Genomic DNA, 268,790 nt, shown 5'->3' on the forward strand with positions numbered 1-268,790 from the left:
ACTTAACCAGTATGGCTACCACAGTATTCGGCAGCAATACGCCATCCCATCTGGTTTGCTCTTAGTGGGACTATCATTTGTTTTTCAACAGGACAATGACCCAAAACACACCTCCAGGCTGCATAAGGGCTATTTGACGAAGGAGAGTGATGGAGAGCTGCATCAGATCACCTGGCCTCCACAATCACCCGACCTCAACCCAGTTGAGATGGTTTGAGATGAGGTGGACCGCAGAGTGAAGGAAAAGCAGCCAACAAGTCCTCAGCATATGTGCAAACTCCTTCAAGACTGTAGGAAAAGCATTCCTCATTAAGCTGGCTGAGAGAATGCCAAGAGTGCGCAAAGCTGCCATATCAAGGCAATGGGTGGCTACTTTGAAGAATCTAAAATCAGAATTTCTTGATTTGTTTAACACTTTTTTTGGTTACTACATGATTCCATATGTGTTATTTCATAGTTTTGATGTCTTCACTATTACTCTACAATGTAGAAAATTGTGAAAATAAAGAAAAACCCTTTGAATGAGTAAGTGTGTCCAAACTTTTGACTGGTCCTGTATATCTCAATTATATAAAACAATGGTGTCAGTGGGCAGGGCATGTAAACCAAAACAGTTTACCCTTGCACGCATGTACATTTAAAGAGGGAGATGGACAGACATACAACCTCTAATTATGCAACGACACAAGCACAAGGCATGGGAAGTACCCTTTTCCATTTCATCCACCCAGTGTTTCCCATTGGGAAATGGCTTCACGTCATACCATCAAGCAAGTCCTTTCCATCTCTCTCACACACTCACTCTCCATCTAGCTTCCACTAGAACCACCATTTTGATACATAAAACACGACTTCTTTCATTCATTCATATGAGACTACAGGGTTTTGACTTCAGCACGTTTCCATTGACAGGTCACGTAATGTCCAGATAGCGTCCGGATAACATCCAGATCTCCCAAAGATCTCTACTTCCACAGAGAGTTCTAGAAGAGAGACAGACGCAGATGCCACAACGTGGTCCAACTCAGGGCTGACGGTTGAACGGGTGGGACATACAAACAAAGGCTCCTGGTCTGTATGTCTCCCTTTCCCTCCTGCTTTTTTTCCACAGTGGAGAGTGAGAGAAGGGTTTATGTCCACCACCATCTCTAGAGGGCTTCATGTGTCCAGCAGCCCAATCCCCCCCCCCCCCCCCCCAACATACAAAAAAGGAGAGTGTTTATGTGTAAACACCAGTCACCCATTGGCCCTTAATTGCTCCTCCCTCTGCGTTTCCCTCCCCCACTCTAGTGGGTAACCTCACAGTGTGTGTGTCTCTTAATGTGGTCCCCCTCGCCGGCGTGGTCTCGGTCGGTGGTTCTGCTGTCACAAGTCGGTGACTTTGTTCTCCACGGCTGCAGCGACCTGCTGGAGCCGGTAGCCCAGCTGCATTTTCTGGGCCATGCTGTCCTCCTCTAGGGCCCCGATGATCTGAGAGAGGGAGGGGTGGAGAGAGAGAAAGGGATGAAGATGGATGGAGAACGGTGGAGTGTGATGGAGGATGGTAGAGTGATAGGCGGATGGAGAGAGAGATGGAGTGAGAGAGAAAGGGATGAAGATGGATGGAGAACGGTGGAGTGTGATGGAGGATGGTAGAGTGATAGGCGGATGGAGAGAGAGATGGAGTGAGAGAGAAAGGGATGAAGATGGATGGAGAACGGTGGAGTGTGACGGAGGATGGTAGAGTGATAGGCGGATGGAGAGAGATGGAGTGAGAGAGAAAGGGATGAAGATGGATGGAGAACGGTGGAGTGTGATGGAGGATGGTAGAGTGATAGGCGGATGGAGAGAGAGATGGAGTGAGAGAGAAAGAGGGATGGAGAGAAATAGAGGAGTGGAGTGAGAGAGGGATGAAAGGAGAGAGAGGGATGAAATGAGAGTGAGGGATGAAAGGAGAGAGGGAGGGAAGGAGGGAGGGTGGGAAGGAGAGAGGGAGGGAAGGAGTGAGAGAGGGAAGGAGAGAGAGAGGAACACAAATCCAGTTTAGAGCAGGTGCAAGGTAAACCAAAGACAACTATGATGTGTTCTTCCATCCAACCAGACAAGCGACTGAATGAAAACCCACCTGGTCATAGTATTTGTTGATGTACTTGTACAACTCGTGCAGGGCGACAAGGTAATTCAACTCTCCTGAGTAATTCTGGTTGGGGGACAAAACATATTTTCATGTCATTCCAAAATAATTAATAAGCACATCTTTTCAAAGATGAACTGAAATTGAATTGAAAATGTGCTAATATAAAGTTCAATTAACGATAGGACAAAGAACAGCTTAAAGGGATAGTTAACTCAAACTGTCAGCAGTCATGTTTTCAAGATGGAGCACTTTCAGTACAGAGCAAAAACTTTGATGGAAGATCACTTTTGCGAAGATGGCTTTTGGGTGAACTCTCCCTTTAAAAATGAACAATACAGTGTTTACGGAACAAATAAACTGAAGTAAAAGACTCACCCTGGACAGCTCTGCTAGAGCTGAGTTCATCTCCTGATCACTGGCAGAGATGGTCTGTCTGATGTCAGCGTAGTACCTTTCCACCATCTGCTTGTAACGGGGGATGTCTCGGGCATACAGCAGCTTGTTGATTGGTGAATCCTGGAGAGAGAGACGGAGGGAAAGAGAGAGAGAGAACCAGTTTAGAGAAAAAATATCACATCCTCCAATAGTCCTCTCATCCCACCCTGTCCCTTGGTCCCGTCCCTCCCTATCTGTCTCTCTCACTCTGCCCAGCTTGTGCTCAGCGGTGGTGCAGGAGTCCATGAATGTCTGGGAGATGACCGTCAGCACAGCGTCCACGTGGTCCGAGGGCTGAACGTCAAAGATGAACTGGGGGTTCTTCACAATGTTGATCCAGAACCTCAGGGGCAAACTGGAGGCAGGGAACCAGCGTTACAGAACTGTTATTGCCATGTTCACATGTTACATATATATTTGTTTACTTGGATCCCCATGAGCTTTTACAGAAGCAGTAGCTACTCTATACAACAATATACAAACACAACAAAAAATTGTCTGTGTGAGTGTATCTGTGTGTCCCCTCATAGTCCCGCCATTCCATGAGATGTTTAATCCATTTTTTAAAAGGTAATTTTGATGTTTGCTTGAATACTTGGAGATGGGAGTTCCGTGCGATTATGGCTCTGTGTAGTACTGTGCATTGCGTGAATTCATTTTGGACTCGGGGACTGTGAAGAGACCCCTGGTGGAATGTCTTGTGGGGTATATATGGGGTGTCTGAGCTGACTTTGATTTGATTATGCAGACAATCTGGAATTGTCATTACAGTGATATTTCTCATAACTAGGAGAAGCAGTTAGCATCTCGTCAACCCTCAACCGGGAAAGACTGGCATGCATATTGTTGATGTTCGTTCTGTATGTGCAGTTAAGGGCAAGGCGTGCTGCTCCATTTTGAGCCACCTGCAGCTTTGCTAGGTCTTTTTTTGCTGTACTTGATCATATTACCAGACAGTAATCAAGACGGGACAAGACCAGAGCCTGAACAACTAATACAATTGATTTTTGTGTAAAAACATATTTATAAACAGACATAGACCTAGAAGTGTAGATTCCTCAACTTGCTCAATGGTCACAGCCTTTATGTACAACTCCAGCTGAGGTTTAGGTCTCAGAGAATGTTTTGAACCAAATACAATGTTTTTAGTTTTAGGTGCATTTAAGACTAGTTTATTATTAAATCACCCATTCTGATACACACTGGAATTTCAGTGAGCTCACTGGCTTTGGGTCATCCACATACATAGTCATACTAGCGTTGTGTAAGAACAGTGTCAAATCATTTATAAAAATAGAGAAGAGTGACGGCTCAAGGCAGCTGCCCTGTGGGACACCGCGCTGTATATTTCTGATGTTAGAGAAGTGCTTCTATTGAAGAACACTCTCTGGGTTCTATTGGATAAATAACTCCCCAACCATGTGATGTAAAGCCAAAGCAAGTGAATTACTTCAATAACAATTTATTATTAATAACAAAGGCTGCACTGAAATCTAAAACTACAGCTCCAACTATCATCTTATTATCCATTTCTTAGAACCATTTATCAGTCATCTGAGTCAGTGCAGTACAAGTTTAGTGCCCTCTATATGCATGCTGAAAGTCAGTTTACATATATACAGTGCCTTGCGAAAGTATTCGGCCCCCTTGAACTTTGCGACCTTTTGCCACATTTCAGGCTTCAAACATAAAAATATAAAACTGTATTTTTTTGTGAAGAATCAACAACAAGTGGGACACAATCATGAAGTGGAACGACATTTATTGGATATTTCAAACTTTTTTAACATATCAAAAACTGAAAAATTGGGCGTGCAAAATTATTCAGCCCCCTTAAGTTAATACTTTGTTGCGCCACCTTTTGCTGTGATTACAGCTGTAAGTCGCTTGGGGTATGTCTCTATCAGTTTTGCACATCGAGAGACTGACATTTTTTCCCATTCCTCCTTGCAAAACAGCTCGAGCTCAGTGAGGTTGGATGGAGAGCATTTGTGAACAGCAGTTTTCAGTTCTTTCCACAGATTCTCGATTGGATTCAGGTCTGCACTTTGACTTGGCCATTCTAACACCTGGATATGTTTATTTTTGAACCATTCCATTGTAGATTTTGCTTTATGTTTTGGATCATTGTCTTGTTGGAAGACAAATCTCCGTCCCAGTCTCAGGTCTTTTGCAGACTCCATCAGGTTTTCTTCCAGAATGGTCCTGTATTTGGTTCCATCCATCTTCCCATCAATTTTAACCATCTTCCCTGTCCCTGCTGAAGAAAAGCAGGCCCAAACCATGATGGTGCCACCACCATGTTTGACAGTGGGGATGGTGTGTTCAGGGTGATGAGCTGTGTTGCTTTTACGCCAAACATAACGTTTTGCATTGTTGCCAAAAAGTTACATTTTGGTTTCATCTGACCAGAGCACCTTCTTCCACATGTTTGGTGTGTCTCCCAGGTGGCTTGTGGCAAACTTTAAACAACACTTTTTATGGATATCTTTAAGAAATGGCTTTCTTCTTGCCACTCTTCCATAAAGGCCAGATTTGTGCAATATACGACTGATTGTTGTCCTATGGACAGAGTCTCCCACCTCAGCTGTAGATCTCTGCAGTTCATCCAGAGTGATCATGGGCCTCATGGCTGCATCTCTGATCAGTCCTCTCCTTGTATGAGCTGAAAGTTTAGAGGGACGGCCAGGTCTTGGTAGATTTGCAGTGGTCTGATACTCCTTCCATTTCAATATTATCGCGTGCACTGTGCTCCTTGGGATGTTTAAAGCTTGGGAAATCTTTTTGTATCCAAATCCGGCTTTAAACTTCTTCACAACAGTATCTCGGACCTGCCTGGTGTGTTCCTTGTTCTTCATGATGCTCTCTGCGCTTTTAACGGACCTCTGAGACTATCACAGTGCAGGTGCATTTATACGGAGACTTGATTACACACAGGTGGATTGTATTTATCATCATTAGTCATTTAGGTCAACATTGGATCATTCAGAGATCCTCACTGAACTTCTGGAGAGAGTTTGCTGCACTGAAAGTAAAGGGGCTGAATAATTTTGCACGCCCCATTTTTCAGTTTTTGATTTGTTAAAAAAGTTTGAAATATCCAATAAATGTCGTTCCACTTCATTATTGTGTCCCACTTGTTGTTGATTCTTCACAAAAAAATACAGTTTTATATCTTTATGTTTGAAGCCTGAAATGTGGCAAAAGGTCGCAAAGTTCAAGGGGGCCGAATACTTTCGCAAGGCACTGTATATAGATACATATATCACCAGACCACATACAAACATATACACACGTATGCACACACACAGATTCACAAAGACACACATGTTGATTTTCCAGATGTGGACGGCATCGGGATAAGTGTGTGTGCATATGCGTGTGATTGAATCTATGTGCGTACGTGAAATGTGTGTCTGCATCGGTGTGTGTGTGTGTACCTGTTGGTCTTCCAGATGTGGATGGTCTCGGGGTCAGTGATGGCGTGGTGTTGCGCCTGGTCGTCCAGCAGGTCAAAGAAGTACTTGACGGCCAGCGGAACAGGACGACTGGTAGACAGGATCACAGTGAACAGGTCGTCTACAAACTTCTGCAGAGTTCCCTGTGGAGGGAGGGATGGGGAGATGGGGAAAAGGTTAGGGTTTGAAAGTGGGTGGAAGTGTGTGTGTCTACAGCATCTGGCTCTTCACCTGATTCTTAGTGTGTATGTGTGCATCCAGTATCTACCTTCATAGAGAGCAGGCGTGTGAGGTAGATCTCTGGTATAGCCTTGGCCCTCTCCCTCTCCCTCACGCTGCCCCGGCGGTGCTTGGGTAGTTCGGGCTCCTCACTGGCCTTGACCAGGTGCCACAGCCTCACCCCGCCTTCGTCCGCGTCCTCCAGCATGGGTGTCTCTGAATGAGGGCGGGGGAGAGGAGAAAGGAGAAGGGTTGAGAAAGAACATTAGAAAGAATCAAATAAAAATGCTTATCTTGTATCTTTTATTCCTTGTCCACAAAAGTGAACATCGGAGTCAACGTTTCAGCCTAGTGGCCTTTCACAAGACGAGATACACTGACACTTATTCTACAGAAACTTAGTGGAAGAAACTGGACATATAGCTAGTTTGGCTGTGCACTGTAGAAGAACAACGAGACATTTCCCAGAGAGAGAGAGAGAGAGGGGAACTAAAATGCAAGCGGAACTCACTTTCCCCTGCTACATAGTCATGATTGTCGTGGTGGATGTGTTTGCTGTGGCGCGGGACCAAAGCCACTGTCGCACCATCTGGAACCTAACACACAAAAATAACAACAACAACTGTTATAAATCTCTCAAACGGTTAGTGTATGCACTATGAAGGCTTATGAATGCTTGTGAAGGGTTAACGAAGTGATACACCGTTACGTAAAGGCTTAGAAACATGAATGTTACATCTTAAAGCCATTATGAATGCTTTATAAAGGCTCTATAAATACTTTACGTGTTACAAACTCTGTATGAAGCGTTAGGAAGGCTCCATGAATGTGTGTGGGTGCAGACCTTGTAGTGTTGTAGTGTATTGAGGCGCTTCCAGTTGCCCTGGACAACAGATGTCAGGTCTTCATCAGACAGGATCAAATGACCAGCTACACCGGACCTCCACTCTGAAAGATAAAACACACACACACTGTTAAACAGGGCTATAGACAGAATTAAAATAGAACACTATATTATAGAACACTATATTATAGAACACTAAAATGATGTTAAAAGAGAGATAGAAAATAGGCTGTGTGTGTGTGCGTGCGCATCGTTGTGTGAGAGAGAGAGAGAGAGAGAGAGTGTGTGTGTGTGTGTGTGTGTGTGTGAGAGAGAGAGTGAGAGTGTGTGTGTGTGTGAGTGCGTGCGTGCTTCTCACCCAGGTCTAGGGAGTCTGTGTGTGGCCGGTGGGAGAAGGAGGTGCCCTTGTAGACCTGGTCCAGGAGTTTCTCCTTCACCTGGGTGATGGTGTCTATGTCCAGCACCTTGGAGGGCAGCGGCTGGGTCTCGTTCACCCCCCCACCCTGCATCAACACGTTCAGGGTCTGGGAGAGGGGGAGGAAAGAGAGCGAGAATGATCTTTCAAAATCACTCACAAAACACTTTCTTTGGTGTATATATAATCTATTTATCTATCTCTGTGTGTGTGGTTAGATTGCGTGGACATGTGTGTGCATGTGTTTGAGTGTGTGTCTGAACCCTTGAATGTGTGTGTGTGTGTGTGTGTGTGTGTGCCTGAACATGTTTGTGTCTTTGAGTCCATGTGAGTGTCTGAATCCCTGAGTGTGTGTCTGAAACCCTGTGTGTGTGTGTGTGTGTGTGTGTGTGTGTGTCTGAACATGTTTGTGTCTTTGAGTCCGTGTGAGTGTGTGTCTGAACCCCTGAGTGTGTGCATCCTCACCAGGGTCTTGTACTCCACGTCTTCTCGGAGCAGGCGGTTGTCGTTGAGCGTGTACTTTGCTTTTCCCGTCACCGCGTCCACCGGCCCCTTGTCCACCTGGTGCTTGATAGCCCTGAACAACATGTACAGGGACTCGCCTGCAGAGTCCTAGGGAGAAACAACAACAGTTAAACAACTAGCATCAGGCAAGCCATGCCAACGATCAGGTAAACAATTAGCATCATGCTAACAATCACTGTCCTGGGAAAGACAAGGACACGGCATAGTGATTATGTTTACACTAATAAATGCTAATGCTACAAGGTATTTTGACCCAGGTAAGATATAGATAAAGGCCCCGTTCGAATTCCTCTAAAGTGAATCCTTCCTTCCATGTAATCACGGATTAGAAATGAGTGGACAGGTGAAAGCCATGCGGTGGAGACATTTTATTTCTGTCCAATTGTGTCTCATCTGTGATTACTTCAAGGAAGGGAGGAAGACGATGCACAACAATGCACTTCTAAAGAACGGGGCCATCATTTCTGTCCAATTGGCTGCGTTTACACAGGCAGCCCAATTTGCGCAATTATTGGCAAAAAAAGATCTCATCTGTCATAAAACCAATTAGTGGCAAAGAAAATATGAATGGGGCTGCCTGTGGAATGGGGCCATCATTTCCTCCTCTTTGTGTGACAGTAATTCATGTGGGCCGACTCACCCTGAGGAAAGCATAAAGGCAGATGGACATCCAGTTGGTCAGAAGCTTCTCTACCACTGTCTCCGTTCTGCAAAATGACGCCATGTTAAAAATCAGTTACAGGTCGATGGAGCACACACACACACACACACACACACACACAATCCCACCCCACCCCCTGACCCACACACCTCTTCCTATCTTACCTTCGCAGCATGAGTTTTGGGTTCTTGGCCACGTACTGCTCCACTAGATCATTGAGGAGGGTCTTGAGGATGTCGGTGAAGTACTCCAGTTTACCGTGCAGCGCCACCGTCAGGAGAGATGCCACGTAGGCCCGGTCCCGAGGCGAGAATGTCCGCTGGCTCTCCAGAGTATGGATGAACTAGGGGGAGGAATGGAGGAAGAGGGAGTTAGGGGGAAAAAAAGAAAAAGGGAGCGAGAGACCACCAAATATCACCCATGAATACTCTCCCGTAATATTTCAATGAGAGGAGTCTGGTGTATTCAAGAAGAAGAGGATGGTTCTCTTATATAGCCATATACTACACAATTAAAATCCTGGCCTAAGTCTTTCTAGGTCAGCTACCAATGTTCTTCATCGTGGTCATTGCACCTTGCCTGCTTTCCTTCAAAACCACTCGTCTTAAACAAACTTTCACGAGTCCACGAACGTGGTAAGAACTGCCAATCATCATCACTGTCCCCCTACCTTGGTGAGGAAGAGTTTGCTGTTGAGCAGGTTGGAGAGCTGCACCAGGCCCTGCTCCACTGTGGCCCGCCGACACTCCTGCACGTCCAGATCCCTCCGCAGGGGCGACTCGCGGTGGCCCGGGAAGAAAATCCGCTCGGCGTAGCGCCGGTAGTCCAGGAAGGGAATGCCTGAGCCCACCAGGTCACTGGACATGTCCATCATCTCCGTCATCAGGTCTGTGGGGGAGGGGGGTCAGGGGTTCAAAGGTTAAGAGAGTATGACCTTCCTTGCAACACATAAATGGTTGAGTGAAAGTCAGTGGAGAAAAAGGGCCCCTTAGAGAGTATAAAGAACTTTTGGCTTTTAAGCCAAAAGCGGTCACCTAAATGAACAGATGTAATTTCTGGACAATATATCATTGGACAGAAAGGGTCTCCCCCCCCCCCCCCCAATAGCCTTGAGAAACTTCCCTCAGGAAGCTCGTCTCATGTTTTTTAATGTCATTTAGAGCTGTTATACCGTATTTGACCATGTACCGGTATTGATGCACGGAACAGTTTCAGGTTTTTACTTTACCTTCTATAACAGTATTGTAATTGTTAAAGGTGATACGCCACTCCGGCGCGTGTAATGTCCATTTTTATAGTTTACTCCGTTTGCTACTCGAGTCATATCTCTCCCTGTTCTCCTGCACGCTGCTTCTCCATACGCTTCACTACACTAAGCCCGGCCCCTGTCCCTCAAGTACTTGCCGTCCTCAAAGTGCTGCTCACTATATTCCAACTATAGCACTAGAATAATCACTCTATTTCCATGATTCCAACAGTTCACCAAATAATTAGGCCTCGATTTTTTGAAAATGCTCAACATAATTGTTGGTTGAAGTTGGATTGAACAATAAAACAAATCAGAATGAATAAAGCCCCGTTGAAAAATAATAATTGATGTGTTTCCACCCTAGGGGTCATGAACTACTCATAAAGCATATTTAGAACATTTATTGTCCAAAAAAATACTGTGAAATACCTTCATAAATGTGAAAAATATCTTGATGACCTTTTGGCCATATCGCCAAGATTCCACACTTTGTTGTGGACAACAACGCTCTGTCTCTCACCCTCTCTCGCTCTGTCTCTCACCCTCTCTCGCTCTGTCTCTCACCCTCTCTCGCTCTGTCTCTCACCCTCTCTCGCTCTGTCTCTCTGTCTCTCACCCTCTCTCGCTCTGTCTCTCACCCTCTCTCGCTCTGTCTCTCACCCTCTCTCGCTCTGTCTCTCACCCTCTCTCGCCCTCTCTCGCTCTGTCTCTCGCCCTCTCTCGCTCTGTCTCTCGCCCTCTCTCGCTCTGTCTCTCGCCCTCTCTCGCCCTCTCTCGCTCTGTCTCTCACCCTCTCTCGCTCTGTCTCTCACCCTCTCTCGCTCTGTCTCTCACCCTCTCTCGCTCTGTCTCTCACCCTCTCTCGCTCTGTCTCTCACCCTCTCTCGCTCTGTCTCTCGCCCTCTCTCGCTCTGTCTCTCGCCCTCTCTCGCTCTGTCTCTCGCCCTCTCTCGCTCTGTCTCTCGCCCTCTCCCGCTCTCTCTCGCCCTCTCCCGCTCTGTCTCTCGCCCTCTCCCGCTCTGTCTCTCGCCCTCTCCCGCTCTGTCTCTCGCCCTCTCTCGCTCTGTCTCTCGCCCTCTCTCGCTCTGTCTCTCGCCCTCTCTCGCTCTGTCTCTCGCCCTCTCTCGCCCTGTCTCGCTCTGTCTCTCTCCCTCTCTCGCTCTGTCTCTCGCCCTCTCTCGCTCTGTCTCTCGCCCTCTCTCGCTCTGTCTCTCGCCCTCTCTCGCTCTGTCTCTCGCCCTCTCTCGCCCTGTCTCGCTCTGTCTCTCTCCCTCTCTCGCTCTGTCTCTCTCGCCCTCTCTCGCTCTGTCTCTCGCCCTCTCTCGCTCTGTCTCTGTCTCTCGCCTCTCTCGCTCTGTCTCTCACCCTCTCTCGCTCTGTCTCTCACCCTCTCTCGCTCTGTCTCACCCTCTCGCTCTGTCTCTCACCCTCTCTCGCTCTGTCTCTCACCCTCTCTCGCTCTCTCTCACCCTCTCTCGCTCTGTCTCTCACCCTCTCTCGCTCTGTCTCTCACCCTCTCTCGCTCTCTCTCACCCTCTCTCGCTCTGTCTCTCACCCTCTCTCGCTCTGTCTCTCACCCTCTCTCGCTCTGTCTCTCACCCTCTCTCGCTCTGTCTCTCACCCTCTCCCGCTCTCTCTCACCCTCTCCCGCTCTGTCTCTCACCCTCTCTCGCTCTGTCTCTCACCCTCTCTCGCTCTGTCTCTCACCCTCTCTCGCTCTGTCTCTCACCCTCTCTCGCTCTCTCTCACCCTCTCGCTCTGTCTCTCACCCTCTCTCGCTCTGTCTCTCACCCTCTCTCGCTCTGTCTCTCGCCCTCTCTCGCTCTGTCTCTCGCCCTCTCTCGCTCTGTCTCTCGCCCTCTCTCGCTCTGTCTCTCGCCCTCTCTCGCTCTGTCTCTCGCCCTCTCTCTCTCGCCCTCTCTCGCTCCGCTCTGTCTCTCGCCCTCTCTCGCTCTGTCTCTCGCCCTCTCTCGCTCTGTCTCTCTCGCCCTCTCTCGCTCTGTCTCTCGCCCTCTCTCGCTCCGTCTCTCACCCTCTCTCGCTCTGTCTCTCACCCTCTCTCGCTCTGTCTCTCACCCTCTCTCGCCCTCTCTCGCTCTGTCTCTCGCCCTCTCTCGCTCTGTCTCTCGCCCTCTCTCGCTCTGTCTCTCGCCCTCTCTCGCTCCGTCTCTGTCTCTCGCCCTCTCTCGCTCTGTCTCTCGCCCTCTCTCGCTCTGTCTCTCACCCTCTCTCGCTCTGTCTCTCACCCTCTCTCGCTCTGTCTCTCACCCTCTCTCGCTCTGTCTCTCACCCTCTCTCGCTCTGTCTCTCACCCTCTCTCGCTCTGTCTCTCACCCTCTCTCGCTCTGTCTCTCACCCTCTCTCGCTCTGTCTCTCACCCTCTCTCGCTCTGTCTCTCACCCTCTCTCGCTCTGTCTCTCACCCTCTCTCGCTCTGTCTCTCACCCTCTCTCGCTCTGTCTCTCACCCTCTCTCGCTCTGTCTCTCACCCTCTCTCGCTCTGTCTCTCACCCTCTCTCGCTCTCTCTCACCCTCTCTCGCTCTGTCTCTCACCCTCTCTCGCTCTGTCTCTCACCCTCTCTCGCTCTGTCTCTCACCCTCTCCCGCTCTGTCTCTCACCCTCTCCCGCTCTGTCTCTCACCCTCTAACGCTGTGTGTTAGTCATAGTGTTAGGGTCTGACCTGTGAACTCTTTCTTGCACCGGTCTCTCACGCTGGTCTCCAGGTTCTCCAACTGGATCTGTACTTTCTTGTAGTCCCTCAGAGCCTGCTTACTCTTCCTCCTGACAGACAGACAGACAGACAGACAGACAGACAGACAAAGAGAGCGAGAGAGAGAGAGCACACACATATACATACAGACAGACACACATTAGAATTACACTCATAGCTCAAATCACAAAAAGTTTACGTAAACAAATGCAAATGCTTGCACCCACATACCCCTACCCCACGTACCTGTAGATGAGGACTATGATGAGGACGATGAGGGCTACAATGGAGGCCCCCACGCCCACCCCTATCTGGGCCTCGAGGGGGAAGGTGGACAGACTGAGGGTGTCATACTGCACCCTGCCCAGGGAGAAGTTCAGGTTGCCCATGTGGACCTGGAAAACAAACACACACACACACACACACACACACACACACACACACATCAGCTATGGAGCGACACTGAACAAAAATATAAATGCAACAATTTCAAAAGATTTTACTGAGTTACAGTTCACTCTTCTTCAATGGCTTTGTGAAGTTGCTGGTTATTGGCAGGAACTGGAACATGCTGTTGTATAAGTCGCTCCAGAGCATCCCAAACATGCTCACTGAGGTGACATGTCTGGTGAGTATGCAGGCCATGGAAGAACTGGATATTTTAAGCTTCCAGGAATTGTGTACAGATCCTTGCGGCATTGGGCCGTGCATTAATATGCTGAAACATAAGGAGGATGAATGGCACAACAACGGGCCTCAGGATCTCATCACGGTGTCTCTGTGCATTCCAATTGCCATCGATAAAATACAATTGTGTTCGTAGCTTATGCCTGCCCATACCACAACCCCACCGCCACCATGGGGCACTCAGTTCACAACTTTGACATCAGCAAACCACTCGCCCACACAACGCCATACACGCTGTCAGCCATCTGCCCAGAACAGTTGAAACTGTGATTCATCTGTGAAGAGCACACTTATCTCCAGCATCCCAGTGGCCATCGAAGGTGAGCATTTGCCCATTGAAGTCGGTTACGACGCCAAACTGCAATCAGGTCAAGACCCTAGTGAGGATGACGAGCACGCAGATGAGCTTCCCTGAGAGGGTTTCTGACAGTTTGTGCAGAAATTCATTGGTTGTGCAAACCCACAGTTTCATGTGCTGTCCTAGTGGCCGGTCTCAGACAATCAAGCAGGTGAAGAAGCTGGATGTGGAGGACCTGGGCTGGCGTGGTTACACGTGGTCTGCTGTTGTGAGGCCGGTTGGATGTACAAACAAATTCTCTAAAACAACTTTGGAGGGAGCTTAAGGTAGATAAATTAACATTCAATTCTCTGGCAACAGCTCTGGTGGACCTTCTTGCAGTCAGCATTCCAACTGCATGCTCCCTCAAAACTGGAGACAACTGTGTCATTGTGTTGTGACAAAACGGCATATTCTGGAGTGGCTATTTATTGTCTCCAGCACAAGGTGCACCTGTGTTTAATCAGCTTCTTGATATGCCACACCTGTCAGGTGGATGGGTTATCTTGGCAAAGGATAAATGCTCACTAACAAGGACATAAATACATTTGTGCACCAAATCTGAGCGAAATGAGTTTGGACATTTTCTGGGATGTTCTATTTCAGCTCATGAAACACGGGAGCAACACTTTACATGTTGCGTTTATATTTATGTTCCATATAGAACGTGTACAAGCTGGGGCAGTTAGTTTGCCTCTAATGGGGTTAGGAAGTCTGATTGAGACTACTGAGATGCACCCTTGTGTGTCAACCTTTGTCTGATTCACACTAGAGGGACAAACTGAGCCAAGTGGAACTGTACTGGGCTGGCCTGGTTACACATGCATCCGCCAAAGTTGATGAAACCATGTTGGAAAAGACAGAGTGAAAATAATCCAAGCCAGCACACTACAGTTTTGGTCAGCACAGTAGTGTGAAAAGAGCATTAGTGTGTTGTAATTGACTCTCTTATCGATCTTGTGTATTGAAATGTGTTTTGGGGAAATGTCAGTCTTTGGGACAATGCGTTTTGAAACGTGTGATCATCTGTCTGTTTGGAACAAAAGTGTGCCTAGGAATGGAAACGGCAGTAGTGGAGCACATAAGGTGGACTTGCAGTGAACTCGGGCAGCGTGTCGGCGCCCTCGCGCTTCCTGCCGCCGTTGGGGGGTCCCGGGACGGGCTGCTGGGGCGGGGGCTCGCAGTACAGGTGGTTCCTGGTGAGGGTCTTCACAGCACACACACCCTCCCCCACCAGTACCACCACCTCCTCCTTAGAGATGGCCAGGTCCAAGTTCTCACCCTATGGGGGGGGGGGGTAGGAGGAGAGAAAGGGAGAAGATATTACCACGTTGAACATCGCGCTTGAATCAAGACTTGTGCATTCCTAGCCTCATCTTTGGAATATTCCTCTATTTCCCCCCCATCTCTCATAGGAGTCTAGCCTTCTCCTTAACTCCAGCCAGGGGGACAGAATGAAAGTTTTATTTCTGACTTCCAGGAGACTTCTCTCTCAAGACCAGTTGAGTGGAAAGTAATAAAACAATAAGAATCTTTACATTCTATACCTTTGCCTTGGATTTATAGTACTAGCTAGCAGATCATGCTAACCTTCAGCTGTCAACTGTACATGCTGTTAGCCTGAAAGCTGTCTAGCCTCCCACAGCTAATTTCACAAGTTGAGAGTAGGTAGCGGCTAATGCTAACCTCCAGCTGAATGAAGCTTCCTGGGTTGTAGCGGTAGGGCTTGAGGGGCTCCTGCTGGTTGAGTGGGTGCAGCACAGGGTTGGGCTCGTAGCTGAAGGCCCCCTGGGGGCTGACGGCACCGAACGGGAAGCGCAGGTTGTCCAGGAGGAAGGCCACATCAACCCGCGAGCCCCACACCGAGGGCCCCACCGCCGGGCTCCGACACAGGATCAGACTGGAGGAGTTCACCTCGCAGCGCTCTATGTACTGAGGGGGTAACGCATTTACAGTAATCAGATTACTTTAATGAGTAAAAAAGTACTATAACAAGGGACTTTAAAAATATTGTAATATTATTACAGTTACTTTTTTAAGTAACACGTGTGCTACCTTTATGTTACTCTAAGAAAATATTTCCCCACCGGGGGCATGGTGCTTCCATGATCCATGATCTCAACTTGTTTCCCCATTTAGTTTTCGAGCGAGCAGAGAAAGCTTGTTTGGAGATAGAGGGCACACCTCTGATTGCCATCGATCCCTTCTGTAATAGGAGCACAAGTATCTTGGCTTCACCATCTAGTGGCAAGTGTGCCGTCTAGCTACCCAAAAGTCGCACTGGAAGGAAAAGAAAATCTGTACAGAGGTTAAGCTTCTATTAGGTTTGGCTGTGCGACCTGTCATCCATTTCATAGGATGACATAAGTTTAGACTAAAGGGATTTTCTCTTTATAGTGAAAAAAAGAATGAAAAAAAATAAAGACTCCCACCGGAACTTCTGACGGCAGACCCTCTGAAAACAATTTCCCATTTCCAAATGATCCACAATCATGAAATGATTCAGCAAATACTACTCATTTTGTATTCATTTACATGATCATCGCGCATTCCATAGACACAGGCTTTTACATTTCTCGATCAGTGCGCTGGCACATACTGTATGGCTGCAGTGTTGTGGATTAGGCCATCAATTGGGACAACTTGTTTTCTATCAAACCAATGGAGGAATACAACAGTGCTTAGCCTACATTTCACGTGTGCATAAAAGATTGTCTTGTGTCACGGAGGGGCCATGCTATGGGTGTGTCCTAGTTCGTATGATATGTACCGCAAATGTTCTGCAAAATTCGGACATAAACGCAGCAGTGAGTGAATAAATCAGGCTTACACCATTTAGGAAATCAATGTTTTGACCAAGATGCTTCTGATTGGGTTGAAGATTAGAAGGCGTTAGTAGCCTATCTTTGGTAGAGCGTGTGTGTGGCTCGCCTCGCTATTTCCGACAGTCAAATAAACATTGAGGTTTTCAGATTGTGTTTCATACAAAGTCATATTGTAACATAAGTTACTCCCCCCCCATGTAACAAGTAATATGTGATACTACCTTTTCATGTAAATCCCAACACTGCCCAGGATAGAGGGCAGAGGGGGAGGGAGAGGTGCAGGAGGGGGAGAGGGACGGGAGAGCGATAGGGATTTCCTTGAGTGAGGAAAGCCTGACACAGTCAGAACGTTATTCCTTTGAGTAGAGTTTCAGCTACGAATACCATAAAGATGACAACACACACCTTCTCCCTATCCACACACCTGTTTGATGGAGCATAGGGGGTCGCCGGGGCAATGGGGCTCCGGGACGATCCTGCGATGCCTCAACTGCAGCACCTTGTCCTCAGTCTCTTCCTCCCTTTCGCCTCCACTCCTCCTCCTCCTTCTCTTCCTCTGGCCGATGGACTCATAGGGGGACAGGGTCACCAACATCCTAGGTTCCTGCACCACATCCAGGTTATGACCAGACACGAAGACCAGACGACCACCGCTACAGAGAGAGAGAGAGGGGAAATATTGAGTGTCTCCAAGTGTTTCAGTCTAGCTGACGAGATCTAAGGGTATTTGCCCCTACTTCTAACTATATGGTCATACCCAATTCTAGGTTTCTGAAATACACAGTTTCGGTGTAGGAGTGATGCCAAACACACACACACACACACACACACACACACACCTGAGGAAGCTCTTGGCGGGCGCGGCCTGGGTGATGTTGGGGTTGGGGGTGTAGCGGTAGGCCGACTCGTGGAGGTGGCGCTGGCTGTCGCCATAGCGAAGCGTCACGCGGTGCTCTCCCGTCCCATTGCTGCTGCCCGTCACACACACCACACTGCCCTCCTGGACCTCCGACGAACTGGGGGAGGAGAGGGAGGGTAGTTGAGAACCGAGAAGTTGTACAATACGGCAAATAGGATCATGTATCAATGGCTCTGTGTGTGTGTGTGTGTGTTTTTCATAATCACTCACATGACACAGGGCACTCCTCCCACAGTGACAGTGATGTCAGAGGGGCGTCCCGTGAGCAGGTTCCTCCCAGTGATGGTAAGGGATGATCCTCCCGCCATGGGACCCCTCTGGGGGGACACCTCCATCACAAAGGGGTCCTGGTAACTGAACCTCTGGCTGGAGAGGCCAAACTCTCCCCCACTCACTTCTACTGACACCTGGCCCATCTTTTCTCCCCCGCTGGCTTCAGTCTTACACACGATCCTACAGAAAACACACACACACACAGATTGAAGACGACGCATCCTAGAAACAGTCATCTCACACACACACTCTCTCATTCACAGTCCTTACCTGGAGGAGACCTCATAGAGGTGGGGGATGACAGAGCAAGAAACCCCGGCCACACTGACAGAGTGGAGAATGTCCTCAGCCTTCTGGCCCAGGTTGGACCCTGAGATGGTCACCACCGTTCCCCCCTCCACCAGACCTGACAGGGGCTCGATCTAACAAACATATCCTCCAACATAAGCCTCAACAGTATTAAGACATCTATATATATTACACATCTCTATATATATATTACTCATGTCTCTACATTTTACTCATGTCTCTATATATATTACTCATGTCTCTATATATTTTACTCATGTCTATATATTTGACTCATGTCTCTATATATTTGACTCATGTCTCTATATATTTTACTCATGTCTCTATATATTTTACTCATGTCTCTATATATTTTACTCATGTCTCTATATACACTGCTCAAAAAAATAAAGGGAACACTTAAACAACACAATGTAACTCCAAGTCAATCACAGGAGATCCCTCAGGAGACCATCCGCCACCTCATCAGGAGCATGCCCAGGCGTTGTATGGAGGTCATACAGGCACGTGGAGGCCACACACACTACTGAGCCTCATTTTTACTTTTTTTTAAGGACATTACATCAAAGTTGGATCAGCTTGTAGTGTGGTTTTCCACTTTAATTTTGAGTGTGACTCCAAATCCAGACCTCCATGGGTTGATAAATTTGATTTCCATTGATCATTTTTGTGTGATTTTGTTGTCAGCACATTCAACTATGTAAAGAAAAAAGTATTTAATAAGAATATTTCATTCATTCAGATCTAGGATGTGTTATTTTAGAGTTCCCTTTATTTTTTTGAGCAGTGTATTTTACTCATGTCTCTTTATTTTACTCATGTCTGTATATATATTACTCATGTCTCTATATTTTACTCATGTCTCTATATTTTACTCATGTCTCTATATTTTACTCATGTCTCTATACTTTACTCACGTCTGTATATATTTTACTCACGTCTCTATATTTTACTCACGTCTCTATATTTTACTCACGTCTCTATATTTTACTCACGTCTCTATATTTTACTCACGTCTCTATATTGGACTCACGTCTCTATATTGGACTCACGTCTCTATATTGGACTCACGTCTCTATATTTTGCTCACGTCTCTATACTTTACTCATGTCTTTATAGGACTATAAAATATTATAGTGACGATAAACTGAGCAAATTGTGAAAAACTAAGAAAACTAGTTAGTCCAGAAGTTGGCATCAGCTATATCACATCTGACTTATCTTTGGCAACGCTTGATGAGCTAAAATGACAGGAGGATTCAAGTTCAAGTGTTAAAACGTGTCACTAAGTGTATATCAATGAGCAACAATAAGTCCTGAGCATTGAACTCTTGACAAGGGGGGGGGATTCTCACGGCATGAATGACGGGGGCGGGGCAGGTCTGTTCGATAGGCTCGCTGCAGGAGTCTCCGTAGAGACAGGTGGACTGGCCCCCTCCGCACCACACACAGCCATACTTCTGGTCCGCCGTGTGACACCGGCTACAGTCTGAACGCCCCACTGAACAGTTGTACAGAGTCACTGGGAGGGAGAGAGAGGCAAACTATAGTCAACACACTAAACTACACAGTTGAGTTGAAATGAGTCTCTGTAGGAGAGTTGTAGAGTGCTGAGGGAAAAAATATACATGTTGAGTGTGCAGTTATACAGAGTCATTGCGAGGAACAGCGAGAGAGAGTTATACAGATTGTGTGAGAGAGTTTACAGTGTGTTGAATGGGTTTAGAGTTGGAGTTGATGGAGTGTCTGTGAGAGTTTACAGTGTGTTGAATGGGTTTAGAGTTGGAGTTGATGGAGTGTCTGTGAGAGTTTACAGTCTGTTGAATGGGTTTAGAGTTGGAGTTGATGGAGTGTCTGTGAGGGAAAGATGTTAGAGAGTGAGTGGAAGAGGAATACAGTCACTGGGGGAGAGAGTGTGTGTCCGTGAGTGCGCGCGGTTGCATGTGTGTGTGTGTACAAAAATAGAAGACACGGCGTGATAAAAAAACATCACACGACCACACTCATGCTACCAGGTCTCTCTGGACCACATATGTTTGATACAGAAGTGAAATAGAAAAACATGTTTAAAAAATATAAATTGTTATGGCTGAGAGCAACAACAGCTGTCTGGGCTGGCGGCAGGTGTTCCTCAGTGCTCTAACGCCGGGGCTCACCATACAGGTCGTGAGCGCTGTCCACGTGGAAGGTGTCCCGCCTCTTCACGTACACCATGGCGTTGTACTCTTCCGCCGGGGCAGAGTAGGAATACTGCAGCGAGAATGAGTCATTAAAGTTTCCATAGAAACTGCAAGAGTACTACAGTTTCCATAGAAACGGGAAGAGTACTGCAGTGGCACTATTCCCTTTAGAGTGCACTACAAAGGGAAACGGGTGCCATCTGCGAGGCAGACAGAGTTTCTCCTTTCCCCTTCTGATGACCAGGTGATCTCTGCATGTCGACATATCCGTGTGGATGACGGATCACCACCTCAAGCTGAACCTCGGCAAGACGGAGCTCTCAGAGTATTGAAGTTTCCAAAGAAATGTCAATAAAGTTACCATAGAAACTTCAACATTTTCATGAAAAAAAAAAAGGGGGGGATATAACAGTGATCAGAAAGTAAACAACTACAGTTGGCTGCAGTGTCAGCAGTGTTTAACACACATTGAATTGAATTTCTTTTGGGTAGCAGACATACAACAAAGTGTACAATGTGGACCCAGAGGATATCACTTGAAAGTAGTAAGACTCTTGTATCCAAAGAGGTCCTTTAAAGTGTTTAAGTATAACAAAGCATTGAACAAAATCATAATGATAAAGGACCAATCCAAAGTCCCATTCCACTTAGAATGCACACCAATATATTTCATCATTCTAGGTAATGTAGTGTGGATATTGGAACAGAGACATATTAAAGTCACTGAGAAGATTCGACTAAACCTTCATCCAAACGGGCAGTGAGTGAGTATGGGATGGAGTCTGACCTGGTGCAGCTGGCAGGTGATGTCAAAGAGAGACGGGTTCATCTCGTCCATCTCCACATAGGCATCCACCACCACCGTACGGCCCTCGATCACCAACACACACTCGTAGTCCAGGTCTCTGTCCTGCACACACACACAACACACACACACACACACACGCACACACACACACACACACACACACACACATCAAGCCAGGTTTAAACGTCAACAGGGGCATTTGTTAATAGATAACGTCTCAAAAATTAAATGAAATCCTGACTTTTGTCATTTCCCCAGAATCCGGAGTAGGGGTGTGTGTGTGTGTGTGTGTGTCTTACCTGGTACAGGTGGAGGTTTCGGGCGAGTAGCGTGATCTTCCTCTCCACTCTGACTGGCAACAGAGGCGAATCCTTGACCTTCTCCACACAGGGGCAAGCAGACGAGCCCCAACTCACATAGGACCCCTCGTCCCCCTACATTCCCAACACACATGTTAGATACATACACATACACTCACAAGGACACACACACACACTCCAACCAACACAAGCTACCGCAAATTTCGGAAAATCCCACCAACCCATAAGAAATGGACAGTTACACGTTATAAGGATGTTATAGGCTTTTTGATGTAATACCGGACTATTAGAATGGTCTAACAAACAATAAAACATGTGAAAACATTCACAAAAAAAGCAACTGCTCCAGCTTGTGCTGATGCAGCCATTTTTTCAGGTCCATTTCCAAAAGCCAAAGCAATGTCAACAACGAAATCAAAACACAGTGAGGAATAACAAGGGGATAAAAGGGGACATCGGGGATTCTGGCAATTGGTGTCAGAAGTGGGATTCTAGAGAACTGTGTCCAGTCAAGAGCTGGGACCACGGCGGCCATGGAAGCTCCAGGGAACTCGAACTCACCGGCAGGAAGATGTCGGCCGAGTCGTACTGGTAGTCCAGCTCTGAGTCGGCGTCAAGGAGCCGGGGGTAGGCAGAGGCCGAAGGAGAGTGCTCAGTTGCCTCTCCGTCCCCTGAAAGCACGGTGGTGGCCGAAAACGCGACGCTGGTGTCGTTCTCCGCCGCTTTGCCCTCCGTCTCCTCCTCCACTTCCTCCATGGGCCAGAGGAACACGTCCGGCTCGGCTCCCTGGCCCTCCGCCTCAGTGGGGGGGAGGGGCTCTAGTGGGGGAGGGAAGTGGGCTCCCGTCAGGTCTAGGTGGAAGGTGGGCTCCGAGTTGGCCGGTTCCCACAGGGGGAAGGGGGTCGGGAAGGGGTAGCTGCCAGTGGTGGGCTGGACCTCCATGGGGGGCTTGGCCAGAGTCAAAGCCTCGTCCAGTTCCTGAGGGGGGGACGCGGTGACCACTTCCAATGGGGATGTCTCGGGGGGGAATGCCAGGGGGTTTAGGGTGGCGAGATCATCGGACGGCTGCTCGTCTTCGGTCATAACTGTCGCCACCTCGGTTTCCGCGGCGAGCTCCATGTCACCAGGGGTAACGACAGGGCCTTCAGTTTCACTTTCAGCCTCTGCAAAGAGCTCTCCTGTGGTTGTTTGCTCCTCTTTCTCACTGGTGGTGGTCTCAGGCTTGGGCGTTGTAGCCTCGACTAACGTTGTAGGGGGAAGAGTGGTGGGGGCCTCCGTCGACATAGCCGTGGTGGGCGGTGTAGTCGGCTCTGGGGTGGTGGTTGTGGGGACGGTTGTAGGCAGGGTTGTTGTCGGAGGCTCCTCCGTGGTAGCTATGGTGGTTGGGGCTTCGGTTGTTGTAGTCGTGGCGATAGTTGTTGTAATTGTGGTAGTTGTCGTTGTTGGGGGTGCGGTTGCTGTTGTAGTTGTTGGGGGCGCAGTTGCTGTTGTGGGGGCCACAGTTGTGGATGGGGAAGTCGTTGTTATAGTTACGGCTTTAGTAGTGGGAGGAGCCAGGGTGGGGAGTTTAAACTGGGTGGTAGAGGGGGTAAATGGGGAAGACATGGGGGAGAGGGCGAGACAGAAATAAACAAACTCATAAGTTGACTGAAAAACCCAAATTGGATGTGAAACACGTCTCCTGAATGTTGTCAGTGTTACCATCAACGAGGACAAATCTCATGCATTTGGTTGGCGACACACAGGCAAAATGGAGATGATTATTAGTTATATCTGATGTACGCTTGTTTTGGGATATGAGGAGCCGTGAGAAAATGAGTGTCTGGTTATTAATGACTCCCAACAGTTTGTGTTCTCATTAGCGACCTTCTTTCGCTCAACCGGCTACAATTGATCGGCCCCAACCAGCCTTACACTAGGGTGCATTAGGTGGACAAACTCTACAGTGGACAAAATAGCCAGGCTGGCGGTTCCTTTTGCAGAAAGCGCATAGCGTGCTGTTTGACCTCTAGCTAACTGACCATTGGTCGCTGTGTGTGTGACTCACGTGTTCGTTGTAGATGATGACCCCCTTGTCACAGGTGGGCTTGTGGGTACAGGTGTGCTGGTGGACACACCAGTTGCAGCCCCAGCGACTCAACACGCAACCACGGCAACTAGAGGAGGAACAGTGCAGAGCGTGAGAGAGTGAGAGGGGGATTGGGATACAAGAGAGAGAGAGAGGGAGAGAAGCAGGGGGGGGGGTATAGAGAGAAAGAAAGTGAAAGGAGGGTAGAAAATAAAATGAAAGGAGACGACGGAAAAATAGATCAATGGGAGGAAGGAGAGGAAGAGCGAGAGCAGGCTTGGGCCAGTGGGAAAAAAAAAGGTCATTCATTTAATTGAATAAAGTGGCGGTCGCTGGTTCCTTGTCAGAGTGCTCTGAACCATGTACAAGGAAAGGAAAGGAGACGAGAGGAGAAAGAGGGGTAATTGAGTGAGTGTAGGTGCTAACATCATAGAGATTGATAGAGTGCTCACCGTGGCGTCGCCCATACTATCAGTCTTTTATGGTCAAGCGTGCCCTCTATCCAACCGAATACGGGCATTACTAGACATTAGAGCTTGACAAGGCACTCCTATCTCCGGATATCCCGCATCTGACACCAACTGTATCCAATGCATTGCTAATAAGGGTCTTGCACCCGTGTGAAGTTTGCAACTATCGCTATCAATAGGGAATAAAACACGCAACGCAGAAAGCAAAAAAGTTGAACGAAAATGAACAGATTGATAAAAATGAACAGATTGATAACACCTGATGGACAATACTAAAGACGGTTATGTTGAATTTCTCTCTGAAGAAGCATGGCTCCTACTCCTCGTATTCTGGCTGGGTTCTTTCACTTGCAGACAGTTTGCCTGCAGGCCATATATGGAGATGTCTCTGAGATGTGGTTTTAATATCAACCAGACTAGAGAGAGTAGGAGGCATGTGACCACCACATGTGGAGGGCAAGGGTAAGGTGTCTGCAGCCATAAGACCCACAGGTTCTCCTGAGAGTGCGTGAGTGGGAAAGGAGAGTACGATAGGTTTAGAATAGGTTTGGAACGGAGCGTGGGGATTGGAAGATGCTATAAGCGGTTCCAAGTGGTGCAGCACAGAGGTCCAACAGACCCAGGTCAATCAGCCCATATGGGCGAAGAAGGGGAGAAAAATAGAGAGAAAGAGAGAGACCCCTATTGAAGGGGGCAGAAGGGCAGAAATTGATTTTGAAATGAAGAGAGAAACAGAAAGCGAGAGACAAAGGAGACAGGAAGGGCAAACGAGAGAGAGAGAGAGAGAGAGAGAGAGAGAGAGAGAGAAAAAAAAGAGAGCAAGAGTAGGAAAAAGAGGGAGAGGGGTGGGCCCACTCACGGCACGCTCCCAGACAGCTGCTTGACGGCGGTACAGTCGTAGAAGGTGAACTCTGTTGCCGTGACGACGACATCACCGAAGCGCAGGGACAGGGTGACCGTGACAAACTCTGAGGAGAGAGCGAAACGGAGAGAAAGAGAAAAGACAACAACGATAAATCATAAGCAACATTGTGTTTCACTTCACCAGGATCCCTACCCGAACACCGTGCCAAGCGTTCTGAAACTACTCTGTTCGGGAAGATTTGAGAGACAGAGACAGAGATTTGGCCTTGTCGGTCTGACCGAGTCTTCAAAACAGTGTGAGGAGGGGAGAACGTGAGAGTGAGACGTTGCGACCCCAAATAGTGCCCTATTACCTATTCAGTGCATTATGGGGACTGGTCAAAAGTAGTGCACTATGTAGGGAATGGGGTGCCATTTGGGACAGCGCCTGAGAGTACGCTTGGCCAAGTGGAGAGTCATAACAGAGCTCTGTAATAAAATCCATCTGCAGCCCCAAAGCCCCCAGACGTAAACAGTGCAGAGGGAGGAGTTCAGGTCTGTGGGGCCCACCGTGTGTGAAGTATGAAGCGCACTGATTGCACACACACAGACACGCTCGCACACCTACACACAGACAGACAGAGACACACACACACACTGGCATGTAAATATGGCAGACGTGTATTCCCTCACACACACTAGCCCATGCACGGAAATATTTCCGGGAGCTGGGTCAATGCAATTGGATTGTATCACTTCACTTAATACAATCTTGAGTCATTTTCAAAGTATCAAGCTGATCTTCCTAATTCTAATCACAGGATAAGAGCGTCTGCTTAATCAATGAATGGTTCAGACTATGAACTAAACCACGATTACATTATGTGAGTAGGGCTGGACTCCCAAGATCCCATTTGAACCCCCCCCCGCAGATCACACACACACACACACACACACACACACACACACACACTAACTCCATATACAAACACACACAGATCTCCCTGTAATACATGTGGGATCAGTGGAGCCCCCCTGTGTGTGTCTATTCACTAATACCCCCAGGCAGACGAGCATAACTACCTAACCCTCACGGCCTGAGAACCACAACAATCCTCCTTGCTCCAGGAACGATGTTCATGGGAACCAAGGGGAGAGAGTGAGATGGGGGGGATGAGAAAAAGAGTGGACGGATGGAGGGAGGGGAGAAAGGACAGGGGGGAGAGGAGTTCCTGTGTGTACATGCATACGTCTGTCACGCCCTGACCTTAGTTATCTTTGTTTTCTTTATTATTTTGGTTAGGTCAGGGTGTGACAAGGGTGGTTTGTTTAGTTTTTGTATTGTCTAGGGGGTATTGTATGTCTTGGGTTTTTATATATCTAGGGAGTTTTGTATGTCTAGGGGTTTATATGTCTATGGTTGCCTAGATTGGTTCTCAATCAGAGGCAGCTGTTTATCGTTGTCTCTGATTGGGGACCATATTTAGGTAGCCAAATTAATTTGGTATTATGTGGGTTATTGTCTATGTATAGTTGCCTGTGTCGGCACTCGTTGTTCATAGCCTCACATTAGTTTTGTATTAGTTTGTTAAGTGTTCTTCGTTTATTAAAAGAAGAATGTATTCTCTTCACGCTGCGCCTTGGTCTCCCCACTATGACGAACGTGACCGAATAACCCACCAAACAAGGACCAAGCAGTGTGAAAAGGAGGAGCAGCATTTAATGGGGAGATGGACCTGGGAGGAAATATTGGACGGGGCAGGACCCTGGACGCAGCCGGGGGAGTATCGCCTTTCTGAGGAGGAAAGAGAGGCAGCGAAAGCGGAACGGCGATACTACGAGGAGAAATACCAGAGAATAGAGGAACGGCGACGATATGAAGGTACACGGCTAGCACGGAAGCCCGAGAGGCAGCCCCAAGAAATGTTTAGGTAGCCATATTCATTGGGTATTTTGTGGGTTATTGTCTATGCATAGCTGCCTGTGTCACCACTCCTTGTTCATAGCCTCACGTCACGTTCGTTTTGTAGTTTTGTATTAGTTTGTTAAGTGTTCTTCGTTTATTAAAAGAAGAATGTATTCTCGTCACGCTGCGCCTTGGTCTCCCCACTATGACGAACGTGACAACGTCCAACTACCCACAAGCGTATACATGCTTGTTTTTTTTATCGGCGCTTGATAGTTAACAGTTAATCCCCGTAATTCCTCCGAAATGACTAACTAAAACAAATCGACGGCTCCAAGCACGCAACCGAACCGTCGTAGACTATCCCAGACAAAAAGATAGAAGAGGCTGAATTGTTGCGTGAATTTAAAATCATTAGTTATAGCTGCTACCCGGACCGGCGGAGTTGGAGATTACTCCCTGCTGTGTAAACTGGGAGCCAAAGAGGATTGGGCTGCAACACACATCTGCTCTGCAAGGACATAGGATGTCGCTGCCTAGAGTGGCGCTACAGGCTGATCGGCCTGTATAGCCACACACACACACACACACACACACACACACACACACACACACACACTTTAATGAACTCATGAAACTCAGTGTGTGTGTGTGTGTGTGTGTGTGTTTTTGTGTAAAAAGTATGTAGATGCAGGTTGAATGCCCAGTACATGCTGATCTCACCCCGTTGGTACTCACCTTGTCCAGGGGGCACAGCAGGCACCCTGTGGGGGTCGGGGGAGAGGCAGGTGACGCCCGTGTCGGTGACGGTGGCAGGACTCTCAGTGTCATGGAAGTAACAGGCATACGAGTTGTCCTCTTCTAGGATGGGCAGGCCCGGGACTGATAGAGCAATCTAAGGGAGGTAGGGAGAAGAGGGGGAGGATGTGAGAGAGAGGGAAAGAGAGAGTGTGAATGAGCTGGCTCGGCTCTGCAAGAGCGGATCTGCATTTCAACTAAATCCAGGAACTCAAGGAACACTAAATTGGACCGTGGCTGGATAGAACTGGTTTGAACTTGATAAAGGTTGGTAAGATCTGGATTTATCTGGACATCACAGAGATGTCGTTGAAGGCCTGAGAAACTGAGGAGAGATCGAGTCTTACTCGAGGAGTTTTGTCACCACTGACAAGCAGCATCTCAATCGTCCCTCCCTCCCACCGTATTGATGTGAGCAGATTATTAAAAGGCAAATCCTCAAGAAGAATCCACCATATCACCTCCACCCCCCCCCCCCCCCCCCGATTTCAAATCAGCGCAGATAAAGCAGAGGAGACGAGACGCACCCAAGGTCATGCCTTGACACCCTTCCCTCCCACTATTAATCCCCAATGTCAGATGATATACATATATGCAATTGACATGAATTATTCTGTACAACTGTCCAGAGCCGGATCACTTAATACATGATTTATACTAGATGTTGAGACGGGGGCAGCAAGCGCCGAGTCTGATAACCATCTCTGATCTTCGCTCCGACACTGGAAGTCAAACGAGCAAACACTATGTACAGTGTGGACAGAAAGGAATGTCTATGAGCATGCGCTCGCATACCCATGTACGTGGACACCCACAGACACACATGCAATCGAACGCATACACACAGAGACACAGAGGCACAGAGACACAGAGGCACAGAGACACAGAGGCACAGAGGCACAGAGGCACAGAGACACAGAGGCACAGAGACACAGAGGCACAGAGACACAGAGGCACAGAGGCACAGAGGCACAGAGACACAGAGGCACAGAGGCGTGCTCGCGCACACGTACACGTTTCTTCTCCTCGCGGCTGATGTTGGAGGGGCTGAGGGACTGGATGGTGAGGCACTGCTGCTCCATGTCGAAGCTCCACAGCCACTGGCCCACCTGAGCCCTGTGTGAACACTGAGACTGCTGGCCACACCTAAAACACACAACCGATTATCATCACACAATACCGTACACTCCTACACGATCAAATCATACCGTAACAGACACGTCATGGCCTCGGCGTCGTATCGCTATAAAAGGGCAGGATGTAGACGGAGACAGGAGGGGAAGAGGGAGGAGAGGACTATAAGGGCACGGGGAGGGAGGGAGACGGGGACAGGAGGGGAAGAGGGAGGAGAGGACTATAAGGGCACGGGGAGGGAGGGAGACGGAGACAGGAGGGGAAGAGGGAGGAGAGGACTATAAGGGCACGGGGAGGGAGGGAGACGGAGACAGGAGGGGAAGAGGGAGGAGAGGACTATAAGGGCACGGGGAGGCAGGGAGACGGAGACAGGAGGGGAAGAGGGAGGAGAGGACTATAAGGGCACGGGGAGGGTGGGAGACGGGGACAGGAGGGGAAGAGGGAGGAGAGGACTATAAGGGGGGGAGGGAGGGAGACGGAGACAGGAGGGGAAGAGGGAGGAGAGGACTATAAGGGCACGGGGAGGGAGGGAGACGGAGACAGGAGGGGAAGAGGGAGGAGAGGACTATAAGGGCACGGGGAGGGGAGGGAGACGGAGACAGGAGGGGAAGAGGGAGGAGAGGACTATAAGGGCACGGGGAGGGAGGGAGGGAGATGGAGACAGGAGGGGAAGAGGGAGGAGAGGACTATAAGGGCACGGGGAGGGAGGGAGACAGAGACAGGAGGGGAAGAGGGAGGAGAGGACTATAAGGGCACGGGGAGGGAGGGAGACGGAGACAGGAGGGGAAGAGGGAGGAGAGGACTATATATAAGGGCACGGGGAGGGAGGGAGGGAGACGGAGACAGGAGGGGAAGAGGGAGGAGAGGACTATAAGGGCACGGGAGGGAGGGAGACGGAGACAGGAGGGGAAGAGGGAGGAGAGGACTATAAGGGCACGGGGAGGGTGGGAGACGGGGACAGGAGGGGAAGAGGGAGGAGAGGACTATAAGGGCACGGGGAGGGAGGGAGACGGAGACAGGAGGGGAAGAGGGAGGAGAGGACTATAAGGGCACGGGGAGGGAGGGAGACGGAGACAGGAGGGGAAGAGGGAGGAGAGGACTATAAGGGCACGGGGAGGGAGGGAGACGAAGACAGGAGGGGAAGAGGGAGGAGAGGACTATAAGGGCACGGGGAGGGAGGGAGGGAGACGGAGACAGGAGGGGAAGAGGGAGGAGAGGACTATAAGGGCACGGGGAGGGAGGGAGACGGAGACAGGAGGGGAAGAGAGGACTATAAGGGCACGGGGAGGGAGGGAGACGGAGACAGGAGGGGAAGAGGGAGGAGAGGACTATAAGGGCACGGGGAGGGAGGGAGACGGAGACAGGAGGGGAAGAGGGAGGAGAGGACTATAAGGGCACGGGGAGGGAGGGAGACGGAGACAGGAGGGGAAGAGGGAGGAGAGGACTATAAGGGCACTGGGAGGGAGGGAGACGGGAAACGGAGGGACAGAGAGAATGGGAACACGGGAAAGGGAGAGAGTGAAGAGTGACAGAGGAACCGGGGGGCGCAAAGAGGCGATGACGCCGACGAAGGCCGAAACGTGTGTCTATCTGCCTAACCCTGAATGGAATAAATACAAAAATCCTTGAATCTCATTTTTGAGCGTGGACCGGCTACACACTGTCGATGGGAGAAACATAGTGGGGGAATATGAAGTAAATGTGGAAGGAGGATAGAAAGCCAGGCGAGTTGATAACATTAAATAACATTAGCTGGGGAAAATGGAGAACAAGGAGGGAGGACACGTGGCCAAGGTGTTGGAGAAGGGAGAGGGGGAGGAAGGAGAGGGAGAAAGAGATGGTAAAAGAGATGATGCTCTTCATCACTGCATCGTTACTCATAGCAATCCCCCTGAGTAGTACGAGTGGTACCACAAATACATTCTCTGACTGTGTTGAGCATCTGCAATGCCCTGAGTTTTTCCAGTGTGCTTGACCTGACAATGGAAAACTCTGGGCTCTAGTTTGATATGTCAGCCCTTTAACCAGAGACAGAATTGTGTGTATTACTTGAAAAAATGTACCAGGTTACATGACAATAAAAGTAATTTGTGACAATCAATCCCATTGGATTACTCCGAATGAGCCGCTCACCTCCCCTCCAGGACACACCAGCCACAGTAGGGGTCGTGGGCCGACAAACAGGCCTGGCAGTCCAAGTGTTCGTGGCACTCTGCCACTGGCCTCTTCTGCAGCTGTGACCGCAACAAAACAACAGGGAATATTCATCATGACGTTATGTCCAACGCATTGCAAATGATGACACAGCTCTTAACCGAGCCAAAAGGAGACCCATTTTACCCCCCCCCCCCCCTAGTCTTAGCCTATTGGTGCTGTGGATTAAGTCATTACTATAAATGTAACCTCGTCCTCAGGCCTAAAAGAGCTGCTGTGGAATGAGAACTATATACCAGCGCTTCCCAAACCTGCCACCCTTGGTGCCCCCAGGACCGAGTTTGGGAAATACTGCTAAAAAACTATAAAATAGTATTTTATGAGAGACACTTGTTGACCACTGGGGGGGGGGTGTACTGTTGGCGTCAGAAGTGGGATTCAACTGTGAAACACAGACAACGACACGAGAAAGTTAAGACAGCGCCAACAGTTCTGGGACCAGGCTAGTGTACTGTACCATGGTGGAGGTCATGATGAAGAGATGTTCCTCTGACTGATCCAGGACCAGGTCAGAGCTGATGGCTGCGTTGGCCTGGATGGAGACGACGGCATACTCCTCCACCTCACCATTAGGGCCCAGGAACACCTGGAGCACACACAAGCCAATGGTTAAGAACCCCATAAGGTACATTTCAATTCGTTATGACAAACGGATGGAGGAGTAACAGAACTCGAGTCACTTGTGTGAAAGGAAAACATGCAATAGGGTTAGCCTACTTGAGGGAGTTATAACGTAGGCTCGTTAGCGAGGATCGCTACAATATTATAGAATCCAAAGATGACCATTTTCGTAAAAAGTCATTCGAAATTCTATTTTAATGTGGCGCATACCACTAGTTATATAATTCACTAGAAAGGGAGACAAATAGCCTAGCATGGGCTGTTAAATATAGCCATTAGGAATAACAAGTGTGCTAAATTGAATTCGGTTGGTATTTGAAGAATTTTGAGCCACAACGGTTTCAGAGTTTAAAACGGTGAAACGTCATAGTTCTGCTGAAAGCATGAAGACGCGCTGGTTGGAGGAGTTGGGATGCCAATCTAAATGTGTGTCTTGAAGAGGTCAACTGGGAACATGGAGACGGGGTAATTGTTCGTGTGGCAAGTAGATGTAGTTCACTCAGTCATCCTCATCACTTTTTAAAATCGCTCTCCTCTCGCTCTCATTTCAATACACACCCGATTCGTGTTTGGGCGTGGGTATAGGTGTGTGTGTGCATGTTTGTCTATGCGTGCGCGCGTGTTTGCTTGTTTGTCTACGCGTGCGTTTGTCTGTGTCTGTGTGTCTGAATATTATTTCAATGCAGGCGTGTATTTCTTCAAGAAACGCAGAGAGATTTTGCCTTGGCATTTCTTGAAAAGAAAGGCTGATCTGATGCGTCAATGCCCTAAGCTTGCTCCCCTTTGAAGAGGGGGGAATCTAATTTAAAATCAGTTGTTTCATGTCTGGCAACCCGTCTGACCCATCTGTTCTGTAGGGTTGCCATGTTGGGGGACTAACTGTGCTCTCGTGTGGGCTAAATTGCTGTTATTAGAGCCTAAACAGTCAAAGCCTTTGATGAACGCCGGGATCAAAGAACATGCGACGGCATAGCTGACCCAAAACTCTCCCCCACCGTCCAATAGAATTGGATTCTCTCATCACGGCGAAATCTTGGCCTATATCTTGACCATTGCAATCCCCATCATCTGTGTGTGGCCCTGCCTGGACACACACACACACACTACAGAACAAATAAACTCAGATGTAGGCACACACACTTTCACAGATTGAAACACAGACACATGTTCTTTCTATGCCTCTTGCTCCTTCTCGTTCACTCTGTCACCCCCCTACACACACACACCCACCCACCCCCACTACACACACCCATCACATTAGGATGATTGCACTCTGGTGGAGGTCCACGTGAAAGAGCGAAAGAGTGGAGGAGTGGAATGTCCAGTAATAGCATTACATTAGACAGGTAACCTGATGGTGAAAGGCCTGCTGTAAATAACATAAAAGCCTGACGCTGTGGGGCTCCCGGTCAAGCACTTCTCACATTAAGGTGGCTCAGTCCCCCCCCCGTGCCCCAGTTTTTAACAGTGGAACAGCAGGAAATACTGCCCGCCTACCTCAACCTAATGGATTGAACTGTTTTGTGACGTGTAGCATTTGTTCATTTGGGGGGAAATGTAGCATTTTTTTGTACTGGATGTCATTGCTCTTTCTTCCGACTTTTGGCCTCCAGGAAGTTAATACGACATTTGTGACAATGAAATCCCATAGTTTTTTATAGATTTTTTTTATTTAACTACGCAAGTCAGTTAAGAACAAATTCTTATTTACAATGACGGCCTACACCGGCCAACGCTGTGCCAATTGTGCGCCGCCCTATGGGACCCCCAGACACAGACGGTTGCGATACAGCCTGCAATTGAACTAGGGTGTCTAGTGATGCCTCAAGCACTGAGATGCAGTGCCTTAGACCGCTGCGCCACTCGGGAGGCCAAAGCCACTTGATGGCCAATACAAATCAATCGACTTCCCAATATCAAATCTGTCCTAGTTATAGAGCTTAAACAAATACCATTTTCAACAAATATCTATTTCACTGCCAATTCACCTAGAGGGTATCAGTCTTGTGCAGTAATACGCAAGCGAGAGACGCACATGTAAGATAATATGTACTTTATTGTCAATTAACTTACAGAGAACAAAAAATGTGCCTTTAATGCTCACAACACAACCCCCCCCCAAAGACACTCACACTCTCACACCGAGGGGTTGGAAGCAATGGGCCAGCCACAGTGCAGCACCACTAGAGCAATTGTAAGGGGTTATGTGGCTTGCTCAAGGGCACAAGGGCAGGCAATGGTATCTAATATGTCCCAGGGTCATATATAGTTCTGGGACTACAGTTAGGGACAGTTCGGGACTTCATTCACACAATTCGGCAGTGTGCGGGTGTGAGGACTGATGAGTCTACGGAAAGAGAATAGGGCCTTCTGTTTAGAACTGTTTTTCCCACCTAGTTGCCACTAGTCAGCGTCTATGCACTGACACACACAACAAAGACCTGAGTCATGGACTGATATTAGCTAGCCAGTGGTGTTGTTTTGTGGTCAGTGTATAATGTTTTTATTTTTTTTACTGTTAATGGGTGTCATTGTGCTGATAGAGCTTCCCTCCACTCTACCCCACTCCGCCCTGGTCACAACCGCAGGTCACCTATTGACAAAAGACAAATGGCACAAAGCGCTAATTGTTAGCGCTAGTCACTATTCCTCGAAGTGACATTCCTCGAGTGAGAGAACTCGCTACTGTTATGTACTCGTGATGCTTATAAATACTCTGATGTGGCTTCTCCTTGGCTTCACTGACAGTGATAGGCGAACCGAGCAAATTTAAACTACTGAGATTCACCCTAAGAGCCCCCCCCCCCTTTAATTTCCATGTTTGGAAATTAAAACTCAATCCCTGGCCCTAATGTCATATTTGAAATGTGGTGTTCCCCCTTCCCCCCAAGCCCTCTGTGTATCACTGTCATATTAACACAAAGCCCCCCTCCAATGTGGGCACCCTGGTCCATGAACCCCAGAAGACACAGCTCCCCACGCCACCCCCTGTGACCTCTGCTCTGCACCAGGTGATGGCACCACGCAAAAATCTAGCGGACAGAACAGAACCGTGCCTCCTGTTCACACCAGCTTCATGTGACCCCAGCCAATAAGGAAAGCCAATGGACTGGACTTATTCCAGCCAACACGGCAACCCAATGGACTGGACTTGTCCCAGCCAAGCTGGCAAGCCAATGGAATGGACTTATGCTAGCCAACATGACAACCCAGTGGATTGGATTTATCCCAGCCAACATGGCAACACAATGACCTGGACTTATCCAAGCCATACCGCCTAGACTTAATGTTCTGGGACAATTACGGCTGTTGAGTTTGTATAGAGATGTCCGTTCCCGGTTCTCTATATCGGAGGATGGTACAGGGTGGATGTACCAATATCCCCCTCGTAGCTTGTTAACAATAGTGTCAGTCTATACGGCCCTTCCTCTATCAGTGACCTGGTCCATGCTGGGCCAATACTGCCTTTCCATGGAAACTTACAGGGCTTTCGACCAGACAATGGAGGACTACGACTACGTTTTACGAAACAGGACATGAATAAATGAAGTAAGGGGAAGAAAGAGAGCTGGGGGGGGGGGGGGGGGGGACCCAGCCGAAGAAAAGGGGAGAGAGAAAGAGAAGAGATCTTACTGTGCATAACAACAGTACTAGTGTTATCTGGCAGGTCCATGGAAAAGCAAAACGCACCCAGAGCCAATTAAGAAGGACGCATTCGTTACCTGGGCCAGTCTGCTCCTTCTACTATTTATGGAGTGCTGAGTACAGTGCATGTGTTCGCGCGGCAGTTTGCGAATATCTGGAGCTGCAGTTATCTACAGATGATCAAAGGCTCACTTCATGCAACGGAATGTACTGGAATATACTTTATACAAAAACAACCAGCATAGGACATGTCTAGTCAGGGCCCAAAATTCACAAAGAGTCCTGATCTAGGATCAGGTCGCCCCTGTCAATATAATCTTATTTTGATCGGTATTGAAGGTGGTCCCCTTATACCATAGATATAAACCGCTCCATCAGTTTGATCTCTATGTTCTCTACCTTGCGCAGGTTTCCCTTGGAGTCCCCCAGGAAGGCGATGGTATGTCCCACCCTCACGCTGACAGCCACTGCGGTGAGACGGGCGGACGGGCTGTCCAATATGGGCTCGGTTTCCACCGGCACCCGGCTGGCCATTGGACTGGGGGTGTGGTCCGAACCACAGGGGTAGGCATCAAGGGTATTCTATAGGTCAGGAGGGAAGGAATATGCAAATGAACGTAGTTTAGAGTCGTATGAGGCAGTAGGAAACAGTTTATTAAAGTAGGTCAAATGTATCTACAATGAAAACAATAGCGTTACAGTCAGACAACAAGTCTAAATGCAGATGGATTTGCGCTTCAAAATCTATGGTCAAAAACAGATACACAGCGGCAACTCATTCACTAGTATTATTAATTGCGTGGAAGGTTAGACAGGTGCTAAAAGTCTATAGTGGCTCCCTCGAATCCTATACGAACACAGTCACGATTTATACTGGTAGGGTTAGAGGTGAGGGGGAAACTATTGCAGGAATCCGGCAAACGGTGTTCCAAAGTGCTTTAATTTTTTTTAGCTTCGACCCTTTGACAAAGGAAGATCTATGGTTGGACAGGTTGTTTTTTGTTTCCGCAAGTTTTGGGAACACCCGAGAGCAAGTCATTACTAGATCAAGAACAATTCTGAGTACAACAATCTGTTTTTACAATCTCCCAAACACAAATGCATCCACGGAATTTCATTATGATGACACTGTGTCAAGATAAATAACCAGTTTACGAGGCCCTGCAAAAAAAGTAGCAACAACAGGAGGTACAAGCAATAAACATTGGGATCTACCCACTGTTCATAGTGACCTGTTTTGATGGTTTCCTATGGTGTTCCAATTTGTTACAGATACTTAGCCCAGCACTATCCCTATCTCCCCATAACCCTATCTCCCTCCCTCTCTCCCTCACACACACACCCAATCTCTTGCTTCCTCCCCCTGGCTCTCCTTCCGTGTCCTGTCTGCTTCACTGTTGCCATCTCCCTCCTTCGCTTCTTGGCGGTGGGTGACTTTATCTGTCCTTGTGTCAGTCCTCGTTAAACATGGCCCTCCGGCTAATGAAGGCTAATGCCGCAGATCAATTCCCCCCTTACAATCTTATTCAATTACCCAGCATGCGTCCCACCCTGTTTTCTATGTAGTGCACTACTTTTGACCAGGGCCCATAGGGCTCTGGTCAAAAGTAGTGCACTATACAGGGAATAGGGTGTCATTTGGGACACAGGACCACCACACTACTGTTCCCCAACCCTCACTGGAGGTAAACAGCATTCAAGGGTCAGAGTTGAACAATTGTTCTGTTTCCTCTATGTGATGTATCATTAAACACACTGTGGCTCAGCGACCAACTGTAGTTGGTGCGGTAGTCGCACCAAAGGTACACACAAAAGCGAACATACAAGTATACACGTGTATACAGCACACACACACACACACACACACACACACACACACACACACACACACACACACACACAGAGAGAGAGCCAACAGGGGAATTTCCAAAGCTGGTAGCATTACGAGAAAATAATCAAATTGAATTCCCCAAATAGGAGGATTACATTTGTCAGTAATAAAAGATCAAATTAAATGTCATGACATTTCTAACATGGAGGTCACGTTGCTGAAACCCGAATGACTCCGGAAAGCGTCTGATCTAGTAGCATGCTCAATAGTAGGCTTACAGTAAATTTAGAAGACATTCGGACTTTGAAAGAAACATCTTCATTCGCACATGTCGAGGAAACCCAGTTAAACTCTATTTTACCATCCTCTAGTTGCCTTCTAAGTACTTAAAACAGTTACAGCATACATACTACATTATTATCACTTCATAATATTCTAATACTACCACTAGGTTTTCAAACAAGGACCAAAACGTATCAATTGCATGCCATGTCATTTCGTAATACATACCAGCTGAACAGAACTATTAAATAAAACACTACCAGACACAATAAAACAAGGATTACTGCTTACAATCTGGCACAGAATGGATACAAATTGTTGGATTTTTGGCAAGGGGCACCGGAAAGTACCCATTGTTGCCCCACAATTTCCTCATACGAGGTAGCCTAAATATCAGCAATAAAAGGGACTGTAAACTAAAGTGCTTCCAGAGACACAACACAATAAGGAATTGGCGAATAGACCTGGGTTCTAATAGTATGCGAAATTATTTCAAATACTTTAGCGGGCTTGAGTGAGCTTGTTTGACAATATGGAAATGAATGGAATAGTCCAAAATGCCAAACCCCGTCCACCTGAGCCTCAAGACAGGCTATAGCAAATGTTAAAAGATTTGGAAAGATTACGATCACTATTTGAACCCAGGATTGTATAAAATAAGGACCTGGCAAGTCAATCCACTCATCCCCACTCCTACTCACCGACGGCAGGTTGGCGCAGTTGGATTTGACTTCGTACTCGATGTAGGCCGCCTCCCCCCCTCCCTCGTCCCGGCCGAACTGTGTGTAACACAGGTCCCTGGTGGAGTTGATCCTCTGGTCCAAATCGTCAAGATTGAACATGCAAAGAGCAGAGTCCTCGCTGGGTCGCGTGGACGAGGCCTGCCGGGTGGAGAACACCCCCAGGAGCACCTCTGCCTGCCCAGCATCGCCCCCATTCTGCTTGGGTGGTAGACCAAGGCGGACAGCCTGGAGCAAGTTGTAGCTCTTCCCGGCCGCCGAGCGACAGGCCAGGGGCACTTCCACGTACGAGTAGTAGGCCTGGTCGTCCAGGCACACGCGTGACACGTAGGTGCGGTACTCGCGAGACTGAGACTTAATGTCGCGGCGGTAGAACAGGAAGTAAACGTGCTGGCGGTGGGCGAAGGACGCCACGAAGTGGTGGTCGTACTCCGAGAGGCGACCCGCCACTGCTAGCTTCGCCGTTTCTTCGTAGGAGAAGACGGGCTCCTGGGCCAGGTTGCGTGTGGAGATGGGTGGGTGGCTGCTGGTGTAGCCACGGCCCACAAAGAGCACGGCCTGGCGGTCGGGGCGGGAGCGCACCACCAGGCCCACCGTGCTCACATTGGGGTGGTTGGCAGCCACGTACTGCGTGTCCACGGGCCGCTCGGCCGAGAACAGCACCGTACCCACCGAGTCCAGACTCCGCTTCTGGCAGATGCCCTGGTTAACGCTGCCGCAAGTGATCAGTTCCATGGCGTAGGGGTCCACCAGCAGGAGCTTGTTGTGGTTGCTGGTGCGCCGCGCTTGCGGGCAGTTGCTCTCGGTGACGGGGGGCAGGCACTCGCGGCTGTCCGTCACGGGCCCCGTGTTGTCCTGGAGCTCGGCGGTCAGATTGCGGTCCAGCTGGAAGAGGTGGTCCCGCGCCCCCACGTAGATGCGCCCGACTGCAGGGTCCGGGTGCAGGGCCAGGTGCTCGAAGAGGGCGTCTGTGCGGGTGAAGGTGGGGTAAGGAGAAGAGGGGGTGGAGGAGGGGTCAGAGACCCAGGCCAGGCCATAGGAGGGCCAGCTGGCAGCTAGCAGCAGCGACAGTACTGGGACCGCCGCTGGGACTGAGAAACCATGTCGCACCATCCCCGGAGGCATGGCAACCATTCTGGCAACCCAGGGGAGAAAGAGAGGGATTCACACACTATTTTTAACCATAGATACGTATATACAGTACATAGACGAGATTCACAACATTTCTAAGTCCCTTGTACATACACTTGTACACTACACATTTACATTCAAAAACAAGGCCCTGTACAAACTGATAAACTACAACTTATACCTCTATTTGACAAATGAATAGGATAGCTTTTCCTCACCATTTGTTTCCAACGATGCGTTACAGAGGCATGTCACCTCTTGACCTCCCAGCAGCTTGGTTTGGTTAAAAACACCTCCTCTACAGCTCCAATCTGCAAGACAAAGGGAGACAAAGGGACAAATGGTTAACATCTCTGTAAACCAAGGAACACCAGTCCAAGTATATATATAAAGGTTTCCACTTACCTCAACACCTCAAGTGTTAGCAACAGGTGCTAGCAGCAACAAGTGTTACCCCAACACCAGAGTTAGCATGTTTCTTATTGAACAAATCCCAACACATAAAACACAAGTCTACGTAAAAATAGGAAGTCATCTAATCCTGCTCTAGCAGATACACATGTGACAGACCAGGTTCAGAATCAGGGTTCACACTCAGGTCTCCTGCACTCCATAATAATTCATTATCCCCCTGAGCGATGCAGTGTTTGGTTGCGCACTGTGAGCACGTTTGACAAAATGGAGCTCATTCCCATTGAAATTCCAGTCAGACCTGCCTTTTCCCAACAACATCCGTTTTCACTGGCCTGGGAAGCCATTCTTATCAAAAGCCAGGTCAAGTAGTGTCACTCATAGAGAGTTTCCAGTACTACACACACTCATTGCTCCAAGCCCTCCCCAATTCTAGGCTACCAGGCAAAAACACTTCACTTCAGCCACTAACACCCCTGGACACTTTAACCACAGTCATTCCTGGCACCAACATACCGTGTGCGTCCGAAATGTCATCCTACTCCCTATTTAGTGAACTACTTTTGACGAGGCCCCAAAGGGTTCTGATCAAAGGTAGTGCACTATATAGGGAACAGGGGTGCCATCTGGGACATAGCCAGCCTAACTCTCACTCTACCTCTGCACATCTCCCTCCCCACTTCTGTACCTCCCCCTTTTCTCTTCAGTCACTGGCACGGAAGTGGGATTATCCACTGCTAGTTCAGACGGATCTCTCTCGCTCTGTCTGTAGTGAGAGGAGCAAGAGAAAGAGACACACTGAAATATAAACTATTCACCCCTCCACCACACCTCATTCCTCACCACACTGAGGCATGTTGAGAGCCCTCTTTACGAGGAGAGGTAGAGGTTTTATCTGGGAAATAGGGTAAAGGCTTGGCAGGGGGCCAAACTATTAACAAAAGAAAACCATTTTTACTCAAGCATAATAATTACCACCGTTTTTTTTCTCCAAATCGGTATAATTTTGACCTGACATGAATTACATCAAGCCGTAATTTTGCACTTCCTCTACAAACGTTTGTTTTTCCGCTTGATAGCCTGCTCATGTATAAGTAATTACAGTTCTCTGGAAAGTTTTATCAACTGAAGGCACCAGAGGCAAAGTCGCTCTTTGATTGATGCCTTAGTCGGTGAACATTCAAAACAAGCAATCCAAACATTGGGTCGGGATTCGGAGGGAAGATAGGACACACTGACAAAACAAGCCAAAAGACAGACTCTCCCCTTTGATCCGGCGAAGGAACAACAAAAACAAATTAAAAGCCAAAAAAGGGTTCTTCTGTCTACAAGTTGTCAGGTCGTGAACCCCCTTTGCTGAGCATACCTGGGTTCAAACACTATTTGAAATCATTCAAAACGCTTCAGCCGGGATCCATTGAGCTTGCCTGGTTCAAACACTATTTGAAATCATTTAAAACGCTTCAGCCGGGCTCCATTGAGCTTGCCTGGTTCAAACACTATTTGAAATCATTTAAAACGCTTCAGCCGGGCTCCAATGAGCTTGCCTGGTTCAATGGAACCAATAGAACTGGCAGAAATGCAAAGCCACACCCATCTGTCAATCCATGCAGGCAAAAGCAAACTCAAAATGTATTTGAAAGATTTCAAATGAGATAAAAATGACAGAACCATCTTCAATACCAAATGAGACTATTCGTGTTATTCAAAATGCATATAACCAAGGAACATCCAAGACAATCTCCTCACTCTGTCTCAGCCTGATTGTTCACTAGAAAAGACTCAACCCTGTATATTCAAAAATAGGAAAACGAACTGAAGATGGACATCTCAGTGGAAGACTGGAACAATATATGCAGAACACAACTTACTGTACTTCTACAAACTCAAGAAAATGGAGGAAGTTTAATTGGAAAAATGACAGTTAAAAAAAAAAATTGCTCCTAGAATGAAAAGCCAACAGTTAGGCACACAGCAGCCATGCTGGTGGCTGTGTGGCCATGTAGATGCCAACCACACATGTTTTTGGGGAATGTCAGAAGATGTCATTGTTTGGAGATAATGTATGCTCAGTGTTAAAAGATGTCCTGGGATATGAAGTCCCTAGAACTTGCCATGTAATGTATCCTGGCAATATTCCAGAGAATGTGATGGGAAGTGATAGATATCGCCCGAGTGGTGCAGCGGTCTAAGGCACTGCATCTCAGTGCTAGAGGCATTACCACAGACCCTGGTTCAATCCCGGGCTGTATCACAACCGGCCATGAACGGGAGTCCCATAGGGCGGCGCACAATTGGCCCAGCTTTGTCTGGGTTAGGGGAGGGTTTCGCCGGGGTAGGCCGTCATTGTAAATAAGAATGTTCTTAAACTGACTTGCCTCGTTAAATAAAAATACCAGATTAAAGTAAGAGCCATTACCAGGTCCTACCCATCCTAGATTACGGAAACGTAATTTATAGAGATCAGCAGGTAAGGGAGCTCTCGAGCAGCTCGGATGTCCCCCCCCCCCCCCCCCTCTATCCAAGATATCTGCTGCGGCCCTCATCCTCCACATACAACACCCGTTCTGCCAGTCACATTCTGTTAAAGGTCCCCAAAGCACACGCACCCCTTGATCGCTCCTCTTTTCAGTTCGCTGCAGCTAGCGACTAGAACGAGCTGCAACAAACAAACACTCAAACTGGACAGGCTTTCTTCATTCAAAGACTCAATCATGGACACTCTTACTGACAGTTGTGGCTGCTTCACATGATGTATTGTCGTCTCTACCTTCTTGCCTTTGTGCTGTTGTCTATGCCCAATAATGTTTGTACCATGGTGTATTGCTGCCATGTGGTGTTGGTCTTAGGTCTCTCTTTATGTAGTGTCTCGTTTGTCGTGACGTGTGTTTTGTTATATATTTCAAATGTTTAATCCCAGCCCCCGTCCCCGCAGGAGGCCTTTTGGTAGGCCGTCATTGTAAATAACAATTTGTTCTTAACTGACTTGCCTAGTTAAATAAAAAATAAATTAACCATTAACAAAACTGGTAAAAAGTGGAAGCCTCAAAATCTAAAGAATGGCAAATTATAATCCAATACATCTTTCATTTTGGAAAGCTTGACATACAGTGCCTTCAGAAAGTGTTCATATCCCTTGACTTTCCACATTTTGTTGTTCTTGCCTGAATTTAAAATGGATTGAGATTGTGTCACTGGCCTACATACAATACCCCATAATATCAAAGAGGAATTATGTTTTCACATTTTTTTAAGTTAAACATGAAAAAGCTGAAATGTCTTAATAAGTATTCAACCCTTTGTTATGGCAAGCCTAAATAAGTTAAGGAAAACAAATTTGCTGAACAAGTGACTTATTAAGTTGCATGGACTCAGTCTGTGTGCAATAATAGAGTTTAACATGATTTTTGAATTCCTCTCTCATCTCTGTACCCCACACATACATTTATCTGTAAGGTTCCTCAGTTGAATTTCAAAAACAAATTCAACCACAAAGACTAGGGAGGTTTTCAAATCACTTGCAAAGAAGGTCACCTATTGGTAGATGAGTTTTTTTTTAAAGCAAGAAATGTAATATCCCTTTGACCATGGTGAAGCTATTAATTACACTTTGGATGGTGTATCAATACACCCAGTCACTACAAAGATATAGGTGTCCTTCCGGGCTCAGGTGAGGAGAAGGTGGAAACCACTCACAGGTTTCACCATGAGACCAATGGTGTCAACAACATTTAGTTTAGTATTGTGGCATAACTACAATGACAGAGCGCAAAGAACGCAAGCCTGTACAAAATCAAAATATTCCAAAACATGCATCCTGTTTGCAATAAGGCACTAAAGTATATTGAACAAAAATATAAAATGCAACATGCAACAATTTCAATGATTTTATTGAGTTACAGTTCATAAGGAAATCAGTCAAATGAAATAAATTCATTAGGCCCTAATCTATTGATTTCACATGACTGGGCAGGGGCGCAGCCATTGGTGGGCCTGGGAGGGCATAGGCCCACCCACTGGGGAGCCAGGCCCAGCCAATCAGAATGAGTCTTTCCCCACAAAGGGCTTTATTACAGACAGAAATACTCCTCAATTTCATCAGCTATCCGGGTGGCTGGCCTCATCCTGCAGGTGAATGAGCCGGATGTGGAGGTCCTGGGATGGTTACTCGTGGTCTGCAGTTGTGAGGCCGGTTGGACATACTGCCAAATTCTCTAAAACGACATTGGAGGAAGCTTATGGTAGAGAAATGAACATTCAATTATCTGGCAACAGCTCTAGCGGACATTCCTGCAGTTAGCATGCCAATTGTACGCTGCCTCAAAACTTGAGACATCCATGGCATTGAGTTGTGTGAAAAAACTGCACATTTTAGAGTGGCCTTTGATTGTCCCCAGCACAAGGGGCACCTGTGTAATGATCATGCTGTTTCATCAACTTTTTGATAACCCATCTACCTGAAAGGTGCGGCATATCTTGGCAAAGGATAAATGCTCACTAACAGGGATGTAAACACATTTGTGCACAAAATTGGAGAGAAAATAATATTTTTGTGCATACGGAACATTTCTGGGATCTTTTATTTCAGCTCATGAAACATGGGATCAACACTTTACAGGTTACGTTTTTATTTTTGTTCAGTATTTAAAAACAGCAAGCAAAAAAATGAACTTTGTCCTGCATACAAAGCGTTATGTTTGGGACAAATCCAACAACACATCTCTGAGTAACACTTCATATTTTCAAGCATAGTGGTGGCTGCATCATTTTATGGGTATGCTTGTCATCAGCAAGGACTACGGAGTTATTTAGGATAAAAATAAATGGAATAGAGCTAAGCACAGGTAAAATTCTAGAGGAAAACCTGGTTCAGTCTGCTTTCCAACAAACACAGTGAGACAAATGCACCTTTCAGCAGAACAATAACCTAAAACAAGGCCAGGTATACACTGGAGTTGCTTACCAAGACAACATTGAATGTTCCCGAGTGGCCTAGTTACAGTTTTGACTTAAATTGGCTTGAAAATCTTTGGAAAGACTTGAAAATGGCTGTCAAGCAATGATCAACAACCAACTTGACAGAGCTTGAAGAATTTTCAAAAGAATAATGTGCAAATATTGTACAATCCAGGTGTGCAAAGCTGTATATTATTATGTACCTACTTTATAGCAACTGCTGTTTTTTTATTTTTAGTTTGTTTCTGTTGATACTCTATATTGTTTTTGCTGTATTGTTTTGAAAAAAGACTAAGTATAAAAAATATAAATGATTTCACATCATATTTGAACCCAGATAGGGGAGAGTGGGGTAAGTCGAGCTACCCTTGTTTCGAGAAAGCCGTACACAAAATGTATAATTTTATCAAATATTAATTAAGAGGTCATCATTTCATGGTCTGTGAAGGAAGACATCACATGGAAAACAAAGTGGTAAGCAAGTAAGGTCCAAAGTCAAATGAATTTATGGTGTTACAGGTTTCTGAATTCTTGTATCTAAACCAAAGTAGATCACTTTGTTCTATACATCAGTTGGGGTCTCTATAACCTTCAATATGAGGTCCTAAACTGAGCATTAAAGTGCATTCTTGTAGCTGTGTGGACTAATATAGTTAAAAAGGTTTACCCTGGGGTAAGTTAAGCCAATGGCCATGGAGTAAGTTGAGGCAAAGGTTGAGCAAATGTAAGTATTTTCTTCCCAGGTGTAATTGCAAGGCATTATTGCTTGTGATATGAGGTAACAAAATTGGGCTGGCCTATGTTAAAATTGTTTAAATGATTAAAAGAAAAAACAAGCTTTGTGATTGTGTTGAATTGTGTTTGGGAAATAAACTCCTAACTTACCCTGTCCCGTGACTCGACTTGACCCATACTCGGGTTAAGTTGTGCCAAGAGACCACTTTTTTTGGACAAGCTGTGTTTTCAAAACTAATGTTTTGATGAATTCTGAATTTTCCAGTGATACACAATATCCTGAAATATATGTAGATATCTTTGTTAAAAAGAATACCATATTTCCGTTGATGGAGTGATGCTGAATGTACAAAAAAATGGATAAACTCACCCAACTCCCCTAAGTTTGTGAGCCTGTCACGACTCTTCTGGAAACCTCTTCCCTATACTAACTCTGCCTCGCAAGAAAGATCGCTAACCCTGAGAACGCTACAGCCCCGGAGCCTAGGGCAGCCCCGTCAGGAATGACATGTTAACTCTGCGAAAGACTATAGCAACAAACAGTGTTTCTCCCATTTCCTCCATGACCACCGGATTCTGGGGGTCGCATGTAATACCATCGCGGGTCATGGTGAATTTGGCACAACCCAGTTACGTGGTTGTCACTTTGAATGATGGCAAAAATCTTGCAGGCCTGTGCGTTCACGGTCCAAGAGCAACAGTTGGGTCAGTTCAACGTCTGTTAATCCTTTTTTTTTTTCTTCTTTACTCCCTTCCCTCAAACTTATTTTAGGAAATAAAGCTGCCAGAAAACGTACGGCACACTGGCTTCTCACTCCACTTCGTCCTGTTTGACTTGGAAATGATTTCCTTTTCCCGAAGCAATAATCCAATCAGGCTAAACTTCATTCAGAGTTTTTTTGATATACGAGAAAGGGCGAATGGAGCGGTGATTCAATTCTTGTAGTCGGATCTCCAAATTCGATTTTGCCTCCAGGGGAAGTCGGGTTTTTTTTTGGGGGTAGTTAGGTATCATTGTGAAAGGAGAGCGGGGAGGAAATGTGTGCTTGTAATTGGTTTATCTGTATGTAATGTTTCTTTCACCTCAGAGTAATGGAGTATTCCTTTTCCCCTCTGTCTCTTTACTGATTGGAGTGGACACAGAAGCTAATGCACCGGATTCCTATGGTCAAGCTGTGCAGACTGAACAGAGTATACAGTGTCTAGGCCTACCGTCAAAGTAAAGCTGCGGACCAAGCCTGTTTGTGTAGAGCCCAAATGTGTGGCCAATGTATATGCTTATGTGTGTTTGTGAGATTTAGCCTTACTAGCCTATATGGGTTTTCAATTGACCTATACAGGTTCTCATTGGCTGTACTGCCCTTGGATACGGAGAGGTCACCATGGATACAGACTAGGTTGTCAGGGATTTGGGGTCTGGGTTTTCAGGTATACTGTGGGTACAGAACTCAAGGAGGTCAACTGGTCTGGGCCTAGCCAAGAGACCAGATGACTACGGAGCATTCCTGGTAGGCCATCATCTGTTTACTGAAGTCGACTCCCACACACCACCGCCATCTCATTCAATCAAGCCCAAATCGGTCAGTCACACACACACACACACACACACACAGAGAGACAGAGAGAGAGAGAGAGAGACAGAGAGGGAGAGAGAGAAAAGGGACAAAAAAGATATAGGACAATTGAAGGGAAGAATGAGGGAGAGAAAGGGCGAGAGAGGAAAAGAGCGAGACAGACCCAGAGAAATCACCACAAACAAGTGCTCGCAAGCCTCAGTGCTCCCTGAGAACTGATGGAATGTGACTAATGATAATAAGCCACAAATGGGGGAGATAAAAAAAGAGAGAGAGAGCCATTAATTACAGGGCTTACCCATATTCCCCATTCAACACCCAGAGAGGGAAGAATGGAGAAGGAGAAGTGGACTCCCACCCCACCCCACCCCATCCCATCCCATCCCACACCCACTCTCGCACACCCTTTCCTTTGCTCGACAGAAAAGCGGGACAAAAATCAGGTCTGCAGAGTGCACACGACCTCCTGCGGTCAGTCACTTCCTAACATCAACAAAAGAGTGTTTACAAAGGATGCTTTAGAGCCCATGTTCAATTACACAAACACTGGCGTCGATGTACCCTCCCCCACCCCACCCCTTTTCACAGTGCAACTGTTACAGCACACACAGAGAAACCTGTGATATACAAATTGCTTAAACCATTCAGGGAAGCTCGTAAAGGCCGTCCGAGGGTCAGTACAAATGTACGCTATTGTGCTTTAAATAAGCAAACGCATCAAGTGGCGTGAGTGGAGAAATTACGACATCGTTAGTCTTAGCTTATCACCAAACATGTGTCTGATCATGCCCCTGTATGTTTTCATTGGGATATATCAGAGGGTGATATGTATGGCTTCCATTTCAGAGAGAGCAAACAATTATGGGTGCGACTAAAGGGAAGTGATTGACTGGCATGTCAACCCAAACCCCTAACCCCGGGAGACCCCTAAATGAGGGTCCAAAAAGCAGTTAAAAATGTTTTCTACTTTGAGAGTATTTTGTGTAGATTGTTGACAAAAAAAAGACATTTAAATCAATATGAATCCCACTTTATAACATAAAAATGTTGATAAATGTCAAGGGCAGCAGCTAATGGGAATCCATAATAAATACAAATACTTCATGAAGTCACTGTACGAGTTTCTTTGACACGGTCATTGGTGAAGTACTGCATACGGCAGGTCCAGAATCTGACCAACTGTAATATCTACTGTAGTGTCTCACTGTCACGACTTCTGCCGAAGTCGTTGCCTCTCCTTGTTCAGGCGGTGCTCGGCGTTCGACGTCACCAGTCTTCTAGCCATCATTGATCCTTTTTTCATTTTCCATTGGTTTTGTCTTGTCTTCCCACACACCTGTTTTCAATCCCATTCATTACCTGTTGTGTATTTAACCCTCTGTTTCCCCTCATGTCTTTGTCAGAGATTGTTTTATTGTCAGTGTAGTGTGATTGTTGTATAGGTGCGCATCGGGTCCTCGTACCCCTGTTTGTTTGTTTATGTACATTTAGTGTTATGGAGCATACTCCGTGGACTTTATTAAAAGACTCCATTTTACACTCCATTTGACTCTCCTGCGCCTGACTTCCCTGCCACCTATTACACCTATGCATGACACTCACACCCAAAGAATCCCAAAGTATGTTGAGTGGGAAGGGAGAAGTTGCTTGTAAAAAACTAAAAGTACAGGGGCGTGGTGGAGCATCATTTGGGGGAGTGTCCGGAGGATCTTCTTGGACCCACCCTTGTTCCACAAAACAAATCTGGAAGTTAAAGCTCTAAAATTAGTTGTTGATTATTGCTAGACAGCCATTTTCAGGTCTTGCCATAGATTTTCAAGCAGATATAAGTCAAAACTGTAACAAAGCCACTCAGGAACATTCACTCTCTTCTTGGTAAGCAACTCCAGTGTAGATTTTGCCTTGTGTTTTAGGTTATTGTCCTGTTGAAAGGTGAATTCATCTCCCAGTGGCTGGTGAAAAGCAGACACCCAGGTTTTCCTCTAGGATTTTGCCTGTGCTTAGCCCCATTCCATTTATTTTTTATTCTGAAAAACTAGGCAGTCCTTAACTATTACAAGCATACCCATAACACGATGCAGCCACCACTATGCTTGAAAATATGGAGAGTGGTACTCAGTAATGTGTTGTATTAGATTTGCCCCAAACATAACACTTTTTATTAGGGGCAAAAAGTGAATTGCTTTGCAACATTTATTGCAGAATTACTTTAGTGCCTTGTTGCAAACAGGACGCATGTTTAGGAATATTTGTATTCTGTACAGGCTTCCTTCTTTTCACTCTGTCAATTAGGTGAGTATTGTAGAGTAACTACAATAGTGTTGATCCATCCTCAGTTTTCTCCTATCACAGCCATTAAACTCTAACTGTTTTAAAGTCACCAATGGCCTCATGGTCAAATTCCTGAGCAGTTTTCTTCCTCTCCAGCAACGGAGTTTGGAGGGCGCATGTATCTTTGTAGTTACTGGTTGTATTTATATACCATCAAAAGTGTAATTAATAACGTCACCATGCTCATAGGGATATTATTTTTACCCATTTACCAATAGTTGCCCTTCTTTGCGAGGTATTGGAAAACCTCAGTGGTCTTTATGGTTGAATCTGTGTTTGAAATTCACAGCTCGACTGAGGGACCTTACAGATAATTGTATGTGTGGGGTACAGAGATGAGGTAGTCATTAAAAAAAATCATGTTAATTAAACACTATAAAAGGCACACAGAGTGAGACCATCAAACTTATGAGACTTGTTAAGAAATGTTCTACTCCTGAACTTATTTAGGCTTGCCATAACAAAAGGGTTGAATACTCTTCTCTTCACTGATGAGTCGTGGTTTTGTCTCACCAGGGGTGCTGGTCGGATTCACTAGATATTGACTGTTACTTTTGATTTTGACCCCCCCTTTGTTCAGGGACACATTATTCCATTTCTGTTAGTCACATGTCTGTGGAACTTGTTCAGTTTATGTCTCAGTTATGAAGTCTTGTTATGTTCCGACATATTTACACACGTTAAGTTTGCTGAAAATAAAATGTAGTTGACAGTGAGGACGTTTGTTTTTTTTGCTGAGTTTATATGAGGATTATAAATGTTTTCATTATTACGCATGAGTTGAATCTTTGAAAGGCCATGTTTATTCCTAACGTAATTGCCCAGGTGTTAACTTGCATAACTTGTATGATGCCGGTGCTTGTGAGAGAAGTACTGTATAAGTTAACTAGGCTGTATCATATCCGGCCATGAATGGGAGTCCCATAGGGCGGTGCACAATTGGCCCAGCGTTGTCTGGGTTAGGCCAGGGCAGGCCGTCATTTTAAATAAGAATTTGTTTTTAACCAACTTGCCTAGTTAAATAAAAATAAATTAGACTGCTCTGTGTCCAGTTAGTTCAAGTAGCCTTTATTTATCAGTGTGCTTCAAACATTTTCTTCTAAGACTCTGAACTGAGTCATGTTACAGTTTGTAATATGTTACAATCAACGCCTGCCAAAATCTTTAAAAAGCTGGCCACAGATTATGTTACAAAAGCCGTGGTACATTATTTATTTTCTGCATCAGACTTGACTCTTCTTCCAAAACTCTCTTGAAAGGGCTGAGTAGAGTTTCACTGTTTGTTTAATTTATGATATTGAATTGCTATTCACCATCAGTCCCTCTTCATAAAGACACTATTTGTGCCCTTTCACTCTGAGCAAATCATAACATTACCATTACAGAGATAGCCTTTCAAGTGTTATAGATTGTCAGTCCCTGTGTGTATTTTTATTTTATTTGGTACAAGTCGTTTCATGGCTTCTGCGCCAGCCTTTCCAGACGGAGTTGGGTCGCGATACAAGTAGTGCCCCATGAATAACTGTTCCCCAGCCTGCCAGTTGGCCTGACCGCTTGCCTGGCTAGTTATTTATAGAGAACAATGGCTGCTGAACTGAAGAGAACACATTCCTCCTCGGCAGCTCAGTTGATTCACTTTCTGATAGGGAGATTACTGCGTGTGTGTTCTTCCGGAAAGTTATTCTCTACTGGTACAAGACGTAAAAAATGACCATATTTTTTAAAAAATTAGCCCCTTTTAGGGAGAAGTTTGTTCTCACACTCTTTTGGTCATGTTCCACTGCTCTGGGGGAAGAGAAACTTGTCACTAGGAGAGGGGACGGAAGTTCCCATGGCTATTAAACTTTATGGCCCCTGAGGAGGAGTGACTCCTGTGTGAGGGAGGCTGATGAGTTGTCAGAGGGATGGATATCCGGAAGACAGCGGCTTGGTTGAGGGGATCCGCCTTCTTTCAGGGGGACAGATATTGGCATGACATATGAGAACTTTGATCAAACTTTGATCAAACTCTGTCTGTGTTGCGCTCACAAGAGTCCATGTTAAAACTAAGGAGCTCGGATGGTCCTTTCTCTGAAAACTTACTTCTAAAGCAACTAAACAAACGTTACTCTGTAAACTTAGGAATTTGAGATCTAGAAATAAAAATGTTAAAAAAGGAGTTATTGTGGGGACACAATCAGAGGAACTAATGTATACCCTGTGAACGTAACCACTTCTTCCTCTTTATTTCCATATGACATCCCCTAATCGTTTGAATGGGCTTGACGATTATATCATCAAATTCGTGAAAACACGGTCATTTAAGATGCGGTATATATCAAATGAAATGTTTTGATTCATTTACTTCCACAAGATGCACTACGTTTTCTCCCATTAAATACCTTTAAAAAAAAAAAAAAGGCTACTTCCTGGAATACCGACGAGTCACTTGCATAGCATATAGACGACAACAGCTGCCAGGAAGCTATGAAGTGTAGGCCTAAAACTCATGTGAGTTTAACTACACTCAAATAGAGACAGGTGGATGTCATTGCAATGTATTCAAAAGGATCTACTGTTTTCACACCTTAACAAGCGTGTCGGATGACTCATCTATGATTTAGCTGAGATTTCTCTCTTTCGTGGAAACACACACAGACACACCCAACTCTTCTACCCCAAGTTCTGACATTGTCTGGGTATGAGTTGGTGCATTCCAGGGCTTTAGCTGACCAGCCAGCTGTCGCCATAGAAATTGCCAGAGTCTAGGGGTTTTATAACAGTAGAAGTTAAAACACAAGAGCTTAGAAAGGCCACTAAGTTCCTGTCTCTCTGAATTCATCTGCACCATATATTAGCTGCTGTCACAGTCCTAAGATGTGTGATTAGTTTATGTTCATCAAGCAAACATGCATGTAGAGAGATGGTGGAGGTGAGTCTATAACTTATGGTGGAGATGAGTCTATAACTGTTCCAGTTATACTGTAGGGTTGTCAGGAAAAGTCCATGTGATTGTGTGTGAGTGCATAACTGTGTGTGTGTGTGTGTGTGTGTGTGTGTGTGTGGGGGGGTGGGGCTAGAGTATTGTTTGAGAAGGATCACGCCATGTGAAAACACGTGTGTGTACACGCACGGGATGGAGTGTACAACGTGTGTGTGAGTCAGGGTTTCGCTAGCCAGTAATAATTGCCTTTTGGCCTATGAAAATGTTGAAAAGCCGATAAAGTTGGCAACTGCCAATTGTCCAGGAGCCTAGTCTTACTGGCTGTATGAATTTGTGGATCCATCTTCCCACAACTGTCCCAGAGTCTGTTTGGAATAGGCTATTTCCTTCTCGACAAGCTGACCAATATAATAGGTCAACTTTTCTACTATGGGGTATAATAGATTGACGGGCTAGTGGTTTTGCTGTTCATTACTTGTCTTGCTGGCTGAGGAAAAGTAAAATGTTGACTGTTATTCAAACATCTTCAAAGTGCACAATAGAATTTGGAAAGAAGGACACACATCGACTTGCATGATCTGTTAATATTAAGTACCATAATCTAAATGTGATTTCTGTCATCCTGAGCACCGTGGGAAAACGCCCTAATCATGTTACACACCCAATGCCTATGGGTCCGGGCAGATGTCTGGTAAATAAAAATGCCCAGTGCCACATTTTCCTAACTGAAACCCTGGTGTGAGTGTATAATTCCATAATTTAGGGTGGTCACCGCTGGTGGCAGCTGTCCAGAGGGGACAGTCATCCTGCCACAGTACAATAGTAGGGTGGGGACATTGACAGCAGGGCCAAGACCTCAAAAAGAGATACATAAATAAATCACTGAGTGCAACCCTGTCATTAGACACTAAGACCCTGGATGTTTCTGAAATGGCACACTATGCCCTGTATAGTGCACTATTTTTGAACAGGGACTTCATAGGGTTCTGCTCAAAAGCTGTGCACTAGTATATAGGGAATAGGGTGCAACTTCAGACACACATATACTTCAACCCTTTCATTAGATACTAAGACCCTGTGCTCCTAGACTGCATTTAACTGCTTAAAGGTCTGACCAGTTCAAATGACGTAGGCCTCAATAGTTCAAAAGGCCCCCAAAGAGTGATAATGGAACACTTTTGGTCAGATAGGGGAGGGCAGACGGAGCGTGGAGGAAGGAACAAAAACAATCATTAAACTGGGATGGAGCTTTTTCATCATGTACTACAAGGTGACCTGGGGGGGATGACTCAAGGGGTATTAACAGAGAGAGCGAGAGGTAAAGACAGTCAAAGCCACAGAATGAGACACCGAGAAACAGAGTATTCAAATGGTCCAGTCATCAGGCAGTCATATTTCCACATGCATAACATGTACAAGTACACTCAATCTACCATCTCACCAGTGTGAAACGTCCCTACTGCCAAAGGAAAACTGCCAGTGTGCACTACCAGTAGGTGGCACTATATTTTCCAACAGGGCTATACATTTGGGTGAGATTTTTTTCCTCACCCGAGTAGCCTCGTTTCACTGCCAAAAATAAAATGTAACCATCTAGTGTTCAGCGAAATAACAACACAATGTCAAATCAGGTAGCCTAGTCAAATAATTAACATCAAATTACATAAACCATTACTCTCTCGCGGGAATTCCACTAACGGTACGGAGCCAAACGTAGCTGCTGCTCATTCCATTTTCTCGAAAATTGATAAATGGTTCAAAAAATGGTTTAAAAAAAATGGTTCAAAAAAGACGCATACCAGCTCTACTGGCAGTACTGCTACTACCAGCAGTACTACACCTGCACTTGACGACGCCAAGTTGTTCTGCTTCCACGAGCACATCCAATGCTAGCATCAGTAATTCTACATTTGTTGCTAGCCCAGCTAGCATGGACACTGACAGTTGTGAATCTGATGCAGCGTGAAGAGCTACTGCCCCCTTACCTGGGAAAGCACCGAACAACAGATAGGGACGTTGGACCACTTGCGGGACGTTTGCCCCGCAAAACATGGCAATTTGAAAAATAAACCACAGGAGTTTTTTTGAGCAAGAATTAAGATGACAAGACATGTATAAAAGCAACAGATACCATTAATAAGAAGGGGCTAGAAGCGTCTTATATGGTGAGCTACCGAGTGGCTAGGACAGGCAAGCCCCGTACTATTGTGGAGGACTTCATTATTCCTCCTATACAGACAATGACTTCATCAAACAACATTGTTTCATGACACATCAGTGACATGGCAGGAGATGTTCTGAAAGAATTACTGCTTCGCATACAAGCCAGTGAATTCTATGGGTTACAGCTGGATGAGTCAACAGACGTGGCGGGCCTGATACAGCTCCTTGTATATGCCCGTTACGTTTATGGGGGGTCAATTAAGGAAGAGATCCTTTTCTGAAAACCAGGACAACAGGAGATGATATTTTTAAAGTAGTGGACAGCTTTGTGACATCAAATGGACTTTGGTGGTCAAGATGTGTTGGTATCTGTACTGATGGCGCAAAACCAAGCCATGACAGGGGGACATAGTGGAGTGGTAACATGCGTGCAAGCAGTTGCTCTGACGCCACTTGGGTGCACTGCAGCATCCACCAAGAGGCTCTTGCTGCCAAAGGAATGCCTGACAGCTTGAAAGACCTTTTGAAAATGGTTAACCTTGTTAAAGAAAGGCCCCTGAACTCTTGTGTATTTTCTGCACTATGCAATGATATGGGCAGCGACCACGTAACACATTTTACAATATACAGAAGTGCGCTGGTTATCAAGGGGCAAAGTATTGGCACATTTTTTTTTTTTAATTGAGAGACGAGCTTAACGTTTTCTTTACTGACCATCCTTTTCACTTGTCTGACCGCTTGCATGGCCTATCTGGGTGATGTTTTTTCTCGTCTGAATGATTTGAATCTAGGATTACAGGGACTCACCGCAACTATATTCAATGTGCGGGACAAAATTGAGGCTATGATTAAGAAGTTGGACCTCTTCTCCGTCTGTATTAACAAGGACAGCACACAGGTCTTTGAATGATTTTTAGTGTGCAAACGAACAAGCTTACGGACAATGTCAAATGTGATATAGTGAAGCACCTGAGTAAGTTGGGTGCACAATTACGCAGGTACTTTCCCGAAACAGATTACACAAACAACTGGATTCGTTATCCCTTTCATGCCCTGCCTCCAGTCCATTTACCAATATCTGTACAAGAGAGCCTCATCAAAATTGCAACAAGTGGTTCTGTGAAAATGTCATTTAAATCAGAAGCCACTGCCAGATTTCTGGATTGGGCTGTGCCTAGAGTATCCTGCCTTAGCAAATCGTGCTGTTAAGACACTGGTGCCCTTTGCAACCACTTACCTATGTGAGAGTGGATTCTCAGCCCTCACTAGCATGAAAACTAAATACAGGCAGATTGTGGGAAATTATTTAAGACTGAGACTCTCTCCAATACAACCCAACATTGCAGAGTTATGTGCACACCCTTCTCATTAACCTGTGCTGAGTTATTCACAATTTTCAATGAACAAATAAGGTTTTAAATGTAAGATGGTTAAATAAAGAGCAACATTATTGATTATTATTATCATATTATTTGTGCCCTGGTCCTATAAAAACTTACTTCCAAAAGAGACGGATTGTGACAAAAACTCACTCATTCTTATGTTTAATAAATGTATTGTATAGTGTGTGACAGGCTTACAATGATGTTAAAGAACAACGTGAAAGTGCACTGACCCTGGTGCTAGAGGGGGACCCTGGTGCTACGCAGCTGGAGGTTGAATGTTTGAAGGGGTACGGGACTATAAAAAGTTTGGGAACCACTGCCATAGTAGAATGGACATTTGCTTAGCAATTTTACTCATCTAAAATATTATTACACATATTACTGTAGGTCTGCTTCGTTCACTTTTATAGGTAGAAATGGTGATTGAAGCAGACCTAGTCATTTAAAAAAAATGTAAATACATGCTTTTTAGCTTTTTAACTACTTATTTCATATTCCTACTCTTCAAGGTCTCTACTAACAGGAATGGTGCAATTTTAATCCCTCACCAACTTAATTCCTGCCTTTTATCCCATATCTTTGGTCACTGATTTTGAGTTTAAAGCCCACTGAGTTATAGTGCCACAACACTTTTTTTGCAGCAACTAAAAAGGATACATATTATGCTAATTAATGCAGGATGGCTGGGGGAGTTGACCGATAAAGTTCATGTGAAGATGTTCTTTCATATCCACTTCTATATCCATTGTCAAAAATATGCTCTACCAGCCAGTTGAGAATCCCTTACCGTTTCAGTTTTCTTCCTTTGGTTGTCAAATGAACACGACCCAGGTCTGTGTGTGAGAGGCTAGGTGGGTTGATATACCACTACTGGAACAATACATTCAAATGTCGGCCATCTTTTGTTCTGGCAAGTAGGTTGTGGACGGACACACTGTACCAGTTTGCTGGTGATTACTATGAGTACCCTACCACTCCCTGACAGGAGTAAGGGAGGGAAGGTGTGTACCACTGTGTCAGAAGTACACATGCACGCACACACAGCTCGCAGGACGTGCTTGGACCAGGCAGGAGAATTCACACACACACACACACACACACACACCTGAGCTAGACAGAGATTGGCATTGACATAAGATTCATGTAGGAGACAAACTAGGGATTCAACCTTTGTAAATATCTCACCAATAGGCCTGTTCTGCAGATGGCACACAATCATCAGTGCAAGAGATCCCTCGTCAGAAGACACCTCAACAGATAACCCATTGATAAATCCCTGTTTATGGCCTATACAGTAATACCATATCACTCATGTGTCTCAGAGTGTGGTGAGTTACAGTAAGGTGTGATTTCTGGTCCCAACATGCAGAGGCATTATGACACACAGATCCAGGACAAAGTCTACTGGGTAGGACTATTGTATTCTTCCAGGATGAACAGAGTGAAAGAATCCCAAAAATAGTGTGTGTGTGTGTGTGTGTGTGTGTGTGTGTGTGTGTGTGTGTGTGTGTGTTCATACGTTTGTGTGTTTTCATGGAGCAAATGCTTTCGGAGTGAAATTACAGCTTGGGTTTTTACATGCCGATTATGGAAGGGGGAAATATGTGCACATTCTAGGAAAGAATGTGCTACTGTCACTGACACGCGGGGAGAAGCTGGAAAAAGTTAGTACATTTTTTTCTCTGGTCATTTTCATCACAACAGAACATATCAGCCACTGTAGCAATATGACCAACCACGGAAGAGACCAAGTACCAGCTATAAGTGGAGGCTAACGGTTAGCAGTTAGCGGGCTAATGCGTCATGCTAACATTATTTTGGCCCTAAATGCAGGGCATTCTAATAAGCACTTTTCAGGAATATAGCGACAACACCAACCACAGCTTGGCTTGGAATAGTATTCTTTACATCAACGAAAGGGAAAAAATGATTGCCATTATGCTAACTAGTCCTATGGAGCTTATTTACGGTACACATTGTAAAATAGCAACCAACCAACGACTATGAACGTATGACTTTTTAAAACAGAAATATCTACTTGAATATGGAAATGAAAATAAATATAAATTTAAAGACAAATCCTGACTTGAGACGCACGCTGATAACTTTTCACACAAACACAACAAGCATTATTTAGCATTCCACCATCTCCCTGTGCATTTAAACATATTTATTCATGAATCCTTGAATAAATTAAATCGAAGCCTGATTGTTATTTTGAGATTCACGGGGAGATACTCTTTGATGATGGTTGAAAGGCTTTGTGGGGCGGTGTGATGAGAGAGAGCTCTTTGTGAAACCGCCTGTTGTCCACGCAAACACACACCGTTTGAAAGGCCTCCTGTAGGCCTACTCCATTCAACTGAACCCACTGCACTGAACACACACACACACAAGATTGATGCGCCTATATATTACACAGATCGCACAAACTGTACCGAACCAGGTAACTTAACACCCATGGATACACACACAAACACACACACACACACCAACCAACCCATCACACACATACATACATACACACACACACACCGCCCATCGCAGATCGCACACCCTCCTCTCCAGTCTTGGCATTAATGCTGGCTCTGGGTTTTTTTCTGAGGGTTGCGTTTCATCTTGGTCCCTGACTACTAACCTGGATTGATCGGAGATCTTCATCATGTCAAAGTACTGTGTGTTTGATGCAGTAAGCAAATGACAGAACAAAGCTCTCCTAACTCTGTATACATACAGTATGTGTGAATCAACCCCTATGAGAATGTACCTCAGACAGCAGGCAAGGAGCAAACACACACACACACACACACACACACACCTTCCTTTGATGGCTTATTAACCAATTGGGACACTATGGAGGAAGTGAGGTATGCATTGCTCTCCTGCCCCTATTCATCAAACGTCTCAGAGCAGTGCTGATTCAAGATCAGTTTAGCCTTTCCGATCATATTTAATAAGAGGGGAGACCTCATCCCAGACCAGCACTACGAGGGGTGTAAAAGTGGCTATATAAAAATATCAATCATCATACTGAAAACAGGAGAGTGAGTGAGATAAATCTGGGTGAGAGTACGAGTACTGCTAAGTGGGTGTGTGAGTGAGCGAGAGAGGAAGAGTGAGAGCACCAGACAGACAGGGAGAGCGCCAGAGCACCAGGCCAGCTGCGGAATGTGGGATGGGGACTGGGAAATGGAGTGAATGAGGGACAGCCCTGGGAAGAAACACAAATATTTTTCCTCCTCTCTCCAGCAGCAGCACGGGGCAGGCAACAGCTCTGCCTCTGACACAGCAGGAAAAACAAGCAGTTATTTATAACGTCTGGTAAAGGGGACAACAACAAGACGGAGGACAGATGTACAAGAGGACTGGAATGGCCAGAGGAGTGACTCCCGAGAGGGGCGGAGAAAAGAGATCTGATTAATAAAGAGAGAGAGCCAACTAATTCAATTTCTAATATCTCAGTTAACAAAATACTATAGTGCCCGATTCACACTGGCTGGCCTGGTTATACATCCACTATAGCTACTGGAAGCGTGCTGGAGAGGACAATGTAAAAAGAAAAGAGCCGAGCCAGCACAGTGTGGTTAAGGTCTATAATTTTGTTGAAATGTAATAGGTTTTGAAGAGCTTCTGAAGAGATTTACTAGCTCCTCTTAGTCTCCACAGTTGCTCTATAACAATCAGTCGGCAAAGTCAGTGACAGTTTAACAGGTGAGGTTAGGTATTTCCAGACTGTAGCATTACAGTAAGAGACACCAAAGACCACTAGGGGGCACACACACACATACACACACACACACACACACACACACGAATATGCATGATCCAGCCCTTAAGGCAAACATTACACACTCTGTTATGCCACACCAAAGAACATACAGTACGAGGTGATGAATTACAGGCACACACACGCACACTTAGCTTTCACACACACACTAAGTCACACTGTGGAACAACACACCAACACAAGTCCCAGATGCTCTCCACCTCTCATGACTCAGAAGACCAGGAAATGAAGCATGGAACAGACAGAATAACAAACTGACAGTGACGGAGCCAAAGAAAGCACAGGCCAGAGATGTTACAGTCCACAATATGTTACAGGACACCACTAACTAAAGAGCTGCTGGGTTAACATTTACTCCGCTACGCTTTCATGCTTAAGCCAAAGTGGTGTCCATATTTAGCACGTTAGCATTGAAAGGTAGGGGTGGGCAGAAAACCGGGGTATATCAAAATACCCTCTGTACGATTTCCCAATACCGTAAACACAGTTTAAGAAATTTGAATATTTATACTTTTAAAATAAATACCTGCAGTCAACATGTGCACTAGGTAATAGATATAAATGGATCGCAAGTTTACCGCTACTAGTTTCCAAAAACAGCTGTTTTGTGTGTGCTGCAAACTGCGTTTTGAAATACTTGCAGCGCTTTATGGGCTGGGTTGTCTGTCTCAGTCGTAAACGTTTGACTGCGCTCGTGAGCATTTACCTACCATCCTTAATGGGGATTCTTTAGTATTCTGTTGGCATTCTGGAAAGTAAAGATTTTTGGGGCTTTTTCCCCCCATAAAAATCAAATTTAAAAAAGTGACCCTTATGTGCTATAGGGGTAAAATTGTATATCACGGGAATCTGGATACCACCCAATCCTGTCAAATGGCTACAATAAGCATTAGCGATTATTCAGTCTATTAATTGTCTTTTTTCACGCCGGTAATACCAAATGTGACCTTGGCGCATTCCACTTCATAACATATGGCTACAAAACGTGCTTAGGGGAATTAGTTAACGGAGGGTCCTTCAACCCATTTTCATGTGACTCAAATACACTTAGACACGCTTGGATTTCCTTGGAACAAGGTGGACTGTAAAGGAGCTATGCTAAAGGATTACATGCACACACACACAGACAGAGAAGCAGTACAGAAACAATGAACAACTGGTCCATTCATTTTCGACCAACAGTGGACCAACCCACCACCCTTTGGAAAAACCAATGGACCAATCCTCTTTTCAGGGTTGTGTTGTAAAGAAGTCTTTTCATAATCAAATCAAAAGTTTATTGGTCACGTACACAGTTTTGCAGATGTTAACGCAGGTGCAGCGTTAATGCTTACGTTTCTAGCTACAACAGTGCAGCAATATCCACCAATATCCAACCAGCAATATCCACCAATATCCAACCAGCAATATCCACCAATATCCAACCAGCAATATCCACCATTATCCAACCAGCAATATCCACCAATATCCAACCAGCAATATCCAACCAGCAATATCCAACCAGCAATATCCACCCAGCAATATCCAACCAGCAATATCCAGCAATATCCAACCAGCAATATCCACCAATATCCAACCAGCAATATCCACCAATATCCAACCAGCAATATCCACCAATATCCAACCAGCAATATCCACCAATAGCCAACCAGCAATATCCACCAATATCCACCAATAGCCAACCAGCAATATCCACCATTATCCAACCAGCAATATCCACCAATATCCAACCAGCAATATCCACCAATATCCAACCAGCAATATCCACCAATATCCAACCAGCAATATCCAACCAGCAATATCCAACCAGCAATATCCAACCAGCAATATCCACCAATATCCAACCAGCAATATCCAACCAGCAATATCCAACCAGCAATATCCAACCAGCAATATCCAACCAGCAATATCCACCAATATCCAACCAGCAATATCCACCAATATCCAACCAGCAATATCCACCAATATCCAACCAGCAATATCCACCAATATCCAACCAGCATTATCCACCAATATCCAACCAGCAATATCCACCAATATCCAACCAGCAATATCCACCAATATCCAACCAGCAATATCCACCAATATCCAACCAGCAATATCCACCAATATCCAACCAGCAATATCCAGCAATATCCAACCAGCAATATCCACCAATATCCAACCAGCAATATCCACCAATATCCAACCAGCAATATCCACCAATATCCAACCAGCAATATCCACCATTATCCAACCAGCAATATCCACCAATATCCAACCGGCAATATCCACCAATATCCAACCAGCAATATCCAACCAGCAATATCCAACCAGCAATATCCAACCAGCAATATCCACCAATATCCAACCAGCAATATCCACCATTATCCAACCAGCAATATCCACCAATATCCAACCAGCAATATCCAACCAGCAATATCCAACCAGCAATATCCAACCAGCAATATCCAACCAGCAATATCCAACCAGCAATATCCACCATTATCCAACCAGCAATATCCAACCAGCAATATCCAACCAGCAATATCCACCATTATCCAACCAGCAATATCCCCCAATATCCAACCAGCAATATCCACCAATATCCAACCAGCAATATCCACCAATATCCAACCAGCAATATCCACCAATATCCAACCAGCAATAAACACCAATATCCAACCAGCAATATCCACCAATATCCAACCAGCAATATCCTAGTGGTTAGAGTGTTGGACTAGTAACCGGAAGGTTGCAAGTTCAAATCCCTGAGCTGACAAGGGTACAAATCCGTCATTCTGCCCCTGAACAGGCAGTTAACCCACTGTTCCTAGGCCGTCATTGAAAATAAGAATTTGTCGTTAACTGACTTGCCTAGTTAAATAAAGGTATAAATACAATAACAATACGCACAATCTACTTTTTTTTGAAGAACAAGAAATTTAAACATATCGGAAAGAGCCATATCAGAACGAGCAATGTTGAGTCTGGAATATAGTGCATTCAGAAAGTACTCATACCCCTTGACTTATTCCACATTTTGTTGTGTTACAGCCTGAATTCAAAATTTATTCAATTTTTTATCTCACAACACCCCATAATGACGAAGTGAAAACATGTTTTTAGACATTTCTGCTAGATTTCTTGAAAATGAAATGACAGAAATGTCCATTTTAACACCCACGGATGGACGCGCACACCAACCAACCCAGCACACATACAGTGTACAACAATAGTGTTTAACAGGATGTTTTAATGGCTACCTCGTCCCTGTACCCCACACATACAGATAATTGTAAGGTCCCTTAGTGGAGCAATGAATTTCAAACACAGATTCAACCAAAGACCAGGGAAGTTTTCCAATGCCTCTCAAAGAAGGGCAACGATTGGTAGATGGGTAAACATTTTAAAGCATACATTGAATATCCCTTTGAGCATGGGGAAGTTATTACTTACACTTTGGATGGTGTATCAATACACCAGTCACTACAAAGATACAGGCGTCCTTCCTAACTCAGTTGCCAGAGAGGAAAGAAACCACTCAGCGATTTCACCATGAGGCCAATGATCACTTTAAAACCGTTTGAGTTTAATGGCTGTGTTAGGAGAAAACTGATGATGAATCAAGAACTTTGTAGTTACTCCACAATACTAACCTAATTGACAGAGTGAAAAGAAGGAAGCCTGTACAGAAAATAAATATTACAAAACATACATCCTATTTGCAACAAGGCACTAAAGTAATACTGCAAAAAATGTGGCAAAGCAATTCATGTTAATGTCCTGAATACAAAGGTAAATCGAATACAAAAGCAGTAAGAACATACGCACATCCAGGTACTTTTTGCTGGTGCTGGAGTTGTATGTGAATTCATGGCAAATAAAAATGCTGCACATTGCTGCTCATACTCATATGTGATTTTGTTTCAACCCTTAGGTCTTCATCAGGCATGGATGCGTTTTTATAATGTCCAAATCCAATACAACACATTATTGACTATCACTCTCCATATTGTCAAGCATAGCGGTGGCTGCATCATGTTATGGGTATGCTTGGAACTGGGGAGTTTTTCCAGGATAAAAGAGAAACGGAATGAAGCTAAGGACAGGCAAAATCCTAGAGGGAAAACCTGGTTCAGTCTGCTTTCCAGCAGACACTGAATTCACCTTTAAGCAGGACAATAAAACACAAGGGAAAATCTACACTGGAGTTGCTTACCATGAAGACAGTGAATGTTCCTGAGTAGCCGAGTTACAGCTGACTTAAATCTGCATGAAAATCTATGGCAAGACCTGAATATGGTTGCCTAGCAGGGATCAACTACCAATTTCACAGAGCTTGAAGAATTTTGAAAATAATAAAAATGGGCAAATGTTGCACAATCCAGGTGTAGAAGGCTCTTAGAAACTGCCTGTTCGGGCGGCGCTCGGCGGTCATCGTCACTGGGCCTACTAGCCGCCACCGATCCCTTTTCCCTTGTCTGTTGGTTTAGTCTTATTAGTTGCACCGGTTTCTTTTGTGTTTCTTGATTTCTGGTCTATGTAAGCCTGTTTGGCCTGCTGGTGTTTCTGCGTGATTATTTTGTGTTCACTGTCGGTGTTGGATGTATTTTCTCTCTGGATCGTTTTGCCCTGTGTGCTTGGGCGGGTCAGTGTTTCTGCGCCCTGTGCTTGGGCGCGTCAGTGTTTCTGCGCCCTGTGCTTGGGCAGGTCAGTGTTTCTGCGCCCTGTGCTTGGGCAGGTCAGTGTTTCTGCGCTCTGTGTTTGGCGTGACCATTTTTTTGTGCCGGAGAGAATAAATTGTCTGTTATTGACCCCTCTGCTCTCTGCGCCTGACTCCTCTACCTTCCACACCTAGTAACCTGTGACACTTACCCAGAAAGACTCACAGCTGTAATCGCTGTCAAATTCTAACATTGATTGACTCAGGGGGTTGAATACTCATCTAAATCAAGAAATATTGGTTTTATTTTTCATAAATGTTTTAAACATGTTAGAATTTTTCTTACACTTTGACATTACCGAGTATTTTAATCCCACTTTGTAACAACAAAATGTGGAAAATGTCAAGGTGTGTGAATACTTTCTGAAGGCATTGTACATATGTATTTGTGATTTTGATAGAGCGAGAGAGAGTGACAGCTGTCTAGGCCCCCCACACTGAATGATGCGTGTGTAGAAAACACCCGTTAACAAAGAGCCCCTTTGTGTTGTTGTGCCCAAACGTCACTTTTCCATAACGTAAACATAAATCACAGGGTGTGGGGTGCTTACTGTGCCCAGCGAGCAGCAGTGCATAAACTCCCAGGGGTGAAAACAATGCCGTAAAATAGTAGGGGGCCAGTGCCACTGTAGCAGCAGAAACAGTGATTACTTCCTACCATAGGCTGTTGAGAGATGAGGACTGGGTCGTATTCATTAGGGCACACTGTAGCACAACACACAACGAAATTAGCGTTTCTTATTGGACAAGTTGAGGCAGTCCCTCCCTGCTTCAGTCCGTTTTCTTCCGTTTGGTGCCTAATCAATACAACCCAGGGAAAAGACAAAGGATGCATCTAGATCGACAATCTACAATGGCTTCCTATCCTCGACTACTTCACCTCTCATGGACTGAGATGATAATGTTTTGAAAAAAGGTATCCGACCATAACATATAAATAAACACAAGCAAAGTGCAAAGGTAATATTGTGTGTGTGGGGGTCATCTTTCTTCTCCAATTTAATCCAATCAGATAACACAGGATTGTACAGCGATATACAATAAAGGATGCCTACCCGGGATATAGTGTTCACCTGTTCAGCTCGTTCACATCAGTGCAGATGAAGGAAAGGAGGCGAGGAGATGAAGCCACTTTAAACTATTGAGATGCAGCCCTGTAGAGAAAAAGAAAAGTGTTTACTGTAGCTCAAGTTTGTCTCTATTAAGGCAGGCCACTGAAACAAGATGGCCGATAATGAGAGCAAAGAAACTGGTCACTTCCAAAATACTTCATCTCAAATTCAGTATGAGATTATTTATTTTTATTGTTTAAAATGTAACCTTCATTTCACTAGGCTCGTGAAAGTTCGTTAAGAACAAATTCTTATTTACAATGACGACCTACACCGATAGTCAGTGTGATATTGAAATAGACAGAAATAACACTAGGGGCTCTGTTTTAACAAACCTAAAGCAATGGTCAAATCTAAGCGCTATAGGTTCAGAGGTGTCAAATATTTTTGCTATTTTCATAACCGGAATTATGGGCGCAGTGGCGCAAAAGGGCTGGGTTTTGAATAAACACGGTTTTAGGTGTGTCTTGATCCCTCACTGGCCAATCAGAACGCGCTCCATAGCGTAATACACTGAGTATACAAAACATTAGGAACTCCTTCCTAATTTTGAGTTGCACTCCCTTTTGCCCTTAGTACAGCCTCAATTCATTGGGACATGGACTCTACAAGGTGCTGACAATATTCCACAGGGATGCTGGGCATGTTGATTCAAATGCTTCCCACAGTTGTGTCAAATGCTTCCCACAGTTGTGTCAAGTTGGCTGGAAGTCCTTTGGGTGGTGGAACATTCTTGATACAGTTGAGCGTGAAACACTCAGGAGCGTTGCAGTTCTTGACACACTCAAACCGGTGTGCCTGGCACCTACTACCATACCCCGTTCAAAGCCACAAATCTTTTGTCTTGCCCATTCACCCTCTGAATGGCACACATACCCAATCCATGTCTCAATTGTCTCAAGTCTTAAAAATCCTTCTTTAACTTGTCTCCTCCCCTTCATCTACACTGATTGGTGTGGATTTAACAAGTGACATCAATAAGGGATCATAGCTTTCACCTGGATTCACCTGGTCATTCTGTCATGGAAAGACCAGAGGGTAAAATTCCAAATTTTTGGTACACTCAGTGTATGTGGTTGCTTTAAGTTGTGTTTACAGTCGTATGTATTATGTAATCAAATCCAATATAAATGTTATCCCGTTATAGCCTAGTTTGTTGAATAGCCTAAGAAACTAAATAAAACGTATGTAGGCCTTGCCCATCTTTGATAAATATGTTGAACATGTTCGTAGTTCTCATTGTAAGAAGCCTAAATGCATGACTTCAATATGGAAATGTATTGTTAAACATAACATTTGCACTGATATAGGGGCTAGGCCTACTGTAAATTGCATTATGTCTGCCATGTCTGAGCCACGGACGTGCCAAACGTTGTCAATAAACAAGATTAAATTCACTAAAGATGGGCCTTAAAAAGAGAGTGAATAATTCTAATCAATTCCAGCCCGTAAATAGATCAAAGTCGAACAAATCAAATTTACATGAAGACATTTTAGAAATAAAAGTGGTAGTTGTGTACCAGTTATATGACTGGACAAAGACAACCACCAAAACAACAACGTCCATGAAGAAACCCTCAAATCTCTTCAGTATAAACCAATGCATCTACTCACTAGGTTACAGAACTGTGCGTGTTTCTCTCCAGCGTACATACAGGGCACATGGGGATAAATGTTGACCTTAACACATTCCCATTTATTCCCCCAAAGGACTCTTCGCCTGGGTCTGCGAAATGCCACGGATTCCTGGAGCTTTGGATCACTAGCCTGGGGCTCTCTGGAGCTCTCTCCCTGGCTGGATGGTGCACCGGTTCAGCTGGCGCCTAGCCAAACTCGGCTAGGTGAACCAAACGAGTGTGCTCGCATGCCTTCCACCTTTGCTTGAAAGAAAAAGCAGCAATAGTAGTCAGAATGAATCTAAGGTAACTCAAATCTGTCATTCATTTGGACTTTTTTTGCAGAGGATATCTTAGTTGCGCAATTTGACTAACTAGGATGTTTGGTGCAGTATTTCTCAAGTGAAAACGTATGCATGAAACAAGGCATCTATCGTTGAATGACAAACGACTTCATTGAGGAATCCCTACTGTTGATCAATCACCAAACAAAGAGGCGTAGTCGTAGGATTCCAACTTTAGCTTGACTCGAGAAAAAATGTGTGCACGAACAGCTGATGTTGCCATAAGATATGGACAAACTGTTCCAAACTGTTTTGGATGGGGAGCATGCGGGCGCCTTAACCCAAGATCAGTGCACCCGGTCTTGGTAGAGGTTGTTCATTCACAGCCTCTCGTGAGAGTGAGAGTGAGAGAGAGAGAGAGAGAGAGAGAGAGAGAGGGGGATTAGCCCTGGCTAGGCCCCCTGTGGTTGTGGTACTAATGTGGCACTGGCCACTGATTGGGCTGGAAACCCAGATAAAGGTCGGACTGAGGGGTCGGGGACTCGGGGACCAGGTGACAGAACAATAGGAAAATCCCCTCTCTTTTCCCTGTGTTCATTGGATTCCAAGATGGCACCGCAGAGACAATGGCTGAGGGTGCTGAAGAGAGGTGATTAATGTTCCTCATATTACCAGGCACAACACACACCACTTTCTCATATTTTGTTCCCACACACCACATGCACACATACACCTCTCATACACTGAACACAAACATACACTCCCTTTACAAATATACAAACTCATAACTGTAAACCAATCACAGCTGTACAAAGACATGATAAACTCTACTTCATAAAGCAACCAATATTACAGGACTGGAGCTAGGTCTACATCCAGCCAAACATAACTGTGACAGAAGAATGAAGGGTAGATTGGTGAGGATAAATAAAAGGAGAAGATAAAGAGTTCCAAGTACATTCCTGTGGTGAGCTAGCTTACATAACCATATTTACATTATATATATATATATATCATATTTGCACGCCAATACGTCGGTCTGTCATAACAAACTTGTACCGGGTTCTCCCCTTGACTGTTTCACAACACCGAGGCGAGATTGAGCTAATAAGTCGTTGAAGGACGTGACTGTAGAATGGTTATTAGGTTGGGCCGGAGGAGGAATATACCCCTCTTCTTTTCACAAGGACATGGGGAGGCTTGCCTCCGTCCTTCAGACCCACCTGTCTGCTGTCCACTGTCTCCTTTCCCTCTCTTGTTCATACTCTCTTTGTGTCGGTCTCCTTTCTCTCTCATTCTTCCTCTTTGTCCCTAGTTCTTCCATTCCTCTCCTTTTCCATCTTGTCCTCCTTTCTACAGCTTAACTATCTCTTCCACTTCTCCATTCCTCCTCTGTCCTCGTTTTTTTCCATTGCGTAACTCTTTACCCTCCGCTTTCCATAAAGCTCAATTCATAGTTCAGAGACGTGTAGCCCCAACAGTCCGATGGGCCATTTATTTATTCCACATTTACAAACCTAATTTCATTGGCTGTTCTCAAGTTGCAGACGTATGTCCCAATAAATCACGCAGCTCTGCCGCATTGAACTCTGTTGGACGCTTTTTTTCTGTCCCCTTACTCACTCCTCTCGTCTATCAATATTTGTCATCTCGCTCTCTCCACGTCTTCCTTGCTCCATCTCTCCTCTCTGTGAAGCTGGTTCAGGAATGTTACACTCTCCCATGTGTGCTCCAGTCTCTCCACCATACATACTGGAAGCTTGGAAAACACTGCTTGACATTTCAGCCTCCCCAGCACTCACACTGGGGCACATTCAGCCGACACTACGAAGGCTCGACCCCCGACTACGGCCTATAGGCGGACAATATAAGACACTTTAAATTATACCCGACTTCATTAAACAAGACAGCATGGTATGTGTATAGTATGGAGATGTTAAAAGGTCTCAGGGATTTATTCAGGCCCGAAAAGATCAGAGATGTCAGTTTTTTAGGACATGTTGATATAGTGCTGAGAAACGTCTGTTAAAGCTGGTTGCGCCGTAGAATGACATCTGCATTGCTTGCTGGGTTTTAGGCTGGGTTACCGTACAGCACTTTGTGACGTCGCCTGATGTAAAAAGGGCTTTATTAATACATTTGCTTGATTGATCTGTTTGAAACATGTAGGTATTACAGGCCAGGGAGAGGTTGAAAATGTCAGTGAAGACACTTGCCTGTTGGTCCACGCATGCTTTGAGTACACATTCTGGTAATCCATCTGGCCCCATGGCTTTGTGAATGTTGACCTGTTAAAAAGTCTTTCTCACATTGGCTACAGAGAGTGTGATCACAGTCGTCTGGAACAGCTGTGCTCTCATGCATGCTTCAGTGTTGCTTGCCTCAAAGCGAGCATAAAAAGGCATTTAGCTCATCTGGTAGGCTCGCATCACTGGGCAACTCGCGGCTGGGTTTCCCTTTGTAGTCCGTAATAGTTTAAGCCCTGCCACATATGACGAGTGTCAGAGCCGGTGTAGTAGGATTCAATCTTAGTCCGGTATTGATGTTTTGCCTGTTTGATTGTTCGTCTGAGGACATAGCATGATTTCTTATAAGCGTCCGGATTCATGTCCCGCTCCTTGAAAGCAGCAGCTCTAGACTTTAGCTCGGTGCGGACGTTGCCTGTAATCTGTGGCTTCTAGTTGGGAAATGTACGTATGGTCACTGTGGGGACGACGTCATCGATGCACTTATTGATGAAGCCGGTGACTGAAGCGGTATACTCCTCAATGCCATTGGATGAATCCCGGAAAATATTCTAGTCCGTGTTAGCCAAACAATCCTGTAGCGTAGCATCTGCGTCATCTGACCACTTCAGTATTACTTGTAAGCAGGAATCAGGACAGAATTATGGTCAGATTTTCCAAATGGAGGGTGAGGGAGAGCTTTGTATGTGGAGTAAACGTGGTCTAGATTTTTTTTTACCCTCTGGTTGCAGATGTGACATATTCTTGTGGATATGTTCTGTTGTCTCTTTAAGTGACACTTTCAATATTTATTTCAAGAAGACGAGGCTTCCATTTTAGTTGATTGGAGGATCAGTAGAACGTCAGTAGGACCTCAGTGATACGAACACAATGGGAATAGAAGTCGTTTCCGAAGACCGAAATGTTCGTAACTTTGAAATGGGCTCAAGAAATGCATCAAACCTTTATAAAATATAATCAACATGTAATTTATAACCATTTAGCCAGATACTATACATGTTTGCATCACATGAATGCAACATTATAATTGTATGTCGCCTTTAAAAAGTAGAGAAAGTTCCAGTTTAATATTACACGTTTTGGTTGACCAGTCAGTCTGTATATTCAGTCCATTGATTATCTAAAAAGGGTAGCACTTACCACAACTAACCTTAATTTAAAATGCTATAGGCACATACTACAAGCTATAAACCTATCTAGATACTAGAGCCTATATACAGTTGGTCGGAAGTTTACATACACTTAGGTTGAAATCATTAAAACTTCAATCACTCCACAAATTTCTTGTTAACAAACTATAGTTTTGGCAAGTCGGTTAGGACATCTACTTTCTGCATGACACAAGTAATAATCCCAACAATTGTTTACAGACAGATTAATTCTGTCACGCCCTGGCCATAGAGAGGTTTTTATTCTCTATTTTGGTTAGGCCAGGGTGTGACTAGGGTGGGCATTATAGTTTCTTTATTTCTATGTGTTTGGCCCGGGTGTGGATCTCAGAGGCAACTGTCTATTGTCGTCTCTGATTGAGACGACTCTGATTGCATCTTTTTCCCCCACCTGTGTTTTGTGGGTAGTCGTTTTCTGTTTTGTGTTTACACCAGACAGAACTGTTTCGTTTTGTTCCACTTTGTTATTTTGTTTCAGTGTTCAGTTTGAATAAATAATCATGAACACGTACCACGCTGTGCTTTGGTCCTCTTCTTCAGACGAGCGTTACAGAACTACCCACCACCAAAGGACCAAGCAGCGTGGTAAGAAGGACTGGACATGGGAGGACACCCTGGACGGCAAAGGATCCTACACGTGGGAGGAGATCCTGGCCGGAAAAGATCGCCTGCCATGGGAGCAGGTCGAAGCAGCAAGGAAGGCGGAGGCAGCTGGTAAAAGGGCCAAGGATTACACGGGGACAGGCTGGCACTAAAGACCGGGAGGCCACTACAAAAAAACAATTTCCAGTCCGGAGCCTCCAGCGACGTTCTCCAGTCCGGAGCCTCCAGCGACGTTCTCCAGTCCGGAGCCTCCAGCGACGTTCTCCAGTCCGGAGCCTCCAGCGACGTTCTCCAGTCCGGAGCCTCCAGCGACGAGGGTACCCAGTCCGTACCATGCTGCACTTTGGTCCTCTTCTTCAGAAGAGCGTTACAATTTCACTTATAATTCATTGTATCACAATACCAGTGGGTCAAAAGCTTACATTCACTAAGTTGACTGTGCCTTTAAACAGCTTGGGAAATTCAAGAAAATGTCATGGCTTTAGAAGCTTCAGACAGGCTAATTGATATAATTTGTGTCAATTGAAGGTGTACCTGTGGATGTATTTCAAGGCCTACCTTCAAACTCAGTGCCTCTTTGCTTGACATCATAAGAAAATCTAAACAAAATCAGCCAAGACCTCAGAAAAACAATTGTAGACCTCCATAAGTCTGATTCATCCTTGGGAGCAATTTCCAAACACCTCAAGGTACCACGTTCATCTGAACAAAGAATAGTACGCAAGTATAAACACCATGGGACCACGCAGCAGTCATACCGCTCAGGAAGGAGATGCTTTCTGTCTCCCAGAGATGAACATACTTTGGTGCGAAAAGTGTAAGTCAATCCCAGAACAGCAGCAAAGTACCTTGTGAAGATGCTGGAGGAAACAGGTACAAAAGTATCTATATCCACAGTAAAACGAGTCCTATATCAACATAACCTGAAAGGCTGCTCAGCAAGGAAGAAGACACTGCTCCAAAACCACCATAAAAAAAGCCAGACTACAGTTTGCAACTGCACATGGGAACAAAGATCGTGCTTTTTGGAGAAATGTCCTCTGGTCTGATGAATCACAGAATACAACTGTTTGGCCATATTGACCATCGTTATGTTTGGAGGAAAAAGGGGGAGGCTTGCAAGCCGAAGAACACCATCCCAACTGTGAAGCACGGGGGTAGCAGCATCATGTTGTGGGGGTGCTTTGCTGCAGGAGGGACTAGTGCACTTCACAAAATAGATGGCATCATGAGGGAGGAAAATTACGTAGATATATTGAAGCAACACCTCAAGACATCAATCAGGAACTTAAAACTTGGTCGCAAATGGGTCTTCCAAATGGACAATGACCCCAAACATACTTCCAAAGTTGTGGCAAAATGGCTCAAGGACAACAAAGTCAAGGTATTGGAGTGGCCATCACAAAGCCCTGACCTCAATCCCATCGAAAATTTGTGGGCAGAACTGAAAAAGTGTGTGTGAGCAAGGAGGCCTACACACCTGACTCAGTTTCACCAGCTCTGTCAGGAGGAATAGGCCAAAATTCACCCAACTTATTGTGGGAAGCTTGTGGAAGGCTGCCTTAAACGTTTGACCCAGGTTAAAAGCAATGCTACCAAATACTAATTGAGTGCATGTAAACTTCTGACCCACTGGGAATGTGATGAAATAAATAAATTCTCTTCTATTATTCTGACATTTCACATTCTTAAAATAAAGTGGTGATCCTAACTGACCTAAAACAGGGAATTTTTACTACGATTAAATGTCAGAAATTGTAAAAAACTGAGTTTAAATGTATTTGGCTACTGTGTACGTAAACTTCCGACTTCAATGGTATATAGATTGATGTCTAGCGATTGTATAGTTGTGTAGTGGGTAGGCTTTACATTTCTGAACAGTTTGTCTGAGGAGTACGGAAGATCCTTAAGGGTGATACCACACCCACACAGCCTTATGGGAGAGGGAGACAAAAAAGACAAAGAGTGTGTATGTTCGTTAGTATGCGTGTACGCTAAGCGGGATAACACTCCACAGTCAAGTCTCACACCTCCACTAGAACAGTCCCATTCATCATAGTGTCCCAGACAGGATAAGGGTCACACAGGCACACACCTCATTAAACAGGAACGCAAGCAGCCTAGTACAGTACGGCATGGCACGGCTCACATGATAAACAAGGTCTCTCTGACCTTACCTTGGAAACACACAGACAAAAGCGCCGTTTAATCTCTCCATCAAGGATGAGGCAGGAAGATACTTATTCACATTAAAAAGTTATGTGCCTAATTAGTATTTTTAGGATGCCCCCAAATAGAGCCCCACCGTGGAAATTTCAGAATACCCATAAAACCTAGCGGTCAAATTGGGAAATGGTTCCAATTGTTTTTCCACCATTTATTTTTCCCATTAGGGATTATAGAAACAATGAAAATAAGAGCTGTGTTTCATGGAAGTTTACCCTGGCGTGATGTTTTGATAACCATGTAAAAAATAAAAATATCAGACAAAGGTGACTTTTACCCGTGGGGCGGCAGGGTAGCCTAGTGGTTAGAGCGTTGGACTAGTAACCGAAAGGTTGCAAGTTCGAATCCCCGAGCTGACAAGGTACAAATCTGTCGTTCTGCCCCTGAACAGGCAGTTAACCCACTGTTCCTAGGCCGTCATTGAAAATAAGAATTTGTTCTTAACTGACTTGCCTAGTAAAATAAAGGTAAACATTGAAAATAAGAATTTGTTCTTAACTGACTTGCCTAGTAAAATAAAGGTAAAATAAAAAAAATATTTACATTTACGCTCAGATTTGAAAATGCTAATTAGCATCAAAGTAGACAGCATGAACGATTACAAATCACTGCAAGCTCCTGCACGTCATCTACTTTGCGAACAGGTTTTGCGTCAATATAAAACTTGCCCAAGACAGTTCACAGAAATGTAGCCAATTTATTAATTACTACATTTAGCTAACATTAGATAGTTAATCCAGAGAGTCTTACCTTTGCCTCAATTCGGTAGTCTCGTCTACATCATGGCATTTGTACTTCTTCATGATAGCCACATTAGCAGCTACTTACCATTTCATTTGTCAGGGGTAAATACAGGTGAATATATTGAGCAAAGTCAGAGATTTACACGGTTACCAAAACATCACGCCAGGGTAAACCTACACGAAACACAGCCTTATTTTAAGTGCTCTAAAAGCACCTATGGGATTTAATGGTGGAAAAACTATTGGAACCATTTCCCTCTTTGACCGCTAGGTTTTATGGGTATTATGACTCATACTGTGGTACTCTATGACACCCTATTACCTGCTATATATATTATATATAGTATAAAGGTGCCCTTTGGGAGGCAGCCCCTACAGGTTGTTAATGAGTCGAGCTGAAATGTGCCATGTACTCTCGTGGCTTAGATGTCACGTTGTTTCTGGCAGTTTCAAAAGAGCAACAAATTCTCTTAATATATCGGTCCTTGATTCCTTGCATTTGTTCTCCTCCCCGCTTTCTCAAAATGCATTGGAAAATAGACTCCAAAGGAAAGGACCTCCTCCAATATGGTAGATGAGGCGGCGAGGAGAAAAGGATGGAAGGACTTGCAGAAAGGCTAATTAAGATAGAGCCAAGGGCCCAAGCCTGATATGTGCTAGTACCTTGTACCCTTTGACATGATGTTTAAGCATTGTATATAGAAGGACATAGCCTGAAGTTTGGTTAAATATTGTTCATAGTGTGATCAAAAAGAGTACATGGTGTCAGGTGCCCAGTAGCAGATAACCAGAGGGGTCACATCCCCCGCATACACGCAAACGAAAAAAATGCTAATTCATAATGTGTGCTCTACCATTCACACATACTGTGCACACTCTCAATTCCCCCAATCTACTACAACAAAGCCAGCGGAGGTATAAAAACTCCCTCTACCCTTTCCTTTGTGATACTGAGAAAATCCATACAAGGTCCAGTCATAAAGTAAACCAAAGTGGATTTCCCCTCCCCTACCCACCTCTCCATCTGTGAGCCAATGGTCCAGCCCAATCATCTCCCCAAGGAGTCAAACCAATCGGGAGTAGAGGAGGGTGGTGGAGACAGCCTATGATGGATGAGCCACCCCAACGGTTGGGTCCCAAATCAAAAAACACAGGTCTCATACTTCCACATATGGAGGATGGAAGAAGTGGGTGCCAAAAAGAAAGAAAAAAAAGAAAAAAAGAAAGAAAAAAAGAAAGAAAGAAAAAAAAAGAACAAGAGAGAAAGAAAGAACAAGAGAGAAAGAAAGAGAAATAAAAAATAAATATACATTGAGAAAGAGAGGTGTATGAGAATAGGGGCAGAGTGGTTTAGGGGGGGTAGGGCAGAGGGGGGTTTCTTATTCCTTCTGTTCCAATGTCAGGGGATGGACAGCTCCATTTAACACACAATGGACACCCCTCTAGCTCCCCATCACCCCCCTGCTGACCGCAAATGGGACTGTGTGTGTGTGTGTGTGTGTGGGAAGCTTACAGGGGGATGCAGAAAGGAGGGAGATGCGCACACGCGCACACACACGGTATGAACCCACTTGTACATTACCGTGAATTCACATGCAAACACATTATGTAAACCTAGCAACGCACAAAACACACACACAAACTATCGACCTCACTCACTAGCCACAGGATCACTATAACCTCCTGTAGAGACACAGATGAGCTCAATCTAATGCTCTTCTCCTCCTGTTAACACTGATAGGCAGATCCATAGGGGCCATTGATCCACACACACGCTACCCATGATGATACACGCCCTTACTAACACAGAAGGCGCACAACCACACACACAGAATACTTAAACATTTTGCCGCCCACGCGACAGAGACATCATACAAACACCAGGCCCACACACACACACACACACACAAAATGAGTCCTACACCAGTGAATGGGTTACTGAATAATCCCAAGAGTGAAGCTACCTGTTAGAGGAACAATGGATCTATTCACTGCCTGTGTGCACTGCAGCCACACCCCAACTTTACTACCGGCCATTATTGCTTTGACATAGATCATTTGTCAATATTATTTCCCATTCAGCAATGTAGTTTCAAAAATATACAACCCAACATGCAACATTTGCAACGATTTTACTGAGTTACAGTTCATATAAATTCATTAGGCTCTAATCTGTGGATTTCACATGACTGGGCATAGGCCCACCCACTGTGGAGTCAGGCCGAGCCAATCAAAATGAGTCTTTCCCCACAAGAGGGCTTTATCACAAACAGAAATACTCTGCGGTTGAGAGGCTGGTTGGACGTACTGACAAATTTTCTAAAACGAAGTAGGAGGTGGCTTAAGGTAGAGAAATTAACATTAAATTCTCGGGCAACAGCTCTAGTGGGCATTGCTGCAATCAACATGCCAATTGCATGCTCCCTCAACTTGAGATATCTGTGGCATTGTGTTGTGCGAGAGATCTGCACATTTTAGAGTAGCCTTTTATTGTCTTTTATAGCACAAGGTGCACCTCTGTAATGTTCATGCGGTTTAATCAACTTCTTGATATGCCACACCTGTCCGGTGGATGAATTATCTTGGCAAAGGCTAAATGCTCACTAACAGGGATGTAAACAAATTTGTGCTCAACATTTTTGAGAAATATTTTTTTTGTGCGTATGGAACATTTCTGGGATCTTTCATTTCAGCTCATGAAACATGGGACGAACATTTACATGTTGCAATTATATTTTTGGTCAGTATAGTTTGCCATTCAGCAATGTCGTTTCAAAATTCAGCAATGCATTTTTACATTCAGCAATGTATTTTTTTTTCACATTTTGCAATGTAGTTTTGTAATAGGAATGTAGTTTCACATTCAGCAATGTATTTTCTCATTCAGCAACGTCGATTCGCAACGCATTGTCAGCTAGCCTACATTAAATTCAGTGAGCTTTGCATTATCTTCAATAATTATAATATATAATTTACATTGTCTTGTCAGGGCTGTGTGTATATTGGTCCGTCCATAGTTTTTGAATTAGCCGTGTGCATTGTATAGATCTTTACCATGCACAACTACACACAGGCACGCACACACACTTTTTCCTAAAGAGGGTCCCCCCTTCCCCTTGCTCGGTCTGTGTGGCAGGGATAGTCCTGATGCAGGATTGACAGCCTATTTCCCCAGTCCACGCTCCCACACGGTTATCAGGAGTATAGCGCTGACAGCTAGCTAACTGCTATTCATTACCCTGTCATCCCTGGCCATGCCATCTGACCATGAGAAGCATACAGCTAAACTAGTCATGTTCTTATAGATAAAATCACAATTTAAAAAATAAATAAATTGAACCTTTAACTAGGCAAGTCAGTTAAGAACACATTCTTATTTACAATGACGGCCTACACCGGCCAAACCCAGATGACGCTGGGCCAAATGTTCACCACCCTATGGGACTCCCAATCACGGCCAGTTGTGATACAGCCTGGATTTGATCCAGGGTGTCTGTAGTGACACCTCTAGCACAGATGCAGTGCCTTAGACCGCTGCGCCACTATTGCTGTGTCTAAATATTTTCCTTGCCATCTGATTCTTGCTTTCTCAGTCCTTGTTTCGGTGGCTTGTCTGAGACCAGAGCATAGAGAAAAGGGGGAGGGGAGGAGTGTCAATTTGTCACCGTGCATCAATTCCCCAGGAGACTAGCCCAGGATGGCGTGTCTGTATCTGCATGTGTGCGTGCGTGTCTGGCCAGGCTAAGCGCCTGGGGACCAGTGTCCATTATTGATCAGGCCCATGTGTGTTTGACTATACCTCTGGGGATTCTTCAGTCAGCCTAAAACCACAGATCTTCTGCACACTCTAGTTCTCCGTTTATCTGCTTGGTCACTCAATTTTTTTCTTCAATTTCAGACTCTCTCTGCAACGCTCTAGAATTGTCTTTGAGATGTCCTTTTCAATATCACTCCCTCTTTCTGACTTAGTCTCTCTCTGCTTCTCCCTCTTAGTTTGTCTCTGTCGGGCTTGAGTACGGATGGAGAGCGGGAAGGAGAGAAAGCAAGAAAGACTGGGTAATGACAGAGGGGAACGTTGGGGCCAATGTGGAGGGGAGAGACTGAAAAAAAAAAAACACCAACAGAGCACAGGAGGGTCTTTACTGAAGAAACCCCCCCACCCACCTCAACATCACTCAGTCTTCATAAAAACACAGCCAAACTGTCAAATGGAATGATCAAAGTATTTGGGGAAATATAGATGACCAATTACTGTATATAGAAAAATTCTACAGTTCTCTTTCATGACAAGTTCAACGTTCCTCATTTAAATTTGGTGTACATTCTGGACAAATATTTAGAGTTTGACCAGACTAGAAAGTCCTTCATAGAGCCACACAGCCCAACCCACCAACGAACAAAGAAATAAGCAAAGGCAACAAAACCACATTGGGTCGTTCGGCAGGGATGGCATATTTTCCCATTTTAATACATTTGAATAGCAAAACAAACCACAAAGCAGGCAGTGACCCAGTTAAGATAGAAAGTTCTAATTAGCACCAAGGCCCCGATCCACCATTGAATCATTTTAGAGTAGCATTTGAACATAGCTTGCTACAGAAGTCAGAAAGAAATGATTGGCTGAATAAACGACTGAATAGCTTATTTAGTGTTCTACTACCAGATAGATGCTTTCAGTTTTCTTTAGAATGTGTGTTTTTAGGCAGTGGCTCCAGAGTGGTGCTGCGGTCAAAGGCACTGCATCTCAGTGCTAGAGGCGTCACAACAGACACTCTGGCTCGAATCCAAGCTGTATCACAACCGGCCGTGATTGCGAGTCCCATAAGGCAGCGCACAATTGGCCCAGCGTCGTATGGGTTTGGCCGGTGTAGGCCCTCATTGTAAATAAGAATTTGTTCTTAACTGACTTGCCTAGTTAAATAAAAAAAAGTATAGGCAGTAGTTGACCCTGCATGCATTGAATCCTAAGATACTGTAACCAAACTTGCTTTTCACACTACACAATATTCTCCATAAAATGTCATGTTTGTACAATGTCCCATTCTTAAGAAGTTTGGGTTATCCTATACAAATATCAGGGCAAAATGTGTGTAATGTGAATGATTATAATATATCCCATTAAGCAGACCCTTTTGTCCAAAGCAATTTATGTGTGGTGCATAGTTTTTTTATATGAGTGGCCCAAGTGGGAATTCAACACACGACCTTTGACGTTACAAGTACCACTCTCTAGCAACAGAGCCACACACACACACAACGGTTCTGAGTGCTGTTTCAAGACCCAAACATATGCACAGTTGCAAACCTGTCAAGGGATTGACCCACTTATGCCATTTCAAAGCCCTTTTTATTTGACTGAGCAGGATTTTCTAGCCCTCAACATCAAAGGCAGAGGCACCACCCATAAAGCCCCTACCCCTCCCGTGCATAATACCCTCTAATGTTCTGTATTTAAGCAACGAAGCATCAGATTGGAAAAATTCTGATAAAGGGGGGAAGTCACCTCTACTTCGACCCTGGAGCATCTACAGTCGGCAATGTGAAAGTCACAAACAGTCAAGGGGTGATTATGATTCCGGACTGTTTCTGAGGAGTGGGAAGCAGAGAGGGATGGAGATGACATTGGATGACGAGGAGGAGTGCGCCTTGTTCCCTCTCTTCAGGCCTGGCTACTGCATTAAACCCAGACATTGTTCACAGGATGGAGATTAAGTAAAGGGAGGATGAAAAAAAAGAAGAAGAAGAGGGAATCATGTCAAATGACATGATTTGATTACTTCTGCCTGCTTGTTATGACTACTGCTCCCTCGCTGAAGGAAAGTCACCTTGTTCTGCAAAGAGACTGCTGATTACATCACGGCTGTATGTATTAACTCTTTCAGATGTGAGTACAGTCATTTAGCAAGGACATGGCTGTAGGCCAAGAACAAAGAAACTAAACTAAAACAGGAAATGGGTTAGAGGCAAAAAATAATGTATTCAAGGGTTTAACTATGCCACTTTGTTTACTTTGTCTACATACTCATCTCATATGTATATACTGTACTCGATACCATCTACTGTATGCTGCTCTGTACCATCACTCATTCATATATCCTTATGTACATATTCCTTATCCCCTTACACTGTGTATAAGACAGTAGTTTTGGAATTGTTAGTTAGATTACTTGTTGGTTATCACTGCATTGTCGGAACTAGAAGCACAAGCATTTCGCTACACTCGCATTAACATCTGCTAACCACGTGTATGTGACAAATAAAATTTGATTTGATTTGGTTTGTTGCCGAGGCCTGAAGGCAAGGGCTGTGGCAAGACGAACTTCAGTGGAAGGGCGCGTGTGTGTGTACTACTAGTAGTGACCTATAAAATCTGTTTTATTTTTTGCCAGATTCCATTTATTTTTTCCAAAATTCAGTTCTTTCTCTCAGAATTACGCTTTTAAAATGTATTTTATTTTAAACAGAAGTCCATAACAATGCTTGAACCACATCAGGAGACCACTGTTGGAGGTCTGGGAAAAAATCAAATACATAAAAAAAAATGTGGGTGTAGTTACCTTTTAATGCAAGTGCGCACCAGCCAAAGACCGTTGTTAGGTTAGCTGTGTTTCTGTAGCGCTCATGTGATTTCAGAGTTAGCAAAACAAATGGCCACTGGATTGACGCAAATGATCATGATATCATACTGCCTGGTAGGCATAGGCTACTTTGTAACATTTAATTGAGAAGGTTTTTGGGAAAGCCTTTCCATCTACCAGCAGATGGTTATCATTAGCATTATCGCTAACAGCTACACTAAGTGTAGACTAGACATACGAGCACAACGCACACAGACTGACATTCCTGTGCAGTTGCAGAAAGTATACGAATCGCTGATGCATTTTGTTCATGTCTTATGACATTAACTTGGGAAAATTAAATAATTTTTGAATGACTTCAATACATTTTCTTTTAGATTGTTGAATTATGTTTTAATGTCTGGATTCTGTCTGCATTTTCCACAAGGTGGATTCTATAGGGCCCTATATGGTAGTACCAGACTAATAAAGAATACACAGACCAGCCCTTCCAAACAAATGGGCCACCACATATTACGGTCCCTTAGGGGGAAACTTTCTGAAATGACCACATCCTTTTAGAAGCATACACTCCAGATTGGTGTCGAAGCCATGCTTGTCTAATGTTTTGTTTTACCTTTATTTAACTAGGCAAGTCAGTTAAGAAAAAAAATCTTATTTTCAAATGACGGCCTAGGGGAACAGTGGGTTAACTGCCTTGCTCAGGGGCAGAACGACAGATTTTGAACTTGTCAGCTCGGGGATTTGATCTTGCAACCTCTTGGTTACTAGTCCAATGCTCTAACCACTAGGCTACCTGCCGCCCCGTCTATATCTTACCTCAGTCAGTATTATAGGCCACTTTCTACACCTATAGTCAAGTCCTACATCAATACTTTCGGTCCCTTGTCTGAGTAGTAAAACAGAATTACGCTAAATTCTCACCTCCACAAACACACAGAAGAATGTGTGATGAGAATGGGTTTGTTTGCAGGTGTTGTTTTGGTCTGTCCAGAGAAACTACTAACAGACATTTCACAGGTTAAAAAAAAGGACAGCATAATTTTGTGTAACAGTCATCAAAAGGAATCTGTCAAATTGACCCAAATGATAACAATAAGACTATGTTAATGCCTCACATGTTGTCTAGTTCTGTGGAAGCTTTCATTTCGGAATTGCCAATTTCCCAGGGTGTCCACACACTGCCTAAGCAATTTTGTTATTGATACACCCAATCACACAGACACCTGAAAAATGTCAGACATTTCTACTGAGCGTGTCAAAGAAAATTTCTCTGCACAACAAGGGAGTGAGAATCATTGAAGTGGGTAACAGTTTCTCCCATTTCAAATTGGATGTTGTGAAATACGCTAGTAGTGTGACTAAAATGTTTAATGAATGTACTACTACCACCACCTATTAAAACGCTAGTTAGAGAGCTTGGTGCTACCTATAAGGAGTGAAGAGAAACGGCTCCTATTCAAACCATTATACAGTGCAGTATACAGTAGATAAATGTTTCCCACAGTACAGAACATGCCGTGAAAAAATGCCACAACGATTGAGACAAGCGAAATTCAATCCAAATAGTGCCTTTAATTCTATGGTCCTCAGAGTTGAGTGTATAAACTGCACAGTCCACCTTTCCAATAACACGTCAATAACACGTCTCTGAGAGAAGGAGGTAAATGCAGTACATTTATGATAGTAGTACTAGCCTTCCTTCCAGACCGTTACCTCACCGTTCAGACACTACCTCAGACTGCAAAAATAAACATGAGATTGACCGCCAAAGTTCCTTATCAAACCCCCTAATGTTAATTAAGATTTCTGATACGCTTAGAGGCCACTTAATCTACTGTCCCTAGCGCTCTTCTCCACTCACAGTTTGATGCCGTTCAAATACAAAAAGGTTTGCTTTGGCCATGGAGCCTGACTGAGAAGTGTGTGTACTGTGAGTAGGCTGTGTGCGCACAAGTCTCTGAGTGACGAAGTGGTTTGGTATTTTAAGAAGGCTAGGTTACCAAAACGCCCTGCCTTTGTCATGAGTTGAACAGGACTGCCAAAACAAGGCACATAGCGGCCATCATGGAGCTTGGCATGGCGCTCGGTTACACAAAATGCCATTTTAAATCAAAATCACCCGACTGAAACCACACATGGTGAGTAGACGGAGCAGATTGAGCTCCACCATACTTTGCATATCATTCCCCTACCTCAAATCACAGGACACAGTTCAGGACAATACACTGCTGCCGTATCGACCTATTCCATCTCATGGTATCCGCTGTTGTTGTTTATTGTTCCTAAAAAGACCCATCCTAAAGTAAAAATGTGCAATGGGTTTTAAAAATGACACAATTACACGGTCTGGTTGTCAGTGGTATGGGACTGCGGTTATGGTAGTGTCTAGACCAGGTGTATGATGTTCAGTGAAGTCTCTCTCTGCTTGCGATAAAAGTTCAGGTGCGTAAACAAGGACACACACAGCTAACCCTGCAGTGTAGTGTGGCTGCTGGTTACCGGTCTACTCTGGCTGATCATTTCCCTGTAATCTAATGCTCAGCTGCTCATCTCCGGTTCGCTTTGGGAGTGGGAGTGTGTCTTTGTATGGTGTGGTGCTTTATTCTGTATCCTTGATTGTAAGAAACTGACTCCTTAGTTGTCACACACACACACATATATATATTTATATATATATATATATATATATTTATATTTATTTCTGTTTTCTCAAATTATGGAACCAAACAAAATACTCAAACAAGTGTGTTTGGATGGGTGTTGAGAGCGAGATTAAAAAAAGAGACGGCACGGTGAAGCGACGTTTCAACTTTCAATGTCACATGCCCAAAATTCCTTTCTTGCCAGCTCTAACCCCAAAATTGCAGTAATCATTAACAATGTAAAACTGAAAGCTGTGTGCATGTATGTTTAAGGAGGACATAGTGCGAGTGTGTGTGTGAGAGAGATGAGCAACTAAGTAAACACACAGAGGCAGGGCATTGTTGTGTTGGGCTCCAGGAGAGCTACTGGATATAGAAGGTCCAGATGGTCAACAAAAACATCACTCCCTCAATCAAAATGACACGCTTGTCACGACTTTCGCCGAAGTCGGTCCCTCTCCTTGTTCGGGCGGTGTTCGGCGGTCGACGTCGCCAACCTTCTAGCCATCAATGATCCATTTTTCATTTTCCATTGGTTTTGTCTTGTCTTCCTTCACACCTGGTTCCAATCCCAACAATTACATGTTGTGCATTTAACCCTCTGTTTCCCCTCATGTCCTTGTCAGAGATTGTTTAGTTTGTATGTGATGTGCTATTTAGTGTTGGTGTGCGACGGGTTTTGTACCCACTTTGTTATTTTGGATTTTGGTCAGCATTTATTAAACAAAATTCGTTCTCCTGCGCCTGATTCCCTGCCACCAACACGCACCCCTTACAACTCCCATAACCCCTCCCAACTACCATAACATCACTCCCTCAATCAAAATGACAGGCTACCATAACATCACTCCCCTCCCAGACAAATCTCAGTGAAAAAGTAGACATTGATAAGGCACATGCCCCAAGGCCACAGGCTTGTGTGAGTGAAGCACTGTTTAAACGGTGCTCAAAATCATAGGCTTGCCTGAGTGCCGCTACCAGTATAATGACCGTGCTGAGAGTTGAGGGAACTAATGGAGAGAAAAAGTTCCTCGTGATAACCTGTGAGAGCGACCCGCCGGACAAATGTCTGATTTAATGTTTCCAGAGTTTGGCTAACCAGGCAATGAGAAAGAGAAGTGGAAAAGGGATTACTGAACCAAGAACAATACGTTGTTTTTGTTTTTTCACGATGACACTTGTTGCCATAGAATACATGGAAGGGAGTTAACTTCTTGGTGACAAGGGGGTAGTATTGAGTAGCTTGGATGAATAAGGTGCCCTGAGTAAACTGCCTGCTACTCTGTCCTAGATGCTAATATATGCATATCCTTAGTAGTATTGGATAGAAAACACTCTGAAGTTTCTAAAACTGTTTGAATGATGTCTGTGAGTATAACAGAACTCATATGGTAGGCAAAAACCTGAGATAAATCCAACCAGGAAGTGGGAAATCTGAGGTTTGTAGTTTCATTTAAGTGATTGCCTATCCAATATGCTGTGTCTATGGGGCCAGATTGCACTTCCCAAGGCTTTCAGCAGATGTCAACAGTCTTTAGAAAGTTGTTTGACTTCTATTGTGGAAGGGTGTCAAATAAGAGCTGTTTCAACAAGTGGACTAGGCGGAGGCCAATCAGTTGTTTACTGTGTGGTCACGCGGGTTCCTTCGTTTTCCTCTGTAATGAATACGCTATTGTCCGGTTGGAATATTATTGAAGATTTATTATAAAAAGACCTAAAGGATTGATTGTAAACATCATTTGACATGTTTCTACAAACTGTAATGGAACTCTTGACTTTGTCTGGATTTTGCGCTCGCGCATTGTGCCTTTGGAATAGTGAACTAAACGCGAACAAAACTGAGGTATTTGGACATAATCGAACAAAACTAAAATTTATTGTGGAAGTGGGAGTGCTGGGAGTGCATTCCGACGAAGATCAGCAAAGGTAAGTGAAGATTTATAATGCTATTTATGACTTTTGTTGACTCCACAACTTGGCGGGTAACTGTATTGCTTGCTTTTGTGGCTGAACGTTGTTCTCAGATGATTGAATATTGTGCTTTTGCCGTAAAGCTTTTTTAAAAATCTGACACAGCTGTTGCATTAACAACAAGTTCATCTTTAATTCTATGTATCTTTCATCAATGTTTATGATGAGTATTTCTGTTATTTGATGTGGCTCTGCAATTTCTCTGGATGTTTTGGAGGCATTTCTGAACATGCGCCAATGTAAACAGAGGTTTTTGGATAGAAATATGAACTTGATCGAACAAAACATACATGTATTGTGTAACATTGAGTCCTGGGAGTGTCATCTGATGAAGATCGTCAAAGGTTAGTGATTCATTTTATCTATATTTCTGCTTTTTGTGACCTCTCTTTGGTTGGAAAATGGCTGAATGCTTTCTGTGACTAGTTGCTGACCTAACATAATGATATGTTCTGCTTTCGTTGAAAAGCCTTTTTGAAATCAGACACTGTGGTTGGATTAACGAGAGGTGTATCTTTAAAATGGTGTAAAATACTTATGGTTGAGGAATTTTAATTATGAATTTGGCGCCCTGTAATTTCACTGCCTGTTGGCGAGGTGGGATGCTAGCGTCCCGAACGATCCAAGGGAGCTTAATGGAAAAAGGTCAGTGTTTCCCAATTGTTTCCTCAATGGTTTGGCTTTTGTGGGGAAAAAGTTGAATAATGGGGTTAAGATGGGCAATAAAGAACATTTTTGGAATAAAACGGATATGGTTGCTGAGACATAATGGTGGTTTTCTGTGTAATTCAAACAGCTGCTTTGCCACAAGGGGCATGGGGAGAGGTTAGGAGGCGCTAACAGCTTACACACACTCGCACACTACAACCCTCTGGGTTCCACCACAACAGCCTCCTCCCACGCATCCGCCTTCAATCCTCGCTCTCTCTGCACCTCCTCCCCCCTCCACCCCTTTTAGCCACACGGCCAGCCTGGGGGAGAAGAAAAAAAATGTCCCTGATCCTATTTCACAATGTAATCAAAACACTTTGTGGGAGCTTGTCCTCGTAGGATGGGGCCTGGCAAAATGGCAACTTGGACAGGGTGGAATCAAGGAGGGGGATTCAAGAGGTGAGTTTACATAACCAAGTTCAGCATGGAAGGAAAATGTTTTATAATCCTTGGCTTGGCCAAAAGGGGCAATGGCGAGAAGGAGAATAAGGGAAGAGCACTAACCAAAAGGGAAGGGAAATATGAAAACAAACGGATAAAAGCTACTGAAGGAGGGCTCTTTGGTCCACAAAGCGACCAAAGCCTCTGCTTTGGAGAGGTAATCGGGACCAGACGTGGACACTTTAAATAGCTGCTGAATGCGTTGGCATGTGGTTGGTGGAAGTGGACTTGTCACCAGTGGGTAGGAAACTCTATTCCTAGGCACTGAGCGATTTGTATAATTCAGATGAATTAGAGGAAATGTCTCGAAAGTCATAACAGTTATTTATGTTGCCACAATGGGCACTGCCCGGTTTACAATTGGACTTTCTACCAAAATAACATCAGAAATCACGTTCTGGAAGATCTGGGCACCATGTCTGCTTCCTAACGATTCCCCGATAAACATTTGAATCTGGGTCTGATGCGTAAGATAGGACTGCGTCAGTCCGCAGAGCCCCAGACTGACTCAAATGTAGCATGCATCAGAAAATCAATTAAAATTTTACAAAATCAGAGTCACATTTCTTTGTTGTTGCTCATAGTACTTTCTTTCTCCCTTCCCGAAACTGATGAGTCTTCCTTCAGGTGTTAAATTAAGCGTGTAACTGTGTTGACAGTCATTGATCTACAAGTCATTTTGCATGCTGAATAACCTCCAGGCAATAGCAGTAGCTTAAATCAAACTGCACTGTGCCCAGCCTTACATGCTGAACAGCCCTACACACATCTGCGTGGCACCTTCAGCCAATCAAACGGCTTGCCAGATACACTATTAGGCTTTATTGAGTGACAGCCTATGTAATTTGCTAAGTTATTGTCATCTATGTGCTATTGAAAATGGTGTTTTACCAAGAATAAAAGCAAGCTACCAGAGACAACTCTCATCTGGTTACACTAGGCTACCTGCTAAATGGGGCTAATAATATATTTTATTTTGATTGTTCAGGTTCACCATCAGCAATAGTTTTGCTAGATTTGCTTGAAAAACAAATCAGTGTCTATGATCAGGGTAAAGTTGATCATTTCAAAACCAGGACAGCAATCACATTGCGAGGCGCACTGCACTGCACAAAGCAGGAGGAGAAAAGAAACTCACTAAAAACGTCAACTAATATTCGATTTTGAGATGGAGGTGAAATCCAAAGTTGTGCTATTTATTGGCTATGCCATAGCTCATTTGTAGATGATAAATATTGATACATTACTTGCTCAAACACTAAATCTGCAAAAGTTAGTGGGTGAAGCTGATTTCAGAACCAAAGTGGGGGGACACAACATACTACATTGCCCCCCTAATCTGACAGAGGTAGTGGGGTGGTAGATGCCTAGTCTCCTTTGTGGCTCAGATCAGGCCCCTACATAATACATACACATACATCATTTACACAGAAACACAAGTTAGGTCAGACAGATCAAGCTCAGAGAGGCCCAGCTTGTGAGCTCCATCAGCAGAATGGAAAATGAATGTGTTTGTGCAACAAAATGTAAAGTGCTTCAGATGGAATCACATTGATTTGTTCTCTAATCAAACCAAATTGTTTAAATTGTATCATTCCTGTATTGTAACAAAGCCCATGTATCGAATCATCCTCCGGAAGTTGTCATAATTACTGTGTAAGTCTATGAAAGGGGTTGAGAACCATGAGTCTCCTAGGTTTTTTATTGAAGTCAATGTTCTCAGAGGAGGACAGAAGCTAGCTGTCCTCTGGACTACACCATGGTGCTACCCTACAGTGTGCTGCTGAGGCTACTGTAGACCTTCATTGCAAAACAGTGTGCTTTAATAAATGATTTGGTGACGTGAAAATATTTAGTATTGTTTTTTCTAATAAGGATAACTTTAATGTTTCACTATATGTTTTAAAATTCACTGAGGAGGATGGTCATCCCCTTCATTCTCTAAGGAACCTCCACTGTGGGAGAGTGAGGCATTTTTCCTTCTTTGGGACCGATATTCCAAATGTTTAGATTTGAAATCAAAAGCTTTCATTTGAGGGTATTTTCATCCATATCATGTGAACAGTTTATAAATGACAGCACTTTTTGTTTATATTTTCCCCATTGTAGTAGACCAAATGTATTGGGACAAATTCACTTACACGTGTATTAAAGTAGTAAAAAGTGTTGTATTTGGTCCCATATTCATGGCACACAATGTCTACATCAAGCTTGTGACTCTACACATTTGTTGGATGCATTTGCTCTTTGTTTTTGGTTGTGTTTCATATTGTGTGCCCAAAAGAACTTAAATGGTAAATAATGTCATTTTGGGGTCACTTTTTTGTTAAATAAGAATATAATATGTTTCTAAAAACTTCTACAATAATGTGGATGCTGCCATGATTACGGATGGTCCTGAATGAATTGTGAAAAATGATGAGTGAGAAAGTTAGCCACACAAGTATCATACCCCCAAGACATGCTAAGCTCTCAACACTACTATAACAGGGGAGGTTAGCATTATTTTGTATTTTGGGGGGGGGTGAAATTTGTGCATTTGTAACTTTGTCGCACATCGTTATTCACAATTCAATTTGAAACAAAACCAAAACAAACAGCAAATGCATCCAACACATTTGTAGTCAAAGCTTGATGTAGTCATAGTGTGCTATGAATATGGGACCAAATACTTCACTACACATAAGAGAATTTGTCCCAATACTTTTGCTACCCTAAAAGGGGTGGACTATATATAAAAAGTGCTGACATTTCTAAACGGTTCACCCGATATTGATTAAAAAAATACCCTAAAATCAAAAGTTGACTCTGCACTTTAACCTCATGGTCATCGTTTGATTTGAAATCCAAACTTTCGAAGTATAGAGACAAAAATAAGAAAAATGCTTCACTGTCCCAATAATCAATACGGTTTATAAAATTGAAAATAACTGCAAATAGAGAAATGGTAGAGGAGGACAAGGCGGACATGTTTTAATGTGTGAACATGCCCTTCCATTCCCACAGTATTCCTTCCTGTCAGTCCATGCATCCGAAACAGACAGAGCCTTAGGGCTCGTCCCTGTAGAATTACAAGTTCTACTGTTCCTTCACTTACATTCCAACGTGCCGGAATTACACTTCCTGGATCCCCATGTGTACCTGTTCAAAACAAAGGATGGAGAAGAGAGGAGATTAAAGTTAAAACCAAAAAGACTTGATGATTAAAACATGCAAATGTTGTTCAGGTCAACACTACCTATGCGTGGTTAAGTACAATATTGTTACATTACAGCCTTATTCTAAACTTGGTTAATTGCCACACTCCCCGTCAATCTACACAACACCCCATAATGACAAAGCAAAAAACAGGTATGTAGAATCTTTTGAAAAAGTATTACAAAAATGAAAAACTGAAATATGAGATTCACATGAGTACCCTTTACTCAGTAATTTGTTGAAGCAACTTTGGCAGCGATTACAGCAGAGTCTTCTTGGGTATGACACTATAAGCTTGGCCCACTTGTATTTGGGGAGTTTCTCCCATTCTGACCTGCATATCGTCAAGCTCTGTCAGGTTGGGTGGGTTGCTGCACAGCTATTTTCAAGTCTCTACAGAGATGTTTGATTGGATTCAAGTCCGGGCTCTGGCTGGGCCACTCAAGGACATTGAGACTTGTCCCAAAGCCACTCCTGCGTTGTCTTGGCTGGGTGCTTAGGGTCGTTGTCCTGTTGGAAGGTGAACATTCACCCTAGTCAGAGGTCCTGAGCGCTCTGGAGAAGGTTTTCATCAAGGACCTCTGTACTTTGCTCTGTCCATCTTTGCCTTGATCCTGACTAGTCTCCCAGTCCCTGCCACTGAAAAACATCCCCAGAGCATGATGCAGCCACCACCATGCTTCACCATAGGGATGGTGCCAGGTTTCCTCCAGACATGACGCTTGGCTTTCAGGCCAAAGAGTTCAATCCTGGTTTCATCAGACCAGAGAACCTTGTTTCTCGTGGTATGAGAGTCTACAGGTGCCTTTTGTCAAACTCCAAGTGGGTTGTCATGTGCCTTTTACTGAGGAGTGGCTTCCGTCTGGCCACTCTACCATAAAGGCCTGATTGGTGGAGTGCTGCAGAGATGGTTGTACTTCTTGGTCACCTCCCTAACCAAGGCCCTTCTCTCCCGATTGCAAAGTTTGGCCGGACAGCCAGTTCTAGGAAGAGTCTTGGTGGTTCCAAACTAAAAATGGAGGCCACTGTTTTCTTGGGGTCCTCCAATGCTGCAGACATTTTTTGGAGCTCTACAGACAATTGGTTTTTGCTCTGACATGCACTGTCAACTGTGGGACCTTATATAGACAGGTGTGTGCCTTTCCAAATCATGTTCAATCAATTGAATTTACTAAGGTGAACTCCAAGCTGTAGAAACATCTCAAGTAGGATCAATGGAAACAGGGTGCACCTGAGCTCAGTTGAGTCTCATAGCAAAGGGTCTGAATACTTGCGTAAATAAGTTATGTTTTAGTTTATTATAGATTTGTAAACATTCATAAAAACCTGTTTTCGCTTTGTCAATATGGCATATTGTGTGTAGATCAGAGGATTTTTATTTCTTTAATCTATTTTGGAATGAGGCTGTAATTTAACAGAATGTGGAAAAAGTTAAGGGGTCTTTCCGAAATATTGTTTTCTGCTGGCTGGACCTAAACCTGTTAAATGTTTGACTTGAATGATACATCATCATGCTGCCTAGGTGAAGCCTACACAAATAGGGCAAGGCAGCCTTTGTCGGCGATGACAACAAAAGCCATGCTGAACACAGAGGAGCAGAGCGTAACCAAAAGGTCACTTTCAAAAAGGCAGATGACTGACAACCACAGAAGAGAGGTCTGGCGGAACATGAAACATGGCACATCGTAGTGCTTTTAAAAAGACTCACACATGCCCTTGATCAGAGAATGACCGGGAATATTGAGTTATAACCAGGTCAGTTACCAGTTAGGAACGAGTCTACATGTTAAGTTATCAACCAAACAAAACAGACGGAGTAGACCAGAGTGAAGCTCACTAGTTTCAAACAGACTATCACTTAGCGCTGTGATTTCGCGACACCAAGCAAAAAAATGTATCAAAGAAGACTAACCAGACTAAACAACTTCAGATGGCCGGTTTCCCAGACCCAGATTAATCTTATTCCCGGACAAAATAATTACTTGCAATCACATTGTGGACTTCATTCATTCATCTTAGATACTTGTAAGGAATATTATTCACTTCTCCTACCCAGGAGTTCAAAATGACAGCCATTGTCAAGGAATGCTGCCTATATACCAGGCCAACATTTGGTCAAACCTGGGGACAATCTCCAGAAATCCCTCCAAGTTGTAAAAAGAGAAAGTGGTAAGTAAACTATATGTTTCTGCCCAGAGGTCTGCACTGCAGTAGCATCTGCTGTCTTACAATTCTCATTGCCACGATGACGCTTCTAAAACCCAGGAAACCCTGTGGCCTGTCAGCTGAGCTCCGGCTCATTCCTGGAACTTCCCATTCCTGGATCTGTCAGGTCTTGTTGTGCGACGCTTCCCCTCAGGTGAGGCAAGCACAAACGGAGTCGCTCAGTCATATAATGGGTTCATTTAAAAATCACTGACCTACACTATGACAACTAGGGCCTGAGTTGACGTCTAAATGAAGACAAATGGAGAACTCTTGGATACATATTGAATGTTCTTTGGTTGGGGGGCGGGGTTGCGATTCATGCGATTCGTTGGGGACTGAGCTGGGAAATATTGTCATCTAAGAACTTGTTTGTTTTCTATATAGGACTCCCCATTCAAGGATTAGTAGCACAATAGTCCCTCAGGTTGAGCATACAGTCTACAAACAACCTTATCAGAAAGAGTAAGAGTGAGCATTAGTTATAGATCTACACAGTGCACATATTGTATTGTCAGAGGTTGACTACCTCTGGCAGGTAGGAAATGGTATGTTGTAGAATTGGACCCGTTGAGCTTGATAGAATTGTGTAGAGGCAGTTGTAAAACACCACACCACACTTTAATGTCAAGCTTAATGGGTCCCATTGTGGCCATGAAATGAACTGGACCCATTTCCACAAGACTTCCCATCGTTTGAGACTGTACAGTGACTCAACTAGTGACATAGCGTGTTTCACTCACCCCTGCCAAAATTTGGGGTCACCAGCGCTAAACAGAGGGGTAATTGTACCCTTACACACACACACTGTGGGGGGTTGACATCGCACTCATTGTACTGAAAGCCCTCTCAAACATGGCTGGCACTCCAAATAAACAAGGCTTTTTTTAACCGGGCCGAATAGGGATAACTCGAAGTAAATCAGGTCAGACATACAGAGAAAATAAAATATTACTGCCACCAGACGGCACTTCAGAAAACTAGTTGGTCATAAAAAGCTGGGGGGAAAAAGTGGTTTCCTCATAGTAGCTTGGAACCTTCAATATAAAAGGCTGCTGTGAGAAAATGAGACTTCAAAAAGAGAACATTCTAAAGTGTATTTTCTATAAATCATCAGCAAAGTCAATAAAGTACTGAAAATGAGCATACAATTTGTTGATTATATGAATCATAAGATGTAGTATTAAATGTCAACGGTTTTCCCGTACTAGCTATTTGCACACACTCTACCAGCTTCTCTATTCTTCCTCTGGCGGGGTTGGAACACACACACACACACATTCCCCTAGCACATCAAAACCTGAGGGGAAATAACACAACGTCATCAAAACCAACAATGCCACCATTTCTTGCGTGGTTAAGCTGTTGCTCCTAAACCTCCAATGACCGTGTTTCTTTGGCCAGAGTGGGGCTATAATTAATTACAAAAAAATATATATACGGTTAGTTTTTTCCTCTCAAGCAGAGGATAAAAGGGTCCCAAATATAACTCCACGGCATCCTGTCTAAAAGGGCTTGTCCTCTCCAGCCACTTGGCATGCGGCTGATGCTATCCTAATTGCTTCCTTCCCGAACTAACAATACGTTATCGCCTCCCCAAACTCCACAAAGGTTATGCCAACGCAGTCACAGTCCACCAAAACAAACATAACAAAAGGACCATTGAGGCTTCAGTGGAGGCCATTGAGGCTTCAGTTTATTAAATGAGAGTACACTATATAGCATCGTGGGTGAGTCAGGGAGGCCCACGGGCAATTAGTGGAGGCTACTTGACTTCATCAGAAAGATATGAGAATTCTCATTGGCCGTGATTCTGCAGCAATGTGAAGCTCTAACCAGGATTACTCACGTTACTACATAATGAGAAACTGGGAGAGAATGGGCTTCTCCACTCACTTTGATGAGATCGGGGATGAATGCGTTTCTGTGATAGAAAACAATTCAACTTAATGAATGCTTAAATGAATGCTCTCAGTCAAAATGAACCATTAGCCTATAGCCTATATCAAGTTTCCTTTGCATATCCGTAATGGCATGCACTGGGAGTAAGCTGACCATTTGAATCTGACAGTGACACATGGTATGTGTGTGCAAAATCTCCAATTCACTTTAGCATGCTTCCATGTTTAGTAAGTTGAAAAGAAGATGCATTATTGCGCGTCTGCATGCATTTTGCCTGCTGCACACACACACAGCCCCATTTATCAGCTGGGTCTCATCTGCCTCCTTTCATTACCAATGCTGTTCTAACTTCCCGGGGGAAGAGGTCAACGTCCTTCTGCCTGTCCCACCCCCACCCCTCAGACATCTCCAGAGGTCAAAGTTAACAACTGAGCGAGAGCCAATCCAGGATCAATCTAAATTGGAGGAGCTAAAAACAGTGTTGTTCGTGCAGTTGTCAGATCAGGCAGTGGTTTCTCTGGCCTACAACCAACCACTGAATTTTGAACAACACATTGACCTTTCTCCAGTGGCCTGACCATGCTAGGTAAAGCTCCGCCTTATCTCAGTTCACTGGTCACGATGGCAACACCCACCCGTAGCACGCGCTCCAGCAGGTGTATCTCACTGATCATCCCTAAAGCCAACACCTCATTTGGCCGCCTTTCGTTCCAGTTCTCTGCTGCCTGTGACTGGAACGAATTGCAAAAAATATATATATATTTTTTTTTAATTACTGAAGTTGGAGACTTATCTCCCTCACCAATTTCAAACATCTGCTATCTGAGCAGCTAATCGATCGCTGCAGCTGTACATAGTCTATCGGTAAATAGCCCACCCAATTTTAACTACCTCATCCCCATACTGTTTTTATTTTTTTTTACTTTTCTGCACACCAATATATCTACCTGTACATGACCATCTGATCATTTATCACTCCAGTGTTAATCTGCAAAATTGTAATTATTCGCCTACCTCCTCATGCCCTTTGCACACAAAGTCTATATACTCTTTTTTTCTACTGTGTTTGACTTGTTAATTGTTTACTCCATGTGTAACTCTGTGTTGTCTGTTCACACTGCTATGCTTTATCTTGGCCAGGTTGCAGTTGCAAATGAGAACTTGTTCTCAACTAGCCTACCTGGTTAAATAAAAGGTGAAATAAAAATCAAATAAAAAAGTCCACTTCTTCTCCGCAAAATAGGGTGAATCAGTTCTGACGATATTGCAAGTTTAGTTTGGTCTTTCTAGCATGACAATCTAGTGACTAGTACGTCAAAATAGTAATGATGACTGGGGGAAGAGGAACGTCTTACTCTAAACAAGCAGAGTCGGTTAAAGTGGCAAAATCTCCTCAGAATTAAGAGTGAGATAAATGTCCTATGGATTTGGGAGCGATAGGTTTTTCCTGGCACTTCCTGACTTTGAGAAGAATGTTACTTTGCGTCATAGTTATTTTTTAAATCATTTTTCACACTGGCCAGCTTGGTTTGACCAGAGATCCCGAGGAAGGAAGCAAGCTTGACTCGTCAGTAAGCAACTCATTCAACACAACCTTACTTTTATGGGCCAAGAAATACAAGAAATTGCCTCTTCATATTTTTCGCTGCGCTCATTTCTCTACCACAGAGTTATCCTACACTGGCAAAGCTATTCCCTTTTCCAAACCTTTTGTCTCAATACGAACTAACAGATTGGCACAAACAAGTAGGCCAAGGATCTCATAGGGCCAAGATCAGCGAGTTAATCAAAGTTAAATTGAAAAAGGACATTTCCACTTGATTTAACAAACATAAACAGAGGAGATCCATGGGAAGATTGAGCTCCAGCATTTGAGATGATTGGTCATTTCTGCATCCATAAAATGCTGCAATAGGCTCCTTTTCAAGTCAAATCGTAATCATTTGAAGAACTGCTATGACAAAGTCTGTCTGACCCAGTGACTGTTTCTAGCAGCAACAGTATCCACCAAGTAGGTCGATAAATAGGATTTATGAAATACATTTTGATGAGAGGGTGCAGTTGATCTGATGAAAAACATTTCCTCAAGCTTGGGGTTAAGATAAGCAATTTTTCCATTATGAGCCAGAAGAGAAATCAAAACAGCCATCGCTCAAGTCAGTGAGACTAGTAGTAACAAGTCTCAAATGAGTTACGGACTGTCGATGGACTTCTGCCATCTAGGACATGCGGTTACATTTACATTTAAGTCATTTAGCAGACGCTCTTATCCAGAGCGACTTACAAATTGGTGCGTTCACCTTATGACATCCAGTGGAACTGCCACTTTACAAGTTTACAGGTTCTGGGACTCTCAAAACAATTTGTTGAACGTAGTCTATAGGAAGTGGATTGACTGTTGAAACTTAAAATGGGGGAGTTTCAGGGTCATCGACCAAATATCACTTCAATTATTGGTTACAGTTGATATGCATTGATAATTGACAACTGTTGAGTCTTCACCTTCAGTTATAAAAAAAATGTTTTAAACAATTGCAGGCCTATTTTCTTTTTACCAACAAAGTCAACAACAAAGCCCACATCAATGGTAAATACAATATCACCAATGAGGCCTTCTCAGAACATTCATTGTTCAAGTGAAGATTCAATAAAATGCAAATGTGGAAGCGTTCTGTCTTGTTGATAAGTTCAGCAATAACTAACCAGCCCACATTGTATCGCTGTCCCCGGAGAGCTGTGTGCTTGTGTGCGCAACTCACTGCTTTTTGGTTTAGCCCCTAAATATGTGGAATGTGCTCGGCCCAAACTGTCAATGTGCTTGGACAGTAAAAAAAGAAAACATAACGGAAGAATAGGCATGGGTTCTTTCTTGTTCTTATGTTTTCCACTCACCCTGTATAGTTGCATAGGAAAACACACACACACACACACTCAGCAAAAAAAGAAATGTCCCTTTTTCAGGACCCTGTCTTTCAAAAGATAATTCGAAAAATCCAAATAACTTCACAGATCTTCATTGTAAAGGGTTTAAACACTGTTTCCCATGCTTAATGAACATGCACCTGTGGAACGGTCGTTAAGACACTAACAGCTTACAGACGGTAGGCAATTAAGGTCACAGTTATGAAAACTTAGGACACTAAAGAGGCCTTTCTACTGACTCTGAAAAACACCAAAAGAAAGATGCCCAGGGTCCCTGCTCATCTGCATGGACTGCAGATGTGGCCAGGGCAATAAATTGCAATGTCCGTACTGTGAGACGTCTAAGACTGCGCTACAGGGAGACGGGACGGACAGCTGATCGTCCTTGCAGTGGTAGACCACGTTCAACACCACCTGCACAGGATCGGTACATCCGAGACAGGTACAGAATTGCAACAACTGCCCGAGTTACCCCAGGAACGCACAATTCCTCCATCAGTTCTCAGACTATCCGCAATAGGCTGAGAGAGGCTGGACTGATGGCTTGTAGGCCTGTTGTAAGGCAGGTCCTCACCAGACACCAGCGGAAACAACGTCACTTATGGGCACAAACCCACCGTCGTTGGACCAGACAGGACTGGCAAAATGTGCTCTTCACTGACAAGTTGCGGTTTTGTCTCACTGGCGGTGATGGTCGGATTCGCGTTTATCGTCGAAGGAATGAGCATTACATCGAGGCCTGTACTCTGGAGCGGGATCGATTTGGAGGTGGAGGGTCCGTCATGGTCTGGGGCGGTGTGTCACAGCATCATCGGAATGAGCTTATTGTCATTGCAGGCAATCTCAACGTTGTGCGTTACAGGGACGCCACCCTCCTCCCTCATGTGGTACCCTTCCTGCAGACTCATCCCTCCAGCATGACAATGCCACCAACCATACTGCTCGTTCTATGTGTGATTTCCTGCAAGACAGGAATGTCAGTGTTCTACCATGGCCAGTGAAGAGACCGGATCTCAATCCCATTGAGCAAGTCTGGGACCTGTTGGATCGGAGGGTGAGGGCTAGGGTCATTCGCCACATAAATGTCTGGGAACTTGGTGGAAGAGTGAGGTAACATCTTACAGCAAGAACTGGCACATCTGGTGCAGCCCATGAGGAGGAGATGCACTGCAGTACTTAACGCAGCTGGTGGCCACACCAGATACTGACTGTTACTTTTGATTTTGACCCCCCCTTTGTTCAGGGACACATTATTCCATTTCTATTAGTCACATTAGTCTGTGGAACTTGTTAAGTTTGTGTCTCAGTTGATGAATCTTGTTATGTTCATACAAATATTTACGCGTTAAGTTTGCTGAAAATAAACGCAGTTGACAGTGAGAGGACGTTTCTTTTTTTGGTGATATATATTATATGACACACATATGCAGACACGTGGAACACGTCAAAGAATGTCATAGACCAAAACATTGTCTATTAAAACACTGATTTTGCGAGACAAGTGAGTGTGTGCGTGGTTTAAGTATGAGCGTGTGTGACGTCTGCGGGTCCTGATACAGTCTCTCTGCTACCAGAATTCCCTCCAGCCGGATCTCATTAGGCCAGCTGTGCTGCACACATCCGATTCTGATCCAATGTACTGTGCTGTGCGTGTGTGTGTCCCCTTCTAGGCATATATAATACAGGGAATAAAGAATTCAACCTTCATAGAAACGAAAGCTTCAGGGCGAGTTGGATTTTCTTGTAGGAAATAATTAAATTCACTCTTTCTGCTAGCATAGTAACTCTGGCATGTAAGTAAAGTAAAACTACAAATAAACCATGTTTCCCTGTGAACATGACCAAATCCAATTATGACACATTCTCAGAATGCATCCATCTGATACACAGTTTAGACCAGAGAAGTAACTCTGAAGTCATACTGACTGGGTCCCAGAGAGCGCCACCTACTCTCAGGAACACCTACAGTAAGTAACTTAGGACCGTAGTTTAACGTGTAAGAGAAACTCACATTTGTGCATAAATCATGCAGCGATGAGCATTTTAATAGGATTTGGTCCCCTAGTGCTTGTGTAAGAGTTTTGTTTTCATTAGTTGGGAAGCTATGGCACAAACGATAAACGTATCACACTAACGAAGATAACACACTTTGTCATGGTTTACACACTTTGTCATGGTTTACAAACGCTTTCCAGCCATCAGTCATTGTACCAAAACATAACCAACATGGCAAGACAGTGGTGGCTGGGTGACGAACCGTGACTATTTGCAAGTGGTCCACCTAAGAAAAGTGAAAACAGTGGAGTCCCTCCCCCTTCATTCTGTCAAGTTGAGCTGGTCCACTGGAAACAATGCCACACCTTGAACCTTCCAATTCAAACCCTTTGCTAAAGAACACAAAACACTTACATTAAAATAAAGTGTGTTCTACATTTTTTTTTTTTTTTTTTTATAAATACGCCGTACCCATCTTCCCCAGGGAGGTCAGTTTTGTCGACGGGATCTGTGAATACCTTCTGGCCTTGGAAATGCCTGGCCTGTTGACGTTTTTATGGAAGGAATGTTATTGGCCGCTGCCTGAGATTGTCTCCAGCTGAGCAATGGCAGCTATCTGCCAATAGAACTGAGGAGGGGGCTGAGGAGACAGCCAAGCCACCACACAACAACAAAGCCACTGACTTATCAGTAGCTTCCCACAGGTTGGCCCAGCAAGCACAGACACCTCAAGCTATTCTATGCCAATGCCCTGACTCAAGAATAGAGTACAATAGAGAAAAACAAACGGAATATGAGGAAGAGAAGATAAAAGGGGGATAGAGACAGGAGGGTTAGTACTCGGGACAAGGGAGATAAGGTAGGCAAGTTCAAGGATAGTAGGCTACTTGCCATGTCAGGCAGTAGGCCTAAATTGATGTATCTAACACTTTAGTGTAGCAGACAGTAAATTAACTTGTTCTGACCAATTTAGAACTCGAGCAACTGACTGCATTTTACGCCCTTCACATCCATTTAACGCGTGGCGATTTAGTTTAAGCGGTTGTGTGAACCATAGTCGATATTGTTTTACTATCGTACAGTAGAATTAGAGTGTTGTGTGCAGTCCAATAAAAAAAAGCAACCCACACACACACACACTTTGACACACAAAACCACTGGGGGGGGGGGGGGTTTGCCTCCTCCAACCTGGAGCCCACCCCCCCAGGTCATTTTGACTCCAAAGTGGCGCAGCTGTCTAAGGCACTGCATCTCAGTGCTAGAGGCGTCACTACAGACCACTCACAACCAGCCGTGATCGGGAGTCCCATAGGGTGGTGCACAATTGGCCCAGCGTCGTCCGGGTTAGGGGAGGGTTTGGGACCTCAATGTAAAATAAGAATTTGTTCTTAAAATAGACTTGCCTAGTTAAATTCCCCCAAAAATTAATGTAGAAACAGAGGCCTAGTTCACCCCTCCTAGATCAGGCCATCGGGGTGGAGCAGGCGGTTGGAAACGCTTACCGTGTTCTCAGTAAGCAGAAAAAGCCTTAAGCCCTCCATTAACAACATATAGAGAGAGTTATTTATGAAGCAGCCTGCAGGTTCTGCTGTGGTGTCGTGGACATACAGGGCCGTAGTCTGCTGTTAGCCATGCATGCCAAGTTAGCTAACAACACACACACACAGTTCAGCGTATACGCAAGAGGCCCTTGACGATTGAGGGTTATGAACACACGTTTGTTTTCAAATTGAGAGAAATGTTTGACAAAGATCTGTCACTACAATACACACGTGATGACATCTCCAGAGGTATCAGATATAGGCCAGGCTTAGATTATGGTGTGGTTTAAAAGGGAGTGGGACACAAGTTTCCATAGACATGATACAGTGTGATACAGGTGAAATGTTCCCTAATCCAAAGCAATCACAAGAGATGAAGGACTCATTGTCACTCTACAAATATTGTCAGCTCTAGGCCTCAAGTACCCTAGTGGTTAGAGTGTTGGGGTCAGTAACCGAAAGGTTGCTGGATCGAATCCCTGAGCTGACAAGGTAAGAAAATGTTGTTCTACCCCTGAACAAGGGAGTTAACCCACTGTTCCCCGGTAGGCTGTCATGGTAAATAAGAATTTGTTCTTAACTGACTTGCCTAGTTAAATCAAGGTTAAATAAATAAAATAGGCCTATAGTTAATTTGTTTGCCTACCAGAGAAACCTTGAAAGCTTTTCAAATACATTGAGAAACAATGTTGCATACCATATTTTAAAAACACTAAATCCTTTATTTTACAACTATAGTAACGTAAAAGCCTTAATATTCTCTCTCTTACGGCTCTGACAGTCATGGAATTTTGGATGATGGTAATTGGCCAGGCAAATGACCGCAGTCACTGTAATAACTGTTTGAATAGCAACATAAATATATTTATTACACACATTTTCTCCTCCTGACTGCATGTGCTGGAATTCAAGTCAATGATGGCTTAATGGTACGACTGTCAGCCTAGTGTACCCATAGAGGGTTGCCAGTTGACGCACAGCGCCTCGTGGCGGCCATGTTGGAAGACCATCGCATCAAGTCTTTCGACAACAACAGCTGAGTGGCTACCCCAAACTGCATGATAACAGTGCCTCAAACTAGTTGATCCATCACCAAAGTCCATTTCTGTGCAGTATTTGACTGCTCTAACAAGGCACGAAAGATAAATCCCTGGTTTATTCTTTTATAGATTACCCGCAATTATAAAACTCAACTGTCAGAAAGCTTAGAAACCTTTTTGCCTGTCAAGACCTGAACCCACTGGTAAGTCTGATAGATTTCGAGATTAGTTTAGCTGTTATGCTAACCAAGTGTTAACAAGACTGCAAGTTAACCCACGTTAGTTAGCTAGATATGCTCATAGTTAGCTTGTAGTCTGTCTCTTACATAGGCAGTATGCGGGTTTCAAGTTTGGGCGAAGGAAATTTTTCACCATAAAATGCACCTTTATAACAGAGGATCGCTTGCATCTATCATTGCATTTGCAGAATAATGCAAGTCAACTATTCCTAATGTGACGAGTAGATTAGATAGTAATTTTGGCTATTAATGAGCGTGTAGAGGCATAGGCTATATCAGAGACGTTTCTTTCCTTTACTCATCAAAAAATGTGGCCTTTGATAATCATTCCATGAAATTCTACTACATTTACACGACTGGAGACATCAGAATCGTTTTAATATGAATAGGCCATCTCTGCTTACACTGATAACAGATCACTAAAATCTACCTCATCTTGAATGCAACCATGTAATCTAGGCCTATGAAAATAGGTCATGGCTAAAAGGGATCCAATTGTAAAATTAACTTCAAAAGTTCGAAACCTTAATCTAAAATTCTCCTGACCTGCTACAAAAAGTAAAATCTGATGTTAAATTTCACCAAAACGGGATCCCTTCTAGCCATAACCATGAAAAAGGGTGACACAAATTGTACAATATGACATCCAGTCCAGCTAAACTGTCTAAAACTCCAGTGGTACTGACCCAATGATCATTTGTTGAGAACTTTATTCATAAGAAGAGGGAAAATATATGGACATTAGAGCATAGGACAAAGGCCTCAATGGGATAGGACAACCTGCTGTGTTGACTATTGGTGGTTCCAGCCCAACAATAGATTTCATCTTTATGACACTAAAACACCTGAAGGAATTTAACACAACCAAACAAGAGCCCTGATGGTATAGGAGACCTGAAGAAGTGATGTTCTAACATCAGGTGTGCCTTTCATTTGTTTATGTACTGTAGGTTCACCAGCTGACTTCTATCAAGACACCCATGTCGACTGGATTCCCACTGTGAAGCTGAGCAATGCTGGTGCAGCATCAGTTTCTCCTTTACTACTTTGTCCTTTTCCAGATATGAAAAGGAGACATCCCTCAGTAATACAAGATGGTTGTCATATGCTGTGCTTTGGTCAATCTGAAGGATTCTGTTGTGACACTTGAGTAAAGTGCACCTTGTCATGACTAAAGTGCCCCCTTAAACCATGTATGTATGTATGTATGTATGTATGTATAAATTGTAATTTGCAACATGTAAAAGTCTATTGTAAACATACTGTACTTCAATAATATGCTATATTGTTGTAATTCTAAGTACTTTGTGTAATCTCTGCTTTGCCTGGTCCCTTTGAATAAAATGTATTTCTTATAGCCTAACTTTCATTTATTTAACCATTTAAACAATGCAATTGTTGTGGTAGTCTTAGGCAAATCATCTTCATGAACACAGTAGCACCTCCAAGTTCCACTCAGACATTTTGGGAGAAAAGTATCTGGCATTGAACTTGGTGGTAGTAGTTATGTGTATATTTTAAGCTAATGATCCCATAGGATCCTGCTTCCAGACATTTCACAACCTAGATTACAAGGGTTGGATTTTCTTTAGACGATTTAATGTCAGCACAAGGCATGCACCATGTTTGTACCCTATTTTGTGCTGCTACAATGTCGTGCTGCCGCCACGCTCTTGTCTTAGGTCTCTCTTTTTGTAGTGTTGTCTTGTCTTGTGGTGATCAGTGTTTTGCCCTATATTTTAATTTATTTTTAAATCCCAGCCCCCGTAGGAGGCCTTTTGCTAGGCCGTCATTATAAATAACAATTTATTCTTAACTGACTTGCCTAGTTAAATGAAATAAAAAAATAAAATGTACAAAATCTTGTATAATTAGCCTCATATACATTGTCTACTGGTATCATTTTAAAATTGAGAACATATAGCTCAACAATATGCAAATGTGGGAGTTAAGCTAGTCTCTTCTTCAAATGCAAAGGGTGCAATGCATATGCCCATAAGGCAAATGACATCATACTGTAAGCCAGTGGTTCCCAACCCACAAGTACCCTCAACAGTACACATATTTATTGTAGCCCGGACAAACACACCTGATTCAACTTGTCAACTAATCATCAGGCACTCAATGAGTTTGAATCATGTTTGTCTAGAGCTACAACAAAAATGTGTGCCGTTGTGGGTACTCAACAACTGTAGTTGGGAACCCCTGCTGTAGGCCTATGGCTGCATTGGTGTTGCATGTCATTATCAGCTGCAAAATGGGTTCACATTAGGGATGCACGATATATCGGAAATCGGACGATATTAGCTAAAAAATGGCAACATCGGTATCGGACGATTTCTAGTTTAACGCAGAATTGCAAAACAGATGTGCATACCTATATAAACGTAGGTACATGACGTAGTGACGCCATGTAAAATTTTGCGCTACATGTGCCACACAGCATTCCTAACCTAGCCCACAATGTCTGCTGTGTGGATCAAGCACTCAAGTCAAATAAGTCGAGCAGTCATTTGAAAGATTGTAAACTGGGGATTATTAGGTGACCGTGATGGTTTGAGGGCCAGATTGGTAATTTAGCCAGGATACCGGGGTTAACACCCCTACTCTTACGATAAGTTAATACCTCAGAGAGTCAGGACACCCATTTAACGTCCCATCCGAAAGACGGCACCCTACACAGGGCAGTGTCCCCAATCACTGCCCTGGGGCATTGGGATATTTTTTTTTAGACCAGAGGAAAGAGTGCCTCCTACTGGCCCTCCAACACCACTTCCAGCAGCATCTGATCTCCCATCCAGGAACTGACCAGGACCAACCCTGCTTAGCTTCAGAAGCAAAATGTATATTGATACACCATCCAAAATGTAATTAATAACTTCACCATGCTCAAAGTGATATTCAATGTCTACTTTTCTTTTTACCCTTCTACCAATCGGTGTCCTTCTTTGCTAAGCATTGGAATACTTCCCTAGTCTTTCTGGTTGAATATGTGTTTGAAATTCACTGCTTGACTGAGGGACGTTACAGATAACTATGTGTGGGGTACAGAGATTAGGTAGTTGTCACGACTTCCGCCGAAGTCGGTCCCTCTCCCTCTTCGGACGGCGTTCGACGTCACCGGTCTTCTAGCCATCACAGATCCACCTTTCATTTTCCATTTGTTTTGTCTTTCTCACCTGGTTTCAATTCCCCAATTACTTGTTTCATCACGTTGCCCAGCCTAGCCTGCCCAACCAACTGTTTTTCAGTTGTTGTTTTTTTAAAGTTATGATGGTTCTTTTCATGACAGTCTTCATCCATAACTGTCGGTTACATCGTTATAATAGTAGTAGTTGTGCCAGCCCCCCCACCCCAGAGTAGAGAATGCAGTGCCCCCCAAACTAAAAAGAGGCCATGTCCTAACAGTCAGAGACCGTTCCCTTATTAACAGTGTATGTCCTAGCTTGGCAACAAGTGGCAAGCGGTTGCTAGAAAACACCTTGCTCTCTGGGGGACGGGGTACACGCACACACTTCAATGTATTAACTGGAGCTTTGTATTTAACTCTTGATGTGTTGAAAAAAAAATCCAGTCAGGAGGAAAGCCCCTGTCAGCAAAGTAACATGTCTTTAGAGGGATGACACTCAACCTTTCACCTTTGACCGTTTAGAAGTGTGAATTAGCATGAAGTGTCATGGTGATGGAGGGAGCCACATACAGGCTGTAAAAAATAATGTCCTGCCCCTGGCACCCAATCATCACAGCACATGTCAGCCCTGTGTTCAGCACACACAACCACACACACGGAACTCAAAATCCAGTATGCCTATAGTAGAGACCAGAATCCATGTAATTAATTCTCATGCATATTATTTTTAAAGACAGTCCAAGTTAAAATGTTGCTTCTTCTGCTGCCATGTTCATAGTTCAATAAGCCTAGCCTTGTTTGTTAGTTAGTTACGTTAAACATAGGGAGAGAAAAGAAAGCTTTAGCCTGACCAAATCGCAATAGATCGAACAAATTAAGATAGAGAACCTCAAGTCAATTTCAGAATAGGTCAAATTGGGACCAGCGAAAGAAATCCCACACACCCTCCCCTCATCCATCTTTCCGCCATCAAAGTATAAAACTTTTAACAGTCCAGTCCAACATTGGTCCTTCCCTGTCCATGACAACCCCCCTTTCCCAGGATAGAGCGCATCCCCCCCCCCCCGGGTTTAAGGGTGATTGCCCCAGCTTTGGCAGTAGTCTTAAGAAAAAAAAGGGTGTTTCTGGGGAAACCGAGTGCTCCCCATTTTCCAAGGACTCCATAGTTCCTACTTAGCAACAGCCAGAAGCATCGGTATTGCTAACACCGCCTGCCTATCGGCCTGCCAAAACCGCACAGGAACACAAAAACCTGGCGAATGTCACCATAACAGATGCCCTGTGTATTGTTTTCTGGGAGTCAAAAGCCACAGAAAGACCCCTGATGTTATTGAGATGATATTCTATTTCAAGAGCAGTTTAATATCCATAATATCCAAGTGAATAGCCAGCTAGCTATCTAGCTTTGGCAAAAACTAGAACCAGTCAACAAGAAAATAAATCCCACACTAATATCAAAATTACCACAACCACAAAATACTTATCGTAAGGTGCACAGATGCCGAAGAAAACTAAAAACTCAGAACTTTGCAAGTTTCAAAGTTCAGACTTCTGGAGAAGTTCTGCCCTAGTTTTGGGTCCGGTTCCAGATGGTGGACACTCCCCCTCTACCACACCCACTCACCTACCTATCCCTCGGCGAAGGACTAAAGTCTGCAGCCAGTCAACACCAGCTGTTCTCCCACAGACAGACAGTTCAGAGCAAAGCAACACAAATCCTCCCTTCTCTTCCACATCCCTCCCCCATCCTACCGCATCCAGACATGTACCACACCCCCCACCACCCACCCCTTCCCTCCGCCCCAGTTCTCCCTCTTGTTGGCTGGCCTTCTCAACCTTAGCCAACAAAAGAAACAAAAGGAGCCAGTACAGAGAGAGAGAGAAAGAGTAGAGAGAGACCAGGCCACCCTTTCAGAGAAGTACTGGGACTGCAAAGGCTAAGCACAGCAATAAACTCCACACATGCACATACCTGTAGGCACATGTACACATCTACACAAGTACACACATGTGCATGGATCCAAACTCATGCTGCTGACAACATACAGAGAACAACAGACAGACCCACAGTGCTAACACACACATCATTCCACGAGGACACGGACTTCTGAAAACATGCAAACACACATATGGCCTGCATAAAATATGCACACAAACACAACACCCGCACACCTTTTGTGAGCACGTCAACATTATTTTGACTACAGCCCGACAAACTGCAGATCATGTACCGTTCTACACGTTGCCTCCAAAGGAATGCCCTTTGCTCTGCACGAGTGAGCAAGACAGATGCCGATTAGTTGTGCTTGTGTGTTTGTTCCCTGTCTCCAGTTCTCCCTCTTCACCTGCCTCAGGTGGGGGTCTTATCTTCTCATAATCATCCGAGGCTTTGACAGAAACCTCCTCAGCCATGTCATTCTATACCATCTCACCACAAGGGCTTCATTCTCTAAGGGGCTGCTTGAACTTGTGAGAGTGTGGAAGAGAGTGAGATAGCAAAATATCGATATGGGAAATTGACACATTCAGTAGGAAGAGAAAGAGCAATGCAAAAAAAATAAAAAATAAATAAAAGAGATGACGAGAAGGAGCGAGAGAGAGCAACAACACCCCACGCAAACAAAAACAACAACCCAGGAACGGCTTTACACTTTGCCTCTTCCCTACCATGTGCTAAACAGGAGAAAGACAATGCTTGTGTCACTGAATTTTAACATGGATTCAGGAGACACACACCAACTCCATTCATGAGGGAGCTCACACGCATATACCATTTATACTCATAAGCTGCATTCGGTGGAAGCACACAGGGTGCCCTTCGGAGTTAATAATTCACACTCCGTCAGGGCACTTCAGTTGTGCTTCAAAGGAATGCCGATACTGCACTGGGCGTAGTTTTCATAGTTTGCATACGATCTAGGTCTCTATTTACATATTTGAATAATGAACAGGCTTTCCAGTCTAATTAAACCCTATGAGAGTTAAGACTAAAGTCAAGTTATCTAAAAAAAAATTACAGACATTTCAACATACATCCATGGGGTTAGGCTACTGATTAGAATCAAGGGCATGTCTGGAGGGTGTGGGTAACATGTTAAGTTGGGCCTCTTGAACAGTGTTCACCCTTGTGGGTCAATTTGTTTAAATTAACTGACTAAAGGCGTAAGCATGCTTCAATTCGGCTTGCGTCTAGCCGAAACAGTCCGCTCGCATACCCCCTTAATTAAAAGACCTTCGCTTGAAAATCAAGTGTTGTTTGTCTGTTTTGAGACACCGTAGCCAGTACACACTTCCTCAAAATAGTCCGAATTCATCTATAAAATGTTAATGTTTTTGCCGAGGATCTTAGTCACGCGATTTTACGTCCAACTAAAATGTTTGGTGCAGTTTCTCACCCCCCCCAAAAAATAGTTGCATAATTACAGGTTGTCTCTCGTTGAATGACAACTATATTGAATAATCCCTACTCTTGACCAATCACTGACGAGGGGGCGTAAACTTCGGCTCCGAACTTCAGCTTTCCTCCCACAAAAAAAAGAAAAAGTAGTGTGACCGAAGTCCAAAACAAACAAATACGTTGTCTTGATATATGCAAGAACTCTTCTGAACAGTATTGGCTGGGAAGCATGCGGACACCTTAATAAGAAGTAACAGCAAAATAAAACTATGAAAAAATAAGAACTTGGCACCCTTGCACTGTTTCTATGGCCTGAACCGCAGCCAAATAATGAATAAAGATGGGAATTAAGATTAAGCTTAGATCAAGTTTCAAGTTTTATTAGTCGTACGGGATACACATGGTATACAGAGTCCAATGAAATGCATATTTGCAGTTCATGACAACAATAAGAAATAAGGGCCTCCCGGGTGGCTCAGTGGTTAAGGGCACTGTACTGCAGCGCCAGCTGTGCCATCAGAGACTCTGGGTTTGCGCCCAGGCTCCCGGTCGTAACCGGGAGGCCCAGCGTCGTCCGGGTTAGGGTGGGCTTGGCTGGTAGGGATGTCCTTGTCTCATCGCGCACCAGCGACTCCTGTGGCAGGCCGGGTGCAGTGCGCGCTAACCAAGGTTGCACGGTGTTTCCTCCGACACATTGGTGCGGCTGGCTTCCGGGTTGGATGCGCGCTGTGTTAAGAAGCAGTGCGGCTTGGTTGGGTTGTGTATCGGAGGACACATGACTTTCAACCTTCGTCTCTCCCGAGCCCGTACGGGAGTTGTAGCGACAAGACAAGATAGTAGCTACTAAAACAATTGGATACCACAAAATTGGGGAGAAAAAGGGGTAAAATTCCCCTAAAAAAAAAACACAAAAAAAAATGAAATTAAATAAATAAAAATTAAGAATACGAAAAAAGTAAATGGCTCTGTATAATATGACATATTTTATCTTCAGTATAATATAGTCCTATTATTACATGTGTTTGGGGGAAGGGGGGGCAAGTGTTTAACGGGAACAACCATTTTATTTATTTTGTTTCTACGCACATTACATACAATAATATGTTCACTGTGATGTAATAGAGCGGGAAGCCCGTTGTCTTCCGTCATTCTCAGAACCTTATTTGCTACAACAACAAACAAAAAAAATGCAGCCTTTGATTGATATCTAGAGATATATTTGTCAGATAGCCGCCATCTAGCCAGATCCAAAGACCTCAAATGGTTTAAATAGTCAGTGTGGCACTGGGTATCTGATTCTGAAACCCACCCGACCCCCCTCTTTTAGGGGGATTGCGCTTTTTGCCACCGGTATATTCTTCTTAATCTGTTTGCGTCTGTTGGCTTGCAAAGCCCATTAAAAGACCAGACCATTCTGATAAGGTTACTGAGTTAATGCCCACTGATATAATTAAAATAGAGTATTTAATCTGGCCATGATTGTTGAGGGGTAAGACCACTTTAAAACAAGTGTAGCCTTCACATATCATGCAAGGCTGGCCATCCTTCCCAAAACGTACTTCCATCCACGTTAAACAGATTTGCTCCAGGGCAATTCCACAATAAAGGAATTACGCCGAGACTCCATTTTTCTCACTTTAAAATTTATGCCAAATAGCCATTGATTTCAAAGTTTAACAAAGCATACGACGACTACTTTGAACAATTTATAAAGTTACATTTACTGGAATAACTGCAGATACAAAGTTACAGAATTACGGTAATATCTCCCTCAGTTGTATTATGTTATCCAAACTTTGGATCTGCACAGTTCTTCCCGTAAATGTGTTTTTGTAAAATTTTCAGTGAAAATAGTCGAAGGTAGTCCTTGTGCATAGAGTTATTTTGTTTGTTAAACTGGTATACATTTTAAATGTTAAAATCGGAGTCTCAGCGTAATTCCGTTACCTTGGAATTGCCCTCCAGTCTTGGATGGATAAGGGGCTTTACCATATCTAAGAGGGGAAACACACCAGAGCAATTATCCTCCAAAACCAGTCAGTAGGTGACCATCCTGCCAGCTCGTTGCAAGTGGTGGCAGTCTTTCCCTCATTGCAGGGTTAGGGTTATCAACATGGGCCTATTCTGGTAGCCCAAAGCCGTTCTAACTCTTCAGGGCTGCGAGTGTGCGCCGATGTATCATGACAGGATATGGCACTTTGTGGTGACACCTCTGGTCTGACTGAGTGTGCTGCTGCAAGACATAATTTAATCAACACCACCACTGATGATCTACAGCCATCGCCACCCAGTCACAGTTTATCAAATCTCCCCGTCCTTGACATCTCCCCACCTGTTAATCACCAGGCTGGCAGGATAAATGTCACGATGAAAGCTAAACAAGACCAATCACGAAAGTGTCTAGCCGCTCAGACAGCATCCGCCCGCCTACTTGCCTTTGCTGGGGACGACTTGACAAAAGGACAGACAGACTGACTGAAGGACTGAGGCTCACTAGTTTGATTGGGTGGTGCAGCGGTATAAGGCACTGCATCTCAGTGCTAGAGGAGTCACTACAGACCCTGGTTCGATTCCAGGCTGTATCACAATCAGCCGTGATTGGAAGTCCCATAGGGCGGTGGACAATTGGCCCAGCGTCATCCGGGTTAGGGCTTGGCCGTCATTGTAAATAAGAATTTGTTCTTAAATTGACTTGCCTAGTTAAATAAAATGGATAAAAAGTTTGAGGGAGTAGGACTGATGAAAGGTGTTGACACGACATGTCCATGCTAGCCCGTACAGCTGCCAGCCACAGAGAACAAGAATGGCCAACACCCATCCCCCTTCAGACTTTGACACTAACAGTTACAGGGTGTCTGAGGTGACACAAACACCATTTACTGGCAGAGAGGTGAGGAGTGCTCTGCCCAATTGGGTCATTATCACTGGAGCCCTCTCTTTCACTAACTTTCTGTTAAGTATGGATTCCCTTTTAACTCAACTCGAGGCAATTAGTGTAGTCAGTCATGCATATTATACCACTGTGGTTTAATCTCAAATTAATCCAGCCTCAGTAGCCTATACATCACCACCCATATTGAATCTATTCAGAATATGGGAGTGGGGTTATGGAGATAGCAGTTGTAAGGGCATTAACGTACAATTTCTTTGAGTAGCAAGCCAAACTGGTGAGGGACTAAATTGCAATGGAATAATATGGACATAATCAACAGTCATGGAATTTATATTGTAATTTCAACTACAATTCCCCGTAAAATCTAGGGAATAAGGTTCAAATGGGAGAAAATCCTATTCCTCAGCCCTCGTCTGTAGTGCCGGGACGATACCAGTATTGCGATACATATCGTGGGAAGGAAACAAAACACAAGGCGGATTTAACTTCTTTAGGAAAACAGCCCTAATGTTGGAAACAATCATCATGTTGTCATCCAGTCACATTGATTTCTTTTCCAAGCTATAGCACACAATATTTGACATTCAGCAGGTTTTTAAAATGACCAATATTGCTATACTGGTAACGTCACTGCCCAACTCATCTAGCACCCTTCCAAAATTGCATTTCTGGCTCAGGTAATGACAGGTCAAATCTCAAAAAGGTCACACAGTGAACACAATGGTACCATTTATACATGGAGCCAAGGGTCATTTTACAAGTCAAGACAGATCTGTCTTGTCCAACTCTGTCCAGGTAGAAGTGCAAAATTGTGCCTGCCGGCTACCACGTCTGAAAACTTGCCACATATTTGAGCCTTGGTAACTGCTTTTCTTTGTGACTGTTACACACTCGGTAAAAATCTGTCCCAATTAGTCACAATCGAGAACAGCAGTGCTGTTCAGCAACCTCCTACAACAGTGGCCAGCTTGAACCATGTTTATTTGAGATTCCACAGCCAAGGGACATAATTGGCAGCTTTCTCTCCTCTGTTTGAAAAGGTAACTTCCTATTTGTTTATTTATGACTGCAGACAAATTTAGCCGTCCATAAGACAATGCTCTGTTAGTCTTCTGATCTCCATGCTGCCGAAATACAGCCATAAACATCTCAAAACCTTTTAATCATCTACCCAAAACAAAAGAAGTGATGCTTTATAGAGAAACTGATTGTGCCAAATACTTATCTAGTCTTTGTAGCCTATCAAGGGAGTTTAGGCCTTACCGTTAGTACCCAAAAATGACAGCTGTGTATGCCGTGCAGCCTAAGACAAAAAAAAGCACACACAAAAATGACAATCTGCGGATGAGTGTAAAGAAAAAAACGAGTGAATGCGGTTCCGGATTTTCTGGAAATCCGATATGCCATGGCTAAAGGATTTTTGGGGGGCAGCCACTGCCAAAAACTATTCAGGAAAAGTTCAATAACTAAAACAACGAGGAATGACCCAGTTATTAGATGCCAGGTCTGACAAACTACGAAGCAAATCAAATGGGCAATCAGCATCAGGATGGGATATTCCATGTGGTTTCTGCGATTATGATGTTGCGATAACTTAATCTGTCACTTAAATTATAAGGGCGGCTATGAGAAGAGCAGTTGGCTATCATTTGAGGAATGGTACAACTCAGAGGCAGTCTGTGGCCACCGAGGCAGTCACTCTCACTGAAGGCTCTTCTGTCCGCCATGGATGACACTGTTGGATAGCTGAATATCAATACACACAGACACATTTAGAAATAAAAATTAAGTGGTAGAAAATCGTTTGTCAGGTTGCGTTTGTCACAAAGTATGATGTGCTAGCCCGTTAACTTTTATTCTGAAATAACTTCATTTGTCTGAGTTAATCAAATATTAGTTTACACTTGAAATTGGCATGGGAGCGAACTAGCCAGCAAGCTATCAGCTAGTTAGCTGCTCATCAAAAAAGGTAGATAACTGGTTCAATTTGCCCAACAAAATAAAATCAACCAAACTTTCTCAAAATTACTGTAGTTGGCCAATTAATTTGATCATGCTTTGTGATACACCCAGTTGTATGCTGTTTTAGTCCTCACAACATGTCGCCCTGTCATCTACAGTAGAACCTGGTGAACAACATGACGGGAAACAATTGGCCATGATTTTTTTAATCCTACCAGATTCGCGATGAGAAGGTTCTAGCTAGTGTATCCCTCTGTCCTCAACGCACATTTGAGCGCCCCAGGATGGTCCATTTACTTTGTGCTATTATAATTTATGCTACGAAATCCTGCAACTTCATTGGGGTATTTCCCCCTAATAGCCTGCAAAGCAATCGAAGCAATGTTCGCATTGGTAGATGCGCCCACGGAGGCGGAGCTGCCTGACCGTCACTGAGGAGCAGAGTAGTAAATAACTGAACAGTTTGCTTTGAACAATATTTTTTTGAAACAGGATAATGTACACAATTACCTAACTTTTAGAAGCATTTTAAACATAATCCATGAATTATCAACAACATAAAATGTATTTTTTTTAAAAGAATAACGCTATAAATGGGCGGGCCGCTGCTATTGAGTGGATTGTGTGTGTGTGGAGAGAGAGGGGGTGTATGACCGTAGCTCAGCTTGTGACAGCTTCCACAGAACTGCATCTGTCAAGACACGAACTGGGGCGCAAACAGTGGAACAGATCAAACATGTGAATTTGTTAGGGATCAATTCGTCAAAGAACTGAAGAGGCATGTAGTCTATTCTTGCGATCGCTGGAAAGAGGATTTCATAATGTGCATCTTCAACATAGGACATAGAAACCAGATATTGATATTAAAGTATTTGCAATACACAAAATACCACTGGAAAAGTAATGTAAAGAATGCAACGTAAAGCAACGACGCCTGCCGGAGAGAGACAAAACGGCCTGTAAAAACAGGGCCTCCCGAGTGGTGCATTGGTCTAAGGCACTGCAAACCCTCCCGGGTTAGGGGAGGGTTTGGCAGGCAGGGATGCCCTTTCCCCATCGCCCTATAGTGACTCCTGCGGCAGCCAGGCACATGCATGCCGACACGGTCGCCAGTGTTTCCTCCGACACATTGGTGCGGCTGGCTTCCGGGATAAGTGGGGATTGTGTCAAGAAGCAGTGAGGCTTGGCTGGGTCGTGTTTCAGAGGACGTACGGCTCTTGACCTTCGCCTCTCCCGAGTCCATACGGGAGTTGCAGCGATGGGACAAGACTGTAACTACCAATTGGATACCATGGAATTTTAAAAATAAATAAAATGGGCTTTAAAAACAGAACAAGCAGTCCCACTCCAATGACCCACCACCTGCTGTGGTTCAATGAACTACTGCTAAAGAGCAGTGACGTTGGAAAAAACCTTCCATTTACTATACTACTGCATCTCCAAAAATGTGCTAACCAGCAGGGAAAAATGTGTTGAGTTGCAAGAAATTCACTTTAACGGTCGACTTTGGGCATGAAAAACGGTTCAACTCCTCTTTCTCAATTTTTAAACAGAAATTGGCTGTGCATTTGATGGTTCATCAATGTGTCATTAATGCTGCTGACGTAGCTAGTTCGTTAAGCTAAACATAACTCCTCCAGGATGTGTTGAAGTCATTTCACAGGATTTGTTTTGGGTGGAAGCTGTAGAGATCGGTAACAAATGTCACTTCTTTAGCCAAATATCTTATTAATAATTTTAAAAAATGTAATCATTAAATTACCTGGTATGATGTTGCATTAATCAGTTATACAGTTTAAAATGTATTTTTGCCCAGGGTCGAACTTTAATGTAATTAATTGTCCAATGTTTCCAAATTTATATGAAATATGACCCATTATTAATTACAACAGGAGTGAAATTGTTTTCCTTACCAAAAAAATGGTGATTAAGTATGCTAAAAAGCTACTTCTCTGTGTTGGAACAGCGTGAGCGTTCCCCAACAACAGAATGGTGTGGGCGTATACCGGTCATTCAAAATATTAATAAGAGTAGACTGCTGATTGGCCAGCTCCTCCTCCTTAGGAGGATGACATCAACCCCTGTGAGGAAATCACAAGCATTTCTTTTTAAAGTTCTGTTTGAGATGCAAAAACAGATGTGCTTTTTGAAGTGTTTTTGCCCCTCCAAATGATGCTTTGGCCACAAATATAAGTATATAATGAGTCCAAATTATTTGGGTATGAGTTAACAGAATATTAACTTTTAAAAGTGAGATTTTCACTGGACAGTTACTTTAAAACATGTTCTCTCAGCTTAATGGCAAAATGTGAAGAGTAGCAGGAAATTAGCTTTAAACTGAAATGTTCTCATCCTCATGGCAAAATGTGAAGAATAGCATGAGATGAGCTAGAAAAACATTTTTCTCTTTGCCCCATGACAAAGTGTAGCATTGCAGGTAATTAGTTGTAAAACTACAACATTTTCTCTGAGATTCATGAATAAATGTGTAGAATAGCATTATAAAACTGCACATTGGTCTCCCTGCCCCATGGCAAAATGTGGTGAAATGCAGGAAGTTAGCAGTTTTCCTTTATTAGTAAAAAAGTTATCCCAATAAAATTCTACTTATCCTTCCACTGTTTCCAAATTACCCCTCAAGAGAGGCATAATAAGTTGTCGAACTGTGCAAAGTTGCAGGAAATATATTTTTAAATGTCCCAAAAAACCTCAATGGAAGGACCCCAGGACAACCAGTCTACTGTTGGTCCCCACCAATATCTAAAATCACAATTTCGCCCTTGCACAGACTCCCGATGTGGTTTTGGAAAGCCAACCTACAGTGTGGTCAAGTGTATCACCCCAGATAGCCTAATCAAAATACATGGGTGGGTAATAGTGATAGTTGCCTCCGTATTACATAAGTTAATTTACACATTCAAAACTAGGACTCATTTTACATGGCAAAACTGGATTCCATACAGAAACTATTGGTATCGGCTTCCAACGTTAAGATAGAAGTACCCCACTATTCGTACTACCAACTATTTTCACATTGATAAAACCCTTGAAATGTATATATTTTTTAAACGTTTGAGTGCAATGATTACTGTTAATTTCTAAATGTTTTTTTGGTTGATGTTAAATGTGTTTATTCTAACTTTTGCTGGTTTATTTCACTTGTTTTGACAATGTGAACATATTTCTCGTGCCAATAAAACACGTTTTAATTAAATAATAATATTGGCCACAATCAGCATGCAACTTGCACTAGACTCCGCGTATTTAGGGGATAAACCCATTTTGCAGGAACTATTGACGACATTTCTGAGAAACATGGTTTTGCAAGCATCAAAAGTAGGTTTTCGCAGTAACAGTAAGCTTAGACCTCCTTCACTCACCTTCAATTCTTATAAATCAGGTTTAATTCCACGACCCGCCGTTTCGTTCTGGATACAAGGAAAGTGAGTTCAGTACCGTCGGCTGGCCGAATTGGGGGCAAGTTTATCCAATTTGTCAGCAACTTGTGCTTTTAAATCCAGGCAAATCACAACGGTTCCCAGGGGTCAGGAGAACCCAAATTCCATTGTCGTTCAAACTTGCGTTTGGTTAGTATTAGTTTTCTGCTGGTTTAAGGTTGTTTCACGAGATCAAACAATCTTTAGCTTTAGTAAAGTCTGCAATGTTCCATGTACATTTCCCGGTTTAAAAGCAACTCGTGCGCGCTCTTATTGTTATTGCTTTTTTCTCATATTGCACTGTGCGCTTTCTACGATTACCACATGTCGGCCTGCCCGGCGAGAATGGATAGATTACCTCACGACAGCCCTAGATAAACCAGCCCCCGATATGCGTAATGTTTTAAAGGGGCTTGGTCACATCGACTGCTTGAAATGCCCTGGTGACTGGCGGACCCCTCCTGGCCAACCAACTTCGTTCTCTTAACGGGGCAGTCTGCAATTCAACAACAACAAAAACGACACCCCGCCACTGATTTAGTAAACAGCTCAGGGATGGAGCTGGAGAAATGTAACCGCTCTCAAATTAATTGACAGAGCTACAGTATGGATGCAAGGACTGACCATCCAACAGATCAACATTGGCATTTCACCATGATTTGAGGCTATACAGTGTTTGTTTACCATTAGCCTACATTGTTTACAAAAGCTTATATTTGTGGGTCTGATGGGATGGGGTAGGACATTTGAACGAAGCCCATCAGGCATTTTTAAGTTATTCTTCAAGAATCAATGGGTATGTACAATTCATGTTTAGTGCAAAAATTAAATTGTAGTATCAGCAGATTGCCCCTTTAAAGGGGCAACAGATTAGCGGCTGATTCAGATCCGCTTTAGCCTCATCCACATAGCAGTTGTTTTTGCAGGAACCCACTAAGGTGTTTCAGATGCAGTGTTTATGGTCATGTTGCACAACCTGGTCTCAGAGCATTTCATATTATTCTGTACTTAAATCCGAGCTACTCCATTTGCCATGATATGTATGGTATGCATTAATTTGTGACTGTTACGAATTTGCTAAATATACAGTATGTTAGGAATTTGCAAAAGGCACGTTATGCTCCAAATTTACAAACGTATGTATGATATGTGACAAATTCCAATTTGTTGTGGCTAATGTTAGCTAACTGGCTAACTTTAGCTACGCTAGGGGTTAGGGTTAAAGGGTTAACTGACTTGCCTAGTTAAATAAAGGTAAATAAAAGAATATATAATAAATACGCCCACTCAACCACCATCCTTTTGTTTTTGCCTTAAGTAACCTGTGTTATGTAACCATACCAAATGTAACATATCATACTCATTTCAATATCCCGGATTTACATATCCTACGTTATGTCTAGTCAATAAGACCAGGCTTTGTTGCAGCAGTGTTTAGAAGGGAGATTGCGAGCTGTGAGAAATATGCAGGAGGGCATGGGACAAAGGAATGTGTAGTATTGGTGGGAAAAAATGTGTGAATTGTGGGGGTGCCCATGTTGCTGGGGATCAGAAGTGTCTGTGCGAGAGAGACAGGTTGAGGTTGCCAGGGTCAGCGTAGAACAGAGGTAGGGGGACCACATGTCCCAGCTTGTGCGGGACAGTCCTGCATTTTGTCCGTTTGTCCCACGTCCCGCAACCAAACAATCATGTCCCACATTTTATCAACAAATTCAAACACCACTATTTTTTAAATATTTTTTATATACATGTCCCGTATTTCATTCAAACATTCCAACCTGTCTCTAACGCTTCGATCACACCGACAGCATTATTGCACAAAATAGTATGCAGCATCATCTGGATATGTATGCAACAAAAGTTCAACATTCACCTTCTACTACCATTTCTGTCAAGCCGTCTACTATACAGTTTGACACGTGTTAGATAAATCCAACATATGCACCACACCGAACGCACTGCAACTGTCTCTGCAACGCAATGCTGCAAGGCAAACGCAGCGTTTCATTGGAAATTCATGTAATTCTGGTGTACCAAAATGCAATGACACTGTCGGTGTGTTCGAAGCATTACTCAGAACTTTCTTGAACAGACTTTGAGGTACGTTTGCTCCCATTTGGTGGGTGTAGCAAGGTGTGGCTTGAAGCATTGAGTGACGTATTCAAACGGCAGTGGCCATGCTGACAGCTTCCCCAACCCCTCTCCGTTTTCACCAATTCCATTCAACGTAACAACGTACTGAACACAGGACTGATATTCTGTGCAAGACTACAAAAGTAAGTAAATAGCTGCATGAGACTGAAAGCTAGGCTATAAGGTAATGCTCATTCAAAATATTTGCTCTACTTCCCTCAATCCCGTTTCAAAAGTCTCCCCTCCCAACTGTTTTACATTACTTGAGACCAGCCAGAAATATTTTCTTGGCCACATATTCCCACATTTTCACAACAGACACACATTTTATCAAAAGAGTAGGTGCGCTTTAATTAGCTCATTCAGTGTAGCGGGAAAAGGGATGTAGTGCTGCCTGAGCACACCAGAGCATCCCTTCACCACTTTCCCCAATGGTGCTAATTTTGTATTTATATTTGTATTTATTGTGGATCCCCGTTAGTTGCTGCACAAAGCAGAAGTTACTCTTACTGGGGTCCAGCAAAATTAAGGCAGTGATACAGTTTTAAAAACATTACAATACATTTCACAACAGATTTCACATCACATTAAGTGTGTGCCCTCAGGGTACTACTCTACTACTACCTTTTTTAAAATTTAACTAGGCAATTCAGTGAAGAACAAATCCGCATTTACAACACCGGCCAAACCCGGATGACGCTGGGCCAATTGTGCACCGCCCTATGGGACTCCCAATCACGGCCGGTTGTGATACAGCCTGGATACATACATTATCTACAACACAAAATCCATGTGTACGTGTGTGTATAGTGTGTATGTTATCATGTGCGTATGCATGTGCCTGTGTGTCTGTCTCTTCACAGTCCCTGCTGTTCCATAAGGTGTATTTCTATCTGTATTTTAAATCAGATTTGCTTGTATTCATATCCCTTGATTTATTCTACATTTTGTTGTGTTACAGTCTGATTAAATAAATACAAATCTCACCCATCTACACACAATACCCCATAATGACAAAATGAAAACATGTTTTAGTCATGTTTGCAAATGCATTGAAAATTAAATCTGGTGGAAAGCAGACTGAACCAGTTTTTTTTTCCGTCTAGGATTTTGTTTATTTTTTATCCTGAAAAACTCCCCAGTCCCTAACGATTACAGACATACCCATAACGCGATGCAGCCACCACTATGCTTTAAAACATCGAGAGTGGTACTCTGTAATGTGTTGTATTGTATTTGCCCCAAATATAACACTTTGTATGCAGGACAAAACGTTTATTGTTTTGACACATATTTGGCAGAATTACTTTAGTGCCTTGTTGCAAACAGGTTTTGAAATATTTTTATTCTGTACAGGCTTCCTTCTCTTCACTCTGTCTGTTAGGTTAGTATTGCGGAGTAACCACGATGTTGTTGATCCATCTTCAGTTTTCTCCTATCACACCATCCAAAGTGTAATTAATAACTTCACCATGCTCAAAGGGATATTCAATGTCTGCTTTTTAAATTGATTTGATCCATCTACCTAAAGTTTCCCTTCTTTGCAAGGCATTGGAATACTTTCCTGGTCTTTTTGGTTGAATCTGTGTTTGAAATTCACTGCTCAACTGAGGGACCTTACCGATAATTGTATGTGTGGGGTATAGAGATGAGGTAGTCGATCAAAACTCATGTTTAACATATTATTGCACACAGAGTGAGTCCAGGCGACTTGTTAATTAAGCAATATTTAGGCTTGCCATAACAAAGGGGTTCAATACTTATTGAATCAAGACATTTTCAGCTTTTCATTTGTAATTCATTTGTAAAAATGTCTAAAAACATTATTCCAATTTTACATTATGGGGTATTGTGTGTAGCTCAGTGACAAAACATCTCAATTTAATCCATTTTAAATTCAGGCTGTAACACAACAAAATGTGGAAAATGTCAAGGGGTGTGAATACATTGCAAAGGCTCAGTAGGTGTAGGGTTTGCTAGTGGTGCAATTTGCTCCTTTCCCCTTTCCCTTTTTATTTTTTGTGTCACAAAATGTAACGTGATCGAGCTTACATTCCCCACAGTAGGTGGCAGCATGCACAAACAAAATGTGCGAACACCATGATTTATTTCACCTTTATTTAACCAGGTAAGCAAGTTGAGAACAAGTTCTCATTTACAATTGCGACCTGGCCAAGATAAAGCAAAGCAGTTCGACACATACAACGACACAGAGTTACACATGGAGTAAAACAAACATACAGTCAATAATACAGTAAAAAAAACAAGTCTATATACAATGTGAGCAAATTAGGTGAGAAGGGAGGTAAAGGCAAAAAAGGCCATGGTGGCAAAGTAAATACAATATAGCAAGTAAAACACTGGAATGGTAGTTTTGCAATGGAAGAATGTGCAAAGTAGAAATAAAAATAATGGGGTGCAAAGGAGCAAAATAAATAAATAAATTAAATACAGTTGGGAAAGAGGTAGTTGTTTGGGCTAAATTATAGGTGGGCTATGTACAGGTGCAGTAATCTGTAAGATGCTCTGACAGTTGGTGCTTAAAGCTAGTGAGGGAGATAAGTGTTTCCAATTTAAGAGATTTTTGTAGTTCGTTCCAGTCATTGGCAGCAGAGAACTGGAAGGAAAGGCGGCCAAAGAAAGAATTGGTTTTGGGGGTGACTAGAGAGATATACCTGCTGGAGCGTGTGCTACAGGTGGGAGATGCTATGGTGACCAGCGAGCTGAGATAAGGGGGGACTTTACCTAGCAGGGTCTTGTAGATGACATGGAGCCAGTGGGTTTGGCGACGAGTATGAAGCGAGGGCCAGCCAACGAGAGCGTACAGGTCGCAATGGTGGGTAGTATATGGGGCTTTGGTGACAAAACGGATTGCACTGTGATAGACTGCATCCAATTTGTTGAGTAGGGTATTGGAGGCTATTTTGTAAATGACATCGCCAAAGTCGAGGATTGGTAGGATGGTCAGTTTTACAAGGGTATGTTTGGCAGCATGAGTGAAGGATGCTTTGTTGCGAAATAGGAAGCCAATTCTAGATTTAACTTTGGATTGGAGATGTTTACAGTCTAACCAGACACCTAAGTATTTGTAGTTGTCCACGTATTCTAAGTCAGAGCCGTCCAGAGTAGTGATGTTGGACAGGCGGGTAGGTGCAGGTAGCGATCGGTTGAAGAGCATGCATTTAGTTTTACTTGTATTTAAGAGCAATTGGAGGCCACAGAAGGAGAGTTGTATGGCATTGAAGCTTGCCTGGAGGGTTGTTAACACAGTGTCCAAAGAAGGGCCGGAAGTATACAGAATGGTGTCGTCTGCGTAGAGGTGGATCAGAGACTCACCAGCAGCAAGAGCGACCTCATTGATGTATACAGAGAAGAGAGTCGGTCCAAGAATTGAACCCTGTGGCACCCCCATAGAGACTGCCAGAGGTCCGGACAGCAGACCCTCCGATTTGACACACTGAACTCTATCAGAGAAGTAGTTGGTGAACCAGGCGAGGCAATCATTTGAGAAACCAAGGCTGTCGAGTCTGCCGATGAGGATGTGGTGGTTGACAGAGTCGAAAGCCTTGGCCAGATCAATGAATACGGCTGCACAGTAATGTTTCTTATCGATGGCGGTTAAGATATCGTTTAGGACCTTGAGCGTGGCTGAGGTGCACCCATGACCAGCTCTGAAACCAGATTGCATAGCAGAGAAGGTATGGTGAGATTCGAAATGGTCGGTAATCTGTTTGTTGACTTGGCTTTCGAAGACCTTAGAAAGGCATGGTAGGATAGATATAGGTCTGTAGCAGTTTGGGTCAAGAGTGTCCCCCCTTTGAAGAGGGGATGACCGCAGCTGCTTTCCAATCTTTGGGAATCTCAGATGACACGAAAGAGAGGTTGAACAGGCTAGTAATAGGGGTGGCAACAATTTCGGCAGATAATTTTAGATAGAAAGGGTCCAGATTGTCTAGCCCGGCTGATTTGTAGGGGTCCAGATTTTTCAGCTCTTTCAGAACTTCAGCTGAATGGATTTGGGAGAAGGAGAAATGGGGAAGGCTTGGGCGAGTTGCTGTTGGGGGTGCAGTGCTGTTGACCGGGGTAGGAGTTGCCAGGTGGAAAGCATGGCCAGCCGTAGAAAAATGCTTATTGAAATTCTCAATTATGGTGGATTTATCAGTGGTGACAGTGTTTCCTATCTTCAGTGCAGTGGGCAGCTGGGAGGAGGTGTTCTTATTCTCCATGGACTTTACAGTGTCCCAGAACTTTTTAGAGTTAGTGTTGCAGGAAGCAAATTTCTGCTTGAAAAAGCTAGCCTTGGCTTTTCTAACTGCCTGTGTATAACGGTTTCTAGCTTCCCTGAACAGCTGCATATCACGGGGGCTGTTCGATGCTAATGCAGAACGCCATAGGATGTTTTTGTGTTGGTTAAGGGCAGTCAGGTCTGGGGAGAACCAAGGGCTATATCTGTTCCTGGTTCTAATTTTCTTGAATGGGGCATGTTTATTTAAGACTGTTAGGAAGGCATTTAAAAAAAATATCCAGGCATCCTCTACTGACGGGATGAGATCAATATCCTTCCAGGACACCCCGGCCAGGTCGATTAGAAAGGCCTGCTCGCTGAAGTGTTTCAGGGAGCGTTTTACAGTGATGAGTGGAGGTTGTTTGACCGCTGACCCATTACGGATGCAGGCAATGAGGCAGTGATCGCTGAGATCTTGGTTGAAGACAGCAGAGGTGTATTTAGAGGGGAAGTTGGTTAGGATGATATCTATGAGGGTGCCCGTGTTTAAGGCTTTGGGGGGGGTACCTGGTAGGTTCATTGATAATTTGTGTGAGATTGAGGGCATCAAGTTTAGATTGTAGGATGGCTGGGGTGTTAAGCATGTTCCAGTTTAGGTCGCCTAGCAGCACGAGCTCTGAAGATAGATGGGGGCAATCAGTTCACATATGGTGTCCAGAGCACAGCTGGGGGCAGAGGGTGGTCTATAGCAGGCGGCAACGGTGAGAGACTTGTTTTTAGAGAGGTGGATTTTTAAAAGTAGAAGTTCAAATTGTTTGGGTACAGACCTGGATAGTAGGACAGAACTCTGCAGGCTATCTTTGCAGTAGATTGCAACACCGCCCCCTTTGGCAGTTCTATCTTGTCTGAAAATGTTGTAGTTTGGAATTAAAATTTCTGAATTTTTGGTGGTCTTCCTAAGCCAGGATTCAGACACAGCTAGAACATCCGGGTTGGCAGAGTGTGCTAAAGCAGTGAAAAGAACAAACTTAGGGAGGAGGCTTCTAATGTTAACATGCATGAAACCAAGGCTATTACGGTTACAGAAGTCATCAAAAGAGAGCGCCTGGGGAATAGGAGTGGAGCTAGGCACTGGAGGGCCTGGATTCACCTCTACATCGCCAGAGGAACATAGGAGGAGAAGAATAAGGGTACGGCTAAAAGCAATAAGAATTGGTCGTCTAGAACGTCTGGAACAGAGAGTAAAAGGAGGTTTCTGGGGGGCGATAAAATAGCATCAAGGTATAATGTACAGACAAAGGTATGGTAGGATGTGAATACAGTGGAGGTAAACCTAGGTATTGAGTGATGAAGAGAGAGATATTGTCTCTAGAAACATCATTGAAACCAGGAGATGTCATTGCATGTGTGGGTGGTGGAACTAATAAGTTGGATAAGGTATAGTGAGCAGGACTAGAGGCTCTACAGTGAAATAAGCCAATAAACACTAACCAGAACAGCAATGGACAAGACATATTGACATTAAGGAGAGGCATCCTTAGTCGAGTGATCAAAAGGGTCCAGGGAGTGGAGAGGTTGGTTTGGGGGTCACGACGATTTAGACAGCTAGCCAGGACATCGGTAGCAAGCTAGCATAGGATGGAGGTCTGTTGTTAGCCACCTCTTGCGTTCCGTCAGTAGATTAGTGGAGTTCCGTGTTGTAGAGGGGATTAGTCCAAATCACACAACAACAAAAAAATAAAAAATAAATAAAAATAAAAATAAAAACAATAGATATAGTTATAGAGGCCCAAGAAGAAACATAATAATAATAAAAATAAATAAATTGTCCGATTGTCTATTCTGAGAGCAGCCGGTAAGACAGCTAACGGTTAGCAGGCCGCAGATGGGCGTTCAGGTAATGTCGCGACGGAGGAGCCAGCCGGATCTCCTTCGGGTAGATAACGTCGGCAGTCCAGTTGTGAAGGCCCGGTGGGGCTCCGCGTAGGCAGTAAAACGGGTCCGGATAGGTGACTGCAGCCCAGGAGTGATTGACGGAGCTCAGGAGTGATTGACGGAGCTGGCTAGCTCCGGAGTAATTGATGTTTGCTCCGGAATCGACGAAAGCAGATAGACACACGGATAGCAGCCAGCTAGCTGTGAGATCCGGGAGTGAATGTCCAGAGAGCAGTTGAAATCCAGGGACATGGAGAGAAAAATCGGTCCGGTATGTTCCGAGCCGCGCTGCGCCGTACAAAACTGGCGATAGATTTTCGAGTTAAAGGATAGCTGATGACCACAAACCGTGGTTAGCTGTAAAGAAGTAAAGTTTTGCCAGTAAAGAAGCTAACTAGCTTCTGATTAGCTTCTGGCTAGCTCCTGGCTAGCTTCTGGCTAGCTTCTTGGAGTTTCTGGCTAGCTTCTGGCTAGCTTCTTGGAGGATTGCAGATTTGAGGTAAATAATACGTATTTATACATATCAATTGGTGAGGCAGGTTGCAGGAGAGTGTATTGAAGATGAGTTGATGGAAAATAAAATAAATTTAAAAAAAGTTGTAAATATATATATATACACGACACACGACACGACAAGACGAGGACAAAAGACGTCTGAACTGCTATGCCATCTCGAGAACCAAAGAATGATACCAAAGAAGAAGAAGAAGTTGTTTTGTTTTGGCAGTGTCGGAGGTGGAACTGCTTTAGAGCTGTCAAATCCACAAGTGACTCTCGGCAATATACCTAAAGTGGACATTGACATTGGCTGCACGGAGTTGCATTAAGACAAATCCCATGCAGCCTTTTTTACAAGTTCGAACACTGGAATGTAATCTACACCTAGATTAGGATGATATACAGTACCAGTCAAAAGTTTGGACACACCTACTCATTCAAGGGATTTTCTGTCTTCTTTACTATTTTCTACATTGTAGAATAATAGTGAAGACTTCAAAACTATGAAATAATACATATGGAATCATGTAGTAATCAAAGTGTTAAACAAATCAAAATATATTTTATATTTGAGATACTTCAAAGTAGCCACCCTTTGCCTTGATGACAGCTTTGCACACTCTTGGCATTCTCTCAACCAGCTTCATGAGGTAGTCACCTGGAATGCATTTCAATTAACAGGTGTGCCTTGTTAAAAGTTCATTTGTGGAATTTCTTTCCTTCTTAATGTGTTTGAGCCAACCAGTTGTGTTGTGACAAGGTAAGGGGATGTAAAGAAGATAGCCCTATTTGGTAAAAGTCCATATTATGGCAAGAACAGCTCAAATAAGCAAAGAGAAACGACAGTCCATCATTACTTTAAGACATGAAGGTCAGTCAATGCGGAAAATTTCAAGAACAAGTGTAGTCGCAAAAACCATCAAGAGCTATGATGGAACTGGCTCTCATGAGGACCGCCACAGGAAAGGAAGACCCAAGGTTACCTCTGCTGCAGAGGATAAGTTCCGTAAAGTTACCAGCCTCAGAAATTGCAGCCCAAATAAATGCTTCACAGAGTTCAAGTAACAGACACCTCAACATCAACTGTTCAGAGGAGACTGTGTGAATCAGGCCTTCTTGGTCGAATTGTTGCAAAGAAATCCCTACTAAAGGACACCAATAAGAAGAAAATACTTGCTTGGGTCAAGAAACATGAGCAATGGACATTAGACTGGTGGAAATCTGTCCTTTAGGCTGATGAGTCCAAATTTGAGATTTTTGGTTCCAACCGCCGTGTCTTTGTGAGACGCAGAGTAGGTGAACGGATGATCTCCGCATATGTGGTTCCCACCATGAAGCATGGAGGAGGAGGTGTGATGGTGTAGGGGCACTTTGCTGGTGACATTTGTTTTTCAACAGGACAATGACCCAACACACCTCCAGTGTGTGTAAGGGCTATTTGACAAGGAAGGAGAGTGATGGAGTGCTGCATCAGATGACCTGGCCGCCACAATCACCCGACCTCAACCCAATTGTGTCACGACTCCCACCGAAGGTGGCTCCCCTGCCTGTTCGGGCGGCGCTCGGGGGTCGTCGTCGTCGGTCTACTAGCCGCCACCGATCCCCTTTTCCTTTTCTGTTTTTTGGTCTTATTGGTCGCACCTGTCTCTTATTTTGTTTTTTGATTCAGTCTATTTAAGCCAGTTAGGCCCATCTGTTTTTGTGCGGGCTTGCTTTCTGTTTGTCAGGTTGTGCGTGTTGTGTTCCTGTCCGTTTGTGCCCTGTGTAGGGTTGGACAATTTTGTGACTAATTTCGCCTGTTGTTTTGGGCATTAGCTTTGGAGACCGAAAAAGGCCGGTTTCCCCAGTGTCCTCTGCTCTCTGCGTTTGACTCCACACCCACCACTCCAGGCGTTGTGACAAATTGAGATTAGAGGTCGACTGATTATGATTTTTCAACGCCGATACCGATTATTGGAGGACCAAAAAAAAATCTGATACCGATTAATCGGCCTATTTTTATATATATACTGTATATAAAAGACCCTTGTAATATCTTAATCTGTCTCCAATTGTGATAATGCTTGGTCAACTGTTGAAGCAATAGAGCAGTAGAGTACATAACAGTTTAATTTTACACTGATTTCATCACCGATATTGTTTATGTAGAGAGTGAAGAGTAATGGACCAAGTATAGAACCTTGTGGGACCCTTTTACCCAACTCCAATGGCTCCGACTGGATGCCATCGGCTCTAAAAGCCTGACTTCTGTTCTTTAGATAGTCATGAAACCAACGACCGGCATCCGATCCCAGTCCTATTAATGACATCTTACGCAAAAGTATTGCTTGGTCTACAGTGTCAAAAGCTTTAGACAAATCTATGAACAAGGCGGCACAGTACTTTCTATTATCTAGGGCATTAGTAATATAATTTACAACATGTACAGTGGCCGTAGTTGTAACGGCTGTCCTCTTCATCTGAGGAGGAGTAGGAAGGATCGGACCAATATGCAGCGTGGTAAGTGTCCATGTTCATATTTATTATAACTCAGAACACTAAGACCAAAACAACAAAAATAGATCAACACGAAAGTTCTGTCTGGTACAGAGACAGAAAACAACTACCCACACCCATAGTGGGAAAACAGGCTGCTTAAGTATGGTTCTCAATCAGAAACAACGATTGCCAGCTGCCTCTGATTGGGAACCATACCAGGCCAAACACATAGAAATACAAAACCTAGACTACAAAACATAGAATGCCCACCCCAACTCATGCCCTGACCACACTAAAACAGAGACATAAAAAAGGAACTAAGGTCAGGACGTGACAGTAGTCATACTGTGTTTAGGTCTGAAACCAGATTGATTGCTAGAAAGACTATTGTTAACAGTTACAAATTATTGTAGTTGCCTATTCAAGTTTAGCCAAACAGGAGAGCTTGGAGATCGGCTGATAATTATCCAATTCACTACCATCACCTCCCTTGAGGAGTGGTAAAATAAAATATGTTTTCCAAGCTTTAGGAATCTTTCCTACGACTAATGTTTGATTAAAAAAATATGCATCACTGAACTAGCAATGATAGGTGCTGCACACTTGTGTAAATATGGATCCAGATTGTCAGCGCCTAACAATTTCTTAGAATCTATAGCAGATAGTACAGATAAGACCTCATCTTCTGTGAAATTTGGGAAATTAAAAACCAGCTTACTGTTTTCCACATCAGCTGGATGCCGAGGGGATGAAACAATAGACCAGTCAGGATCATGTTTGCCATTTTTTCTTTCAAAATGAAAACCATCAGAAATAAAGTGCTTATTAAAAACATCACAAATTTCAATTCGGTCACTGATGATCCCAGATTCCGATGTAGGTAACAGTTTTCCAGAATTTAGAGGGATCACCAACAGACTCTGTCATAGCACTAAGAAAATACCAAGATTTTGACTTTTTTATTCCTTCGGTCCATTTATTTCTCAATTGCCTAAAAAGCAGCCAATCAGCTGTTTCACCAGTTTTCCTCGCCAAGACCCATGCTTGATTCTTTTGCAGGTAAAGGATTTTCAAATTAGAGGAGAACCAAGGATTAGTTGTATTTTATTTAAAGTTAAAGCGGGGCGTTATTTAGTTAAAGCGACTTATCAGCCATGGAGGAGTTAAAAATTGATGAAAAAGAGAATGCTAAAACTGGGTCCATTATGCAGTTTATGGATAAAAGCTCTTATTAATAAAGGTCATGGATAAAGGCTTGCTCTGAGAAGTGTTTATAGTTTCTCTTTAGAATTATACGGGGTCAGGGTTTTTTAGCTTAGTGTCTCTGATACATGCAATAAGGCAGTGGTGTCACATCTGCTCTTGCCACACCTCCAGTACACTCTATCTCCCCCTCCCTTTCTGTTTGTTTGTGTGTGGTTGGAGACAGGTGTGCTGGAGGCAGAGCGGATCCTCACCAGCTGCAACCCGATCCATAATCAAGACCTCTACAACGACTCAGTCCTGCCACTTCCACTCTGGCAGATCATAATCTCTGCTCAGTCAGTTTATGATCCTAGCTTTTTATGATTATTCAAGATCCTGTTACCCTGCTGTGTCTGTTTCCCTGCATGATGCTGTTTATCCTCTCACTGCAGTTTTGCTGCTCTGACTCTGGCTCCTGTCTCCTGTTCCACATCTCACCACCCTGCTAACCTGTTCTGGATTCACCACACCACCACTCCATTGGATTCCACCCCCGGACCTGTTTACTCTGTACCAACCCAGCTCACTCCAACCTCAACCTCCACATCTAGTTTCCTACCACTCATCTGAGTTTCCCTGGATCTGCACTCCATATCTCCCTGTGTTACAATAAATACCTTGGTTCATTCATCCCTGTTTCTTGGTCTGAGTCTGCTCTTGGGTTCCCCTGTGCTGCTCCGCCTAACCGTATGATCTGGCCAAGATATGAACCCAGCATACTCGGATACTCTCCACCAAACTCTCGTTGGTCAAGGCGCCCTGCTCAAACAACATGACCAAGACCTTCTGGAGAACATCAAGGAGTTTTCACGGAGTCTGTCTGACCTACAGGTCTGAACCTTCGCCCTGAGCTCACAACCAGTCCCAAGTCCTTCTTCTCTGCCCCTGGAGCCTTTTGGAGTCCTTCCATGGAGCAGCGCTTTCTTGGGCCACTGGTGTGGGTGAGGCAGTCCCCCATCTGCTTCTCCTACGGTAGATTAATGGAGGAGATGAGGGAGGTCTTTGACCACCCGGTCTGGGGAAAGAATGCTGCTAAATGACCCCTGTCCCTTTGTCAAGGCTTCCAGAGTGTGGCTGAAATGGCATGTGAGTTCCGCACCCTCACCGCAGAGAGCGGCTGGAATGAGGAGGCCCTTCAGGGAGCATTCCGGAACACTCAGACTCACAAGAACGAGTTGGTGTCCAGAGAGGAGCCTGCTGGACTTGGACAAACTAATTTCTCTCACTATCCGCATTGACAACCGTCTCCGTGAGTGTTGGAGGGAGAGGGTAGGTAGGATTGCATGTCCCATAACATCTGCTTCAGTGCCTTGCTCTCCTCCTCCGATTGCATCGCATCCCCAGGCATGTTCTTCTCCTGAACCCATGTAGCTCGGCCGGACCCGTTTATCTCCAGAGGAGAGGCAGCGGCGTATCAGTACTAGGAGCTGTCTATACTGTGGCCAGGTTGGTCACCTGGTCTCCACGTGTTCCCTGCGTCCTGCAAGAGGGGGCTCAGCAGTAGTGGGGAATATACTGTTGAGCGAAATCACCTGCCCATCTCCCAGACCCCTGCTTGAAGCCAACCTTGTGTGGCAGAGCCAGGCTTTTCCTCTGTCTGCTCTCATCGATTCAAGTGCCGACGAGAGCTTCCTCGACCGAGTTGTCATTAACCAGTTAGGCCTGGACACTGTTCCACTTGATTCACCTGTCGATACCAAGGCTTCAATGGAAAGCTCCTCTCCCGTGTCTGTGAGTGAACAGTTCCTGTTATCCTGCAGCTCTCTGGAGATCACCAGGAAAATATCAGTTTCCACATAATTGATTGTCCTTACACTCCCCTGGTTCTGGATCATCCATGGTTAAAACTACACAACCCACAGATTGACTGGGCCACCGGGAGGGTAACTACTTGGAGTACATTTGTCATTCCCATTGTCTACATTCTGCCCTTACACCTGCCTTGTCTGTACCCCAGTCCATTCCAGAACCCCCGAACCTGTCTTCTGTTCCTTCATAATATCACTGTCTAGCTCCTGTGTTCAATAAGCACCCCACCACATCTCTGTTGCCTCATCGGCCATACGACTGTGCTATCGAGCTTCAGCCTGGAGCTCCTCTCCCCAGTAGCAGGTTGTATAACCTCTCCCGTCAGTTCACCGCAGACAACACAGGTTCCGAGCCAGAAACCACAACACTATCCTCCTGCATTGTTGTTGCTGTTTCCTGGGAGATTGATTCCCATGTTCACCAGGCTCAGCTGATCCAAGAAACGGTCATAGTAAGGCTCTGTTTGTGCCAGATTAAGTTCACTCAGAAGTTCTTCAGTGGGCCTATTCTACTCTCCTAACCTGTCACCCTGGCATGAACCAGACTATCGCCTTCCTGCATCAGCGATTTTTGGTGGCCCACCATAGATGAATTCCCAAGTATTCTTCTCTGTCTGTGCCCGGAACAAAACCTCCACCAAACCTACGTCCAGTCTGCCTCGCCCTCTTCCCATACCCAGTCGCCCCTGGTCACACATAGCTCTGGACTTCATCACTGGTCTTCCCCCCATCTAATAATAACTGTCATCCTCACTATTATTGACTCCCCCCCTCACTTGCTTCCTTCCTCCAGGGAGACTGCGGTCCTGCTGGTATTCCATATGTTGCGGCTGCATGGCATCCCTATTGACATATTTTCTGACAGGGGATCCCAGTTTACTTCCCAGGTATGGAGAGCCTTCTGCACAGCACTTGGTATTAATTTTATCCTTTCATCTGGATATCACCCCCAGACCAATGGCCAGACCAAGCGGTCCAACCAGGAGTTTGAGACTGCCCTACACTGTGACTTCGGCTAACCCTTCCTTCTGGAGTGCCCAGTTACACTGGGTGGAATATGCCCACAATACCCTCATCAACGCCCCGTCTGGTATGTCACCCTTTGAGTGTGCCCTGGGTTACAACCCCTCTTGTTCCCTACCCTACCTGTCACATCTGCTCCTGCCACCTGCCGGTGTCTCCTTGACCTGCAGCCACTCTTCCAGTACACTACCCCCCTTCTGTTTGTTTGTGATTGTGTGATTGGAGACAGGTGTGCTGGAGCCAGAGAGGATCCTCACCAGCTGCAACCCGCTCCATAATCAAGACCTCTACAAATACTCAGTCCTGCCACTTCCAGATCATAATCTCTGCTCAGTCAGTTTATGAATGTAGCTATTTATGATTATTTAAGATCCCGTTGCCCTGCTGTGTCTGTTTCCCTGCCTGACGCTGTTTATCCTGTCACTGCAGTTTTGCCACTCTGGCTCTTGTCTCCTGTTCCACATCTCACCACCCTGTTCTGGATTCACCACACCACCACTCCATTGGATTCCTCTCCGGACCTGTTTACCCTGTTCCAACCCAGCTCACTCCAACCTCAGCCTCCTAGTTTCCTACCACTCATCCAAGCTTCCCCGGATCTGCACTCCATATCTCCCTGTGTTACAATAACGACCTTGGTTCATTCATCCCTGTTTCTTGGTGTGAGTCTGCTCTTGGGTTCCCCTGTGCAGCTCCCCTTAACAAGTGGTCACTGTCATTTGCAAATAACCCATTAACTGTGTATTTGTTAAGATAAGGTCTAATGTAGTTTTTTTCAGATCTTTTGGATTAGGACGGGTAGGTATAGTTATTAGTTGAGTAAGATTTAGTTCGTTATAAATGTCTTAAATGATGCTGGCATCAGCCAGTCCAGATTGAGCTCGCCAATAAATAATTTAGTTTGCATAATTAGACATTAACTCAAACAATTTGCTTAGAATAGATACCGGAGCTGAGGGTGGGCGATAAAACTCCCGCTAGCGTTAATAGTGCATTATGATCAAGTACTACATTTAGAACTAAGCGTTCTTCTGCTCTGTAGACATTATACCCAGCTAACAGAACAGCTGAGTCTGGAACAGACACACACAGCCAGGATTCAGATGTAATCAATATGTCAGCATGTGATTGTGACCAGTATTTCAATCAAATTTAACTTTGGGATCAAGCTTCTAGCATTATAATGAATCATTCCAAGGCCACTGTTTCGAGAGCTAATATCAGATGGAGCATTCAAAGCAATATTAGATGAGCGACGCTTCCTCGTGTAGCTACTGACAGGCCTGAGTTGGATGGAGACGATTACTTCTAACAATACCCCTCTGCCTGTGCGAGGAAGTGGCAACACGGTATATTGACAGTAGTGTAACAATACCATAAAGTCCATCAAAAGTTTAATCCATGTTAGCAGCACCTGTAGAGCTATTTAAAGCTGTGGGGGGAGCAATGAGTATAGTCTGATGGGTAATCGACCAATTCCGAGTATCAACCCCCATGGCTATATATTGTCAATTCTCACATGCTCTGTATGAGGGCTATAGTGAGAGCCAGGTTTGAGGAGAGAATGCTTGTGCCGTACATATTCAGATGTAATCTATCCCGGAGAAATACATTTGGTCGATGTAGGAAAGCTGTAAAATTGTTCACATATTGTATGCTTATTGAACAACAATAGCCTTTAAGCCAGATGTGTAGCTGGCACATACGACTGAAATTATTATCTGTATAGCGTGGAGACAGGAGTGGACCTGAATAATGCATTGGTTACCTGATTTAAGTATAAATCAGTGATTTAAAGTCATTTTTAAGTTGCTCAGATTGCTGTAGTTTAATATCAATTGACCCTACATGGACAGTGATAGCTGAGGCAGTCAGGTGAATAGCTATTCACTAGTGAATAGCTAGCTATTCACTAATGAATAGCGGTAACATACAGTCAATGTCCTGAATCTGGGCACCCGGGTAACAGATGGTCTCTGCTTTCCTAATAGAAACATTTTGGATCATGGATGAGCCCACAATAAGGACAGTGGGACTGCTGCTTGGTACATTTTTTAAATTGTGTCTCTCTTGAGTTTTCTTCCTCCTAGAAAGTCGTTTGGGGCTAGTTGTTGGGCTGTTTCGTTGTAAATTGTTTAAATGGCAGGGATCCACTTGCTTCCGGGCAGAGTTGTTTGTTCCTTTGGGACCAATGGCAGAAACCTCAGACTCTTCCAATACCCGGTATCTGTTTCCCAGTTCCAAGGCATCACATTGCCTTGACGTTTTCCTGCCAAGGATTTTTTGTTTGTTTCCGTACAGTAATCCATGGCTCCTGAGGCAGAGCAGAGGGAGTGGAGCAGACCGAGCGCTTGAGTATAGCTCCCGGTAATGGCCAAGGCTCTTCTAGCGGGATCAAATTATGTCTCACAGCTGCAGGCTAATCCGAGGCCGTGGTGACAAGCCATGGGCAAGTGGCTTCGTTCACCACGTTTTTGGCGGATTCAAGCAAAGAGTCAATCAGCTGATCATCTTCTTTAATCTTATGAAGAATAGACACTTTACCCTCCAATTCAGTGATTTTCTTGGTCAATTGTTGGCAATTGACACATCCAGGGGTTAATATGGCCATTATATTCTGAGTTGTTAGCTAGAAACGCTAACTAGCTTTGGTGTGGGGGTAGGCCCAAATTGAACTAATACGCTAGCCAGCGTTACAGTGCTTCCGCGAGTCCAATACAAATTTCTTTACAGACAGTCTGTTTGTAACTCCACTCACTACTTGTATAGTCTGTTTGTAACTCCACAATAGGGGCTTTGTGTTTTGAGATTACAGCAGGGCTGAATAAGGCTTAACTTTGTTTCTTGTAGCTGCGTGTGTGTCAAACCCCACCACAATGTCCTGTCCTGGTAAGTCTGGCCTTCTCTTGAGTTGGGCTTAATTTCAGTGGAAAGCCAGCATCAGTATTAATTTATTTTCTGACCCTCCAAGAGATATGTAAGACATTTATTTGTAATATGAGATATAATTGCATTTATTCCTGTTATCAATCAAGGTGAGACAAGGCACTGGAGAAACAGAAGGAGAGCTACCGGAGCAGAATCAAGAAGGGTCCCAAGTGCTACGACATCTGGGCAAATTACTTGGTTTGGAAGAAGGACAAAAGGAAGGCGAGACCTGGAAAACCTCGCTGCTCTTTCGCTCGTAACTGGTGTCAACATCTGTTAAGGTGTAACTATTTGCATTTGCACACAAAATAACCTGAAGCTAGTTTTAGTTTCCCTAACATTGATATTTTTCTCTTTTCTCTTCCTAGGGTTACTTCGGTGGAAGCCAACAATCTTCTCCATTTGGAGTATTTGGACGGTCGACCACTGCAAGCCCTGACAACCTACACTTTGATGAAGCCCAATAGACAAAGTAGGTTAAGCTTTGGTTGACATCTGATAAAGCAAGAAATGGCTATGATAAGCTTACTAAAATCTACTTCAATTTACCGCTCCAAATGACTTTAGGAGTTATCCCATCCACCAGAGCCAGTGAGTTCGGATCAGTCTGATTCTCTGTGCTCTGAGTCAGAGGGGGACCAGCTTGAGTTAGGCTATACCTTCCAAAACTGTTTCTCGCAGTAACGTTGCTTGTTTACGTCTCTGCCTCCTACCCGGTTCCATTTAACTCTGCTCCTGTTCTCCAGGACCTAGAGGTTCTAGCACTGAAAAACAATTAGAACAAAGTGAGCAGAAATGCCTGGACTTTGCAGTCTTCCTCTTCAAGTTCCACTTTCTAGGCAGAGCCTCCCACCCACAGCAACCACCTCCTCTACACTACCCGTCAAAAGTATTAGAACACCTACTCATTCAAGGGTTTTTCTTTATTTTCACTATTTTCCACATTGTAGAACAGTGAAGACATCAAAACTATGAAATAACACATATGGAATCATCTAGTAACCAAAACATGTTAAATAAATCAAAATATACTTTATATTTGAGATTCTTCAAAGTTGCCACCCTTTGCCTTGATGACAGCTATGCACACTCTTGTCATTCTCTCAACCATCTTCATGGGGTAGTCACCTGGAATGCATTTCAATTGCCTTGCTAAAAGTATAATAGTTTGTTTAATTTCAGTTCATGTGATAAAATGAGCAAATGTAGTGTAGAAAATCATTGTGTCAGGAACCGGCTCAAAGTGCGTAACAAAAAGGGAGACAACGTGGAGATAAGGATTAACAAAATACATTTATTAACAAAAGTAAACTAAATATATTTAACAATGGTGTGTGTAGTCAGTAATCAGTAGTGTAAGTGAGTGGTTGCGTGCATAAATGTGATAATGAGGGGTGTTGAAAGGTACCAACGCAAACAGCCGCAAACAGCCACAAACAGCCACAAAAATGCCACAACCAAAATCTGTGTCTGCATGGAGAGAGTCTCCTCAGTGAATGGAGAAGAGGTGCATTTATCCTGGGACACACCCGAACCCAGGTGTGTCCCATTTCACTGACAACCCTCCCAGCTCTGCCCACCGACATCCTATTAAAGAAAACAAGGGCAAAGAGAAAGAATTTGGCAGACAGAGTGGGAGGGTCGTCACAATTGTACCATCTAAACCACTGTGAAATATGTTTTCCATAACCAAAAATAATGCATTTTCTGAAGCTGGTGTACAAAACTGAAAGTAAAAGATGCAAAAAGCATAAAAATAGTGCACATAGAAAATATCTACTGCTTCTTAGACTTGCTTTCAATGAGAATGGCAGATCTATAACACACATTTCTATGTGAATTTGGTCAGGTCGCCCAAAAAGTTGCAGCTTTAACAATCGACTTTGGGCACGAAAAACGGTCCAACTCCTCTTTCTAAATATTTAAAATAGAAATGGGGTGTGCCTTTGGGGGTTCATCGATGTGTCTTTCTGGTCATGCACGCCGCGACCGATGTAGCTAGTTCGTTAGCTAAGCTAGCCACTTGTAGCTAGCAAGTAACTCCTCCAGTATGTATTGACATAATTGAACAGGATTTGTTTTTGGACAGAATCTGTAGAGATCAGTAAGAAATGCCACTTCTGTAGCCTAAAGTAACTGTCCAGTCTTTCCAGATTTCTATGAAATAGGACCTATAATTAATTACAATATGAGTGAAAAAGTTTTCCTTACAATTTGTTTATTTATGAATTATTTTAAAAGCAGACTTTCTGTGTTGGAATGGTGTGGGCGTACCCCAACATCAGAATAGTGTGGGCTTATACAGGTCATTCAAAATATTAATAAGACTAGACCGCTGATTGGCCAGCTCCTCCTCCTCAGGAGGATGACATCATCCCCTGTGATGAAATAGCAAGTGTTTTTTCTCTCCAATTTATGATTTGGCCACAAATACAAGTATGGGATGATTCAACAACATTATTTGGGTATGAGATAACAGAATCTGAACTTTTAAAAGTGAGATTTTCACTGGAGTTACTTGTGCAGAGTAGCAGGAAATTGGCTTTAAAACTGCAACATTTTCTCTCATCCTCAAGGAAAAATGTGAAGAATAGCATAATCTATAAAACTTTTTTTTTTATCTACCCCATGGGAAAATTTGTAGCATTGCAGGAAAATAGCTATTAAATGGCTAAATGTTATCTCAGATTTATGACTAAATGTGTAGAATAGCTTTATAAAACTGCACATTTTGCTCTCTGCCCCATGGCAATATCTACACCACCTTTTTGCCCTTGATATAGAAAATCCTCAGTATTATTATTTAATGATTTTTCTATTTGAGCGTAATTATTTGTATATAGCCTACCCTTTCTCATTCTGAACCTGTAACCAGAGAGGAGTGGGTGTGTCTTTCTGCATCTTTCTTTTTCCCAATGCAGTTAAGCCAAAACCACGCCCCGTTATTCAGAGTAGCGTTCTACTACACTCCCATTGGCTAACTAGCGTTTGCTCACTCACAGTGACCTTCCAAGGAAAGGATGGAAAGTGTAATTTAACAATTAGCTGCCTACCGTAATGCAGGCCTATTATCATGTTTGGTAACATTTACCCATGTATTTATTTTCAGAGTTTGAATGAGTTGTAAAAATGTCTCAGACTGCTGAATTCCCTCAATTGAAGGCCAGCTAAGTTAACCTAGGCTACTTAGGAACCATCCATCCCGGATCCGGGATAATTGTCATCAACTACGCTAAATAGCATAGCGCAACGGTCAAATAATCTTACTAGAAAATATTCATATTCATGAAATCACAAGTGAAATATAGAGAAACACAGCTTAGCCTTTTGTTAATCATCCTGTCGTCTCAGATTTTGAAATTATGCTTTACAACGAAAGCAATACAAGCGTTTGTGTAAGTTTATCGATATACTAACAAAACATTATGTACACCTAGCGGCAGGTAACTTGGTCACGAAAATCAGAAAAGCAATCAAATTAATAGTTTACCTTTGATGATCTTCCGATGTTTTCACACACGAGACTCCCAGTTAGACAGCAAATGTTCCTTTTGTTCCATAAAGATATTTTTTATATCCAAATACCTCCGTTAGTTTGATGCGTTATGCACAGGAATCCACCGGAAATAGTGGTCACAACAATGCAGACAAAAATTCCAAATTCTATCCATAATATCGACAGAAACATGGCAAACGTTTTTTATAATCAATCCTCAAGGTGTTTTTCAAATATCTTTTTGATAATATATCAACCGGGACAGTTGGCTTTTCACTAGGACCGGGAGGAAAAATGGCTACCTTTTGAGCAAAAATCACACTGAGAGCCAACAACTGACCACTTACGCAATGTGGACGTTTACGCTCATTCTTCAAAATAAAGGCCTGAAACTATGTCTAAAGGCTGTAGACACCTTAGGGAAGCCATAGAAAAGGGAATCTGGTTGATATCCCTTTCAATGGGCAATAGGGATGCATAGAAAGACAGGGGTTTCAAAATAAGAGTCACTTCCTGATTGGATTTTTCTCAGGCTTTCGCCTGCAATATCAGTTCTGTTATACTCACAGACAATATTTTTACAGTTTTGGAAACATTAGAGTGTTTTCTATCCTAAGCTGTCAATTATATGCATATTCTAGCATCTGGTCCTGAGAAATAGGCCATTTACTTTGGGAACGTTATTTTTCCAAAAATAAAAAGAGTGTCCCCTAGCTTCAAGAGGTTCATTACTAGCTCGGTATCTGAAGTTGTTATATTATCATTAGTAGTCTATTATCAGGTAAAAGCATATGCTTATTCATAATTTCTAAAATAGTTATTAGCTAATCATTCAGTCGAATACGCTATGCTACAGCCATTGAATCTGTCTTTGAGCGTTAAAGGATATTATTGGCTAGCTCGGTCCACGACATTATGTTATTATATTTTTCAATCTTGAAATAAAAGTGCAAATGTTATTAATCAGTGACTGAAATTTTGCACTATGTGATATTCACTTCCGGACATGGAGAGCGTGGTTTTGGTTTAAAACGTGGTTTTGGTTTTAATTGCGTTGGGAAAATGAAAGACGCTTACGGCGTTATGGCTTTCTACATGATAATGATCGTGCTGCCAAAACATCTGCTATGCGGGTGTCTGCTATTGCAGGTTAATGTTTGATCTGATTGAATCTAGGCCTAGATTTGCAATGCAATGGCACTACTGAGAGAGTAATTATGGTTTGAATGCCTGTGCTTTATGAAGAGGGATCAACAACCTATACCTAACGAGGTAAATATTTCAATCCAGATTTTGCCATCATTTCGCCACCAAGTGTTACTGGACCGAACATGTAAGAATACAGTAAACTAAGTTTTCACAATTTAATTTTAATTTTCTGTACTAAAATGTGTCTTTTTAGTATATTTACCATATCCTTGTGGCTCTACATTACAATATTGTCGTCTTTGGTCAGTCTGAAGTGATGTCATTTCCTCCATCTTGTTTGAGGAGTATAGAAATGCCTCAATTTACGGACACCCCATGCATATCAGTCGAGACCACACACAGAACACAAAACCCCCAGCACACACTCATCATTCTAACAGAGGATTTCACCCTGCCATTCAATCTTCCTCTCTTGGAGAAAATAACCTTTTATCTCCCCCCTTACTTCTCATTCAATGCAGATTAAACATAATACACTGTAATGAGTTGTCAGTTCTAGGATTCAAAGCCCCCCACCATTCCCCTGCCTCAATTCCCACCCCCCACGCCACTCCCCAAAAGCCACTAAACCCCCCTCTAACTAGAAACGCAAATAAGAGGATAGAAATAGGCTAATGAGGCAACAAGGGAGAGGGGGTGAGAAATTAAACAACTTCATGAAAATTGATTAAAAATAAATAAACAGAAGGGGAGAGAGAATGTGTGTGTGTGTGTGGGGGGGAAGAGAGAAAGTGGGATGGTGGAGTATTTTCTTAGTCCCCACTAGTTTGTCCCTGTGTATGTGTGAGCACAGGCTAGTATTCATGGCAGGGGGACAGAGGGAGGTGCGGTGGAAGGGGAAAGCTGGGTGTGTGAATGAACGCGCCTGTCTGTCAGGGGCTACACATTGCATTCATGCCCCCCGAAACACTGAGTCATTCATCCAGCTCTCAGACTACCCCTCTGAATGCCAACTCTGCCTTTCAACAGAGTGAGAGGAGCTGGATAGGCCTGAGCCGGGGTGAGAGGAAGGGAAGGAGATGCTGGGGGGGGGTGGAGGGGGTCAGGGGGCAACACCCCTCCTCCCCCTCGTTATGTTGATTCACAGAGTTATTCAGGAGAAAGTCTTCAGTCACTGGGTTGTTTCACACTTATGTGACCCATGGGAACACATGCTTTTGAAAGCCCAAGGTTTTTGAGATAAACACACCATTCTCGCATACGATGTTATCACCTCCTAAGTTATCTAACGGATTCTTGCTCAAGTCTCATGCTTCTATTCTCTAAATTGAGAGTGAAGTTATGAATGGGCTATAACGTCTGAACTCTGAATGGCTTCCCATTGGCCAGACAGTTCAAATCAAATCTTACAGTGAAATGCTTACTTACAAGCCTTTAACCAATGCAGTTTTAAGAAAAAATAAGTGTTAAGTAAAAAATAGATAAGTTGTGTGTCGGTGAACGTATGTGTAAACAAAACTACAGCTTATCACGTATCCAAGGTACAGTATATGAAACACTTGTGCCCTGGCATGCCTAGTGGGTATGTACATCTGGCAACCCAGAGGTACACCACCAAAATCCCCCCATCCCAATCTTGATTAGTTTAGGCTACAGAGACCAAATATTTTTTAAATTATTCTTTAAAAAACATTTTTTACCCCCTTTTCTCCCCAATTTCGTAGTATCCAATTGTTTAGTAGCTACTATCTTGTCTCATCGCTACAACTCCCGTACGGGCTCAGGAGAGATGAAGTTTGAAAGTCATGCGTCCTCCGATACACAACCCAACCAAGCCGCACTGCTTCGTAACACAGCGTGCAACCCAGAAGCCAGCCGCACCAGGTAGCCTGTTTCCACCTGTGTTTGTGGGTAGTTGTTTCCTGTTTTGTGCTGTGTCACCTTTCAGGACTGTTTCGATTTTCGTTGTTTCACTTGGTTATTTTGTATTTCATGTTCAGTGATATTAAATTAACATGGACACTTACCACGCTGCGTTTTGGTCCGATCTTTCCTGTTCCTCAGATGAAGAAGATCGTTACACCTAAAGTGAAAACTTTACCCACCTGGGGCAGCGGGCCATGCAAAATAAACTAATTAAATTACGTATTTAAAGAGGGAGCAACTATGCTGGCAGCATTTCCCAAACCACAACCCAACACCTCAGTTCAGTACAGCATCATTTCCATTTAATTATGTTTTTTTGGTACTAAACGCAGCCCTTACTGTGTGTGACTGCCTGGTTGTGAGAACTATCTGTATCCACTCCCTGTAGTTCTAATGGCCTGTTTGCTGTAGTTCTAGTGACCTGTTTCCCTGTGGTCAATTGGTCTCCTGAGCAGGCTATTTGCGCAGCCTAGGCCCACTGGTACATCTCGCCACTGTCATTCTCAAGGTTATTTAGTAGACAAAAACAGTAGACTCGATCACATGGTACAACAGATTGATGTTGATGCTTAATAATCTATTGGATTGGCACACTTAAACCGGGCGTGCTCTGTTCGCTGGCTGATTATCGATCTCTTGTCATATTGGGTGTTTGCTGTGTATTGATGTATTGATCCGATTTGAGAGGGAGATTGTGTGAAAGTTTGGCCCATTGTAAAGTAAGTTGCTTGGCATTCAATGCTGTGCAAAGTCAAAGACTTGAATGGCTATTTTGTTAGCGTTTGTCATTTCTTGGGTTAGGCTGGGGTAGTATTGCCACAGAGTTGGTTCTACCAACATCATTGACTGTGTAACTGAGACAACTAACACTAGTCACTTGCCACCCTGTTGAAATCATAACTAATCCTGTGGTGCCTGCTGTGCAGGTTGACAAGGTTGAGTACAAGTAGGAGGGGGGGTCTGGACTAACAGATTCATGTTGAAATCAATATTTCTGACCTATTTAAGTGTCCTATGTCATGGTAGTCAATGATGCTATATGTTAAATTGTGCACTGTGCTTTCAATTAAAGGTCCAGTTCAGTCAAAAACGTGATTTCCCTGTGCTTTATATATATTTCCACACTATTAGGTTGGAATAATACTGTGAAATTGTGAAAATGATAATAATTCTCTTTTAGTGTAAGAGCTGTTCAAAAAACCTGCATGATTTTTTTTGTTTTGGCAGGATTGACTTTTGTTCTGCCTGGTGACATCACTAGGCAGTAAAAGGCTCATGACAGACTGCTTGGAATTTGCAAAAAGGCACCTAAAGGACTCTCAGACCATGAGAAACAAGATTCTCTGGTCTGATGAAATCAAGATTGAATGCCTGAATGCCAAGCGTCACGCCTGGAGTAACCTTGCACCATCCCTACGGTGAAGTATGGTGGTGGCAGCATCATGCTGTGGGGATGCTGTGGGAGTCAGGATTAGTCAGGATCGAGGGAAAGATGAATGGAGCAAAGTACAGATAGATCCTTGATGAAAACCTGCTCCAGAGCGCTCGGGACCTCAGGAAGGTTCACCTTCCAACAGGACAAGTCTCTGAATGTCCTTGAGTTGCCCAGCCAGATTCCGAACTTGAACCCGATCGAACATCTCCAGAGAGACCTGAAAAAACTGTGCAGTGATGCTCCTCATACAACCTGACAGAGCTTGAGAGGATCTGAAGAGAAGAATGGGAGAAACTTCCCAAATACGCGTTTGCCGAGCTTGTAACGTCATACCCAAGAAGACTCCAGTCTGTAATCGCTGCCAAAGGTGCTTCAACAAAGTTCCAAATAAAGGGTCTGAATACTTATGTAAATGCATTATTTAACTTTTAATTTTTTATACATTTTTCAAAAATGAAATTATGGGGTATTGTGTGTAGATTGATGAGGAAAAAAGGATTTAATAAAATTTAGAATAAGGCTGTAATGTAACAAAATGTGAAAAAAGTCAAGGGGTCTGAATACTTTCCGAATGCACTGTAAATGTCCACTTCAATGTTAGGATAAGATGGCGCTGAAGTGGATGGCTGACGTTTTACAAGCCCGTAACCAATTGTGCTATTTTGTTTGTGTTTTTTGCGTTGTTTGCAACTTATTTTTTAACTTATTTTGTGCATAATGTTTCTGCTACCATCTCTTAATACCGAAACAACTTCTGGACATCAGAACGGGGATTACTCACCACGAACTGGAAGAAGCTTATTCCTTTTGTCACGTTCTGACCTTTATTTCCTTTGTTTTGTCATTATTTAGTATGGTCAGGGCGTGAGTTGGGTGGGCAGTCTATGTTTGTTTTTCTATGTTTTGGGGTATTTCTATGTTTCGGCCTAGTATGGTTCTCAATCAGAGGCAGGTGTCATTTAGTTGTCTCTGATTGAGAATCATACTTAGGTAGCCTGGGTTTCACTGTGTGTTTGTGGGTGATTGTTCCGGTCTCTGGGTTTTGCACCAGATAGGGCTGTTTTGGGTTTTCACGGTTCTTGTTTTTGTTAGTTTGTTCATGTGAAGTGATTTATTAAAACATGAATCAAAACAACCACGCTGCGCTTTGGTCTGCCTCTCCGTCAATGGAAGAAATCCCTTACACCTTTAATGAGTCCGATGAGAAATATACACTGCTCTCCCGGGAACAGGCCCAGATCCCCGTCATTTGGGTGAAGAAAAGGCAGAGGAAAAAAGGACGCAGATTAGGCTGCCTTTTGAGAATCCATAGGCGAGCGAGTGAACTCCCCCTGCCATCAATTCATGCAATCATTGGAAAATAAAATTGATGATTTACGATTATCATACCAACGAGACATTAAAAACTGTAATATCTTATGTTTCACCGAGTATGTAATATGTGAATATGTGAATATGTTCCGGGATTCATCCAATGGCATTGTGGAAAATACCAACTTAGTCATCGGCTTCATCAATAAGTGCATCGATGACGTCGTACCCACAGTGACCATATCCCAACCAGAAGCCATGGATTACAGGCAACATCCGTATCAAGCTAAAGGCTAGAGCTGCCGCTTTCAAGTAGTGGGACACTAATCCAGATGCCTATAAGAAATCCATGCCCTCAGACGAATCATCAAACGAGCTAAGTGTCAATACAGGATTAAGATTGAATCCTACTACACCGGCTGTGATGCTCATCGGATGTGGTAGGGCTTGAAAACTACAACGGACTACAAAGGGTAACCCGGACGCGAGCTGCCCAGTGACGCGAGCCTACCAGACAAGCTAAATACCTTTTATGCTCGCTTCGTGGCAAGCAACACTGAATCATGCACGGGAGCACCAGCTGATCTGGATGACTGTGTGATAATGCTCTCGGTAGCCGATGTGAACAAAACCTTTAAACAGGTCAACATTCACAAAGCCGCGGGCCAGATGGATTAGCAGGACGTGTACTCAAAGCATGCAACTGGCAAGTGTCTTCACTGACATTTTCATCCTCTCCCTGACTGAGTCTGTAATACCTACATGTTTCAAGCAGACCACCATAGTACCTGTGCCCAAGGAAGCGAAGTTAACCTACCTAAATCATTACTGCCCCGTAGCACTCACGTTGGTAGCCAAGAAGTGCTTTGAAAGGCTGGTTATAGCTCACATCAACAGCATCCTCCAAGATACCCTAGACCCACGCCAATTTGCATACCGCCCCAACAGATCCACAGATGATGCAATCTCAATTGCACTCCACACTGCCCTTTCCCACCTGGACAAAAGGATCACCTATGTGAGGATGCTGTTCATTGACTGCAGCACAGCATTCAACACCATAGTGCCCACGAAGCTCATCACTAAGCTAAGGACCATGGAACTAAACACCTCCCTCTGCAACTGGATCCTGGTAAGGGTAGGCAATAACACGTCTGTCATGCTGATCCTCAACATTGGGCGCCCTCAGGGGTGTGTACTTTGTCCCCTCCTGTACTCCCTGTTCACCCACGACTGTGTGGCCAAATACAACTCCAACACCATCATTGAGTTTGCTGACGACACAACAGTGGTAGGCCTGATCACCGACAACGATGAGACAGCCTATAGGGAGGAGGTCAGAGAACTGGCAGTGTGGTGCCAGGACAACAACCTCTCCCTCAATGTGAGCAAAACAAAGGAGCTGATCATCTACTACAGGAAAAGGCGGGCCGAACAGGCCCCCATTAACATCTACAGCTGCACCATCGAGAGCATCCTGACCGGTTGCATCACCGCCTGGTATGGCAACTGCTCGGCATCTGACCGTAAGGCGCTACAGAGGGTAGTGCGTACGGCCCAATACATTACTGGGGCCAAGCTTCCTGCAATCCAGGACCTATATAATAGGCGGTGTCAGAGGAAAATCCATAAAATTGTCAGAGACTCCAGTCACCCAACTCATAGACAGTTTTCTCTGCTACCGCACGGCAAGCGGTACCGGAGCGCCAAGTCTAGGACCAAAAGGCTCCTGAACAGCTTCTACCCCCAGGCCATAAGTCTGCTGATCAAATGACCACCAGACTATTACATTGACCCCCACCCTCCATTTGTTTTGTACACTGCTGCTACTCGCTGTTTATTATCTATGCATAGTCACTTCACCTCTACCTACATGTACAAATTACCTCTAACCTGTACCCCTGCACACTGACTCAGTACCGGTACCCCCTGTTTATAGCCTCGTTATCAGTACCGGTACCCCCTGTTTATAGCCTCGTTATTGTGTTACTTTTTATAATTTTTTACTTTAGTTTATTTGGTAAATATTTTCTTAACTCTTCTTGAGCTGCACTTTTGGTTAAAGGCTTGTAAAGTAAGCATTTCACGGTGAGGTCTACTCTTGTTGTGTTCTGCGCATGTGACAAATAAAGTTTGATTTGATGCTTTACCCTGTATTGCAATGAAACATCTGTGCAAAACCAAAAAACACTGATAGAGGTCACTGTTTTACCATTATTTGACCTATTATTAGCACTGCAACTGACTGAGGGGTAAAAACATGACATGGTCTTAGTTAATGACACAGAGAGTTAATACTTTAGCTACAATGGTCTAACAAATGTATTCTTTATCATCTGTCTATGCACCATGTCACTATCTAAATGGTACAGCCGGTGGTGGGATGGCAGGATGGCTGCTTTTGTGAGGCAGAAAATCATTTAGAAGATGCTCTTTGGAGGGGTTCTTGCTGAAAAGTAATTCAGTAAAAGAAATAATGCCATTATTTTTAAATTGGTATGTCCACAAGGGTGTTCTAAAACATGGCACACTTACATATTTCAACTATGCCATCAGCGTCAATTATGAAGTACGTCCAGTGATCTTGGTTGGTTTGGCTGGGTTCATTAGCAAAACGTAAGACTTTGGTGGTTGGCATTTGCTTTTTGTATGAATCTACTCATAATCAGGCAGGGCGTAAAGGAGGAGGGGGCATTTCTTACAGTGAACCAATAACTTAGCTGCTCTGTGTATCTGTCCATGTATGGTAACCATAATGAAAGACCCTTGGTTAGAAAACGTAAGTGTCTCACTCACCTCACAGTTAACATCTGTAAATATGGGGAGAATATTCATTGTCCTGATTGTCCTACATTGTAAGTACCCTGCCTATCTACACGGCTATAATCCTAATCCTGTATTGACCTAATTCTTTATTACTTGGTATCAGCATGTATAAACCCTTATAATGTCTTATAATGTCTTATCTTATCATGTATGTGGCAATTATCCAATGAACTGAACATAGTTGTTATTTATTCAGGATTATTACAAGATAATAGTACATTATAGGTACTTATTACTTATTATTTACAAGGTATAATGACCACATTAGGCCTGTCTGCGTTTAGTAAATTGTTACCAAAAATATGTGAGATTTAGAGTTGTTTTGATGTTAGAGGCCTAACCTGAAAACAATTATATAAAAAATGGCTTTTGACAGTTTTGTCAGTAGGCTCTATCATAACTGTTCTCTCCCAGTCTCTCCAGTGTCCTCCAGGCCACAGGATTCCTCCGTTCAAACTATGACCAGAGTCGTCAAACCTGGGGACAACGTCACTCTGTCCTGCAGCGTAAAGCACAAGAACCAGACAGTGTGGTATGGCCAACAGAGCAACAAGCTTCCCTTCATCATCATCTCATCCCAAAGACATCAATCAAGGCGAAAGGATGTTCTAAACTAATTCTACCGAGGCAGTACCTCTGGATTTACCACAAAATTTGAAGACAACAGCTCCATTAGTCTGACCATCTGCAACATGACTGGGTCTTTGCTAGCGCTTTACTATTGTACCTCAGGAGTTGGGGGGGAACCGTCTTTGGATCGGGTCACGTTGTTACATATAAAAATGCCAGTGTTGCATCTAAAAGTGACGAAGGTATGTTTTCTTCAGCATCCCATTATGGTTTCATGTTTGCTTCTCTCAATTATAGACAAAGGCATGAATATTGTGAATTTTGTGTTGCATTTACACAGAGAAACTGGATGAGTCTTCAATGTGTCTTCCTGAGTCTTCTGGGCAATGCTGGGTGCTGACGGGCATTTTGTGTTCTCTCAGTGCTGCTGTAGCTGCTCTGCTCACCTTTATTTGTACCTGGAGTTTTCACAGAGAAGGCAAAAAAGAATTCTCAAAACTTCAAACAACCTTTATGTATTATTTAGATATTTTTTAACCAAATATGTAAAAATAGTTTTTTTGTTGTTAACTGGTTAATCAATATAACTATAAGTTTACTTCACTACTATACCATAACACCAATATTATTCATATATACAGTCGGGTCCGAAATTATTGACACCCTTGATAAAGATGAGCAAAACTGACAAAATAAAATTAATAATTCAAATATTGAGATATATTGTACAGTATGCAAAAAAATGGGGAAATTATATTATTTTATGCTAATACCATTTGCTCAGTAATTTTTTGCTCTCTCAAAAAGGTAGGGATCAAAATGATTGACACCCATATTTTCACTACATTTCAATGACTCACCTTGCGAGAATAACGGCATTGAGCCTTTTTCTAAAATGTTTTATGAGTTGGAGAACACATTGGGAGGGATCTTAGACCATTCCTCCATACAGAATCCTTCCAGACCCTTGATATCCTTCGTCTGCGCTTATGGACTGCCCTCTTTAATTCATACCAAGTTTTCAAAGGGTTTCAAGTCCAGAAACTGAGATGGCCATTGCAAAAATGTTGATTTTGTGGTCAATTAACAGTTTTTGTGGATTTTCATGTGTGCCCCATAACATCAAAGATCCACCATAATATTGTACAGTAGGTATGGGGTGCTTTTCTGCTTATGCATTCTCATTTTGACACCAAACCCACCACTGGTGTGCGTGGGCAAAGAGCTCTATTTTCATGTCATCTGACCAAAGCACCGGTTCCAATCCAAGTGCCAATACTGTTTAGAAAACTTCAGGCGTTTACATTTGTTCGATGACATGAAAATGGAGCTCTTTGGCCACACACACCAGTGGTGGGTTTGGCATCAAAATAAGAATGCAGGAGCAGAATATAACCCCATACCTACTGTAAAATATAGTGGTGGATCTTCGATGTTATGGGGCAATTTTGCTTCCATTAGTCCTGGGGCTCTTTTTAGGGTCAATAACATCATGAACTTTACCCAGTACCTAGACATTTTAGCCAAAAACCTAGTTGCCACTACTAGGAGGCTGACATTTGGCTGCAAGTGGATCTTCAAGCACACATCTAAATCCACAAAGAAATAGTTAACTGGCTACAAAATACATAAAGTCCATAAGCGCAGTCCATAAGCGCAGTCAAAGGATATCAATAAAGGATTCTCTCCATAAAGGATTCTGTATGGAGGAATGGTCTAAGATCCCTGTCAATGTGTTCTCCAACTCATAAAACATTTTTTGAAAGGTTTAAAAAAAAATCTACAAAATCTCTTTCCCTGAACAGTTGTATTAGGGTTAGTTTTTGTTGTTGTTGCATACAATATAGCTCAATATTGGATTTTTTTTTTTTGGTTCAGTAAATGTTGCTCATCTTCATCAAGGGTGTCAATAATTCCGGCCCCACTGAATAATTATACAGTATATCAGTTGTTTGACAGAAATGAAAATGTATGAATATTGTTGAATCACATTTTGAAATAGCTTCTTTGTACCCACAGGAAACAATGAACAGGAAGAGATGGAAAATAGATCAGCGACGCAACGACGATGTGCAGGTATGTAGGTATTTACTTTAACTTTACTAAATGCAGTTTTACAGGGACAGTGCACATTAATCAACATTATTGTAAAAGTGCCAGTTTAAGCCAGCCGACAAACTTGTAACTGCAGTCCCTGGGCAGCTCATTTAAAACAAATGAAATTACAATACAAACAGACAATGTGCACATGCAGAGCAGCACAGAATACAACAGGACAAGCAAACACATTACTGGTAAATTGATCATTGATCTTGTTAATTGATCACAATGTTAAACTGTACTGTCCAAAAACTAGGCTCGGTCCACATCAATAAGGTTTTGTATCCTAGCTAATGGCTAGGTCTATTTAACAGTTAAATGCAAAGGCCTTGAATTTTGTACATATGTTTAAACATGTACTGTAATAGTAGAATACACAAACTTATGCTATTTTCATTTTAACAGGGAGGGGAGGAAGGAGTACTTTACAGCGCCTTACATTTCTCAAATGGAGATCGCAGAGGCAAAGGAAAGAACACACCTAACTAGTGTGATCCTATGTATTTTTTAGCAGCTGCAGTTGTAGCTGGAACATGCTGATGTGATATTTCTATAAGTTTGTATACCTGCTGGTACAGATATTGTTGATCTGGCACTGTATTGTTGTGGTTAGATTTTCTCCCAGAGATGTGGACTCCAGTCACATGATATTGACTCAAGTCACAAATAAAATAACTTGAGACTTGACTTGGAGCATCAAGACTTGACTTTGACTTGTGACTGGTGACTTGAAATTATCTAGCCAGGTTTTGTAACTTTTGTAACTTTGTAACTCATTTTGTGACACAGATCAGTGGTGGAAAAAGTACCCAATTATATTTTTGTGAAGGTAAAGATACCTTTATAGAAAATGATTCAAGTAAAAGGGAAAGTCACCCAGTAAAATCCTGCTTGAGTAAAAGTCTAAAAGTATTTGGTTTTAGATATACTTAAGTATCAAAAGTAAAAGTAAAAGTCCGTTCAAATTGCTTATATTAAGCATTCTTGTTTTTTATTTATTTACGGATAGCCAGGGACATGCTCCAACACTTAGACATAATTTAAAAATGAAGCATGTGTTTAGTGAGTCCGCCAGATCAGAGGCAGTAGGGTTGACCAGATAAGTGTGTGAATTAGACAATTTTCCTGTCCTACTAAGCATTTAAAATGTAATGTGTACTTTTGGGTGTCAGGGAAAATGTATGGAGTAAAAAGTACATACTTTTCTTTAGGAATGTAGTGAAGTAAAAGTAGTCAAAAATATAAATAGTAAAGTAAAGTACAGATACCCAAATAAATGACTTAAGTAGTACTTTAAAGTATTTTTAATTGAGTACTTTACACCACTGGTACAGATGTTGCATTCATGTGCTAGTTATTGTGTCAAAAACATCTAATCTGTGCTTTCGAACTAAAAAGTAGGACGTCTTTACTGTTGACCAATGACCAGTCAGCAGCATTGGCGTGCAAAGGTGGTCGCACATATAGTGCTACACATTAGTGACTAGCAAGAGCTTGTTCAATTTTGTCTGGTGTTGCCTGGAAAAAACAGAGTAGCCAACCTAAGTCAATATTATCCATATAAAGTATCATCTATCTATCTGCTACGGACGCATCTTTGTCACAACAATAGGCTACCTGGTGATGTCATTGATCATTTTCATATTTCAGATAGGTCTAGTTTGAGTGGGTCATAATTATATAGGCTCAGTGGTGCTACTGGCTATATGTCTGAAGATGTGTGTAACAAATCGCACTACCTTCAATACTTATGGGATTGAACTCCAGAGAATGGACAATGTGACAAGATATCCCAAGTAGATATTGACTGCTAACATGAATTGTTTTTTTGTTGTTGTTTTTTTTCACCTTTATTTAACCAGGTAGGCTAGTTGAGAACAAGTTCTCATTTGCAACTGCGACCTGGCCAAGATAAAGCATAGCAGTGTGAACAGACAACACAGAGTTACACATGGAGTAAACAATTAACAAGTCAATAACACAGTAGAAAAAAAGGGGGAGTCTATATACAATGTGTGCAAAAGGCATGAGGAGGTAGGCGAATAATTACAATTTTGCAGATTAACACTGGAGTGATAAATGATCAGATGGTCATGTACAGGTAGAGATATTGGTGTGCAAAAGAGCAGAAAAGTAAATAAATAAAAACAGTATAAAAACAGTATGGGAATGAGGTAGGTAAAAATGGGTGGGCTCTTTACCAATAGACTATGTACAGCTGCAGCGATCGGTTAGCTGCTCAGATAGCTGATGTTTGAAGTTGGTGAGGGAGATAAAAGTCTCCAACTTCAGCGATTTTTGCAGTTCGTTCCAGTCACAGGCAGCAGAGTACTGGAATGAAAGGCGGCCAAATGAGGTGTTGGCTTTAGGGATGATCAGTGAGATACACCTGCTGGAGCGCGTGTTACGGATGGGTGTTGCCATCGTGACCAGTGAACTGAGATAAGGCGGAGCTTTACCTAGCATGGGCTTGTAGATGACCTGGAGCCAGTGGGTCTGGCGACGAATATGTAGAGAGGGCCAGCCGATTAATGACATGCAGCTCAAAATGCAGGTGTAAAACGCAGTTAATTTCTGTATCTTGCGTTTTGAAAACGCATGACGTTTATGGCTGTAATTACATTTGCGCAGCTATTGTGCACCCGTGTTCGGGTGTTTTGAACCACACCTTTTTTGATTTGAAAGCTACTGACCTAGCAGAACAGATTGCTGATTTGCTGCACAGCTAGCTATATGATCGGGTGCAGCGCAAACGTCGAAATTGTAGGGAGAGATGATTACCATAAATAATTATGCAGCTCCAAAAACTGTTTGGTAATCAAGAATATGAACCGTTTACTCTGGAAGCTCACCAGCAATGGGGGCATCAAGCAATAATTACTAGCATAAGACTACTGTTTTTTTGGTATGTCAACATTGTTTGGAATTGATCATTTACATATGAAGCTTGCATTTGGAATTTGCTGTTACAATTCATTATTACATCATCAAAATGCGTTGTAGAAAAAAATAATAAAAAGGACTGTCTGGTAGCCTCATTAAATAGACAAAGATTTATAGCTGAATAAGTCATTGCCTGTATAGATTTTTTTTTAACTTGATTTGAAAAAACTTGACTTGCTCTTAGAATGCACAACTTGGACTTGATTTGAGACTTGACCCAAGACTCGACCAGTTCTACTTGGGACTCGATTTAAGACTTGAACCTTGTGACTTGAATTATAGTGACTTGGTCCCACCTCTGTTTTCTCCTGTAAAATGTACTGTTTCTTCCTATGAAGTCCAATAATGCATTGGTTATCTACAGCATTCTGCCGTGACCTGTGTTTGTACCGCTATACTTTTCAGCTACTTCATTAGTCAGTGCATACTTAGATTGTACTATTATGTCACCACACATCTGCTGTCTTCTACAATCCAGTGATTGTTGTCTGTTAAAAAATGCAGTTGATCATTTATTTTATAGCAATGTATATAAAACAAACTCAGTGGAATCTTGGAACATATTCATTAGATGTGGTATTTTAAAAGAAATGTCTATGATATGTTAATGGTCATCTCTTGTCGAATGTGTGACTGTGGAACATGTGAAACCACAAGCCAAAATATACTTTCCAACCAGCCAGGGGAGCATCACAAATAACAGGAAGTCTCTACTCACATACTAGGCTACTAGCAAATGTTTCTGAAAGGTGTGACACATCATTAAAGATTGCAATTACTTTCCATTATAGTAACTATTATAGATCATGAACATGGTCCCATCCATGATGTCAGTTTAATCAAAGGATTTATTTATTCCAAAACTAGAGTGGCTCTTAATTTTCTCTTTCTTTCTTAGTCCAGTCTAATACCTTCAGTAAGAATGTTCTGAATTTGTCTGACATTATTCAAATGGTGCCCCAAAATGGTATGCAGCTTGCTGTTTATTCAGAGAGACACAAGAGGGCGCCAGATCCTTGCTTGTGCTACAACAGAGCTTTAGCCCAGGGGTCATATGTACAGTGCATTCGGAAAGCATTCAGACCCCTTCCCTTTTTTCCACATTTTGTTACGTTACAGCTAAAATTGATTACATTGCTTTTTTATCTCATCAATCTACACACAATACCCTATAATGACAAAGTGAAAAAAATGGGTTTTAGAAATGTTTGCAAATATATACAAAAAAACGAACTGAATACCTTGTTTACATAAGTATTCAGACCCTTTGGTATGAGACTCAATTGAGCTCAGGTGCATCCTGTTTCCATTGGTCATCCTTGAGATGTTTCTACAACTTGATTGGAGTCCACCTGTGGTAAATTCAACTGATTGGACATGATTAGGAAAGGCACACAGCTGTCTATATAAGGTCCCACAGTTGACAGTGCATGTCAGATCAAAAACCAAGCCACGAGGTCGAAGGAATTGTCCGTAGAGCTCTGAGACAGGATTGTGTTGAGGCACAGATTTGGGGAAGGGTACCAAAAAATGTAGGCAGTATTGAAGGTCCCCAAGAACACAGTGGCCTCCATCATTCTTAAATGGAAGAAGTTTGGAACCACCAAGACTCTTCCTAGAGCTGGCTGCCCAGACAAATTGAGCAATCGGGGGTGAAAGGCCTTGGTCAGGGAGGTGACCAAGAACCTGATGGTCACTCTGACAGAGCTTCAGAATTCCTCTGTAGAGATGGGAGAGCCTTCCAGAAGTACAACCATCTCTGCAGCACTCCACCAAATAGGCCTTTATGGTAGAGTGGCCAGACGGAAGCCACTCCTCAGTAAAAGGCACATGACAGACTGCTTGGTGTTTGCAAAAGGGCACCTAAAGGACTCTCAGACAACGAGAAATAAGATTTTCCGGTCTGATGAAACCAAGAACTCTTTGGCCTGAATGCCAAGCGTCACGTCTGTTGGAAACCTGGCGCCATTCCTACGGTGAAGCATGGTGGTGGCAGAATCATGCTGTGGGGATGTTTTTCAGAGGCAGGAAGTGGGAGACTAGTCAGGATCGAGGGAAAGATGAACGGAGAAAAGTACAGATAGATCCTTGATGAAAACCTGCTCCAGAGCGCTCAGAACCTCAGACTGGGGCAAAGGTTCATCGTCCAACAGGACAATGACTGTCAGTACACAGCCAAGAAAACGCAGGAGTGGCTTCGGGACAAGTCTCTGAATGTCCTTGAGTGGCCCAGCCAGAGCCCGGACTTGAACCCGATCGAACATCTCTGGAGAATCATGAAAATAGCTGTGCTCCCCATACAACCTGACAGAACTTGAGAGGATCTGCAGAGAAGAATGGGAGAAACTCCCCTAATGCAGGTGTGCCAAGCTTGCCGCGTCATACATAGTGATGTTCAAATCAAATTTTATTGGTCACATACACATGGTTAGCAGATGTTTATGCGGGTGTAGCGAAATGCTTGTTCTTCTAGTTCCGACCATGCAGTAATATATAACAAGTAATCTAACAATTACACAACAACTACGTTATACACACAATGTAAAGGAATGAATAAGAATATGTACAAATAAATATATGGATGAGCGATGGCCGTGTGGCATAGGCAAGATGCAGTAGATGGTATAGAGTACAGTATATACATATGAGATGAATAATGTAGGGTAATGCAAACATTATATAAAGTGGCATTGTTTAAAGTGGCTAGTGATACATGTATTACATAAAGATGGCAAGATGCAGTAGATGGTATAGAGTACAGTATATACATATGAGATGAATAATGTAGGGTAATGCAAACATTATATAAAGTGGCATTGTTTAAAGTGACTAGTGATACATTTATTACACCCAATTATTAAAGTGGCTAGAGATGTTGACGTTGATGATTTTTGTTTTTGTTAGCACATTGTTGATATGTTGTTGACAAGGTGATCTGAGAATGCACAGAGCACTTTACTTATTAGGCAACTTTGGCTTGCTATATTTTTGTTCTACTGCCAATGGCAATCACTAGTAGGCCTACTGTATATACAGTGCCTTCAAAGTATTCACACCCCTTGATTTTTTAAAAACTAATTTTGTTGTGTTACAGCCTGAATTAAAATAGGTTAAATATAGATTTGTTTTGGTCACTGGCCTACACACAACCACCCATAATGCCAAAGTGGTATTGTTTTTAGACATTTTTACAAATGAACAAAAAATGAAAAGCTGAAATGTCTTGAGTCAATAAGTATTCAATTCCTTTGTTATGGCAAGCTTAAATAAGTTCAGGAGTACAAATGTGCTTAACAAGCCACGTAATAAGTTGCATAAGACTCGCTCTGATCTTTGAATGACTACCTCATCTCTGTAAGGTCCCTCAGTCGAGCAGTGAATTTCAAACACATTCAACTACAAAGACCAGGGAGGTATTCCAATGCCTCGCAAAGAATGGCACCTATTGGTAGACATTGAATATCCCTTAGAGCAGTTATTAATTACACTTTGGGTGGGGTATCAATACACCCAGTCACTACAAAGATAAAGCTGTCCTTCCTTACGCAGTTGCCAAAGGGGAAGGATGTCACACCCTGATCTGTTTCACCTGTGTGATGCTTAGCTTCACCCCCCCACCAGGTGTCTCACTTTTTGTCCCCCATTATCTCCTGTGTATTTATACCTGCTTTTTCTTTCTGTTTGTCTGTTGCCTGTTCGTTGTGTCCCGTCAAGTCCTAGCAGCGTGTTTCCTGTGCAGTAGTTTTTCTTAGTCTTCCCAGCTCTGACCTTTCTGCCGGTCCTGATCCTGTCTGCCGTCCTGTACCTGCCTGCCGTCCTGTACCTGCCTGCCGTCCTGTACCTGTCTGCCGTCCTGTACCTGTCTGCCGTCCTGTACCTGTCTGCCGTCCTGTACCTGTCTGCCGTCCTGTACCTGTCTGCCGTCCTGTACCTGTCTGCCGGTCCTGATCCTGTCTGCCGTCCTGTACCTGTCTGCCGTCCTGTACCTGTCTGCCGTCCTGTACCTGTCTGCCGTCCTGTACCTGCCTGCCGTCCTGTACCTGTCTGCCGTCCTGTACCTGTCTGCCGTCCTGTACCTGCCTGCCGTCCTGTACCTGCCTGCCGTCCTGTACCTGTCTGCCGTCCTGTACCTGTCTGCCGTCCTGTACCTGTCTGCCGTCCTGTACCTGTCTGCCGTCCTGTACCTGTCTGCCGTCCTGTACCTGTACTCTGATTTGGATTTTACAACTCTTTGCTTGCCTTTACTTACTTTTTCCCTGCCCCTTGTTTTGTAATACACATCTGTGATTCAAACTGTCTGCATCTGGGTCTTGTCCTGATAAAGGAAACCACTCAGGTATGTCACCATGAGGTCAATGTTGACTAAAAGTTACAGAGTTTAATGGCTATGATAGAAGAAAACTGATTATGGATCAAAAACATTGTAGTTACTCCACAATACTAACCTAATTGACAAGAGTGAAAATGAAGCCTGTACAGAATATAAATATTCCAAAAGTAAAACTGCAAAAAATGTGGCAAAGCAATTAACTTAACATAAAGTGTTATGTTTTGGGCAAATCCAATACAACACATTACTGAGTACCACTCTCTATATTTTCAATCATAGTGGTGGTTGCATCACATTATGGTTATCAAATCACATTTTCTTGGTCACGTACACATGGTTAGCAGATGTTGTAATCGTTAAGGACTCGGCAGTTATTCAGGATAAAAAAGGAGCTAATCACAGGCAAAATCCTAGAGGAAAATCTGGTTCATTCTGCTTTCCACCAGACATTGGGAGATTAATTCACCTTTCAGCAGGACAATAATCTTAAACACAGGGCCAAATCTACACTTGTTTGCCGAGTTACAGTTTTGACTTCAATCTACTTAAAAATATATATTGCAAGACCTGAAAATGGTTGTCTAGTAATGATCAACAATAAATTTGACAGAGCTTGAATAATTTTTTAAAGAATAATGGGCAAATGTTGCACAATCGGTGTGGAAAGCTCTTAGAGACTATGTCAATGAGATATTTCTGTATTTCCCTTTTCAATGTATTTACAAACATTTCTAAAAACATGTTTTCACTTTGTTATTATGGGTTATTGTGTGTAGATGAGTCAGATTTAAACAAATATTTCATCAATTTTGAATTCAGGCTGTAACACAACAAAATGCGCAATTTTCAGATCTCTTCCCCACTCCTAGACATTCCTAGCAAAATCCTTGCTTGAGAAATTGCCCTTTGCGAAGTAGCTATTTTTTGTAATTATTTTTGTCCATTTTAATGGACAAAAAAATCACAGTAAGGTACTTAATTGTTACCCAGGAATGATTTGATAATGAGATAAAAACAGCTGCACTGGACCTTTAAGCTTTCACACTATTTCTATGATTAGGTCGATGAGACAAGACAATCAATTCAATTGTGTATTCAGTGTATTTCCTTGAACCAGATCAATCCAGGGGGTCAAAGACACCTTCCCCTTCTCAGTCTATTGATGCTCTTCCTGTCTTTAGCTACCCCTTCCTCTGATCAGTGATGGTGGCTATATTGTTCCCTTTATGTCATCTTTGCTATGGCTGCCCTGCACTCCTCTATCGGTGCCTGTTGGATCTACAAATGAAAAGGTATGGCTTTTTGACTAAGATGTTTTATGTACTTGTTGCATGCACATGTTGTCCTGGGTTTATTTGGAAGAATTGGGGTTTGACCACTGCTTATTCATGATTGATAAAGTTTAATACTGTATATGATTAAATAAATACAAAGTATGTATTTGTATATTTTGTAACTATCTTCAACTACTCTGCTCCATTCTTACGCAAATATTTGTATATTTTATTTTATTTTAAAATGTATACTTAATGAAATATGCAGTTGCCTAAAGACATGTTGGGTTATGTTGAACAGATCTCTCATCATTATTGTGTCATTATTTCATATATATCTATAGTTTAATTTGTACAATTTTAACATTGTACACACGGGGCAAGCAAAGATGGACGGGAAAGGAGTAGACGATGAGCAGGTATATTATTCAGTACATATCCATACGATTTATAATTCAATCCTATGAGGTGGTTAAAAGCAACACCTGGAATGCTGTGTATAATTGCGTGAACTGTACAACGCCACCTCTTTGTCACACGAGTGGGAGGTCCTGAGGACAAGTTAAACACATGTACGTCAAATAACTGACATCAATAGGTTTAACAAAAGGGCCATGGTTTATTACAACAAGAGCAATAAATTACAATTTATAAAGAGTCACTAGTATCCCCCCACCGGCTAGGACTAGGGTCTACAGAGCACACATACAATGAATCAGCACCGGGACGAGAAAATGTATAAGAACATAGGATGTAAGCCTGGCATGTAAAGCACTTCTAGGAGAAAACATGCAAACTTTAAAGTATATTCACACTTGTAAGATAGAAAACTCGTATTTGAACACTCCTTAGGATAACACACGTGACGAAAACACTCTTTGTAAGATAGTACACTCAAGATGAAACACTCTCTTAAAGATGATAACACTTGTGGTAATCAGCACCTCCAGATCCGGCTTCTTCACCTGCGGGGGAGTGCTGAGGAGTATTTCTGTCTGTAATAAAGCCCTTTTGTGGGGGAAAACTCATTCTGATTGGCTGGGCCTGGCTCCCAAGTGGATGAGTTTTCCAAGGCCGACCCATGACTGCACCCCTGCCCAGTCATGCGAAATCCATAGATTAGGGGTTAATGAATTTATTTACATTGACTGGTTTTCTTATATGAACTGTAATTCAGCATAATATTTGAAATAGTTGCATTTATATTTTATATTCAGTATATATAAATTATGATATATGTGATATCATACACTGCATTACAGATGTATTTATTTTTTGTCTTTCACAGGCTGGGGTCAAAAGTAGGCTGGGAATATGGTGGAATGACAACAAGTCACATGTGTCAGTGCTGCCAATAAACCCCTGTCAGTTTGCATACGGTGTTGTACTTGTCATCCATACTAAAACACTATTTCCTAATGTAGTACTACTACTCAACATTAGACCACTTTTGACTACTGAAAGCATCTCACAAACTTAATTTTGAAGTTACTGTAACTACTGAGAAATGTAAATGATTATGAGAAATGTGACTATACAGTGTGTATCGTGACTCATCCTTGCAGACTATAATTGTACTTTTGTGCGTAGGTTTACCATGAATGTGTGAAACACACATTTCCAACCGCCGAGTATCAAACAGGGTGGTGTCAGGGTGATTCTTTGACCCCCCCAACATGTCACACATATCTTAAAAAAAAATTGGGGGATAGATTAGCTTTAACATTGCAGATGTATTGTAGCTTCCATCAAGGTAATTGTCTGCAGCATTTTCAATCCCCCATATATTTTTTTTGTAAATGTATATATTTATATGTAAATACAGTCTGGACACACCTGCTCATTGAAGGGTTTTTACTTTATGTTTACTATTTTCTACATTGTAGAATAATAGTGAAGACATCAACATGATGAAATAACACACATGGAATCATGTAGCAACAAAAAAGTGTTAAAAGTGTTATTTTCTATTTGAGATTCTTCAAAGTAGCCACCCATTGCCTTGACGACAGTTTTGCACATGCTTGGTATTCTCTCAACCAGCTTCACCTGGAATGCCTTTCCAACAGCCTTGAAGCAGTTCCCACATATGCTGAGTACTTGTTGGCTGCTTTTCCTTCACTCTGCGGTCCAACTCATCCCAAACCATCTCAATTGGGTTGAGGTTGGGTGATTGTGGAGGCCAGGTCATCTGATGCAGCACTCCATCACTTTCCTTCTTAGTGAAATAGCCCTTACAAAGCCTGGAGGTGTGTTGGGTCATTGTCCTGTTGAAAAACAAATGATAGTCCCACTAAGTACAACCAGATGGTATGACGTATCGCTGCAGAATGCTGTGGTAGCCATGCTGGTCAAAAACCTCTACGGGATCGGTGTCCCTATACCGGGACGGTAGTTACTAACGTGCGCTAATCTGACTAGAATGACGTTGTACATAAAATCCAACTTTCCAGAACATAGACATGTCTTATATGTGCAGAAAGCTTCAATTATTATTAATTTAACTGCGCTGTCCAATTTACAGTAGCTATTACAGGGAAAAATAACATGCTATTGTTTGAGGAGAGTGCACAACAACAACAAAAACTTTTACCATAGCAACTGGTTTTATACATTAATCTTGCTCCGATGTGTCATCCTGAGGGTCCCAGAGATAAAAATGTAGCATAGTTTTGTTTGAAAAATTCCTATTTTAGTATTCAAATATAGGAACTGGTTTCTACAGTTTGAACCCCTGCGGTTTCTAGACTTTGACTTGAGACTGATGACTTGAAATTATCTGTCTAGGTTTTGTAACTTGTTGTCACTCATTTTGTGGCACAGATCAGTGGTGGAAAAAATACCCAATTATATTTCAGTGAAAGTAAAGATACCTTTATAGAAAATGATTCAAGTAAAAGTGAAAGTCACCAAGTAAAATCCAACTTGATTAAAAGTCTAAAAGTATTTGGTTTTAAATATACTTAAGTATCAAATGTAAATGTAATTGCTCAAATATATTTAAGTATCAGAAGTAAAAGTAAAAATCCTTTCAAATTCCTTATAAACTCAGCAAAAAAAGAAACGTCCCTTTTTCAGGACCCTGTCTTTCAAAGATAACAGGGTTGAAACACTGTTTCCCATGCTTGTCAATGAACCATAAACAATTAATGAACATGCACCTGTGGAACGGTCGTTAAGATACTAACAGCTTTCAAATGGTAGGCAATTAAGGTCACAGTTATGAAAACTTAGGACACTAAAGAGGCCTTTCTACTGACTGAAAAACACCAAAAGAAAGATGCCCAGGGTCCCTGCTCCTCTCTGTGAACGTGCCTTAGGCATGCTGCAAGGAGGCATGAGGACTAATAAATTGCAATGTCCGTACTGTGAAACGCCTAAGACAGCTCTACAGGGAGACAGGACGGACAGCTGATCGTCCTCGCAGTGGCAGACCACGTGTAACAACACCTGCACAGGATCGGTACATCCGAACATCACATCTGCGGGACATGTACAGGATGGCAACAACAACTGCCCGAGTTACACCAGAAACACACAATCCCTCCGTCAGTGCTCAGACTATCCGCAAATAGGCTGAGAGAGACTGAACTGAGGGCTTGTAGGCCTGTTGTAAGGCAGGTCCTCACCAGACATCACCTGAAACAACATCGCCAATTGGGTACAAACCCACCGTCGCTGGACCAGACAAGACTGGCAAAAAGTGCTCTTCACTCACGAGTTGTGGTTTTGTCTCACCAGGGGCGATGGTCGGATTCGCGTTTATCGTCGAAGGAATGAGCGTTACACCGAGGCCTGTACTCTGGAGCGGGATCGATTTGAAGGTGGAGGGTCCGTCATGGTCTGGGGCGGTGTGTCACAGCATCATCGGACTGAGCTTGTTGTCATTGCAGGCAATCTCAATGCTGTGCGTTACAGGGAAGACATCCTCCTCCCTCATTTGGTACCCTTCCTGCAGGCTCATCCTGACATGAATCTCCAGCATGTAAATGCCACCAGCCATACTGCTCGTTCTGTGCGTGATTTCCTGCAAGACAGGGATGTCAGTGTTCTGCCATGGCCAGCGAAGAGCCCAGATCTCAATCCCATTGAGCACGTCTGGGACCTGTTGGATCGGAGGGTGAGGGCTAGGGCATTCCCCCCAGAAATGTCCAGGAACTTGCAGGTGCCTTGGAAGATTGGGGTAACATCTCACAGCAAGAACTGGGAAATCTGGTGCAGTCCATGAGGAGGAGATACATTGCAGTACCTAATGCAGTACACCAGATTCTGACTGTTACTTTTGATTTTGACCCCGCCTTTGTTCAGGGACACATTATTCCATGTCTGCTAGTCACAAGTCTGTGGAACTTATTCAGTTTATGTCTCAGTTGTTGAATCTTGTTATGTTCATACAAATATTTACACATGTTAAGTTTGCTGAAAATAAACGCAGTTGACAGTGAGAGGACGTTTCTGTTTTTGCTGAGTTACATTTTACAGACAGTTTATTTTACATGCGTTATCTTGTTGTTATTAGTCCACATATCTCTTACACATAGGTCTTCTAAAAGACACTGTTTTCTTTCCCATTGTGAGGTACAGGATGTTGTTTCCAACCACAACATCTATTGTTAGATGACCAGGAAGTTGACATAGCGACCCACACAACAAATCCTGTTGTGGGTACTCAATGACCAGGGTTGGGAAACACTGGGCTGATCTTAATCTAATGTCAAAGTTTATGTGAAGTGGTTTTCTGCTTGACACTGAAGACATTATTTGGCAATACTTTTCTATTCTTTTCATCTACATGAAGGCGACAGAAACTATTGTGAAATAGGCATTAAACATGACCTATGTACAATCACAGAAAAGTATATTATACATGAGAAACAAGTGTGGATGTAACTGGTAGGTCATCTTTACTACTATCTATTACTAATGTTTACCGATAGAGGTCTTACTTGTGCCTACATGTGAATAGGGACCCAGAGATAGAATGTCCTATGGATTTAAATGAGAAGGAATATAGCCTACACGCTGTGTGGTCTTGCTAAAAAAAGTCACACTAATGAATATCAATGATATAGAAATAAATGACACATTTGTCCCTATTAGATTGAACCTACATGAAGATTGAACCTAGACTACAGAATAAACACAGAGATACAACTATTTCATCTTTAACTCACAGAATGTATTTTTTTAAATTGTTCATGTAAAGATTGTTGTTTAAACTTATTAACTGTAAATTAATAGAAAAAAAATCAATAACATGGAGAATGAAAAATTTAGTTTGAACAATTCATAAAGGCAAAAAGTGAAAGTAAAAAAACATTGACAATCCAAATGCCATTTGACATTTATGCATCAGTAAAAAAATGTAACTACTGTTGGCTGTAGTGTTAAGAATAGAATACAAAGATTGGATGTTTTTCAATCGTTGGAAAAAAATGAAGGGGATTTGACTGAGTCGATATCACAATTGCAAATTGGTTCAAATTAGGTTGAAGGAGTAATCTGCGTTTGCTACAACAATTTTTTGACTTAATGACATACACTACCTACCGGTCAATGGTTTTAGAACACCTACTCATTCAAGGGTTTGTCTTTATTTTTACTATTTTCTACATTGTAGAATAATAGTGAAGACATAAAAACTATGAAATAACACATATGGAATCATGTAGTGACCAAAAAAGTGTTAAACAAATCAAAATATATTTTATATTTGAGATTCTTCAAATAGCCACCCTTTGACTTGATGACAGCTTTGCACACAGAGTTTCTCCCTTAGGATAACATTGGTTTACATGTTATGCCCTAACTCTGCTTCCATGCATGCTATTTACAAATTCCTTTTGCCACGTGTTCAGGGCCACTGGTACCCCTCCAGATACCAAATCAAATCAAATTTTATTGGTCACATACACATGGTTAGCAGATGTTAATGAGAGTGTAGTGAAATGCTTGTGCTTCTAGTTCCGACAGTGTAGTAAAATCTAACAAGTAATCTAACAAATTCACAACAACTACCTTATACACACAAATGTAAAGGGATGAATAAGAATATGTACATATGGATGAGCGATGGCCATGCGGCATAGGCAAGATGCAGTAGATAGTATAGAATACAGTATATACATATGAGATGCGTAATGTAGGATATGTTGACATTATTGAAGTGCCGTTATTTAAGTGACGAGTGATACCTTTATTAAATCTATTTATTACATGTATTAAACTGGCAAGATATTTGAGTCTGTATGTTGGCAGCAGCCACTCTATGTTAGTGATGATGGCTGTTTAACAGTCTGATGGCCTTGAGATAGAAGCTGTTTTTTGGTCTCTTGGTCCCAGTTTTGATGCACCTGTACTGACCTTGCCTAATGGATGATAGCGGGGTGAACAGGCAGTGGCTCGGGTAGTTGTTGTCCTTGATGATATTTTTGGCCTTCCTGTGACATCGGGTGGTGTGGGTGTCCTGGCGGGCAGGTAGTTTTCCCCCAGTGATGCGTTGTGCAGACCGCACTACCCTCTGGAAAGCCTTGCAGTTGTGGGTGGAGCAGCTGCCGTACCAGGTGATACAGCCCGACAGGATGCTCTAGATTGTGCATCTGTAAACGTTAGTGAGTGTTTTAGGTGAGAAGCCAAATTTCTTTCTTGTTGCGCCTTCTTCACCACGCTGTCTGTGATGTGTACGCCGAGGAACTTGAAACTTTCCACTTTCTCCATTATTGCCCCATCGATGTGAATGGGGGGATGCACCCTCTGCTGTTTCTTGAAGTCCACAATCATCTCCTTTGTTTTGTTGACGTTGAGTGAGAGGTTATTTTTGACACCACACTCCAAGGGGCCTCACCTCCTCCCTGTAGGCCATCTCGTCGTTGTTGGTAATCAAGCCTACCACTGTAGTGTTGTCTGCAAACTTGATGATTGAGTTGGAGGCGTGAATGGCCACGCAGTAATGGGTGAACAGGGAGTACAGGAGAGGGCTGAAAACGCACCCTTGTGGGGCCCCAGTGTTGAGGATCAGCGAGGTGGAGATGTTTCCTACCATCACCACCTGGGGGAGGCCCGTCAGAAAGTCCAGGACCCAGTATTTACAGGGCGGGGTCCAGACCCAGGGATCTTAATGACAAGTTTGGAGGGTACTATAGTGTTAAATGCTGAGCTGTAGTCAATGAACAGCATTCTTACATTCCTCTTGTCCAGGTGGGATAGGGCAGTGTGATGGCGATTGTGTTGTCTGAGGACCTATTGGGGCAGTAAGCAAATTGGAGTGGGTCTAGGGTATCAAGTAGGGTGGCGGTGATATGATCCTTGGCTAGTCGCTCAAAGCACTCCATGATGACAAGTGAAGTGAGGGCTACTGGGCGATAGTCATTTAGTTCAGTTACCTTAGCTTGCTTGGGAACAGGAACAATGGTGGCCATCTTGAAGCATGTGGGCGCAGCAGACTGGGACAAGGATTGAATGAATATGTCCGTAAACAAGCTAACCAGCTGGTCAGCGCATGCTCTGAGGACAGGGCTAGGGATGCCGTCTGGGCCGGCAGCCTTGCGAGGGTTAATGTTTTACTCACGTTGGCCACGGTGAAGGAGAGCCCACAGGCTTTGGTAGCGGGGCGTGTCAGTGGCACCATATTGTCCTCAAAGCGAGCTAAGAAGTTGTTTAATTTGTCTGTAAGCAAGACTTTGATGTCCAGGACGGGGCTGTTTTTCTTTTTGTAATCCGTGATTGACTGTAGACCCTGCCACATACGTCTCTTGTTTGAGCCATTGAGCAGCAACTCTACTTTGTCTCTATACTGATATGCTTTTTACATTTTTTAAATCCCTTTTTCTCCCAAATTTCGTGGTATCCAATTGTTAGTAGCTATTACCTTGTCTCATCGCTACAACTCCCGTACGGCCTCGGGAGAGACGAAGGTTGAAAGTCATGCGTCCTCCGATACACAACCCAACCAAGCCGCACCTCTTCTTAACACAGCGCGCATCCAACCCGGAAGCCAGCCGCACCAACGTGTCGGAGGAAACACCGTGCACCTGGCAACCTTGGTTAGCGCGCACTGCGCCCGGCCCGCCACAGGAGTCGCTGGTGCGCGATGAGACAAGGACATCCCTACCAACCAATCCCTCCCTAACCCGGACGACGCTAGGCCAATTGTGCGTCGCCCCACGGACCTCCCGGTCGCGGCCGGTTACGACAGAGCCTGGGCACGAACCCAGAGTGTCTGATGGCACAGCTGGCGCTGCAGTACAGCGCCCCGACCACTGCGCCACTGGGGGCTGTGACTATAATCTAAGAGAATTCTCTTGGTAGATAATGTGGTCAGCATTTGATTGTAAGGAATTCTAGGTTAGGTGAACAAAAGGACTTGAGTTTCTGTATGCTGTTATGATCACATCATGAGTTGTTAATCATAAAGGCATACACCCCCTTCTTCTTCTTACCAGATAGTTGTTTGTTTCTGTCGGTGCGATGGGTGAAGAATCCGGCTGTACCAACTCTGACAACCTTTCCTGAGTGAGCCATGTTTCCGTGAAACAAAGAATGTTACAATCTCTGATGTCTCTCTGGATGGCAACTCATGCTCTAATTTCGTCCACCTTGTTGTCCAGAGATTGGACATTGGCGAATAATATGCTCGGAAGCGGGGGATGGTGTGCTCGCCTTCTAAATCTGACCAGTAGGCCGCTCCGTCTGCCTCTCCTGCGGCGACCGCTTTGTTTTGGATCGGCCTCTGGGATAAGAACCCATGTCAAAGGTGGAGTTCCGAACAAAGGATCCGCTTCGGGAAAGTTATATTCCTAGTCGTAATGTTGGGAATTTGATGTCGCTTTTATATCCAATAGTTCTTCCCGGCTGTATGTAATAACACTTGAGATTTTCTTTGCTAACAATAAATAAATAAATAAATAATAAAATAATACATGAAAAAACAAATTACTGCATAGTTTCCTAAGGACCTGAAGCGAGGCGACCATCTCTGTCGGCACCATCTTGGCTATCGATATAATGAGTACAAGGTGCCTTTCATATTCTAAAAGGGAATTATGAAGTTGCAATATATCATATACAGTAGTGTCCCAGTAGCGGACTTTATTAGTTTAATCCCTTTAACTGTATGTCCAATTCGTGTTCGTAAATGCCCATTTCAATATATTGTCAATGAACAGTGTCCATATGATATATGGCCAGTGCCAACATTTAATACTGCAACTATTTGCACTGGCAATATATTATGTGGCCAAAGGACACTGTCCATTTCCAATAAATGTATGCAGTGATTTACCATCACCAAATGAGCAGGCTGAATTCAACACCAACGAGCGAAAGAGAAACCACGTACAGAGTTCAACAAGCCAGACAATTGGGCATTTACATTGCTGTTACATTGCATTTCAGCAATGGCATGTCTGGTGGGATAAGTGTGTGTGTGTCAGAGCTGTGTGTAAGTTGACTATGCTAACAATTTGGGATTTTCAACACATGTTTCTTATAAAAAGAAGAAGTGATGCAGTCAGTCTCTCCTCAACTCTTAGCCAAGAGAGACTGGCATGCATATTATTTATATCAACCCTCTGATTACAATTAAGAGCAAAATGTGCCGCTCTGGGCCAGCTGCAGCTTAACTAGGTCTTTCTTTGCAGCACTCAACCACATGACTGGACAATAATGAAGATTAGACTAAACTAGAGCCTGCAGAACTTGCTTTTTGGAGTGTGGTGTCAAAAAAGCAGAGCATCTCTTTATTCTCTCTCCCCATCTTTGCAACCATGGAATCAATATGTTTTGACCATGGCAGTTTACAATCTAAGGTAACGCCAAGTAATTTAGTCTTCTCAACTTGTTCAACCGCCACACCATTCATTACCAGTTTCAGCTGAGGTCTAGCACTTAAGGAATGATTTGTATCAAATACAATGCTCTTAGTTTTAAAGATGTTCAGGACCAGTTTATTACTGGCCACCCATTCCAAAACAGACTGCAACTCTTTGTTAAGGGTTTCAGTGACTTCATTAGCTGTGGTTGCTGATGCATATATGTTTGAATCATCAGCATACATGGTTTGTTTGATGCCAGTGGCAGGTCATTGGTAAAAATAGAAAAGAGTAGAGGGCCTAGAAAGCTGTACACCACACTTTACATGTTTGACATTAGAGACGCTTCCATTAAAGAAAACCCGTTGAGTTCTATTAGATAGATAGCTCTGATTTCACGATATGGCAGAGGTTGGAAAGCCATAGCACTTACGTTCTAAACAACAGGTTATGGTCAATAATATCAAAGGCTGCACTGAAATATAACAGTACAGCTCCCACAATCGTCTTATTAGCAATTTCTTTCAACCAATCATCAGTCATTTGTGTCAGTGCAGTGCATGTTGAGTGCCCTTCTCTATAAGCATGCTGGAAGTCTGTTAATTTGTTTACAGAGAAATAAGATTGTATTTGATCAAACACAGTTTTTTACAACAGTTTGCTAAGAGCTGGCAGCAAGCTTATAGGTCTGCTGTTAGAACCAGTAGAGGCCTGTTTACCACTCTTGGGTAGCGGAATTACTTTGGTTTCCCTCCAGGCACGAGGACAAAGACTTTCCTCGAGGCTCATATTAAAAATATGACAGATAGGAGTGGCTATAGTGTCAGCCACCATCCTCAGTAGCTTTCCATCTAAGTTGTCAATACCAGGAGGTTTGTCATTATTGATCGTTAACAATAATTTTCCCACCTCTCCCACACTAACTTTACAAAATTCAAATTTGCACTGCTTTTCTTTCATTATTCTTTTTTTTATGCATGAATATAATTGCTCACAGTTTGGCTTGGGCATTTTCTGCCTAAGTTTTCCCGCTTTGCCAATTAAATAATCATTCAAATAATTTGTAACATCAAATGGTTTTGTGATGAATAAGCCATCTGATTCGATGAAAGATGGAGTTTAATTTGTCTTTCTGCCCATAATTTCATTTAAAGTACTCCAAAGTTTTTTTCCTTCATTCTTTATATCATTGATCTTGGCTTCAAAATAAAATTTCTTATTTTTGTTGAGTTTAGTCTCATAATTTCTTAATTTGCAGTAAGTAAACCAGTCATATGTACAGCCAGACGTAGCCACTCCTTTTCCCCCATGCATTTCAACCATACAGTTCCTCATCAATCCATGGAGCGTTAACAGATGCACAATCGAGAGCATCCTGGCGGGCTGTATCACCGCCTGGTACGGCAACTGCTCCGCCCTCAACCGTAAGGCTCTCCAGAGGGTAGTGAGGTCTGCACAACGCATCACCGGGGGCAAACTACCTGCCCTCCAGGACACCTACACCACCCGATGTTACAGGAAGGCCATAAATATCATCAAGGACATCAACCACCCGAACCACTGCCTGTTCACCCCGCTATCATCCAGAAGGCGAGGTCAGTACAGGTGCATCAAAGCTGGGACCGAGAGACTGAAAAACAGCTTCTATCTCAAGGCCATCAGACTGTTAAACAGCCACCACTAACATTGAGTGGCTGCTGCCAACACACTGTCATTGACACTGACCCAACTCCAGCCACTTTAATAATGGGAATTGATGGGAAATGATGTAAATATATCACTAGCCACTTTAAACAATGCTACCTTATATAATGTTACTTACCCTACATTATTCATCTCATATGCATACGTATATACTGTACTCTAGATCATCGACTGCATCCTTATGTAACACATGTATCACTAGCCACTTTAACTATGCCACTTTGTTTACTTTGTCTACATACTCATCTCATATGTATATACTGTACTCGATACCATCTACTGTATGCTGCTCTGTACCATCACTCATTCATATATCCTTATGTACATATTCCTTATCCCCTTACACTGTGTATAAGACAGTAGTTTTGGAATTGTTAGTTAGATTACTTGTTGGTTATCACTGCATTGTCGGAACTAGAAGCACAAGCATTTCGCTACACTCGCATTAACATCTGCTAACCATGTGTATGTGACAAATAAAATTTGATTGATTTGATTTGATTTGATTAACAGTCGGTTTCTTAGCAGGTGCATGTTTATCAATAATAGGAAGCAATTTCATAAATTCATCAAGTGCAGCGTCTGGATGCTCATCATTAATCACATCAGACCAACAATTATTTTTAACATCATCCACATAAGAGTCACAGCAAAATATTTTGTATGATCCCTTATACACTATTTTAGGCCCAGCTTTTGGGTTTCCTGGATATAGCCACTATACTGTGATCAATGCATCCAATGGGTACAGATATAGCTTAGAACAAATTTCTACAGCATTAGAAAAGATGTGATTGATATAGTTGAAGTCGGAAGTTTACATACAACTTAGACAAATACATTTAAACTAAGTTTTTTCACCATTCCTGACATTTAATCCTAGTAAAAAATCAGTCTTAAGTCAGTTAGGATCACCAGTTTATTTTAAGAATGTGAAATGTCAGAATAATAATCAAACATTCCGGGTAGCCTTCCACAAGCTTCCCACAATAAGTTGGGTGAATTTTAGCCCATTCCTCCTGACAGAGCTGGTGTAACTGAGTCAGGTTTGTAGGCCTCCTTACTCGCACACACTTTTTCAGTTCTGCCTGCAAATTTTCTATAGGATTGAGGTCAGGGCTTCGTGATGGCCACTCCAATACCTTGACTTTGTTGTCCTTAAGCCATTTTACCACAACTTTGTAAGTATGCTTGTCCATTTGGAAGACCCATTTGCAACCAAGCTTTAACTTCATGACTGATGGCTTGAGATGTTGCTTCAATATGTCGACCTAATCTTCCTCCCTCATGATGCCATCTATTTTGTGAAGTGCACCAGTCCCACCTGCAGCAAAGCACACCCACGACATGATGCTGCCACCCCCGTGCTTCACTGTTGGGATGGTGTTCTTTGCCTTGCAAGCCTCCCCCTTTTCCCTCCAAACATAACGATGGTCATTATGGCCAAACAGTTCTATTTTTGATTCATCAGACTAGAGGACATTTCTCCAAAAAGTACGATCTTTGTCCCCATGTGCATTGCAAACTGTAGTCTGGCTTTTTTATGGCGGTTTTGGAGCAGTGGCATCTTCCTTGCTGAGCGGCCTTTCAGGTTATGTCGATATAGGACTCGGTTTACTGTGTGTGTATAGATACTTTTGTAACTGTTTCCTCCAGCATCTTCACAAGGTCCTTTGCTGTTGTTCTGGGATTGATTTACACTTTTCACACCAAAGTACATTCACAGAACGCATTTCCTTCCTGAGCGGTATGACGGCTGCGTGGTCCCATGGTGTTTATACTTGCGTACTATTGTTTGTACAGATGAACGTGGTACCTTCAGGCATTTGAAAATTGCATTTGAAAAGTTTTTTTGGTATTCAAATACTGTAACGACGTTCGTCTGTAGAAGGATAAGCGGACCAAAATGCAGCGTGGTGGTTACTCATGTTCTTTAATAGAAAATGAACGATACATGAAATAACTTAAATCTACAAAACAACAAACGGAACGTGAAAACCTATACAGCCTATCTTGTGACAACAAACACAGAGACAGGAACAATCACCCACGCAATATTCAAAGAATATGGCTGCCTAAATATGGTTCCCAATCAGAGACAACGATAATCACCTGACTCTGATTGAGAACCGCCTCAGGCAGCCATAGACTATGCTAGACACTCCACAAAACCCCAAGACAAAAACGCACCACAAAAACCCATGTCACACCCTGGCCTGACCAAATAAATGAAGACAAACATACTATACTTCGACCAGGGCGTGACAAATACTCTGGGTCTGTCTTTAGATTTGCAATCTACACCTACCTGATGGCCTTCTGGCACTTGACTGAGCGGGCAGCAGAGACCAAATTTATAAGTCACAAGCACCAATCCATCTGAAACAAGTGTTACTCGAAGAAAACCGGTAAGGGACAACTTCATTAAATACTTAGAATATTATTTGATCTTACTGTAATTTCAAAACATGATTTACTTTTTGTTATGGACCAAATATAAGGACTATATTGTACTAAAACATTTTTCTTTACGTTCAGACACTGCCATCAATCGACGAGTTCTTGTTTATGACTCATCTGTCGCTGGGTCTGAAGCAGAAGGATTTGGCCCATTGGTTCAGCATCCAGCAATCGACAGTGAGACGGATTATCATCTCTTGGGCCAACTTCCTCTACTGTCTGCTTGGATCAGCACGGATATGGATCCCCAGGGAAACCATCAAAGCCCACCTGCCACCCGAGTTCAAGGACTATCCAGACACCCAGATAGTGATCGACTGCACTGAACTCCGCTGCCAGACACCATCTTCACTACTACTGTAGAGTGAGGTGTTTTCTTCCTACAAGTCACACTGTACCTTTAAGAGCATGTTGGGAATGTCACCACATGGAGCTGTCACTTTTATGTCATCGTTGTGTGCTGGATCTGTGAGTGACAAGGCGATCTCCAAGCAGTCTGGAATTATTTCCTTACTCCCCCCTGACATGGCCATTATGGTGGATAAGGGCTTTCTCGTAGATGACATTGTTCCGTGCAAGGTCTACCGGCCAGCATTTCTGTCAAGACGCACACAGATGCCAGCGCATGAGGTTAGGGAGACCCAATCCATTGCCAGGCTGAGAGTACATGTTGAAAGAATGATCTGCAGAGTAAAGGAGCACAAGCTGTTTGATACAGTTATCCCCCTGACCATCTCAGGCAGCATCAACCTGTTGGTCAACTATCAAAACGGACCTTTGGTCAGAGCATGTGCCAAGCCAGTGTAAATGTACATGTGTTTATTTGGTAGAAGCAAAATAATAATTTGTTTATCTACGACATGTATCAATCATTTGTGTTGTAGTGAATATCAGTTTGTGTGGAGCTTGTATTGGCTTTAATTAGGCAATGAGTTTAGGGGTGGGGAAAGAAATCAAGTAAACACAGAATAGCCAGAATGCAAGACTGAATGCAATGTTAGAGATGTGTAATTGATTAACTGAACTGTTGAACATTTGCTGAAATACATTATTTTAAACAAATATATTATACTGCAGTTTTCTTCACAAGAACATCCAATACTTATTTTTCATGAAACCACTAAACTTGGCACCCATGCAGGGGATCCATTCAGGTGCGAGAGACACTTCTGCAAGTAGTGGTAAAAATAAAAGTGTTCAACCTTCTCTCTTATATTTTTTGAAACCTGTAGATCTTTAGATATCCTTTCAACTAGGATGTCCTCCTATGCACAGATGACATAGTCACACCAGCTACAACCTGTGAGAAGAATTTGACCTTGCACCTGCCAGTAGTAAGCATGAAATCTCTTCAACTTCAGCTCTCCATTCTGTATCCTCAGGTAAAGGCAGTCAACATAACTTTGTACATTTGGGCACTTGACCTCTAAGAGTCCAAAGTGTGGTCTCACACTGGGATCAAATATGATGCCATCTGGAGAGGATCCTAACCACTGAGTATCTGGGTGCACTACGAAGCCACATGGTACTCCTGTACAGCCACTGGCTCCATGGCTAGCCCCCTCTTCATCTCCACGGTCTGCACACCAGATCCCTTGAACATCCGCTCAGCTAGGCTGTCCACTGAGGTCTCTCCCCGGACATGGCAAACCTCTTGGAAACGAGAGGATGTTATTCTCATTTTCCTGAGCTGATACCATTCCGGGCTGCTGCTCTGCTCCCTTGTAGCAACCTCAACTTTGTGTGACATCTCGTAGGTTGTCTCTAATGCCTTGACCTGGAACTGCCCCTGATGGCTAAGGACGTAAGCACACTGGGAAGACTGAAGCCTGTTGCCATCTAACGGAAGTATTAGTGGAGAAGGGGCATCGGCAATTTTCACAATTTCACGGGTGTGGAAGTTGATAGGACAGCACACTGCCAGCTTGCACTGGCCCAAAGGCGGACTCAACCAGGGGCACATCAGCTGACATTTCCATTGTTGTCACAAGAGGGGAAGTAAGTGGAGAAAAGTTGGCATATGTTTCTGAGACGCGGAGAAGGTCCATGTCAGGCATATATCCATGGAGTGCTTTGTAGAGACAACTTCTGCAAAACATTTTAAAACCTTAACATCAGGTTGGAGAGATTACTATGACACAGACTCATAGTAGACACAGACTTTTCCAGAAACAGCACAAGCCCAAAAGTTGAAATAAAATGGATTAAAATATACAGATTTATAGATTTAAAAAAATCACAAAACATTTTTCGAAATGTTTCCATTCTAGGAATCTCCAATTTACCTTAATCCATCAGCACACGAGTTAGTAAGTTTACGGAACTCTATCCCATCAACCGGACCTGGCTTCACACAATAATTAACAAGGATTTACTGTTACATAGGCTGAATACTTTTCAGGTGCATTTTTTTATGGATATTGATAGACTCACAAGTGTTCTTGGCTCGTGCCAACGCTGTTCTGTGTCTGTGCAGCTGTGAACTGGTGGTGCAGCAGGAATGTTTAGTTGAGAGTAGTGCGCTGTCTGGTAAAGAAGGGCCACCAGATGATCGCACACAGCACTTCCTGCAACACAGGAGCAGTGGCGTTGGACCACGATCCCTGGTACGGAGTGCTTTAACACCATCTGTGAAGATAAGTGTGATGAAAGACTGAAGTGAGAAACAATAATGATGTGGCCCATAAATAACAATAAACAGTAGTGTCTGGTCTTCTTAACTAGGGGCTCATTTAACTATACAGGAATACATTCTGTCTCAGTAACACAATTACCAAACACTGCATCAACAGATCTTTACCAAATAACCTGTGGGCAATTCTAAATTGGGATTGGGACCCATCATTAATATCTATCTATTGATAAGATTAAACGTTGACACTGTCTCCAACACATTTTGACAATGATGACAGTGTCCCACAGGAGATGTTTAACAAGGTCCCTAGTAGCCATCTATAACCTTTCCCTACTCTCACGCTGTGCGGCTTTTCACTCTTCCTCATGGACCTGTGACAGGCAGCCCTCACGGTAATCTCCCCTGTCAATGTATCTTCGTTAGATAATGTTTAGAAGACCTGAATAACAATTATTTTTAGCTAGCAAATATGGCTAGCAAGCACAACTTAACCAAGCTAACGAAAATACACACGTTCTCAGGTAGATCCTGTCAACGTTGTATCATTTTACGAAGTAACTATCTAGCTAGCTACAGTTAATAGTTAAATTAGCTAGCTAATATGATTGTCGCTAGCTAACGTTATATCTGTCACTGACTTGGTAACGTTATTCACCTACATACTTATCTAAGTAGCTTCCTATATACATCTTGAACCCCTTTTAATTATTGCTAGCTGGAGTCAATGAGGCTGATTTAACAATTCGATGTAGATGATGAATATTAATTTGAGGCAAGTCCTGAAGACAACTAGTAAAAAACTGCGACACAGTAGTAGTAATGTTATATCGTCGATAACAACTAGACTGTCGCCGGTATGAAGTGTGTTTAGAACGTCCGATATAAAGGCATAAGGGCTATTTTCTAGTTGCAGAAAGACAGCAGTAGGGTGCAAAGGCAGTTCGCCAGTTACAGCAGCGCGTCCGCTGAACGATAACGAAGAGGTAGGTGAGATCACGGAGACCGGGGTGAGAAGGTGATGAAGCGTACTTCATGAGCTGTAACCAAAAAACAACTGGCATTTGGAAAGTTTGAGGTGAGGGAGAAAGTGAAACAAGTATTGTTAGCATTGTATCTTGCTATAGTACTGTAGCTGGATCGAATTCTCCGTTAGCTAGCCAGAGAAATGTTGAGCAACATTATGAAACTTAGCTGATCAAAAAATTGAGTTTATTGTTTGAAACTTAGCTGGCTAATAAAGCCAGACAGCTAGCTAACGTTACAACATCAAATGAGCTAACGTTAGTTCCCTAACCAATTCGCTATAGTATTAATTGGTAACGTTATACGACTCTTTGCCGTTCCTCAACTTACTGGACCCTGACAATCTGTGTGAAATGTTAATTACCTAATGAACTAACTACTATCTGTGAACTAATGTTTTCCCTCGACAGTATATGGTTAATTTTCAGAATGAGAGAATTAGGTGAAAATAAGGCGTTGCTTGTTAAACAAGTGGATTCAGGGATCAAGTGTAGCTGGAGCTGGGCCTGGCTTATGCTGGATGCCAATAGAGGTGAAAGAAACGCAACACACTTTCCCTCTCAGTGGATAAAAAGAGGTATGCCAGGTGTACTCTCTGCCTGAAAGAGATCAATTGTGCCAACAAAGGGTATCATGCTCTGCTGCACATTGTAGAACAGATGTCCACAGGCGGATGACAGCCCACTTGGAATTTGCCAAAAGGCACCTAAAGGACTCCCAGACCATGAGAAACAAGTCTCTGGTCTGAAACCAAGATTGAACTCTTTGGATGGAATGTCAAGCGTCACGTCTGGAGGAAAGCTCCTCATCCACTGTGGCTCAGTCGCTGGGGATGAAACTTCCTCTACAGTTTTCTAGGAAAATGTCCCACACATACCGGAAGGCTGCCAGGTGGTTCGTTGCCTCTCTGAACACTCTGTTCCTCTTGTCATCAAGCCTCAGGTAGCGACAGATATCCTCATATCTTCCGACCGACATGGTGGCCTTATACATTGGATTCTGCAGTGGATCCACAAATAGCTCCTGTGGAGACATCCCACCTTTTTTCCCCATGCCAATAAAGGCCTTTAGTACCTCTGTTGACATCTTGCCACTCTGTCCCTTTTGCTGGCTGTTACTATTATTTGTCCTTCTAAATGTGTACTCCTCAATTTTGTTGTCACTAATGAACAGTTCTCAGGCAACTTTTGGTGACATAACTGTTGACCCTGGAGCAGGCCCTGGGCAGCTCCTCAGGATGTTATGGCTTCTGGTCCTGCCTTTATTGGGGGGGTTCAGCCCAGTAAGACCCTGTTTTACTCAGTCTATTTGACTGGTTTTCACTCTCAGAGGAGTCCTCCACATCTGTAGAATCATCTAGGACAGCTGGACTACCAGGTGCAACTCCAACTTGACCCACAGGCACATACAGTTGAAGTAGGAAGTTTCCATACACTTACACGGAACCCAAACCGCCCGCGCAAGTGCATGCGCAAATTGATTTTGTCCCCCCACACCACACGTGATCACGAAACACAGGTTAAAATATCAAAGCAAACTCTGAACCAACTATATTATTTTGGGGGCGGAATGCTGTTTTTAGCTCCTTTTCTTGCCTGCATTTTCCAGTGACCCTGTTGAAATGTATTTTGATTCTTCTGATTTCACCGCGATTGAGGAGTGACTCCATTATTGAGGAGTGACTCCATTATGCCAATAATATACATGATGGCAGGCTGATTACTGTAATTAGCCAGTCTCTTTCACCTTACAACCAAACCACTCTGGTATGAGATATAAACAATGCATTTACTGAATAAACGCCCATGAAATAAGAAACTGTAATATTATACAACTAAAAATAAACAATACTTTATGCTTTTCTAAACAGCATGGATTAACAGACACCACCTGCAAAAACAGAAGTTGGTCGCCCTTGTATTATTGAGGCACACAGGGAAGGAGGAGAAGGTGTTGAGAAGGGAGCATGGGCAATAATACCACCTTGTCCAGGAGCTGCTCTTGGACCCTGCCCGACATCACCGATACTTCCGGATGAGTGCAGAAGAGATGGAGACTCTTCTGTTTTTTGTTGGCCCAGACCTCACCAAGCAGACGACCAACTACAGGACCCCAATAAAGCCTAAGCAAAGACTAGCTGTCGCTCTAAGGTTAGTTATTGGAAAAGGTTGTATTGTGTAAGCAGGTGCATGGATGTAAAGAAACTCCAGCAAGCCTGTGATCATGATGCTCCACAGATGTAGGCCTTTGTTCCATTCCATCTAGGAAGCAGATTTTCCAGTTATAGTGTCTTCATTATACTCAAGGTACGTAAGACACACTGTTCTTTGTTTAGACTTATTTATTATTATTCAAGGTGACAAACAGTCACAACATGGCATGGTGAACATGTAGGTGACATTAACAGTTACAGTAAGGCATGGTGCACCTGTTGTAGGTGACATTAACAGTCACATCAAGGCATGGTGAACATGTAGGTGACATTAACAATCACATCAAGGCATGGTGAACATGTAGGTGACATTAACAGTCACATCAAGGCATGGTGAACATGTAGGTGACATTAACGGTCACATCAAAAAAGTGCAAATAGTGCATACATAAATGTTTCCCTTTTTAAAGCACTAAAACAGAACATGGGCCTAAGTATGCGCAGGGCTGGGTTCTGCCTTTTCGGAGATGATTATTGATGTGACTGGGAGTCTCTGTCCTAGCTCTCTTGAGAGAATGTACTGAATGTACTGTCATCACAGCTATATGTTGGAGACCTAGGTTCTGGTGAGTATTGATCCCTGGGCTCATCGTACATGATTGGCTGTAGTCCACCTCTTCCGTGCGGAGTACTTGCGGGCCGTGGTGGTGGCAGTGGTGTTGCCTGCTGGTCATCCCAGTTACAGTGCCTTGCGAAAGTATTCGGCCCCCTTGAACTTTGCGACCTTCTGCCACATTTCAGGCTTCAAACATAAAGATATAAAACTGTATTTTTTTGTGAAGAATCAACAAGTGGGACACAATCATGAAGTGGAACGACATTTATTGGATATTTCAAACTTTTTTAACAAATCAAAAACTGAAAAATTGGGCGTGCAAAATTATTCAGCCCCCTTAAGTTAATACTTTGTAGCGCCACCTTTTGCAGCTGTAAGTCGCTTGGGGTATGTCTCTATCAGTTTTGCACATCGAGAGACTGAAATTCTTTCCCATTCCTCCTTGCAAAACAGCTCGAGCTCAGTGAGGTTGGATGGAGAGCATTTGTGAACAGCAGTTTTCAGTTCTTTCCACAGATTCTCGATTGGATTCAGGTCTGGACTTTGACTTGGCCATTCTAACACCTGGATATGTTTATTTTTGAACCATTCCATTGTAGATTTTGCTTGGCCGCAAATGGGTCTTCCAAGTGGACAATGACCCCAAGCATACTTCCAATTCCAAATTTGTGGACAGAACTGAAAAAGCATGTGCGAGCAAGGAGACCTACAAACCTGACTCAGTTACATCAGTTCTGTAAGGAGGAATGTGCCAAAATTCACCCAACTTATTGTGGGAAGCTTGTGGGAGGCTACCCAAAACGTTTGACCCAAGTTAAACAATTTAAAGGCAATGCTGCCAAATACTAATTGAGTGTATGTAAACTTCTGACCCACTGGGAATGTGATGAAAGCTGAAATAAATAATTCTCTATTATTCTGACATTTCACATTCTTATAATAAAGTGGTTATCCTAACTGACCTAAGACAGGGAATTTTTACTAGGATTAAATGTCAGGAATTGTGAAAAACTGAGTTTAAATGTATTTGCCTAAGGTGTATGTAAGCTTCCGACTTCAACTGTAGTCTGTGTCATCTGAATTGGATACCTCAGATTGGCATCTGTAAAACCATTTTGGTTGTATATCTGGCAACATTCTTATGAGCCTCTTAATGAAACTCCTTTTACTCAATTAGTTAAAAGGGAGAAATGAAAACTGTAATTAATGAACATTTAAAAATAAGATATTTAATAAATATTATATTAATTACTTGGATTTTATTTTTGTGGCAAAAAGAAAGGTCAATTTGACGACGCAATAATATATATTTGACCCTATATTTGAAAACTTGGGGTAGTGATGCAAAAACTATTTTTACTTAAAAAATAAGAAATTAAAAAACAAAACTAGAATGTTAGAACATTAAAGACACATTATTTAAGGATTTCCTGGAATATTAGATGATGACATTTGGGGGGGGGGGGGTTAATACGGCAAAAAAAAACATTAGGAAGGGTAATTTTGACCAGCATTGCATCCAAGGGTTTTTAAGATGTTTTTCTTTATATATTTTTTTTAGCTTTGAGTTAGGTTCACATTAAACAGTTTTTATTTTACACACAGAGAATGATCATGTAGATCATTCTTTGTTGTTTAATTAGTTAAAACCTGCACTTCTCTTTAGCTGTAACGACTCTCGTTGGTAGAAGGAAACCAAGGCGCAGCGTGGTAGGCATACATCGTATCTTTGTTGATGACACCAAACAAAATAACAAAGTCAAAAAAACGAAAACGCACAGTTCTGTCAGGCTACAGAAACTAAACAGAAAACAAGATCCCACAACCTAATGGTGGGAAAAAGGGCTGCCTAAGTATGATCCCCAATCAGAGACAACGATAGACAGCTGCCTCTGATTGGGAACCACACTCAGCCAAAAACAAAGAAACAGAAAACATAGACTTCCCCACCTGAGTCACACCCTGACCTAACCAAACGTAGAGAATAATAAGGATCTCTAAGGTCAGGGTGTGACACTAGCAGGGAATTCTTTTGCATGTTTCAGTGCAACAAAACGAAAGTGTCACCTTTTTGGGCCCTCACCAGATTGCATTCCTGCAAATAACAAGTATCCTGTTTCAGGCTCAATGTATTTGGACCAATGACAACTTGACACATGTAGCTATGAGTACAGGACTGAAATTCCTACACAGATTCTAAACAGATGTTCAACTGACAAACAACTATTTACATTGATTGTTAATTCCCTATTGACCTCTAGTCCTCTGCGTTGTGTATTATCTTAAAATATTCTTACATCGGGGTGGTTAGCATTTTTTGGGGGGTATGATATTTATACCTCAAACTTTCTCACTCAACGTTATTCATGATTCATTCATGACTATCTTTAATCATGGTGTTCTATTCTTATTTACAATAAGTGACTCCAACGTGACACAATACATTATTTACAATTAATTTATATTACGATTACATTTTAAGTCATTTAGCAGACGCTCCTAACCAGAGTGACTTAATTAGTGGATTCATCTTCACATACAGTCCCTTCAGAAAGTATTCACACCCCTAGACTTTTTCCACATTTTGTTGTGTTACAGCCTGCATTTAGAATTGAGTAAATATATTTTTTCTCTCACCCAATTATACAAAATACCCCATAACGACAAAGTTAAAACATATTTTTTGAAATGTTTGCAAATGTATTGAAAATTAAATTAAATATTCAATTTACATACTATACTGTAAGTATTCACACCCCTAAGTTGAAACACATTTGGCAGCGATTACAGCTGTGAGTATTTCTGAGTAAATCTAGGAGCTTTCCACACCTGGATTATGCAACATTTGGCCATTTAGTCTTTTCAAAATTCTTAAGCTCCATCAGATTGGTTATTAACTTTCACTGGGCACTTTAAGCTCTGCTCACTGACCATTGAGCTTTAATTGAACCAATCACTTTCATTCTGCCCTTGAGGCAGAGCTGCCCTCAGGGCAAGATTGAATACGGAAAACTGTCCCTAACCAATCTGGATTGTTATTTGAGGTTTAGGCTAAACCTGTTCACATTCTTTTGACCAACCCTTTGTCCATCTGCTGGTGAATATGAGAAAAAGCATTTAGCAATTCAATAAACCGATGACCACCCCACAAACAACATGGAAGCTATCAAAAAACAAGGAAGATGAAGGCACTTAAAATGCATTTATTGTGGTGGCATGTTCAAATAAACAATATATAAAACATGTATGTAAAGAAAGGAACAAGAAAACAATGGAGCATATCTACAGTATTGTATGTATACTGCGCAACTTTACTTTCAATAAAACATATTTGATAATTGAACTCTATATTTTAAACAATTCTAGATTGGGTTGCCAGACTGTGGTGTCATACATGACCGATGACATCACAATGGTCTTAAAGCCAATTTGAAAAATGTGGATATGTATCAGTCTTAATTGGTTATCGACATGGCTTGTTTCTGCTGGTGCAAAAAGGTATGAAATCAGGTCATTTAATCAATTAACAACTACTTCAATTCTGGAGTAGTATTTTTCTCTTAGACCTAGCGGGAATAATTAAGTAAAAGTAGATTCTGATTGACGAATACATAAAAAGTGTACATGAAATGTATATGAAGTTCAGCTTTTGCAAATGTCACTCAATGTAACTTGTCTATACTGTGTTATTTGAGGTTGAGGATAGATAGCTAAGTTCCTCTAATTTAGGCCTACATGTTCCTATTAATATGACCCCCACCACACACATTTTTTTTTCTACATTGGCTGGGGATCGGGGAAAATTATTTAGCACTAACACATATTCTTGTCAACAGAAAAAACGGCAGAAAGCCAATTCAATTGATGTGGAGCAGAAGACAAGAAATAAGAAGGAGAGTAGCACTTCATCTCCCTCTCCAATTCCAACTGACCGTTCTGAACGGAATTCCTCCGCCACCTCTGACCCCTCACCCTCTGACCAACTCTCCTCCCTCTATCCACCTCCCTCTCCTGTTAACTGTTCCTCTCGGCCTTGCTCTCCTGCTAAACAGCCCTCTCTCCCCAGGTCACCTGTCAAACACCCTTCCCCAGTGAAATCCTCTCCAGTGGTGTCCTGCCCTAGTTCTCCCTCTCCTACCAACCCTCTGTACAGTCATGGAGACACCAGCCAAGAGGGCGCAACAGTCAGGTAATTCAAACAAAAATAAAATAAGTACAGTGCCATCCTAGAGTCCCCTTGAAGAGTTGGCTTTAGAGCTACAAGACCAGGGCCAGTGTTAATCCAGAGTATGAGAGCTAATCTAGGATCAGGTCCTCTCTGTCCATAATAATCTGATTTATTATGATCTAAAAGGAAATACTGATCCTAGATCAAACTCCTACTCTGAGACGCTTGATAACAGTCCCAGAAAGTTATTTTCCTCAAACTGCAGTTTTAGGCTCTTCTAATCACATCTAGTGGATGAATAGAGTACTAACCTATTGCCCTGGTCTACTTAGTACACTGCATTTATATGGACATCAATACATGCATAACTACTCAGACTGTGTTTATAGTACAGTATAGTATTTAAGAGAGATACTGTGTAGAGTGATACTATCTCTGCGTTGGAAGCTTTACACCTGTTTCTCTCCTTCCTTCAGACCTCTGTCTCTTCAGGACCACTCTAGCCCAAGGCCCCAGAGGTCAGGCTCAGGTGCCAGAAGTCAGACTCTTCCCAGGGCCAGCTCAGCCACCAGAAGGTCAGAGGAGACCCAGGGGGCCAGAGGAGAACGGGGGGCCCTGGTCAACATGGAACTTCTTGGGTAAACCAAAACACACCGCAAATGCAACCACAACACAATGCAAATGCATTGAAAATAAGCTCTTTATTGTTTAGATATCAATGTCTGATATACTATGGGGATGGGGCTTACTATCAAGCATGTCCGTTTTATTAGATATTTATAAACCCATGAATTATGGCGATCTTGGTCTAAAGGACATCCACTTCTTTGTGTACTCATAGAGTGACATAGAACTTATCCCTGACCAAGATGGCTGCCATTGTCAGCACTTTCCAGAGTTATGAAGGTTTATGACATAGGCCACTCAATGTTTCTAGGATATTGTATCTCTATGTGTGTACTGATGGCTGGTTCTTCTTCACAGGTTGCCTAACATTGGCAACACTTGCTTCCTAAACGCCACCCTGCAGTGCCTCCTGGTCCTGCCTTCCTTCTCAAAGGAAATCCTACGCCAGGAACAACTCTGGAGCTCCTCCCCCTTCTCCAACCTGCTCAGGTAAGGGAAGGCACAAAAGTAGACACACCCCCACCCACCCATTATTTGTGTTCATAAATTCAAGGAGGGACACACTCTTCATGCCACTTCTATAGAAAGTGATTTTCGTAGCAGGTTAGGAAAGCATTTTTGCTAACCCTTTCCCTAACCTTAACCACTTCATATTCCGCGGCATTTATTTATTTCCATTTTTGTTTTGTTTTCGGGAATCTTCATAACCCAGAGGAACAACAATGACACAATGATTATGATGTAGATATTTGTAGGCCAATTTGGAAACTGTAGAATGACTATATTACCCATACAGGTCATTGACTGAACATTCCACATTAGTATGGGACATTTGGTAGCTTTTAAAATGCTCTGGAAATGAGAGCAGTATCCAAACCAAATATCTTAGGAGAATAAGCAACACATTTTTGTTGTTTTGCTTCATTGTCAGTCCTCAAAGGTGAAATTATATTGAATCGAATGAATCATTTCTAATGATGGGGTGCCGCAAGATAAAAAATATTTGGATATACTCATCTGCCTCTTCAGCCGTAAGCCAGTAGGTTGACACCATCCAGTCAGCTGCTAATTTACTCTCTGTCTCCCCTACAGGTGTCTGTCTGATGTGCACCGTTTGGGTCTACCTGACAGTGGCGCAAACCAGGCCTCAAAAGCAGACCTCATGTGGAAGGTCAAGTACTCCTTGTCGGGATATGATTTGAAGTATCTGGGGGACACGCAACAGGTAACTGAGGCACTACTCTCTTCTGAACATGCACTCTTTTTGCAAGGGTTCATTTTCTCTCAATAATTAGATTTTATCTTGGTATTTTTCTTTCTCATCAAAGGACGCACACGAGTTACTTGTGAATATGCTGTGCCAGCTGAAGGAGGAGGGCATGATACTGAAGACACTCTGGGTGAACTATACCTGCCCTGTTTCCCAGTTGGAGTTCCAGCTTGTCTCAGTGCGCACATGTACCAGGTAAGAGCTCCCATTGGTTGTAATGTATCTACTGGTAACATGATCGTTCTACAAATGATATTACAAAATACATGGCATAACATTGTAGAGACCTGAAACAGAAACCCGATGCATTTTTCTTCTCTTTGTCCTGCTTCTGAAGCTGTGGGCGCGAGTCGTCCACCAGAGAGGACTACAATCACTTCTCATTGGACTTCAGCTCTGAGCGCACCTTGCTAAGCAGCCTAGCACTCACTTTTAAAGTCAGCACGCAGGGTTTAGCCCTGGGTGTAGAGACTAACACCCAGGGCAAGCTGCCCACTGTCTCAGAATACGGTATCTTATTATTGTAGTGGTATCACTCATTTTGTAATGCTTTTGTTTCTAACCCAGGGAGAAAAGGTTGAATTCACATGTGCGGGCTGCAAGGGCCTCCACGCCTCAAAGGTGGAGCAGTTCCACACACTGCCTCTGTGAGTTGCCCCTTTATAACCTCTCATAGAACTGGCAGTATTTAATGAAATGAGTTGTCATTGTGTCCTGAGCATTTAGGAGTAATTACTTCCTGAGCAGGTTGTAGGACTTAGGGATGAGCACCACCGAACAAATTTCACTCATCTGTTATTTGTTGACTGGTTTCATTGTCTGTCTGTTCTTCTCTGTCTCTGGGCAGTGTGCTGGTTCTGCATCTAAAGAGGTTTGGAGGACCTGGGGGGTTGGAGAAGCTGGAGGCTCCTCTTTTGTTTCCTTCGGAGCTGAGGCTCTCCACCTTCTGTGGGGACACGGTGCCACCCCTGCACAGTGCCAGCCCACAGGCCCTCACCAACCAGAACCCCAATATCCAGGTGTCCATCCCCCAGACCCTCGCCAGCCAAGTCCCCAACCCACCCGGAGAGACCAAAGATAGCGCCCTCTGCTGTTCAGGTAGGTCATGGCATCACAACAATATTCTTGTTCCAACACCACACAATCCACCCACTCCCAAATGGTCCTGCAGACAGAGAAGCTAGAAGCTGCAAATTAAAATGTTTCTCAGACATCTTCAGTGATGTACGGAAGCTGTTTTAGACCAGAGCAATTCAGACAAGCGACCACGTTTTCACAGCTCTTTATATGTATATTTGACCCCTCAGATTCAAATGACCAAATGACGATCCTCGTTTGCTAAGTCAAACGACACCGCTGGTTCTGCTCACACTGCCCTACCCTGTGCTCTGACCTCTTTCTCCCCTCTCTCTCCAGATGAAATCTCGCGTCTTGTGACGGCCGGCCGCCCAACAACCTGCCCGCTTGACCCTATTCCTCCTCTCTTCTCCAGACCATTTCCGGAGACCTTCTCCCTTACCTCACCTCGCTCATCAACTCATCCCTGACCGCTGGCTACGTCCCTTCTGTCTTCAAGAGAGCGAGAGTTGCACCCCTTCTGAAAAAACCTACACTCGATCCCTCCGATGTCAACAACTACAGACCAGTATCCCTTCTTTCTTTTCTCTCCAAAACTCTTGAACGTGCCGTCCTTGGCCAGCTCTCCCGCTATCTCTCTCAGAATGACCTTCTTGATCCAAATCAGTCAGGTTTCAAGACTAGTCATTCAACTGAGACTGCTCTTCTCTGTATCACGGAGGCCCTCCGCACTGCTAAAGCTAACTCTCTCTCCTCTGCTCTCATCCTTCTAGACCTATCGGCTGCCTTCGATACTGTGAACCATCAGATCCTCCTCTCCACCCTCTCCCGAGTTGGGCATCTCCGGCGCGGCCCACGCTTGATTGCGTCCTGCCTGACAGGTCGCTCCTACCAGGTGGCGTGGCGAGAATCTGTCTCCTCACCACGCGCTCTCACCACTGGCGTCCCCAGGGCTCTGTTCTAGGCCCTCTCCTATTCTCGCTATACACCAAGTCACTTGGCTCTGTCATAACCTCACATGGTCTCTCCTATCATTGCTATGCAGACGACACACAATTAATCTTCTCCTTTCCCCTTCTGATGACCAGGTGGCGAAACGCATCTCTGCATGTCTGGCAGACATATCAGTGTGGATGACGGATCACCACCTCAAGCTGAACCTCGGCAAGACGGAGCTGCTCTTCCTCCCGGGGAAGGACTGCCCATTCCATGATCTCGCCATCACGGTTGACAACTCCATTGTGTCCTCCTCCCAGAGCGCTAAGAACCTTGGCGTGATCCTGGACAACACCCTGTCGTTCTCAACTAACATCAAGGCGGTGGCCCGTTCTTGTAGGTTCATGCTCTACAACATCCGCAGAGTACGACCCTGCCTCACACAGGAAGCAGCGCAGGTCCTAATCCAGGCACTTGTCATCTCCCGTCTGGATTACTGCAACTCGCTGTTGGCTGGGCTCCCTGCCTGTGCCATTAAACCCCTACAACTCATCCAGAACGCCGCAGCCCGTCTGGTGTTCAACCTTCCCAAGTTCTCTCACGTCACCCCGCTCCTCCGCTCTCTCCACTGGCTTCCAGTTGAAGCTCGCATCCGCTACAAGACCATGGTGCTTGCCTACGGAGCTGTGAGGGGAACGGCACCTCAGTACCTCAGGCTCTGATCAGGCCCTACACCCAAACAAGGGCACTGCGTTCATCCACCTCTGGCCTGCTCGCCTCCCTACCACTGAGGAGTACAGTTCCCCGCGCAGCCCAGTCAAAACTGTTCGCTGCTCTGGCCCCCAATGGTGGAACAAACTCCTCACGATGCCAGGACAGCGGAGTCAATCACCACCTTCCGGAGACACCTGAAACCCCACCTCTTTCAGGAATACCTAGGACAGGATAAAGTAATCCTTCTCACCCCCCTTAAAAGATTTAGATGCACTATTGTAAAGTGGCTGTTCCACTGGATGTCTTAAGGTGAACGCACCAATTTGTAAGTCGCTCTGGATAAGAGCGTCTGCTAAATGACTTAAATGTAATGTAAATGTAATGACCAGGAACCAGGGAAAGTGCTGTGGACAGCCTCAGTGGTGAGGAGAGATAGAGAGTGAAACCAGTGAAATATAAGTTATGACAGAACACTGAGATAGTTATGAGGAGTACATGATATAGTAGATCTGCAGTAGGCGAGTAGTGTAGTGGACTGTAGACAGTGTGGTGGACTGTAGGGGAAATGAGAATCCAATGATCACATGTGTTTTCTTACTGAAGAAGCAGCCAGTGAAGTCAGTGAATGGCTACTACCAGCTGACTGGCGTAGTCTCTCATTTGGGAGGCTCCGCAAACTCCGGTAAGTAAATACCTTAAAACACATACATGCAAATGCACAGTACATATGGCATAGGCTGAATCCCAAATCACTCCCTTCTCCTCGACTTTCAATTTGCGCATTCACGTGCGCCTCTGCCATTTAAACAAGTATCCCAAAGCTGAGGGAGTGAAAATGATCGAGGGTTGAAGGCCGGGATAATAATAATTTGTAGACTGCAAATTGACAGCAAGAAGCCCAAACAGATATCATATTTGACTCATTTCAAACCTTGCTTACATTTGTGTACAATCACGTATATCTCTTTATTAGGCGTAGGAAGACTTTGGATCAGATTTCCAAAATGAAAATCACTTGGAACTGATTTGCTGGTGTTTTTACAGTCTTTTAACAATTACAATTGTTTGCTCATAAAACATGGGGTGGGCCAAATAAAATCACCCGTGGGCCAAATTCATCCGACGGTCCGCCAGTTGGGGAACCCTGGTGTAGGGGATAATTAGACCCTCCGATAGCCTCTTAGACCAAACGAGCAAGGCTTCAGAGCGAAGTGCCATCCCGACAAGCACTGCTATATGTTTAGAGTTTGCGCAATTTAATTCAAAGGAATGGAGAGGCATGCCACGTGTATGTGTTTATCTCTGATTTCCAAACTTGACACTTGTAACAGATAAAATACCTTCCAAATGAACTGTTTAATTGTTATAACACACTCCATTACACACAAGAGCCTGACCCTTGACCTCGAGTCTGTCTTCTTTGTTCCACAGGGCACTACATTAGTGACATCTTGAATGCCAGTGGAAACTGGTTCTGCTGTAACGACAGCCAAGTGTCAATGTCCAATGAAGCCACTGTGCTGAGGACCAGAGCCCGGAGTGCTTACCTGCTCTTCTATATGTTCAGGTACTGCTTACTCTCTACATCTATATTCTTGTGTTGCTATATATGTGTACTGTATGTGCAGTAAGTGGTTCCTTTCACCCTTCAGGGCAGGAGAGAATTAGGCCCCAGCACACAGGGCCTAACAGGGCCTCCAGCACCAGCCTCAACAGGGGCAGCACCTGGACCAGCCTCCACACACCAAGCTCAGCCTCAAAAGGCTCAGCCCAGTCTCAACAGGGGTTGTACAGGCCTAGACTAAATACCCTCAGCCCAGCTTCAACAGTGGTAGTCCTAGGCCCAGCTTTAACACCCCCAGCCCTGCCTCAACAGGGGCAGCACCAAGCCCGGCTTCAACACTCCCTGCCCAGCCTCAACAAGGGGGGTGGGGGTGTTATGATCACTACTGGCTGTAAGTTAACAAGTAATGCGCGTTTGGGGCAATACTGGATGTATCCAAGGCTCAGCCAGTCGTTCACATAACAACAGGATGTAGCACGTGACAGAAGAGAGAAGAGACAATCAATAGGCTCTGTGCATTATACCGCCTCCAATGTTCTAATTTACTTCCTACAGGGTTGATGACTTCCTGCAGCGATTTCTGCTATTGTTTTTATCATTAGCTTGATAGCTATCTAACTGTTGTTGATGCATTTCTGACTGAAATAGTTTGCAATGGCTACGTTTAAATTACAGCCCCGCGAATGAGGTGCTAATGAGAGTGACTTTGTTGAAGGAAAAATTGGGGAGCGACAATTCCTAAAAAAGAGGTTTTGTTCCTACAGTCTTCTCATGGAACTGGCACATTGAAAAGAGACCTGGTGTTTGGGAAAGAAGACTGAAACCTCCTGCTCCGACTGAGGAGGATGAAGAACAAAGGTGCGCTGCCTATGGGACTGTGCCACCTCTGATCAGGTCCAGACACGTGATTACTGTGCAGCCCCTGAACCCGCAGCCCTGGACACGGCCCTAATGGCAAATCATGAGCACGTAAGAGAAATTGAGGAGCTTCGAGCCAAGCTGGAGAAACTGACCGCCCAACACGGCTTTGGTCAGAAGTTTACATACACCTTAGCCAAATACATTTAAACTCAGTTTTTCACAATTCCTGACATTTAATCCTAGTAAAAATTCCCAGTCTTAGGTCAGTTAGGATCATCACTTTATTTTAAGAATGTCAAAATGTCAGAATAATAGAATTATTTATTTAAGCTTTTATTGCTTTCATCACATTTTTAGTGGGTCAGAAGTTTACATACACTCAATTAGTATTTGGTTGCATTGCCTTTAAATTATTTAACTTGGGTCAAACATTTCAGGTAGCCTTCCACAACAAGTTGGGTGAATTTTGGCCCATTTCTGCTGACAGAGCTGGTGTAACGGAGTCAGTTTTGTTGGCCTCCTAGCTTGCACACACTTTTTCTGTTCTGCCCACAAATGTTCTATAGGATTAAGGTCAGGGCTTTGTGATTGCCACTCCAATACTGTAACTTTCTACTGGTGAAGGAGAGTCGGACCAAACTGCAGCGTGTAGATTTCGATCCATGTTTAATAAAACAACTTAACACGAATCAACACACAAACTCAACAAAACAATAAATGAAACGAAAACCGAAAACAGCCTATACATGTGTCTACAAACCTCTAACAAGGACATCAAGACACACAGGACAATCACCCACAATACAACCAAAGAATATGGCTTCCTAAATATGGTTCCCAATCAGAGACAACGGTAAACACCTGCCTCTGATTGAGAACCACTTCAGACAGCCATAGACTCTCCCAGAACACCCCACTAAGCTACAATCCCACTAAGCTACACACCACATACAAAAACCCATGTCACACCCTGGCCTGACCAAAACATAAAGAAAAACACAAAATACTTCGACCAGGGCGTGACAAATACCTTGACGTTGTTGTCGTTAAGCCATTTTGCCACAACTTTGGCTGTATGCTTGGGGTCATCAAGACCCATTTGCAACCAAGCTTTAACTTCTTGACTGATGTTTTGAGATATTGCTTCAATATATCCACATAATTTTCCTTTCCTCACGATGCCATCTATTTTGTGAAGTGCACCAGTCCCTCCTGCATCAAAGCACTCCCACAACATGATGCTGCCACCCTCGTGCTTCACGGTTGGGATGGTGTTCTTTGCCTTGCAAGCCTGCCCCTTTTTCCTCCAAACATAACAATGGTCATTATGGCCAAACAGTTCTATTTTTGATTCATCAGACCAGAGGACATTTCTCCAAAAAGTACGATCTTTGTCCCCATGTGCGTTGCAAACTGTAGTCTGGCTTTTTTATGGCGGTTTTGGAGCAGTGGCATCTTCCTTGCTGGGCGGCCTTTCAGGTTATGTCGATATAGGACTCGGTTTACTGTGGATATAGATACTTTTGTAACTGTTTCCTTGAGCATCTTCACAAGGTCCTTTGCTGTTGTTCTGGGATTGATTTACACGTTTCACACCAAAGTACGTTCACAGAACGCGTTTCCTTCCTGAGCGGTTGTTTTTCTGAGATCTTTGCTGATTTCTTTTGATTTTCCCATGAAGTCAAGCAAAGAGGTTTGAAGGTAAGCCTTGAAATATTTCCACAGATGCACCTCCAATTGACTCAAATGATGTCAATTAGGCTATCAGAAGCTTCTAAAGCCATGGAATCATTTTCTGGATTTTATCAAGCTGTTTAAAGGCACAGTTAACTTAGTGTATGTAAACTTCTGACCCATTGTGATACAGTGAGTTATAAGTGAAATAATCTGTCTGTAAACAATTGTTGGAAAAATGTATTGTGTCATGCACAAAGTAGATGTCCTAACCGACTTGCCAAAACTATAGTTTGTTAACAAGAAATTTGTGGAGTGGTTGAAAAACGAGTTTCAATGACTCCAACCTAAGTGTATGTAAACTTCCGACTTCAACTGTATATTGTCTTTACATTAGATTTCAGTTAACCCCCAAAAATGCTCCCAGGTCGTCCCTGCAAATAAGATTTGGTTCTTAGTCCACTTCCCAGGTTAAATAATGGAACATTTAAAACAAATTCACTGCTGTGATGATAGCTGCTATGAATTACAGTAGAATTGCAGTAACAAGTAAAACAGGCTACAATAGCAGCTTGGTCATGTCTAGTGCTACTTGATGATCAGAGAAGATGGGCAATAATAGTAATGAGCTTTTTTGGTATTCAAATACTCTGGGTCTGTCTTTAGATTTGCAATCTACCCCCACCTGATGGCCTTCTGGCACTTGACTGAGAAAACAGCAGAGACCAAGTTTACAAGTCACAAGCACCAATCCATCTGAAACAAGTGTTACTCGAAGAAAACTGGTAAGTGACAACTTCATTAAATACTTAGAATATTATTTGATCTTACTGTAATTTCAAAACATGATTTACTTTTTGTTATGGACCGAATATAAGGACTATATTGTACTAAAACATTTTTCTTTACATTCAGACACTGCCATCAATCGACGAGTTCTTCTTGTTTATGACTCATCTGTCGCTGGGTCGGAAGCAGAAGGATTTAGCCCATTGGTTCAGCATCCACCAATCGACAGGGAGACTGATTATCATCTCTTGGGCCAACTTCTTCTACGGTCTGCTTGGATCAGCACGGATATGGATCCCCAGGGAAACCATCAAAGCCCACCTGCCACCCGAGTTCAAGGACTATCCAGACACCCAGGTAGTGATCGACTGCACTGAACTCCGCTGCCAGACAACATCTTCACTACTACTGCAGAGTGAGGTGTTTTCTTCCTGTTACAGGAATTAAATTCCTTGGTTTTAATACCCAATTAAAATGAATCACTCTGTCAATTCATAAGAGTCTGTAAGACCCTTATTTGTATAAAATGGACAGAGACCAGTCTTTGAAATCAACCAGCTGTAACGGTATTCCTGTGGTTAAGTAGAGGCGGACCAAACCGCAGCGTGGTTATATTGACTCATGTTTAATAAAAACACGAACACTACAAAACAATAAACGTGGAAAACTAAAAACAGCCCTATCTGGTACAAAACACAGAGACAGGAACAATCACCCACAAACACACAGTGAAACCTAGGCTACCTAAGTATGATTCTCAATCAGAGACAACTAATGACACCTGCCTCTGATTGAGAACCATACTAGGCCGAAACATAGAAATACCCCAAAACATAGAAAAACAAACATAGACTGCCCACCCAACTCACGCCCTGACCATATTAAATAAATACAAAACAAAGGAAATAAAGGTCAGAACGTGACACCAGCTGCGTTTATTCTCGTGAGTACTGCTCATTATATATTTTATCACAGGTTATAAACTGAAAATTACGTCATCGTTTTCTAAACTGTTCCGTCTCTTCTCGACACTGGTACAAAGGCTGTATAGTTCTCAAGCCTTCCCACATCGTCTAGAGCCAAGGTCAGCCTGTGTAGATAAGTATTCTAGCCAGTCTGGCGATATAGTTCATTCATTTCTACCAAGGAACAGACAGTCATTGTTCTAATTCTTGATTATATTTACACACATTATATTCGGTACTAGGATTAGAAAGAAAATTCATACATATACAGTAACATAATAGTATTCTGATTAGTACATATACAGTAACATAATAGTATTCTGATTAGTCTGATTGAAATGTATACATAATTAGTCATTATTGATAAAAATTCCCTTAACACTTCCTACAAGTCACACTGTACCTTTAAGGGCATGTTGGGAATGTCACCACATGGAGCTGTCACTTTTATGTCATCGTTGTGTGCTGGATCTGTGATTGACAAGGAGATCTTCAAGCAGTCCGGATTTATTTCCTTACTGTACATGTGTTTATTTGGTAGTAGCAAAATAATAATTTGTTTATCTACGACATGTATCAATCATTTGTGTTGTAGTGAATATCAGTTTGTGTGGAGCTTGTATTGGCTTTAATTAGGCAATGAGTTTAGGGGTGGGGGAAAGAAATCAAGTGAACACAGAATAGCCAGAATGCAAGACTGTATACAATGTTAGAGATGTGTAATTGATTAACTGAACAATTGAACATTTGCTGAAATACATTATTTTAAACAAATATATTATACTGAGGTTTCTTCACAAGAACATCAATACTTATTTTTCATGAAACCACTAAACTTGGCACCCATGCAGGGGATCCATTCAGGTGCGAGAGACACTTCTGCAAGTAGTGGTAAAAATAAGTGTTCAACCTTCTCTCTTATAGTTTTTGAAACCTGTAGATCTTTAGACATCCTTTCAACTAGGATGTCCTCCTGTGCACAGATGACAGATCACACCAGCTACAACCTGTGAGAAGAATTTGACCTTGCACCTGCCAGTAGTAAGCATGAAATCTCTTCAACTTCAGCTCTCCATTCTGTATCCTCAGGTAAAGGCAGTCAACATAACTTTGTACATTTGGGCACTTGACCTCTAAGAGTCCAATGTGTGGTCTCACACTGGGATCAAATATGATGCCATCTGGAGAGGATCCTAACCACGGAGCATCTGGGTGCACTACGAAGCCACATGGAAAGAAGTTAACATTCTTCAGTGTGCAGTACTCCTGTACAGCCACTGGCTCCATGGCTAGCCCCCTCTTCATCTCCACGGTCTGCACACCAGATCCCTTGAACATCCGCTCAGCTAGGCGGTCCGCTGAGGTCTCTCCCCGGACATGGCAAACCTCTCGGAAACGAGAGGATGTTATTCTCATTTTCCTGAGCTGAAGCCATTCCGGGCTGGTGCTCTGCTCCCTTGTAGCAACCTCGACTTTGTGTGACATCTCGTAGGTTGTCTCTAATGCATTGACATGGAACTGCCCCTGATGGCTAAGGACGTAAGCACACTGGGAAGACTGAAGCCTGTTGCCATCTTAACGGAAGTATTAGTGGAGAAGGGGCATCGGCAATTTTCACAATTTCACGGGTCTTTGGCTGTGGAAGTTGATAGGACAGCACACTGCCAGCTTGCACTGGCCCAAAGGCGGACTCAACCAGGGGCACATCAGCTAACATTTCCATTGTTGTCACAAGAGGGGAGTAAGTGGAGAAAAGTTGGCATATGTTTCTGAGACGCGGAGAAGGTCCATGTCAGGCATATATCCATGGAGTGCTTTGTAGAGACAACTTCTGCAAAACATTTTAAAACCTTAACATCAGGTTGGAGAGATTACTATGACACAGACTCATAGTAGACACAGATTTTTCCAGAAACAGCACAAGCCCAAAAGTTTAAATAAATTGGATTAAAATATACAGAAATATAGATTTAAAAAAATCACAAGAATATGTTTTCGAAATGTTTCCATTCTAGGAACCTCCAACTTACCTTATTCCATCAGCACACGAGTTAGTAGGTTTACGGAACTCTATCCCATCAACCGGACCTGGCTTCACACAATAATTAACAAGGATTTACTGTTACATAGGCTGAATACTTTTCAGGTGCATTTTTTTATGGATATTGATAGACTCACAAGTGTTCTTGGCTCGTGCCAACGCTGTTCTGTGTCTGTGCAGCTGTGAACTGGTGGTGCAGCAGGAATGTTTAGTTGAGAGTAGTGCGCTGTCTGGTAAAGAAGGGCCACCAGATGATTGCACACAGCACTTCCTGCAACACAGGAGCAGTGGCGTTGGACCACGATCCCTGGTACGGAGTGCTTTAACACCATCTGTGAAGATAAGTGTGATGAAAGACTGAAGTGAGAAACAATAATGATGTGGCCCATAAATAACAATAAACAGTAGTGTCTGGTCTTCTTAACTAGGGGCTCATTTAACTATACAGGAATACATTCTGTCTCAGTAACACAATTACCAAACACTGCATCAACAGATCTTTACCAAATAACCTGTGGGCAATTCTAAATTGGGATTGGGACCCATCATTAATATCTATCTATTGATAAGATTAAACGTTGACACTGTCTCCAACACATTTTGACAATGATGACAGTGTCCCACAGGAGATGTTTAACAAGGTCCCTAGTAAGCCATCTATAACCTTTCCCTACTCTCATGCTGTGCGGCTTTTCACTCTTCCTCATGGACCTGTGACAGGCAGCCCTCACGGTAATCTCCCCTGTCAATGTATCTTCGTTAGATAATGTTTAGAAGACATGAATAACAATTCTTTTTAGCTAGCAAATATGGCTAGCAAGCATAACTTAACCAAGCTAACGAAAATACACACGTTCTCAGGTAGATTCTGTCAACGTTGTATCATTTTACGAAGTAACTATCTAGCTAGCTACAGTTAATAGTTAAATTAGCTAGCTAATATGATTGTCGCTAGCTAACGTTATATCTGTCACTGACTTGGTAACGTTATTCACCTACATACTTATCTAAGTAGCTTCCTATATACATCTTGAACCCCATTTAATTATTGCTAGCTGGAGTCAATGAGGCTGATTTAACAATTCGATGTACATGATGAATATTAATTTGAGGCAAGTCCTGAAGACAACTAGTAAAAAACTGCGACACAGTGGTAGTAATGTTATATCGTCGATAACAACTAGACTGTCACCGGTATGAAGTGTGTTTAGAGCGTTCGATATAAGGGCTATTTTCTAGTTGCAGAAAGACAGCAGTAGGGTGCAAAGGCAGTTCGCCAGTTACAGCAGCGCGTCCGCTGAACGATAACGAAGAGGTAGGTGAGATCACGGAGACCGGGGTGAGAAGGTGATGAAGCGTACTTCATAAGCTGTAACCGAAAAACAACTGGCATTTGGAAAGTTTGAGGTGAGGGAGAAAGTGGTGAAACAAGTATTGTTAGCATTGTATATTGCTATAGATGGATCGAATTCTCCGTTACCTAGCCAGAGAAATGTTGAGCAACATTAGCAAACTTAGCTGATCAAATAATTGAGTTTATTGTTTGAAACTTAGCTGGCTAATAAAGCCAGACAGCTAGCTAACGTTACAACATCAAATGAGCTAACGTTAGTTCCCTAACCAATTCGCTATAGTATTAATTGGTAACGTAATACGACTCCTTGCCGTTCCTCAAGTTATAACACGTTAGTTGCTTACTGGACCCTGACAATCTGTGTGAAATGTTAACTAGCTAACGAACTAACTACTGTCTGTGAACTAATGTTTTCCCTCGACAGTATATTGTTAATTTTCAGAGAATTAGGTGAAAATGAGGCGTGGTGGATTCAGGGATCAAGTGTAGCTGGAGCTGGGCCTGGCTTATGCTGGATGCCAATAGAGGTGAAAGAAACGCCATACACTTTCACTCTCAGTGGATAAAAAGGTATGCCAGGTGTACTCTCTGCCTGAAAGAGATCAATTGTGCCAACAAAGGGTATCTGGCTCTGCTGCACATTGTAGAACAGATGTCCACAGGCAGAAATTGTACAATGTTATTACGTGCAGTGTAGCCCAAAGATATGGCTTTTGTTGTGTTGAACTTGACAGTAACACTTTTGTGTGATTTTATTATTATTATTTTTTACTCTGAAAGTTATTTTTGCACACATGCAGCCTTGTGCACTTGCTCGGTGTCTACTATAATAGATCAAAAATAAAATGGCTGTTTGTTTCATTCTATTTCTACTTTAACCCTAAGATGCATAGTAAACATGGGCCCCAATGAACCGTTAATGTAATGTGTTTTATTTATATGGGTCTAAAATATTATCAATTTTGTGGAACATAAATCTTTTGAGTGCTGATTTGGACCTTTTCAATAATTATTTTATTGTTTTAAATGTTTTTTGTCACTCTTCAACATTTTGATACACATTTCAATGATAACATATGATGAAAATGCATAACAGCTATTGAAAATATGAGCATATTTTTCACATTCAACCTTTTTAGTGTGAGCAACAAAAGAAATCTTCTTAAGCATGTTTTATAATATTTCAAAACATTTATTTGAAAATCCAAAGTTCATCATCAATATAAACGACAACACCAACAGTTGTGAATTTAGAAAAAGTGAACACTAAAAGGAACAAAGTGTGTGTGATGCTTACTTATGCTGTCTTAGTCCATGCATTTGTTACAAACCACAAGCATGTGACTGCTCTTTGCAGACGGATGTGTTGCACTGAGAACACCAGCAGCTGACTTTTCTATCCTTTGCGCTTGGGCAGAGCTGGCACCTCTTTCTCTTCTGGCCTTGGCTGCTCTGAGTGATGGTGGTGGCTTGGTTCTCTTTCATCAACCCACATCTTTCCATTGCCTCAGTTCTTCTGTGGAGATGGGAGAACCTTCCAGAAGGACAACCATCTCTGCAGCAGTCCAACAATCAGGTATGGTAGGTAGAGTGGCCAGATGGAAGCCACTCCTCAGTAAAAGGCAGGTGACAGCCCACTTGGAGTTTGCCAAAAGGCACCTAAAGGACTCCTAGACCATGAGAAACAAGTCTCTGGTCTGATGAACGCTAGCTAGTTCGTTTTATACCAAGGATGAACATTGGGTTGTTATACTTTACCTGAAATGTGCATGGTCTTTGCAGTCTCTCTCCATAACGCATCTTTATTAGTTGGATCCTTGTAGAATCATATAAAAGTGAGTACTAATCTACTTCGATGAAAAATCTCTCCTCCATCTTTAAAGCACCCACGTTGGCTTTTGTTTACAGGAAGTAGGGGACGTATGTTTGTTGTGAGATCCAATGAATTAATGGGAGGCGGAACTTCCAGACTTGATATGGCGGTTAGCAAGCAATTTAAGGTGAATTCCGCCACCAACTGGACTGGAGTTTGTACCTTGCAGTTCGTCTTTCAGTCACCCACGTGTGTATAACCCATGAGGAGATGGCACGTGGATACCTGCTTCTATAAACCAATGAGGAGATGGGAGAGCCAGGACTTTCAGCGTGATCTGCAACAGAAATAGAAATGAGTTCTATTTTAGCCCTTGGCAACTCAGGCACTCAGTGCTCGCGCAGGAGACGTGTCCGGTCTGGTCAGCATGTTAGATTGGAGTCATTAAAACTTGTTTTTCAACCACTACACACATTTCTTGTTAACAAACTATAGTTTTGGCAAGTCAGTTAGGACATCTACTTTGTACATGACACAAGTAATTGTTTACAGACAGATCATTTCACTTAATTCACTGTATCACAATTCCAGTGGGTCAGAAGTTTACATACACTAAGTTCACTGTGCCTTTAAACAGCTTGGAAAATTCCCCAAAATGATGTCATGGCTTTAGAAGCTTCTGATAGGCTAATTGACATCATTTGAGTCAATTGAAATGTACCTGTGGATGGATTTCAAGGCCTACCTTCAAACTCAGTGCCTCTTTGCTTGACATCATGGGAAAATCTAAAGAAATCAGCCAAGACCTCAGAAAAAAATTGTAGACCTCCACAAGTCTGGTTCATCCTTGGGAGCAATTTCCAAATGCCCGAAGGTACCACGTTCATCTGTGCAAACAATAGTACGCAAGTATTAACACCATGGGACCACGCAGCCGTCATACCGCTCAGGAAGGATAAGCGGTGTGTCCTAGAGATGAACGTACTTTAGTGCGAAAAGTGCAAATCAATCCCAGAACAACAGCAAAAGACCTTGTAAAGATGCTGGAGGAAACATGTACAAAAGTATCTATATCCACAGTAAAATGAGTCCTATATTGACATAACCTGAAAGGTCGCTCAGCAAGGAAGAAGACACTGCTCCAAAACCGCCATAAAAAAGCCAGACTACGGTTTGCAACTGCACATAGGGACAAAGATCATACTTTTTGGAGAAATGTCCTCTCGTCTGATGAAAGAAAAATAGAAATGTTTGGCCATAATGACCATCGTTATGTTTGGAGGAAAAAGGGGGAGGCTTGCAAGCCGAAGGACATCATCCCAACCGTGAAGCACGGGGGTGGCAGCATCCTGTTGTTGGGGGTGCTTTGCTGCGAGGAGGGACTGGTGCACTTCATAAAATAGATGGCATCATGAGGTAGGACAATTATGTGGATATATTGAAGCATCATCTCAAGACATCAGTCAGGAAGTTAAAGCTTAGCTGCAAATGGGACTTCCAAGTGGACAATGACCCCAAGCATACTTCCAATTCCAAATTTGTGGACAGAACAGAAAAAGCATGTGCGAGCAAGGAGGCCTACAAACCTGACTCAGTTACATCAGCTCTGTAAGGAGGAATGGGCCAAAATTCACCCAACTTATTGTGGGAAGCTTGTGGAAGGCTACCCGAAACATTTGACCCAAGTTAAACAATTGTCACGAATCTCGCCGAAGATGGTGCCTCTTCCTGTTCGGGCGGCGCTCGGCGGTCGTTGTCGCCGGCCTATTAGCTGCCATCGATTCCCTTTCAGTTTGTTTCTGTTTATTGGGTTTAAGTGGGTACACCTGTTTTGAGTTAGTGTTTGTTTGTAGGCTATTTAAGGGCACTAGGCCCGCTGGTGTAACGGTTTTCATATGGTGAAGGAGAGTCGGACCAAACTGCAGCGTGTAGATTGCGATCCATGTTTTAATAAACAAACGTAACACGAATCTAAATACAAATACTACAAAAAAACAATAAACGTAAAGAAAACCGAAACAGCCTATACTTGTGTAACCTACATAGACAGGAACAAGGACATCAGGACACTAAGGACAATCACCCACAATAATACCAAAGAATATGGCTGCCTAAATATGGTTCCCAATCAGAGAACGATAAACACCTGCCTCTGATTGAGAACCACTCCAGACAGCCATAGACTCTGCTAGATAACCCCACTAGCTACAATCCCAATACATACACACCAAAACCCCCAGACAAAACACACCACAATACAAAAACCCCATGCCACACCCTGGCCTGACCCAATACATAAAGATAAACACGAAATACTTAGGCCAGGGCGTGACAGCTGGGTATTTGTGCGGGCTTGTTTCCTGTTATCTATGTATGAGTGTTATCAGTATTTTTGCGGACAGTTTTTAGTCCGTTGTATTTTGGGACGGGTTGTTTTGCATGTCGTGGTTCCACAGTCTATGGAATAAAATATCCACGTACTGAATTACCTGCTCTCTGCGCTTGACTCCTCCACTCACCATCGTTAGAAGTTGTAACAACAATTTAAAGGCAATGCTGCTAAATACTAATTGAGTGTATGTCAACTTCTGACCCACTGGGAATGTGATGAAAGCTGAAATAAATCATTCTCTATTATTCTGACATTTCACATTCCTATAATAAAGTGGTGATCCTAACTGACCTAAGACAGGGAATCTTTACTAGGATTAAATGTCAGGAATTGTGAAAAACTGAGTTTAAATGTATTTGCCTAAGGTGTATGTAAGCTTCCGACTTCAACTGTAGTCTGTGTCATCTGAATTGGATACCTCAGGATGGCATCTGTAAAACCATTTTGGTTGTATATCTGGCAACATTCTTATGAGCCTCCAAATGAAACTCCTTTTACTCAATTAGTTAAAAAGGAGAAATTAAAACTGTGATTAATGAACATTAAAAACAAGATATTTAATAAATATATTTATTACATGGATTTTATTTTTGTAGCAAAAAGAAAGGTCAATTTGACGATGCAATGCAGTGAATTCCTTGGGAAATACATACGGGTCATATTGAAAACTTGGGGTAGTGATGCAAAAACTCTTTTTACTTAAAAAATAAGAAATTAAAAAACAAAACTAGGATGTTAGAACCTTAAAGACACATTATTTAAGGATTTCCTGGAATATTAGATGATGACATTTGGGGGGTGGTTAATACAGCAAAAAAAAAAAACATTAGGAAGGGTAATTTTGACCAGCATTGCATCCAAGGGTTATTAAGATGTTTTTTTCCCAAGTGCAATATTTAGATGTGTGTGGTCATAAGTGTTGCATTATAAAGGCTGTCATGGCTAACTGTAATATTAGTGTATTGTTTTTTCTCGAGACTTGAGTGTCATTTGCAGTAAAGTCAAGGTAACAAATAACATTGGACTGCTTTCTTTATATATTTTTTTAGCTTTGAGTAACTGTAGTTCCACATTAAACAGTTTTTATTTAACACACAGAGAATGATCATGTAGATCATATTCTTTGTTGTTTAATTAGTTAAAACCTGCACTTCTCTTTAGCTGTAACGGCTCTCGTTGGTAGAAGGAAACCAAGGCGCAGCGTTGTAGGCGTACATCGTATCTTTATTGATTACACCAAGCACAGTTCTGTCAGGCTACAGAAACTAAACAGAAAACAAGATCCCACAACCTAATGGTGGGAAAAAGGGCTGCCTAAGTATGATCCCCAATCAGAGACAACGATAGACAGCTGCCTCTGATTGGGAACCACACTCAGCCAAAAACAAAGAAACAGAAAACATAGACTTCCCCACCTGAGTCACACCCTGACCTAACCAAACGTAGAGAATAATAAGGATCTCTAAGGTCAGGGTGTGACACTAGCAGGGAATTCTTTTGCATGTTTCAGTGCAACAAAACGAAAGTGTCACCTTTTTGGGCCCTCACCAGATTGCATTCCTGCAAATAACAAGTATCCTGTTTCAGGCTCAATGTATTTGGACCAATGACAACTTGACACATGTAGCTATGAGTACAGGACTGAAATTCCTACACAGATTCTAAACAGATGTTCAACTGACAAACAACTATTTACATTGATTGTTAATTCCCTATTGACCTCTAGTCCTCTGCGTTGTGTATTATCTTAAAATATTCTTACATCGGGGTGGTTAGCATTTTTTGGGGGGTATGATATTTATACCTCAAACTTTCTCACTCATCGTTATTCACGATTCATTCATGACTATCTTTAATCATGGTATTCTATTCTTATTTACAATATGTGACTCCAACGTGACACAATACATTATTTACAATTCATTTCTATTATGTTTACATTTGAGTTATTTAGCAGACGCTCCTAACCAGAGTAACTTAATTAGTGGATTCATCTTCACATACAGTGCCTTCAGAAAGTATTCACACCCCTAGACTTTTTCCACATTTTGTTGTGTTACAGCCTGTATTTAGAATTGAGTAAATATATTTTTTCTCTCACCCAATTATACAAAATACCCCATAACGACAAAGTTAAAACATATTTTTTGAAATGTTTGCAAATGTATTGAAAATTAAATAAAATATTCAATTTACATACTGTAAGTATTCACACCCCTAAGTCGATACTTTGTTGAAGCACATTTGGCAGCGATTACAGCTGTGAGTATTTCTGAGTAAATCTAGGAGCTTTCCACACCTGGATTGTGCAACATTTGGCCATTTAGTCTTAAACTCCATCAGATTGATTATTAACTTTCACTGGGCACTTTAAGCTCTGTCCACTGACCATTGAGCTTTAATTGAACCAGTCACATTCATTCTGCCCTTGAGGCAGAGCTGCCCTCAGGGCAAGATTGAATACGGAAAACTGTCCCTAACCAATCTGGATTGTTATTTGAGGTTTAGGCTAAACCTGTTCACATTCTTTTGACCAACCCTTTGTCCATCTGCTGGGGAATATGAGAAAAAGCATTTAGCATTTCAATAAACCGATGACCAACCCACAAACAACATGGAAGCTATCAAAAAACAAGGAAGATGAAGACACTTAAAATACATTTATTGTGGTGGCATGTTCAAATAAACAATATATAAAAACTGTATGTAAAAAAAGGAACAAGAAAAAAATGGAGCATATCTACAGTATTGTATGTATACTGCAGAACTTTACTTTCAATAAAACATATTTGATAATTGAACTCTATATTTTAAACAATTCTAGATTGGGTTGCCAGACTGTGGTGTCATACATGACCGATGACATCACAATGGTCTTAAAGCCAATTTGAAAAATTATGTAATGTGGATATGTATCAGTCTTAATTGGTTATCGACATGGCTTGTTTCTGCTGGTGCAAAAAGGTATGAAATCAGGTCATTTAATCAATTAACAACTACTTAAATTCTGGAGTAGTATTTTTCTCTTAGACCTAGCGGGAAGAATTAAGTAAAAGTAGATTCTGATTGACGAATACATAAAAAGTGTACATGAAATGTATATGAAGTTCAGCTTTTGCAAATGTCACTCAATGTAACTTGTCTATACTGTGTTATTTGAGGTTGAGGATAGATAGCTAAGTTCCTCTAATTTAGGCCTACATGTTCCTATTAATATGACCCCCACCACACACATTTTTTTTTCTACATTGGCTGGGGATCGGGGAAAATGATTTAGCACTAACACATATTCTTGTCAACAGAAAAAACGGCAGAAAGCCAATTCAATTGATGTGGAGCAGAAGACAAGAAATAAGGAGAGTAGCACTTCATCTCCCTCTCCAATTCCAACTGACCGTTCTGAACGGAATTCCTCCGCCACCTCTGACCCCTCACCCTCTGACCAACTCTCCTCCCTCTATCCACCTCCCTCTCCTGTTAACTGTTCCTCTCGGCCTTGCTCTCCTGCTAAACAGCCCTCTCTCCCCAGGTCACCTGTCAAACACCCTTCCCCAGTGAAATCCTCTCCAGTGGTGTCCTGCCCTAGTTCTCCCTCTCCTACCAACCCTCTGGACAGTCATGGAGACACCAGCCAAGAGGGCGCAACAGTCAGGTAATTCAAACAAAAATAAAATAAGTACAGTGCCATCCTAGAGTCCCCTTGAACAGTTGGCTTTAGAGCTACAAGACCAGGGCCAGTGTTAATCCAGAGTATGAGAGCTAATCTAGGATCAGGTCCTCTGTCCATAATAATCTGATTTATTATGATCTAAAAGGAAATACTGATCCTAGATCAAACTCCTACTCTGAGACGCTTGATAACACAGTCCTAGAAAGTTATTTTCCTCAAACTGCAGTTTTAGGCTCTTCTAATCACATCTAGTGGATAAATAGAGTACTAACCTATTGCCCTGGTCTACTTAGTACACTGCATTTATATGAACATCAATACATTCATAACTACTCAGACTGTGTTTATAGTACAGTATAGTATTTAAGAGAGATACTGTGTAGAGTGATACTATCTCTGCTTTGGAAGCTTTACACCTATTTCTCTCCTTCCTTCAGACCTCTGTCTCTTCAGGACCACTCTATCCCAAGGCCCCAGAGGTCAGGCTCAGGTGCCAGAAGCCAGACTCTTCCCAGGGCCAGCTCAGCCACCAGAAGGTCAGAGGAGACCCAGGGGGCCAGAGGAGAACGGGGGGCCCTGGTCAACATGGAACTTCTTGGGTAAACCAAAACAAACCGCAAATGCAACCACAACACAATGCAGATGCATTGAAAATAAGCTCTTTATTGTTTAGAGATCAATGTCTGATATACTATGGGGATGGGGCTTATTATCAAGCATGTCCGTTTTATTAGATATTTATAAACCCATGAATTATGGCGATCTTGGTCTAAAGGACATCCACTTCTTTGTGTACTCATAGAGTGACATAGAACTTATCCCTGACCAAGATGGCTGCCATTGTCAGCACTTTCTAGAGTTATGAAGGTTTATGACATAGGCCACTCAATGTTTCTAGGATATTGTATCTCTATGTGTGTACTGATGGCTGGTTCTTCTTCACAGGTTGCCTAACATTGGCAACACTTGCTTCCTAAACGCCACCCTGCAGTGCCTCCTGGTCCTGCCTTCCTTCTCAAAGGAAATCCTACGCCAGGAACAACTCTGGAGCTCCTCCCCCTTCTCCAACCTGCTCAGGTAAGGGAAGGCACAAAAGTAGACACACCCCCACCCACCCATTATTTGTGTTCATAAATTCAAGAAGGGACACACTTCATGCCACTTCTATAGAAAGTGATTTTCGTAGCAGGTTAGGAAAGCATTTTTGCTAACCCTTTCCCTAACCTTAACCACTTCATATTCCGCGGCATTTATTTATTTATTTCCATTTTTGTTTTGTTTTCGGGAATCTTCATAACCCAGAGGAACAACAATGACACAATGATTATGATGTAGATATTTGTAGGCCAATTTGGAAACTGTAGAATGACTATATTACCCATACAGGTCATTGACTGAACATTCCATATTAGTATGGGACATTTGGTAGCTTTTAAAATGCTCTGGAAATGAGAGCAGTATCCAAACCAAATATCTTAGGAGAATAAGCAACACATTTTTGTTGTTTTGCTTCATTGTCAGTCCTCAAAGGTGAAATTATATTGAATCGAATTAATCATTTCTAATGATGGGGTGCCGCAAGATAAAAAATATTTGGATATACTCATCTGCCTCTTCAGCCGTAAGCCAGTAGGTTGACACCATCCAGTCAGCTGCTAATTTACTCTCTGTCTCCCCTACAGGTGTCTGTCTGATGTGCACCGTTTGGGTCTACCTGACAGTGGCGCAAACCAGGCCTCAAAAGCAGACCTCATGTGGAAGGTCAAGTACTCCTTGTCGGGATATGATTTGAAGTATCTGGGGGACACGCAACAGGTAACTGAGGCACTACTCTCTTCTGAACATGCACTCTTTTTGCAAGGGTTCATTTTCTCTCAATAATTAGATTTTATCTTGGTATTTTTCTTTCTCATCAAAGGACGCACACGAGTTACTTGTGAATATGCTGTGCCAGCTGAAGGAGGAGGGAATGATACTGAAGACACTCGGGGTGAACTATACCTGCCCTGTTTCCCAGCTGGAGTTCCAGCTTGTCTCAGTGCGCACATGTACCTGGTAAGAGCTCCCAATGGTTGTAATGTATCTACTGGTAACATGATCATTCTACAAATGATATTACAAAACACATGGCATAACATTGTAGAGACCTGAAACAGAAACCCGATGCATTTTTCTTCTCTTTGTCCTGCTTCTGAAGCTGTGGGCGCGAGTCGTCCACCAGAGAGGACTACAATCACCTCTCATTGGACTTCAGCTCTGAGCGCACCTTGCTAAGCAGCCTAGCACTCACTTTCAAAGTCAGCACGTAGGGTTTAGCCCTGGGTGTAGAGACTAACACCCAGGGCAAGCTGCCCACTGTCTCAGAATACGGTATCTTATTATTGTAGTGGTATCACTCATTTTGTAATACTTCTGTTTCTAACCCAGAGCGAAAAGGTTGAATTCACATGTGCGGGCTGCAAGGGCCTCCACGCCTCAAAGGTGGAGCAGTTCCACACACTGCCTCTGTGAGTTGCCCCTTTATAACCTCTCATAGAACTGGCAGTATTTAATTAAATGAGTGGTCATTGTGTCCTGAGCATTTAGGAGTAATTACCTTCCGGAGCAGATTGTAGGACTTAGGGATGAGCACCACCGAACAAATTACACTCATCTGTTATTTGTTGACTGGTTTCATTGTCTGTCTGTTCCTCTCTGTCTCTGGGCAGTGTGCTGGTTCTGCATCTAAAGAGGTTTGGAGGACCTGGGGGGTTGGAGAAGCTGGAGGCTCCTCTTTTGTTTCCTTCGGAGCTGAGGCTCTCCACCTTCTGTGGGGACACGGTGCCACCCCTGCACAGTGCCAGCCCACAGGCCCTCACCAACCAGACCCCCAATATTCAGGTGTCCATCCTCCAGACCCTCGCCAGCCAAGTCTCCAACCCACCTGGAGAGGCCAAAGATAGCGCCCTCTGCTGTTCAGGTAGGTCATGGCATCACAACACTATTCTTGTTCCAACACCACACAAGCCACCCACTCCCAAACGGTCCTGCAGACCGAGAAGCTAGAAGCTGCAAATTAAAATGTTTCTCAGACATCGTCAGTGATGTACGGAAGCTGTTTTAGACCAGAGCAATTCAGACAAGCGACCATGTTTTCACAGCTCTTTATATGTATATTTGACCCCTCAGATTCAAATGACCAGGAACCAGGGAAAATGCTGTGGACAGCCTCAGTGGTGAGGAGAGATAGAGAGTGAAACCAGTGAAATATAAGTTATGACAGAACACTGAGATAGTTATGAGGAGTACATGATCTAGTAGACCTCCTGCAGTAGATTAGTAGTGTTGTGAACTGTAGACAGTGTGGTGGACTGTAGGGGAAAAGAGAATCCAATGATCAGATGTGTTTTCTTACTGAAGAAGCAGCCAGTGAAGTCAGTGAATGGCTACTACCAGCTGACTGGCGTAGTCTCTCATTTGGGAGGCTCCGCAAACTCCGGTAAGTAAATACCTTAAAACACATACATGCAAATGCACAGTACATATGGCATAGGCTGAATCCCAAATCACTCCCTTCTCGACTTTCAATTTGCGCATTTACGTGCGCCTCTGCCATTTAAACAAGTATCCCAAAGCTGAGGGAGTGAAAATGATCGAGGGTTGAAGGCCGGGGATAATAATAATTTGTAGACTGCAAATTGACCGTAAGAAGCCCAAACAGATATCATATTTGACGAATTTCAAACCTTGCTTACATTTGTGTACAATCACGTATGTCTCTTTAATTGTGCGTGGGAGTAGTTTGGAACAGATTTCCAAAATGAAAATCACTTGGAACTGATTTGCTGGTGCTTTTACAGTCTTAACAATTACAATTTTTTACTCAGAAAACATGGGGGGGCCAAATCACCCGTGGGCCAAATTCATCCCACGGTCCGCCAGTTGGGGAACCCTGGTGTAGGGGATAATTAGACCCTCTGATAGCCTCTTAGACCAAGCGAGCAAGGCTGCAGGCTTCAGAGTAAAGTGCCATCCCGACAAGCACTGCTATATGTTTAGAGTTTGCGCAATTTAATTCAAAGGAATGGAGAGGCATGCAACGTGTATGTGTTTATCTCTGATTTCCAAACTTGACATTTGTAACAGATAAAATACCTTCCAAATGAACTGTTTAACTGTTATAACACACTCCATTACCCACAAGAGCCTGACCCTTGACCTCGAGTCTGTCTTCTTTGTTCCACAGGGCACTACATTAGTGACATCTTGAATGCCAGTGGAAACTGGTTCTGCTGTAACGACAGCCAAGTGTCAATGTCCAATGAAGCCACTGTGCTGAGGACCAGAGCCCGGAGTGCTTACCTGCTCTTCTATATGTTCAGGTACTGCTTACTCTCTACATCTATATTCTTGTGTTGCTATATATGTGTACTGTATGTACAGTAAGTGGTTCCTTTCACCCTTCAGGGCAGGAGAGCATTAGGCCCCAGCACACAGGGCCACCAGCACCAGCCTCAACAGGGGCAGCACCCGGACCAGCCTCCACACACCAAGCTCAGCCTCAAAAGGCTCAGCCCAGTCTCAACAGGGGTTGTACCAGGCCTAGACTAAATACCCTCAGCCCAGCTTCAACAGGGGTAGTCCCAGGCCCAGCCTCAACATCCTTAGACCTTCCTCAACAGGGGCAGCACCAGGCCCAGCTTTAACACCCCCAGCCCTGCCTCAACAGGGGCAGCACCAAGCCCAGCTTCAACACTCCCTGCCCAGCCTCAACAAGGGGGGTGGGGGTGTTATAATCACTACTGGCTGTAAGTGAACAAGTAATGCGTGTTTGGGGCAATACTGGATGTATCCAAGGCTCAGCCAGTCGTTCACATAACAACAGGATGTAGCACGTGACTGAAGAGAGAAGAGACAATCAATAGGCTCTGTGCATTATACCGCCTCCAATGTTCTAATTTACTTCCTACAGGGTTGATGACATCCTGCAGCGATTTCTGCTATTGTTTTTATCATTAGCTTGATAGCTATCTAACTGTTGTTGATGCATTTCTGACTGAAATAGTTTGCAATGGCTACGTTTAAATTACAGCCCCGCGAATGAGGTGCTAATGAGAGTGACTTTGTTGAAGGAAAAATTGGGGAGCGACAATTCTTAAAAAGAGGTTTTGTTCCTACAGTCTTCTCATGGAACTGGCACAATGAAAAGAGACCTGGTGTTTGGGAAAGAAGACTGAAACCTCCTGCTCCGACTGAGGAGGATGAAGAACAAGGTGCGCTGCCTATGGACTGTGCCACCTCTGATCAGGTCCAGACACATAATTACTGTGCAGCCCCTGAACCCGCAGCCCTGGACACGGCCCTAATGGCAAATGATGAGCACGTAAGAGAAATTGAGGAGCTTCGAGCCAAGCTGGAGTAACTGACCGCCCAGGCTTTGGTGCGATTTTCTGGTTCTGACGAGGATATGCGTTTTTACACAAGGTACAGTAACGATTTATTGTTATCCAGCATTACTATTGTTTTATTTACTATGAATTATTATTATCCCAAAGTCCATCTTACCTTTAAGAACGTGTTCATTGTTATTTAAAACTAGGCTAGCGTATCTTAGCATAAGTAGGCACATTGAATGCACAGTTGAAGTCGGAAGTTTACATACATCTTAGCCAAATACATTTAAACTCAGTTTTTCACAATTCCTGACATTTAATCCTAGTAAAAATTCCCAGTCTTAGGTCAGTTAGGATCATCACTTTATTTTAAGAATGTCAAATGTCAGAATAATAGGAGAGATAATTATTTATTTAAGCTTTTCGTTGGCCTCCTAGCTTGCACACACTTTTTCTGTTCTGCCCACAAATGTTCTATAGGATTAAGGTCAGGGCTTTGTGATTGCCACTCCAATACCTTGACGTTGTTGTCGTTAAGCCATTTTGCCACAACTTTGGCTGTATGCTTGGGGTCATCAAGACCCATTTGCAACCAAGCTTTAACTTCTTGACTGATGTTTTGAGATGTTGCTTCAATATATCCACATCATTTTCCTTTCCTCACGATGCCATCTATTTTGTGAAGTGCACCAGTCCCTCCTGCATCAAAGCACTTCCACAACATGATGCTGCCACCCTCGTGCTTCATGGTTGGGATGGTGTTCTTTGCCTTGCAAGCCTCCCCCTTTTTCCTCCAAACATAACAATGGTCATTATGGCCAAACAGTTCTATTTTTGATTCATCAGACCAGAGGACATTTCTCCAAAAAGTACGATCTTTGTCCCCGTGTGCGTTGCAAACTGTAGTCTGGCTTTTTTATGGCGGTTTTGGAGCAGTGGCATCTTCCTTGCTGGGCGGCCTTTCAGGTTATGTCGATATAGGACTCGGTTTACTGTGGATATAGATACTTTTGTAACTGTTTCCTTGAGCATCTTCACAAGGTCCTTTGCTGTTGTTCTGGGATTGATTTACACGTTTCACACCAAAGTACGTTCACAGAACGCGTTTCCTTCCTGAGCGGTTGTTTTTCTGAGATCTTGGCTGATTTCTTTTGATTTTCCCATGAAGTCAAGCAAAGAGGCACTGAGTTTGAAGGTAAGCCTTGAAATATTTCCACAGATGCACCACCAATTGACTCAAATGATGTCAATTAGGCTATCAGAAGCTTCTAAAGCCATGGAATCATTTTCTGGATTTTATCAAGCTGTTTAAAGGCACAGTTAACTTAGTGTATGTAAACTTCTGACCCATTGTGATACAGTGAGTTATAAGTGAAATAATCTGCTGTAAACAATTGTTGGAAAAATGTATTGTGTCATGCACAAAGTAGATGTCCTAACCTAGCCAAAACTATAGTTTGTTAACAAGAAATTTGTGGAGTGGTTGAAAAACGAGTTTCAATGACTCCAACCTAAGTGTATGTAAACTTCCGACTTCAACTGTATATTGTCTTTACATTAGATTTCAGTTAACCCCCAAAAATGCTCCCAGGTCGTCACTGCAAATAAGATTTGGTTCTTAGTCCACTTCCCAGGTTAAATAATGGAACATTTAAAACAAATTCACTGCTGTGATGATAGCTGCTATGAATTACAGTAGAATTGCAGTAACAATTAAAACAGGCTACAATAGCAGCTTGGTCATGTCTAGTGCTACTTGATGCTCAGAGAAGATGGGCAATAATAGTAATGAGCTTTTTTGGTATTCAAATACTCTGGGTCTGTCTTTAGATTTGCAATCTACACCCACCTGATGGCCTTCCGACACTTGAGTGAGCGGGCAGCAGAGACCAAGTTTATAAGTCACAAGCACCAATCCATCTGAAACAAGTGTTACTCGAAGAAAACCGGTAAGGGACAACTTCATTAAATACTTAGAATATTATTTGATCTTACTGTAATTTCAAAACATGATTTACTTTTTGTTACGGACCGAATATAAGGACTATATTGTACTAAAACGTTTTTCTTTACATTCAGACACTGCCATCAATCGACGAGTTCTTCTTGTTTATGACTCATCTGTCGCTGGGTCTGAAGCAGAAGGATTTGGCCCATTGGTTCAGCATCCAGCAATCGACAGTGAGACGGATTATCATCTCTTGGGCCAACTTCCTCTACTGTCTGCATGGATCAGCACGGATATGGATCCCCAGGGAAACCATCAAAACCCACCTGCCACCCGAGTTCAAGGACTATCCAGACACCCAGGTAGTGATCGACTGCACTGAACTCCGCTGCCAGTTCTTCCTACAAGTCACACTGTACCTTTAAGGGCATGTTGGGAATGTCACCACATGGAGCTGTCACATTTATGTCATCGTTGTGTGCTGGATCTGTGAGTGACAAGATCTCCAAGCAGTCTGGAATTATTTCCTTACTCCCCCCTGACATGGCCATTATGGTGGATAAGGGCTTTCTCGTAGATGACATTGTTCCGTGCAAGGTCTACCGGCCAGCATTTCTGTCAAGATGCACACAGATGCCAGCACATGAGGTTAGGGAGACCCAATCCATTGCCAGGCTGAGAGTACATGTTGAAAGAATGATCTGCAGAGTAAAGGAGCACAAGCTGTTTGACACAGTTATCCCCCTGACCATCTCAGGCAGCATCAACCAATTACTGGCCTGTTGGTCAACTATCAAAATGGACCTTTGGTCAGAGCATGGGCCAAGCCAGTGTAAATGTACATGTGTTTATTTGGTAGAAGCAAAATAATAATTTGTTTATCTACGACATGTATCAATCATTTGTGTTGTAGTGAATATCAGTTTGTGTGGAGCTTGTATTGGCTTTAATTAGGCAATGAGTTTAGGGGTGGGGAAAGAAATCAAGTGAACACAGAATAGCCAGAATGCAAGACTGAATACAATGTTAGAGATGTGTAATTGATTAACTGAACAATTGAACATTTGCTGAAATACATTATTTTAAACAAATATATTATACTGAGGTTTCTTCACAAGAACATCCAATACTTATTTTTCATGAAACCACTAAACTTGGCACCCATGCAGGGGATCCATTCAGGTGCGAGAGACACTTCTGCAAGTAGTGGTAAAAATAAAAGTGTTCAACCTTCTCTCTTATATTTTTTGAAACCTGTAGATCTTTAGATATTCTTTCAACTAGGATGTCCTCCTGTGCACAGATGACAAAGTCACACCAGCTACAACCTGTGAGAAGAATTTGACCTTGCACCTGCCAGTAGTAAGCATGAAATCTCTTCAACTTCAGCTCTCCATTCTGTATCCTCAGGTAAAGGCAGTCAACATAACTTTGTACATTTGGGCACTTGACCTCTAAGAGTCCAAAGTGTGGTCTCACACTGGGATCAAATATGATGCCATCTGGAGAGGATCCTAACCACGGAGCATCTGGGTGCACTGGTGGCTTCGGCCACATGGAAAGAAGTTAACATTCTTCAGTGTGCAGTACTCCTGTACAGCCACTGGCTCCATGGCTAGCCCCCTCTTCATCTCCACGGTCTGCACACCAGATCCCTTGAACATCCGCTCAGCTAGGCGGTCCGCTGAGGTCTCTCCCCGGACATGGCAAACCTCTTGGAAACGAGAGGATGTAAGCACACTGGGAAGACTGAAGCCTGTTGCCATCTAACGGAAGTATTAGTGGAGAAGGGGCATCGGCAATTTTCACAATTTCACGGGTGTGGAAGTTGATAGGACAGCACACTGCCAGCTTGCACTGGCCCAAAGGCGGACTCAACCAGGGGCACATCAGCTGACATTTCCATTGTTGTCACAAGAGGGGAAGTAAGTGGAGAAAAGTTGGCATATGTTTCTGAGACGCGGAGAAGGTCCATGTCAGGCATATATCCATGGAGTGCTTTGTAGAGACAACTTCTGCAAAACATTTTAAAACCTTAACATTAGGTTGGAGAGATTACTATGACACAGACTCATAGTAGACACAGACTTTTCCAGAAACAGCACAAGCCCAAAAGTTGAAATAAAATGGATTAAAATATACAGATTTATAGATTTTAAAAAATCACAAAACATTTTTCAAAATGTTTCCATTCTAGGAACCTCCAACTTACATTTACATTTTACATTTAAGTCATTTAGCAGACGCTCTTATCCAGAGCGACTTACAAATTGGTGCTTTCACCTTATGACATCCAGTGGAACAGCCACTTTACAATAGTGCATCTAGGTCTTTTAAGGGGGGGAGAAGGATTACTTTATCCTATCCTAGGTATTCCTTAAAGAGGTGGGGTTTCAGGTGTCTCCGGAAGGTGGTGATTGACTCCGCTGTCCTGGCGTCGTGAGGGAGTTTGTTCCACCATTGGGGGGCCAGAGCAGCGAACAGTTTTGACTGGGCTGAGCGGGAACTGTACTTCCTCAGTGGTAGGGAGGCGAGCAGGCCAGAGGTGGATGAACGCAGTGCCCTTGTTTGGGTGTAGGGCCTGATCAGAGCCTGGAGGTAGTGAGGTGCCGTTCCCCTCACAGCTCCGTAGGCAAGCACCATGGTCTTGTAGCGGATGCGAGCTTCAACTGGAAGCCAGTGGAGAGAGCGGAGGAGCGGGGTGACGTGAGAGAACTTGGGAAGGTTGAACACCAGACGGGCTGCGGCGTTCTGGATGAGTTGTAGGGTTTAATGGCACAGGCAGGGAGCCCAGCCAACAGCGAGTTGCAGTAATCCAGACGGGAGATGACAAGTGCCTGGATTAGGACCTGCGCCGCTTCCTGTGTGAGGCAGGGTCGTACTCTGCGATGTTGTAGAGCATGAACCTACAGGAACGGGCCACCGCCTTGATGTTATTTGAGAACGACAGGGTGTTGTCCAGGATCACGCCAAGGTTCTTAGCGCTCTGGGACGAGGACACAATGGAGTTGTCAACCGTGATGGCGAGATCATGGAACGGGCAGTCCTTCCCGGGAGGAAGAGCAGCTCCGTCTTGCCGAGGTTCAGCTTGAGGTGATGATCTGTCATCCACACTGATATGTCTGCCAGACATGCAGAGATGCGATTCGCCACCTGGTCGTCAGAAGGGGAAAGGAGAAGATTAATTGTGTGTCGTCTGCATAGCAATGATAGGAGAGACCATGTGAGGTTATGACAGAGCCAAGTGACTTGGTGTATAGCGAGAATAGGAGAGGGCCTAGAACAGAGCCCTGGGGGACACCAATGGTGAGAGCACGTGGTGAGGAGACGGATTCTCGCCACGCCACCTGGTAGGAGCGACCTGTCAGGTAGGACGCAATCCAAGCGTGGGCCGCGCCGGAGATGCCCAACTCGGAGAGGGTGGAGAGGAGGATCTGATGGTTCACAGTATCGAGGCAGCCGATAGGTCTAGAAGGATGAGAGCAGAGGAGAGAGAGTTAGCTTTAGCAGTGCGGAGCGCCTCCGTGATACAGAGAAGAGCAGTCTCAGTTGAATGACTAGTCTTGAAACCTGACTGATTTGGATCAAGAAGGTCATTCTGAGAGAGATAGCGGGAGAGCTGGCCAAGGACGGCACGTTCAAGAGTTTTGGAGAGAAAAGAAAGAAGGGATACTGGTCTGTAGTTGTTGACATCGGAGGGATCGAGTGTAGGTTTTTCAGAAGGGGTGCAACTCTCGCTCTCTTGAAGACGGGAGGGACGTAGCCAGCGGTCAGGGATGAGTTGATGAGCGAGGTGAGGTAAGGGAGAAGGTCACCGGAGATGATCTGGAGAAGAGAGGAGGGGATAGGGTCAAGCGGGCAGGTTGTTGGGCGGCCGGCCGTCACAAGACGGGAGATGTCATCTGGAGAGAGAGGGAGAAAGAGGTCAGAGCACAGGGTAGGGCAGTGTGAGCAGAACCAGCGGTGTCGTTTGACTTAGCAAACGAGGATCGGATGTCGTCGACCTTCTTTTCAAAATGGTTGACGAAGTCATCTGCAGAGAGGGGAGGAGGGGGGGAGGAGGATTCAAGAGGGAGGAGAAGGTGGCAAAGAGCTTCCTAGGGTTAGAGGCAGATGCTTGGAATTTAGAGTGGTAGAAAGTGGCTTTAGCAGCAGAGACAGAGGAGGAAAATGTAGAGAGGAGGGAGTGAAAGGATGCCAGGTCTGCAGGGAGGCGAGTTTTCCTCCATTTCCGCTCGGCTGCCCGGAGCCCTGTTCTGTGAGCTCGCAATGAGTCGTCGAGCCACGGAGCGGGAGGGGAGGACCGAGCCGGCCTGGAGGATAGGGGACATAGAGAGTCAAAGGATGCAGAAAGGGAGGAGAGGAGGGTTGAGGAGGCAGAATCAGGAGATAGGTTGGAGAAGGTTTGAGCAGAGGGAAGAGATGATAGGATGGAAGAGGAGAGAGTAGCGGGGGAGAGAGAGCGAAGGTTGGGACGGCGCGATACCATCCGAGTAGGGGCAGTGTGGGAAGTGTTGGATGAGAGCGAGAGGGAAAAGGATACAAGGTAGTGGTCGGAGACTTGGAGGGGAGTTGCAGTGAGGTTAGTGGAGGAACAGCATCTAGTAAAGATGAGGTCGAGCGTATTGCCTGCCTTGTGAGTAGGGGGGGAAGGTGAGAGGGTGAGGTCAAAAGAGGAGAGGAGTGGAAAGAAGGAGGCAGAGAGGAATGAGTCAAAGGTAGACGTGGGGAGGTTATTCCATCAGCACACGAGTTAGTAAGTTTACGGAACTCTATCCCATCAACCGGACCTGGCTTCACACAATAATTAACAAGGATTTACTGTTACATAGGCTACTAGGCTACTTTTCAGGTGCATTTTTTTATGTATATTGATAGACTCACAAGTGTTCTTGGCTCGTGCCAACGCTGTTCTGTGTCTGTGCAGCTGTGAACTGGTGGTGCAGCAGGAATGTTTAGTTGAGAGTAGTGCGCTGTCTGGTAAAGAAGGGCCACCAGATGATTGCACACAGCACTTCCTGCAACACAGGAGCAGTGGCGTTGGACTACGATCCCTGGTACGGAGTGCTTTAACACCATCTGTGAAGATAAGTGTGATGAAAGACTGAAGTGAGAAACAATAATGATGCGGCCCATAAATAACAATAAACAGTAGTGTCTGGTCTTCTTAACTAGGGGCTCATTTAACTATACAGGAATACATTGTGTCCCAGTAACACAATTACCAAACACTGCATCAACAGATCTTTACCAAATAACCTGTGGGCAATTCTAAATTGGGATTGGGACCCATCATTAATATCTATCTATTGATAAGATTAAACGTTGACACTGTCTCCAACACATTTTGACAATGATGACAGTGTCCCACAGGAGATGTTTAACAAGGTCCCTAGTAGCCATCTATAACCTTTCCCTACTCATGCTGTGCGGCTTTTCACTCTTCCTCATGGACCTGTGACAGGCAGCCCTCACGGTAATCTCCCCTGTCAATGTATTTTCGTTAGATAATGTTTAGAAGACCTGAATAACAATTATTTTTAGCTAGCAAATATGGCTAGCAAGCACAACTTAACCAAGCTAACGAAAATACACACGTTCTCAGGTAGATCCTGTCAACGTTGTATCATTTTACGAAGTAACTATCTAGCTAGCTACAGTTAATAGTTAAATTAGCTAGCTAATATGATTGTCGCTAGCTAACGTTATATCTGTCACTGACTTGGTAACGTTATTCACCTACATACTTATCTAAGTAGCTTCCTATATACATCTTGAACCCCTTTTAATTATTGCTAGCTGGAGTCAATGAGGCTGATTTAACAATTCGATGTAGATGATGAATATTAATTTGAGGCAAGTCCTGAAGACAACTAGTAAAAAACTGCGACACAGTAGTAGTAATGTTATATCGTCGATAACAACTAGACTGTCGCCGGTATGAAGTGTGTTTAGAACGTCCGATATAAAGGCATAAGGGCTATTTTCTAGTTGCAGAAAGACAGCAGTAGGGTGCAAAGGCAGTTCGCCAGTTACAGCAGCGCGTCCGCTGAACGATAACGAAGAGGTAGGTGAGATCACGGAGACCGGGGTGAGAAGGTGATGAAGCGTACTTCATGAGCTGTAACCAAAAAACAACTGGCATTTGGAAAGTTTGAGGTGAGGGAGAAAGTGAAACAAGTATTGTTAGCATTGTATCTAGCTATAGTACTGTAGCTGGATCGAATTCTCCGTTAGCTAGCCAGAGAAATGTTGAGCAACATTATCAAACTTAGCTGATCAAAAAATTGAGTTTATTGTTTGAAACTTAGCTGGCTAATAAAGCCAGACAGCTAGCTAACGCTACAACATCAAATGAGCTAACGTTAGTTCCCTAACCAATTCGCTATAGTATTAATTGGTAACGTTATACGACTCTTTGCCGTTCCTCAACTTACTGGACCCTGACAATCTGTGTGAAATGTTAATTACCTAATGAACTAACTACTATCTGTGAACTAATGTTTTCCCTCGACAGTATATGGTTAATTTTCAGAATGAGAGAATTAGGTGAAAATAAGGCGTTGCTTGTTAAACAAGTGGATTCAGGGATCAAGTGTAGCTGGAGCTGGGCCTGGCTTATGCTGGATGCCAATAGAGGTGAAAGAAACGCAACACACTTTCCCTCTCAGTGGATAAAAAGAGGTATGCCAGGTGTACTCTCTGCCTGAAAGAGATCAATTGTGCCAACAAAGGGTATCATGCTCTGCTGCACATTGTAGAACAGATGTCCACAGGCGGATGACAGCCCACTTGGAATTTGCCAAAAGGCACCTAAAGGACTCCCAGACCATGAGAAACAAGATTGAACTCTTTGGATGGAATGTCAAGCGTCATGTCTGGAGGAAAGCTCCTCATCCACTGTGGCTCAGTCGCTGGGGATGAAACTTCCTCTACAGTTTTCTAGGAAAATGTCCCACACATACCGGAAGGCTGCCAGGTGGTTCGTTGCCTCTCTGAACACTCTGTTCCTCTTGTCATCAAGCCTCAGGTAGCGACAGATATCCTCATATCTTCCGACCGACATGGTGGCCTTATACATTGGATCCACAAATAGCTCCTGTGGAGACATCCCACCTTTTTTCCCCATGCCAATAAAGGCCTTTAGTACCTCTGTTGACATCTTGCCACTCTGTCCCTTTTGCTGGCTGTTACTATTATTTGTCCTTCTAAATGTGTACTCTTTAGGACCTCCTCAATTTTGTTGTCACTAATGAACAGTTCTCAGGCAACTTTTGGTGACATAACTGTTGACCCTGGAGCAGGCCCTGGGCAGCTCCTCAGGATGTTATGGCTTCTGGTCCTGCCTTTATTGGGGGGGTTCAGCCCAGGTAAGACCCTGTTTTACTCAGTCTATTTGACTGGTTTTCACTCTCAGAGGAGTCCTCCACATCTGTAGAATCATCTAGGACAGCTGGACTACCCGGTGCAACTCCAACTTGACCCACAGGCACATACAGTTGAAGTAGGAAGTTTCCATACACTTACACGGAACCCAAACTGGCCGCGCAAGTGCGTGCGCAAATTGATTTTGTCCCCCCACACCACACGTGATCACGAAACACAGGTTAAAATATCAAAGCAAACTCTGAACCAACTATATTATTTTGGGGGCGGAATGCTGTTTTTAGCTCCTTTTCTTGCCTGCATTTTCCAGTGACCCTGTTGAAATGTATTTTGATTCTTCTGATTTCACCGCGATTGAGGAGTGACTCCATTATTGAGGAGTGACTCCATTATGCCAATAATATACATGATGGCAGGCTGATTACTGTAATTAGCCAGTCTCTTTCACCTTACAACCAAACCACTCTGGTATGAGATATAAACAATGCATTTACTGAATAAACGCCCATGAAATAAGAAACTGTAATATTATACAACTAAAAATAAACAATACTTTATGCTTTTCTAAACAGCATGGATTAACAGACACCACCTGCAAAAACAGAAGTTGGTCGCCCTTGTATTATTGAGGCACACAGGGAAGGAGGAGAAGGTGTTGAGAAGGGAGCATGGGCAATAATACCACCTTGTCCAGGAGCTGCTCTTGGACCCTGCCCGACATCACCGATACTTCCGGATGAGTGCAGAAGAGATTGAGACTCTTCTGTTTTTTGTTGGCCCAGACCTCACCAAGCAGACGACCAACTACAGGACCCCAATAAAGCCTAAGCAAAGACTAGCTGTCGCTCTAAGGTTAGTTATTGGAAAAGGTTGTATTGTGTAAGCAGGTGCATGGATGTAAAGAAACTCCAGCAAGCTTGTGATCATGATGCTCCACAGATGTAGGCCTTTGTTCCATTCCATCTAGGAAGCACATTACCAGTTATAGTGTCTTCATTATACTCAAGGTACGTAAGACACACTGTTCTTTGTTTAGACTTATTTATTATTATTCAAGGTGACAAACAGTCACAACATGGCATGGTGAACATGTAGGTGACATTAACAGTTACAGTAAGGCATGGTGCACCTGTTGTAGGTGACATTAACAGTCTCATAAAGGCGTGGTTTACCTGTTGTAGGTGACATTAACAGTCACATCAAGACATGGTGAACATGTAGGTGACATTAACGGTCACATCAAGGCATGTAAACAAATACGGCATATCCCTCCCAATAACAATATAAATAGCAAAAAAAACAATTAAAAAAAGTTAAATGCAAGGTGCAATGCATATATAACTGCAACAACAAAGTGCAAATAGTGCATACATAAATGTTTCCCTTTTTAAAGCACTAAAACAGAACATGGGCCTAAGTATGCGCAGGGCTGGGTTCTGCCTTTTCGGAGATGATTATTGATGTGACTGGGAGTCTCTGTCCTAGCTCTCTTGACAGAATGTACTGTCATCCCAGCTATATGTTGGTGTCCTAGCTCTCTTGAGAGAATGTACTGAATGTACTGTCATCCCAGCTATATGTTGGAGACCTAGGTTCTGGTGAGTATTGATCCCTGGGCTCATCGTACATGATTGGCTGCAGTCCACCTCTTCCGTGCGGAGTACTTGCGGGCCGTGGTGGTGGCAGTGGTGTTGCCTGCTGGTCATCCCAGTTACAGTGCCTTTCGAAAGTATTCGGCCCCCTTGAACTTTGCGACCTTTTTCCACATTTCAGGTGTTAGCAATTGGATATGTAGATGGGTGAGCCGGTCAAGGATCGATTCAGACTAAGTGGTAAATTTTATGACAAGTAAACAGTTTATTCAGAGTGAAAATATGTATTACAACGTAATTACGGCTCTTCCGTTAGTTCGTGTAGAACGGCAGGCAGAGAGAGCGTAAACAGTCAGCACAGCTCTTATATACGTCACAGAAAGTAGGTTGACCCTAGGAAGATCGGATCTCCGGATTGGTTCAGCTGGTTGTAGTCTGTAGTCTTCCGCCATTGGCTCAGTTGTCTGTCCATCATCGTAGGATCTTCTTCGGGCACACAGTGTTCGGTTAAAAATAAAAGGAGATTATGTGTGTAATGTGGGAGCTATCCTGTAGGGGACCCCACAGGCTTTACTGTGAGTTGTAGCCATGTAATTAGCAGTAAGTTAGTCACCTGCATACGAAATAGCAATTCCTTACACAGGCTTCAAACATAAAGATATAAAACTGTATTTTTTTGTGAAGAATCAACAAGTGGGACACAATCATGAAGTGAAACAACATTTATTGGATATTTCAAACTTTTTTAACAAATCAAAAACTGAAAAATTGGGCGTGCAAAATTATTCAGCCCCTTTACTTTCAGTGCAGCAAACTCTCTCCAGAAGTTCAGTGAGGATCTCTGAATGATCCAATGTTGACCTAAATGACTAATGATGATAAATACAATCCACCTGTGTGTAATCAAGTCTCCGTATAAATGCACCTGCACTGTGATATTCCCAGAGGTCCGTTAAAAGTGCAGAGAGCATTATGAAGAACAAGGAACACGCCAGGCAGGTCCGAGATACTGTTGTGAAGTTTCAAGCCGGATTTGGATACAAAAGTATTTCCCAAGCTTTAAACATCCCAAGGAGCACTGTGCAAGTGATAATATTGAAATGGATGGAGTATCAGACCACTGCAAATCTACCAAGACCTGCCCGTCCCTCTAAACTTTCAGCTCATACAAGGAGAAGACTGATCAGAGATGCAGCCAAGAGGCCCATAATCACTCTGGATGACCTGCAGAGATCTACAGCTGAGGTGGGACACTCTGTCCATAGGACAACAATCAGTCGTATTGCACAAATCTGGCCTTTATGGAAGAGTGGCAAGAAGAAAGCCATTTCTTAAAGATATCCATAAAAAGTGTCGTTTAAAATTTGCCACAAGCCACCTGGGAGACACACCAAACATGTGGAAGGTGCTCTGGTCAGATGAAACCAAAATTGAACTTTTTGGCAACAATGCAAAATGTTATGTTTGGCGTAAAAGCAACACAGCTCATCACCCTGAACACACCATCCCCACTGTCAAACATGGTGGTGGCAGCATCATGGTTTGGGCCTGCTTTTCTTCAGCAGGGACAGGGAAGATGGTTAAAATTGATGGGAAGATGGATGGAGCCAAATACAGGACCATTCTGGAAGACAACCTGATGGAGTCTGCAAAAGACCTGAGACTGGGACGGAGATTTGTCTTCCAACAAGACAATGATCCAAAACATAAAGCAAAATCTACAATGGAATGGTAAACATATCCAGGTGTTAGAATGGTCAAAGTCCAGACCTGAATCCAATCGAGAATCTGTGGAAAGAACTGAAAACTGCTGTTCACAAATGCTCTCCATCCAACCTCACTGAGTTCGAGCTGTTTTGCAAGGAGGAATGGGAAAAAAATTCAGTCTCTCGATGTGCAAAACTGATAGAGACATACCCCAAGCGACTTACAGCTGTAATCGCAGCAAAAGGTGGCGCTACAAAGTATTAACTTAAGGGGGCTGAATAATTTTGCACGCCCAATTTTTCAGTTTTTGATTTGTTAAAAAAGTTTGAAATATCCAATAAATGTCGTTCCACTTCATGATTGTGTCCCACATGTTGTTGATTCTTCACAAAAAAATACCGCAACCCTAACACCATTCTTTCAGTAACTAAAGAGAGACGCATTAGCGCCTGCCTGAGTAGCAACGTCCTACAGCACATTGTCTTAGCGAATTAAGTTAGGAATGGGTAAAAAGGCTCTAAATACTTTTCTGTTTGGGATTTCAAAATTCGGACATATGAGCAGTGTAAAATAGACATTTTCAGGGAAGGGGTAGATTTTTTAAATGTATTTATAAAATAAAACGTCAGGGGCGGTTGGCCTATGAAGGTTCTAGTGTTAAGTAGTACTTCAAAGTATTTTTACTTAGTTAATTTACACCACTGCCAACACTGGAGACATTCTTCAGCAAAGATACTAGGATGGAAGCAAATGTAAGTAATTATAACGTCATAATGAATAGTGCAAATATGTTAGTTAATGTAGAGACAAATGACTATGCATATTTTTTTGGGCATCAAATCAAATCAAATTAATTTATATTAGCCCTTCGTACATCAGCTGATATCTCAAAGTGCTGTACAGAACCCCAGCCTAAAACCCCAAACAGCAAGCAATGCAGGTGTAGAAGCACGGTACGGTTGTCAAGTTAATTTAGGAAAATCGCTATAAGCAAGCTAACTTTAGGGGTGTTTTGACATAAGTATGACACTTTAATTAGTGTTTAATGATTTAGGGACTCCTGAGAAAACCAGCAAACCAGGTTGTCGTCTTGTGAAAAAGTGGATGTAAAGAATCTAGCTAATGTTGGGCGATGACCAATCACAGGGGTTGGTGTAGGGTCCTGCTAGAATGTGTAAAGTTTAGTTCCATCAATCAATGTTTGTTGTTTCTACGTGAGTCCATCGCTAGCTTTAACCAGAAGAATGGAGGAGAAATTGATTATTGCTGTGTTGGGGTTCCCAGAACTCTATGATGTGACTGACTTTTAAGTAGAAACAAAAAAATAAAAATGCAGAGTGAAGGAAATGTGGCAGAAGTCATTGGTGTCCCTGGTGGGTTTCATATATTAAATATATATTAAATATAATGTCAATATTAGCTAGCTATAAACCTTCCCAGAAAACATGACTGAGCTTTGGGGCTGAGATAGCCCAAAATCAGCCATCAGCGGCCACTCGCGGTCGAGAACATTCCAGGATTGATCCCGCAACTCAGTGAAGATGTACGAGCCGTGTTTAAATGTGAATGGTTTTTAATGAGGGAATGGTCGACTTCACAAACTGACAGGTAAGCAATCGGCTTAGCCATAACATTTGTTAACATGAATTGTTTTGCGATTTTTTAAAAACTCAGTAAACGTGTAAGCTACCTAGACTAAATGGTTTGAATATTTTACCGATGGTCACATTGTTTGTCTGGCCAACAAAACTAATTTAGCAAGAGCTAGAAGTTATTTAATGTTGACTTTGTAGTCGTTGTACAAAAGTAAGTCTTATCAGCAAATTCGCTGTTTCAACGCAAAAATATGTATTTTAAAGTTAAACCGCCACCATAGGTCAAATCTTTCACTTACCCAAGGTTAACTTTTGTTTATAGCCATTATGATGTTAGCTTAGGTTAGCGCATTAGCCACGCTAGCTCACATTTAGCATAAACATATTACAAAGTATAAATTGACTAAGATCACTTTAATATCTAAGTCGTTAGCTAAGTAACATCTATTAAAGGGAGCATAACTAACTTGAGATGAAAATGTGCAAGGGAGTAAGCTTATACATCTATGTACTAGGTTGCTATTTTAAGGTTACTGGTTTTGGACTAACATTACCACAGTCTAGCATCTAGATGTGTGCACTTCTAACTCAAAACTTTTCTCTGGTGATATTCAATAGTTAGCTAGCTAATATGGATACAGTAAAATTGTAAATTTAATGTGTAACTGCCTAACTTTTGCAAGACAAGTAACTTTAATCTATCAAATGATGTGTCCATAATTTAGCTGTACCATATCCCATATACTTAACCCACATTCTTCACTTCAAGTATATGGTTCAAGTCTTTTTTCCCACTGATTTGCTTAAACCTACACTGAACAAAAAGCCTCAGAGCAAAGGTCAGTCAACCTCTGAATTTAGTCAGTTTATCTGTAGCATAATTGACTTGTAGTAGTAGTGGCTGTTGTAAGGAATTGCTATTTCGTATGCAGGTGACTAACTTACTGCTAATTACATGGCTACAACTCACAGTAAAGCCTGTGGGGTCCCCTACAGGATAGCTCCCACATTACACACATAATCTCCTTTGTAACCGAACACTGTGTGCCCGAAGAAGATTCTACGATGACGGACAGACAACTGAGCCAATGGCGGAAGACTACAGACTACAACCTGCTGAACCAATCCGAAGATCCGATCTTCCTAGAGTCAACCTACTTCCTGTGACGTATATAAGGGCTGTGCTGACTGTTTACGCTCTCTCTACCTGCCGTTCCACACGAACTAACGGAAGAGCCGTAATTACGCTGTACTACATATTTTCACTCTGAATAAACTGTTTACTTGTCATAAAATTTACCACTTAGTCTGAATCGATCCTTGACCGGCTCACCCATCTACATATCCAATTGCTAACACTGTCCAAAGGCAGTTAGGTCTGGCAGAAGTTATTGGACGAAACAAAAGCGCACATTAAGAATACTCCAATCGTTTGCCAATTCATCATCTTCACTAGAGGATATTAATGATTCTCAAGTGTTAGAAGACGTTCATCCGGAATAGAATCTCCATGAGGAGCCTAATCATGAAGAAGATGATGTATATCTGCACTGCTTAATTGATGATATTGGGAATTTTCCAGAACGGGTGTGACGTGACATCTTAGATTAAAATAAGTTAACTTTGTGTGTCTAGGTCATTAGGCACCATTAGGCATGCACCTGTCTTGGGAGTGGGCATGCCTGTTTATTTTTGTACCATTGCTATGGCCTAATATTTACTGTTGCAATGGTTACACCTATTGGGAATTTTCCAATACATGTGTGTCCATTATACATCTTAAGATAAATCAGCAGAATAAGTGCACTCTATATGTGTGTCTAGGTCATTAGACACCATTAGACATGGACCTGTGTTACGAATCCCTTTTGGCCCGACAGTCTAGGGGGGATGGTAATGAGACCCGTAACATAACTCATGCAAATTATTATGGTGACAAAGTAAACGTGTGAACGAAATAACCACGACAACAGAAATCTACCGTCAAACTCCAGGTTTATTTATAAACACACGGTAATGGGGGGAGCAGGAAAAGGGGCTGAGCTGGACCCAAGAAAAGAAACAATAAGTATTCAAAAACACCCCTAAGCTAGGCTAGCCTACTTTAACAACAGCTAACTAACTAACCAAAAATACAGTGGGTGGTCCGCCCAGTTCTAACTAGTGTATTTAACAAAGTTCACCTACGGGTAGTGTATGCCCATGGGCGACTTGTCTTGGTTTCCCCTTTTCCCACCAGCAACAAACAAACACCATAACCAAAAACAATACTCACAGGTGATGACAAAGTGCTATGGAGGTGCTTTAAACAAAAGAGAGGTTAAGACACAAAGCGAGAGTGAAACACAGAGACCTACAGACATGGCATTTACAGAGAGATTCAGCTAGAGATTCAGCTAGAGATTGAGCTAGAGATTGCTTTAGAGCAAACAAATGATGGGGTTTTTAAACCATGGGGAAGGAACTGTGATAGGGTAGGAAATAGGAGGAGGTGTGTCTTCTGATTGATGATTGATTCGGGAGTGATGGTTTTCACCTGTGAGGGGAGAAGGAGAGAAAAGAAACACACACAGGATACACACACACACAGGATAACTGTATCCGTAACAACCTGTCTTGGGAGTGGGCATGTCTGTTTATTCTTGTACCATTGCTATGGCCTAATGTTTCTATGCCCTAATGTAAAACCAAACTAAAATTAGTGCAAGGCAAAAAGATATTGGTGGCTAAATGCCAGATGGGATGAATTATTAACATAAAAAGAGTTACTATGTGTGTGATGTAAGGATGAAACCTGTATAAAAAGTGTGCCAAGGCTCGGCATCTGTTACTTTGTAATAAAGTATATTTGAAATCACCAGTTCCATTATTTGAGAAATATTATTGACTGAATATTTCCACGACAATGAAAATCTTGTTGGTGATGATAGTGATGAAGAATGTGTGATCGAGGGATACATGGAGTACTTGCTTCGATGCTACCTGAAAACCTAAGAACTACTAAAACAGTCATTTTGCCAGACAGTATAGGCAGCAGCTCTATAGAGATGAGATGACTTGGAACTAAATAGTCTTCAAATAAAACAACATATTTTAAAATAAAATGTGAATAACTTGGAGCGAGCAGTCGCATCCGCACTTCGGTCTGCACTTCGGTCTGCAGGTAGTATAACTTTTCATTACATTTCATTATAGTACAACGGTTTGATTTGTCTAATCTTAGCAATTTCTTCTTAGCTAGCTACATAGCCGTCTTTGTATCAAAGATAATTGCGTAATTATCGTATTTCGTCGTCCTAACGTATCTGCCCAGCAGCTAGCCAGCTAGCTAACGCCCACCGTCTACATAGCTAGCTACATAGCCGTCTCTGTATCAAAGATAATTGTGTAGATAATTGTGTAGTCTAGAGCGATTTTCTAGGTTACCTAGCCAGCTATTGTCGTTCTTTTAACGCAACATAACGTAATCAACACTGCTAGCTAGCTAGCCAGCTAGCCCCTGAATCAACAACGCAGCCAGCTATTTGTCGTCCTTAACGTAGGAGACACTGCTAGCTAGCCAACAGCTAGCCAACGTCTACCGATTAGAACTCAACAACCCGGTCGCATTCCGCCTCGCTCCACAGGTAGTATCACATTTTCATTTCATTTCATTACAGTACAACGGTTTGATTTGTTTGATCGTAGCTAGCTACATAGCTAGCTACATAGCCATCACTGTATCAAAGATAATTGTGTAGTCTAGAGCGATTTTCTAGGTTACCTAGCCAGCTATTGTCGTTCTTTTAACGCAACGTAACGTAATCAACACTGCTAGCTAGCCAGCTAGCCCCCGAATCAACAACGCAGCCACTGCCAGCTAGCCTACAAAGTCAACAACGCAGCCACTGCCAGCTAGCCTACTTCAGCAGTACTGTATCATTTTTAATCATTTTAGTCAATAAGATTCTTGCTACGTAAGCTCAACTTTCTGAACATTCGAGACGTGTAGTCCACTTGTCATTCCAATCTCCTTTGCATTAGCGTAGCCTCTTCTGTAGCCTGTCAACTATGTGTCTGTCTATCCCTGTTCTCTCCTCTCTGCACAGACCATACAAACGCTCCACACCGCGTGGCCGCGGCCACCCTAATCTGGTGGTCCCAGCGCGCACGACCCACGTGGAGTTCCAGGTCTCCGGTAGCCTCTGGAACTGCCGATCTGCGGCCAACAAGGCAGAGTTCATCTCAGCCTATGCCTCCCTCCAGTCCCTCGACTTCTTGGCACTGACGGAAACATGGATCACCACAGATAACACTGCTACTCCTACTGCTCTCTCTTCGTCCGCCCACGTGTTCTCGCACACCCCGAGAGCTTCTGGTCAGCGGGGTGGTGGCACCGGGATCCTCATCTCTCCCAAGTGGTCATTCTCTCTTTCTCCCCTTACCCATCTGTCTATCGCCTCCTTTGAATTCCATGCTGTCACAGTTACCAGCCCTTTCAAGCTTAACATCCTTATCATTTATCGCCCTCCAGGTTCCCTCGGAGAGTTCATCAATGAGCTTGATGCCTTGATAAGCTCCTTTCCTGAGGACGGCTCACCTCTCACAGTTCTGGGCGACTTTAACCTCCCCACGTCTACCTTTGACTCTTTCCTCTCTGCCTCCTTCTTTCCACTCCTCTCCTCTTTGACCTCTCCCTCTCACCTTCCCCCTACTCACAAGGCAGGCAATACGCTCGACCTCATCTTTACTCGATGCTGTTCTTCCACTAACCTCATTGCAACTCCCCCCAAGTCTCCGACCACTACCTTGTATCCTTTTCCCTCTCGCTCTCATCCAACACTTCCCACACTGCCCCTACTCGGATGGTATCGCGCCGTCCCAACCTTCGCTCTCTCTCCCCCGCTACTCTCTCCTCTTCCATCCTATCATCTCTTCCCTCTGCTCAAACCTTCTCCAACCTATCTCCTGATTCTGCCTCCTTAACCCTCCTCTCCTCCCTTTCTGCATCCTTTGACTCTCTATGTCCCCTATCCTCCAGGCCGGCTCGGTCCTCCCCTCCCGCTCCGTGGCTCGACGACTCATTGCGAGCTCACAGAACAGGGCTCCGGGCAGCCGAGCGGAAATGGAGGAAAACTCGCCTCCTGCGGACCTGGCATCCTTTCACTCCCTCCTCTCTACATTTTCCTCTTCTTGTCGCTGCTGCTAAAGCCACTTTCTACCACTCTAAATTCCAAGCATCTGCCTCTAACCCTAGGAAGCTCTTTGCCACCTTCTCCTCCCTCCTGAATCCCCCTCCCCCTCCTCCCTCTCTGCAGATGACTTCGTCAACCATTTTGAAAAGAAGGTCGACGACATCCGATCCTCGTTTGCTAAGTCAAACGACACCGCTGGTTCTGCTCACACTGCCCTACCCTGTGCTCTGACCTCTTTCTCCCTCTCTCTCCAGATGAAATCTCGCGTCTTGTGACGGCCGGCCGCCCAACAACCTGCCCGCTTGACCCTATCCCCTCCTCTCTTCTCCAGACCATTTCCGGAGACCTTCTCCCTTACCTCACCTCGCTCATCAACTCATCCCTGACCGCTGGCTACGTCCCTTCCGTCTTCAAGAGAGCGAGAGTTGCACCCTTCTGAAAAAACCTACACTCGATCCCTCCGATGTCAACAACTACAGACCAGTATCCCTTCTTTCTTTTCTCTCCAAAACCCTTGAACGTGCCGTCCTTGGCCAGCTCTCCCGCTATCTCTCTCAGAATGACCTTCTTGATCCAAATCAGTCAGGTTTCAAGACTAGTCATTCAACTGAGACTGCTCTTCTCTGTATCACGGAGGCGCTCCCGCACCTCTAAAGCTAACTCTCTCTCCTCTGCTCTCATCCTTCTAGACCTATCGGCTGCCTTCGATACTGTGAACCATCAGATCCTCCTCTCCACCCTCTCCGAGTTGGGCATCTCCGGCGCGGCCCACGCTTGGATTGCGTCCTACCTGACAGGTCGCTCCTACCAGGTGGCGTGGCGAGAATCCGTCTCCTCACCACGTGCTCTCACCACTGGTGTCCCCCAGGGCTCTGTTCTAGGCCCTCTCCTATTCTCGCTATACACCAAGTCACTTGGCTCTGTCATAACCTCACATGGTCTCTCCTATCATTGCTATGCAGATGACACACAATTAATCTTCTCCTTTCCCCCTTCTGATGACCAGGTGGCGAATCGCATCTCTGCATGTCTGGCAGACATATCAGTGTGGATGACGGATCACCACCTCAAGCTGAACCTCGGCAAGACGGAGCTGCTCTTCCTCCCGGGGAAGGACTGCCCGTTCCATGATCTCGCCATCACGGTTGACAACTCCACTGTGTCCTCCTCCCAGAGCGCTAAGAACCTTGGCGTGATCCTGGACAACACCCTGTCGTTCTCAACTAACATCAAGGCGGTGGCCCGTTCCTGTAGGTTCATGCTCTACAACATCCGCAGAGTACGACCCTGCCTCACACAGGAAGCGGCGCAGGTCCTAATCCAGGCACTTGTCATCTCCCGTCTGGATTACTGCAACTCGCTGTTGGCTGGGCTCCCTGCCTGTGCCATTAAACCCCTACAACTCATCCAGAACGCCGCAGCCCGTCTGGTGTTCAACCTTCCCAAGTTCTCTCACGTCACCCCGCTCCTCCGCTCTCTCCACTGGCTTCCAGTTGAAGCTCGCATCCGCTACAAGACCATGGTGCTTGCCTACGGAGCTGTGAGGGGAACGGCACCTCAGTACCTCCAGGCTCTGATCAGGCCCTACACCCAAACAAGGGCACTGCGTTCATCCACCTCTGGCCTGCTCGCCTCCCTACCACTGAGGAAGTACAGTTCCCGCGCAGCCCAGTCAAAATCCAAATCGACCAAAGCAAGCTTGTACTGTCCTACAAATGGAAAAAATAGAATCCAACATTCAAACCATTAAGGTTGCCGAGTATTTCTATTTTGGTCAGAGGTGGAAGTAATGAATTAAAGGCTACTCACGGTCCTGTAATTGAGTAGCTTTTCTGTGTACTTGTATTTGTTTGAGTATTTTTCAAAGGATGTACTTTTACAGTAAAAAAGTACTTAAAACCATTTGTTACAGAGTACAATCTAGAAAAAGGATACACATCATGGCAAGCACATAAAGTTTGCGCCTTTTGTAGCAGCTAGAACTGTCCTACATCGTGGAGCTCCGCCCCATAGGGGAGCTCTGCTCCTGTTGGTTTACCCCGCTGCCTAGGCAACTAATAGCCTGAGGTGTCCCTATATAAGGAGACGCTTCCCCTCAATCAGCCTCCCATTATCTTCAGCGACAGGACTGGACTGAAGAAGCCTAGAAGAGAAGAGATCTCAGGACGAACCAGTCGTCGATATCCTGTTGTTGACGTCGTCCTTCAATGAGCACACCTTTTCCACCCCCAAAAGCTGTTTTAAGAGCTCAGTGTTGCTGCTCCACTATGGCGGCTTTGGACCAGCACAAACTATGTTTTGTGTGCTTAGGTTCAAAGCACGCTAGGGGCGGCCTCACAGATCCCCCGGAATGCTCTAGCTGTTCACTCCTTTCTTTAAAGGAGAGGAAACAGCGATGGGCATTTTTCAGTGAGGATTTTGTAAGGAAGTGCTATTTCTTACGCAAATGACCAGCTTACTGCTATTACATTGCTATAACTGAGACAACGTATTTTCACAGTAAAACATGTTAGGTCCCATACAGGATAGCTCCCACACACAGCACACACACATACTAACTGCCGAGGACACACAGATAAGACACCCACACATTGCGAGGAGACACAGCCTTGACTTGCCGAGACAAGAACGCACACACACATACACACACGCATTGCGAGGACACACAAACTTGCCAAGACACATACACACACTCATTCCCTCTCCTGGGGATGGACTCCAAAGACAAAGAACTCTTCCAAACTGCCAATGGGACGTCGACACCAGTCTGGAGGGAACTGCCAATCAACTACCAGCAACCTACCAGAGGCCAGATCTACCAGAATCTACCTACGTCATACCCATGAATAAAATGACTGCACACAATGTATTCGGGGCTCTTGTCTGAAGGTTCCCTAAGGACTGGACGAACGAGAGTCCGTGCACGCTATGCCAGATATCTCTACACTATAAAATAAACTGTCTTTACTATATCTGATCCACCTTGTCCAGTGTTTCAACTTGTCTCCTGTATCGATTCATCAACAATTTCCCTCTAGAGGACGACATGTCTATGATATACTCAGACTCTGAGGCGTCATATGATGACGGCTCCTCTAGAGAGGATGAGGATGTTGGGAAGTGTCAAGGTTTTGCTCCGAAAGAATCCAGTCTACTGACCGAGGCTGAAAAGACCCCCCTCCCTAGGGAGAGAGCATTTTCTCATCCTTATGCGAGGAGGAGATGGGCTCTGAATTTTCAACAGCCTCCTCCTATGCAGTGGCCTCTCTGCACTCTGATTTTACAGGGCTCATTGAGCGAGCTTACAAGCAGGCTGGAGATTACACTGCCCTCCATTCCGGAAGTGGATTTGATGGTGGGCGGCCCCTATTCCAGACCAAGACGGGCAGCGGTACTTTTGGCACCGACCATGCCCTCGCTCGTCAAATATGTGGAGGGTGCATGGGAAACGCTTTTGACGGCCAGAGCGCTGGTAAAGGCGTATATCCCATTCACTAACGTTGACTGAGAACGGCCTCGAGAGATCCCGAGGCCGCACTAGCACCACCTCGTGCCAGGTTTGAGCACTTGGCCGTCTGCCAAGAGACCCACATTACCGACGACTAAGGACCACCTCACAGCAGAGCTGGCTGAGAAGTCCTTTGTTCTCTAAGTACACAAGCTGTAGCAGCAGCTAATAATATTGCCCTCTTGGCAGCCTCTCTTCCTCTCACCACTCTGTGTGCAAAGCAGCCCATTGCGGAGCTGAGCACACACAGAGGGACATGTGAGTGGGAATGACGAGAGGAAAGCAAGACGGATGCTCGTAACGAGCCGTCATGCTATAACTCATAACCCAAAACTACACACACTGAGGAGTGAAGTAGATAGGGGTTTTAATAGCAGCATGCGTACACAGCCCCATAGTGGGCTGATGAAGCAGTCACTGTTGGAAGACGGCGCACTAATTCAGGCCGGCGCCTCAATTAGTGTAGCGTAGACCCGTGTTGAGTTCACGGAGGGCTGGAACCACAAGGTTACATGTATAACCGAAGTGTCGGCGCCCCCGATTCTCACAGAACGCGTTAGTGTTCCCTCCCCCTTTCAAAGGGGGCCCACCTCGGGCTGTCCCACTACTTCAGTGTTGGGAGACAGCGGTGGCTTGGGCCATAGAGGAATACAGGTCCTTCCTACTGTCTGTACAACAGCTTCGTGGCTCTCCCGCTCTCAGAACACTGGCAGCGAACCCTCTCCTCCTGGCTAAGTCGGACGTTGGAGAAGGGTTATGCCATTCAATTCCATCGAACCCCACCCCCGTTCTCGGGTGTGGTGGAGACGGTGATGAAGATGCCAGAAAAAGTAGCCGCTCTTGTGAAAGAGATTACGAAACTTTTGGCGAAAGAGGCGGTCACAGTAGTTAAAAATGACGGGGGGAATGAGGCCCGATATTGGATTTACGCACACTCAACAAGAGCGTAGCCAAACGGCCTTTCCGAATGCTCACGACAAAACGTCTACTGGAATGTATTCACAACAGATACTTTTGTGCAAGCATAGATCTAAAGGACGCATACTTTCATGTACCGGTACTTCGCGTCACAGGAAGTGTCGTTTCGCCTTTCAAGGGGTGGCGTACGAGTACGCGAGAATGCCATTCGGGTACGCTCTGGTACCTCGCACGTTTTCCAAATGTGTGGAGAAGGCATTGGAGCTGTTGTGCCGTCAAGGGATAAGGCTATTAGCCTACCTAGACGACCTACTGGTTTTGGCCCCGTCAGCAGAGCTGGCGATCACACACACAACACAGACAGTGATTCACCTCACACGTCTGGGGTTCGCTGTGAATTGGAAAAAGAGTGCGCCTTGGCCCAGTCAGCAGATTGTCTATCTGGGGTTACAGATAGATACTGACTATGAGGGCGCGTATTTCGGATCCTCGACGGGCTGCCTTGTTAGCCCTGAGAAAGTTTTATCCAAATCACATGGTGACAGTTGATTCCGTCATGACACTTTTGGGTCTCATGTCGTCTGCCCACTCCATGGTTCCGCTGGGACTTTGCATATGCGCAAAACACAGCGAAGGTTTGCTCAACTACGACTGGACCCAGTGAGGCACCGTCGTCTCGCTCAGAGCGGATCTGAACTATTGGAGAGACCCCATGCGTAATGGCACAAGGGGTCGCAATAGGCAGAGTGTCATCCTACGTTCCAGTGTTCACAGATGCTTGTCTGACTGGATGGGGAGGGACATGTCAGGCTCGGGCAGGCGGAGGCGTGTGGTCCCAATCGGGACGCCACATCAACCTCCTGGAATTGGAAACGGTTCTGACCTACTTCATGTCCACCCTACGGGGACACGACCTGCTGGTCTGGTCAGACAACAGAACGACATTAGCCTATATAAATCACCAAGGGGAGTCAGGTCTCCCGCACTCCACCGGTTGGCAAAGGAATTGTGGCTGTGGGCTCACGAGCACCTTCGCTTGTTGACAGCAAGCTCTTTTTTAACAGAAGAGAGAGAGACGTGCAAACATGACCTTTGTTTGACACTGTCAATACAACAGGGAATGTCTAGACTGCCACCAGTGTGTCATTTATTTTACTAGGCAAGTCAGTTAAGAACAAATTCTTATTTTCAATGACGGCCTAGGAACAGTGGGTTAACTGCCTGTTCAGGGGCAGAACGACAGATTTGTACCTTGCCAGCTCGGGGATTTGAACTTGCAACCTTTCGGTTACTGGCCCAACGCTCTAACCACTAGGCTACTCTGCCGTGCTGGGAAACAGCACTGTAACCTAGTGTTACTTGACTATTATTCCGGTCACTAAAGTTGAGGGAATATTGAGGCATCCTATATCTGCTGAGGCAGAATAGTGGGCCTATATTATATCGTCTGCCCACAAATCATTGGCTCTGCCTATGGATTGAGTGTGGTGGGTTACACTGAGAAAGCAGTGAGCATGTCTTCTAAATTGGTTCAGCCTGTACTCTGACGTTAAGGCTAGAATTAAGGCGGGAAAACACAGGATTAATGGGCAGGGTTTCCATCAGGTCAATTTTTTTCCTTTATTAGAAGGACTACAGGACATGACTCCTGGCTGAATGGCACAGTTGAGTCATGTGTTATATCTTGCTGAGGCTGCACTTGGCACAGAACCCGTAGAGCCACAGAAATAGTCCTAATGGACAGACATGTTTTCGACTAAGACAGGTGCATGCATGTAGGACCCTAGCAACAGTCTTTGGTACCTTAGAGAAATAACCAGACATGTCATCCTGCTAACTCCTCTGAAAGGGACACCCATGTTTTGGAAAAGACCCAAGAGGTGTAACCATAGCAACAATACATAGTAGGCCATAACACAGTTACAGGAATAACCAGTCGTGCCCAAACCCCCCAGACAGGTGCATGTCTAATATTGTCAAATGACCCAGAGCACATAGAGCGCGCCCATCTTACTAACTCTTCTACAATTAATAATTGACACACATGGTCTGGAAAATTCTCAATAACTTGAACCTCAAGGACTAGGCTGATACTGTGCTGTTACGTATCTACACAGACAGCCTTCGAGACAAAGTAGTTCCAGTGTTCTCTCTCTCCACCTTTCTGTCCCTACTCTTTCTCCATTGACCTCTACTGTGTAGCAACATCTCAGATTTGCTTGTGCTCCCCTTTCTCTCTTTCACCCGTCTTGTCTGACGCTTCGATCACACCGACAGCGTCATTGCATTTTGGTACACCAGAATTACATTAATTTCCAATAAAACGCTGCATTTGCCTTGCAGCTTTGCGTTGCAGAAATAGTTGCAGTGCGTTCAGCGTGGTGCATACGCTGGATTTATCGAACATATGCGTCAATCTGTATACGTAGATGGCTTGACAGAAATGGTAGCAAAAGGTGAAAGATGAACTTTTGTTGCAAACATATCCAGATGATGCTGCGTACTATTTTGTGCAATGACGCTGTCGGTGTGTTCGAAGCGAGTGTGTAGTTAGCTCCTCCCATTAGAGTCTCTCAGTCTGTTACGAGTGCAGGTATGGGGGGTGATAAGAGACATGTACAACCGTGTAGCTGCATTGAACGTCTGACTGACATGACATGATACCAATGCCTTACTAACGTCTGCATGACGCCTGTTACCAACGCCTGCGCCACGTGTTAGTGAAAGTCAGAAACATACAATTTTTGCAGTGCAAGCAGCATTCCAACGTAGGTACCTTGAACTATAGTGTAGCTTATGGCTTGTGTATTTCCTGTTATCGCCAATGGCCTAGAAAATATGATGTCCAATCTATAGGTAATCTGTCTTTCCCTCAATACCTCATGGCATGGTATGTTATCTTATCTCACCATATACAGATCTTTATGTTGTTAGCCAATCACAAACTGTGTTGTTACTACTTCCCAGTAGCCTATCAGACAACCGATAAGAGTTGTGCCCACGGCTTTCAGTCAAATAGATGAGTTCATAGATGCTATTCGGCATCCTTGGGATGTCCCTATCTCTATTAAGTATAAATGTAAAATGGTTAAGTTTAGTGTTGGTTTAGGGTAGGGACGTCCCAAGGAATCCCGATAGTGTCATATATATATATATATATGTAAACATTCATACACATAGCTCATATATTATACAGCGCCAAGCCAAACCGCCTGACTCAAGTCATCTTACTTACCCCTGCTAAAATAGGAACGAGCTCACTACCCCCCTAACACTATCCCCTCAGCTCTGTTGTCTTACCACCCCAGGAAACAAAGACATTCCATCGCAAGAACACATACACCCAGCCATAAAACTGACCCCCTCTGTTCTCTTCTTTCACGACCTCCTCTGCTCTCCTGTATCAGATTTCCTGACACACAAATACCTTCTTGCATGAACACACACACCCATCTCAGTCCAGGTCAAAGGGAGCTCAGAGAACAAGACTCTGCTATGCACCAATAGGGCCCGCTCTGGCTAGAGCAAGGCCCGCCTCCAACTCTTTGTGACCAGTCAGAAGACCAAAACGACAAGACTCCACCTACTTTATTATTGTATAAAAATGAATGTAACCTTTGTATAAGGCCTCTTTTTCACCTGACCCCTCATCGGGTTATATGAACTAGATCCGTGCACGATGTAGAACAAGATATCTTTGACCAATAAACGGCCTTTTTGATACACCTGATTCCACTCTGTCCAGCGTCCATGATTTGGTCTCAACTCTCCAATATTTAAACACTAACAATAGTAGTGACCGTTCATTGAGTGAGAGACTGGTAATGGTATTTGAGAGCTCGGCAGTGACACATACATTAATTTGTTAGTCGCGGCAGAAGCGATTTTAGTTTCCTTAGAGAAAAATAATTACCAAGATGTACTTGATCCAAATGAGGAGTAAGTGGGCTATATTTAAGTTGTGATACCGTTAGGAAATATTTAAGCCTACTGTGTTATGGCAAATTTGGTTTATTTGAAAATAATATTTTTTTGTTGATAACGTATTGTCAAAAGATGTAGGCAATATTATTTAGTGAGGAGTTCATGCTATTCGGTAGCCTTGGGATGTCCCTATCTATCAAGTACAAATGTAAAAGGGATAAGTTTAGTGTTAATTTAGGGTTCAGGGTAAGCATGTCTCAAGGAATCCGGATAGCAGTGACTGTTCAGAGTGAGAGAACTGGCACAGTATTCTCAGAGCTAGGCGGCAACACAGGCATTAATTTGTATTTTTGTACAAGTGGCAGAAGCAATTTTCAAGTGTCTGCCCTAGATAGTTTCCTTGGAGAGAATGAAAATAATTACTGCGTCATACTGCGACACACCCTGCGTGCTGCTGCAGCATTCTGTGGCACGTCATTTAATTTGCAGCCATTTCTTCTGTTACTGTAAGTTATTACTAGTTTGACCACCAGAAGGTATCTTTGAGAAGCATTTGATATTATTCCGTATTGGCATTACCAGATATTTGAACCCCTTTTTTTTTGTAAAAACAAAGTATATGGGATAGATTTTAAGAAATTTTGATGAATTAATTTGATTAACTTGTTATGGCAATCCCAATATCGGGATAAGTGTCATCAACAACCGCTGAATAGCATAGCGCTACATTCAATAAATATTACTACAAATATTTATATTCGTGAAATCACAGGTGCAATATAGGAAAACACAGCCTAGCCTTTTGTTAATCCACCTGTCGTGTCAGATTTTGAAATTATGCTTTTCAGCGAAAGCAATCCAAGCGTTTGTGTAAGTTTATCGATTGCATGACAAAACATTAAGTACACTTAGCATCAGGAAGCTTGGTCATGAAAATCAGAAAAGCAATCAAATTAATAGTTTACCTTTGATGATCTTCGGATGTTTTCACTCATGAGACTCCCAGTTACACAACAAATGTTCTGTTTGTTCCATAAAGATGATTTTTATATCCAAAATACCTCAGTTTGTTCGTCGCGTACTGTTCAGAAATCCACAGGAAAGAGCGGTCACAACGCAGACAAATTCCAAATAGTTTCCATAATGTCCACAGAAACATGTCAAAACGTTTTTTTTTTAATAATCAATCCTCAGGTTGTTTTTAAAATATATAATCGATAATATATCAACCGCAAATGTCTTTCACAGTAGGAGAGGGGAAAACAATGGCTGTCCAAACTCTGTTGCGCGAGCAAAACTCATGTGACCACTTGACGCGATGTTATCGTTCTGGCTCATTTTTCTAAATAAAAGCCTGAAACTATGTCTGAAGACTGTTGACACCTTGAGGAAGTGATAGGAAAAGGAATCTGGTTCATATCCCTTTAAATCCAGCAAAGGGAGGCTATGGAACATGGAGTTTTCAAAATAGAAGCCACTTACTGTTTTGATTTTCCTCAGGGTTTCGCCTGCAATATCAGTTCTGACATACTCTCTATCCAATGTTTTCTATCCAATACTAATAAAAATATGCATATATTAGCAACTGAGACTGAAGAGCTGGCCGTTTACAATGGGCACCTTTTCATCCAAGCTACTCAATACTGCCCCTGCAGGCGTAAAGTTAATATTATGGTGTTTCCATTCAGAGAAAAATTGTCAGTTTGTAAATTCAGGCCATTTCACTCTTGGAGCGCACACTGGACGTGCAGGCCGAGGAGTAGGGTTGATTTGAGCGTTCTGGCCTTGCAAGGCAGTCAAGCTTGCCACCGTTTTGAAGTAATCGCAAAAACAACAGGCATTTAGTGCATTTTTCACCCTGCCAGCTCCTGTTAGTTCTATTGAGCACCGTAGCACCAACTCGCCTTCCGAATGTTCTATTCCTAGCGTATTGTTCAACGTCACAATGCCTGCTTCGCTATTGTTGACAATGAGACCTGCTCATGTTGTTTTATATTTAAAATGTAAACAACAATAATAATATTTGAACTCTGGTTTTCCCATTGTTTCCTATGGGGGAAATATAGGCATGTCTGTCTATTTCGCCAAATATCTCGCAATGTGTATATTTAGCTTTTTTTTCAAGTCAGGTGCTAGCTAGTTAGCGGGGTGCGCGCTGATAGCGTTTTAATCGATGACATCACTGAGACCTTGAAGTAGTTGTTCCCCTTGCTCTGCAAGGGCAGTGATGCCAATTTAGCAATTTTGTTGCTAGATTTAGCAACTTTTCAGACTATCCTGGCAACTTTTTTTTTCAAACAGCACCTAGCAACAAATTTAGCTACTTTTAAAAATGTATTTGGAACTTTCAGCAACTTTTGAAATGTGACTCAAACGCTAAAATGCACGCATTTTCCCTCTAAATGACACAAAAACGATTTTCTCTGTCACACACTCAGTCACAACACACGTGCCTGGCTGCAAAAGTGCATTGTGAGTGATGTCAGCAGCAGGCGCCCAGCTCGTGCACAGGCAGCAGCAGGCCAGCAGCAATTTCAGCAAATTGCAAATCATTGTTGGCTGACTGCAGCAGCAGTAGGTTCGACGAGCCAAACCCAATGAATATAGTTGGTCACGAATGTTTGATCTTGTACAGGACTTACAACATCAATCAACATGCCCCAATCAAAAATGTACAGCCAAAAGTACAGAAAAGAGTGGCATAAACATACTGAATTGTAATTGGATGCATTTTACCGCTATATCATACTGTGCTATGATTGGTTAAGACCACCCAAAAGGTTAGGTCATGGTCAGTTTGATCCTGGTTGGCGATAAGTGAACATGCCAGTTATAGCTAGCTAATAAAGAGCTACGTTAAGAAATATCCTGTAGTACTGCATTTTATTATTTTGTACAAAGTGTGCAAAACAAGACATGTTGTCAGAGTAAAAGGTCTTACAATATGGATTTTTCTGGAGTTCCTTCACATCGAATGGACTGGCAGTCTACAAACTTACCCGATGCATGGCAAGTACAAACAGCATGTGGAGCTAATGTTGCAGCTACTTGCTCCTCTGGATCGGTGAAAAAGGGAGAGATATTTACAACACATGGACACTTACCGAGGCTGAATCAAAGGTAATGAAAACATACTACGATCGTTTTGAAGCATATGTTGCTCCGAAGACCAATACGATTTTGGCTAGTGTAAGGAATTGCTATTTCGTATGCAGGTGACTAACTTACTGCTAATTACATGGCTACAACTCACAGTAAAGCCTGTGGGGTCCCCTACAGGATAGCTCCCACATTACACACATAATCTCCTATGTAACCGAACACTGTGTGCCCGAAGAAGATCCTACGATGACGGACAGACAACTGAGCCAATGGCGGAAGACTACAGACTACAACCAGCTGAACCAATCCGGAGATCCGATCTTCCTAGGGTCAACCTACTTTCTGTGACGTATATAAGGGCTGTGCTGACTGTTTACGCTCTCTCTGCCTGCTGTTCCAACACGAACTAACGGAAGAGCCGTATTTACGTGTACCAGATATTCTCCCTCTGAAATAAACTGTCGCTTGTCGTACAATTTTAACACCTGGTCTGAATCGATCCTTAACCGGCTCACCCTTCTAATATCCTTTTATCAACACTAGGTACAAATTCCATGAGAAGGTACAGGGTGCTAGCGAGTCTTTTGAACAGTTTGTGACAGACCTGCGTCTGCTTGTGAAAGACTGATTATGCAAACAAGGATGAGATGGTCAGGGACCGTATTGCATTTGGAATACACTCACCGCGAGTGAGAGAGAAACTTTTGAATGTTGGGTCTGAGGTAACGCTGGACAAAACTATAGACATAGCCAGATCTCACGAGCTAGCTCAGATGAAAACCATTTCGCGCAGTAGCACGAGAGCATCACGTGAACAAGCAGTGCACGGAGTCAGGCAGACATGAAAGCACACCTCCGGTGCACAGAGCGCGTTTTAGAACGGAGCGAGACATAACTCCAAAACAGATCGACACAGACTCAAAACGTGGATATTGTGGATACAAAGTGCATGGCGAACAAGGAAATTGTCCAGCTAAAGGCAAACAGTGTACTAAATGTGGAAAATGGAAATACTTTGCAAAAGTGTGCAGAGCTTACTGTGGAAAAACAGTACACACGGTGAGTGAAGATAAAATGTCAATCAAAGAGTCAAACGCTGATAAACTGTTTATTGATTCAGTGACACAGAAAAGTCAAATATCAGAGACAGAGCAAAGCAAGCCTTTGCTGACATAGAGATAGGAACACAAGGCACAAAGCTAAAGTTCAAACTAGACAACTGGTGCACAAGTAAACATTATTCCTCTGAAAAAGTACAGCAGCTTGACATCTGAGTGCAAGCTACAGCCCACTGTGCAGACTGATTGGTTATGGTGGTGAACAGCAGTAAAAGGCACATGCACTTTCAAATGCAAATACAAGGAATGATGTTGGACATTTATGTTGTTGACACTAGAGCACCTGCAGTGCTAGGTCTTAAAGCATGTTTAGACATGGACCTCAATCAAGCCAGTTTTATCAGTGACCGCACCAGTAGAGACAGACAATTTACTGGAGGAGTTTGCTGATGTTTTTACAGGAATATGATTATTCCCATGAGAATGAATATACCATTCACCTTGACCCAGATGCAACCCCTGTGGTCTACCCACCGAGAAAGATTCCCCTTTTGGGATTATCTCAGCCCAAGACGAGTTTCAGCGAAAGATCGACTGAGTGTACGAAGGTCTCAACAGAGTTGTGGCAATTGTGGATGACATCCTTGTCTATGGTCGAAACAAAGAGGAGCACGGTCAGCTACTTCGGAATCTTCTCACAGCGAATGGAATCAAGCTAGATCCACATAAGATCTCAGCCATAAAATAAATGGAGCCACCAAAGAACCATGCAGAGCTGGAAACAGTGCTTGGCATGGTCAACTACTTAGCCAAATTCGCACCCAGCCTCTCCAATGCTAATGCACCCCTGCTAAAGCAGTCCAGTGAGTTTCCCTGGGACAAGCAACACGACATTGCTTTCTAGAATGCGAAAGACTTGATCACGAGAGAACCAGGACCAATCCTAGCCTACTACGACCCCAACAAAGAGCTCAGACTCCAAGTGGACGCGTCGAAGTATGGACTAGGTGCAGTGCTACTGCAAGAAGGAAAGCCCATCGGCCACGCTTCCAAATCTCTCACAGACTGTGAAATCAACTACGCTCTACACCATTCTGTTCGGATTTAAACATCTCCATCAGTACATATATTGACGACAAGTCATTGTGGAATCTGACCACAAGCCCCTTGAGTCAATCGTGAGGAAACCACTAGCCGCAGCCCTGCCAAGGCTACAGAGAATGATCCTTCAACTACAAAAATACGACTTCACAATCACTCACCGTCCAGGCGAAGACATCCCTGTTGCAGACACACTCTCCAGGAAGTTACCTATAAGTACCTATAAGGACAGCAGCCTCAGTGAAGGCATGGACATGCAAGTGCACACTGTGTACAGCAATTTACCAGGTAGTGACACAAAACTGAAGGAGATCCAAGCAGAAACAGAAAAGGACTCACAACTCGCACAGCTGAGGAAAGTCATACAGGATGGATGGTCTGAGGAGAGGAGAAAATGCCCTCACAGCGTCTCAGAATTCTGGAACCATCGTGATGAACTATCACAGATCAACGGAATAATTTCCAAAGGAGAGAAAATCATTATTCCTACCAGTCTCACAGAGAAGAGATTTTGGCAAAGATCCATGCTGGACACATGGGCATGGAAAAGTACAAACAGAGAGCACAGGACATTTTGTTTTGACCTGGACTGTGCAAACAAATAGAGGACATTGTTGGTAAATGCGCCATATGTCTTGTACGACCCCCTCAAACACCAAAGAGCCAATGTTACCTCACTGTATCCCAGACCGACCCTGGCAGGTCGTGGCAACTGATCTGTTCACCTGGAACAACGAGGACTACATCGTAACAGTGGACTACTACAGCAGACACTTCGAACTCGACAAGCTTCACAGCACCACATCTGCAGCACAAGCTGAAAGCAGCCTTTGCCAGGCATGGCATTGAAGAGACTTTAACATCTGACAATGGGCCCTGTTATAAATCAAATTAGTTTGAATCCTTCACAAAAGCATGGGAGTTCACACATGCCACCACAAGCCCGCATTACCCCCAAAGTATTGGCCTTGCTGAAAAATCTGTGCAGATTGCTAAATCACTCATGGATAAAGCAAAAGCAGACGAGAGACCCCTACCTCAGTCTCCTTGAATACCGCAACACTCCAGTTGACAACTTCAAATCACCAGCCCAGCTGTTGATGAGCCGCAGACTTCGCTCAATCCTTCCCAGCACCAACTAGCAGCTGCAACCTGAGGTCATCAGCTACAAGGAAATGCATGAAAAATGTGCACAGAGACAACAACAAAAGCGATACTACCACTGGTCAGCTAGACCATTGCCACTACTGATCGACGGAGAGTCAGTTAGAACCCAGGAGCATGGCCTCTGGAAGCCAGCAGTCGTCATCCAGCCAGCTGACACTGAACGTTCATATCACGTCCGCACCGCAGAAGGAGCGGTGTACCGCCGCAATCGTCGTCACCTACTGAACACAAAAGAACAACACACTGATGAGATTAACTGTTCGAATTTGATGGACTAAACACACACACAGCACAACATACACCATACTTACCTGCAACACCACAAGAAATATTGACTGATACAGAAGCATGCTCAGCATCATATCGCACAAGGTCAGGAAGAGAGGTCAAGCCCAGAGCTGTCCTAGACCTGTGAAATGTCAAAGGGTGTAGGCGGATCACTGCCCTAATAGAGTTCCAGACTGTAAACTTGTTATTGAAAGTTCACTTGAAATACTTTGGTATTGTATTTGTTTGAAATGTTAAGATGTTATTTCTACAGTGAAAGCTGAGTTGCTGAGAATCCCTTGTTTGAAAAGTAACAGTATGTTGGATTATTGTTTCAGAGTCTATGTTGATTCAGTTGGTGTAGTATGTAATATAAATGGTTACTTACCTTGAGTTCAAACTAGAGAGCATGTATTCAAATGAAACGCTTAGAATATGTAAACATGTTTCTTCTGTTTTAAAAGAAGGGGGATGTAATATTCATATGTGTAAACATACTGAATTGTCTTGCAAAACAAGACAGTCTAGTCTGTACCTGAACAAATGTCAAATCATATTTTTTTTGTTGAGATGGCCAGACAATTTGAGTGACGTTATTGTGTATTCCACGTAATGACACAGTTTTACGTTATCACGCAAAACAGGCTCTGTGAACTTTTGATTCCATTAATTCGCTATGGGCTCGCGCTAGTGTTCCAGTTTTGCCAACCAACATTCTTAAGCCGTTTTCCCGCTTTGGGTGAATTTTGGCTCGTTCTATTGTCCAGCCTAGAGATAGCCAGAGCGAATTTACAAGAGCACCCGAATGTCCGTTGAGAAAGCACAACGACTATACCATTTAGCTAAACTAAGAATGACGAGAATAATCACGTCGATGTAGCTAACAAGTTGTCAGCCAACATAACGTGTAAGATACGTTATTTGAAAAGTCATTACTTTATTACATATTACCGGCAAGCTTACCCCCTTGGTTGTTAGGGCAAATCTGGTCTGTGTTAGGAGTTTTTTTTTCACACCTAGCTCGGCTATTAGACTATTCTTTAGTATAGATTATACACTTCAACAGTGTTTACCACTCCTGCTCCATCAATGATTACACATTGTAACTGTGCGATAGACTAGAAACATTGATTTGTAATTAATCTATTGTTCAGCTATTAGCCCTCCTCCCCAACTTGCAACCAATTGCTGTTCCTGTCTTATTCCTTTCCCTCATCCACACGTCATCAATCTGCTCCTGAGTGGCTCGCTTGTGGGCGCGCTGGCAGGATATGGCAGCAACTTCGGTTGTGCTTTAAGAATTCTGCATAGAGTAGCACGTTTGTATGAAGGTGTGCTTATTCATAGGCAAATTGTTATATGCCATGGAGGTACATTTGTGTGTTTTTGTTGAGAGCAAAACCTTTTTTTATTTTCAATCAAAAAATGTTGTTCTGAAAGCAATATAAAAATCAGACACAAAGGAAGTCAGCACCTGCCTGACTGTATTGACGTATGCTAAAAATGACATCTGCTGCTTTAGATTGAATGGTCATATCTCAGTTATTGTTTTCATATCTATAAAACATAAGCTATTTTCTTTACTTTCCGAGAGCGAGCTGACCAAGGGGTCAAAAAATGTAATACATACATGCAGACACAGCATCATTAAAATAATGGAGTTTGATATGACTGAAAAAAAATGTCTCAGGGATTCATACCTGAACCGCACCTTTATTTGCCAAAGAAGAGGACATGATCAGTGAATATATTCAATGTACAGGCTACAATATGGGAATCTCATGCATGGTAATAATAATAACTACAGTACATGTGTATATAGAACTTGCATCATTGACACAATAAATGTATTATATTCTACTCAATCCATAGGCTTCATTAATGCCATTCAGACTTGAAGTTGATACAACAACTATGATAGATGAGGTTCATAGATTGGTATGAATATTAGTTCAGAAGCTAACGTTTTAGGGTCCATACACAGATCGGCTACACATCCATAGGCATATGAATTGTAATGTCATTAATGCATTTCTTTTGAATATATAATTATTTAATGTACAAGTGAATAGGTTGGTTTACTTTTAAGTTAACGTTTTGACCAATAAGGTAGCTTGTTAAGCTGTGGCCAATGGGAGAGTTGACCTGGTTAACATGAGGCCTGGGAAAAAGAGACGTTGAAAAAAGATGGCGATACATTTTCAGTGTTGGTGAAGAAAAATGATAAAAGAAGATGATAAAAATAGAACTAAACCCATACCTACCGAAGTTTGAAGGGAAATACTGATTTTATAAAGAGTTATTATTATTTTGATAACAAAGACTTAGTAGAGACTAACACTACAGTCTCATCGTGGAGGTATTTCACAGCCTAGAGGTTAGCCTAGAATCGTGCAAGACCTGGAGAGAATTGCTTGTGGAAGGAAGATTAATGAGTTCATGCGTCCATGGGATATCTGTGCTGCTAAGACGTACTGCATTGATAGCTGTGCTTTCTGTGGATCTTGTGAGGACACCTGTACGGAACTGCTATTCTTCGCTGAGGAAATATCTATGAGTAGTGAGTAACCACAACGGTGGGGTGCTTCTGGACTTTATGTATGTTGTACTTGTTTTGGAGCTCCAAACGCGTGCGTGCCAACGGTTTTAAGCAAGCTTGCCAGTAAATTTGGATATGGGTTGTGAAAACTGATTGGGGTTTATTATTTTCATTTCTTTAGATGTGGTGCATTGCACCTTATGTCTGTTGCATTGGTAGAGTAATTTACTGTTTCAATTTCATTTAAATACATAGGAAAGCTTACCCTTATATAATAACAAAATTCTATAATCATTCTATCTGAAGTTAATACTCTAGTTGTCATCACCCTAGCGAGTTTACAGTAGGGATTCTTATTGGAGATGTCCCTCTCACCTAATATCCCATGCTGTTGAGATATTCTAAGTAAGGTAATATCGTGAGAGTCAAATTCAAGCCTGGTGAGAGGGTTACACAAGGTTAATTACATAGTCCATGAGTTTGATGATGTTTGAATGCAATTGAAAGGAGTTTTAACCAAGTGAAATACTAGTTGGTATTTTCCCCAGCTCTGGATAAGAGCGTCTGCTAAATGACTTAAATGTAAATGTAAGTACTGGAGTTAGGCTAGGTTTTTAATGGTTTACATGTAAGAGAAGAGGTTAACATGGCATCCTAACTTTCTGTACTTTTTTTCATCAATGTTTTAGGTCCAATTTGTTTATTTTCTATGAACAAAGCTGAGTTTAATAATATATGGAAATATGTGATGTCATGATAAAATGTGTTTAACAGTTCGCTAGCTAGATGCTAACCAAATTTAGCTTGGCCATTAGATGGCAGCAGTGTATGTGCACGTTTAAGACCGATCCAATGAACCATTGTATTTCTGTTCAGAATGTTGTATCAAGACTTTCCAAATGTGCCTAATTGGTTTATTAATATCTTTTCAGGTTCAAACTGTGCACTCCTCAAACAATAGCATGATTTTCTTTCACTGTAATAGCTACTGTAAATTGGACAAACTACGGCCCGCAGGCTTTTTAATCCGGCCCGCCGAACTTGTCCAAATTATAGTAAAAACCTCCTTTTTTAGCTAACCAATAAGTGGTAAATGCAATTTTCATATATACGGGCTCTGTCCCACCTCGCAGGGCAAACAGAGAACTGACTTGTTCCTGACAAAGACATTATAAATATACCCTGACAGAAATAGTTCCTGCTTCCGAGCTGGCCTGTCAGAATAGAGACTGGGCGTGGTTTTGTAAGGAATTGCTATTTCGTATGCAGGTGACTAACTTACTGCTAATTACATGGCTACAACTCACAGTAAAGCCTGTGGGGTCCCCCACAGGATAGCTCCCACATTACACACATAATCTCCTTTTAATTTTAACCGAACACTGTGTGCCCGAAGAAGATCCTACGATGGACAGACAACTGAGCCAATGGCGGAAGACTACAGACTACAACCAGCTGAACCAATCCGGAGATCCGATCTTCCTAGGGTCAACCTACTTTCTGTGACGTATATAAGGGCTGTGCTGACTGTTTACTCTCTCTCTGCCTGCCGTTCCACACGAACTAACGGAAGAGCCGTAATTACGTTGTAATACATATTTTCACTCTGAATAAACTGTTTACTTGTCATAAAATTTACCACTTAGTCTGAATCGATCCTTGACCGGCTCACCCATCTACATATCCAATTGCTAACAGTTTAAACTCACCCAGCCTATCGTTGATTGTTGGCGCAGAGAATGGTCCCTAAGCGCTTCAGTTGATAGATGTAACTGTTGCTGTGAAGAATATCTATAACTGTTGCTGTGAAGAATATCTATGCGCTCATGCTCAATACCGTTATCTCGCACCTGGCTCCTGTTATCTAACAAAATACCGTTTGTTCTCGCAACACTACGCTCTGAATGTTCCCCCCCCAACTCATTGCACAGTTCCTGTCTTCATGTTATTCTGTATTTTTCCATCATGAGAAAGGCCCATGGCTCTGAAACTGTTAACAATGTTTCAAGTCAGCTATGTTGCATAACACATACATACATCCACATAAGCCAACAGCAGATAATTTTCAATCACATATATGGTAACGGACTATAGTGCATAACACAGAATCCTCATACTGACTAGGGAAACGTTTCCTCTGTTCTTAGTGCCAGTCTGCACGTTCAAACTAAAACAATGTAACTAATAATGGCATCTTATCCTTTCGTGAATAAAATTAGTTTCCTAAGAGCCCAATCCGAAAGTAACTTTCTGATATCATCCTCCTCGTCTGTACTTTTTTCAATGCTTAACCTCTGTGCTCTCAGTGAAGCTCTCATTATCCCCATCCTCACTACCACTTAGTGTGCAAACATCAGCTGGCTATGAGGTTTCTGTGTTTTACACTATAGCCATTACCATATATATCATTGAATATTATCTGCTGTTGGCTTGTGTGGATGTATGTATGTGTTATGCAACATAGCTGACTTCAAACATTGTTAACAGTTTCAAGGCCATGGGCCTTTCTCATGATGGAAAAGTAGCATGAAGACAGGAACTGTTCAATGAGTTGGGAGGGGGGCACATTCAGAGCGGGGTGTTGCGATGCGAGAACAAGCGGTCTTTTGTTAGATAACAGGAGCCAGGTGCGAGATATCGGTATGAGCGCATGGATGTTCTTCACAGCAACACTTACATCTATCAACAGAAGCGCAAAGAGGCAGGAACCCGCCTGAGCGCCTGCAATAGGCTGAGCAAGTTTAAACCACGCCCAGTCTCTACTGTGATAGGCCAACAGACGGGTTGGAACTGTGATGTGATAGGCCAACAGACGGGTTGGAACTGTCTATCACAGTATAAAGAATACTGTTTACATACATCTTGTCAGTTCTCTGTTTTGCCCTGCGAGGTGGGACAGAGAGCCCGTATATACGAAAATTGCATTTACCACTTATTGCTTAGCTAATAAAAAATACATAGTATACAATCGGTGACTCATTGTCATATTTATCCTGATACCAGATTCGAATTGACGCAACTCTAACACTAATGAACATTGTTCAGTTTAAGGCTTTGGGGAGGTACCTGGTAGGTTCATTGATAATTTGTGTGAGATTGAGGGCATCAAGTTTAGATTGTAGGATGGCTGGGGTGTTAAGCATGTTCCAGTTTAGGTCGCCTAGCAGCACGAGCTCTGAAGATAGATGGGGGCAATCAGTTCACATATGGTGTCCAGAGCACAGCTGGGGGCAGAGGGTGGTCTATAGCAAGCGGCAACGGTGAGAGACTTGTTTTTAGAGAGGTGGATTTTTAAAAGTAGAAGTTCAAATTGTTTGGATACAGACCTGGATAGTAGGACAGAACTCTGCAGGCTATCTTTGCAGTATATTGCAACACCGCCCCCTTTGGCAGTTCTATCTTGTCTGAAAATGTTGTAGTTTGGAATTCAAATTTCTGAATTGTTGGTGGTCTTCCTAAACCAGGATTCAGACACAGCTAGAACATCTGGGTTGGCAGAGTGTGCTAAAGCAGTGAATAGAACAAACTTAGGGAGGAGGCTTCTAATGTTAACATGCATGAAACCAAGGCTATTACGGTTACAGAAGTCGTCAAAAGAGAGCGCCTGGGGAATAGGAGTGGAGCTAGGCACTGCAGGGCCTGGATTCACCTCTACATCGTCAGACGAACATAGGAGGAGTAGAATAAGGGTGCGGCTAAAAGCAATAAGAATTGGTCGTCTAGAACGTCTGGAACAGAGAGTAAAAGGAGGTTTCTGGGGGCGATAAAATAGCATCAAGGTATAATGTACAGACAAAGGTATGGTAGGATGTGAATACAGTGGAGGTAAACCTAGGTATTGAGTGATGAAGAGAGAGATATTGTCTCTAGAAACATCATTGAAACCAGGAGATGTCATTGCATGTGTGGGTGGTGGAACTAATAGGTTGGATAAGGTATAGTGAGCAGGACTAGAGGCTCTACAGTGAAATAAGCCAATAAACACTAACCAGAACAGCAATGGACAAGACATATTGACATTAAGGAGAGGCATGCTTAGTCGAGTGATCAAAAGGGTCCAGTGAGTGGAGAGGTTGGTTGGGGATCACGGCGATTTAGACAGCTAGCCAGGCCATCGGTAGCAAGCTAGCATAGGATGGAGGTCTGTTGTTAGCCACCTCTTGCGTTCCGTCAGTAGATTAGTGGGGTTCCGTGTGGTAGAGGGGATTAATCCAAATCACACAACAACAAAAACAATAGATATAGTTATAGAGGCCCAAGAAGAAACATAATAATAATAATAAATAAATTGTCCGATTGTCTTTTCAGATAGCAGCCGATAAGACAGCTAACGGTTAGCAGGCCGCAGATGGGCTTTCAGGTAACGTCGCGACGGAGGAGCCAGCCGGATAACTCCTTCGGGTAGATAACGTCGGCAAGAACGGCAAGTAGTTGTATACTATAGCGAATTGGTTAGGTTACTAATGTTAGCGCTAGCTTAATGTTAGCTGTCTGGCTTTATTAGCAAGCTAATTTTCACACCATAAACTCAATTATTGGATCTGTTAACTTGGCTAATGTTGCTCAACATTTCTCTGGCTGGCTAGTTAATAGAGAATTTGATCCAGCTAGCAAGATACTTAACAATGCTAATACTTGTTCCCTCACCTCGAACTTTCCAAATGTCAGTTTTTCGGTTACAGCTCATGAAGTACGTTTCATCACCTTCTCACCCCCATCGCCGTGGTTAGGCTTCTCACCTAACATTACCTTTTCGTTATCGTTCAGGGGACATGCTGCTGTAACTGACATACTGCCTTTCCAGAGTGCGTGCTGATGCTGTAACTAGTAAGTTGGTTGTCTCTTCTTCTGTCTTCAGTCGAGCTTAAGAAACGCTAGTGTACCGATGAGTGTGTGCCGCTGACGGCGTGCCACCCAAAAAACGCTGCCGCACCGACAGGTCATTGTTTGCTGGGTGACATGGAACCTATTTGGTTAACTTAATTAAGCTAGCTATGACAATTGGTTTATCAACCTAACTTCGATGGCTGGCTTGCTAGCTAACATTAACTTACATGTGTGAAATGTGTGTAACATTAGCGATGTTTTCTCAATGCCATTTCGCATTGCTAGTTGCTAACTAGCTAACATTGAACCTATTTGGTTAACTCTATCTAACTATGACAATTGGTTTGTATTGCCAGTAACGCTATTCTATGGATTGTGATTAGATTTTAATTTGAATAGCTAGTAAGCTAACTCTAATATGAAATGCCTTAAAAAGACCAAGTTAAAGCTTGCTGTTAGCTAGCCAGCTGAAGTTCAATGGCTGGCCTGCTAGCTAACATATAATATATTTGGTTAACTTTAGCTATAGCAATGACAATCGGTTTTGTATAGCTAGTAAAGGCTTGCTAGTAGCTAGCCAGCCAAATATACACTGGAGTTGCTTGCCAAGAACACAGTGAATGTTCCTGAGTGGCAGGCAAAGTTACAGTTTTGACTTAAATCGATGGCAAGACCTGAAAATGGTTGTCTAGCTATGATCAACAACCAATTTGACAGAGCTTAAAGAATAATGGGCAAATACTGCACAATCCAGGTGTGGAAAGTTCTCAGAGCATTACCCAGAAATACTCACAGCTGTGATCGCTGCCAAATGTGCTTCAACAAAGTATTGACTTGGGGGTGTGAATACTTAATTTTCAATACATTTGCAAACATTTCAAAAAATATGTTTTAACTTTGTCATTATGGGTATTTTTTGTAATTGGGCGAGAGAAAAAATATATTTACTCAATTTTAAAATTTAACAACAAAATGTGGAAAAAGTCTAAGGGTGTGAATACACTACACTGTATGTGAAGATGAATCCACTAATTGTAAGTCACTCTGGATAGGAGCGTCTGCTAAATGACTAAAATGTAATGTAATAGAAATGAATAATAAATAATGTATTGAATAAATAATGTATTGTGTCAGTTTGGAGTCACTGTTATTGTAAAGAATAGAATACCATAATTGAAGATAATCGTGAATAATGAGTGAGAAAGTTACAGCGGTATAAATTGCATGCCCCCCAAAAATGCTGACCTCCTATTATTGGTAATGGTGAGAGGTTAGCATGTCTTGGGGGTATGATCCTCTAACTTTCTCACTCATCATTATTCATAATTCATTCATGATAATCCGTAATCATGGTAGCATCCACTTTAATGTAGAAGTGTTCAGAAATATATTCTATTCTTATTTACAATAAATTGGCACAATACATTATTTACCTTATTTATCATGACCCTTAAATAAAAGGTGACATTCTATTCTGTATAGTCATACGAAACAATTTTATCTCAAATCCAAAATGCTTGAGTATAGAGCCAAATTAAAAGTTGTAGCTTCAACTGTCGAAATAAATACATAGGGGAGTGTACGTGAGTGAATAAAAGACAGTATGTCACACCCCCTTTTGTGGTGACAGGTCACATTGGTACAGTAATGGTGTGGCATCACTTTTGATATTAAGCATCTCACTCAGAGAACCAAGGTTACATCCGTAGGCCAGCATTTTCATGTCTGTATTTATTCAAATGGTAAATACAACTGGAAAGTAACTTCAAAATATACTCATAGCATGTCTCCTTACCTATTAGGACCGGCCTGAATCCCAGACGAAAAAGCTTCCTGAGCTGAAAGAGTTACAACGGTTAACAGAATTATCTTCAATTGGATTATCTTAAGTTTGTTTTTCTTTATTGAAATTGCATGACATGCACAAGTCATCTCCCAATATCCTGGGGATCTGGATCAATGTAGAATATCGCAGTGGATCCGGTGTGACCATGCTGAATAAAGTTATACACCACAGTGTATTTCCAAACAGGAGGATTTCAAATAGAAGGTATGTTATTCCCTCTAAATAATCAGAGACTCTATCCGCCACATTTACATGTGTTCTACATTTAGTGTGTATACTTTATTTTTTAAATATTTTTTTTACATCCGCTTTATAGATTAGGTGAAGTAGTCAAAACAAGGGCAGATATTTATGACATATGTTACTGAAAAGGATGCTCATGCTAGTGTTGAAGATCAAGTCTCCCTTGGGCCGCATGATTGACAGACCAGTCATAATTTTTTTTGTAGGGGGGGTTGGAGGTCCGATTCCTTAAGTTTTTTTTTATTTTCCTTTCACACAACAGTGGGAATGTTGTCAGGGAAAAACATGAAGAGCGGCAAACATGGAGGTGTCGAGGCAGGTCTGAGGGTGTTGAGTCTGGGCCTGGAACTACCCCTGTTGAGGCTGGTCCAGGTGCTGCCCCTGTTGAGGCTGGGACTGGTGGCCCTGTGGGGTCTGATCTCCTGCCCTGAAGGGTGAAAGGAACCACTTACTGTACATACAGTACACATATATAGCAACACAATAATATAGATAAAGGGAGTAAGCAGTACCCGAACAAATAGAAGAGCAGGTAAGCACTCTGGGCTCTGGTCCTCAGCACAGTGGCTTCATTAGACATTGACACCTGGCTGTGGTTACAGTAGATAGAACCAGTTTCCTTCCACTTGCATTCAAGATGTCACCAATGTAGTGCCCTGTGGCACAAAGAAGGCAGACTTGAGGTCAAGCGTCAGGCTCTTGTGGGTAATGTAGTGTGTTATAACAGTTCATTTGGAAGGTATTTTATGTGTCAAGTTTGGAAATCAGGGATAAAGAAATACACGTGGCATATAATTAGGCATGCCTCTCCATTCCTTTGAATTAAATTGCGTGAACTCTAAACATATCGCAGTGGTTGTCGGGATGGCACTTCGCTCTGAAGTCTGCAGCCTTGCTCGCCTGGCCGAAGTGGCTATTGGAGGGTCTAATTAAACCCTACATCAGAGTTAGCCCACGGGTGATTTAATTTGGTCCCCCCATGTTTTCTGAGCCCCAAAAAATGTAATTGTTTAAAAAATGTAAAAACACCAGCAAATCATTGTACAGAAATGTAAGCAAGGTTTGAAATTAGTCAAATATGATATCTGTTTGGGCTTCTTATGGTCAATTTGCAGGCTACAAATTATTATTATCCCTTGCCTTCACCCTCAATAATTTTCACTCCCTCAGCTTTGGGATACTTGTTTATATGGCAGAGTGTGAATGCGCAAATTGAGAGCCGAGGAGATGGGAGTGATTTGGGATTCAGCCAATGCCATATGTACTGTGCATAGGCATTTTTGTTTTAAGGTATTTACTTACCGGAGTTTGCGGAGCCTCCCAAATGAGAGACTACGCCAGTCAGCTGGTAGTAGCCATTCACTGACTCCACTGGCTGCTTCTTCAGTAAGAAAACACATGTGATCATTGGATTCTCATTTCCGCTACAGCCCACCACACTGTCTACAGTCCACTACACTACTAGTCTACTGCGGGAGGTCTACTATATCGTGTACTCCTCATAACTATCTCAGTGTTCTGTCGTAACTCATTTTTCACTGGTTTCACTCTCTATCTCTCCTCACCACTGAGGCTGTCCACAGCACTTTCCCTGGTTCCTGGTCATTTGAATCTGAAGGGTCAAATATACATATAAAGAGCTGTGAAACCGTGGTCGCTTGTCTGAATTGCTCTGGTCTAAAACAGCTCCCATACATCACTGAAGATGTCTGAGAAACATTTTAATTTGTAGCTTCTAGATTCTCTGTCTGCAGGACCATTTTGGGAGTGGGTGGCTTGTGTGGTTTTGGAGCAAGAATAGTGTTGTGGTGCCATGACCAACCTGAACAGCAGAGGTCGCTATCTTTGGCCTCTCCAGGTGGGCTGGAGACTTGGCTGGCGAGGGTCTGGTTGGTGAGGGCCTGCCTATGGGCTGGCACTGTGCAGTGGTGGCACCGTGTCCCCACAGAAGGTGGAGAGAGAGCCTCAGCTCCGAAGGAAACAAAAGAGGAGTCTCCAGCTTCTCCAAGCCCCCAGGTCCTCCAAACCTCTTCAGATGCAGAACCAGCACACTGCCCAGAGACAGAGGAACAGACAGACAATGAAACCAGTCAACAAAATAACAGATGAGTGAAATTTGTTCGGTTGTGCTCATCCCTAAGTCCTACAACCTGCTCAGGAAGGTAACTACTCTTAAAGTCTCAGGACACAATGACCACTCTTTTCATTAAACACTGCCAGTCTTATGAGAGGTTATAAAGAGGCAACTCATAGAGGCAGTGTGTGGAACTGCTCCACTTTTGAGCTGTAGAAGCCTTTGCAGCCCCCGCACATGTGAATTCAACCTTTTCGCCCTGGGTTAGAAACAGAAGTATTACAAAATGAGTGATACCACTTCAATAATAAGATACCGTATTCTTGAGGCAGTGGGCAGCTTGCCCTGGGTGTTAGTCTCTACACCCAGGGCTAAACCCTACGTGCTGACTTTGAAAGTGAGTGCTAGGCTGCTTAGCAAGGTGCGCTCAGAGCTGAAGTCCAATGAGAGGTGATTGTAATCCTCTCTGGTGGACGACTCGCGCCCACAGCTTCAAATTTAGGACAAAGAGAAGAAAAATGCATCGTGTTATGCCATGTCTTTTGTAATATTATTTGTAGAAAGATCATGTTACCAGTAGATACATTACAACCAATGGGAGCTTTTACCTGGTACATGTGCACACTGACGCAAGCTGGAATTCCAGCTGGGAAACAGGGCAGGTATAGTTCACTCCGAGCATCTTCAGTATCATACCCTCCTCCTTCAGCTGGCACAGCATATTTACAAGTAACTCGTGTGCGTCCTATGATGAGAAAGAAAAAAACAAGAGAAAATCTAATTATTGAAAGAAAATGAACCCTTGCAAAAAGAGTGCATGTTCAGAAGAGAGTAGTGCCTCAGTTACCTGTTGCGTGTCCCCCAGATACTTCAAATCATATCCCGACAAGGAGTACTTGACCTTCCACATGAGGTCTGCTTTTGAGGCCTGGTTTGCGCTACTGTCAGGTAGACCCAAACGGTGCACATCAGACAGACACCTGTAGGGGAATTAGCAGCTGACTGGATGGTGTCAACCTACGGGCTTACGGCTGAAGAGGCAGATGAGTTTATCCAAATATTTTTTATCTAGCCGCACCCCATCATTAGAAATGATTAATTCGATTCAATGCAATTTCATCTTAAGAGGACTGACAACGAAGCAAAACAACAAAAATGTGTTGTTTATTCTCCTAAGATATTTGGTTTGGATACTGCTCTCAATTGCAGAGCATTTTAAAAACTACCAAACTAATGTGGAATGTTCAGTCGATGAGCATTATATTACGGGCAATGTAGTCATTCTACAGTTTCCAAATTGGCCTACAAATATCTACATCATAATCATCGTGTCATTGTTGTTCCGGCGGGTTATGAAGATTCCGAAGAAAAAAAACAAAAAATGGAAATAATTAAATAAATGCAATACACAGCGGAATATGACGTGGTTAGGGAAAGGGTTAGGGTTAGAAAAAAATGCTTTCCTAACCGGCTACGAGTGCCGTGAAAAGACTGTAGTGTCCCTTCTTCATTTATGACCACAAATCGTGGGTGGGGGTGTGTCTGCTTTTGAGCCTTCCCTTTACCTGAGCAGGTTGGAGAAGGGGGAGGAGTTCCAGAGTTGTTCCTGGCGTAGGATTTCCTTTGAGAAGGAAGGCAGGACCAGGAGGCACTGCAGGGTGGCATTTAGGAAGCAAGTGTTGCCAATGTTAGGCAACTTGTGAAGAAGAACCAGCCATCAGTACACACATAGAGATACAATAACCTAGAAACATAGAGTGGCCTGTCATAAACCTTCATAACTCTAGAAAGTGGTGACAATGGCAGCCATCTTGGACATGCTTGATAGTAAGCCCCAACCCCATAGTATATTTAGAGACATTGAACTCTAAAAAAAATAAAGAGCTAATTTTCAATGCATTTGCGGTGTGTTGTGTGGTGGTTTACCCAAGAAGTTATATGTTGACCAGGGCCCCCCATTCTCCTCTGGCCCCCTGGGCCCTGTGACGTCTGGCACCTGAGACTGGCCCCTTGGGCTAGAATGGTACTGAAGAGACAGAGGTCTGAAGGAAGGAGAGAACAGGTCTAAATCCTCCAAATCAGAGATAGTATCACTCTACACAGTCTCTCTCTTAAACACTACTGGGCTAGAGTGGTCCTGAAGAGACAGAGGTCTGAAGGAAGGAGAGAAACCGGTGTAAAGCTTCCAAAGCAGAGATAGTATCACTACACAGTATCTCTCTTAAATACTATACTGTACTACACAGTATCTCTCTTAAATACTATACTGTACTATAAACACAGTCCGAGTAGTGCATGCATGTATTGATGTCCATATAAATGCAGTGTACTAAGTAGACCAGGGCAATAGGTTAGTACTCTATTTATTCACAAGATGTGATTAGAAGAGCCTAAAACTACAGTTTGAGTAAAATAACTTTCTAGGACTGTGTTATCAAGCGTCTCAGAGTAGGAGTTTGATCTAGGATCAGTTTTGCCTTTAATCTTGGAACTACCCATCCCGGATCCGGGATAATTGTCATCAACTACACTAATTAGCATAGCGCAACGGTCAAATAATCTTACTAGAAAATATTAATATTCATGAAATCACAAGTGAAATATAGCGAAACACAGCTTAGCCTTTTGTTAATCACCCTGTCATCTCAGATTTTATTATGCTTTACAGCGAAAGCAAGACAAGTGTTTGTTTAAGTTTATTGATAGCCTAGCATAGCGTTATGTCCAGCTAGCAGCAGGAAGCTTGGTCACGAAAATCAGAAAAGCAATCAAATTAATCATTTACCTTTGATGATCTTTGGATGTTTTCACTCACGAGACTCCCCAGTTAGACAGAAAATGTTCCTTTTGTTCCATAAAGATTATTTTTATACCCAAAATACCTCTTTTGTTTGTCACGATATGTTCAGAAATCCACCGGAAATAGCGGTCATGACAACGCCGAATGATATCCATAATATCAACAGAAACATGGCAAACGTTTTTTATAATCAAGCCTCAAGGTGTTTTTCAAATATCTATTCGATAATACACTGCTCAAAAAAATTAAGGGAATGCTAAAATAACACATCCTAGATCTGAATGAATGAAATATTTTTATTAAATACTTTTTTCTTTACATAGTTGAATGTGCTGACAACAAAATCACACAAAAATGATCAATGGAAATCAAATTTATCAACCCATGGAGGTCTGGATTTGGAGTCACTCAAAATTAAAGTGGAAAACCACACTACAGGCTGATCCAACTTGGATTTAATGTCCTTAAAACAAGTCAAAATGAGGCTCAGTAGTGTGTGTGGCCTCCACGTGCCTGTATGACATCCCTACAATGCCTGGGCATGCTCCTGATGAGGTGGCGGATGGTCTCCTGAGGGATCTCCTCCCAGACCTGGACTAAAGCATCCGCCAACTCCTGGACAGTCTGTGGTGCAACGTGGCGTTGGTGGATGGAGTGAGACATGATGTCCCAGATGTGCTCAATTGGATTCAGGTCTGGGGAACGGGCAGGCCAGTCCATAGCATCAATGCCTTCCTCTTGCAGGAACTGCTGACACACTCCAGCCACATGAGGTCTAGCATTATCTTGCATTAGGAGGAACCCAGGGCCAACCGCACCAGCATATGGTCTCACAAGGGGTCTGTGGATCTCATCTCGGTACCTAATGGCAGTCAGGCTACCTCTGGGGAGCACATGGAGGGCTGTGCGGCCCCCCCAAAGAAATGCCACCCCACACCATGACTGACCCCCGCCAAACCGGTCATGCTGAAGGATGTTGCAGACAGCAGAACGTTCTCCACGGCGTCTCCAGACTGTCACGTCTGTCACATGTGCTCAGTGTGAACCTGCTTTCATCTGTGAAGAGCGCAGGGCGCCAGTGGCGAATTTGCCAATCTTGGTGTTCTCTGGCAAATGCTAAACGTCCTGCACGGTGTTGGGCTGTAAGCACAACCCCCACCTGTGGACGTCGGGCCCTCATACCACCCTCATGGAGTCTGTTTCTGACCGTTTGAGCAGACACATGCACATTTGTGGCCTGCTGGAGGTCATTTTGCAGTGCTCCTCCTTGCACAAAGGCAGAGGTAGCGGTCCTGCTGCTGGGTTGTTGCCCTCCTACGGCCTCCTGCACATCTCCTGATGTACTGGCCTGTCTCCTGGTAGTGCCTCCATGCTCTGGACACTACGCTGACAGACACCGCAAACCTTTTTGCCACAGCTCGCATTGATGTTCCATTCTGGATGAGCTGCACTACCTGAGCCACTTGTGTGGGTTGTAGACTCCGTCTCATGCTACCACTAGAGTGAAAGCACCGCCAGCATTCAAAAGTGACCAAAACATCAGCCAGGAAGTAATCACCACCTGCAGAACCACTCCTTTATTGGGGGTGTCTTGCTAATTGCCTATAATTTCCACCTGTTGTCTATTCCATTCCACAGCATGTGAAATTTATTGTCAATCAGTGTTGCTTCCTAAGTGGACAGTTTGATTTCACAGAAGTGTGATTGACTTGGAGTTACATTGTGTTGTTTAAGTGTTCCCTTTATTTTTTTGAGCAGTGTATATCAACCGGGACAGTTGGCTTTTCAGTAGGACCGGGAGGAAAAATGGCTGCCTCTCTCTTTTACGCAAGAATCACTCTGAGAGCCATCAGCTGGCCACTTACGCAATGTGGACGTTTACGCTCATCCTTCAACATAAAGGTGTGAAACTACGTCAAAATGCTGTAGACACCTTGGGGAATATGTAGAAAAGGGAATCTGGTTGATATCCCATTCACTGCTCAATAGGGATGCATCGGAACGCAGAGCTTTCAAAACATGAGTCACTTCCTGATTGGATTTTTCTCAGGCTTTCGCCTGCAATATTAGTTCTGTTGTACTCACAGACAATATTTTTACAGTTTTGGAAACTTTAGAGTGTTTTCTATCCTAAGCTGTCAGTTATATGCATATTCTAGCATCTGGTCCTGAGAAATAGGCCGTTTATTTATTTTTCTCCAAAAATGAAAATAGTGCCCCCTAGATTCAAGAGGTTAATATCATATCTATTTTCTGTGCTCATGAAATCTCTCCTTCAGGAATCCACTGTATTTTATCTAACAATAACATGGGTTAACCTTAAAAATCAGTCACATCAATAATTTAATATATGTTGCATAGTTTGGGATACCTTATCTACTGTAATTTACCATCCCTAAGAACTGCAACTTATTTATTTTCATAAATCATTTTAATGCTTATAAAATCACCTTTTCTATCATGTATTTTCCTGCCCTATTGGCTTAAACTGTGTCCTGTCCAAACCTCAAAGGACCATTGTTAGAGTTGCGTTTTTCGAATCCGGTATCAGGAAGAATAAAAGTCATGACCAGGTAGTCCATCTCCATGACTTGAGAGCTCTTGTCTCAAAGAACATGATCCAGGCTCGACTCAAGCAGAAGAGGAATTATGATAAGAACAGACGAGACATGCAGTTCCAGCTTCGTGATCGGGTGTGGCTTCGCTCTCATCCTTACTCGAAAGCTGAACAATTCTTCTCAGCCAAGCTCGCTCCTAAATGGCAAGGACCATATAGGATTGTGGAGCAGATGGGCCCTTTGAACTACCGAGTGGTGAAAGAGGACACAGGTGAAGATATGGTTTGTTGGTCTTCAACACCCACACAAGGGAGGAATGGTCAGTGACCACAGTGAAGTGTCTACCCTCCAAGTAGTACCTCCACTTTTCCAAAACCCAGACAACTGCAAGGCACTCTTGCTCGGTTGTGGAGTAGTTCCGTTCTGCTCCATTCAATGTCCGACTGGCGAACGCTAGCACTTCTTCAGTGCCAAGTCCAGTCTGTTGGACTAGGACAGCACCAAGTCCAACATCACTTGCATCAGTGTAAACAACAAAAGGGCAATCAAAGTTGGGATGACCTAAAATGGGAGGTGTGACGAGATGTCGTTTCAGGGTTTCAAAGGAGGTCTGGCACTCTGCCGTCCATTGGAATTTCGCTCCTTTTCGCTTCAACGCGTTGAGGGGTTCTGCCACCTGGGAGAAGTTTGACACAAACCGATGGTACCATCCAGCCATACCAAGGAACCGTTGAAGGGCCTTGAGTGTGGTTGGCACAGGGAAGTCTTGTACAGCCTTTGTCTTTTCAGGATCCACATGAATGCCGTCGAAAGACACAATATGTCCAAGGAACTTCAGGGAGGTTTGACAGAAGTTGCTCTTCTTCATATTCAAGGTCAGACCAGCTTCTCGTAGCTTGTCCAACACTGCTTGAAGATCTTGAAAGTGTCTTTCTCTGTTCTGAGAGTAGATAATTATATCGTCCAGGTAGACGAAACAGATCTTCCCTTTGAGCTCACCTAACGCAATCTCCATGAGTCTTTGGAAAGTGGCAGGGGCATTCTTTAATCCAAAGGGCATCACCTTAAAGGAAAACAAGCCCTCAGCACAGACAAAAGCAGTCTTGTCCTTGCTTTCCTGGTCCATCTCAACCTGCCAATAACCACTATTGAGGTCAAGGGTAGTGAACACAACAGCGCCAGACAATGACTCCAGGATCTCATGGATGGTAGGAAGAGGATAGGCATCAGTCTGAGAAACATTGTTGGTCTTCCTATAGTCCACACAAAATCTAAGACCACCAGTCTTTTTTGGGATGAGGACAACAGGAGCCGCCCAGGGAGAGGAGGAACGTTGTATTATATCTTGTGCTAACATATCATTTATGAGTCCCTTTTGGATGATTAGCTTCGCTGGGGACAAACGATATGGCTTTTGCTTGATCGGCATTTCCTGTGTAAGGAATATTTTGTGCTTCAGGAGCCCGGTGCGTCCTAGCTTTGAAGTACATACATCAGCATTATTCTGCAGCTGTTCCAACAGCCGTAACTCCTCTGGCTGTTCCAGCTGAGCTCTTCTCACTGCCTGTAAAAGGAGATCGTCAGAAGGATTATCAAGGGTTAGTGGTACCGGAGCAACGGCAGAGAAGAGTGCCACATTTGCACCCCAATCATGTAACTTTGTAGCTTCTGATTGGTGCGGTATTAACTGAAAGGAAGGGGATGTCGATGGGGGGGCGTAGGCAGTGACTCTTGGGGTTTCAGCTCTGGTTAAAGCACCCAGAGAAGGATGGTCATTGCTGCGAAGAGATTTAGGTGTGTTGGCCTGTTGTGATTTGTGGTCTCTGGAAGGGTTTACTTGATACGGTCTTGGACATGTAGCTGAAGAATGTCCCTTTTGGCTACATCTCCAACAGAACATGAGAGGAGTATTGGCTGGAGACTCTGGCTGTTGTTGATGGTCTGTCTTGGGCAACTGTTTGGGTGTCTGTTTCTTTATCTGGTCATATTGCTGTTGGCATTCTCTGTCCTTCTCAAACTGCTGTCCCAAGCGAACCAGTCCATCGACAGTGGTGACTGTAGCATGGCCTTGTCTTGGCTGTTCAGAGGTGCCAGCTTGGCCCTCAGTGGTCTGAACAGAAGTGGACACCAGAGAAACTCTGTAAGGAGTTGTGCCTAATGGAGGCCATGTCCACAGACACGTCATCCAACATTTTAACACAATTAGAGAGTTCTCTCTGCATGTGGCCTACAGTGTTAACCATGGGAGAAAAAACAGAATTAACGTCCTTGAGGACCTCAGTGTGGTGATGTTGCAGGCGCCATTGGAGAGTGGCAGTGAGTTGGTTTCGTTGGTAGTCAAACTGCCTGTCCATGGCACCAGTAATTTCCCGTCTTCCACTCTCACTGAGCTCTGTCAGCATGTGGGTTAGAGTGCTCAGTGAGTTTCTGAATTCCATGGCACTCTGTTGTTGCTCTTCCCTCAGACATTTGAAATTATGGTGGATAAGAGTTTGGAGATGTTGTTGAGTCCGACGAATATCAAGGATGTCACCTTGAAGTTGTAGGACTACAACCTCTGGAGATAAACCAGACAATGGAGGAAGGTTGGGTGTCAGAGGGAGGACTAGCTCAGTACTTCCACACAGATCCATGTCAATAAGTGAGAAACTGGTTAGACCTCCTGTGGCCTGTGGTCCAGACCGAGCATTCAGATTCCCAGGGCTCTGGCCCAAATCAACTCCATTATCTCCATTCACATTATGATTTGGATTGTCAGCTTGATGGTCAGAATGGCCCTGTGTATTCCCATTGACAGGTATTACATGGATGAGCACCTTATCTTGGGGTGAATCCATTGTTTTAATTCCACACAAAATATTTGCTTTGGTTAGTTCTCAATGTTGAGCTGTCCCATCTGGGGTGCCATTTTTTATGTAACGGTTTTGACTTGAGGTTATTATTTATAGGGGTGCCAGGTAGGTTGTGCCTACCAGAGAAAACATTGGTTTCTCCTTTTAGTTTGGGTGGGAATGAGTCCCATCTGGTCCGTCAAGTCTACACCAATACAAAGGACTTATGTAAAAGTCAGGATGGAAATAAACTTTTCATAAACCCTTAAAACATTGGAAAGAACTTCAAAAACAACTATATTATTTTGCGTGGGTTGTATTAACAACATCAATGATTACACACACATATAATAATATAACACAATGAGTTCTGGTTCCTCCAGAAATGTCCTGTACCTCGGGCCTAAAAAGAGTCCTGCCCGGTAGAGTTCAGGGAACTCAAGTGACTTCTGTCACGCAATGTTTGTCCGTTCATTCCTTGTAGCGTAAACCCAGTATTAATCATACCATCAATAGAACAATAAGTTTACCACAGAACTTTAAAGTGTATCACTCTTAATACGTCCTCAACTACAACTAACTACATAAATCACAGTATACATCACATCAAAACAAATGAAATACCGTATACAAAAAGGTGGTAGTCAGTCGGTCAGTTAGACAATCCAATCCGCCAATAGATCTCCCGCAGAAAGGCCACGAAGAACGGAGAGGTGTAGTCCAGGGACGCAAAGAGTGGATCCGATCCTGGGTAAACTCTATTAGGCAACAAAACACACGTTTAACGGCAACAAAACAACGGAATAGAGAAGCTTCGGGAACTGAGGGTTGAACACATCCTCAGTCACGTCTCCATCACAACCCCACCTTTGCGCAGCTGATGCTGGCTATTTAATTGGGAATTAAAGGGAAAGCGCCCTATTGGAAGGAGCTGCACTGAGACGGTTCAGAAAATTCAGGGCCGTCACAACATGGTGTGACTTGCTGTATCTTACAAAGTTGTGATAGGGAGGGGTGGTCATCACGAGGTTTAACTGAGATTGAAAAATACTGAACAACACAATAGCAGGAACTGAGCAACTGTTATAACTAGGGGGTGATACCAGAACAGTAGGAATCTATACATCGACGGAGGGAGGACTTCAAGAAGCGCCAAGAGGCGGGAACCCGCTTGAGCGCCTGCGATACTGTGACAGGCCAACAGACTGGTTGGGACAATGTCTATCACAGTATAAGAACACTGTTTACATACATCTCGTCAGTTCTCTGTTCTGCCCTGTGTGGTATTACAGTGAGCCCGTATATACAAAAGTTGCATTTGCCATTTATTACTTATGTCATATATATATATATATATATGTAAACATTCATACACATAGCTCATATATTATACAGCGCCAAGCCAAACCACCTGACTCAAGTCATTTTACGTACCCCTGCTAAAACAGGAACCAGCTCACACACCCAGCAATAAAACTAGCCCCCTCAGCTCTGTTGTCTCAAGATCCCCTGACACACAAATATCTCCTTGCATAAACACACACATCCCAACCCCCCTCTACTGGTCGGGTACTCAGAACAGAAGACTCTGCTGTGCACCAATGGGGCTCCTGCTCTGGCTAGAGCAGGTCCGCCTCCAACCCTTCGGGACCATTCAGAAGGCGACACGACAAGACTCTACCTACTTTATTCTATGTATAAAAATGATTGTAACCTTTGTATAGGTCCCTTTTTCACCTGACTCCTTACTGAGTTATATGAACTAGGTCCGTGCACGTAAAACTGCAGGACAAGATATCTTTTGACTCAATAAACAACCTTTTGTTACAACTGAAATCCACTCTGTCCAGCGTCCGTGATTTGGTCTCAACTCTCCAGTATTTCAACACTAATAACACTTAGCTAATAAAAAATACATAGTATACAATCGGTGACTCATTGTTATATTTATCCTGATACCAGATTGGAATTTACGCAACCCTAACAATAGGTTCTCACTTTTCTGGTGCCATACCCTAGTTACTGCAACTACTCAGTTCCCGTTATCTGTTATTGTGTTATTCCGTATTTTAAATCCTCACACCATCCTCCCCCATTTATTATCGATGATTAATATGATTTCTGTTCCTGTTGTAGTACTAAATCAATAGTAGCCCATTTGAAACCTTCACAGCCTATGTTTAAAACAGAATCCTGAACCTGGCCTTCTTCCTCACTAGAGTTTATTCCCCTGCTCCTCATAATTTATCCTGCCTCAATTAAACTTTCTCTTCTGTGGTTCAAAACTATAATTATGTCCAAGAGCTATAAACTACATTATAATTAATTTACCTTCAAAACCAGTATCACCTATGACCACAAATTCATTATCCAAATGGCCCTCCACTGTGGCTGATCAGACCACAAGAGAAAGCCATGATAAAGGTCAAAGGTTACAGCACCCTTTTACATTCGTGTTCCATACCATATTAGACATATTAAAGAACCCTTTATCTATCATTTAAAAAAAAAACTTGTTTAATTAAAATTAAAAATAAAACTCCTAATATTCCATATGTGAGTGTACCCCTTTAAAGATATCTTGTTTCTGGGCAACATGGAAATCCCCTTAAACCCAAACGTTTACTCAAAGCTATAATGCACACATTTCCCTCTAAATGACACAAACAATTTTCTCTGTCACCCTCAGTCACAACATCCTTGCCCGACTGCAAAAAGTGCATTGTGAGTGATCTCAGCAACATGCGCTCAGCCCAGCCCTGACCGCAGCAGCTTTCAACGAATTGTAAATCATTGTTGGCTAACTGCAGCAGCAGTAGTACGGGTTCGATCAACCAAACCCAATTTATCACAACTGTTGGATCTTGAATAGAACTTTCAACATCAATCAACATTTCTCAATCAAAATTGTACTGCCAGAAGTACAGAAAAGAGTGTACCTGAACAATGGTCAAATCAATTTGAGTAACGTCATTGTGTATCCAACGTAATGACGCAGTTTTACTTTCCAACTTCTTCTACCTCAAAATTTAAACATACCATGTACTTCGCTAAATTCATAAGAACATTTCGATGGGCACACATCTAATTGTCTCTTCAGTATTATTTAGAATTCATCAGATTTAGGCAACTGTCTCATCTTATTATTCAGCATTTTAAAATACGACTCCATTCCCAATAGGTTATTCCAGCAGATCATTTGGGAAACACAACGTATTATATAGAAATTGCCTCGTGTAAAGAATCGCTATTTCTTATGCAAGTGACCAGCCTACTGCTAAATACATGGCTACAACTGTAAGGAATTGCTATTTCGTATGCAAGTGACTAACTTACTGCTAATTACATGGCTACAACTCACAGTAAAGCCTGTGGGGTCCCCCACAGGATAGCTCCCACATTACACACATAATCTCCTTTTATTTTTAACCGAACACTGTGCCCGAAGAAGATCCTACGATGACGGACAGACAACTGAGCCAATGGCGGAAGACTACAGACTACAACCAGCTGAACCAATCCGGAGATCCGATCTTCCTAGGGTCAACCTACTTTCTGTGACGTATATAAGAGCTGTGCTGACTGTTTACGCTCTCTCTGCCTGCCGTTCCACACGAACTAACGGAAGAGCCGTATTTACGTGTACCAGATATTCTCCCTCTGAAATAAACTGTCGCTTGTCGTACAATTTTAACACCTGGTCTGAATCGATCCTTAACCGGCTCACCCTTCTAATATCCTTTTATCAACAAAACATGGTAGCCAGAGGATGGTTGAATAACGGTCCGGTCGAAGTGAGTTGATTGGGTGTGAGAAGGAGAGTGACGGAAGGACGGTTCCAAAAAAGAGACGGGTGAAAGAAATTCGGGGGAGGACAATAATTCTGCTCAACTCGGGAAACTGATCTAAAAGGTGCACCATAAACAAGGTAAGCAAAACCTGTTAAATCAAACTTTGCATATTGTCGTATAGTCTGTCTAAATTCTGATCAGTATTTCCGAGTAAGTATGAATTCTTGTGTAAATTTATAATTTGCTGACGAGTCAAAGAACAGTAGAGTGAACATATGTGGTACGAGCCAGCGACGGCTGGTGTGATATAAATCATTGATGAGATATCAGTAAGGGGATAGCTGATTACTATTCATTAAATCTGGCGCCGAGGGGATAGATTGTGTAATTTTGTCCCGTGACCCGGTCAGCGCAGTCTGATAGCTTTCAATGATGAGAGATCACTTAAAGGCCTAAAAGTTCCAATAGGGATCGGACATATATAAATTCAGTTCCGATAGGGGTTGGACATGTGTGTATTAATTCTGATAGGGGTTAGTGTGATATAAATCAGGAATAGAGATCGGTAAGGGGATAGTTAATTACTATTCATTAAATCTGGCACCGAGGGGGGAAAGTGTCATTTTCTCCTGCGACCCGGCACGGCACAGTCCGATAGAAATTCACTGATAAGGATCGGCTTTCAGGGGTCAGAGAGATAACGTGTATTAATTTTGATATTGTTAATTCGATAGGGGTCAGTAGGGGATAGAGTTGGATTCTAGAGTTGAATTCTATCCAGTAAATCCGCTTAGTTCGGTCTGATAGGGGTCGATTAATAAGAAATCAGAGATATAACCTGTAATTGTGTGTTTTGTCTTGTTTTGTCTATTTGTAACTGTTTAAATGAAAATGAAAGGTGGTTGTAATTGTTTCCATTAAGATTGTTGGTGGTCACATAGAGAGAGAGAGATAGAATTATATAATAAGGATTATTGGATAAATCCGAAACTTCTATATTGTATGTATCAATGACTTCTGTGTTGGATGTATAATCAGGAATGAAATGACTGATGTATAATTGAAATAATATCTGAACATAATATTTGAAAGTTGAGACTAATTAGTCGAATAGATCCCTTGGTTGTGCGCTCCACAAATCCCATACCGACTCATGCGTTTTCTCGAACTAAAACATACAAAGGAGAAGCTCAGAGATAAGACAGAGCACGTGTAGCAGTGTCTCTTCAGTATATCGTGGGTATTAATCAACGTCGGGCGAAGTATATGCTAACTATATTCAGATAGAAGGAGAGGATTACGATTAAAACTACGATTAAATTCCGATTGAATTAAATTTAATTACGACTAAAGCAAATTCACAATG

At 43.4% G+C, this 268,790-nt stretch overlaps 2 protein-coding genes and 1 long non-coding RNA gene across 7 annotated transcripts; 1 reads left to right on the plus strand and 2 right to left on the minus strand.

Annotated features, from left to right (window-relative positions):
* Positions 1 to 1,245: 1,245 nt before the first annotated feature.
* On the minus strand, positions 1,246 to 116,553 carry LOC115142816 (plexin-B1-like). Of its 2 annotated transcripts, XM_029682579.2 has the most exons (38): positions 116,093 to 116,553; positions 89,386 to 89,429; positions 64,999 to 65,097; positions 39,192 to 39,284; positions 37,804 to 38,977; positions 35,389 to 35,571; positions 31,181 to 31,309; positions 30,643 to 30,743; positions 28,389 to 28,521; positions 27,316 to 27,472; positions 24,688 to 24,796; positions 23,338 to 23,446; positions 21,852 to 22,862; positions 21,270 to 21,404; positions 20,950 to 21,072; positions 20,139 to 20,232; positions 19,338 to 19,504; positions 17,944 to 18,095; positions 17,611 to 17,853; positions 17,321 to 17,497; positions 16,906 to 17,134; positions 15,343 to 15,588; positions 14,753 to 14,938; positions 12,879 to 13,027; positions 12,603 to 12,703; positions 9,344 to 9,561; positions 8,838 to 9,016; positions 8,653 to 8,719; positions 7,953 to 8,099; positions 7,431 to 7,596; positions 7,073 to 7,176; positions 6,740 to 6,824; positions 6,278 to 6,444; positions 5,992 to 6,152; positions 2,759 to 2,906; positions 2,492 to 2,632; positions 2,105 to 2,179; positions 1,246 to 1,470 (listed from the first exon to the last, which is right to left on the minus strand). In XM_029682579.2, the coding sequence occupies exons 5-38, from the start codon at positions 38,974 to 38,976 to the stop codon at positions 1,366 to 1,368; spliced, it is 6,870 nt and encodes a 2,289-aa protein (XP_029538439.2). In that variant the 5' UTR covers position 38,977; positions 39,192 to 39,284; positions 64,999 to 65,097; positions 89,386 to 89,429; positions 116,093 to 116,553; the 3' UTR covers positions 1,246 to 1,365. The 2 variants fall into 2 exon arrangements, with proteins under 2 accessions (XP_029538439.2, XP_064857717.1); XM_065001645.1 differs by lacking the exon at positions 89,386 to 89,429.
* On the minus strand, positions 43,257 to 45,873 carry LOC135559912 (uncharacterized). The gene is made up of 2 exons (XR_010458600.1): positions 45,446 to 45,873; positions 43,257 to 43,598 (listed from the first exon to the last, which is right to left on the minus strand). It is a non-coding gene; the product is annotated as an uncharacterized LOC135559912 (long non-coding RNA).
* Positions 116,554 to 174,696: 58,143 nt separating the features above from the next.
* LOC115142817 (ubiquitin carboxyl-terminal hydrolase 37-like) lies at positions 174,697 to 212,507 on the plus strand. 4 transcript variants are annotated; one of them, XM_029682581.2, is made up of 16 exons: positions 174,697 to 174,782; positions 177,284 to 177,563; positions 182,018 to 182,370; positions 182,826 to 182,987; positions 183,334 to 183,465; positions 184,069 to 184,201; positions 184,305 to 184,441; positions 184,584 to 184,683; positions 184,814 to 184,893; positions 185,094 to 185,344; positions 187,577 to 187,655; positions 188,405 to 188,540; positions 188,626 to 188,928; positions 189,302 to 189,506; positions 211,299 to 211,417; positions 211,548 to 212,507. In XM_029682581.2, the coding sequence occupies exons 4-12, from the start codon at positions 182,974 to 182,976 to the stop codon at positions 188,415 to 188,417; spliced, it is 939 nt and encodes a 312-aa protein (XP_029538441.2). In that variant the 5' UTR covers positions 174,697 to 174,782; positions 177,284 to 177,563; positions 182,018 to 182,370; positions 182,826 to 182,973; the 3' UTR covers positions 188,418 to 188,540; positions 188,626 to 188,928; positions 189,302 to 189,506; positions 211,299 to 211,417; positions 211,548 to 212,507. The 4 variants fall into 4 exon arrangements, with proteins under 4 accessions (XP_029538441.2, XP_029538440.2, XP_064857718.1 ...); XM_029682580.2 differs by lacking the exon at positions 174,697 to 174,782 and adding an exon at positions 175,074 to 175,465; XM_065001646.1 differs by lacking the exons at positions 174,697 to 174,782; positions 211,299 to 211,417; positions 211,548 to 212,507 and adding exons at positions 175,074 to 175,465; positions 191,739 to 191,857; positions 191,988 to 193,565.
* The last annotated feature ends 56,283 nt before the right edge of the window (positions 212,508 to 268,790 follow it).

This window comes from Oncorhynchus nerka, linkage group LG15, assembly GCF_034236695.1.
Source record: "Oncorhynchus nerka isolate Pitt River linkage group LG15, Oner_Uvic_2.0, whole genome shotgun sequence".
Lineage (NCBI taxonomy): Eukaryota > Metazoa > Chordata > Actinopteri > Salmoniformes > Salmonidae > Oncorhynchus > Oncorhynchus nerka.

Coding starts and splice junctions, on each gene's coding strand:
- LOC115142816 (XM_065001645.1), bottom strand. CDS start 38,976: ATGGTTGCCATGCCTCCGGGGATGGTGCGACATGGTTTCTCAGTCCCA. Junction 20,233..20,949: donor TCACCTGCCAGCTGCACCAG/GTCAGACTCCAT, acceptor TTCTCGCTGCAG/TATTCCTACTCTGCCCCGGC. Junction 17,135..17,320: donor CCCGCCAAGAGCTTCCTCAG/GTGTGTGTGTGT, acceptor CTCTCTCTGTAG/CGGTGGTCGTCTGGTCTTCG.
- LOC115142817 (XM_029682581.2), top strand. Junction 183,466..184,068: donor CCCTTCTCCAACCTGCTCAG/GTAAGGGAAGGC, acceptor TCTCCCCTACAG/GTGTCTGTCTGATGTGCACC. Junction 184,202..184,304: donor ATCTGGGGGACACGCAACAG/GTAACTGAGGCA, acceptor TTCTCATCAAAG/GACGCACACGAGTTACTTGT.